At 46.3% G+C, this 288,358-nt stretch overlaps 1 protein-coding gene across 1 annotated transcript; it reads right to left on the minus strand.

Moving 5' to 3' along the window:
• Positions 1-53,922: 53,922 nt before the first annotated feature.
• Positions 53,923-209,642, minus strand: PSMA4 (proteasome 20S subunit alpha 4). Its single transcript, XM_086953153.1, has 9 exons — positions 209,491-209,642; positions 193,645-193,687; positions 178,414-178,456; positions 155,484-155,646; positions 154,796-154,873; positions 125,695-125,783; positions 88,806-88,936; positions 72,218-72,341; positions 53,923-54,187 (listed from the first exon to the last, which is right to left on the minus strand). Exons 2-9 carry the CDS (start codon positions 193,645-193,647, stop codon positions 54,033-54,035), a joined length of 786 nt encoding a protein of 261 aa, XP_086809279.1. The 5' UTR covers positions 193,648-193,687; positions 209,491-209,642; the 3' UTR covers positions 53,923-54,032.
• Positions 209,643-288,358: the final 78,716 nt, after the last annotated feature.

A 288,358-nucleotide genomic window follows, 5' to 3' on the forward strand; every position in this document is an offset into this window, starting at 1 on the left:
TTTACTGTATAAAGTGCCCGTGTACTAAGTTTTACATTGGACAGACAACCCAAATTGTAAAATCCAGAATTTTACAACATAAATCAAGAATTAAATTTAAAACTACTGGGGCCTCCTTGGTTAGCCATTTCCTGATGCATAACCATTCTGAAAAAGAATTAGAAAGGTCAGTATTATGTAAAGTGACCAATACCAATAAAGGAGAGACTGAAATCAAGCTTAACCGGCTAATAGAAAAGTATCAAATATCTAAGACTGCTCTTAATGACAGGGATGAGATGTGGGCCTTGCTACTGTGACTATATCCTACCTTAGTGAACAACAATGGGCTTTGAAGTGCTTGTCATGTTATGCTGTGACTATGTTTTGAAAAAAGAAACATAAATGTTTGAGAATTCATTGAATTGATACATGAAAATTATGTAGACTGGTTTTTGAATCAATGTTTTTTAACTTGTAATTTCCCCCTTGTGCAAGCCTTTGGCAGGCTATTAGAATGTGAGAGGTTGGCAACACACATGGGCTATAAGGTTTTTATTTGTTCCCTAGAGAGTCTACATCGAGATTTTTCACCAGTATGATTGATTAAAAAATGCTGGTATTGTTTTTGTTTATTATTAGATGTCGAGATAAGATTAGGGTAAGTGGTACATTTTTGCATGCTCCCCTCTTTAATATTGTTACTCTTATTATTTTATTTAAGTGTTTTCATATAATGCATAAGGGTGGTAGTGCTTGCTCCCTTTTGTTAAAAAGCCTGGTTATAATAATAATCTTCTATTTGTGATTCACGCATTGAGTCCTCTCTTTATTATCCTTATACATAGCGGTCTGCCATACGTAGCGGTCTGCCGTAGATAGACAGCCCACATTCCTAGTTTCGTAGTAGAGACGTAAGGGAAAGTCAGCGTACTGGTAGGTGGAGACACGAATAAGTCCGCCGTTTATTTCTAACCCGGAAGCCTTTCTAGAATCGGCGTTTCTGCGGTTGCAGGAGCAGTCGGAGATTTGGTCCCTATCTACACAGAAAGAGTGTTTTATTTAGGTGAGCACGTTGTTCCTTAAATTTAATTTGGCGTTACAAGTATCTCGTTCTGAAGTATTGAGGCGAGACTTAATTGAACATTTGTTCGTTGTAGGTAACGCTGTAGCTGCCCTCTATGAAACGGCAGCATTGGCCCCTTAGAAGTGGGCAAGATTGTAATTCGTTTTTGAGATTTTTCACTTGCTCGATAAACGAAGTCACAGTTAGACAATATATATTTGTTCACACTGGAGGTGGATACTTGGTGGGCCGAAGTAAATTTTCCCCACAAACGCTTTGAGAGCTATGAAGAGACCTCAATGGTTGGATTGTTTTACAAGAGATGTTGACCTAAGGTACGTGGTCCGTATATAAGAGGGCCTTTGATGAGGAACCGGTCACGTTAGGGTGATAAGGGCTATAATGTGTGTAGTGACCTTGAGTTAATACAATTTCTTGGACCTCTAATTGTTTAATATACCCAGCTCACTTTGGGTGTTAGACTTAATTCATTATGTGCTGCCAATTACCTCGAGGGAATCAGATTACATTGAATTGTTTTTTTAAGAGTTTTAATCCTCTCTGTTGAGTTGTGTGTGTTCACATGATAATAGAACTGATGACTGAGAATACACTAATAGTCAATTTACATCTTAACCTATAGGAATTAATTGGTTGAATTGCCCTAAAGTCCTGAAGAGGCCTGAACTAAGAAAAAGGCTGAAACGCATCGACTGCATATATAAAGGCATCAACATAAGAAAATTGAGATACAATATATGTCATTATATGAATAAGGAGCCTGATATATTTTAGAGGGAGAAAGGAATTGACCCTTTGAAGCTCTTATATGCTTTTTGTTGATGACCAGATATAGGGAATGTTGTGACATAATTATAAGTCAATGTCCTTCTATTGAAATAGTTGTGGGCTGTTTAGACAAGCAAATTGGCTATTTTTGAAATGTCATTTGTTTGTATTGTATAAATTGTGTATATTTGTGTTTGTATATATGTTTTGGTAAAAATATGTGTTACTAAAAAGAAAAAAATAAGCCTAAAGAAATAATAAACAGCTTTAATATTTCTTCTTGGAGTGATTAATGTAACTTTAGCTTTTATAGGAAAACAAGTGCTTTTGATTCAATTGAGATTTATTTCTTTATGACCATGATTCTAGGTTAGGAAAGGACAATTAGTGGCGTCTTTTCTATAATTAAGTTATATTTTTCAAAAAAACGTTTACCATAGGCATTGCCTTCGTTTAAGTTGTATAAACATACATTCAGCGGTGCAAGGAACAAGGCACATGACGCATCAAAACACATTCAGAGGTGCAGGAGAAACACATGATGCATAAACACACATTCAGAGGTTTGATTGATTGATTGATAAAAATTTATATTGCGCAGAACAATAACCCGCAGGTATCAAGGCGCCTAACAATAAAATCAAAAGTCTGAACCATTCATCCTTACACATAGGCCTGTAAGAAGAGGCGAGTTTTTAGGGCACTGCGAAATGTCTGTAAAGAAGGCAGGGACCTAAGATCCAAAGGGAGATCATTCCACCATTTGGGAGCTAGGGTGGAAAAAGCCTTGCCACCCCATTTGGCTCTTCGTATACGGGGGACTGACAGAAGCAATTTCCCGGAGGAACGCAGATTCCTTCCGGGAATGTAGTGGGAGATGATGGAACCCACTCCAGAGTCACTGTTTTTTGCAATGGCTCTGTATGTCATGCACAGGACCTTGAACCGTACTCGGTATTCTACCGGAAGCCAGTGCAACGTTTTTCTGGCCAACGTTGCCGAGGAGCGTCTGGGAACATCCAGAACAAATCTGGCTGAGGCATTCTGGACTACCTGTAAGCGCTGCAGGAGGCTCTTGTTTAGCCCAGCATACAGCGCATTACAGTAGTCCAGACGTGAACCAATATGTGCGACGGCTATTTGTTTTCTGGACTGCACAGAGAGATATTTCCTGATCCTTCGCAGAGTATGAATTAGGCCCCAACAGGTGGAGATGGTTCTACACACCTGTCTGCCCATATCCAGGGCAGGATCTATCATCACCCCAAGATTTTTTGCGGATGTTGTGGGGGAAGGGCACACTCCAAGTGAATCAGGCCACCAGCTAGATGACCAGATGTTTTCGTTCCCACCAAACACCATCACCTCAGTCTTCTCCCCATTCAGTTTAAGAGAGTTCTGAATCATCCAGTGACCAACCGCCTCCATACAAGATCTAAACTTGGAGGCGGTCTGCACATCTGAATGGGAGAGAGAGACGAGAATTTGGGTGTCATCCGCATAGGAGACTACCTCCATCCCGAAAGTTCTTATTAATCTTGCTAGTGGGGTCACATAGATGTTGAATAGGGTCGGACTAAGAGCCGACCCTTGTGGGACCCCACATAGCACAGGTCGGGATGGAGATAGAAACTCACCCATCTTGACTCTTTGTTCCCTCCCAATTAGGAAGGAGGCCAAAAGATCTAGAGCTGCGCCCTTCACCCCCACATCCCTCAGGCGAGATGTAAGAACTGAGGGAGAGAGGGTATCGAAGGCCGCAGTTAGGTCTAGCAGGACCAGGAGGGTAGTCTGGCCCCTATCCACTGTCGTGCGGATGTTGTCAAGCACGACAGTGAGGGCCGACTCGGTGGTGTGTTCCCTCCTGAATCCGTGCTGGGAGGAGTCAAGGCAGCCCGAGCTTTCCACAAAAGCAGCGAGATGCTTGTTCAGATGTGCCTCAAGCATCTTCGCCGGGGCAGGAAGCAGCGAGATTGGACGGAAGTTTTTTAGGACTTCCGGGTCGAGGGAGGCCTTCTTTAGCAGAGGTTTTACTACTGCTTTCTTCCATTCCAAGGGGAAGACACCGTCTCTTATAGCTAGATTCATTATTTCTAGCAGCGGTGGCAGGAAGGTCTCCCTACACTGCTTGATAATTTTCAAAGGGCAAGTATCCAGGGGGGAACCAGATTTGATCTTATTAAGTAGGACTTCAAGTTCCTGCGGATCAAGGGGTGGAAAGGAGTCCAGGGTGCCCGATGGGGAGACATCAATGGTGAACGTATTCGTCTCGACCCGATCAGTAGGCACACTAATACAAGCTCTTTGTGTCTCAAGAGCTAGATGGATATCCAGAATTTTAGTGTGGAAGAATGAGGCAATTCTATCACATAGATCCTGCGAAGGTGTGACGGGGTCAGGAGTTTGTAGGTCGACTAGAGAGTCGACAATTTTAAAAAGCTCCTTCGGCGAGGAAAGCGAGGTTGTCAGGGTTACAAAATAATCTTGTTTCGCCTGCACAATCTCAGCCTTATATTTCCTAACAAGGAGTTTGTGGGCTTCTTTATTCTTAAAGTCCCAACTAGAGTGCCAGAGCCTCTCCTTTCTCCTCACTTCCTGCCTGAGGAGCCTAAGGGAGTCAGAAAACCATGGGGCCGATGGTCTCTTCCTTGCTCGGCGGCGGACCTGTAGAGGAGCTAGCTCATTCATAGCCTCGGTGACGACCTGTTCAAAGTGGCCGACTGCGGTCTGTACACTGTCTACACCCGTGATAGAAAGGCTGGCAGCCCAGGGTGCAAAAGAATGGCTGCTGATGTCCTTAAAGTTTCTAGCCGTTACCATTGCGTGATTCCCTTTTTTGCTTCCATCTCCCCTGTGATATTCCAAATGGAATGGAACTGCGAGGTGATCAGACCAAGATAGGTGCACCGGTTCCTTGGTGGTTAAACGATGATCGTTAGAGAAGATACCATCTAACGTATGACCTGCCCGATGGGTGGCTCCACTGACTCGCTGCGTAAGCCCACAGGACGCCAAAGCCTCAATGAGTCCTGAGGTATCAGATGCATCATGCCGTTCTAAATGGTAATTAAAATCGCCCAAGATGGAAAAGTTATCTCGACCAAAGTATGGTTCCAGGGCCTGAAGGAATTTGGAGGTAAAAATCGGTCCCTGGGCCTGGTGGTCGGTATAAAAGAATACCATTAAGAAAAGGACATTGTGCTTCCTTTATGGTAAAGTAAAGGGCTTGGAAACAATCCGGGAAGTCAGGGATAGGGAGAGGTGTAAGGAACAAGGCACATGATGCATCTACAACACATTCAGAGGTGCAGCACAGGAGAACACATGATGCATAAACAACACATTCAGCGGTGCAGCAAAGAACACTTCACAGAAAGCATATTAGCATGAACTCAAAACTATACCCAGGCCAACTGGCCTCTCTGGGGCTAGGACGCCCTGTGTCGCAATGTCAGGGGGGCCTAAACGTAGCAGCTGCCCACTAAGTGCTGGGCAGCTGTAATCAACAAGGATGGGGCCAATGTGGGAGCCACGCAGGCTCTGACCACAGCACTGGTGTCCCCCAAGAGCTTCGCTGGGCTCTACATACACAAAATGGCACTCAGAGCCTCTCTCAGGGCTCTAGAACAAAGGTGGTCTGGGAGCCGCGGGGCTCTACAACAAAGAATGCCCCCAGAGTAAGCATGGGCGAATTTTGCGAATCTCGCGTTCGCGAATTTTGCGGATTTGCGAACTCGCAATTCGCAAAATCCGCGAATTCTCGCGAATTTGCGGATTTTGTTTTTGTGTGTGTTCGCGCGGATTTCTGCCAGTTCGCGAGGGTTTTGTACAATTTCGCAAACGCGAACTTACCTGTCGGGTCGCAAGTTTCGCAAACTTGTTGTTTCTACGTGTCCAGCCTGTTTGGGACACTCTTCTTCATCACTGCCACTCTCTGTCACCACTGCCACTCTCTGACTACTCATGCCACCCTCTGGCCCACCCATGCCACCCTCTGTTTCATCACAGCACCCTCTGGTTGTCCAGTCAGTGTACATTATTGTGGCAAAGCAAGCACACCTTCCCTGCCTCAAGTGACCTGAATTAATTTGGGGCTGATTAATGTGTCACAGAATATTTTTTTAGCTGGCACCTGCTTCCTTAGTGCTTCCTGATTAGTGATCTTTTGCACTTGCTAAGTGCTTTCATTGTTGCAAAATTAGTTACAACACCTGCCCTGCCCCAACTGACAATAATGAATTAGGGGCTGATTAATGGATTTGAACTTCCAGCCTGGCTCCTGCTTGTCTCCCTTAGCTGTAATTCAGGACCTTTGTGGCATATGTGTAACTATTCTGAGGTTCAGAGCAGGGTCACATAATAGTTGCAACTGGCAACTGAACTCTGGAGGGGCCCCTCAGGAAGCACTACAGGAAATGGCTACTAATGATGAGCCTGAACTTTTGAACCTGGTAAGCAGTTTCAGTTTTGCTAAGATCGTATTTCTGCAATTTTGCACTTATTCGCGGGGCGCGAAGTGTGTGCTGGACTTGTAAAGCGCACAGCTGCCCGTAAGCGTCCCGGCGCTTGCTTAGGGAACCCGTCCTGGTATTCCCCTGTGAGAAACCACGGCAGGGTGTCCACAAGGTGAAAGCCAGGCATCCCGCCGCGAGGGGCCGTAGTGGCGATTAAGCAAGCTATTGCCCAGAGTCGCAGAGTGTGACCCCGTGAGTTGAGTAGGCACCAGAGCGAGAATTGTCGAGTCCGTGGAATTTTTGAGCCCGAGACCCGCCGAGGCGGGGAATCGTACCCTGGTCCACGGTCGATCTCAGCTTCCGGGTCTGCCGCCTCTAACCACTGAGCCACGCTTCTCCACTTGTACTGGGAAGCCGCGAACTCACGCGAACAGTGCGAGCAAGCCATAAAATCCGCTGCTCGCGGATTTGCAGATTTTGCGGGAGATTCGCGAATCTCGCGGATTGCGAATTTACCGAAAATCCGCAAAATCCGCGAGCGAAACGGATTTTCCGCCCATGCTTACCCCAGAGCCTCTCGTGGCTTTAAACAAAGAAATGCCCCCTCAAGCCTCTCTGGGTTCGCCAGCACATGGAGCCGTTTGAGCCTCTCAGGCTCTCAATCAAGGATGCAGCCTCACTGGACGGTGGGGTCCCTCACGGGGGACCCAGGAACACTTGGGGCGCCTTGAGCCTCTCTGGACTCCGGAAACAAACAGGGAAAAATACTCCCACGAGCCTTCCAGGCTCCTAACTCAGGGGAGGCTGGGTGGAGCCTCTCAGGGCTCAAAATCACTAAGAATACCCCTGAAGCCCTCGTGGGCTTCACAACAACGAGCACAAGATTGCGCTACTGGGGGGGGCGGACACCGGCAAAGTGTCCCGGCGCCCCACCCCTTCTCCTCTGCCACACTCACCGGGTCTGGCGGCCGCTGGGGACGGAGAGCTCCCGCTCCTCCACTCTCTGATGCTGCGGACTCCTCGCTCTTCCTGCAGCCGGCCGGGGCTCTCCCTTCGCTCGGGAGCCTTGGGATGGACAACGCAGGCTGCTTCCTGCTTCTCACTCCTCCCACGATGACACAGCGGGAGGCTCGGCCGGCTGGGCCAATCCCAGCGCGGCCCTCTGGTGAGGACGACGGCGAGAATCGGCCGTCCACAGCGGCGCTTCAGCACGATGAGTGGTTGGCTCCCTCGAGAAGCGCGCAACCACGGGGGCAAATGCCGGGTGGGCACCGGCTGGCTTAAATCATAAATCGAGGTGGGCACTCGATATCAATAGCAATATGGGGCAAATGCCGGGTGGGCACCAGCTTGGCAAACAAATCGCTCTCAAGCGCCATGAACAGAATAAGGCGCCCCCAGGTGCTAGGGGTGAAAGAAAATCGCTCTCAGCACTAGTGGCAATATAAAGCGCCCCCAAGCGCTAGGCCAAAGAACAAGCGCTCCCAGGCGCTTAGAAACAGAATCCAGGGCCCCCAGGCACTAGAGGAACCAACAGTCCAGCAAAGTCCTTCTGGGGTCCTGGGGCTGAAAATAGTCCAGGGGCTGGGCAGGGCCCAGGGAGGCAAGCCTTCCCCCGGGCCCCAGCAGCAGCATGCCCCTGGTACCATTCAAGTTGGGAACAAGAACATTTGACAAGAGGTCACAGCCTCCTTTTATACAGAGAAATCCTTTGTCTAAAGCTGCAGGGTGGGGGAAGAACCAGTCGCAGCTGGTCCGGGAGCACCCTTGATGTGCTCAGCCCCTCACTCTATTCACTGGCAGGGCTAGGAACAATAAACGCACCACAGGGGGCGGAGCCAGCATTGTGTGGGGAAAGCTCAGCCCTATTCAGTACCCAGGTGCACTCCTCCCCAGCCATCAGCATGCTAATCTTACACTCACCACCGGGCAGACCCATCATGACTCATGTAGCCTGGCACCCCAGCCAGCTCCAGCCAATCACACGCCAGCACCTTTACAGCACACGCACAGCCATGTCTAGAAGTGGCACTTCCACATTAGACACAATCATGCCGCATATATCATTGTGCAGCATTCAATCACACGAGTCCGCACATACCAAACTCGAGCCTGCACACCCCACGCATCAGGAACTACCAGGGACACAGACATTCCCCATGCATTCCTATGGGAGGGCAGGGCAACCTCACTACACGCACTCAGAGTGCGCACACACTTTCCACTGGGGCACAGTGAAAGTGCGCAGAAACCAAGACATCACTATATTTATTTAATAACACCAGGCAAAAAGTTCAGGGGTGAACCTGCCAGAAGGGCCAAGTCCAACAGCTGTGTGTACTATGCGAGCAGAAAATAATATGTTTGGCTTATTTGTTTTTATTAAAGAACATTTGTTAAAGTTTTCATCCTCCAACCTGCTGATCAGATCCACTTAAGGCAGTTGAGTCAGTTCCATGGCAACCGGAGTCTTCAGAGCACCTTGACAACTGGAATTCTCGAGGTATCCTGACAAACGGATATCTATGGTCTGTTCCTAGCAACGCTCACTCACCTTCTCATCACGTGCCTTCGTACGACACGAGTTACGTAAGGTCACACATTCGTTAGGCCACGCCTCTGACCATACATGCCACCATCCTGTATAATTTACCAGCATACGGAGTCCTTTTCAGAAGGAACTACAACCTCCAACAGCTAAAAGTGATACACATTTCATGTGTCCCAAGGTATTTCATCGGTGATACGCACACCGCGTGTCTCTAAAGGTACATTTATAATCCTCGGTGACACATACACCATCCATTGCTTTCCAATTCGAGATATACCAGTTATTATATATTACTAACTTCGAATAACTTTTCATTATGTATTGTGACTTTTCTTCTGTTCCCCATTCATTTCTGTAAGAGAGCGGAAAGAGTTTGGAGGAAAGACTTCGATCTTAACAGTAAAAATAATTACAGGCTGACTATCCTCAATTACAAAAAGGCTCTAGAAAACGCTCAAATTTCCTTTTTCAAGGAAAAAAACAGCGAGGGAGCCTGTTCGTCCATAGAAACGTTTCTAATTGCGAAAAAACTTTTAAAGACTCCAATACCCTCAGTTACACACAACCTCTTGAACGATCATTGTAACGAGTTAGCCACATTCTTTGATTCAAAAATACAAAACATTCTTCAACACCTCCCCCCTCTTCTACCTGTGGACTCCTCTCTCTCTTATTCTTTACAGTGCCAGAACAGGGATACAGTTTTAAGCAGGTTTTCCCCAATCAGTGAGGAAACTCCAGGACCCATTCTCCAATCCCTCAAAAGCGGATCTCCGCATGACCCAGCACCAGTCAGACACCTAAAACAGGTTGCTCCGATTATCTTAGCACAAATGATGAACCTAATAAACGCTTCCATTGAAAATGGAACCGTTACCACAAGCTGGAAGAAGGCGGTGGTGAAAGCCCTTATCAAAAAACCCAACCTTGACCCGGCCAACCTAGCTAACTTCAGGCCGATCTCCCTCCTCCCTGTCATCAGCAAGATGGCTGAAAAATACATCAACTCCCAGCTATCTAATTATTTGGAGTCCATCGATCTGCTCAAAACATCACAGACCGGCTTCCGCCCGGGCCAGGGCACAGAAACAGCCATGGTGGCGGTTGTCGAAGAAGCTAGGAAGATCATTGATGCAGGAGGATCAGTGGCAGTGATCCTCCTGGATCTCAGCACAGCATTCAACACCGTCAACCATAGCATCCTGGCTCAGCGACTGGAAAATCTTGGCATTTCTGGGTCTGTCCTTTCCTGGCTCAAATCCTATCTCCACAACCGCTCCTTCCAGGTGGCGGAGGGTGACTTCATCTCCAGAGAGACTCCTATACATTGCGGAGTGCCCCAGGGCTCTTCATTGAGCCCAACGCTCTTCAACGTGTATATGTCACCACTGGAAAAAATTGTCATCCCGTATGGTATCAAACTTCTAACCTACGCGGACGACACTCAGCTGGTTGTTTCCCTCAGCCAGTCAGATAACCCCATCATTGATCTGCATTCCTGCCTGGGGGACATAGTCAGTTGGATGAACGCCTCCCATTTAAAGCTCAATGGGGATAAAACTGAGCTAATGGTATTGGGTAATCAGTCCCATTATCGGCCGGAGTCTTTATGGCCCCCAAGTATGGCCCCCCCCCAATCCCCAAAACCGACATCAAAAGCTTGGGGATCTGGCTGGATCATAATCTAACCCTCAAAACCCAGGCCAGAAAAACATCGGGAACATGCTTTGGGCTATTACGCTCCACCCGCAAGATCCTCCCCCTACTTCCTTTCCAGTCAAAAAAATTACTTCTACAGGGTCTTATTCTGTCAAGACTTGATTACGGCAATGCCCTATACCTCGGTTCACCAAAAAAAGTCATTGCTGGGCTACAGGTGGTGCAAAACGCGGCCGCCCGGATCCTCACGGGCACAAAAAATCGTTGTTCTGCCAAACCAGCGATCAAAGCCCTCCATTGGCTTCCGGTGGAGCAAAGGGTGCAGTTTAAGGCCATGTGCTTAACTCACAGAATCCTCCACGGAAACGCCCCGCCTGTCCACCTCACTCAAATACCTAGGATTAAGAAAACACGCTCCGGAGGCCGGCGGTTCTCCTATCAGGCGTCCAAGATGTGGAATGTTCTCCCACTGAACTTTTGCGCCCAACCTAACCTTCTGTCCTTCCGCAAATCCTTGAAGACGTGGCTGTTCCCCTGATCTTCTCCTTGTTTCCGCCTGACCTGAGCACATGGATTTTCAGTCAGCGCTGGGACGCTCTTGGGCAGCCATGCGCTTTAAAAATCTCATTCCATTCCATTCCATTTCATTTCACCGAAAGGCATTTTATTATTATCTTATATATTTGTATTTTTTCTTTCGAGCCATCTCAGGGATTCTCCCCCCCCCCTTCTTTTCTGACATCTGCAGGTGAACCTCCCATGGACTAGGAAGTGTGGGAACCTGTTATTTTAGCTTATGTGGAGGTATTGGAGGGAGAGGAATGTGAACCTGAAAGGAAACTTGCTTTATTGAAACATTGTTTAGGAGGAATCAGGTTAAAAGAATTTAAAACCTTACCTGCATTATCTAATCCTGGTAATGCTTAGGAGTGTGGATCTTCACAACTCAATTTAGGGTATGGTAAAAAAGAAAAATATTGTAATAGAAAGATTTATATTTTATTCACGAAAATAACAAGCTGATGAGCCTATTGAGGATTTTGTGTCAGCACTTAGATCAATTGCCGTTACATGTGATTTTGAGCATGTATCATATGAACTAGTCCTAAGAGACCAAATTCTAATGAGGACAAATAACAAAAAGGTTCAAGAAAGGTTATGGACTTCGTCCAATACGACTTTGAGTGCTGCCATCGACATTGCTTAGTCTATAGACCCTTCTGAAAAAGTTGTTAGAGAGATTAGAGGTAACGATAAAGGTGATGTATTCAATATCGCTAAGGAAGCAGATAAACAAAAGAAACCATATCCACATAGAAATGAAAATGCTGCTGCAAAATCTGATAGTAAAGTTAGGAGTACAAAGAGTGAAAGAAGAAATACCCAGTTACTTTGCTATAGATGTGGGAGCAACAGACATTTGGCCAACTCTAAGATATGTCCTGCTATCGAACAAATCTTTCCAAATGTAACAAGAAGGTTCATTTTGGGAAATTCTGTATATCAGTTCCAAAAAGGGTGAATTACATACAAAATATGGATGATTATGACAGCTCCCATGACAGCAATGAAAATGAAATTAACACGGTTATTTAAGTTTGCAGAGATGAATGATTCACTAAATTTCCTTCATGTTTAATTTCTGTTGATGATGTTAAATTAAGATTTCTGGTAGACTCATGTTCATGGTACACTATCATTGCTTTAGATATTTTCCATGAAAAGTGGCCTAAGAAAGTTCTTTCTCCTCCTGATGTCTCACCTGGGGGTTACACAGGACACAACATTGATTTGGTAGTTTTTTTCTGGGCCAATTTACTGTTTTCGGGAAATCACACATTTGGCAAGATATATGTTGTAAAGTCAGGGCATTCACTTTTGGGATAGCTACACCAGGAGCAATTAGAATTAGGCTTGATCTCAGAGCTGACCCTCCCGTTTATGCTGTTGAATCCCATAAAAGCATTCATAAGGAAGACACAAGCTGCATTGATAATTTTATTGAACAATTTCCTAGTGTCTTTAGTAGGAAATTAGGAAAATACCAAGGTTTCGAATATGTCATTAAGTTACACGACAATGTTGTACCTGTCCATCACAAAGTAAGGTATGTACCTCTTTCTTATTACAGGAAAAAGTTAAAGGACATGCCTAAAGACATGTGTGAAAAAGACATTATAGAGCCCATTGAGTCGCCACCATGGGTTCCTCCCATTGTTATTTCGGTTAAATCTTCAGGCAAGCTTAGGCTATGTGATAAATAATGCCATCTGGGTAGATGCTTATCCCCTACCAAATCTGCATGAGATGGTATCAACTTTGGCTGTTGCACAAGTATTTTTGTGCATTTATTTAGCCAGTGGGACACCCCCGCGCCGCACGGCCACCAACTGCTGCGTGTGCCCCATTGCCTTGCCTAAACTGCCTCGCTGCCGCTGACCACGCCCCCTCCTCCGAGCGGCGTGGTCCGTGCTCGCCTGCCGGCTGCCTTTACTTTTGTTAGTTTTTGGTCTTGTTTTTTCTTTCCATTTGTGCCTGTTTCATTGTAATTTTGTGCCCGTGTTAGCGTTTTCCTTCCTGTTTGCCCGCCTACCTCGCCGCCCTCCGCTCTCCCTCCCCGCTTCCCGCCACCGCCGATTACCCCGCCCCTTTTTCTCTTCTGTACCCTCCCCGCTCCCGCCTCCCAGCTGCTCCGCCCACCCGCGCACTTGGCCTTATATGGAGACCGTGCGACGCAGGTGAGTGTGACCCACTTGTGGGACACCCCCGCGCCGCACGGCCACCAGCTGCTGCGTGTGCCCCATTGCCTTGCCTAAACTGCCTCGCTGCCTGCCTCGCTGCCGCTGACCACGCCCCCTCCTCCGAGCGGCGTGGTCCGTGCTCGCCTGCCGGCTGCCTTTACTTTTGTTAGTTTTTGGTCTTGTTTTTTCTTTCCATTTGTGCCTGTTTCATTGTAATTTTGTGCCCGTGTTAGCGTTTTCCTTCCTGTTTGCCCGCCTACCTCGCCGCCCTCCGCTCTCCCTCCCCGCTTCCCGCCACCGCCGATTACCCCGCCCCTTTTTCTCTTCTGTACCCTCCCCGCTCCCGCCTCCCAGCTGCTCCGCCCACCCGCGCACTTCGCCTTATATGGCGACCGTGCGAACGCGCAGCGGTCACGCGCAGCGGGTGCGCCGATTGTGCGCCGAAGGCGCGCCAAAGGTAAGCCCGTCTGCGCCCGTCCGCGACCGGATCGCGACCAGCGCCAGGACCCCTGGCCCACGAAGACCCCGACCGACCCGCCTGACGTACTCCGCCGCCACCCTCATCGCACTCAACACCGGCCGACTCCCAGGATGCCACCAAGCCACACCACGACGCACCCACGGACCCTTCAGCTGCCACGCCTGCAAGTTCACCTGCATCCGGACCTGCCTCGCACCAGCACCCGACAAGTCGAACACCAGCAGCACCCACCTCAAGTGCATCCTGCTCAACACCCGCTCCGTCCACAGACACGCCATCGAACTCTGGAACCTCCTAGACGCCACAGCCCCTGACGTTGCCTTCCTCACAGAGACCTGGATGAACGCCTCTTCAGCTCCCGACATCGCCATCGCTATCCCAGAGGGCTACAAGATCGTCCTGAGGGACCGCACCGCCAACCAGATTGGAGGAGGCATCGCCATCATCCACAGGAACACCATCCGTCTCACGACCAGCACCGACAACACCCTGACCACCGCCGAACACCTGCATTTCCAGATCCACACCGACCCGAACACCACCCTCAGAGGCACCCTGATCTACCGACCCCCGGGACCACGCACACAATTCAGCGAGGACATCGCCGACTTCGTCAGCCCGCATGCCCTCCCCTCCGCTGACTACATCCTCCTGGGGGACCTCAACTTCCACCTGGAGAACAACAACGACCGCAACACCAGCACCCTGCTCGACAACCTCGCCAATCTTGGACTCAAGCAGCTGGTGTCCACCCCCACCCACCTCGCCGGACACACACTCGACGCAGTCTTCTCTTCCAGCACAGACATCGACTTCAGCCACGCCACAGAGCTTCAATGGACGGACCACAGCTGCGTCCACTTCACCTTCAAGAGAACGACGACCCACCACCACCAGCAACAGGCCGCCCGCAGAAGCTGGAACAAGATCACAGCAGACCAGCTTGCCACCTCCCTGAGCCAGCACCCTCCTGCCAGCTCAGCGAACCCCAGCCAGGCCGCCGACAACCTCACGAAGTGGATCAGCATCTGCGCGGACGAGCTCGCCCCGCTGAGGACCCCGCCCAGCAGACCCGGCAGCAAGAAAGCCCCGTGGTTCACCGACAAACTCAAGAGCTCCAAGAAGAACTGCCGAGCCCTCGAGAAAGTCTGGAGAAGGGAACCTACACCGGACAACAGGACCACCTTCAAGCTGGCCACCCGGAAGCACCACCAGCTGATCCGCGCCGCCAAGAAAACTGCATTCAAGGACCGGCTGGACAACAACGCACACAACTGCAAGGAACTCTTCAACATCGTGAAAGAGCTATCCAACCCCAGCGCAGGAAACAACGACATCACCCCATCGCAAGACCTCTGCAACTCCCTCGCTTCATACTTCCACAACAAGATCGCGGACATACACAACAGCTTCAACAACCAACCAACGCACACCAAGACCGAACAACCACCCCCCACCACCACCCTCCACGCCTGGACCCCGATCAGCACCGAAGACACCATCCGCACGATGAACTCCATCCACTCCGGAGCACCGACCGACCCCTGTCCTCACCACGTCTTCAACAAGGCCGACGCGGTCATCGCACCCCACCTGCGAGACATCATCAACACATCCTTCGACACCGCCACCTTCCCTGAGAGCTGGAAGCACGCCGAACTCAGCGCTCTACTCAAGAAACCCACAGCGGACCCCACCGAACTCAAGAATTACCGCCCCATCTCGCTCCTCCCGTTTCCAGCCAAAGTCATCGAGAAGACCGTCAACAAGCAGATGGCCGCCTTCCTCGAGACGAATGGATCCCTCGACCCCTCACAGTCCGGCTTCCGAGCCAATCACAGCACCGAGACCGCCCTCATCGCCGCCACCGATGACATCCGAGCCCTGATGGACAACAGAGAAACAGCGGCCCTCATCCTCCTAGACCTCTCCGCGGCATTCGACACTGTCTGCCACCGCACCCTAGTACAGCGCCTCAGCAACGTCGGAATCCAGGACAAGGCGCTGGAATGGATCATCTCCTTCCTCGACGGAAGAACACAGAGAGTCCGCCTACCACCGTACAAGTCAGAGGCCACCGAAGTCATCTGCGGCGTCCCTCAAGGATCCTCACTGAGCCCCACCCTCTTCAACGTCTACATGAGCCCCCTCGCGGCCATCGCACGCCAACACAACCTCAGCATAATCTCCTACGCCGACGACACCCAGCTGATCCTCTCCCTGACCAACGACCCCGCCGCCGCCAGAGCCAACCTGCACGAAGGGATGAAAGAGGTAGCCGAGTGGATGACGACCAGCCGCCTGAAACTGAACTCGGACAAGACGGAGGTCCTCATCCTGGGCTCTTCACCCTCCGCCTGGGATGACTCCTGGTGGCCTCCCGCCCTGGGCACCGCACCCAAACCGACAGACCATGCACGCAACCTGGGCTTCATCCTGGACTCCTCCCTCTCCATGACCAGGCAAGTCAACAACGTCTCCTCGGCGTGCTTCAACATCCTACGCATGCTACGGAAGATCTTCTGGTGGATCCCCACCGAGACCAGGAAGACCGTCACCCAGGCCCTCGTCACTAGCCGACTGGACTACGGCAACGCCCTCTACGCCGGTACCACCGCCAAGCTCCAGAAGAGACTCCAGCGGATCCAGAACGCCTCAGCCAGACTCATCCTCGACATCCCACGAACCAGCCACATCTCCGGACATCTGAGAGACCTTCACTGGCTCCCCGTCAACAAAAGAATCACCTTCCGCCTCCTCACCCACGCACACAAAGCCCTACATGACCAAGGCCCGAGCTACCTCAACAGCCGAATCAACTTCTACGCTCCCAAACGCCACCTCCGATCAGCCAACCACGCCCTCGCCGCCGTCCCCCGCATCCGAAGAGCGACTACAGGAGGAAGGTCCTTCTCCTACCTGGCCGCCAAGACCTGGAACTCCCTCCCGACCGACCTGCGCCTGACCCAAGACCACCTCTCCTTCAGGAAGAAGCTGAAGACCTGGCTGTTCGAGCAGTAGCGGCACCCCCCCACCCCCAGCGCCTTGAGACCCTACGGGTATGTAGTGCGCTCTATAAATGTCATTGATTGATTGATTGAGTGCATATTACCAGGTTGTCCTTGCCGAGGAATCAAAGAAACTAACTGCTTTCATTACTCCAGAAGGTCTTTTTAGGTTCTGCCGTATGCCTTTTTGGCCTTGCCAGTGCCCCTTCAGTCTTCCAAAGACTAATAAGAGACACTTTGGAGGGTTTAACTGCAGCCATTGCTTTCCAGGACGACATACTTGTATATGGCAAGAACAATGAGGAACATGATCTCAACTGCTTTGTCTGAAAAGGGTCTCACTCTTCATCTTGATAAATACAAAATCAAGGCGATGGAGATAGAATATCTTTGGCATATGATTAGTGGAATGGGCATCAGACCTAAACGTAACCATATTGAAAGCATCATTAACACTCCCATTCCCAAGGAACAGTAGGTGGCTTTTCTTGGCCTGGTTGAATTCTACGCAAAATTCGTACCCAATTTTGTGTCTAAAGTAGATCCTTTCAGATGTCTCCTCAAGAAAAATGCAAAATTCTCTTGGACCAATGACATGTCTCATGCTTATGAGAATTTGAAGAAATTTATAGTAAATGCTCCATGTTTAAAACCATTTGTATGTGGTAAAAACTGCATCATTATGGTGGATGCTAGCAACACTGGTTTGGGTGGTGTACTGTTACAGAGAGACAATGGGAAATAGTGGATAGTAGCATATGCACTATTCAGTTATAGAAAGAGAACTGTTAGCATGTGTTTGGGGAGCTGCACATTTCAGGACATTTTTATGGGGAGCCAAATTCACCATCAAAACTGATGATAAACCTCTTGTTTTTCTGATGGCTCCAGGTGGAGGAAGTACGATGTCTGCACGTCTTGCTAGATTAGCTTCCAGGTTGCAATCTTTCCAGTACCAGATAGAATATGTACAAGGAAAGGCAAACATACACGCAGATTGCATGTCTAGATTACCTGTAGCAACTTTGGAAGAGTGTCAAGAGGAGGATTGTGAAGTAGCATTCACTACACATGATGTTAATTTATTGTGTGGTAAACAATCTAATCTTCGTGAGGATGTTTGGCTCCTAGAAATGGAGAAAGGTGATGAATTGAATAAGGTCAAAAAGCACATAGTACAAGGATGGCCCGAACAAAGGAAGCTGTCAGGAGATATGAAGCTAGTTTAAGGTACATGACAAGTTGGCGGTTGGGAACGGTTTAGTTATGAGAGGTGACAAATTTATTCCTCCTTATTCACTGAGAAACACTATTGTTGAAATTGCCCACAAAGGACATTTAGGCATCTCCTTCACTAGGGGACGCATTAGAGAAATGTTTTGGTTTCCTGGTATTGATGTGTGTGTTGAGCATTTTGTGCGTACTTGTGCCAAATGTTCAAATAGTGACAAGTCGGCTGCTGTTTTGCGCACTGAACCTCATCCTGTAGATTTAACTGTAGTGTAGTTCCTATATTCCCAATAGGCTCTGCGCATTTGAATAATATATCCTGTAGCTTAGACGCAGGCGTGAGACCCCTGGGTCTCTACCAAATATATTAGACTTAATTGTGAGTGCCAGCTAGCTCAGAGGTCACTAGAAACTTTCTCGAATTCACAAGAAGGGATTCATTTCTGACAACTGCATAAACATGACAACTTTGTTTCCTATTATTAAGAAAAGCAATCTCTAGAGTCACGGAAACAATAGATAGCTAATTCACTCAGTCAATCGTGCATGCTTCGTTTCACCAGAGCGGCTGAGAAATTAGAGAGACGGGCGTTTTCAATAAAAGAGGTTATTTATTGAACAGTCTTCTTTCTCAAGCAGTGAAAATGAACTGCTACTATAGTAAAGCTTACTATGAAGTACAATGCATATAATACGAACAGTATTATAAAATAGTACTGTAAAAGCATGATATGGGTGTTAAGCCATAAAGTGCATAAAAGGTATAAAATGTATAAAATACATACAGTAATAAAGGATGACTAAAAGTACTCAACTGGTGCTTCTGAAACACGCCTACCCCGGTGTACCTAACCTACGTCTAGTATGAGGGAGGGAGTAGAAGAGGAGGAGTTTTAAGTCTAGGGTTTCTTCTGCCAGGAATCTAATTCCAAGAATTCTCTAAGAGGGCTAATCAGCTCCGTACTTTTGGTTTCAGAATGAAGGTGGTCTTGTATCTCGTTCTCGGGACCCGATTTCCCAGATACCAGCAAGGGTAAACTGGAAACACTGGAACTGGATTTCTCAGCAAGGAGAAATGGCAGAGTCTCGCAGTGTGTCTGCTGGAGGGTCGGCTCTCCTCGGCACTTGCTGCTGCAGGGCGTCGGGCAAGTCGATATGCTCCAAACCACTGTGTGTTTCATTGGGCAAATCAAGGCATATTTATACTTTGAAGGTGCCAAGTTTGACACATGTTTGGACTTAACGTCACTCAAAGGCTCAATTCTTGGAAAATGCCGAGAGTTCTAGGAGAACTTAATATTGAAGCAGGGGGAAGTCCCGGGCTGTTGAAGGCGAGTTTTTCCAAGAAAACGTTGTTAATTCTTGGAGCTTAGTGAAAGTATCCGTGCCGTATTTGGGCTGCATAGTTTGGGCCAAATATGGTAATGATTTGTATGCCTTTATAAGGATATGATAAAATAGACTTATATAAGGGCATGAATCGAGATTTTTATATTAGGGTCCTAGATTCATTTACAACATAACATAACATAATGATCCAGGGAATCATGCTTCCTCTGTTATCAACCACAAGACTTTTCCTTCTAGGATTGCGGAAAACCATTGCCTTCCCGCGAGGTACAAGGATCTTGTCATGAAATAGCTTTTTTTTTAATTCTTTTTTTTTGTTTTCTTTAAGGGGGGAAGGTGTGTTGTGTACATGGGAGCGTGGCTGACACGAGCATGGCATCTATGTCACAGCTCGTGGCTGCCTCGGGTTTAACGGGGGGTTGTGTTTCAAAAAGGTTAGAAGGTTAAGAGGTGGGAGAGAATGCTGTTATATTCATTCTACATGTAACCTACGAATTGATCAGATGTGTCTTTCCTGAATAAACCGCGTCTGGAGAACTCCTCCGTTTCCTAGCTGTAATTTATCTGGATTGGATATTTTTCCTATAATTGTTCCAAACAAATGTACTATGGTTTTCACAGGCAGACACCGATTCTCTAAGCTATCAGGTTTTACATTATATTCGCATCCATGCCAAAAGAATAGCTCAGTGAGCTGAACATTTGTGCTGACAAATGCAGTGTTGTCTGAGATCACAGGTGTGAATCCAGGCAAGGCAGGCTAGGCCTCCAATACTTCCACTGGTTGGTACATTTAAGACCACAAATTAGGCGATAGCATCGGTTCAAATGTTGTATTGTGCTATTTGTTATATAACATCAGAAAAATATTTCCCTTTCACCAGCTAGCCCTTTAGGTATGGATTCACATTCGTTGACTCTGAAAAATTGTGACACTTCTGCAGACCCACATTTTGTAACCACTGAAGGGGCCATCTGATCTCAAATGGTAATATATAGAAACTTGGTAATCTTTTTAGCACATGTATTTATTGTGTTTTTGGCCATGAGGATGTGGAGTTACACATCTCGAACGCGATGGCGTAAGCTATCTGAACATGCCATCAACGGTGTGGCGAATTGTGGGTTTTGAGTACATAGTGAGAATGAGACATTTTGTAAGATCAACACAATTGTATTTAATGCCCAAATATGGCAAAATTAGACAGACACCATCTCAATCTATTTTAGGTTCATTATACAAAATGAGTGTTGAAATATATGCTGATTCTTCAGGCTTCTTATTTAGAACTGTCACAGACTAGGCAAGCAATTCTCCTATTTTTCATTTTCTGCGCTAAGAAAATGGCTTATTAATTAGGGTGGATTGGTATCCACCAGAAGTAATAAAGTCACAATCCTGTTATGTCCAGTTAAAGGTTTCAATAATTTAAACCTGAGCTCAATCCCCGGTAGTTGAGGCACAAAGCAGACCGACTTAATTTAGCGAACATGTGTAAAGCAATCTTAAGAACCAAAACTGTTAAAAAGTCGAAAAACACAACACAGTAAAAATGGCATGCCAATTTATAAAAAGTGAAACAAATATATTAAGCAAAATGACACAATCACAAAAAGGGAAACCAGAGATATGTATTTTAAAAAATCTAAGGAGAAAAAGCACCAGACAGGGCAAAGTGCCAGTAGTAGTCAATGATTGCAGTGTACCAGGACTGGGCACGATTTGAGGCCAAACACGGAGAAGTGCAGGTTGTATGCACCAAATAGATTAGATCCACAAGGGCCTGGAAGTAAGAAAGTCCAAAAAAAGTTTCTAAGTCCCAATCTGGGACTTTGTGCTTTTTCAGAGGAAATACACTTCTCCACACAGGACACACCTGAAACTCACTCTGAAGCTGTGGAACTTCCAGCCGGAAACTTGTCGCAGTCAGTCCTCTAGAAACTCTGGAACAAAAGTTTTGAGAAATTCCCAAACTTATTCTGGTGCCTAAATAACCACATGAATACACTTCCGCTGCCTTCAGGACCCCACTGGGAGCCCTTAGGGACTTTCGGTGTGTCAGGCACGGGGCACACCAAATTCCAGTTGCCACTGGTGAGCTGGGATTCTGCATACGAATGTTCTCTAAAGCTTAATTATGTTCCTGGAGCCAACCTGGGGACCGCCTTATGATCTTCGGAGATCTTTCTTTCCTTGGATTTTAATTGGAAGAGTGCTCAACCTCCTCAGGTCCTGCTCAATGATCACAGGTGCAGCAGGTTAAGTTCGCCTGGTATCCTTTTGCAAGGCCAACAGTGTGCTGAGGAAGGCTAGATGAGGGCCCAACTTTGTAGTTTTCACCCTCCTAGTCCCTCTCTGGTCAATGGAGTAAATGTTCCAATGCCCTGGCCTACCTACATTTTCAGTAGTTCCTCTTTACTGCAAACAGCCCAAAAATGCCACATGCCAAGGCATTTTCAAGATGGCAAATGTCTTCTGCCACTACAAACTTGGAACCTGAGGGTTGGAGGTGTATAGATGAATAGACAACTGAAATCACCAGTGTCGACCCACAACCCTAAAATCCAATCAGGAAACAGAGGTCTGGTAGGACAAAAGCAGGGTCCTTTAGTAATCCAAGAGGGAATACACAAGAATTGTCCTGACATTCTGTTGGCTCCTTTTGAAGGGTGCAAACATTTTAGATATGCCTCAGACAGGCCTCCTTTCATGCAGGATACAAGACTGTGTCAACAGTAGAGGCACAGATCTCACCCTTCTGCTGAGCACAAAGATGTTATCCTTGCCCCTTCAGGCAAATCTGTCAATCACAGTGACCTATTGTGTAGCTCCAGGGTGGAATTTCACACCTCATCTGCACCTTATTCAGGCCAAGCACAGGCTGGGAGAAGCTGGAGAGTTAATGCAAATTAACTTCCATAATTATCAGACAGCGAAAATGTAGTTTAAAAAAAATGTTTACTTCCTAATATTTATTAAGGATCTGACTTTCCCATTGAATTGGTGAAAGAAATTGGATTATTGGTCGAGGAGGGAGGAAGCCTCACTCAGGCAACCACCACAAGTCTCGTCATGGTTAACTACAAAAGTCACTCAATTAACCTGTGGTTAATCCTCTCACAGTGTGGTACTACAGCAATCAGGCTCAACTTAGGGTCAATGTGTAAGGTATTTATGCAACATACAAACAATAATAAAATGAATATGCCACACAAGAAAAATCCCAAACCAATTTAGAAAAATAAAATAAATTTAATTAAATAAAATTACCCCAAACCAAATTAAATCTCATCTTTAAAACCGGATTATGAATTGTTAAAGTTTGTGGTGAAATCTAGTGCCTAAAAGATCAGAGTGCCAACCGTGGAAATCTGTTGAGCGAAAACTGGTTGAAGTCAAAGGTTAAGGTGGACAATGACTGATCATAGGTTAAATACAGGGAGTGATTGGGCCCAGTCTCAGCTTACCTTCGGATGTAGACATTTAAAAAAAAAAAAGTCTTAGAGAAGGTAGAGTTGAGGGGGGAAAGACAGCAGTCTGTGTCCGAGAAGGAGTCATCGAGGCCAGGGAACCACTGGATGGTGAAGACATCTACGATGGAAAAGCTCTGAGCAGGGAAAGCTGGATTTCCATGCCCAGGGTGTTATCATCAATAGGGAGTTGGTCATCGCCGTACCCAGAGAAAATGTGTACCTTTGTACTTCGACAGCTTTTCATAAGCTGCTGTGGATAAAAACGTAGAGGATGCCGCCTTGAAGTCAGGCTGATTGGTGATGGACCTTCGGTAGATTGGCTGGCAGGTAATGCCTGGTCTTCGGTCGGTTCTCAAAGATGATTTTGTAGAAAAATGTAAGTCAAAGCTTTTGAAAAAGTACCACCAACACCACTTCCAAGAGAGGCACCACCTAGGAGATTAGGACTTCTGCTATCAGAGGCCAGAAGCAGGGTTCAAGGCCTCACGAGCTTGTTATGTCCCTGTAGCTCATACAAGAGGCCAGTCAAACAGACCTTGGAGTCACTTCTGGTGCTCCTGGGTTCACGGTGATAGCCCAGTTTTCATTAATGCAGAAAGCAGTCCTTCAAGTAGCAGGGCAGTCGTTCTGGAGTCTTCCCCAAGTCCAGCAGAGGAGAGGGAGAGATGGAGAGAGGGGGTGAGGTGGGGGAGAGAATGTGTGTGTGTTTTCACCCTGACCTACCCTCAAATCAGATTCTGGAAAGTTCTTCCCTCTCCTGTCAAGCCTCCGAAAAGTCTGGCATGGCAAAATGCTACTGTCATGTTGCTTTGTGTATACTAGATGCAAGCCCTTTGAAATGTAAATGGGTTGGCAACAGCTTCACCTCGAGCCAACTGAGAGGATGGCCCACTCTAAGTACCCTTTTGTGTCACTGTTTGGGAGGAAAACAGAAAGCCAAACAGCAGATACATTTACAGTTATGTGTTGCAAGGGGGGAGGGAACACAATTAATAAAACACCTTCAAGCTGTCAAACCATCATCCCATCTGGCTGGGAGCCACTCGAGGGAGCTCCTCCCACCGCTACTACAGTGTCGCCATTTTCCCGTTAGATTATATTTTATATTTATAATTCAAATGTAGCTTTATTATTATTGTATATTATATATTAGTGGTAGTGTTGGGTTTGTAGGGGTATAGGATAGGAGGTAAATTAGGTTATAAAACATTGGTAATTAGCTTTTATTTATAAATACTTTATTACCTATTTAATTTATAGATTAATGTGGATTGTTGGCTTTGTAGGGGTGGGAATTGTATTAATTTCTGAAGAATTATGAATTATACAATGTTATTTATTTGATTGTTAATTATGTAAATAATTCAATTCTGATTACTTAGTTGTGGGTTGCTGGGTTTGTAGGCGATTATGGTGAGTAGTTGGATTAATGAATGTTTTACTTGGATTGGATGATGAGGATATTATTGTGTCACCTTGTTTTTGAAAGTGACAGTGCTATCACGTAAATCAATATCTGCATTAGAATTGTAGCTTGTTTTTGAGTTTATATCTGTATTTTAAAGTTGCTCTCCTATGCTCGATATGAACTTTAATTATACTAACCTCCTCATGGCGACAGTGACCCTGATTTTAAAATGTATAATATGTATTGTGTTCTTTTTATCTTGAATTTTTTATCATGTACTTTTATGGTTTAAAATGCTTAAACCAAATAAAGAACGTATTGATTGAGTAGTTGAATTCAATTAAATGGTTTCTAATCTAATCAGTTTTTTGTAAAAAAAATAGTTTTTGAGTATTACTTCTATATATTACCCAATTAAATATTTTGTAACAGTACAAATGTTTTCTTTATTTTAATACGTTAGTGTTTATATTTTTATTAAACATATATTGTAATTTTGATACTGTTTTCTTTGTTTAGGTGAGTAGATTGGCAAGAAAAAATATATTTTTAATATTTATAGACTTATGTAATTTATGAATTAGAAAATATGTACAATGCTTTATGTCTTTTTTTATTTGATTCTGTGATGACATTTTTTTTTTTACTTCCTATTATTTGAAATTAAATACTTAAGTGATTCGTTATTGATCTTTGTTTTATAGTTAGTGAATTTGATGTACATATTTTATTAATTGTTTTAAATTATATATTATTTTTAATAAATATATTTATTTTTATGCACTCGGATTTAATATTTAACCCATATGAAGTCAAACACTTTCCCTAATGTTGATTAGATGGGAGTAGGAATGTTAAACTTAACCCCTCAGAAGTCCACCACTTTCCCTATAATTGTCCTGACTAGAGTAGGAATAGTACATTTAAGCCATTCTGCTGCTTAGACTGGAGTGTGAATAGTAAATCTAACCCCTCCAAAGTCCAATGCTTTCTCTACTTTCACTTAGACTGGGGTAGGAATAGTAGTTCTGACCCTCATTAGGACAATTCTTTCCCTATGGTTGCACCGACCGGAGTAGGTATAGTAAATCCAACACCTCTGAAGTCCAACTTTATCCCCACTCTTACAGACTCTAGTGGAAATAGTATATTTTATATTCTTAGACTGCAATATTTTACACAATAGTGGTTACACAGATTTTGTAATATTTATTTTATTTATTATTTCAATATTTATAGTATTTTTATTTATTGCCTAAATTCTGTAATATTTTGTTATTGAATTGTTTGCATTTTGAATGGTTTTTAGTACATCTATTCTGAATATATATAAATTTGTTAAAAAAATAATATATAAAATAAAAAAATCAATTATGTTACACTATATATATATATATATATATATATATATATACATATATAGACTTAAGCAAGTATATATAGTATTAATTATCAGCGGACTTGAATTAATGTACATTATATTACATGTCTATATAAAAACATTTACTACTTTCAACTATTTTTTTAATATCAATATTTTTGTATGTTTTTGGACGATATTAGTTTCAACAAAGTTTTTTTCCTCAATATTTTGGTACTTACCATTCTAAATATAGGAATACGATATTATGGTAAACCATATTTTTGACACAATGTTTGTCGATGATATGGTTTACCACAATATTGTGCCATTGACGCATTTCCTGCATCCATCTTTCAACTGTAGGTACTTGTGTGGTCTTCCAAAGGCACAGTATTCCCATTTTCACAACTGCCAGAGCGCTAGCATTCCAGCTGTTCTGCTGCGGGGTAATCTCTGAATTCTAGGATCAATCTTGTAATAATGCTGCAGTGCTTGAGAGATCAACGTTCAAACCCGATGATTCGTACTTCTTCATCCAGATGTCTATAGAGTACTGTTATAATTGTGGGCATTCCTATAGGATGCAAGATTGGTCTCCTCGTGCAGGTAAGCATCTCCAACATGTGTCATCGGGAGAGAGCCCAGCTCTTGCCAATCTGTCAGAAGTCAAGTTCCATCTTTGGAGAAGCTTAAAGTACCTTCATTTTAAACTAGTTCCCCTCAATTATTTGTTGTGGATTTGCAACAGTTTTGACCAGTCTTAGTTGTCGTAGTTTAGCTGGAGTCTGGTAATCCATCAAACCTTCAGTTGAGATTTAGGCAAGGCGAAAGTCGGTATTTCCAAGAGTGACCCCTATTGAGGCTGAACTTATCTCTGGCTGTTGGAAAGGTCGTCCCTTTGGCACAGCATTTTCACCCCTTTTCTGAGAATGTCTGACCACACTGATTCCCTTCGACAGATTTTGTTCCTTCCATTACAATACATTATCCCCAAAGTGGTGCCACTATATAGGAGGATTTATGTGTTCTGATGTAATAGGGAGCTTTCTGCCAAGCCACATTACTTGCTCTCGAAACTGGGTGACTAAGTATTAAGTTTGTCTCACAATATAGCACACAATGTCCTCGCCACTCCTCCTATAAACTTGTCTTCTACTCTTACCTATGTCAGTATCTACAGAGTACCATGAATAGGTATCAAAGCTGCGTAACACGGAACGAAACCCACTACATTTCCGAATATAGTAGTCACATTCCCCTTTTTTACCCCGTGCATGCAGTTTGGCCATTTTCAGTCAGGATTTCTTTTATACAACCAAACACTGTTTTATCTTACTGAAAAGGTCCATCAGTACGTGTTTGGGTATGATCAAAGGCAGCATTGTAAATATATAATTTATGCAGGGCTATGTTAATTTTAAATATCTGTGTCCTGCCACACAGGGTGTAGTTTAAGGACAACCATCTGGCCATTGGGCACTTTAGTTTCTGTACTAGGGGACAGATATGGTCTTCCACCATTGGGTCCAGACCTCTATCAGAACTGTATGACGCCTGAGGCGGAAACCGGGAGTCAACTGAATCCAGTCTTCACACACATTCTGCACCGCGCATGATCCTAAAGTAGCACAAAGTCCGTTTTTAAACTGCACCTGTTCACTTTTAAATTGCACTCTACTATCTCAAACTCACCACACGGCCGAGTAGGCGCTGTCCGGGTGGTCATTTTGACGGAGTATGCCGATCGAAGGAGCCGCCATCTTGGGGCGAGCAAACAGGAAGCGGGGCTAGTTTCTTTTGCTCTTCCTGCATAAAAATTTGAGACAGAAGCGCTCAGAACTGTACGACGCCTGAGGCTGAAACCGGGAGTCAACTGAATCCAGCCTTCACACACACATTCTGCACCGCGAATGATCCTAAAGTAGCACAAAGTCCGTTTTTAAACTGCACCTGTTCACTTTTAAATTGCACTCTACCATCTCAAACTCACCACACAGACGAGTAGGTGCTGTCCGGGTGGTCATTTTGACGGAGTATGCCGATCGAAGCAGCCGCCATGTTGGGGCGAGCAAACAGGAAGCGGGGCTAGTTTCTTTTGCCCTTCCTGCATAAAAGTTTGAGACAGAAGCGCGCAGAACTGTACGACGCCTGAGGCGGAAGGCGGGAGTCAACTGAATCCAGCCTGCATACGCATTCTGCACTGCGCTTGATCCTAAAGTAGCACAAAGCCCGTTTTTAAACTGCACCTGTTCACTTTTAAATTGCACTCTACAATCTCGAACTCACCACACAGCCGAGTAGGCGCTGTCCGGGAGGTCATTTGGACGGAGACTGCCGATCGAAGGAGCCGCCATCTTGAGGCGAGCAAACAGGTAGCGGGCTAGTTTCTTTTGCCCTCCCTGAATAAATGTCAGAGATAGTGCTCACGCGCATCGGACTCACGCAGCGGGCGTGCATAAGGCGTGCCAAAGGCAAGCCTGTCTGCGCCCGTCCGCGCCTGGACCGGGACTAGGGCCAGAACCGCTGGTCCTGTCATTGAACATTCGGGATCTTTTCACAACCTGGATTCTAAGTTATATGCATATAATCATAAATATTTCTCAGAACAATTGAAGGCTCTCCAGACACCGATGATGTCAAGCTGCACCGGAGTCCACTCCATGGAAGAGTATAAAACATGCGCCAACTGCGGCTTTAGTTTCACTCCCAACCTAGAAGCTATCACGGACAACTTACCTCCTAATTCCAATGCACATATCTCACATAATAAATCTTTTACCTTTGTTAGTATTAATTGTAGGTCACTGCCAAAACACAAATCTGATATTTTTGATTTATTACTTTATGACCAACACGATGCAGTTTTCCTTACAGAGACCTGGCTCAAAGAGAGCTCAGGCCCAGACATCGCTGCAGAATTACCTCTCAATTATGCCATAGTAAGGAAGGATCGTGAATTAAAAACTGGTGGACGAATAGCGAAAATCTTTAAGACTACATTTAAATGAGACTTCGAACATCTTTCCCTTACAAATCTTGAAGCTGTTTTTTTTTAAACTGACTCTCTTCCCTAACTTCACCTTGTCAGGGATACTCGATTACCGTTCCCCTGACTCGTCCTCAGTTTGAACTGCAACTTTCGCCTAACGTATTGCTCCGTATACCACAAAAACAGCTAATTTCAATCTTATAGGAGACATTAATCTACATCTAGAAGATACAGCTGGTAAAATTAGTTCCAATTTTTTTTCTGATCAGGCTTCCTTGAATCTTCACTTATTAAATTCAGGTCCTAAACAGATTGCTGGGAATCTTTTGGATCCCATCAATCATCTTACAGTGATTTCATGCTCGATGGCTTTGCCATCTAGTTGGTCTGATCACTATCTCATCAAATTTGTTCTCATACTTCCTATACACAAATTCCTCACAGGGATCTTTGATAAGAAACTGGAAGAAACTAAACATGAATAGCCTTAATGATTTCTTGGTCTCCCAGAAACCTTCATATTCGCAAAACATTGATCAGTTTTCTTCCTCAGTGCATAACTAGCTCTCTAAAGCCAGTGATACATGTTTACTTCTTACAAATAAAGAAAATCAATAATCATCGTCCACCTGCCCTTTGGTACAATGAGTCACTAAAAATAGAAAAAAACACCTGTGATCTTAGAAAGAAAGTGGAGAAAAGATTATAAACCTGCATCCAAGCTCATCTACAAAAAGGCCTTGAATAAATACCACAAACTCTGCAAACAGGCATGTGCTAACTTTGTCACTTTGACCATCTCTAAAGCAACTAACTGCTCTAAAACTCTTTTTAATACGGTGAAAGAACTTGCAGGATCTAAAACGTCAATGCGACTTCCTGCACTGACCAAGCCTCAGTGTGAAGAGTTAGCCTCCTTTTTTATCCAAAAAGTTGATAAAATATATCAAGATATTGTGTCAGAACAGGCAGAACACTTGACCAGTGCTCATCACTCACAAACCGCGCTTGATACAGTTTATCCTCCTCTATATCAGACAGAGAAGCTCAATGCTACCAAATATTCTCTTACGGCGTGGCCTTTACTGACTACTGAAATGTAGTTAAATCCCTAAACATTATAAAAACCAGATCTCCAAAAGATCCATTACCCGTATCCATATTAAAACAATTGAACACTACCGCATTATCTGTTATAACTGATAACCTAAATGCCTCAATAACGGAATCTACCATCCCTTTAAAATGGAAACATGCGATGATCCACCCACTTCTTAAGAAGGCAAATGCAAACCTAGAAATGTCCAGCAATTATCGTCCCATATCCTTGCTCCCCGTGCTGTCTAAGAGTCTGGAAAGACACATTCATTCACATCTAACACAATATGTCACAACACATGGCCTTCTCCATCCCTCTCAATCGGACTTCAGAGCAGGCTTTTCCACGGAAACCACTCTTCTTGGGGTAACGGAAGGTATACGTCATCATTTGGACAACGGGGACACAGTGGCGCTTATTCTATTAGATCTGAGTGCAGCGTGCGATACTGTGTCCAACAAGGTGCGCATAGACATACTCAAGTCACAGGGTATTGGAGGGGCTGCCTTGAATTGGTTTGTTGCCTTCTTCTCCAACCGTACCTTCCAAGTTTTTTACCAAAATGCCTGCTTCGAAGTTCACTCCCCTGATCATGGTGTACCACAGGGATCCATCCTCAGCCCTTTACTATTCAAACTGTATGTAAGACCATTGGCTGAGGTGGCTGAGAAATCAGGTTTATCCCCGTTTTCCTATGCCGATGACTCACAAATTATTTTTTCCTTATCTTCACACAACCACCTCCATTTTGAAAACAGGTCTTATAGCATTATGGATGCAAAATAACTTCCTGAAATGAAATGAAGAGAAAACAGAGACACTGGTGTTGGGGGAACAGAAGGATCTTTGGAACCATCAGCATTGGCCATGTAGAATGGGTGATCTTCCATCTACCGCATCGCATGTTCGTAATTTGGGCTTCATAATTGATGATGCACTTAGTATGCATCCTCAGTCTGTCAAAGTCGAAGCAACCTGCTTCACCATCATCAAATGGCTACGTAAAATTTGCTGGATGCTACCAGAAGCCATTGATGTCAATGCCTTAGTTACATCAAGGATTCAAAAAAGGGGGTGGTGATGAACAGAGTGCCTGAATTAAGCAGACCACTCTTACCCAGTCCAAAGATCAGGGCTTGATCCATCACCGTTATTTAGCTCACTGCACCATCCCAGCTCAGAACCTGGCTATATGCAAATTAGTCTGTCCCTGGCCCAGTGCATCATGGGAACAGGGCAGACCAAACTACCAAGCCAATTCTTCAGCGGAAAGGAGACAAGCTTCCGGGGACCGGTTTCTGGCATTTCAGCCGTCGTCGGCCCGGCTTGCTTGAATCCGGATGGTGCAGTGAGCAAGGGACTCATGTCTGAGTATACCCTGCCACACCTATAGTGGCCAAAAACAATTCAAAAAAGGGGGTGGTGATGAACAGAGTGTCTGAATTAAGCAGACCACTCTTACCCAGTCCTAAGATCAGGGCTTGAGCCATCACCGTTATTTAGCTCACTGCACCATCCCAGCTCAGAACCTGGCTATATGCAAATTAGTCTGTCCCTGGCCCAGTACATCATGGGAACAGGGCAGACCAAACTACCAAGCCAATTCTTCACCGGAAAGGAGACAAGCTTCCGGGGACCGGTTTCTGGCATTTCAGCTGTCGTCGGCCCGGCTTGCTTGAATCCTGATGGTGCAGTGAGCAAGGGACTCCTGTCTGAGTATACCCTGCCACACCTATAGATCCTTCTGTGTCTTGCATGTCCTGACCTTGCCGTCTGCGCTGGGAAACCCTTTTTAGGTAGCTGTTGCGCACTACAAATTTAAAAACTAAACTAAAACTAAACTATTAAGGAAGATTCCCAAATATTTAAGGTTTGATTCCTTCCAATTAAACTGGTTGTCCCTAATGTGGCCCTCCTTGTCAGATACATAGCTTTACGCTTTCCTCAATTATTTTGATATCCAGAAAATGTGGCGAAAGCAGAGATTAGGTTTATAAGGCATGAAATAGAACTTTCTGGTTTTGACAACATCAGAAAATGTCATCTGCGTACAGTTGGGCTTATGTATGGATAAGCTTAGGGAGCCTTTAATCTATCAGAGAGTCCTTCGCTAAAATGTTCATGTAAACTGTTCGATCTGAGGGTCTCTAGTTGGCAATGGTAGTCACCTTTGTCCAAATAGGGACCCTTACTTCTAAGTCAGGATAAGGGGATTACACTCCTTAATAACCCCTGCTCACCCCCTTGGTAGCTTGGCACGAGCAGACAGGCTTATCTCAGAGGCAGTATGTTAAGTATTTGTGAATATACACAGTAATACAGTGCTAACACTACAGATGGACACAACACAGGTGTTATAGAAATAAATATTCTTTATATAGACTTAACACAAGACCACAAACGACAAAAATCTACAATACTACACTTAAGATTAATTAAAAAATACTAATTTTGTCTCCCCCCATTTCCCTTGCAATCAAACGTGATCTTTTATGGCTTCCCCTTACTGAGTATTTATCCAGAGTTGATACAATCCCACCTGCTTCCCAAGTTCGCACTGATGAAGATCAAAAACTACCATGATTTTATTCTCTTAACTGCATTTAATGTTTTTCATATCATTTACGTGTCTTATTTTACAGGTTATGACTTCATTACTTCTTTTTCAGTATATTATTACTTAATATGTTTTCACGTATCGTTTCATCAATCATATATACTTTTATGTAAGAGATTTCTTGTTTTTTTTAATAACTTTTGACTGTTTCTTCATTTTCTGTCTTTGCTTCTTTATACTTCAATAAACTCAAACTTAAAAAAAAGGTTAATAAAAAAATTATTAAAGTTTCTTAGTTCAAGTTGTTGGTAAATGCGACAGTTCTCAACAAAGTATCTGGATGCGTAACACAAAGTGAACAAAAGGCTTGCAAAAGGGGAGATGCGTCCGTTCCGTGACCCGGGGAAACGGTTGCGTCCTGCCTCAATGCTTACGCAGAGTAGGGGACTCGTTGAGAGCCTTACCGGTGCGGAGGTGATGCTTAGATTCTCGGCCTGCGGGCCCATTGAGGTGCGCAAGATGGCGCCTTGATGCGATGATCCAGTTGCGTTGCGAGAAGATGACGCCCTTGATGCGGCGATGAGATGAGGATGCGATGCGATGACGCCCTGGCAGCCTTGCGACGACTCTGTACTTTTGAGCCGCGACAGGCCCTGTGACTCGCTTCTCCGGTGATGCGATGGCATCACGCTTCTCCGTTGATGCGACAGCAGGCAGCTTCGATGAACACACACTTCCAGGGAGATGCAGCGAAGGCTCACTTCTCTGGCGTTGCGATGATTTCAGCTGCGGCGGCGATATGCTTCCTCTCGATGCGTCGCGCTTCCAGCGGCACGCAAGTGACTGGAGTCAGGATTCCCAGCAAGGAAATTCAGGAGGGAGTTGGAGGTGAAGTCTTTTGTCCCGGAGACTTCAGCAGGAGGCAAGCACAGTTCAAGCCCTTGGAGAATATTCTGTAGATGAAAGTCCTTACAAAGTTTCTACTCCTTTCCCTTGGCAATGAAGCAACCACTGCAGGCCAACCCAGCAAACAGCACACTAGCAGAGGGGCAGTCTAAACACCTGCAGCTTCCTTGGTTCTTCTCCTTGGCAGAAAGGTTTCTTGTTCCAGAAGTGATCTAATTTCTTGGCTTCAGCGTCCTAATATTTATACCCCAAAATCCTTTGTTCTCTGAAGGCAGAGAGGCCTCTGCCTAGTCCAAACCAGTTCCTGAGCACTTTGTTTACATGACTCTTCTTCCTTTCACAGTGCAGGGCAGAGACATCAGACAAGCCACAGGGGGTGGAGCCAGCATGGTAGAGGGAAGGCCCAGCCCTATTCAGGTCCCAGGTGAAACTCTTCCCTCCCACCTAGATGCAGATCTCTCTATTCACCACTGGGCTGCCCCAGCCTGTCTCCTGGAATTCCCCAGCCCGGTCGCACACAAACCCAGACAAGGAATACACAACAAAGCAGAGGCAGGCTCAAATGGTTAGACAAGCAAATACCTGCTTTCTAAAAGTGGTATTTGTAAACTCAGAACATTAAAATAAACTTTACTAAAAGATTTATTTTATTATTCTGAGTTCAGGCATACTAAATTCGGATTTCTACCATGTTCCCTGAGTCAGTTAGGATTATAAGAATGTAATAATCTAACTGCCCATTCTGGCCTATGAGAACAGGTAGCCTTCCATAGTGAAACAACGAAAATGGCTGTAATTCACTATTAGAACATGCTACACACATCAGAGCATGTCCTACCTTATACTTACAATGCACCCTGCCCTTGGGCCTACCATAGGGGTGCCTAGGGAAGGTTTAGTGACTGGCAAGTGGGTGCACTTGACCAAGTCGACCTGGCAGTGCTATACTGCACACAGGCCTTACAAATGGCAGGCCCAAGACACACTTTACAAGCTGCTTCTTTGGGTGGCACAACCAGTGCTGCAAGCCGACCAGCACCATTTGATTTACAAGCCCTGGGCACACATGGTGCACTGTACTAGGGGCTGACAGATAAATCAAATAACCCAATCATGGAATCCAATTAGTATATCAATTTAACATAGGGAGCATTTGCACTTTGGCACTGATTAGCAGTGGCACAGTGCCCAAAGCATAAATCCAGCAAAAACATCAAAATAGAGGAGGCAATCCATCAAAATGGAAGGGAGACTCACGCCAATAATGTCAGATCTAACAAACATTTAACAGAGATACGTCTGTAACTCGTAAATTGGTAGGGGTGTTTGTCTGGATTAAGGAGAACTATTAACTTGCCCATCGTTGCCTCCAGTAGCTGTGAAGAGCCGTCTTGTATACCTTTAAACAACTTACACATGAGAAAAGTAAAGGAAGGTTACTTTTAGTTGAATTTGCAAAATTCCCCAGGGTGAATATCCAATCCCTGCACCTGGCAATATAGAAGTTAATCTATAACATGTTGGTGGTCATCTTCTGTAATTGGGTTATCTAATCTGCCCACCATATCTGGAATTACACTGATTAGGGTTATATTAGATAATATGGAGTCTTCCTCTGTCTGGGTATTAGAGTATTCTGCTGTGTATAGGTTCTGATAGACTGTGCTCAATGATATCATATCATCAGGGTGCGTTAGCCAGGTTCCTTGGTCCATTATAAGAGCAGTGATCTCTCATGGGATTCTTGTTGCTTTAATTGTATGGGCCAATAGGCAACCTCCTTTCCCCCACTTTCACATTGCCTCTGCCACAGATGCAATAGTGCTTTTTCCACAGTAGATGTGTATAACTCGTTCAGCTAGAACTTCTTGAGGACTTCACAGGTGTGGGAGGCGTTACATTAAGTAGTAAGAATTATTTGCTTTTCTAAATCTACTTGTTTTCTGAGCACTTGAGGATGGCCTACTCCCACATTCATTCAACCATTATCATTCTTTTCCCTGCCTCACAGAGGATGTGTGATGAAGTAAGAGTACTGGCTTTCTTCTATGTATCTCTTAACTAACCCTTGTAACTTCTGTGTAGCATCTGGCAATTTACATCTAGATGTATTGCACCACCACCGTTGGCGCTTAGGTGCTCTAGAAATACGCATATCCAGGCAGAGTCGTATCATGTGTGGTCTGATGTACTTATCGGACTCTCTCGAGATGAGGCACACTTTAAAGACTGAAAGATCTGTTCTGATGGAAGCAATATAAGAGGAAGGCTTTGAGGTGCTGTTCACTATTGTAAACACCAACACTTTCAGTCCTGTCCATTACCAGAGGATGGCTTACGTGCTGCTTTGTGAGCCTTGGTGTCCTGCTCTTTGGCATGTTTTTGCAGTTTCACCATGAAAGACTCAGTGAACAGAAGCTGTCGGGCTGATTTTGACATGTAGTTGCTGAGCGGCCCCCTTCATGCTAGTTGACCCCCAACTTTTCCCTCTCGACTCCACATGCAGCAAGGGCAACTGCCTGTATGTGCCAGACAATGCAAATTACTGGTTTGCTTTGGCCATGTCTGAACTGGGGTGGTGTGGTGAGCAAAATGATGGATTAAACCGAGATCTGTGACTGGGGGTGAATGTTTTGCTATTGTGCAACATTCCGTCCATCAATTGTTGTTTTTGCATTTGTCACCCCGAGTGGGACGGGTATGCTCAGACGGGAGTCCTGTGCTTTCCATGCCAATGGAGTCAAGCTATCCTGGCTGATAGCCAGAAACCGGTCCTAGGATGCTTGATTCCGGTCCAGGGAAGACATGGCTTGGCAGTCCGGCTGGACTGTTCTTATGAGTCAAAGGGTCAAGACTGATTTACATATGGACATGTCTGAACTGGGGTGGTGTGGTGAGCAAAATAATGATGGATTAAACCCAGATCTGTGACTGGGGGTGAATGTTTTGCCATTGTGCAACATTCCGTCCATCAATTGTTTTTGCATTTGTCACCCCGAGTGGGACAGGTATGCTCAGACGTGAGGCCCGTGCTCTCCAAGCCACTGGAGTCAAGCTATCCTGGCTCATAGCCAGAAATCGATCCTAGGATGCTTGATTCCGGTCCAGGGAAGACATGGCTTGGCAGTTCGGGCTGGACTGTTTCCATGAGGCACGGGGTCAAGACTGATTTGCATATGGCCATGACTGAACTGGGGTGGTGTGGTGAGCAAAATAATGATGGATTAAACCCAGATCTGTGACTGGGGGTGAATGTTTTGCCATTGTGCAACATTCCGTCCATAAATTCGTTTTTTTACATTTGCCTTGATCTGCAGTAGAGTTACTGTATCTCAACTGGGCCTATATCAATACTGCAATGATTAATAGTACATAAAGGTCAGAAGCAGTGGTCTGGTGCCACTGTAGTGTGTTATGATCAGGGGTGGTGAGGGAGAGGTTGGTGAAACAGGAAACCCTTTATGTTTGCACTGAGCCAAGATAAATTGAGAAAATATTCAGTGTTTACCCACAAAAAACAGGAGTGCAGTTCGTACGTGGAGTAGTTTCTCTCCTTTCCTATCAGCCTAAGAAGCCCTGGGAGATTACATTGTGCACATCTAAGGCCACAGACCTCAATGCCGCTCCATGGCTCACCTGCAGCTGTCAGACCCTTGTATTTGCAGACTACATTCCTGAGCTGGGAAGCAATGTGACTGGTCTGTCCAGCCCCCGAGTGGTCCGGCAATCTGAAAAGTGCTTGCAAGGCTTGAGGCCACAACTGTTGCATTTATTTTCGGCCTGAGGGAGCTCTGCTAAGGTGCAGACGCCATCTTCCTCAGAGGTTAGCTACACCCCCCACCCACAAAACACCCTCAGAACATATTGGTGTGATTTGTTTTTTGCTGGTCCCAGTCAACAGACAGCAGACTTAATATTTTTATCTGTAATCATGTTCTCATAGGAGAGCCAGAGCCTTCCACAGTGAAAATAGATATTAAGGCTGTCACATAGGGTTACGGTACACTACATTTCCCACTTCTAAATATCAAGCACCCAGCCTAATAGGCTACAACGCCTGCACAGGGGTCACATATTAATTTTCAAAAGGAATGTTTTCCCTATCGAAAAGGAAAATGTTACTTACCAAGCAAGCATCTATTCTTGGCATGTAGAGCTGTAGATTCACATGCTTTGCATACTCCTGCCATCTAGTGTTGGGTGCGGATGTTTGCAAGTTGTTTTTCTTCGATGAAGTCTTTCCAGTCATAAGGTAAGGTGACTCCTCCTTTCGGTGATAGTGCGCATGGGCATAGACTCCATTGTTTTCGTACAGAGGGTGAGAATGGAGTTAGTGAGTGTACAATAGAGATGTCCATGTGTATGCATGTAAATTAAGAACTACAAGAGACAGGGAGGTGAATGGGCGCTTGTGACTCTACCGCCCTACATGTTAAGAACAGATGCTTACTGGGTAAGTAACCTTTTCTGTTCGAGGCATGTGAGCTATAGATCGCATGCTTGGCATAGACTATATAGCAGTATACTCCCAAATTGGTGGTGGTCATAGTTGTTTGAAAAAGCGTCTTAAGCACTGCTTGGCCTACATTTGCTTGTTGTATCGCAAACACCTCTACACAATAGTGTTTGGAGAATGTGTGCAGTGTAGACCATGTTGCTGCCTTGCAGATGTCAGCCAGGGGAATATTTCCTAAGAAAGCCATAGTAGCCCCTATTTTACGAGTGGAATGTGCTCTGGGGGTATCATTACATTTGGATACATTTTACAATCCATCTTGCAATACCAGACTTCGATATGGGATTGCCTTTGTGTGGTGGAGAAAATGCTTTGTTTCCCCAAATTCTTTAGTTCTATCAACATAATATAGTATAGCTCTTCTAACATCAAGTGTGTGTAAAGCTTGTTCTGCTACAGAATCAGGTTGAGGAAAGAACATTGGTCAATCAACTGATTGATATGAAAGACCAAAACTACTTAAGGCTGAAATTCAGGATTTCGAAGAACCACCCTATCATTGTGAAGTTGAAAGAAAGGCTCTTGTATAGTTAAGGCCTGAAGTTCACCAACTCTCCTTAGTGAGGTTATTGCTACAAGGAAAGCAACCTTCTGTGACCGGAATTGTAACTGACATTTGTGCATAGGTTCAAAAGTTGGACCCATTAGCCTTGTAAGTACTATGTTTAGGTTCCACTTTGGTGCAGGGGGGAACTCTTGGTGGGATCACTCTTTTTAATCCTCATGAAAGCTTTGATCACTGGTACTCTGAACAGAGATGAGTGTTGTCTATTTTGCAAGTATGCAGCTACTGCTGCTAGGTGTAAACAAATGGATGTGTAAGCCAATACAGACTGCTGTAAATGCAACAGGTAACAAATGATGTTTTGTACACTCATCAAGTGGATTGATGTTATTACAATAGATAACAACCCGTTTCTATTTTGCTGGAGAACATGCTCTCGTAGTGGGCTTTCTAGCCTCTTTGAGAATATTCATAGTCTGGTGGTAATTGTAAATAACCAAACTCTGACTTCAGGAGCCAAATCGCTAGGTTGAGTTCTATGGAATTTGGAGGTCTGATGTCTCCATGGTCATGAGACTGGGTGTGAGATGTAGTTTTTGATGTGGCACCACGGACAGTTCTAACAGGGTGATGTCCAATCAAGCGTTTGTTTAGCGCGGCTACTCACCCGTAAGGGTCTCAAGGCGCTGGGGATGTGGTAGTGCAGGTTCCAGTCCATCAAGGAGGTGGTCCGTTAAAAAGCGAGGTCTCTTGCGAAGATGGGGAGCAATGTTGTCTGTGAGGTGGAGTGGGAGGGCGTTCCAGGCCCCGGCCGTGAGGAAGGAAAAGGAGCGGCCTCCCGATCTGGTTTTTCTGGTGTGTGGGACCACAACGTAGGAGAGCTGGGCTGATAGCAGGGTCCTTTGGGGTGCATGGAATTTAAGTCGGCTGTTCATGTGTTGGTCGTGGAGGGCCTTTTGTGCGTGGGTGAGCATTTTTAAGGTGACTCTTGCCTCGATGGGGAGTCAGTGGAGTGTGCACAGGTGCTGGGAGATGTGGCAGTTTGTTGGCAGGCTGAGGACCAATCTTGCGGCGGCGTTCTGGATGTTCTGTAGCTTGCGGTGAGATTTCTGTTTATTACAGCGTAGACTGCGTTGCTGTAGTCAAGTCTGCTGGTGACCAAGGCATGAGTAACTGTCTTTCTTTGTTCAAGGGGGATCCATTTGAAGGTCTTGCGTAGGAGGCGGAGCGTGTGGAAGCAGGAGGACGAGACGGAGTTGATCTGGCAGTCCATTTTGAGCTCAAAGTCCAGGATGATTCCCAGGTTGCGTGCGTGGTCCGTGGGGGTGGGCGGGTTTCAGACGGCAGTGGGCCACCAGGTGTCGTTCCAGGAGTCGGTTTTGGGCCCATGATGAGTACCTCATTCTTGTTGATGTTTAGTTGTATGCAGCTGTTTTTCATCCATTTGGTCATGGCTTCCATACCTTCACAATAGTTTTGTCTGGCGGTGTTGGGTTCATTGGATACGGAGAGGATGAGTTGGGTGTCGTCTGCGTATGACAATGCTGAGTCTGTAGGTTCTGGCAATGGGGGTGAGCGGAGTCATGTAGACGTTGAAGAGTGTCGGGCTGAGGGACGACCCCTGTGGGACTCCGCAGGTGGTTGTTGTAGGGTCCGAGATGAAAGACGGGGGTGGGGGAGTCTGACCAGCTGCTTTCTGCCAGAGAGGAAGGAGCTGATCCAGTCGAGGGCCTTGTCCTGGATCCCTGCATCGTGAAGTCTGCGCCTTAGGGTGCGGTGGGAGACTGTGTTGAATGCCGCTGAGGTCGGAGAGGATGAGTGCTGCTGTTTCTCCTTTGTCCAGTAGGGTGCGGATGTCGTCTGTTGCAGCGAGGAGGACGGTTTCTGTACTGTGGTTTTTCCTGAAGCCGGATTGGGAGGAGTCGAGGATGTTTTGCTCTTCGATGAATGTGGCGAGTTGGCTGTTGATGGTTTTCTCGATGACTTTCGCAGGGAAAGGGGCAGGGAGATGGGTCTGTAGATTTTGAGTTCGGTGGGGTCCGCCGAGGGTTTCCAGTTGGAACGAGGCAGTCGCCAGGGAGCAGTTGATGGTGCGGCGGAGCATGGGTTTGATGGTGTTGGTGGCTCTGTTGAAGATGTGGTGGGAGCAGGGGTCCGTGGGGGCCCCGGAGTGGATGGACTTGATCATCTTCAGTGTGTCTTTGTTGGTGAGGGCCGTCCATCTGTCAAACGTTGGCTTTGGGGTGTCGGGGGTGGTTGGTGGGGGTTCCTTGTGTTGGTTGTCCATGTTTAAGTTGTCGTGGATGTTCTTGATTTTGTGGTGAAAGAAGGTGCTAAGTTTGTCACAGAGGTCTTGGGAGGGATGTCAGTCGACTCGCTGGTGGGTTGGGCGAACTCCTTGATGTTGGAAGAGTTCTTTGCTGTTGTGTGCGTGTGCAGAGATTCTGTCTTCGATCGCTTGTTTTCTTGTTTTTCTGTTGAGCTGGTGGTGAGCGTTGGTAGCGGCTTTGAAGTTGTTGCGGGATTCTGTGGATTTGGTGTTACTCCAGGTCTTTGAGGCGGCGGCAGGTGCATCTGGCCTCTTGAAGTTCGGTGGTGAACCATCTACCATGGTTGACGAGCCCATGTAGGGGCTACTGATATCAGTGTGAGGGATATTTGTTTGAGCTTCCGAACCAGTAATGGAATTAGTGAAGGGGGAAGAAAAGTGTAGGCAAACATTCCTGACCCATTCATCCACAGCATTGCCTTTTGATAGACTGTGTGGGAACCTGGATGCGAAGTTTGGGCATTTTGCATTGTGGACTGTAGCAAACAGATCTATCTGTGGAAAACACCATTCTTGAAAGTAGGGAAGAAGAACTTTAGGATGAAGTTCCCACTCGTGAACTTGCTGCCTGTGTCTCCTGAGCAGGGCAGCCATTTGATTGTCTACCCCTGGAAGGTGTTCTGCTAGGAGATACATTTTGTGATAAATTGCTAAATTCCAAAGGCTTTGTGCCAGGCGTGACAGCTGGAGAGAGTGGGTCTGCCTTGTTTCTGCAGATAATACATCTGTCATGTTGTCTGTGCGGACTGAGACAGTTTTGCATAGAAGGTGAGTGTGGAAAACTTTGAGTGCTAGAAACACTGCTAGAAGTTCCAGGTAGTTGACGTGGAGACATTTGTAATTGTCTGCCCACAGCCCTTGTACTGTATGATGTTGGAGATGAGCACCCCAACTGGTTAAAGATGCGTCTGCGGTCAGTACAGTCTGTGGAATCAGGTCTATGAAGGGCCGCCTTTTTGATAAGTTTAGAGGGTTCCACCAATGCAGAGAGCGATGGGTGCAGCCGTCTACCAACATTAGATTGGTTAATTGACCCTGTGACTGATTTCTCTCACTTGCTAGACATTCCTGCATAGGACGCATGTGAAGCCTTGCGTGAGGTACAATTGCAATGCTGGATGCCATTATTTCCAGCAGTTGCATAAAAAGTCTGGCTTGTAATGTTTGATTGGATTGAAATTGTGGTATTGTGCCCTTAAGAATTGTGAATCCTGGCAAATATTTCAGTAATAAAAATCAACCGGTATTGGGGAGCACTTATAACTAAAAACAACTTGTGGCAAATGGTATTTCAGCGATGGCTGTTATGTATTATCCATGTAGAGGCATGAAAAAGCATTTTTTACATTACTGCTGGCAACCATGCTTGATGCATTGAGGTGATTACTGCTGGATTATTTTGCTTGTGGTGGTCACTAACGTAACCTTGTGTCGCACAAGTTACTTACCTTCGGTAACGATATATCTGTAAGAAACAGTAGTTAGTATTAGATTCCTTAACTTAGAATATCCCCAGGCGTCAGACTGGATCCGGAAACTTTTGAGTAGCAGTACCCCTGCACGTCGGTAGGCGTCGTCTGAGGCTCTGCGTCACTCGGCGGCGGCGTCGGGATGACGCCGCCCTCGCGCACTGACGTCAGTTCTTATACACAGCTTTTGCGCGCAACAAACGCAGAGCCATGATAAAAACCAACACTGGTGCTATGAAACTAGGGCCCTGAAAGGGGATGACCTTAACCCTAGATATCGGTTCGCAGAAGGGGGAGGATGGGTGGGGCGGTAAGGAATCTAATACTAACTACTGTTTCTTACAGATATATCGTTACCGAAGGAAAGTAACTTGTGCATCTGAAAGAAAGAGGTTAGTATTAGATTCCTTAGATACCCCAGCAATACCAACCTCGGTGGTGGGTCTGTGAACCAATCACACCAGAAAGTCCTGGAGGACAGAACGGCCAAAGAAGCCATCCCTCCGGACATGGCTGTCTAGGCAGCAGTGTCTTGAGAACGTGTGCAGCGAGGCCCACATAGCTGCCTGACAGACGTCCTGCAAGGGGACTCCCCGGCCCAGGGCAGTAGTAGCCGCTGTGGTCCGAGTGAAATGGGCTCGCAGCCCAACAGGAGGCTTCTTCTTAGCTAAAGAGTAGCATGCCTTAAAACATAAGACGACCCACCGAGAGATGGTCCGTTTGTGCACCGCCCGTCCCTTCTTAGCGCCCACGTAACCAACAAAGAGTTGGTCATCCACCTGGAACTGGCGTGTGCGATCCAAATAGAATGAGAGCGCACGTTTTGGGTCCAGACGGTGGAGCCGCTCTTCCTCTTTAGAGGGATGCGGAAAGAAGGTGGGCAAGGTGATGGACTACCCGATGTGGAAGGCTGTGACTACCTTGGGCAGGAAAGAGGGTCTTGTCCGCAACACAACCTTGTCCGGATGGATAGAAAGGAAGGGAGGCTTGGATGAAAGAGCCTGGAGCTCACTCACTCTCCTGGCAGAGGTGATGGCAACCAGGAAAGCAGTCTTAAGGGTAAGAGGACGGAGAGGACAGTTGTGAAGTGGCTCGAAGGGAGCGCACATCAGAAAAGTAAGTACAAGGTTCAAGTCCCACTGAGGCATCACGAAAGGCACGGGGGGGGGGGGAGGAACATATGAGTGATGCCCTTTAAGAATCTGTTAACAATCGGGGACTTGAACAAAGAAGGCTGATTAGGTAGCCTTAAAAAGGCGGAAAGGGCAGAAAGGTAGTCCTTGATAGTGCCCAGAGCAGAGCCCTGCTGGGCAAGAGAAAGAAGGAAGAGGAAAACCTCAGAAAGAGGGGCAGAAAGGGGATCCACAGCCTTTGATGTGCACCATGCCACAAACTTGTTCCACCTGCAGGCGTATACCGACTTTGTGGAGGGACACCTGGCTGCCAGAATTACATCACAAACTTCAGGAGGCAAGTCAAATGGCCTCAACTGTCGCCGCTCAATCTCCAAGCATGGAGGTGGAAACTGGATAGGTACGGGTGGAGGACCGTCCCCTGCTGCTGCAACAGAAGGTCCTCCTGAAGAGGCAGACGAATCGGGGGATCGAGACATACTGAGTAGCTCGGGATACCATTATCTTCGTGCTCAGTCCGGAGCCACAAGGATAACTTAGGCCCGGTCGCGCCTGATCTTCTTCAGCACTCTGGGCAGAAGTGGTATAGGCGGAAAGGCGTACAACAGACCGCAGCTCCACTCGCGACGAAAAGCGTATCCGAGCAAGTGCCACCTTGGAAATTCGAACGCGCAGAACTGATGACATTGCGCGTACTCTTCTGTGGCGAATAGATCTAACCAAGGCTCTCCCCACTGCTGAAAGAGGCCTTGCGCCACATCAGAGTTCAGACTCCATTCGTGATCCATAATGCACAGACGGCTGAGTTCGTCCGCCCTGGCGTTCAGGGAACCTGTCAGGTGTTGAACCACCAGGGTCACGTCCTGATGTTCCAGCCACTGCCAGAGGCGCAGAGCCTCCTGGCAAAGGGTCCACGACCCCACCCCGCCCCATTTGTTGCAGTACCACATGGCGGTGGTGTTGTCCGTGAACACCTGCACTACACTCCCCCGGACAGAGGGGAGGAATGCCTTCAGTGCAAGCCGGATCGACCGCAGCTCCAGAAGGTTGATGTGGGGCCGGTACTCCGCCGGAGACCAGAGGCCTCTGATCTCCGCCTCGCCCATGTGGCCTCCCCAGCCCTGGAGGGACGCGTCCGTCATAACTACGTGCTCCGGTTGGGGTAGGGAGAGGGATCTGCCACTGACCCAATCGTGGTCAGTGAGCCACCACTGCAACTGTCTTGCAGTGCCCTCCAAGATCAAGACATGGTCAGACAGGTTGTCCTGATGGTGGGCCCACTAAAACTTCAGGTCCCACTGCAGAGCCCGCATCCGCCACTGGGGGTGATGCACCAGAAGGATGCAGGAGGCCATCAGCCCCAGAAGCTGCAGCGGCAACCTGACAGACTCGGGATAACTGCTGAAAGATCGGAATCAGAGCCTGAATATCCCGAACCCGCTGTTCGTGAGGATAAACCCGAAACTGCGCAGAGTCTAGAACCGCTCCGATGAAGAGGAGCTTCTGAGAGGGACACAGGTGTGACTTCGGCACATTGATGGAGAACCCCAGCAGGTGCAGCAGGTCGGCCATAGTCTGGAGGTGGCCGACGACTGTCCGGGCGAGTCTGCCTTCAATAACCAGTCGTCGAGACTAAAACCCCTAACCTGCGCAGATGAGCTGCAACAAAGTTTCTTACCTGTCGGTGTAGTTTTGCAGCTTGAAGATCTTTCTGGATTCACTATGCTGTGCATATTCCGCGGTCTTGTGGTTGGGTCCGGATTCGTAGTCTTTTCTTTGTTTTTTTTTTTGTAGCCCTTGTGGGCGTCGGCGTCACACCTCCTCGGGTGCATTTCCGGTGACGTCGGCATGCTTCCTGCGGAAGCTCCCACTCTTGGGCGCCATCTTCGGATTCTTTTTTCCGTATTTCTTTCTTTTCCGAAGCAATGGCAATGTTTTAATCAGGTGATAATTTCTTTACCACTTGTCCTTATATTCTCTTACTTCTTTTTTTTTTTTTTTGACCACTTCTTCTCTCTCCAGCCTCATCTTTCTGGCGGAGGTGGGTGGGTTCGCTAGTGAATCCAGAAAGATCTTCAAGCTGCAAAACTACACCGACAGGTAAGAAACTATTCGTTTTGCAGCGTGAATCTTTCGGGATTCACTATGCTGTGCATAGATTTCGTAGCGGTTTCTCATTTCCGTGGCGGCTGGGTGGAAGATGAGCTCTGTTTTCTGAATATATGCTGGAGCACCCTTTGTCCGACTTGTGCTTCTTTGTTCATCTGAACATCCACGCAATAGTGCTTCGTGAATGTGTGCACCGAAGCCCATGTTGCCGCCAGGCATATGTCTTGTATGGGTTTATTGGCCAGGAAGGCTATTGTAGCCCCCTTTTTTCTAGTGGAGTGGGCGCTTTCCCCCCCTGCCAGTTATTCTCCTGCCCTTTTGTGGCAGAGCTAGATTGTCTGCGCGATCCATCGTGCAATAGTGGTCTTAGTCACTGCCTTGCCCATGTAACTGTTGGCGAACGACACAAAGAACTGTTTCGTTTTCCTGTGTCCTTTTGTCCTTTCAATGTAATGCATGACCGCCCTTCTGGCGTCCAGGGTGTGCAGTGCTCGCTCTGCGCTAGTGGTTGGTTTTTGGAAAAAACTTGGAATCTGTATGGACTGCTTCATGTGGAACCTGGACACCACCTTCGGCATGAAGTGTGGGTCGGTCCTCATCACCACCCTGTCATTGTGTATTTGTAAGTAGGGCTCCTGTAGTGTTAGCGCTTGCAGCTCGCTCACTCTGCGTAAGGACGTAATAGCAACCAGGAAAGCAGTTTTCATAGTTAGCATCTTCAAGGAGGCCTTGTGAAGCGGCTCGAAGGGCTCCTTCATGAGTTCCGTCAGGACTACGTTAAGGTTCCATGCCGGTGGTGGCACCCGCTTGGGTGGTGCAATCCTTTTTGCTCCTTCCAGGAACCTCTTTACAACTTGTGATGTGAAGAAGCTTCTGCCCATCTCACGCCTTGTGTATGCCACTATAGCCGCCAGGTGAACTCTTAAGGAGGCAGAGCTGAGATTTTTCTCCAGCAAGTGTGTCAGGTACTTCAGTACCGTGGAGTCCTTTCTCGTTTTACTGTGGAGTCTCTCCCTCCTGCACCACATCGTGAATCTTTTCCACTTTGCGACATAGCACTTCCTTGTGCTGGGCCTTCGTGCCTCCCGAAGGACCCTGAGGGTGCTCTTTGGCAGTCTCAAATGTGCGAACTCTATGTCCTCAGGAGCCATGCTACCAGGCTCATGCTCTCCGGTTCTGGGTGCAGCACCTCTCCGTTCTGCATGGAGAGCAGGTCTTTTCTTCTGCCGAACCTGTGGGGTGCACACTGCGCCATCTCCATGATCTGCGAGTACCATGTCTGCCTCGCCCACTGTGGCGCGACCAGTATCAGGGTCATGGTGCTCGCTCTGCACTTGCTCAGTACTCTGTGTATCAGTGGTATCGGGGGGAAAAGCGTACGCAAATTTCCCGGACCAATCTATCCATAGGGCATTCCCAAGGGACCCTTCTTCGTGTTGTCTGGATGCGAAGTTTCGGCATTTCGCATTCTGGCGTGTTGCAAACAGGTCCACTGATGGCGTTCCCCACCTGTTGAACAGCCTCCTCGTCCCCTGAGCATTGAGCTCCCACTCGTGGGATGCCGAGGTCTGTCTGCTCAGCTAGTCTGCCTGAATGTTCTCCTTCCCTGGTAGGTGTATGGCTAGCAGGTCTATCTGGAGAGGGATGGCCCACCTCCATATCTCCTGCGCCAGCGTCGAGAGCGTTGTCGATTGTGTTCCACCCTGTTTGTTTATGTAGAACATCGCCGTGTTGTTGTCTGTCTGTAGCAGCACCCTTTGCCTGTACAGTCTTGTCTGGAAGGCTTTCAGTGCAAGGAAGATAGTCTTCAATTAGAGGTAATTGATGTGCTTTGTCGCATCTGCTGGCGTCCAAAGACCCCTCACTTTGAGTTCCTCCATGTGAGCGCCCCATCCCTTCAGGGATGCATCCGTGGTGATGGTCGCTGTCGGAGTTGGGAGTGTTAGAGGCAGTCCCCTTGTTAAGTTCTCCAAGGTCCACCATGTCATCTCCTTCTGCACAGCGTGCGTCACCACCACAAGATCCTCCCAACTGCCAGAAGCCTGTGACCATTGTTCCTGGAGCCATTCTTGCATGGGTCTCATGTGGAGCCGCACATTCGGCACTAGGTGGATGCACGATGCCATCATCCCCATGATCTTGCTCGCAGTCCTCACTGTCCGAGCTTGTCCCTTCCGGTAGAGGCGAGCTTCCTTGACCAGTGCCCTTGCTCTCTTCTCGCTGGGGAACACTTTGCCCTGTAAAGTGTTGATCTCTGCCCCCAGGAAGATCTTCACTTGCTCCGGCTCCATTGATGATTTCTTCCAATGGACGGAGAACCCCAGGTTTATGAGCGTGCTCGTCACTGTATGTGCATGCACTTCTGGTACGAGTTTGCTTTCACCAACCAGTCGTCCAGGTAAGGGTATACGTGTATCCCCTGTCTTCGTAAGTGCGCTGCAACTGCCGCGAGGCACTTCGTGAATACCCTCGGTGCTGATTTCAGTCCGAAGGCCAGCGTTGTGAACTGATAGTGGCCCCCTCCGATTGCGATCCTGAGCATATGCTTGTGCTTCTCGTTCATCGGTATGTATAAGTAGGCGTCCTTGAGGTCTATCGTGACCATGAAGTCTCCGACCTGCAATTGTGGCAGCACCTCCTGCAGAGATGTCATTTTGAACTTTTGTGTTCTTATGAATTTGTTGAGGAACCTTAGGTCTAGGATGGGTCTCATCTTGTCGTCGACCTTTGGTACTAGGAAGTACGTTGAGTATATTCCCTTGTTCCTTTTCCTGAAGGGAACTCTTTCTATGGCCTGTTTTTGTAGAAGTTCTTGCACCTCTTCCTGAAGCCTCGCCAGCTGTTCTCTTGCTGGTGGCTTTCCCCTTGGTTTTCTGTTTGTTGGCTTTCTCTCCAACTCCAAGCAGTATCCGAATTGGATGATGTTTAGGATCCATTTGTCTGATGTGATTTCTCTCCATTCTTGGAGATAGAACTTTAATCTTCCTCCCACTGGTGTCATGTGGTCGTAGGTGTTTAAATTGTCCTGACCCCTTCGTACGTGGTGCCCCCTGGGATCCTTTCTGTGGTCGGGCACCCGGAGGTCTCTGAAGTCACTTCGAGGTGGGCTGCTGCCCCCCTCTTCTATTCTGGCCACGTCCATTCCTCCCCCGAAAGGACTGACCTCTTGGCTGGTACTACCAGGACTGCTTCTGGTGACCTTGCTGAGCCTGCGAGTCTGCCTGGTGCGTCTGCTGGAAGGCCTGGTGCGATGTACCTGGCTGGTTTCCACCTCTCCCGCCGGGCCTCCGTGCCGGGGTGCCTCTCCTGTTGCCTCTGAACTGCAATGCCCCCATGGATCTTGCCGTCTCGTTATCTTTTTTGAGTTGGCATAGTTTCTCGTCAACTGTTGCTCCGAAAAGCGTTTCGCCGTTGAACGGTGTGTTCAGGATACTGCGTTGTACCTCGGGTTTGAACCCTGAGATCCTGAGCCAGGCGTGCCTCCTTTCCGTGACACCCATCATCATGAGCCTTCTGGCGGTGTCTGCCCCGTCCAGGGCCGTCTTAAGGCAAGAATTTGCCGCGTTCTTCCCTTCTTTGATCAATTTTTCAGCCTTCTGCCTGGCATCCTGGGGTAGGTCCTTCACCAACTGTCCCAGCCCCTCCATGATCTGATACATGTGCCTGTTTAACAGGGCGTTGGAATTAGCCATTCGCCAGTGGGTCGCGGCATTTCGCTCGATCCTTCTCCCCACCAGATCCATCCTCTTGCTCTCCTTATCCGGTGGTGGGCCCGAGGCAGTGGATACGCTCGCCCTCTTCCTAGCTGTGGCCGTGATAATGGAGTCGGCAGAGACCTCGCCTCGAATGTAGGCCGGGTCCTTCGAGGAGTGTTTGTATTTTTTCTCTGTTCTGGGAGTTACCGCCTTGCATGTTGCGGGCTCTTTAAACGCTTCCTTTCCCTGAGCCAAGACGCTCTCGAGCATTGGCAGGAACTGGCTTCTTGTTGGGAGCAATGTCTCTAGCAGGAAGTCTGCTTTCTGCTTTTCCTCGTCGAGCTTTAGCTTGAATGCAGTTGCGGCAGATTGTATCGCCGAGTTGTATGCCCCGATGTCGTCCGGCGGCGAGGGTCTCGAGGGGTATGAGTCGACCGCCTCTTCCGGGCTCTCGGTGTCGACGTCTAGGTAAGCCTCCTCGCGTGGGTCAGAGGTGGCCGACTCGGCGTCCAACCTATTGCCCTCATCGTCCTCATAGCTGTAATCCTCGTAGGGATTCTCTTAACCTTCCTGGTCATTGACCATCTCGTCGCTAGGCACATGGTCGTCGACATGTTCTTCTTCCTCCTCGACCAGATCTAGCACGACGTGCTTGGTCTTGTGTGGAATCGTGAAGGCACTCATCTCGGCGGCGACATCTTTTCTCCGCTGCAAGAGGCTTGCCATCTCGGCTTCTAGCCGACGCCTCTTCCTTTCCATTTCGGCCGAGTTTTCGGCTTCGGAACGTTCGGCCCCTCTCTTCGTCGTCTGGTTCGGCGGCGAGATTTTCGGCGTCGACGGCTTGGACGTCGAACTGGCTTTTGGGTCCTTGGACGGTGCCGAGGCTTTAGGGTCTTTCTCCCTCGACGTCGATCGGTCCCTTCCGGCGACGATCTTCGACGCTTTCTGCTGCTCAACAGCTTTCGGCGCCAGGGACTCCTTCTCCGAGGATCCGCTGGGCCTGCTTGTGGTCGCGGACGGCAGATGTCGCTGCGTCGGCGCCTTCGGGCTCTTGGCCTCGTACTTTCGAGACTCAGAGCCTCTCGTGCTCTTGTGGGACGTCGAGTCTCCTACCTTATCAGGCGTCTTCTTGTAATCGTTCTCTACGACCGTGTAGCTGTCGTCTTCGGCGGCAGCGTTGTCCTCCTCCTCAGAGGACATCCCCAGCTCGTACAGCGATGGCGTCGGGGATTTTCCTCCGAGGGCGGCGTGTGCTACCCTCTGTCTCTTCCTCACACGAAGGGTCTTCTGGGCGAAGACGGCGCAGGCGTTGCAGTCCTCGCTTCTGTGTTCTACCGGTAGGCAAAGGTTGGAAACCGGGTGCTGGTCCTTCTGCGCGTACTTGTGTCTGCAGTTCGGGCAGAACTTGAACGGCGTGTTGTCCATCCTCGTGCGTTCAGGCCTCCCTGACCGCGTGGACGTCGACGATCGTCGAAGTTCTCGAGGTTTTCACCTTCCTTTCTCCTCGTCAATGTTCTGTGAAGTCTTCCTTAGTCTTCTTCTTCCAATATCTACTCCAACTTTCACTTTTTTCAGTACTTTCTCCAAAAATGTCTGGAGCCCAACGGGAACGATCCAGACCCGACCGCGGAAAAAAGAATCTGAAGATGGCGCCCAAGAGTGGGAGCTTCCGCAGGAAGCATGCCGACGTCACCGGAAATGCACCCGAGGAGGTGTGACGCCGGCGCCCACAAGGGCTACAAAAAAAAAACAAAAAACAAAGAAAAGACTACGAATCCGGACCCAACAACAAGACCGCGGAATATGCACAGCATAGTGAATCCAGAAAGATTCACGCTGCAAAACCACCGCCATCACTTTCGTGAACACCTGTGGGGCGCTGGTTAAGGCCAAAGGGGAGCACGGTAAACTGAAAGTGCTTGTGGCCTACCGTGAACCGCAGGTAACGCCAGTGGGCCGGCAGGACGGGGATATGAAAATAAGCGTCCTGCAAGTCCAACGCTACCATCCAGTCTCCTGGGTCCGGGGCAGTTAGGACCTGAGCTAGTGTCAGCATCTTGAACTTCTCCTGCCGGAGGAAGCCGTTGACGTTCCGTAGGTCCAAGATAGGGGGTAAGCCCCCTTTGCCCTTCTTGGGTACCAGAAAGTAGTGGGAGTAGCAACCACACTCTACTTCTGGCCCAGGAACGCGCTCGATGGCCCCCTTGGCCAAGAGGGCTGTAATTTCCTCTCGTAGAACTGTCAAGTGATCCCCCGACACGCGGTGATATCGCGGTGGCATGGCTGGAGGGGTCGCCTCGAAGGGGAGGGAGTAGCCCCTTCGGACAATCTGCAGCACCCACCTGTCTGATGTGACAGTGCGCCAGTGGAGGTGGTGATGGCGAACCCTGCCCCCTCTGGCATCACATGGACCTGAAAGCACGGACTAGGGAGTTTCGAGGCTGATGCTGCAGGGGCGGGTGTGGACGGGCCTCGCCGTTGTCCCCGACCGCCGCCACGGCGGTTTCCACATCCGCCACCACGCAGGACGGTAGTCTGCGGCCCGTGGCTGGCAGGACGTGTGGGGGTGCCCCTTCCTTGGCCACGAAAGGCAGCCGTTTGCTGGCGCGGGCCGAGAGGCCCAAGGACTTGGCCGTAGCCCTGGAGTCCTTAAAGCGCTCAAGCGCATGGTCTGCCTTGTCGCCAAAGAGGCGACGGCCATCAAACGGCATGTCCATAAGGGTGTTCTGGACATCAGCCGAAAAGTTGGCAGACCTCAACCAGGCGTGGTGACGAATCACCACCGTCGTTGCCATCGCTCTGCCCAGTGAGTCCGTGGTATCCAGCCCACACCGGATGGAGTACCGTGCTGCACCTCGACCCTCCGCAAGGGTTTGGGTGAGTTTAGTCTGGACCTCCGCCGGACATTGTAGCAGCACGTCCGCGACCGTGTCCCACAGAGTGGGTATAACGGCCCAAGAGGCACACGGTGTTGACTGACCGCAGGCCTAAGCTTAGGGAGGAGAATACCTTCTTTCCGTATTGCTCGTACCTCTTGGATTCCCGATCGGGTGGGGCCGTCGGGAAAGCGGTCTGGGAATTAGAGGCCTGGATGACCAGGCTCTCGGGGTGGGATGGGTGGACAGGAAGCAAGGGCCGCCCGTAGCGGTGCCATCTGGCCATGTTCCTATCTACAGGCTGACCTGTAGCGGGCTTGGACCAAGTGCCCAGAAGAACGTCAGACAAGGCCTCATTAAACAGCAGCAGAGGCTCGGCCGAGCTTGCCTGCGGTTTAAGGACCTCAGTGAGGAGGTTAGTACTCTTGGCCGCAAAGGGGAGCTCCAGGCCCGCGTTAGTACCACACTATAGGCAGCCCTTTCCTCCGTAGCCACAGTAGGAGGGGAGACAAAACCAGTGTCCAGCGAGGTATCCAGACCACTGGCCTCCCCTAGCTCACCTGTCCAGTCCTGATAAGACTGACACTCCCGTGCCATATGGTCCTCAGACCCCTCCCAATCCCCCTCGCCACCCATCTCCTGAGACTCAGGACCTAAGGATGGGGCCGGGTCATAGAAGTAAAAATCTCCCATCAGCGTCTGATACGGCGCCATTCAGGCGCCGGACCCAAATCGAGGGAGGGATCGGGGACGGCGCCACTCTGAGGCGGCGCCGGGGTCGACACCCTGGGGGCCGGCGAGGTCGACCGGCAACAATCCGTATCCTCTGGGGGCCTGTGGCACCGGGACCGAAGTCACAGGCGGCGTCGGGGCCGAAGCACCCGACGGCGTTGCCGCCGTAGCGCCTGACCCGCTGGGACCCCCAGTCGGGCCGCTGGGCCCGGAGGCACCGCGGAGCCTGATGGAGGAGTGAGGGACCTCATGGCCGTGAGGAAGGCCCAGATCTCCTCCGGCGTCACGTTCTGCCCAGGGACCGACGGGTATGAAGCAGGCCGCGACGCCCACGGCTCTGGTGTCGCCCGAATCCCTGGCCGCGTCACTCGAGTGTCGGGGGGAGTCGGAGGAGCGTTGACGTCTCTTCGACTTCTTGTGCTTACCTGAGGACTCAGAGTTCGAAAACGACTCCCGGAGCTATTGTGGCTCCGACCCCGCGACCGGTCCCTTGACCTCCTCGCGGACCGGGACCTCGAGCGGCGCGGGCCGACTGCCGGAGCTCGAGTCGCTTGCGGGACCGCTCCCGCCTAGCTTTAGACGTCAGGGCTCGACAATCAGAGCAGGCCTTGTCGACATGGTCGAGGCCCAGGCAATGAAGACACCGGCGGTGAGGGTCGGTAACCGACATCAGTCGGCGCAGGGTTTGAACCCGGGCATCCCTACTGGCACCGTCAGAGTCGTTAGGACTTCGAAAAGGATAGAAAAAAAGTTGTGTCAAAAATTGACTCAAGGGTACCACTTTTTCCGTATCTGCGCTAGCTGGCGCGGAAAAAAGAAGAACTGACGTCAGCGCGCGAGGGTGGCGTCTAAGTACTCCAGCGACGTCTTTCCAGCGCCAACGACGCCGACGACGGACGCGGAGCCGCAGACAACTCCTACAGACGCGCAGGGGTACTGCTACGCAAAGGTTTCTGGATCCAGTCTGGCGCCTGGGGATATTCTAAGGTAAGGAATCTAATACTAATCTGTTTCTTTCAGATATGTAGTTACCTTTAAAGCTCCAGTAATATTAGTAGCTCGGGAAGATTTTCATAGATCATAATTAGGTCTTATTACAAAAAAGGTTGGAGAACCATGTACTAGTGGATGGCACAATGAGAGCTGTAGTCGACAGGTGATTTTTAACTTTCTATGCCATGGGTGCAGTTTCGACACCATATAACATGGCCATATAGCAGAGTTAAATATGCCAAACAAGAATTAGTATGTTCTAACTGTTTTAAGGATTAGAGCACATTCTAGACAGTAGTGCACCAGCGAAAGAGTCTAGAAACCAGCAGTAAAATTGAGCAAAATAAATAAATAAAAAGGGGTGACCAAGCAAGAAGTATTTTCTCACAGGCACTGATAAATTAAAGGAAAGATTATTTTGTCTATTTTATTTTGTATTAAAAATAAAGACAACTGAGGGATCATTTCAAATTCAAATTTATAAACTGTTAAAGAGTAGTTCTTAGTCACTGCAAGGAAATAGTATACACAGCCTGGTGAGAAAAATTCAAAAAGCTCAAAGAAGGTTTTTTTATTTGTCTTTTTCTTTCAGTTCCTTTTCCTTTTTTTCCCGCTCTGCTTTTGCCTCTTCCTCTTCATGTTTTTTTATCAACTCTTCGACTTCTTTTTGCTTTAAAACTCTTATTTTTGTTTTTCCATTTTCTCTTGTCAGTGTTGCAATTTCAACTGAAAAGCAAATTGTACATAAATGCATTAGTTGGCACAAAGATCAGTCTGGAATGAGTTAATTTACACTAAATACTAACAATGTATGATTTATGAGATTGCAAAATGATTTTTAAAAGCTTGCCATTCAAAATACAATTGTACAATTGATGCAATAAGGAATCCCCACCCCCTCGGATTTCCAATGTTCCTGCTCTTAGTTAAAACTCGGTGCCAACACAGCCTCAATCGTTACTGTAAGTCACCAGGTCACTTGCAGCAATAAAATACAGCCAGTACTACGAAAAATCAGATAAAATGTTAAGAGGTTAGCATCTGGAATTAACTAATGGATGGTAAGAGAAAAGAAGCGTGAGAGAGAATGAGAAAAAATTCTGTTCTACTAATTAGAACAAGGCAGGGTGTAAGTACTCTAGTAATAGTCTCTTCCAATAATACTACCAACTAAACAAAACTAAGAAAAATATTACATGGAAAAGACAAAGACGAAAAAGTAGTAAGAAGGTGGTAAAAGTTTGGGGATATACATCAATAAATTTGAATAAATAAGGATGTAGAAATTGTTTTGTGCTTCTAACTTCTTTCAATATTCTTGTAGCATTTAGACAGATGACCCACTAAATCAGTTCTACAAAACAGTCTGCATCAAGTCACTAAATAAGTTATCAGAATGAACTCTGCAAAATTAACAAATGTTAACTAGTTTTAAGAACTTCAAGAGGTTATCTTGTCGAGAGTTTTAAATAGTGTAGGTCATTCGTCTTCTTCCAAGATATTAAAAAATATGCCAATTTGGATTAAAAAGTGTTTTTTGGTCTTATAGTCTATTGATTGTTAGGATTGCTGCATTTCAAAGTTGCCATTCTGCATTTACATGCAGTTGGATTTTGTGTTTTTAAGTCAAGATCTAGTCAAGTAGCATTCAGATACTCCATGGTCTATTGCTGAACACTTGGAGATGATGGGAAGTATAGAGATGGCAGTGAGGAAGTACTCAATCTGTGATCCTGCCCCGTGAACAAAAGATAAAAAGGTTTATCGTCAATCTATCAGGTATGTAGGGTGTCATGGTTCTTTGATAGCATGGCCAGCCATTAACGGTGAGCAGACATCTATCAGTCTGTGCTGCTTCTCTTTTCAGGTTGCCCTAATCAGTCTAATATAGGGTCCGATGTTATTTTCCAGTGTCCACTTTGTTCTTTATGCTATAATCCAATCTCAGCTCTATATTCAATTTATATTATTATTTTGTTTAACATAGAAGAAAAAGTTAAGTTTGTTTCCATTTGGGGCATACATAGAGCAAATAACAAAGCATGCTTTTGAAGTGACCTTCTGCATCAATCCAGATATTTACTGTGTAACCTCATTGCAGAGACAGCTTGTTGTTTTACTGGTTCATCACTGGGACCAGGTCTTTCTTAAGTCATGTTATTTTAAAAAGAAACAGTCCAGTGTTCTGGATGCAAGCAGATAAAAAATATTAACTGGACTTGCTATCACAGAACACCGATAAGGCCACAACTCACTTTCATAGTTTATAAAATGTACTCTTTGAAGTTGCTCAGATGCCATCTGTGGGCAAGCTTTTGGTTTGCATGTAAAAATGAAAGGCCTTTTGCAGGTTATTCTCAAATTAGTTGTGATTGTTTAGTAAGGTCATCTCCAAACGGTTAAGCCACTTCGGAAACAAGAAAATAAGAACAAATCTGAAAATGTGCGTATTTCAGATTACTAAAAAAGCCAACAAAGCAGAGAAACAGCATCAGGGTAGGATGACAAAGGCAGCATGCCCTGCTAAATAGCTACTTGAGGTCCAAACATGCTTTGAGCTCAACTATGATGAGTGAATTTTGGGAACATGAGCTAGGTGCACCACTAGACTCGACTGGAACTGTATAGCATTGCACAAGTGGTGTGCACAATGCAGGGGTACCAGGGCCGCACCTGCAAGCTGTGGGATTCCAGGTATCTATGGTGCTGGTGACTATGTGATGTTGAGACCGCAGCATCACCCTCTACAGAGGGAAAGAAAATTGAAGACCATAATAGTTAAAACAGCAAAAAGCTGGCAGACACTGTGGGTAAGAAATTGGTGCAGCATTCTGATCTCAAAGTACTCCTGCAGAAGTGATTGCCTCACAACTCTCTGCTGACAAGAGGTCTGTCTGCAAGCCTTGAAGCTGCAAGTTTGTCAGATAGACTACCAAGCCTGCTGGAAAAGTGTCTGAACGTTAAAGAGTACTTTTATTGAACCTCCCTTCTTCCCTATAAATATGCCAAGACTCTCCACTCAATTCCCCCCTCGATCCTTCTTCGGTGCCTGCACTCTCTGGAGTCTTAGTGTGGCATCCCACTTCAGCTTATCACTCTGAGATATTTTCTATTAACCTATGTCCAGGGTCCACACAAAGTTTCGCTACACGTTTGGGGTTCCCTGCACTATAGGTGACCTGACGCTGGTTATCGTACTTGCTCCCAGAGGCAATCCAGATGCTTGATGTTTAGGTTCACATCTAAATGAGGATTTGACAAAAATCCACAACCACATCTCGGCAAGACAACAGTTTTTGATTTTCCTTTTGCCCAGTATATGTTGTCATTAGAGCTGGGCCTGAGATCTCTGGAACTATAATCTGCTTTTCCCCATCCCCCTCTATTTCTAATTAATACGTTTAAAGGTTTTGTGATACCCCCATATCTCAATATTCAAGATGCTCCTTTGCACTCAAACTCACTATTTTAACCCGTTGAGATCTGAAAGTGCCACACATCAGGGTACCTCCGACACACCTCAATGTACTTACTTGGAAAGCTTCCAGAATGGGACATTATATAAAAAGGAAAACGTTTCTTTCATACGTTTCCTCCGACTAAGCCAACATTTCCCTACTGCAGGAGACCCACCTCAGTCAAAGAATTGGACAAACTGAAAAGGAACTTGGTAAGGAAGGTTATATTCAGTATCCCTAAAACATCACCCTTTCTTTTCTGCTAATCAGCCTCTGGCTCCACCAAGAAGTATGGAGTGGCCATATTCCAGAGAAAAATGCTGCCATGTAGGAACCTAAAGACTTGGACTGACCCAGAAGGTAGAAGTGCATTTGCTAAGGTATCACTTTACAACAGGCCACTTATTATTGGTTCTCTTTAGGCACCAGATGCAGCAAAGATCAATTTCCAGACCTGCCTTTCTAGAATAGTGACAACATTCAGATACGCTGACACACGAATCATCAGACATTAGAATCTAGCACCTGATCCCCTCCTGGAATGCACAGGCTCACCTAACTCACCCAACGACAAAGCATTGATGGGGCTGTATTAAGCAATCATGGGTTGATAAACTTCTAGAGGCTACTGCAACCCATGGGAAAGGAATTTATCTTCCTTTCTAATCAAGAATAGACTAGTTTATTGTAATAGGCTCGCTTGAGAAAGATGGTGGATGTAAATTACTAGAAGGCACCCTACTGGATCACAATTCTGCAGCCAAAGCTGACCTCATCACCCTGCCTCACCGACCTTGGGAGATTAATTTATTTAAATACAAGCTTCCTTCGAAAGAAAATGCTGCAAGGGCAAATCATAACATTTGTTTTGGATTAAAAAAAAAGGGGGACTGTACCATCAATAGAGATGCTGAGAGTAACAAGAAAATCCTAGGCAGGGAGCCTTAATGAAAGAAGATAATTCAAAATACAAGTCGTATAGTGGAGAAACTATCCAGACTTTAATATCCTTTGTCAAGTCTCTCAATAGAATTGAACACACTGGGAGATTGAACTACGAATAACGCTCCAAGGCGAGCAATGGGTATACTGCTGTCAACAAACTGGACAAATAACCTACAACATCCGATTAAGTATAATACATTTCAAATTTTTACACCAACTATTCTATACACCAGCCAAGATGCATAGGTTCCAGATGTGAGAAAATGATCAATGTGATCGCTGTGGCAATGCATCTGTAGACTTCTGCACTTGGCATGGGAGTGCAGTAGCAGTTCATCAATATTGCCAGCAGATCTTTAGTGCACGTTCGCAAATTATTGCATCGCAAATTATTTCATCCTGCTTGCAGATAAACCCAGTTATAGCTTTACTGGGATATACAAAGCAAACAGAAGCAGCTTATACGAAGTACACAACATTGACTCTACTTCTGGAAATGTGCAGGGTGCGTCCAGGTGGGGAAGGGAAAGAGCGCCCAAATTTAAGAGATGGATTCAAGATCTTATATTCTGGCAAGAACAGTCACTAACATATGCAGAACTCTTACCAACTGCGCCCAGAGTTAAAGATATCTGGGATCCCTTATGAGCTTACCTATTGATTAACCCACAATGATCTGAGTAGAAACAAAATGAAAATTAAACATGAGACAGAAAAGGGACAGGGCGAGAAGTTATGAACAAGGGCTCGCCTACAATTCACTATGAAAATGTATAGCGATATTGAATGACGAGAGCTTAGATATGTTAAAATTTGCTTTAATAGACATGGACTTTTTTTTAGCACAATATGTAATATCCACAATGTAGTATTATACCTAAAAACATGTTTGATATAGGCGGACAATTACTACACAATTGATATGGGATGCAAATACGTCAACATGTACTCCTCGAATGCAATGTATGTGTGCTCCTGATATTACAGTATTTGAACGTAATTTTTTTTAATGTCTCTCAATAGAATTTATGTGGAACACTTATGGACCAAAATAGGTCACCGGAGCCCACAAAATTCTCACGTGGCGCCCTCATCACAAAGTCCATTGAATATACACAGGCTCCTTTTCAAAAGCACCAAAAATGACAAACGGAAAAGATGGTAAACACAGTAGACAAACCCTGCGTGGCTAGCATAGTAATTTTTTCAAAAAATGAGGTGATGGGTTCTCTCCTGAGTGTAAAATGCCAGCATCACAGAAAAAAAGATTTGTCTATATTCACCAGCCATGTCATGTGTAAAGGGATAAAGCAGACACGTGATCAGTGAGGAAATATCCACAGAGGACATTGCAAAACCTTGTTAGACCGTTGTAAAACAAATCCTCTATGAAAAAGTCTTCCCCGGAGAATTCAACAAACTACGGAAAAAAACTTTGATGAACATTGTACAACGCTTTCTAGGAAGCTGAACTCTCAAACACACAGAATTTCTCAAACAAAGCACTCCTCATTCTTTTCACCAAGCCTTGAATGAATGAAAATGCTTTTTAAAAAGCGCATAGCTTCTCCTGTAATGACGGTCCCAGCGCTGAGCAATCAGAAGCGTGCTGAAGAGGCGGGAAAGAGGAACCTAAACAAGCAAAGTCTTGAGATTTTTGTGAAACTGAGGCTCTGACGGAGATTGCTTCAGCTGCAGCGGGAGGGATTTTCAGAGTTTTGAAGCAAGAAAGTGAAACGATCTTCCTTCGGCACGAGCTTGCTTGATTCTAGGCACTTACATAAGTAATGTGCCCAAAGATCTGAGTCACCTCCTAGGGGAGTAGGGAGCAAGAAGAGAGTGGAGATACGCTGACCCAGCCTACCTGTGGATCGTATAAAGGGATCATCTCGACAGTAAGTGATAGGCCTAAATAACTGAATAATACTGACATTCATCAAGATCATGGCAAAGGTCCCAGCGAACACGCTTAAGAGTGTGATTCCTCAGTGTCCTATGTCTGACGGGAAGGTTTTGTCCCACTGTTGCATGGCAACACGATCACCTATTGAGGCTACGAAGGACTCTCAAAACAAAACTATTGCCTTTTCCCTAGATGCAGAGAAAGCCACTGACAGGACTGAAATGGGCTACCTATTCAGAATCCTGAAGAGGGTGGGACTCACGAGGTTGCTAATACAATTATACTGTGGTGCTTCCTTTCTCAAACCTTCACAATCACTAGGTGAACAGGACACGGCAACCCTCTCACACCATTGCTTTTATTATTTGTGATAGAACTATATGAGCTGTATGACAAAGCCTTGAGATCAAGAGCGTTCACACATGCACTGGGTCCTCTAAGATATTATATGCAGATGATATAATTTTGATACTTCTTGGAAAAATACTATATAAAATGTCAACTGTCATATCGAGCCGACATATCCCCCTGATTAAAATTGCTGTGCAATGGGGAGTCTTGGGATGTGACTTGATAAGCCTGCCATGTGACATTGCCAGGTAGAAATATCTGTAACCAAAGTCTCCTGTTTTGCATACTGGTAATTCACAAGACATTAAGGTAATGCACTCCTTCATAAAGGAGTCATTGTCATCTGGTTGACCGTGGCTCTACAAATTGAAGGTTCCATGAAATGCTGGGAGCAATTTTTTTTTTTTTTTTTTTAAGAGGGCCAAAAGACAAAAAAGTGCAGTATATGGACAAAGGCAAGCTTACGTCAGCAAGAAAAGGAAAGGAAATAAAGTTGTAGGTGCCATTGTAATGAATAGGCAAGAGATTAATGTACAGGTTACAAGACAAAATAGTGATATTTGACCTGGAATGGCACCATCTCGGGTGGTGGGAATGACTGAACTATGACCCTCCTAGGACCGGTTTAACCTTCCTCTCACAAAAACACCCAGTTACTGAGTTCAATGACCTCTGCATTCATTGAACATCCTAACTCCTGCCCTTGTATCCTCTTTCATTTCTTATTGCTCTCCCCAGTTTACAACATCCCTCTGAATTAATCTTTTAATGGGTTTCCAACTAATGCTCATTTTATTTTTACACTCTTCAAGGCCTGGTCAATTTCCACTTGGAAACCATGACAGACAATGAGGGGCACTATAGACATATGGCCTGGTCAGAGGCTGCTGCACCGCTAACTACATGTGAGCACTTAAAATACGATCATCTAACTGTGAGGTGCCATGACTGCTCACACAATGCAAGTACTTGTGCTGGTGCCCAATGTCACCCCTACCTGGGAATCAAGCTTGTTTGGCATGCGTCTGCAGGGTACATCTAGCACTTGTGCCCATCTTCCCCCGTTGGGAATATAAGAGTACAATTCCCCCATAAGTCAAGTTTATTTCTGGGGCCCCAAGTGGTGGCGGCAGTAATGGGTGCATTTTGGAGCAAGATCTTGCATGAAGAAACAAGAAAAAGACATCTAGCAAGACTTAGTGAACTCTCAGCAGTCATCTTAGTATAAATAGGGTGGTCCATGCTAATTATTTTGATGGCCTGGATTGGAGCTGTTTGAGTCAAGTATGGCACTGGGATTCCAAGAAGTCACTGCGGTTCACAAGTCTAGACTCCAGTACTTCTTGAAAGAAAGGTGGAAGGAGGTAGTAGGAGGGAACTATTAGGGCCTTGTTTTTTTATAAGGATTACTGAGAGACTTTGAGAACTTTTGAATCCTAGTGAAGACCAGTAAAACAAGGATTTTCAAGAAAAGGGATGTTGGGCAATACAGGATAAGAGTAGCACAGTAACTAAACCGTTCAGAATCGGTGAAGATTTTTGGTTTGAAATTTCTGCAAAGCTTCAAGTTTAAAGCTAGAACGGTTCAAAATGGATCTCTATATGAAATCCTAGTGTAATTGGGATTACGCTGGCATGCGTGAACTGATACTACAAAGTACAGTGTAATGTTTCAAACATTTCAAAAAGGTGGCAAGTAATACTGTTTAATAGCATGGCATCTCGTAAAGTAACAGAATTCCATAACTTTCTAGAGACAAAATAAGTATTGTGCAAAGAAAAGTAGATATATCTATAGCCGATTTACTGAAATTCTCTTATCCAATAGTAACTGGCTGTATAATCTTGTTCCAGATCTCGTTTCCCAGCAGTACCCTTCCCACGTTTAACTATACCAGTGATTCGTAAAGTAATAACCGGAGGGCACTGTTCTGAGAATCCTGCACAAGTGACAGTACCCTTATGCCCGAACATTATCATCATCATCCTACTTTTTATTGTTATGTAGTGTTGGAGACCTCAAGGTTGTTGCTGGGTGCCCTGATACATAGATTGACTGTAGACAGACAGACTGATTCATGGAGAATCAGATTTTCAGAGTATCTAGAGGTTTGCATTCTATACAAACCACCACAAAGGTCATTTTGGGGCTTATGGTACGCGAGTATTATCAGCTAGTTTCTTTTTTCTTGTTATGATTATCCCATAGGTTATGTACCGAAAGCATGGCGGTAACACCCATGGGGTGCAATTACACAACTTGTAACCATCTGATTCAATGGTAAGGTGTGGATTTTTGGGAATACTTGAGTCTTTGTGCGTTTAGAGTTTTTAAATAAAGAATAAGTAAAACAAAATAATATCAATTTAGAACATCTTTAATTAGCTTAATGGCAATCAAGAGACACTAATAAGCATTTCCTCACACATGACTGCAGGTATAGAGAACATGTAGCACAAACATTTAAACTAAAATACCTGTTCTGACTGCAGTTTGAGTTAGCAAAGGGTTGGTCTCACTTCCATCTTTAGATTCCTTTGCCAAAGACTTCATATGAATGACACATTTTTTGACTTCTAGGTGCAGGGAGGGAGGAGAGGGGGTGGAGAATATCCTCTTGTCATACCACAGTGAAGCTGCATGTTGTTGTTTTGGGGGGCCGATAACTTGTACAGTTTGACACATGAACCTCACAGGCAGGTTAGGCAACCCCTAACAGCTGGATGCTTAATATTCCAGGAAAACTGCAGCGCTTCTCCTCCTGAACAGTCTCTCTTCCTGAAGGGCCAGGCACACTCCTTCCTCTCTACTCATGCATGCTTCTAGGTAGTAGTCAAAGCCACAGCTTTCCTGCAAGACTTCAAATGATGGCCCTTCACGCTTGGTGGAATGGCTGTCAGGCATTAGCTCTGTATCACAGTAACCATAAATTGTAATGGGGTAACCCAAGTGCAGTTCTGGCCAACGGAATTTGATTCCTCTCAGCAGACTGGTACTCCATCTACTCCAGCATGCGCTGTTCCAAAGAATCCAACCGGACGGTGGGTACATCATCACAAATCATTTCTCTCAGGACTACAAGTGGTATCTTGACAATCCATACCCTACATTCTCCACCCCCAAAAAGAAAAGGACCCAGAGGAGTGTTGAGGGCGAATTGTTGACATAGGGGCAGATGTCGACTGATTCATACATTCGTTATATTGTTTTTAAACAATTGCACTGCATCTATTGTACTCATTTAAACACCTCGTCACTTTAAGATCACGTATTCTCTCATGTCACTTTTTCGTATTTTCAATTATGAACTTGTTTTTGTGACATTCATGTATACACAAATAAGAGAAAAAAGTATAATATACTAATTTTGATTAATCTCATCTATGTCTTTAGTTCTGTAAGTTAATGATGGAATGCTAAGAAATTATTCGCCCGACAGAACCATTTGTAGTATATTTTCTGTATCACAGTAGCTCTTCGAGTACTTTGTAGAGCACTCCCTTTGCTGGTCAAGAAAGACTTGGAAATGAGTGTGGGATGGTTTGGGCCACACCTTTAAACTGTTTTTTGGGACCATAGATGTTGGTCCACCATCAAAAGTTCAAGAACCAGTTTAGGTTGGGTCCTTTTCAATTTCATTTTCTGGCTAACACAGCCTTTTGTGCAAGTTGATGGCTCTCACAGCAGGTAGTTATGGTGTTGATTGTAAATAGGATTCGTCAAAACATTAGGACAATAGTGTGTGAAGATATTGTACCTGGCTGTCATCTGTCTTGCTGTAGTACCATTCTGGAAATGACAAAAGGGCAGGTCCTGCCTTGAAACTTTCCTACTTCTAAAAACAGAATCACTTGACTCTCCTCCATTATCACACCATCAACCAAATACAAGTGCTAAGAAAGGACTAATCAACAAGTCCCTGCTAAAGGTTCCTCTCTGAATTTTAGGGATAGATCGGTTACCATCCCCCCCACCCCATACTTCAGTGTTTGGGATCCTCCCTTCAGCTCCAGAAATACAAGCAATACTCACCCATTGTCTGCAGAAACAGTACTTCCACCTCCATTTTGTGCCATGTTAAACAAGAGACAATCCAAAATGGATTATGCCGGTTCCAGCAAATATACTCTCAACACAACATGGAGTACTGCTACCCACTACACATCTCACACTTGCACACCGTATGTAAGTGCAAGGATATGGATGTTAAACACACAAGCTGAACTTTGCACCACCTGAACCAGGAAAAAGGTCTGGTAATTACTATAAGCCGCAAATATCTGGTATGCTGCCACCATTGCTTTATATCAACAACAGTGGACGTAAGAAGTAGTCCCATGTCAAGATAGAGGGAACGCTTGCTGCGCCTCTTCAGGTGACAAATCAGGTTTGAGAATTTAGAATCATCACGAACAAGCCATGAACGTGGCACACAGATTACTGGATGAGCTGGCCGAAAGAAAAAGTTATGATACCAGGTTCACATGCGGTCAGGTCACTCAGGGCAGAGGTTAACCATGCAAGGCACATTCCGGTCCCACTGAACTTTTAGTTGTTGGGGTTTATTGTAAACTTCATCCCCTTCTGGGCTGCACCACAGCTGCTTCTAGGTGGATCTCAAATAAGAAACGCGTTACTTACCTGTAACAGCAGTTATCCAGTATCGGTGTCTTTCATAGATTCACATGCCTGAATCATTCCCCGTTGTCGAGACGGGAGCCTCCGGTACATAGAAAAGTAATGTCCTATAGACATACATAGAGAAAATAGGCCTAAGGACCTCACCTTAGTAGCCTATCCTTGTCCTTATGCAAAAAGGACCAAAGTCTTAGAGTCAGCCAATCAGCTATGACCTCCCTCTAGAACCTTCCTGGGAGGAGCCTCAGTCCCTCAGATTTTCGTACGCACCCAGCTAGGTATGGCGTAATACAGTTAGAGAGGGATGTGAGTCCTTCCAGGGGAGGCGGGAGGGTTGCATGTGAATCTATGAAAGACACCAATACTGGATAACTGCTGTTACAGGTAAGTAACGCGTTTCTTATCCAGTATTAGGGGTGTCTTTCATAGATTCACATGCCTGAATCGGAGTAGATAGCAATAACGTATGCACATTTCTGATGTAATGTTGCCTTACAGTCATGTTAGACAATACACATTATCATATAACATGGGAATGATAGCATAAAGCAGAATATTATAAAGATAAAGAATGTGCATACCCGGATGGCGGGATGTTGGAAGGCTCACCTCACTGAAAGAGATGGCGAAGCACCGCCTGGCCCACTGCTGCATCCTTCTGAAGTTCGATATCCAGGCAGTAGTGTCTGGAGAAGGTGTGCGGCGTTTTCCAGGTCGTCGCTCTGCATATTTCCAAAATCGGCACTCCAGCGAACAGTGCTGCCGATGTGGACATTGCTCTGGTGGAATGCGCAGTAACATGATCACTCAAAGGCCGTCCGGCCTTGTCATGGCAGAATGCTATCGCTGAGGAGATCCACCTTGAGATGCTTTGTTTTGTGAGAGGCAGACCCATTCTCGGTCTGCTGTAGGCCACAAATAGTTGTGAAGATTTTCTGAAAGTCTTAGTTTTGTCTAGGTAGAACTTTAGACACCTCTTGAGATCCAAAGAATGTAGTGTTCTTTCTGCTGCGGTGGAAGGGTTCGCAAAGAAAGACCGAAGGACTATCGGTTCATTGAGATGAAAGTCTGAAGGCACTTTCGGTATGAATTTAGGATTCGGTCTCAGCACCACCCTGTCCTGTTTGAACTGCATGAATGGTTCCTGAATGGATAGAGCCTGTAGCTCGCTTACTCTCCTGGCAGATGTTAAAGCGAGTAAGAGAGCCGTTTTCCATGAGATGTACTTGATGGATGCTCGATGAATGGGCTCAAAAGGATGCCTCATGAGTTGGTTGAGGACTAGATTGAGGTGCCATGTCGGAGGGACCTTCCGAGGTCTCGGGAAGGATCTATAAAGTCCCTTTAGGAACTGTTTTACCAGTCTACTGGACCACAGAGAAGGTCCTGTGAAAGTTCTGGTGAACCGTGAGATAGCCGCCAGGTGAACCTTTATGGATGTGCTAAATGCAGGAGATATGGCAGTATCTGCTCGGGTGTGATGTGCAGTGGTCGCAGGCCTTGCTCTGAACACCAAATGCAGAATCTTTTCCCTTTGAGAGAGTAGGTTTTGTTGGTACTGTCTGCTCTCGCTTTTGCCAATACGTCTCTGCATTCCTGCGGGATATTCAGGCTACAGAACTCTCTGTGCTCAGGAGCCAGGCCGATAACCTGAGCGATTGCAGGTTCGGGTGTTGTACCTGTCCGTTGGACATTGTCAGGAGGTTCGGGTGCTGCCGCAGACGAATCGGTGTCCTGATGGAGAGTCGAAGCAGATCCGAGAACCAGTGCTGTCTCGCCAAGAACGGGGCAATTAGGATCAGGGTACAAGGTTCCGCCTTCATCTTCCTGAGGACTCTTGGGATCATTGGAAACGGAGGAAAAGCGTACGCAAACACGCTGAACCAACCGATGGAAAAAGCATTTCCCAGTGATCCTTGCTGGGGATGCCAGCTTGCGTAGTTTGGGCATTTGGCGTTCCCCCTGGTGGCAAACAGGTTGATTCCTGGGACTCCCCATTGAGAGAATATGTGAGTCAGTGCGCTTTCGCTTAGTTCCCACTCGTGGGAGAGGGATTGTTGCCTGCTCAGGGCGTCCGCGATGGTATTGTCCTTGCCTGATACATAGTCCGCTCGGAGCGTGATTCCATGTAGCACTAGCCAGTTCCAGATCTTCTGCGATTCGCGTGATAGAGTGAGCGAACGCGTTCCTCCCTGTTTGTTGAGATAGTGCATCGTCGTGGTGTTGTCCGTTTTGACGAGCACCTGGGAGTTCTGGATGCGTGGTAGAAAGGCCTGAAGTGCCAGATACACAGCTCTCAGTTCCAGAAGGTTTATATGGAGCTGTTTTTCCTGAGTGGCCCACTTGCCGCTTATCCGAAGGTCTTGGAGGACAGCGCCCCATCCTTTCAGGGAGGCGTCCGTGGTGACCACCAGAGGTGTTGCCGGAAGTAGAAATGGCAGCCCTACAGATAGATTCTTGCGACACCTCCACCAGTCCAGATTCTTGGATACTTTTGGCGTTATTTTTACAACGTCCTCGAAAGAACCTGTACTCTGGGTCCATTGGTTCGTGAGGGCCTCCTGCAATGGGCGCATCCTGAGTCTGCAGTGAGGGATGAGGAGTATGCAGGAAGAAATCATACCCAGGAGAGACTTGTAGGTCCGGACTTTTAGGCTCTTCTTTGACGCCACAGCCGTGGCCAGAGATATTATCTTGTTTGTCCTTTCCACCGAGGGGAAGGCCCTTGCGCACTCCGTGTCCAAGGTCGCCCCGAGGAAGGTAATGTTTGTTGTAGGGATCATGCAGGATTTCTTGAGATTGAGAGTTAATCCTAGCTTTTGAAAAAGATTGGTGCAGGCGTTGGAGGATTCGGTCGCGCCTATAGCGGAGGGTGCCTTCACCAGCCAGTCGTCGAGGTAGGGGAAGACTTGGTGACCCATTTGACGCAGGAAAGCTGCCACCGGTGCAAGGCACTTTGTGAAAATCCGCGGCGCGGACTTGAGGCCAAACGGCAGGACCTTGAATTGGTAATGTTGTCCTGCGACTTCGAACCTCAGGAATTTTCTGTGACACTTGAGGATGGGGATATGGTAGTAGGCATCTTGGAGATCCAAAGATGTCATGAAATCCCCTTTTTCCAGCATGCCTAGTATTTCTTGAATGGTCACCATCCTGAACGATTAGCTCCGTAGGAAAGCGTTGAGCGCTCGGAGGTCCAGAATGGGCCTCCATTTTTCCTCCTTCTGGTGTACAAGAAAGAAGTGGGAATAGAAGCCTTTCCCTTTCAGAGGTGTTGGAACTCGTTCGATTGCACCTTTCCGTAGCATCACAGAAATTTCTTGGAGAAGCAGGCGTAGATGTTTGTGTGTCCGTCTGCGGGGAGGTGTTGTAGGAGGGATGGTGGTGAATTCCAGGGAATGGCCGAATCTTATTATTTGGAGAACCCACCGGTCTGTGGTGATGAGTTGCCAATTTGTGAGGGAATGGGTCAATTTTCCTCCAATTTGTAATGAGGGATAGGGTGGTTGGACTGGCTGGAGTAATAGGTCACTGGCGGCCGCCAGTGCCCCTCTTCTGATTTTTGCCTCTGAAGCTTGATCTTCCGTAAGAAGACGGACGACTCTGTTGGTGTTTTTGTTGGTATTGATTTTTATTTTGGTAGGAGTACGAGGACCTATTCTGATAGGAACCTCGGTAAGAGGATTGTCCTCTGGATCTGTTGCCTCGAAAGGACTGGTTCCGCGTCTGCAAGGTACCCAGCGCCCTGGCAGTATCGGTGTCCTTCTTTATGGTTTGTAGTGCTTCATCGATCTTGTCCCCAAAAAGGTGTTGGCCGTCGAAGGGCATGTCAAGCACTTTTGATTGCACCTCCTGTCGGAACGATGTCGCTTTAAGCCATCCTTGACAGCGTAGGACTGCTGCTCCAGCAAGTTGACGAAAGCCGGTCATGGCTGCATCAATAGCACAGTCAATTATTTCCGCTGCTGAGGTTTGACCCTCCGTAAGCAGTGCCTTGACTTCACCCTGGACTGTGTCAGGCAGTTCCGCTAAATAGGGGACTATGTCTTCCCAGAGTTGGTGATTATAACGCCCCAATAGAGCTATGGAATTGGCCACCTTGATGGTCATGGCCGATGTGGTCGTAAATCGTTTTCCGATCGTGTCCAACTTCCTGCCCTCTTTGTCCGGGGGTGCTGACAGAGGGGAGGAAGGGTTGCGGGAGTTCTTCTGGGCCGCCTGCGTAACCACCGAATCTGGTTTCGGGTGTCCATTGAGGCAAGCTGCCGCTGTAAGTAGGGCTTTATATTTTTTGTCCAGGCGTGGAACAACCGCAGGTACAGAAGCGGGCGTCAGCATTAGTTTCTTGCCTTGCTCCCACAGGAATTCTATTATTGGAATAGATTTCGTTGACTTCTGCGTCTGCTCCTTGAAATCGTGCAAGAAGCATTCAGTTTCAGTTGATTCCATAACCATATGGAATCGCTTTGCCGCCCTTTCCACAATTTTATGGAAGCCGCCAATATCCACAGGTGGTGAATCCGCTTGGCGTGGTTGGGGTGAAGCTGGGGAAGATGCCACATACTCATCCTCCTCATCATGGGCAGAGTGGATTTCCTGGACCTTTCCTTCTTCCAATTCATCCTCATCATCATCTTCGTCTGACGATACTACCACCTGAGGTTGGATTCTCTCACGGAGGGTTTGAGGGAGAGGTTGAGACTGTTTTGGGGCTGACGCTGGTATATTTACTGCAGGCGTCTGATTCCCACTTTCCGTTGTTGGTGTTTCCGGGAAGCGTTGCTTGTAATCCTGTATGAGGTATTTCAGGTCACTGACAATAGATACCGGCAGGCATACCATCGGGGTGACTTCCGTGCGAACACTAGTGTGGACAGAGTGTTCCTGGTAAGTCATCTCCTCCTGTTCTTCGTCTGTGCTCTGGCATTTGACATGAAGGTCCGAAATGGAAGTAGCTGGATCCAGGAGTTCCTCTTCTTCAGATTCCTCACTCTGGAAGATTTCTGAAGGCAACTGCGTTTGCACTTTACTCGGAGACGTGGTTTCCGGCGTAATTTGCTGCTTGGTTACCTTGTAAGACGCAGAACTTGATGTAGAAGTTCCTGCCGTCGTCGCTGGTGTCGTCGACGGTGGCAGCGTTAGAGACGACACTTCTACGAGCTTGGACTTCTTCCATGGCTCAGAAAGGGCCAGTGTCGACGACGAATCATCCGTCGACGGTGTCTTCGTCGACGGTAAGGTCTTCGTCGACGGTATCTCCATAGACGGCATTTTGGTCGTCGACGATGACCTAGACGTCGGTGTGGTCGTCGTCGGTGCACTCGTCGACGGTGAGCCCGTCGTCGACGTCTTCGTAGTCGACACCTTTGTCGTCGATGCCCTCGTCGACGCCTTCGTCGTCAACGTGATCGTCGACGGTGGGCTCTTCATCGACGTCACCGTCGTCGACGGTGTAATCTTCGTCGTCGACGAGGTTTTCGACGTCGACTTTAGCAGGACAATAGATGAAATAGGTCTACCTGCTGACGACGATGATGGAGTTGTCGTCGTCGATGAGGAAGCCGTCGACGTCGACACAGTGGTTGTCGCTGTGGTAATCCTTTGCGCATGCCTGCTAGATGACTGAGCACGCTTCTTAAAAGTCTGGGCATCTTTGGCAGACACTGAAGATGTCGTAGATCTTGCCTCTGAAGACTTCTTTTGTGCCTTCTTAGGAGGAGTGTCTGAGGGGCCAGGGGAAGTTACCCTTGGCCTCTTTAGAGAGACTTCTGAGGTCCTGGAAACGCTGCCCTCTGAAGATTCCAAGTTGTCTCTCTCCTTGAGCCTGTCAAGCCAGATGAGCAGGCGACCTTCCCTGTCCCTTACGGTCTTCTTAGGGAAAGACCTACATATTCTGCAGTCTGCCGGGACGTGGTCTGGATAGAGGCAATATAAGCACAGGGCATGTTTATCCTCCACATGGAGCCTTTTCTTCCCACATGAAGTGCAGGCCCTGAAAAGGGCTTTCTTCTGGGATTCAGACATTGTAGAAGCAGTTGAAAGTAAACACTTACTGCAAGAATAAGTGGACTGAAGTAATCCTTGAAGATGTAGAATGAAGAAATCACTTCCAAAAGTTAAGTAGATGGTTTGAAATAAATCCTGAGGAGAGCTCAGGCTGGGGACTCCCTAGCACAACGTGCAGTAGAAAATCTGAGGGACTGAGGCTCCTCCCAGGAAGGTTCTAGAGGGAGGTCATAGCTGATTGGCTGACTCTAAGACTTTGGTCCTTTTTGCATAAGGACAAGGATAAGCTACTAAGGTGAGGTCCTTAGGCCTATTTTCTCTATGTATGTCTATAGGACATTACTTTTCTATGTACCGGAGGCTCCCGTCTCGACGACGGGGAATGATTCAGGCATGTGAATCTATGAAACATACCCCTAATACTGGATAACTTAATTGCTTGAGCCTGTGTCTTCCACCCTTTCCTCCCAGAAGATTGCGATTGTACCTCTATATGCAAAAACACACTGACAATGGCAGTAAGGGAATTAGTCTGTTGCACCACCTCGCTATACACGAAAGGTATTTTTAGTGGATATGACCACAAAGGCGGGCCCACCTCACTAGTCCACTGCCACGGGACTAAACAATTATAAACAAATTCTCTATATGCAATAACATCGTAAATTGGCCCAAAATGAAAGACATTCCAAACAGTCTCAAACTCTGTCATATCTCATACCAAAGAAAAACTCTGCATTTTCTTCAACATACACCCATGTTCGCCTTTTTCTCAGAAAGATCTTTCACTCAAGTTCCTACTAATCCCACTGTAAATGCTCTGCTCTCCCTCAACCCTATGGTAACCTTCCTCTACCTGCTAACCTCAGTCCATTATCCACCTTGGCCGGCACTTTTTCGCTTACTTTTCTCCATCCCAAATCCTACGTCTCAAGTACCTTTTACTCTCCTGTAACCACCTCCCACCATCTTCATCTGTCCATACTTAGTCTCTCCCTCCCCCCAACTCATGTAAGGTTCCTTATCCTCTGCTATTTTCCCCTTCCTAATTTCCTCAATACTTTTCCATCCCACCCTCTGCATTACTTTTAACCCCCAGACCCTGCCTAAATCCTTGGACCTCCCCCCCTTGTCTCCTCGGTACCCCTAGACCCCAAACACTACTGTATCTGCTTTGTCCTATTCTTACCCTCTCAACCTTCGAATCTAGCAGCCCAAACTGCCTCCTCCCCACACGCATTCAAATAACCATATCCCACTGCAACACTATATATCCTTCCCCATCCACCTTATCCAAGCCCGGCGTGGCCCCTTTCGCTCCTCTGAACCTGCTCCCTCCTACAAGCTCTTGCGTTAAGCATCCTCTTTTGTCTAAACACTTTGCCCCCTCCTACCTTTACCATCCGCTCCTATCATACTTCCTTCGTACCACCATACATGTCGGATCTACTTACTTTTCTCGGCAGAAAGCTTACTAACATCCATGGTCTTGTTTAACACTTTGACAGCTAAGGCAAGGGCATCCTTCAAACTCATGCCTCCTTCTTTGTAGTCCTGTTTTAGCATTGAAACAGCCGCCTGGAAAAAAATCAATAAATTGTATGAGGAATTTGCGTAGCACACCATTTGATAAATCACCTGATTACATTAACAAATGTAATAGTAATATACAGTGCTTCTGAAAAGAAAAGTATTAGAGTGAAAGAGTTGGTAGGTACCAGCTTCACTAATAAAGAAAATCTCAGAGAACTTTGCCCTGGCAATGACAGTCAAAGCTGAAGCCCTCCCTAAAGACGTTCCCGGATTGGGGAGTGGGTCTGGAGGAAGATACCCGAGGCAAACTGGCAATTGGTCAAAGTTGATCGAGAACAACAATACAGATCTCAGGGTAAAATATAAGTGAACAAAATATAAGTACGAGTTACTTACGTTCGGTAACTATGTATCTGGTAGAGACGGTTCTAGCCGCAGATTCCTTCATGCATAATTATCCCCAGGCGTGAGACTGGATCCAGAAAACTTTCTTGCCCAGCATCCCTGCCCTCCGACGGGACGGCATGACTCCGCCCAGGTGTTGTACGTGACGTCAGCGAGGTCACACAAGTCCCATGTGGGCGCACCCACGTCAGTTTTCTTCGGAGAACTTTTCCGCTCCACAACGCAGAGTCAACAGAGAAAATTGTGAGAGTATAGGAACACTGTGCGAAAGAGCAGGAAAAGGAATGTTGAGGAACAACACCATAAAGAGTGATGCCTGGCACTGCAGTACCCAAAGGCAGGGAAAATAATCAAGAACAGAGCCTAGCCATGAGCAGCAACCCTGCCAGTACGGAGACGAAGCCGAAAGGGTAACTCAAGGTCACCCAGGAAGAACCGTCCAACGCCCTGCAGGGACGGACTAAGCCTTGCAAGAGGGTCAAGAAGTCAGGGACCATCTCCTCCCACAGGGAGAAGAGATAGAACTGAGTGCAAGGCCCACTGGAAGTATTGGATAAGGCAGGAGGACAGTCCCCCAAGAAGGCACAATGGTGCAGAAAAAACAACAAGTCGGCACCAACACGCTCTGCCAGAAGTCAAGGACACCACAGAACGAAGCACTCAGAGCAAGAAGGCGAAGAGGAAGAGTCCGGACACGCCCTGGGGTCGAGACCCAGGCCACGGACAGTAAGCCAGACCAGGCAAACAGCGCAGCGACCCCAGAGAAGAACACCCTGGGCATAAGTCAAGGAAGTCCAAGCCATCAGCAAGAAGATCGCATCAGCAACATACCATAACGCCACGGTGAGCAGAAGCCCGCAGGCGACCACAGCTCGCCAGCACATAACAGGGCTATATAACAGCCACCACTGCCCCACATAGGGCATGTTACATCCCAAGACATGAAAACCTCTTAATAAAAAACTTCCGCAGCAGAGGACAACAGAAAAGACCCGCGGCAAAAACCCCACAGGAGGCTCATCAAGCAGCCAGAGGGGAAACACAGAAAGCCCAGTCTCAAGGCCAGCATGGTGTGGAAAACCCAAGGGAAAAACACAGTCAAGAAGGGCTGGCCAGCAGCCAACAGAACCACAGACCCAACAAGGAGGACTCGAGTGGTCATGAAGCACACAGAACAGACAACTGGGGAGACCCGCCCCAACAGAAGAACACCTCCAAGAACCAGATCCGCTTGCAGGTCACGGAGAAGGAGAAGGAGAAGGAGGACGACGAAGCCCCGCCAATAACCTCTAACATGGCCAAATCCGCAGGGGCATGGAACAAAAGAGCACCATCGAAAGGAAGGTCCACCAGCCGCTCTCGAACGTTCTCCAGGAACACACTATCCCGAAGCCAGGCATTGCGACGAAGGGCGACCGAAGCAGCCATGGCATGACCCAGCACCTCCGATGTCCAGAGCGGAGCGAAGAATGAACGCTGCCAGCTCCCAGCCATCCAACACATTGTGCCTCAAATCAACACAGGCACCCTCCTGAGAGGCGGTAGACAAAAAGGACTCCGCCGAGTCCCACAAACAATAAGTGGCCCTAGCCAAAATGCACAGCGTGTTAAAAGCCCCCAGAGCCGCACAGGTTGAGGCGAACACATTGCGCCCTCAGGAGTCCAGCCAGCGGGCCTCCTGTGACGGGGAGACAACAGCGGCAGCAGAGAAGGAAAAGAAGCCTGCAAAAAGGGGCCTCTGGTAGAGGGGTGGATGGATTCCACACTGGATTACGCGGCGCTGGATGATGGCGGTGCAGAAGGTGTTTGGGCACAGGGTCCCCAGTGGCGGGACAGTCCCAAGTCCCCAAGAGAGAAGAATGGAGTGAACCTTTGAAGGTAAGCAACAGCTCCCTACGACCAGAGCTCTGATGGAGAACCTCCAGAAGATGATCCGCAGGGAAAAGGATAGCTGGATCACCCATGCGCAAACTTCCCACAGCCGTGGATACAGCGCAAGCGAAAGCCGCACCCGCCTCCGTAGGGCACTGTGTAGGGGAAAGCAGCTCCTCGTTAGGGGATGGCTGCAAGCTAATGTGGCCATCCCTAAAGCCAACCAGAGGAAGGAAGGGCCAAGTCCGGAAAGAAGGAAGAGGGACCGAGGAGTGGGGCACCTGCGGCTCCTCTGGCGAAGACCGCAGCCACAGAGACGGCGAGGAGCCGCCCTTAGACGTCGGTGAAAAAGCCACAACGCGGCGGCCGTCTCCGGCGAGGATGAAACCAGCAAGCGCTGAACCTCTGGAGAAGAGGAGGCGTCCGAAGACGAGTCACCGACCCGACGTCAGCCTGGCGCTGTAGAGTCTGCAAATTGAGGCAGGACATAGTCATCGTTATGCGCCGGGGGAAGACGCTGGGGCTGTCTACGACACAGCGCACAAGACGGTGCTGGGCCGGAGCCGGGGCGGCAAAGGAGGCGCACCGGAAAGGCGCCGACCTGACCTCCGACGAGGCAGCCGCCTGCGTGGAGGGATGAGGAATCCCCACTAGCCTCGACCCGTGACTGGACAAGAGGGCCCTCCACCGACCCCGGTCGCGCCGCTTTGGCCAGCAGCCGCCGGCACCGAAGCGGCATCACCTCGGCCAAGACTGCTGCCTGTTCCGAGCACCGGCGACCTCCCGCGACACCACAGGGACTCCAGCTGGAGTTTGCGGCTAAGCAGAGGCGCCGTGGTCCGAAGGAGGGACCCCCGAAGGGCTGCACCCCAACGGCACCGCATCCTCCCAACCTGGATCCGAGCCAGCCGGAGCCGCCGGCGACGCCACGGAGGGCCAGCACACTGCAAGGGATCCTCTGGAAGGAGGAGGGGGAGAAGCCAACGAGGCCTGCAAAGCCGCCGCAAATGTCTCCATCTGGGCTCTAGTTGCCCCCACACTGGGAAACAGCGGATAAGGGGACGACACGTGGGGCCACACCAACCGCGGAGAGCCCACCCCCCGACAGGCCGGAAACTGACCCTCAGGGACAAACTGCGACACTTACTGACAGGTGATTGTGCTCTCACGACCTGGGAGAAGGCCGATGTCGACGAGGGAGGCAGCGGGCCCGAGAACACTCTGCAGGGGCCGGGAGAGATGACGACGCCAACCTGGACATGCGAGCTGAGAAGTTTCATCCGGCGCACCCGCCGGGACTTCGGTTTCATCTGCTGGCACGCCTCACAATCAGTGGAGCAGTGTTCCTTCAAACACAACATATAGATGGGGTGAGGATCCGTCGCCGACATCAGGCGGCACAAGACGAGCACGTCTTAAAGCCCGAAGGCATTCGCACACTGTTCCCACACACACACAATAGCAAAAGGGAAAGGCCTAAACAGGCCCAGAGCACAAACCTGATCCGCGTTGCACGCAGAAGACGAAAAAACGGACATAGGAGTGCAGGGTGGTACTTATGTGACCTCGCTGACATCACGTACACGGACAACGCCTGGGCGGAGTCGTGTGATGCTGTCCCCCCCAGCGCGCAGGAATGCTGGCAAGAAAGTTTTCCAGGTCCAGTCTCACGCCTGGGGATAATTCTACCTGAAGGAATCTGCGGCTAGTAGTCTCTATCAGATGTATAAGACACTTACCTGTATTCCTGGTTCTCTTCCAGGGGAAGCCTCACCAAAGTCCTAAGCACTGAATATTCCCGCCTACGTGCGGGGTCCCTGTAGCACATCACAAACACACACACATTACCCACCCCCATCACCCACCATTTATATGCAAGGCTAAAAATGCCCCATTTACATTGGGTTTTCATTTAAAGAACCTCTCACCAGACCCAAGCATTTCTGTATATCAGAAAAAGAAAGCATAAGGTGCAAACAGTCTTATTGAATAAAAAACAAAACAGCATAGTTCGCCAATAGGCTGCATTTAAAACATAAAAAGTTAATAAAATACTGGCACCATGCCTTTAAGACCTCCAGGACCTCCTGTATTCCATCATGCCCCAAAGGTGACAGTTAGGTCAGGCCTTTTTTCCGGCTCATTCAGTGAGGATCCTGGCACACTGAGCTCTCCGATTTTTAGGCAACCTGTCAAAAAGTTATTTTCAAAAGAGAATTCTTAGCTTCTCTAGATGTCTTTCTTCATTTAGAGTGAAGAGTAGTAGCTCTCGAACAAGAAATGTTATTTTTTTCTGCCAAAAACACTCTACCTTTTTGTCAGGAGTCCTGCACGTACCAAAAAGGCGACACAGACTGGCCCTCATTGAGTCTGCATAGTAGGTCTACCTGACAGACAAAGACACACACACACACCTGAGATTTGCCATCATTATAAGAAACTTTCAAAGGACAAAGAGAAAAACCCTCTACAAGGTCTACAGGAGAGAGGAAGAACTGGATCGGGAAGACTTGACCCATCTTTCTCCAAGAAGACTCCCTCTCTCCCCGAAGAGAGTCGTCAGAGGCAGATCTCCAGAAAGGCGACAAAAGTGACAGACAAGGTCCACATCTACAGGTAGGAAAATACCTTTGTGTTTACCATCGGCGTCAAGATAGACTTCAATAGCACCTTCAGCTACGAGGCACACTTCGCCTTCAAGACCTCTGTCGGTGTCGAAACAATGATGATCAACATCGAAGACTAGACACCTGTCGCCGAGATGCTTTCATCTGCTCACCGCCACTCGACATCCATTGAAGGAGAAGTCTTGGGCAATGACTGTACATCACCGGCCTCCGTTGAGGGAGACTCCGTCGACCGCCACACATCACCATTTGACATTGAGGCAGACATCGCCTAGGTAGACTATCAACTGCAACATAGTGCCGTTCCATGTTGAGGCACACTTCATCCGTGAAGACTCCATTGATGGTCTCCCATAGCCACTTGGCGTCGATGTATAAATACCCTACAAGGCCTCCGCTGACAACAGCACCTCGCGGGTCGACGTCGAGGCAAGATTCTCCCACTGTTTTGATGTTTCAACACCATCCAACATCACAGACTATGCTGATGTCGAAACACCATTTTCAGAAGTGCAAGCATCAACTAGACTCAAAACATCAGGGATTTCCGCTCATTCATCTTCGAGGAGGCAGATGTCTCCTAATCAGCCAGAGGTTTCTGAGACCCGATCAACCGGTCACCCCGCTGGCTGGAAACCATCCACATGTAGCAGCAGGATTAGTTACTTACCTGTAATCCTAGTTCTCTTCCAGGGGTATCCTCAAAGTCATAAGCATTAGAATATTCCCGCCCATGTGCGGGACCCCGGAAACACTATATTATATGTGCCCCACATATATATACATATATATATAACAATAATATATATATAAAAACATGCAATAGCAGCCAAATAACATCAGAGCTGAAATATGCTGTGAAGATTTTCCACCATTCATGTAATAATAAGCATTAGAAACATGAGAAACAACACCAAAGATTGTTTAGAAATTGTTTTAATGCTTAGAAAGCAGTAGAAATTCTCATAACTCACTGGAAGCATAGGAAGCTCCCAGGCTGCATTGCAAACACACAGTCTAAAAAGACTGAAAAGCTAACCTGTAGCTGAATAGCAATAAACTGACACCGTGCCTTTAAGGCACTCATGACCCCCTGTATCCCATCATGCCCCAGGGGTGACAGTTAGGTCAGTTCTTTTCGGAGACTGAAAAACAAACCCAATAACAAATAGGTTAACAATATCTCCTTATTAAAGAGTATCCTTTGCCCGGGGAGGCGGGAGGGTTGCTTATGACTGATGAGGATACCCCTGGAAGAGAACTAGGATTACAGGTAAGTAACTAATCCTTCTCTTCCAGGGGATCCTCATCAATAGTCATAAGCATTAGAATAGAATAGCGAGCCTCTCCTCTTCCCTGCGGGCAAAGGAATGATAAGACAGTAATCTCATCAACAAGTCTGAGTAGACTATAGACTACCCAAACAGATTCCTCAAGGAGGCTTGCCCTACTTGAGTATCGGCCCTGGAATCAGAGTCGAGGCAGTAATGCCTCGTAAAGGTATGAACCGATTTCCAGGTTGCAGCCTTGCATATTTCTGACATTGGAATGTCATGCAAGAAAGCTACTGTAGCGGCTTTCCCTCTAGTGGAATGCGCTTTTGGAGACATCAACAAAGACTTGCCTGCAAGCTGATAGGCCAATTTAATGCAAGAGACAATCCATCTAGAGATGGACCTCTTGGCCGCTGGAAAACCTGTTCCCATAGAACCATAGTTCACAAACAGTTGGTCCGTTTTCCTAATCCCTTTAGTCTTTTCCAAATAAAACTTTAGCACTCTCTTAAGATCTAAGGAGTGAAGTGACCGCTCGGCTGGGGTCGTTGGATTTGGAAAAAAAGAAGGGAGGGAAATAGACTGATTTATATGAAAATCAGAGATGACCTTAGGAAAGAAAGATGGATGAGCCCTTAGGACTACTCTGTTGTGGTGGAAATCCGTATATGGTTCCTTCGCACAGAGCGCTTGTATCTCACTTACTCTGCGCGCAGAGGTAATCGCCACCAAAAAGGCTGCCTTCCAAGAGAGATGTTGCAAGGAGGCCTTGTGGATGGGCTCGAAAGGAGGTGACATTAACTTTGATAGAACTACGTTTAATTCCCAAGGGGGAAACACTTTCTTCAACCCCTGGAGGAAGTCCTTAACCACTGGGACCTGAAAGAAAGACATCTGATCAGGTGACTTTCTGTATGCTACAATGGCTGACAAATGTACTCTAATATGCACCTAGCAGGGCGCGAACCCCGCGTTCCCGCCTCACCGGACCCGCCATCTTGAGTGAGGGGGACGAGCTGGGCGAGCACTCTAGTGCTCCGCCCCGCCCGCCCCTGCCTGCATATAAACCCCTTGATTCCTTCAATCGCGCTGATCACTAGCGCGGTAGGAGTGCGTCCTGAGGCGGAAGCCGGGACTGTTTTTACCTGTTTTTACCTATTGAATATTGCTGCTTAACATTTAAATACAGATTGCGTGTATTTTAACATTTAAATACAGATTGCGTGTATTTTACTTGTCCCTCAGTGTATTTTAAAAACTTGCAATTGTGCACCTAGCAGGGCGCGAACCCCGCGTTCCCGCCTCACCGGACCCGCCATCTTGAGTGAGGGGGACGAGCTGGGCGAGCACTCTAGTGCTCAGCCCCGCCCGCCCCTGCCTGCATAAAATGACACCCGGCTCTAGGGAGCGCAGCGGACGGGCGCAGCGGGCGCGCGCCGAAGCCGCGCCAAAGCCAAGCCCGTCTGCGCCCGTCCGCGACCGGACACGGCCAAGGGCCACCCCCCCTGGCCCTGCCAACTGCATAAGGTGGAGTCGGAACGAGCTTGTAAATCTGTCCACCATCACATGCAATCTCGGCCTTCACACTATACACTTAGGGGAGGAAACAGGCTGCAGACACTGTCAATTTCAATGTACTACATCATTAGCTGATACCCGGGGCTGCTCTACCCTGTCCTGTGGCTTACTTAATGTGAGATCGCTACGACGTCATAAATTCGAAATCCATGACCTACTAATGGATAGACAACTGGACCTGATATTCCTCACAGAAACGTGGCTGGATGGTCAATCTGACCCCGACATCATTCAGGCATTACCAGAAGAATACCTGATGATGAGGTTGGACAGACCCCATGGTAGAGGAGGAGGTATAGCCATTGCATTTAAACAGCAGCTGGCCTGTCAACTGGAACAAGTCCACATGGCAGATTGCGAGGCGGGTGTCTTCACCATTAAAGTCAATGGGGGCACCACGGTGAAGGGTTATTTAATCTACCGTCCCCCAGTGCCCCTGGCAAGGTTTAAAAGCAACTTGATAGAGTGTGTCACTGAGATGGCGTTGAGGAGAGATAAGTTTCTATTACTAGGAGATTTAAATATGCATCTAGAGGATCAGATGGACAAAGGAGCAATGGAGTTTCGTCAAGAACTTCAGGCCCTACAACTAGAGCTAAAGGGCCAGCTCCCAACACATCAGCATAACCATCTGCTCGACCCAGTGTTTGGGAACTGGGAGGAAGTCACAGCGGCTCCCCCCGTGCCTCTCCCCTGGACCGACCATTTCCTGGTACCATTTGAAATTTCCCTCCCGAAACACAAGGTGACAGACTCCACTCCCCTCAACTACCCCAGGCGTAATTGGGCCAGGTTTTCCCTACCAGACTTCAATGAAGCTCTTATGGCAGAGGGCCCCCCTGGAGGTGACGATGCGGATACGGCAAATAAATTGCTTAACGCCCGTATCACGGCGGCTCTGGACCAGACGGCCCCTCTGGGCCGGCCGAAGGTGGGCGGTCGCAAACAGAGAACAGCACCCTGGTTTAACGAGGAACTACGCAGTGCCAAGAAGAACTGTAAGCGAGCAGAAAGGCAGTGGCGGTCAGCCTATGACAGCCAAGCAAGAGAAAAATATCTCGCTAATAGACGGGCATCTCACAACCTAATTAGGAAAGCAAAAACGGCCTACTATGCCGTCAGGATTATGGGTGCAGACAATTCAGCGAAGGAATTATCCTGTATCTACAAATCCCTGGCTGTCCCCAAGTCCTCGTCAGGATCAGAGGATCGCTCAGTCGCTGCATGCAATCGCATTGCAGACTATTTCAGCGATAAAGTATCTAAAATCTACTCTGCCTTCCCTGTCTAACCCGTTGTAGGAGGGGAGGTTAAGATACCAGCTATAGAGGTTGATGGACAAAATATGTTGCTCAACTTCTCCACCCCATCAGTAGAAGACCTGATCAAAATTTGTAAATCAGTAAAGTCAGGCTCCCCACGGGACCCGGCAACACCTAAACGGTTGGGGGACAGCTTGACGATACTAGAACCATACATTAGGCTTCTGCTGGATGTCTCCTATAGATCCAGCAGTATGCCTATGGAATGGAAACAAGCTGTGGTGCTCCCTCTCCGTAAGAAGCCAAACATCAGCTTCGATAAGCTGGAGAATCTGCGTCCCATCTCCCTTCTACCCTACTTCTCAAAAGTGGCGGAGAAGGTGGCCAATTTGCAGTTAATGCAATTTGTGGAGAACACAAGTCTTCTACATCCCACCCAGTTTGGATTCCGGCCTCGACACTCAACGGAGTCGGCGCTTCTCATGGCAACCGAAACCATCAGGCAGGGCGTCGACGAGGGCCTCACTATGGCTCTGATCCTACTGGATCTGAGCGCTGCGTTCGACACTGTAGCTCATTCCATCTTGCTACAGTGTCTGAACAAAGGAGGGGTAGGAGGTGCAGCCCTAAAATGGATCCAGTCGTTTCTATCTGGCCGTGGTTTTCAAGTCAGGCTAGGCGACTGCTACTCCGAGCGAGTTGCTCTAGACCAGGGGGTCCCGCAGGGCTCGTCCCTGAGCCCAACTCTTTTTAATCTTTATGTTGTCCCGGTTGCCACCATAGTGGAGAGTCACGGCTTGCACATGGTGTCGTACGCTGACGACACGCAGCTGGTCATCTCCCTATCGCGAGCGCCCGGTCTTGCGGCAGACATCTTCAGAGCATGCATGCAAGACCTAGCTGCCTGGATGTCTGCCAACTGTCTCAAGCTCAACGGAGGCAAGACTGAGGTGCTGGTGGTAGGGGGAGACCGAGCTGCCTGGACGTCAGGGTGGTGGCCACCCTGCCTAGGACCCACACCAATCCCATGCCAGGAGGCGAGGAATCTTGGTGTTTGGTTCGACTCCAACCTTACCTTCGGACCCCAGGTCAACCGCGTGGTCGGCTCCTGTTTTGGGACCCTCAAGACCCTCAGGAAGGTCCTGGAGCTCATTCCCATCAAAGCCCGCCAGACACTTGTGCACGCATTAGTCACGTCTAAAATGGATTAGGGCAACCTGCTCTACTTGGGGACTCTCGAGAAGAACTTAAACCGCCTGCAGGTTTTACAAAACGCCGCAGCCCGGCTGGTCCTCAGACTGCCCAGAAGATCAGCATCTAAAACCGTGCTCCGAACACTACACTGGCTCCCGGTGAGACACAGGGTGGAATTCAAAGCACTCTGCACGTGTCACCGGATTAACAACGCCAGGGCACCTCTCCCCTTACAGGATCTCTTGACACAATATGAGCCTCTGCGTTCCCTTAGATCATCTGGCACGGGACGCCTGTCCATTCCTAAGGTGTCCAAAGCAAGGATGGGAGGCAAGTCCTTCAGGTACCTGGCGGCATCCAGCTGGAATAAACTCCCTGTGGCGTTACGCCTGGAACCCTCAGAGTCCATCTTCAGAGCTAAACTAAAAACATTTCTTTACGCCCAATAGTGGTCCACCTTATCACCTCTTCTGCTAGCGCTAGTATCTCAGCGCGGGGACACGCCGTCTGGAGTCACCATGCGCTCTACAAAACTCCCTATTATTATTATTTATTATTAATAGAAGTTTACTTTAAACCAGCAGTTGCCAGGGAAAGGAGGTATGGTAAGATGACGTCCTCCTGCCCTTTAGTCGGATCTAAGTGATGATCCCTACACCACAAGTAAAACCTTTTCCACTTGAACCCATAGGACGCTCTCGTGGAAGGTCTCTTAGCCTCTTTTAAAATGTTCATGCATTCGGGAGGCAAGTTCAAATGTCCATATTGCAGGACCTCAGGAGCCATGCTGTTAGGTTCAATGATGGGAGGTTGGGATGCATTATCCTCCCGTTTATCTTGCTCAACAGGCCCGGCCTGCAAGGGAGCAGTTTGTGTTGACACAGACAGATGTAGAAGGTCCGGGTACCACCACTGCTGCGGCCAATCCGGAGCAATCAGGATCATTTCCATGTTCGACCTGAGGAGCTTGGAAACTACTCTCAGATTCAGAGCCAGGGGAGGAAATGCGTATGCGAACGTCCCTGACCAATCCATCAGTAGAGCATTCCCCTGCGATCCTGGCCGGTGGAACCTGGACGCGAAGGCGTGGCATTTGGCGTTTGTCGTCTGCAAACAAGTCTATGGATGGACGACCCCAGCAACGAAAAAGCTCTTCTACTACTTTGTCATTTAGCACCCAGTCTGGCTGATCTTCGAAGTGCCTGCTGAGTGCGTCTGCTTTTACGTTAAACTCGCCCGGAAGGTGCACTGCCACTACTGTGAGCCCTCGAGAGAGAAGCCAATGCCAAATTGACTGAGTCTCTCGAGAGAGTGGGCGAGATCTTGTGCCTCCTTGTTTGTTCAGATAGAACATGGTGGTCGTATTGTCCGTCTGAACTAGGACTGAGTTGGATTCGATCGCTGGTAAGAAAGCTTTGAGAGCCAGGAATACCGCTCTGAGTTCCAGCATGTTGATGTGGTATGTCTGCTCCTGCGCAGACCACTGGCCTTGAATTTAAAGCGGACCCATGTGTGCTCCCCAGCCTTGCAGGGAGGCATCCGTCACTATAGACTCGGAAGGGACGGGTTGGTGAAACGGAACCCCCACCAGCAAGTTCTTTCTCCGAGTCCACCATTTGATGGCATCTTTCGTTGCCTGGGAAAGAGTGATACAGTCTTCCCAGCGACCTGTCGCTTGGTCCCACTGATCCTCAAGAGCCTGTTGTAGAGGACGCATTCTCAGCCTGGCGTTTGGAATGAGAAAAATGCAGGACGCCATGGAACCCAGCAGGGATGCTACTTGTCGGGCTGTTGGAAGCCGAGACTCTAGCAGAATCCCACATTTCTGTCTCATGGAAAAAAGTCTCTCCTCCGAAGGAAACGCTTTTCCCAAGCTTGTGTCCAGAAATGAGCCCAGGTAGTGGATGGACTGTGCAGGCAGCTGGACTGACTTCTCCAGATTCACATTGAGTCCAAGCCTGTGTAGCTGGTGCAGGCACAGTTGTAGATCGTGCGTTACCTGTACCGGAGATGGGCCTTTTAGGAGCCAGTCGTCCAGGTACGGGTAGATGAAGAGTCCCTTTTTGTGAAGAAAAGCCGCCACCACTGCCATGCATTTGGTGAAGACTCGTGGTGCGGACTTGAGACCGAAGGGTAACACCTTGTACTGGTAGTGTTTGTTCCCTACGACAAACCTCAAGTATTTGCGATGTTGTTGAGCAATTGGGATGTGAAAGTACGCATCTTGCAGATCCACCGAACACATCCAATCTCCGGCTTGAAGATGTGGACATATTTGGTGAAGCGCCAACATGCGGAACTTTTCTTTGCCGATGACTTTGTTTAATAGTCGTAGGTTGAGTATTGGTCTGAACTTGTCCTCCTGATCTTTTTTGGGGACAAGGAAGTATCTGGAGTAAACTCCCTTTCCTCTTAGAGCGGAAGGAACCTCCTCTATCGCTCTTTTTTGCAGTAGGACTTTCACCTCTCTTCGGAGCACGCTTAGCTGGTGAGGGCAAGAGGTCTTTGGAGGGATGTTCTTCGGAGGAGCACGGAAACGTAACTTGTATCCATTGCGCAGTATATTCAGCACCCACTGATCTTTTGTGATGCTGACCCACTCTGCCAGGTGTTGTGAAGCACTTCCTCCCACTGGAGTGGGTAACGGCGCCAGAGGAAGCCACTGTTCAGGCCTTTCCTCCTCTTGTGGTGTTGGAGGATTGTTGGTGACCTCCTCTGCTGGGCTTGCCTCGAAACTGGGGTTTGCCTTGGTTCTTATTTTGGGACCAATGAGGGGTTTGAACCCACTGTTGAGCCCCTCTCCCCCTGTTGGTCTTGAAGCGGCGCTTGAATTCTTTTTTCTTCTCCAAGCCCACCGCCTTCACCGTATCCAGTTCCGTCTTCATTCGGGTCATCTCTTCGTCCGCATGCTCCCCGAAGAGAGCGGAACCCGAAAAGGGGAGATTAAGGATGCGATGCTGAGCATCCGGCTTCAGACCTGTAAGGCGCAACCAGGCCGATCTTCTGGCACAAACCCCATGTGAATAGGAATGAGCCGAAAGCACTGCACCATCCGCAGCCGTGCTTATCATCTGATTCGCCACCAGACACCCCTCTGTAACAGTCTCTTCAAAGTCCTGCTGGTCTTCTTTTGGCAGTTTGGCTTTGAATCTTTCCATAGAGTCCCATAAGGCTCTGTCGTATCGACCCAGAAGCGCAGCCGCACTAGAAACCTTAAGAGTGGAAGCAGCTGAGTTGCAAACCTTTCAACCCCAGGAGTCTTGAGCTTTGCTGTCCTTATCTGGTGGGACTGAAGAGGAACCAGCAAAAGCGTGTGTCTTCTTCGCCGCTGCCACAATTACAGAGTCTGCTGGAGGGTTAGATTTTACAAACACCGGATCAGAAGATGCCGGTTTGTACTTCTTCTGAATGCGGGCTGGTACCGCTCTGATCGCCGCTGGAGTTAGGAAAACCTCTTTGACAGGATCCATAATCCCCGGGACTAAAGGTAGCAGAGACCGGGAGATGGCTTTCTTGTGTAGTGTCTCAAAAATGACTGTGGTTGTTACTTGAGGGACAGACATTTCAATGTTCAGTTTCAGTGCTCCTCTTTGCAGTACATCCAGATACGTGCCAATGTCATCCACTGGGGAGGACCTGGACGTAGGACTGTCCGTCAACGTAGGGGAGTAGTCCCTCTTGGACGACCTGGTAGAAGAGGTAGATGAAGTAGACTGAGTACGTCGACGTCTACGGTGAGCACTGTGTCTCCGCTCCGCGATCTTTTTGAACGCTCCTCCCGTCTAGGAGAGCGAGACCTGATCCGATCTTCCGACTGAGGTCTTCTTCTGGGAGATGGGGATCTTCTGGGAGACCTGGTTGATGGTCTCACAGGTGATTTGCGCCTGGGAGGGCTTCGCTTGTCCATCTCCTCCACAAGACTCTGAAGAGGAGACCTGTGATGTGGACTGGCATATTCCTGCATACGCTTGGAGGGCCCAGCATCTCTCCAATGGTCCAAAGACCTATACCATCTAGGTGATAGTCTTATTTGGTCAGCTGAAGGATCTGGCCGACGCTCAGGAGATCTGTGCACGGGACTTCAGGACCTTGAAGGTTCAGTTGAGGAGCCAGATGGCCGTGAAGAGGAATGACGGGAAGCAGACTCCGTCACCATGATCGCATCTGAATGCCTCGACGTCGAGCGTTCATCCCTCACCGTCGAACGCCTTCGAGGAGTCGGCGAGTCAAACAATCTCGACCTCGAATGTCCATGAGAGGGTCTGTGGTCTCTCGACGTCGAGCGGCGATGAGCAGCTGTCGACGGAGTCCTCTGTCTCGACGTCGAACGGCGATGACCGGCCGTCGACGGAGTCCTCTGTCTCGACGTCGAACGGAGCTCTCTGCCTCGACGTCGAACGGCGATATCTTGTCGTCGACGAAGCTCTCTGCCTCGACGTCGAACGGTGATGACCTGCCTTCGACGGAGTTCTCGGTCTCGACGTCGAGTGCCTGTGCGACGACGGCGGAGGGGTATTGGGCACCCTCGACGCCGAGCGCCGACAAGGCACTGACGGAGACTGCGTCCTCGATGCCGATCGATGAGCTACTGTCGACGGCGGAGGGGTCTTGGTCCTCGACGCCGAACGCCGCTTCTTGGACGACGGCGGAGGGGTCACACCTCGACGCCAGTCGTCGCCTGGATGACGACGGGGGAGGAGTAACCTCCCTTGACGCCGGTCGTCGCCTGGTTGACGATGACGGAGGGGTTATGGATCTCGACGCAGACCGTCGCCCGGTTGACGGCGGCGAAGTCACCTTCCTCGACGCCGATCGTCGCCCGGTTGACGCCGGCGGAGGGGATTTGGACTACGGAGCTGGATCCTTCGACATCGTCGACGTACCTGGTCTTCTCTTTGACGGCGAGCCCGCCGTCGACGGTAGTTTAGAAGAGAAAAATTCCACCGGTGGTTCTTTTCTCAGCAACGAGCCCGACGCTGAAGTTGAAGGGTGTGAAGACTTCTTTTTTGAAGATGTATGCACCTTCTTGGAGCCCTTCTTCACCAGTGATCTTCCTCTTGAAGCCCTGTGAGCCAGGCCATAAATGCGAATCCTCTCCCTGTCTTTGAGAGTTCTTCCTGACAGGTGCTCACAATGAGGACAGGTGCCTGGATCGTGATCTTCAGGCAGACACAGGATACAGACGTCGTGGCTGTCTGATTTTGCCTTCTTGTTGCCACAAGAAGGACATTTGTCAAAGAGTGAAGGCATTCTCAGAAGAAAATGTTCACTAAACTGACTGAAAAAAACAGTATCTTACTTGGCTAGATATTAACTGTCCAAGTAAGAGCAAAAGTTGTCAAAAGTGAAGTATTTTTCTGTCAAAAACCAGAAAAATAGTGGAGCTGTGTAACCAGGGTCCTTCACTGAAGGAGCCGGAAAGAACAACTGACCTAACTGTCACCCCTGGGGCATGATGGGATACAGGGGGTCACAAGTGCCTTAAAGGCACGGTGTCAGTTTATTGCTATTCAGCTACAGGTTAGCTTTTAGTCTTTTTAGACTGTGTGTTTGCAATTCAGCCTGGGAGCTTCCTATGCTTCCAGTGAGTTATGAGAATTTCTACTGCTTTCTAAGCATTAAAACAATTTCTAAACAATCTTTGGTGTTGTTTCTCATGTTTCTAATGCTTATTATTACATGTATGGTGGAAATTCTTCACAGCATATTTCAGCTCTGATGTTATTTGGCTGCTATTGCATGTTTTTTATATATATATTATTGTTATATATATATATATGTATATATATGTGGGGCACATATAATATAGTGCTTCCGGGGTCCCGCACATGGGCGGGAATATTCTACTGCTTATGACTATTGATGAGGATCCCCTGGAAGAGAACTTATAGTTTGCTTGGTGTCTGGTTGTACACATGTTCTCCTGAGAGGAAGGTTTCCAGTCATCAGGTGTAGATCGCAAAGTGGCTCATGAAAGCTAGAAATGTACATGCCGGCTACCAACAACCTTTCTTTTTTTCAAAATTAACTGGCAAAGGAATTTCAAATCATGCATAGATACTCCATGGTAAAAAATTCTAAGCATCTTGATTAGTTACTGAAACTTACACCTTTGGGCAGAAGTTCTGACAGAAAGCTGGCTGCAAAACAGCCACTAAATTATAACTAAATTACATCACGAGTGATTATTCCTACTAGTTCAGGATTAAGATCTAAGTAAAGAAGGCATCTTTATTTTGAAGATCTATATTATTAATCTCCGAGATGTCCTCAACTGAGCATCCACACAATACTTACAGCACTGTTGTTACCAATGCAAGTTGCTTTCCAGCCACCATAATTTCCACTGGGATCACTCTGATACAGCTGAAAACCATAATGTTTATCCCAACCAATGTACAGCAGAGATACACCAAACGGCCGTTTGCCTGCAAAATACAAACATATTATTCATATGGTAAAGAAAAAAATTACAAACAGAACAGCAGTTAAAAAAACTATTAAGCTACTAACGAGGCAAACATGCCATTTTCTTTTAGGCAGTGTCTGTGTCCACAACCCAAGGCAGAAAGGGCAGATGGAATATAATTCTCAATGCAGCAGATATTAATGCCAGATAGAAATTCAAGATTGCTAATCAGGTTACTTCTGCATTACTAACAAAGAAGATTACTTTAACAGCACAGCGTTCTTAAATTGTCAACTCCTATTTCATGGCATCCAAGCAGACTAGAAGTAGCTATAAAAACTAAACTAGGAGATTTGATAACAAACATTTGAGAGGCCAAATAACGAGGCTAATTTGCCTCCTCTTTAGTATAAAATTTGTTGCAACACATTGTTTGCTTAACAAGCCAGCATTATACTATTGACTAGCTGTGTGATAAACAGAGAATGAAAAATGGTAACAGGCTTAAAATACACACTGGAGTGAAGAGTAACGGCTCTCGAAGACAGACGTTCAAAAAGTAATTTTACTCACATCATTTCATCAAACTTATCAAACGATCCATAACATCGAGAATTTCATTGCGTGTGCTTTCTATCGAGCAACATATGAGCTGTTCAACTGACCTATAACTTAAGTAGACTTAAAGCTATGCTATCTGAAAGGCCAATTAGGCAAAGCTGGGCATCCCTATTAATAGTTTGAGTGTTGTGCTTTTTAAAACTACCCAATAGAAGTCTTGCTCCGATTTTTTTAAGGCTCAACCACAGAGGTACTAAGTGTATATTTGTTTCCAAGTCCAGATTTCAGAACTTACAAAGCTAGTTCTCTGCTACATGGTTCTATCTTTGCCACATTTCTAACTTCTACTCGGTAAATAGGTCTCACCTTTTGGCTTTTGCCACAGGTGTTCAGCATTTGGAAAATAAATAAAATGATCATACTTAATGTTGGAAGCACTGGCAAGAGGAAAAAAATATGATGGTGCATGTGTGCATGCATACGTATGGGTCATCACACTATGACCTCTCTAGCATGATGATGTGTATGCATATGACATTGCATGGTAGTCATTCCAAAATGGTGGAAACCAATCCTAGAGTGGTGAATGTAAAAAAGATTTTTTTTAAAGTGTGCCGAAATCCATTTTGTTAAAAAATAAAATAAAGGAGGGACAACTGTTAGCAAAGGGCAGCAGCTGCTGAGCACTCAAAATAATTAAGAACACATCTTTAGGAGGGGGGAGGGAGCAATGGTAGATCGGATGGAGTGGGTGGGCTATGCGGGTTGAAAAAGAAACAGACATGCATTACCAACAGAAGGGGATGGAACATCAAGAAGTAGGGAGTGTAAAAAAAAAGTGGGGTGGGGTAAGTGATGGATGAGTGTCAGGGTAAAGATTGGAGTGGGGAAGAATATAGTAGTACCAGGAATGTAAGCTGTTGACGAATATAAATCATTCAATCAAAAGGATGGAAAGAGGCTATGCTCAAGGGGAGGATCAAACATGTGAAAAGGAAGGAAATCCTTTAAATAAGCAAGAAAATAACGCATGCAAGAATGCCAAACAATGGCCCAAAGCCCAAGGTTAATACGGATATTGTCCACAATATGTCTTCGACAATAAAATGCGGTCTGTAGGTTATCCTCAACAAGAGCGGTTTGAAGATGCAAGCAGTCTTTTCAATTAACATTGCAAAGCTACGTCTGGAGAGTGGAGTTGTAAGAACTTCACAATTTTGAGTTCTCTCAGTGATGACATTATCTGCCCTACTCTGTTAAGTTTGATTTGCTTATCAGAATTGGCTCTAGAACTAGATTTAGAAAATGCCATGTTATCCTATGCATGAGTCAGATACATTTATTTATAAAGTTTTATATAGCGCGACATGCAGTGCTTTTCTAAACAATGTGCCTGGCATTTTTGCCTGCTGCATTTCGTATATGCAGGCATAGCGCTGGAATTAGCAAAGCCTTGAATAAAAAGCAGCAATTAATGCACAGGGTCTGCACTGCCAATTTGGATAAAATCACTCTCCCCAATTCTAACAGAATCAAACATTTCCTCAGAGAAAATGGGGCAGGAGTCTGCAGGGATTGGAGTACGATACAAATAGAACAAACATACTTTAGAAGCAAAAACTGGAGTAGCGGGGCACCAGGGGCCTCCCTGTAGATATTGAATGCATTAAGTCAGGAGAAGGAAAAGCAGTTTTTTTCTTTTGTTCTTGAATATAGTGTTTCCAATTCAGTAAGGATGGGATCTAAACATAACTGCAAAGTATGTATGAAAAAGGTTACTTAAGTTTTAGATTCACATGCTGTATGCTCTCTGGTATCTAGTTTTGGATTCAATCTTGGGTTTTATCTGCATGCATGATGAGATAGTTGGGAGTCATTACACATTGCTTAGTAGCCAAGTGCCTTAAACAGGAAAGCAGCATTCTGGCAGAAAATTATAAGGCCTTCAAGTGTCGCATAGTAAATTAATGTATTCTCAGCCTAATTCTGGAGGATGAGAGTTAACATCCTGGAATTGAACAGTGAGCGTAGCCACATAAAGAGTACATAAAATAGGTATTAAAATGCATCCTTGTTTCAGACTATTGAATTTAACAATACTTTCAACCAGAGTGCGTCATGAATCTCATGAGCCATGACCCATGTTTTTAGATTTGCGCAGCTGTCGTCAGACCTTACGTGATGAACCTAAAAACAACTTCCAGGAGTACTACCGAGAGGCTTTGGCTCCACCCACATGTTGGACAGGAGTTCATGTTTTGATTGAGCAGATATATGCTTCCACAGGCGTAGTGCGTCCCCTCTAGGCAGCTGTTTAGAAAAATAACTAGAAAAAAAAAATCTTCTAGCGATTCTTTGTGGAGCTCTACCTCATGGTAATGTGCGTTCCTGGCAATGAGTTCCTGGTGTGATGCATGGTCGTCTGGAGGAGATGGTCTGGCTGGGTAAAGGTCTGGATCAGCATCACATGGGGGATCCAGTTTGTAACTGATCCATGGGTCTGTTAGAGTATTTATCCCCCATCATCTGAATGATCATCAGTATGATGAGATTGAGGAGAATCTTGAGGTGTAATTTGCAAAGACTTCTCAGGTGGTGGTGGAGGCAATGGTATATGAAAAGGACTTGTAGCTACAGACTTTCTCTTCAAGGGGATTTTGTAGGTGTCCTCTTCTTGAAGCTTGAGTTTCTGAGGTGGCTTTACGTGAATATGGCCGGTGCCCGGGTTAATATGCAACCTCTTACTTCAGATCGGGTGGAGTAGTTTCCAATTTAGGATCCAAAGGGGTCTCTGTTTTTCAACGAGGAAGGTTTCAGCTCAGAAGGCTGCTGGGCTTTCGGCGCAGAGGATTTAGACTCAGAGCCGGACTTGTGCTTGGAACCGGAGGTTTTCGGGTCCGAGGAGGACTTTTGTCGACTCAGTGCTGAGCAGGAAGGCTGAACTGGTAGTTTCGGTGCCGGGCCAGGAGGTGGGGCGTCGGAAACGTCATCTCAGCGCCGAACATGGCCAGAAGGCAGAGCTGGTGCCGAAGACTTGTGATTTTTGGGAGTTTGTGGGGGCAAAGGGTCTTCGGTACTCACGTCACCATGTCCCTGCAGCAGTTCTTCGGAGTCGAAGTCTATCTCGAGCTCCTCCTCTGAGTCTTGTCCGGAGAAGGCTTCCTCCTCCTCTGATGCCTTTATGTCTTGATGTCTTCTTGGTCGGAGTCTTCACCAAAGGTGTCCAGAGTGTCTTCGATACTTTGACGCTGCATCTCTCGAAGTCGAGCCGGACGACTGCGAAGACTCTTTTTCGATCAGAACGATCTGCAAGCGTCACAGTCTTCTTCCTTGTGCTCCGGATACAAGCACATGTTGCAAACCTTGTGTGAGTCAGTGCGCAGATACTTCGCGTGGCACGGAGGACAGAATTTAAACGGAGTCCGATCCATCGACTGAGAGCTAGCCGGGTGCGGTAAGGCCTCGAAGGCCGTCCACAAAGCTTCCTGTTTGAAAGTAGATTCCGATGTTGAAATGATACGCGGAGAAGTGGAAAAAGCGTACGGAAACAGTACAGTTGAGGGTAGAAAGGGGACCTGCAGAACAGTTTCGAACCAGAGATCAGCAATACACATCCGAACCAGATGGCGGAAACTTACCTCATGACTAGGAAAGACTTCTTTGAAGAAAAACAACTTGCAAACATCCGGACCCAACACTAGAGGGCAGGAGTGTGCAAAGCATTAGTATCTACAGCACACATGCCTCGAACATACATATTAATGGAGCTTGAACGTGCTGGAAAATGTGTGAAGAGGTTACTTGTTCGGCAGCCAGGTAAATATTAGAGAATGTTGATTGGCTATGTGAAGTGGCAGTCAGTGTGCTGAACAGCAGACTAGTTAGCAGTGTGCCGGTGAGAAATAGCATATACTGCTGCAGGATCGCGGGACAATGGCAAAGTAATGTCCGAGTTTAAACATTGTGACAGTAGCCACAGTTGCAGGATAGATTCATTAGGCTTAATGTGTGAGTGTCCAAACACAAGAAAGTCAAGGAGGGGGCTACTGAAGAGGACTAAATAGCAAAAGCCAAAATGGGCTTAAGCACTATGAAAATCACGTCGAACCTCTGAGGGGTAGCCGGGCTGACAAAGACTGGTTGTAGGGGGAGATGGATTATTATTGGTATGGGAAATTGGGAGCCGGTGATAACCCAAAGGCAGGTTCTTGGAATAGGAGGGACATCCGGCACCACTGGACATCTCGGTGAAGAGGAGCTTTTACCTCGTAGGCCCTGGGGTTTCAGACCTCTGGCTGCTCGCACCACCCAAGACTGGAGTAAGGCGGAGCAGTCAGGCCGGTATTTATGCTACCTATAATCCAGGCTCCCTACTACCATATTACGACGCCCCGGGCCCCAAGATGGGATGAGACAAGCCCTTGACAAACCGGCCCAAACCAAAATTCACAGCACCGGCAGGAGGCGATAAGGGAGTTGGTGGGGTAGACCCCCAAGGCAACTGCTTGCAAGAGAACAGGGACGCTACAGTGGAGTGGTGTGGCTCACTGGTTAGAGGCGGCAGACCCGGAAGCAAGGAACGGCCCGGGACCAGGGTTCAATTCCCAACGCGGCAGGGTCGTGGACCAGGGTCAGCGGACTCGATAATTCTCGCCACACTCGGCAACTCTGGGCATTAGCTTGCCTCATCTCTACAACGGCCCCCCACATTCGCCGGGGATGTCTGGTTTCACCTTGGAGATACCCAGTAGGGACCATCTCACAGGGATAGCCAGGACGGGTTCCCCAGCGGTCTACAGCGCCACGACGCCTCAGGGCAGCAGTGCGCTTTACAAGACACATACATTACATGATATTGCAAATCATTCAGGACTCTCACACCGCCCTCAAACTTAAGATTGGTCAGGTACAGTTGGATGCAGCTGCTGCGTCAAGACCTCCGAAACAGTACAGGCAGAGTTTCTGAGGCAAAGGGGCACATCTCTGAGCTGGAGGACACATTCTGCGATCTTAAAAAAAGGTGACCCTCTTCTGACGAACTTCCAAGCCCCCTACCTGCTAGGATGCCAAAAATAGGGCATACAAAAGCAACCTTAATTTTTTGGGGTTCTCAGAGAGGGTGATTGAGACCAGACCAGAGGTGTACCTGGAAGAATGGGTAAAATATTGACAGCCCCCAGCAAACCTGAGAAAACTGAAGAGGATGCCCAAATTCTTTCTAATCTAGCATGAAGTTCTGCTAGGTCCTTTGTGCTCCCTCTGCCCTGGACATGGTCTTGCATCTTTCCCTGGTTTTAATGCAGTGTCTGATTGGTTCTGTGTGTTGTTCCCACCTCCAGCATGCCCCGAGGTCTTACCTGGAGTTGCTAGTCTGCGCCACGTGCGTATGCTGGCCCTCTGCTGTCCATGTCCCAGTGGATCCCCTAGGAGTTGTTAAGAATTTGAGCCATTGCCATTGTAAATAGCAATGCCTTTTATTTATGTGCTGGTTTATAAAACGTAAAATAAAAGGAATTGCCAATTACAATACCAATGGCTCAAACTCTAACAACTCCGAGACCTATTGCATTGCAAATGCTTGTGTACATAGTACATGGCAGTCATATTGTCTGTCCAGATTAGGACAACCTTGCCTATAAGTTGAGGTAGGAACGCTTTTAACGCTAGGTGAACAGCTTGAAACTCTAGGTAGTTGATATGAAGATTCTGGTGTTGGGTGTCCCAGAGACCCTGAACTGATAGATGTGGAGGGATGCATCCGCTGTTAGTACAATCTGCGGAACAGGGTCAATGAAGGGCCACCCCTTTGATAAGTTTTGGGTGTTCCACCACTGAAGAAAGTGATGGGTGCAGTTGTCTACCAACACTAAATAAGAGTAGCTGACCCTGTGACTGAGTCCACTGACGTGCTAAACATTCCTGTAGAGGACATGTTTAGTCTTGCATGGGGCACTATGACAATACATGATGCCATCATCCCTAGAAGTCACATGAATGTTAAGATATTTATTGCTTTGAATTGTGGTAGCAGTGCTTCAAATTGTTTAATCCTGGTTACATTTGAATAGGCTAGACCTATTTGAGTTTTGCTTATAGCTCATAAATATGGTTGCAGTTGTGAGGGTTGAAGATGGGATTTCTGAGAATTGACTGTGAATCCCAGCTGATGAAGAAGATTTATGGTAGTTTGAGTGTGTTGTTGACACATTTGTGTATTGGCTTTGATAAGCCAATTGTCTAGATATGACAAGACATGGATTTGTTGTCTTCTTAAATGAGCTGCTACCATTGCTAAGCATTTGGTGAACACTCTGGGTGGAGTGGTGAATCCGGATGGGAGGACTCTGAATTGATAATTATTCCATGCTATGACAAACCTGAGGCATTTGCGATGTGCAGGGTAAATAGGGATCTGTAAGTATGTGTCCTTTAAATCTAGTGCGATCATGATGTCCCCGTGCTGTAGAAGTGGAAGAACATGTTGAAGATCTACAATATGGAAATGTTCTGGTAGTGTGTAAAGGTTAAAAAGGCCTTCAAACTAAAATAGGCCTTAGAGAACCATCCATTTTGGGAATGAGAAAGTATAGGGAGTACGCTCCTGACCCTTGATGTTGTATTGGAACTGGTTATATGGCTCCCTTTATTAATAGAGCTTGTATTTCCAGTTTGGGCAGTGGTTGATGTTCCAGAGAAAACCTGTGAGTGAGAGTTGGGATATTGGGATGATTACTGGTGAGATCCAGGCAATAACCATGTTGGATAATATCCAATATCCACTTCTCTGATGTTATTGACTGCCAAATGGGAAGAAACTGCTGTAGTCAACCCTGACAGTTGTAGGATGAACGGGAGGAATGATTATGGAGTCACTATTTGTTGGCAGATGGAGAGGTATTGATTAGTGTATCCTTGCTCAGACCTTTGTAGTGGTAACACCCTATAGCTGACCCTGTAAAATCCTGTAGAAGTAGAGGACTGACTTTTTGGCCTGTAATAAGATGTAGAGGCATCAGTGGAAGTGGTTTTTGAACCTCCTCTGTAAAAGGAGCGACAAGAGGAGCCTCAACTGGAAGGTGTCTGAAGTGCTCCTATGGATCTAGCTACTTCTGTATAGCTACTTCTGTATCTTTTTTCATCCTTTCCAAGGATTCATCCACTTGTGGACCGAGGAGATGTTTATTAAATGGAACATTCAATAATCTATGTTGGACTTCTGGTTTAAAATCAGAGATACGCAACCAGGAATGCCTCCTAAAGAGGATGCTGGTATTGATCACTCTGGCAGCGGTCTAAACAGCATCTAATGCACACCTAATGGAGGAATTGGAAGGAAAATGCTACTTACCACTATGCATCTGTTCTTGGCATGTAGAGCTGCAGAGTTGTACACTTAGCATTAGATCGCCACCTGGTGTTGGGCTCGGATGATTGCATGTTGTTGTCGTCTTGGAAGAAGTTTTTGCAGTCACGAGATAGGTGACTCCTCCCTTGGACGATAGTGTGCATGGGCATCGGCTGCCTTGCATATGTCCTCTAGGGGGATGTTTCCTAGGAAAGCCATAGAGGCTCCTAGTTTGCGTGTTGAATGCGCTCTAGGAGGAACTGTTAATGTACGTTTTGCTTTTTGATAGCATATTTGTATACATTTTACAATCCACCTTGCAATCCCACCTTTAAAGATAGGGTTCCCTTTATGAGGTGGAGAGAAAGACACAAACAGTTGTTTTGTTTTTTGAAAAGACTTAGCCCTATCTATATAGTAGAGAAGAGCTCTTAACATCTAATGTGTGTAGAGCCCTTTCTGCCACAGAGTCTGGGTTTTGGAAAAACACAGGTAGCTCTACAGATTGGTGTAAATGAAAAGGAGTTAGGACTTTTGGATTAGTTCTTAAAACCACTTTGTTACGATGTAGTTGTAAAAATGGTTCATGTATTGTAAATGCTTGTATCTCACTTACTCTTCTAAGAGAGGTAATAGCAATAAGGAAAGCTGTTTTCCACGTGAGGAATTGCAGTTCACATTTATGTAAAGGCTCAAAAGGGGGCCCCATGAGTCTTGTAAGAACACCGTTTAGGTTCCATACTGGAGAAGGTGGCAACTTGGGTGGGATGATTCTTTTTAATCCTTCCATAAATGCTTTAATTGCAGGCACTCTGAAAAGAGACAGATGTTGTCTATTTTGTAAATATGCTGCAATTGCTGCAAGGTGCAGGCGTATGGAGGAATATGCCAAGTTACACCTTTGTAAATGTAAAAGGTAACAAATGATATTCTGGATGGATGCATCCAGGGGATCAATTTGGTTATTGTTGCAATAAATGGCAAATCTCTTCCATTTAGCAGCATAACAAGCTCTGGTAGTAGGTCTCCTGGCCTCTTTAATAATGTTCATACAGTCTGGTGGTAGGTTAAGATAACCAAACTCTAAGATTTCAGGAGCCAGATCCAGTTGATTTGGGTCTGGATGCTGGATGTCTCCATGGTTCTGCGTTAGCAGGAATGGAGTCAGTCGTAGCTTTTGGTGTGGAACTAGAGATAGTTCTAGCAGTGTGGTGAACCACGGTTGGCGTGCCCATGTGGGAGCTACTAGGATTAGTTTGAGAGACTGTTGTCTGAACTTGCGTACTACTAATGGTGTTAGTGGTAGTGGTGGAAAAGCATACGCAAATCTGCTTGACCTGTTCATCCATATCGCATTACCCTTGGACAGCGGGTGTGGAAACGTGGCGGCGAAGGTTGGGCATTTTGCGTTTTAGTGTGTGGCGAACAGATCTATGTCTGGATGACCCCACTTGTGAAAGAATGGTTGAAGAACCTGCAGATGTAGTTCCCATTCGTGAATTTGTTGTGTCTGCCGACTCAAAATATCTGCTATCTGATTGTGAACTCCTGGAAGGTGCTCTGTCAACAGATATACGTTCTGTGGAATGGCCCATCTCCAAATGTTCTGTGCAAGCTGGGACAGTTGTAGAGAGTGTGTCCCCCCCTGTTTATGTATATAATACATGGCTGTCATGTTGTCCGTCCGGATCAAGACAGCTTTGTTCTGTACTTGGAATGTTTTGAGTGCTAAAATATTGCTAGCAGCTCTAGATGGCTGATAAGGAACAATTTTAGTTGACTGTTCCATTGTCCTGGAGTTGTATGAAGTAGGAGATGGGCTCCTCATCCTGTGAGGGATGCGTCTGCTGTGAGCACTAGTTGTGGAACAGGTTCGAGGAACGGCCGCCCTTTTGTCAAGTTTTTGGTGTTCCACCACTGCAGAGAGCGATGTGTGTGGCTGTCTACCAACACCAGGTCTGTTAGTTGACCTTGAGCCTGGTTACACTGTTGTGCTAGAGACATTCCTGTAACGGACGCATTTGCAGTCTTGCATATGGTACTATGAAGATGCAAGATGCCATCATGCCTATTAGTCTCATGAACACTCTGGCTTGAGAGATTGTTGCTGTTGAAAGGCTGTGACTGAGGCTTGAATGCTCTGTATCCTTGCTGGACTGGGATACGCTACAGCTGTAGACATGTTTATTGTAGCCCCTAGATACGGATGTATGTGAGAGGGTTGCAGGTGCGACTTGGTGTAGTTGATTGTGAACCCTAAGTCGTACAATGTTTGAATTGTCCGATGTGTGTGTTGAACACACTGATTGAATGACTTGGCTTTTATGAGCCAATCATCTAGATAAGGGAAGACATGTATTTGTTGTCTCCTGAGATGTGCTGCTACTACTGCTAGGCACTTTGTGAATACTCGTGGTGCCGTTGTCACTCCGAATGGAAGTATTTTGAACGGATAATGTTTTCCTTCAAGTACAAACATTAGATACTTTGTGAGCAGGATGTTTAGGAAGGTGGAAGTAGGTGTCCTTTAGGTCTAGTGTTGTAAGGAAATCGCCTTGTTGCAGCAGTGGGAGCACTTGTTGTAAAGTGATCATATGAAAATGATCTGATTGTATGTAATGATTTAGGGGCCTGAGGTCGAGAATTAGTCTTAGTGTCCAGTCTTCTTGGGAATTAGAAAGTACAGCGAGTAAACCCCTGTTCCTTGTTCTTGTAAAGGAACTATTTGTATTGCGTCCTTTTGTAGAAGTGACAGAACTTCTTGTTTGAGCAGAGTAAGGTGTTCTGTAGACATTGGACGCTGCCTGGGTGGTATGTGTGGAGGGGTTGCTGTAAGTTCTAGGCAGGAGCCATACTAGATAATCTGTCTTACCCACCTGTCTTTTGTGATGGAGTTCCAGACAGGCTGGAATTGCATTAATTTGCCCCCCACAGGAGTGGAATGCTGTTGGGGGGGCAGAGGGAAGTCACTGTTTTGTGGTGGAAGAGGTTCGATTATTGTTGTTACCCCGACCTCTTCCTTTGTTGTTATTCCCTCTATATCCTCCTCTAAAATATCCCTTGTTAGAGGATGTTTGTGTGTTAGATTTGAAGGATGTTGTATTGTCTGCACCAGTTTGTTTGGAGCCCCCCTCTATAGAAGGAGCGACGAAAGGAACCTCTAGTTTGTGTGGACTGTAAAGCTCCCATAGATTTGGCAGTGTCTGTATTCTTCATTATTTCAAGTGCTGTGTCTACTTCTGGTCCAAATAAATTGGTTTTGATTAAATGGTCGATTTAAAATGGTAGTTTGCACTTCCTGTTTAAACCCTGAAATGCGTAGCCACGCATGTCTTCCAAGTACGACACTAGTATTTACAGCTCTAGATGCAGTATCTGCTACATCTAGTGCGCACTTGATTGAGGCATTAGAAAAAAGCTTGACTTCTTGTATAAGATCATTTGCCTGTGCCTTATATTGGTCAGGTAGATGTTCTAGCAGTTTCTCCAACTGATCATAATGAGCCCTATCATACCGAGAAAGGAGGGCTTGTGTATTAGCTATACGCCATATGTTGGTAGCTTGCGCAGCTATTCTTTTGCCTGAGGCATCTATGACCTTGCATTCTTTGTCAGGTGGGGGTGCCTCACCTGAAGTTTCTGATTTTGCTCTCTTCCTTGCATTTGACACAACTAGTGAATCTAATGGTAGTTGTCCTTTAATGTAGGTTGGATCTGCAGGTGCAGGCCTATATTTTTTTCTGAATTCTAGGGTTTAAAATCCTAGTACGTACAGGGTCTTTAAAAATTTCTGGAGCATGTTTGATGACCCCTTTGATCATAGGATGAATTTGAACAGATCATTGCGATTGTTCAAATGTGTCTAATAGAAAATCTTCCTCTGCCTCATCAGAATGCATAGTAACCCCATGGTAAATGGCAGCTCTGTTCAATAGGTGCCCAAAGCCGATGTTATCTTCTGGAGGAGGTGGTTTTGATGGGTATGACTGCGGGTCAGGAATATCTGGTATATCCTGTGGGTCTGGGAACTCCCAGTCTTTATCATCTGTAGGGTATGGGAAAGGCTCATCTGTGTCTATCCCTCTTCCTTAACTATACTCATCATTTTGAGGGGAGTGTGAAGATAAAAGAGGAGAATGTGAAGGAGATCTCTGTGGTGAATTGTTAAGAGGAGCAGGAGATGAAGGAGAAGGAAGTATATGTGAAGAAGGGTGCATAGGGGATGTGGCAGAGTCCTTCTTGGCAGGAACCACAGGTGTGGATGTTTCATCTGCCGTCCTCTTCTTGTGTGGTGTAGTGGACACCTGACCTGTCTTTGGGTCAATGTCGATCTTTTGCAGAGGATCTGACTGGAAAAGTTCTTCTCCTTGTGGAACCTTTGTCGGCGCCGATTTTTTCGGTACCTGACTAGGTTGCTGCTTGTCTTTAGCCTTAGGAGTTGTTAGTGTCCTTTGGCGTAGTTTTCGGTGTCGTAGGCCGTTTCGAGGGCTTGGACATGTCAGAATCAGGCCTTGTCTGTTTCGGCACCGAAGACGATGTTTTCGGAGTGGAAGCTGGTCTCGTCGGCTTCGAACGCTGGCTTCATACCCTTGTCTTTAGAAGTAGACGGTTTCTGAGCCGAGACTTCTTTCGGTTTCAGTAAAGAGGGAGCTGGTGGGATCGGCGCATGCGGCTTGCTCGGTACCGAGCTACCAGAAAGCTTACTTACTTAGGAGCCGGGCCCGAAGGTGGGGCTGTCAAAGTGGTTTTTCGGTCGCGACTGGGCCCCGGAGGCGGAGGGTTGACCTTTGCCTTCGATCTGGGTTCTGTGTGTGGTGCAGGGGCAGTAGTACTCAAGCGCTGACCCCATGGTATGGAGTCATCTGCATCTTCTTCGGGTACGAGCGGAACCTCCTCGTCGAAGATATCCACCGGTTCCGGAGCTGATCTCTGCATGTCGTGTCGACGGACCCTCTGATCTCTAATGGTTTTCTTGGATCGAAAGGACGTGCAGGCTGTGCAGCTGGATTCTTCGTGTTCTGGCGATAAGCACAGGTTGCAGAGCTCGTGGCGGTCACTGCGTGGAAACTTTGCTCCACACCCGGGGCATCTCTTGAATGGCGTCCTTTCCATGAGGTGTAGGCCTCACGGCGTGGATAGGCCCAACGGCCCACGTCGACAACTGGAATCGAGCTGATTGAGTCGAAACAATGTTAGTCGATATCGAAAGTAGTTTGGAGAGTTTTGGGAAGTTTTTTTTTGGCGCTTCGAAGTGCTTGAAAAGTCTATTTCTAGCCGGAGCGGAAAACTTTCATCCGAACCCAGTGGCGGAAAGAAACAATCTAAGGATGGAGTCGATGCCCATGCACACTATCATCCAAGGGAGGAGTCACCTATCTTGTGACTCCATAGACTTCTTCCAAGACGACAACAACATGCAATCATCCGTGCCCAAAACCATGTGGCGATCTAATGCTAAGAGTACAATCTGCGAGTTGGGGGAAGATGGCGGCCGGACGCTAACGCCGGTCGTGAGCTCCGCACCTTTTTTGCATAGAAAGCTTATGGAGAGAAGCGGCTACGAGCGGCCCGGAATCTAGGATTTTCCGCAATATGAAACTAATGTGAAACTAAGGCCAAAGGAATAGAGCACAGCACCTCACCTCCACTGCTCGCTCCTGCAGCAGCTTGCCGATAGTCTTGGGAAAGTTTGGGACTGTGCATTGGAGCTTGCCGGGAGGTGAGACGGGGGTCGGAGGATCGGTTTGAGACCCGGCGTGGCTGGTTCGGATCTGAAGACAGCGTGTCAGCGCCGCATTCAGGAAATGTTTGGTGAGCTGGCAGAGGAAGCAGTTTGTCTGCGTGGGAGAGAGGGAACAGGATTGAATCCGGTGGAGCGGGGACCCTGCGGAGCCAGTCCCTCGTCCTCGCCTCACTCAGCTGTGATTTGGTGGGAGGCGGCTTCAGAGGCTCGACGGTGCTGTCGGAAGGCTGCGAGCCGCATTGCTGTCTTCCTGCGAGGAAAGGCTGGGAAGGCTGTGGGAGGACTCCCTGTTCTGAGTTCAGCTCTGGGCAGAGAAGGTAATTGCTTGGAAACAGGGAAACCATCAGAAATAATAGTACTGCCTAGCACATTACAGAGGGGCTTAGATGTTGAAATAGTGAAGGGTTTGAACTGTCTCACTCTAGACAAAAACATAAAAGACCTGTTAACTACCCAGTTTTCGTTACATATAATTCCCAATCAGAGTAAAGAAAGAGAAGTGAGTGAAGTGAGTGTAACCTCAGCAAAAGTGGAGGGGGAAAAACGTGAGTGTTAATGAGACAGTTTCCCCTGTCCCCGTAGCTAGTGTTTGTATTGTGGCACCAGCAGGGGCAGCCCCAACCCAGAAGAAAGGAGTACGGTCTGGTTTGACTCCCCCCGGGGGATGTTGAGAAAAAAACTAAGGAGACGCATAGAAAAGATATAAATAAAAAAAGACTTAAGTTCGGCCCAAGTTCTAGGTAATTCCGACGATAAGGTTAGGTCTGCTTATTGCCTTAGAAATAGACAATTCCTCAAAACAAGCTACCTACCAGTCGCTAAACAACCGGTGATACCTAAAATTACCAGGAGAGTAACTCGTAAAGCCTTGAAGCCTCAAGTAAATAAATCTAACAAAAGAAAAGGTCAAGTAAGGGACAACAAAGAGGCAGGTATAGAGAGTAAAGCTCCTAAGGTTAAAGTTACTCCTTCACTGAGGTCTTATTTTAAGATCCAAAACAGTAGCGGTGAAAAAAGCAACCATACACCAGTTGCACCTGAAGGCGAAGTAGGATTGGAGTTGGATTTGGAAATGGAAAACAGCCATGATACCGAATTAGTATCCAACCGGGTAAGCTCAGGAGGGGTGACGACTGAACAGGACATTTGCCCCACCCAGGAACCAGTCCCAGCTCACTCCTCCAGTCCCGAGTTTAATAAAGGTACTAATCCCAAAGCTATTTTGGCCCCTAGCCCAACCTCGAGCCCACTTCAAAGCCCGACACAAAGTCCTGGTAACAATGTATGTGTAAATCTGCCTAAGTCAACCTCTTGGAATCAGGTCACTGATTCGGAACCTGCACAAGCTATTCCTAGTAACAACACAGAGATTCTTTTAGAAAAAATGATGGAAGAGATGAGAGCAAGATTTGAGATCTCGGAAAGCAACCAAAACAAGATGCATGATAAGTTTGAGAAGCTGGACGCTAAGCTCAACGATCTAGGAGAGAGAGTATCTACAACGGAAAGAGTGTTGGAAGGAATGAACAAAAAGATGGAAACAACTGAGAAGGAAATTAGATCCCTGAAAGCTAAGGACAGAAATATTGAGGAGCTGGAGGCTTTGGAAAACCAATCTCGAAGATGCAACCTCAGACTTCTTAATGTTCCGGAAGGCAAAGAGGGCTCAAATATAAAAAACTTTGTGGTTACATTATTATTATCCGAAGGTAACAAAGGAGATTCAACTATTACCAAATCTGAAATGGCAACTACGGAATCATACAAATTGTAACACGAGCCATGTGATCTATATGATCACATGCCCCTGCGACAAACGTTACATAGGCATGACTTGCAGGAAAGTAAAGCTTCGCCAATGTGAACACAAAAGCAACATCAAGTGTAAAAAAGCAACAACGAAAATGTCAACACACTTCCTGGAGGCAAGACACACAGTAAATGACCTTATCTGGGTCGTCTTGGAAACCCTGTCCCAAAAAGACCATAATGCAGAAAGCATCCTCTTTGAAAAAGAGCAAAGATGGGTGCATAGGTTGGGCACAGATCGCGAAGGACTGAATGATAGCATCCCATGGGGAAGTATCTACAAGTGAATAGAGATACTGTCAACAACAACCTGCTCCTAAAAATCATAGCTTCTTTAACATCTCTTAAAATAATTTAAAAAAGTGCGACCTATTAATATAAAAGAAATAATTCGGAACGAATATCTCAAAAAAAGACTCAGCGTAGTCTGTTAACTATGTTTATCCCTCAATATGAACTTAAACACTGAACCCGGAAGTAGAATTCGTTTCCGGGACTGCAGTGGCAGAGTCAGCACAAGACGAGTGACGAGGTGGCCGAAGGTAGCAGAGAGAACGACCGCTACAAAACCGTAATGTATTACCCTGAAAACAAGATATACTGAGTTCTATTTTGTTGTATTAGGCCCCCGCTGACCCACACAGATTCCGATGAGGTCAAAGTAGACCAAAACAAAGGTATGTGCATATTAAGAGCACGCGTCATAGTAGCGCGCAGAATCACGCACTTAAATGTTCCTAAAAATACGCATGCCCTAGAAAATAATAGGAAGCACAAAACGAGCACGACGAAGCCAATAGCATGCTGGAATGACACTCACTGGAAGGGGTGTTGTTGATATTTGAACCATTTCCCAGAATAGATGGTGTATGTATGAAATAAAAAAGAAGGTACATGAAATACGCCTTCGAGCCTGCAAATGAATGAGTGAATGACTGATGAGAACTTATGAATGTTTCTATACAAGACAAACGATGGTCGTTCTTCAACTAAAACCGAGACAGTCAGTATCCATGCAAAATCCTGACTGCTAAAAACATTCAGTTTGCCTAAGTTACCGAGAGAGTTGACCTGACCCACTGTACAGGGGTTGGAGAGCGAGCACAAAATCAATCATACCCTACCACACTGGTTAGTGTATATCATTGTAAATAATGTTACAGTTTTCCCATATCCCCTCCCTTTGTTTATTTTAGCTATCACATTCTATACATCCTTTTCCCATAGGTACCAGTAAAGGACCTTGTCAGAACACTAATGAATGACGTTCTGAATTGAGATACACCAAGTAATTCTTAGGAGTATCCTTCACCTTTCCACCTCACCCTGGTCCTGAAGAAAGCCCACCCGACCTGTTGGCGAACAAGGGCTGAAACATGTCGACCTTATTCACAATCATTGCGTGATAGAGCCATAACAAGCTCCTCAATCACCTCTAATAGTTTTACTGTCTCAAAAGACCCCGGAACGAATAAAAAGTTATATCCGGAACCGAGAGACTTTTAAATCCACTTCACTATTTCACGAGCACCATCTCTGGTCACTACTGTTATAGCAAAGGGTATTACCTCCTGGTGGAGGTTGCAAAACCACTAAACCCCATGATTTTGCAAAAACGTGTGTAAGAAGCGGAGAACGAAAATATACCGCTCAGAGACAACCACAAAAACAACACGTTAATGAGGGTTTTTTATTGGGACGAGTACCGAGACCGCATACCCAATGTTATGCAGGACAAGTGATCCTCCAATGCAGGACAAGTGATCCTTCCACATTTGATTAGTTGATATTTATACCAGGGAATTGAACGGATCACGAATTCCTTCCTCCCTCACCATTGATCGAGAGTACATTATTGGAAGAACATTTTCCATGGAGTAAGACACTTGGGCTAGGTGATGACATCTAACGGGTACACCGAGACCCCTTTGGCAAAACAAAAGAGAGAAAGAACCCGAGGAAAATCCTAGTGAATTTTAAAGACATATACTATTAAAGAAAGGTTCCTGAGCGAAGCATTGAAAGGAGGAGACATCAGTAAAGATAATTGGTCTTTTAAAATCCGATCTGACATCGCAAAAGCTACACAGGACAGGCAGTGGGAACTAGGTCAATTGATGCCAGAATTAAAGTCTCTAGGCGCAACAGTACAGATGAAATTTCCTGCCTCTCTTAGAATAATGTGGAGGAATAAAATGCATAATCTTAAAGACCCGAAAGAAGTAGAAGCACTCATGGAGCTTATGCGTGACCAGATCAAGATCCAATCTGTAACACAAATCTAAACGCAGAGTATATAGTTACCTCCGTAAATTTAAATAGTAGTAGCGCATCTCAAGAAATAGGAATTTAGGTAAGGAGCTCAAAAGGGGCCAGAAATAGAGCCCAAAGGAGGAAAGGGAGGCTTCCCCAGGGAGGGTGGGTGTGTCTCCCCACTTTTGTTATTTCTTCTTTTTCACTTTTACTTAAACTCTAATAACCACACTCTAAAAAAAAAAGAAAGAGAGGGGGGGACAAAAAGAGGTGGAAATACACGTGGGTGGGGAGCAAGATAGGGTAAAAATAAAAACAAAAAAATGTCCTCGTAAAAACTTTGGAAAAACAAAGAAGGAGAAATCCGGGAAATGGCGACATAGAAAAAGGAAATAATTCAGAAGGTAAAAGAAATAAAGATAACCTCCTGGAACGTAAACGGGCTACGCACAAAGAGTAGACGGAGAAAGATCTTGGAATATTTAAAATCAATAGATAGTGAGATAATAATCCTACAGGAGACACCTTTTGAAGAAAGAGTGGGAGGAGATAGTGAAAATTTTGAGGTGGGTGGACTCCTATGTATGCACTAATCAAGATTGTGTCACAAAGGGAATTGCTATTCTATTTAAAACTTCTTTGAAAGCTAGATTAGAATCCACAGAAATGGACCCTAAGGGAAGATGGGCGATAGCCAACATTCGAGTGCTCAATCAGTCCCTATCGGTGGTGGGATATTATGGCCCGAACCTAGATGACCCTTCTCCTCTGCAGACTTTATTTAATCATCTAATCTCGGTACCAGGCTTGCTTATTATGGAAGGGGACTTTAATATCATCCCGGACCCGGGAACTGACCGGTTCCCAAGGGGAAAACAAGCAAACCTGCCAAAAATGAGAGAATGGTTGAAAATCTATAAAAGGGACCTAAATCTAATTGACATATGGAAAGAAAAAGGAGATAAAATAGAGAACTTTACGTTCAAGAACAAAAAATTAGGGATACAATCTAGAATAGATTTTTTTCTAATAGGCCAAGATCTGTTAGAAAAGACTCAACAAGTGGCCCATCTACCAGCACACCTTTCAGATCACTCAGCGGTCCAACTGACAATATCATTAAAAGAAGTAATGAAACCCCCAAGATGGACATTGGATCGCTCGGTTCTCCTAAACCCTGATATTATCACTAAACTTAGGCAAGAAACTAACTGCTTTTTTGAGATAAATAATGGAAGTGCCCCATCTCATATAGTCTGGGACTCATATAAAGCAGTGATTAGAGGAGTGATTATGGGTCTTGCCTCTCAAATCAAAAGAGTTTAAAAAAGAGATCCAAAGAATAGAAGACAAGATCATCGCTATAGATCAACAGATCTTAACAGACCCTGGGAGGGTGGAACTAGAATCAGAAAGAATCAAGCAAAAAGAATAACTGTCTGAAATCCTGGAAGATGGAATTAAAGAAAGATGGGATTCCAGTAAGTTGGCTCATTATGAATACGGGGAAGGCTGTGGAAAACTATTAGCATGGAAAATAAGAACAGAAAGGTCCAGAAATAAAATCGCTTACATAGACCCTAGTAATCCAGTGCATAATGGAGCAGAAGAAGAAATAATAAAGCAAGAATTTACAGCCTTCTTCGGGAATCTTTACTCTGAGGACTGTAATCCAACAGAGGAAGAGATAAATAAATTTTTAGACACACAAAATCTTCCTAATTTATCACAAGAAATGAAAGATGAGTTAAACACTGAAATAGCCACGGATGAAGTAATGGGAATTATAAGAAATCTAAAAAGAGGTAAGGCCGCAGGGCCAGATGCCCTTCCAAATGAGCTATATATCAAACTAAAGGATACTTTAGTGACACAAAATTGCAGCCTCCCAGAGTCGTGGAATGATGCAACCATCACAGTCCTCCTAAAACCAGGTAAAAGCCCTAAGAAATGTGAGTCGTATCGCCCTATATCTATACTAAACTGTGATTATAAAATTTTTACCCAAATAATGGCAAAGAGACTTGGACGAGTAGTAGGCACTTTGATTAACTCTAATCAAAAAGGTTTTATTGCGGGAAGACATCTACAAGAATTAACTCATGAGCTAATTGGAGCAGTGGATATAGCTATGAGCGAGAAACTTCCTCTGTCCATAATTACTGTTGACGCTGCAAAAGCGTTCGACAGAGTTAATTGGATATATTTACGTGAGGTGTTAAAAAAATTTGATGTAGGAACTAATATCCTAAAGATGGTAGAAAATATCTACAACCTACCTAAAGCCAGAATTTTAATAAATGGGGAATTGACTGACCAAATCTCAATTAAGAGGGGGACACGCCAGGGTTGTCCCTTATCCCCAATACTATTTAATTTATACTTCGAGCCCGCAGCAGAATGCCTCAGGAATCACCCTGACATTGTTCCCTTTTTATATCAAGACTGGCGTAAAAAGGTGTCTCTTTATGCCGATGACCTCATGATTTTTACATCTGATCTAGAGGAGGCTCTCATAGCTACTGAGGATACATTAACAAAATTTGGGAAAATATCGGGCTCATTAATAAACAAGTCCAAAACAGAAACCATGACTTGGAATGAGAACTATCAAAGCCCTTATAATAAAGAAAAAATCAGATATTTGGGTATAGACTTGGTCAAAGAACTAGATAAGGTAGCACAAGTTAATCTCCAGAAGATACAGTTGGAGGTCAAGAGATTATTGAATATATGGAAAGGCCCCTAACGATTTTAGGGAAATCAAATATTCTAAAAATGTCAATCTTGCCTAAGTTTACTTTTATTTTTGGTGCAATCCCGCTAGAATTTAATAGGAAACACAAAGAAAATCCAGGGAGAGTTATCAAGCTTTATATGGTCATCCAAAAAACCTAGAATTGCTTGGACTAAAATAAGGAGAAGGAAAAATCAGGGAGGGTTAGCTACCCCGGACATCCTGGAATATTGTAGAGCATTTCAATTTAAAAATATAAGAATTATGCTAGGTCCATATGAAGATTACCCATTATATTTACAGAAGTTAACCAAGAATACTAGCCACTTCTTTTTTAAATTCGGTCACCCGAAATTTTTCAAAAAAATTAAATTGAAGACTCTGAGGGCAGCGGCTAAATCTTGGTACTGTATCAGATCGACAGTGAATATTCCACTCTATAGTGATAAAGCCCCAATATGGAACTCACCCACTACACCGGAGTGTCTTAAAGACTCCCTCGCAACTCCCCTAAAAACAGCAGGAATAGCGACATGGGGACAACTGCTATATCAGAATAAACTCTTGGAGTGGGAGATTCTGAATCAAACCACAAATTCCTCACTCTCTAAATTTAAGTATTACCAACTCTTGAGCTGGACAAAGTCCGTGAAGGAAAACAAAACTGGCAATATCCTACTGGAAAAGAAAATGTTGGAAAAACCTTTCAAGAAGGAAATATCATTCTGGTATTGGGCTCTCATAGTTGCAGGGGAGGAAGAATTTCGGATTCCGGAGAGAATTTGGGGGAAAGAGCTGCCAACGTTGGATACGAACTACCTATGGCAAGTATCAATGAGTAAATGCTGGTCAATAGTAACATCTGCGGCATTAAAAAGAAACCACTTATATACCACCCACAGAGCTTATTGGACGCCGGAAAAATTATCCAAATTCAGCGGAGCTACGGTGAAGTCATGTCCAAAATGTGGTTTAATGAAGGCCAATGACCTGCACATGTTCTGGCAGTGCCCCCAGCTCGACGGTTTCTGGAAGGAAGTGGGTAAGACTATCGAAGAGGTTTTGGGGAAAAGGCTAACTGAGTATTGATTTAGTATTATTTGGGGTATTTGGCTCTCCCTCAGTAGTCAAATTAACAAAACATGAAGAAAATCTAGTGTTTATTTTAACTCTTGGCTAGGAGGGAGATTTGTCTAAAGTGGATTATGCCAAGCCCACCTACTAAGGGTGAGTGGCTCACGTCAATTTTAAGAATTTATAGGTTAGATAAAAAGAAGAAACCATTTTCTAAAAAATACAAATTTGGGGAGTTATGGGAGAATCATCATTTTAGCGGCTAAAGACTTAACGAAAATGAGGTGGCTCTCTGGATGTTTTATCCTCTGTCCCCCCCCCCCCCCCCCCCGAGTCCTATGATTAGTGCAAGCAACAATTCAATTGAAGGCCAAATAGAGTAGCCAGAATGGCTAGCTCAATCAACCCCGGAAAGTAACCTTCAAAATAAGTAAATGGAAGTAAGGGGACCCAATTTTCCCATTAAGAAAAATTCCGGAATCCACCAGGAAGGTGGGAAGGCAAGAGAAGAAAGGGAAAGGGGGACCCTGATATCTACTTACTTAAAAGTTGCAAAATGAGGACTTAAAAAAAAAAAAAAAAAGGAGGAGTACAATCTGCAGCTCATACGCCTCGGAACATTAATTTTCCTTCCTGCACTAAATCCTGCCTCTTTTTCTTATGCTTCTCTGGGAGATATTAAAGTAATTCTTCCATCTCATCCCAGTGAGCTCGGTCGTATCTGGCAAGAAGACCATGTGTATTGGCTATACGTCAGTGATTGGCTGATTGTGCAGCTAATCTTTTGCCTGAAGCATCTATCAGCTTTGACTTTGTCAGGAGGTGGAGCATCAGCTGTTTGTGAGTTTGCTCTTTAGCGAGCATTAGACACAACCAATGAGTCTGGTGGAAGCGGACCTCTAATAAGAAATGGGTCAGATGGTGGGGGTTTGTACTTTTCGTCCACCCTAGATGTAATATGTGTGCTTGTGCAGGATCCTTAAAAATATCCTCTCCATGGTGCATCATTCCCTTTAACATTGGAGGAGACAGATGTTTTGTATGAAGTACCTAAGGTTTCAAATAAAAAGGTTTCTTCTGAGGCTTCCTTGTGTAAAGTGACCCCATAATATGCACCTGCCCTGGCTATGAGCTCCTGATATGAGGAATTATCAGCAGGTGAGGGTTTTGCAGGATAAAGATCGGGATCTGTCTCCCCTGGAGGATCTATATCATTATCCTGCCAGGGGTCTTGGTGGTCCTTCATAATTATTGTCATCCCCTATATCTGCATCTGGGTCTGTGTGAAGGTGTAATATTTAGAGTTTGTAGGTGAAGAAGGTACCAAGGGTACAGGTGAATATGGTAGTGGAGAAGGAGGAATGGGGTGCAGGGGACTGGTAGCCACGTCCTCCTTCTAATTTCTAATTTAAAACATTTATAAAGCGCAACGTACACCATGCGGTTTCTTGGCGCTAGTGAGCAGGATCGGCAGCTGAGGGAGAAGACAAGAGTGATAGGAATGAGGATCTAAGCGGGGAAAGCCTGATTGAAGAGGAAGGTTTTTAGATCTTTACGAAAGGAGAGGTACTGGGTAGCAGAACGAAGATGGTCAGGGAGGGAGTTCCAAAATGTTGGGGCCAAAGTGGAGAAGTTTGCCCCACCCCACTTTTTACGTGTAAAGCGGGGGGTCTGAAGAAGGGACTTAGAGGAAGACCGGAGCTCTCTTGTGGGAACATAGGGTTTTATTAAGGAAGAGATAAAAGCGGGGGCAGTGCCCTGACGGGCCTGAAAGACCATGCAGCCAATCTTAAAAAGGGAACGTTCTTTTATGGGAAGCCAGTGAAGCTCCCTAAGAAGGGGGGTGGAATGGTGGTAGCGTGGGAGGCCGTAAACCAGCCGGGCCGCCTGGTTCTGGATCGACTGAAGTCTACGCAGACTGTAAGCTGGAATGCCATGATAGAGGGCGTTGGCATAATCCAGCCTTGATATCACCAGGGCGGCCATAATGATCTTGAGTGCCTGAGGGGAGAAAAAGCGGGAAACAGAGCGGATGGTGCGGAGGGTGAGAAAACAAGAGGAAACCACGGAGCTGATTTGTGAGTGGAGAGTGAGCTGGTGGTTCATTTTGACACCCAGTGTTTTGACCGTGGATGAGGGGGAAGGTGTGGGACCCAGAGAAGGGGGCCAGAAGAGAGAGTTCCAGGGGCTGGATGAACCACCGGTGAGAACCAACTCGGTTTTATCCGGGTTCAACTTAAGATGGTTGTGGTTCATCCAGTCCCTGATGAATGTCATAGTAGACTGGAAGTTAGAGATAGAGAGGGGAGAAGAGGATAGATCAAAGATGAGCTGGAGATCATCCGCATAGTTATACACGGTGACCTCCAGCTGCTGGAGCGCGAAGATAAGAGGAAAGATATAGAGATTGAAAAGTAGGGGAGAAAGAGAGGATCCCTGGGGGACACCGCAAGTGACAGGGAGGGGAGTGGAAGAGAAGTTGCCTAGCCGCACTGCCTGGGTGCGGTCCCTCAGAAAGGAGGAGAGCCAAACCAGGGCTGATCCCCCTATTCCAGCCGCCCTGACACGGGACAGTAAGATGGTATGGTCCACCGTGTCAAAGGCGGCGGACAGGTCAAGGAGGACCAGTGCCTGGTGTTTGTTATCATCCATGCCCTTTCTGAGGTTATCTAGGACTGAGACCACAACCGATTCGGTCGAATGTCTGGGACGGAAACCGGCCTGGCGTGATGCCAGCCCCCCATTGGTCTCAATATGGGCGCTCAGTACCACGGTGACGTGGCGTTCCATCACCTTGCCCAAAAAGTGCAGCAGGGAGATGGGGCGATAGTTGGCCGAGATGGAAGGGTCCGCGCCAGGTTTCTTCAAGATGGGTACTATCGTGGCTGCCTTTAGCGCAGGGGTCACTACGCCCTGTGCTAAGGAGCTGTTAAGGAAGACGATGGGGGGTTCAAAACAGCAGGAGTAAATTTGCTGCAGGATACGTGCCGGACAGACATCCGCCGGGGACCCGGACTTCACTCTGGGGAGGATCTCCAGAAATGATTCCTGAGTAAGAGGGGGGGGATGGAGGTGAGAAGGCATTGAACGGTGGGGGGGGGAAGGATCAACAAATGCAGGTGAAGGTGGTGGAATATTGGCCTTGATGGTAACGATTTTATCCAGGAAGTAGGTGTTAAGTTGATCACAAAGAAGCTGGGAGGGAGGGATTTGGGGTGAGGTTCGATCTGAGAATGCCAGGTCATTCACTATGCCAAAGATTTCCCTGGGTTTATTTTCAGCAGACGCTATTTTAGCAGAAAAATGGGTGGTTTTTGCGGCAAGGATTGCTGTTTTATATTTGGCCAGTGATGTGAGGAAGTGAGTTTTTGATAGAGGACAGTAATTTTTCCTCCATTGCCTCTCCGCCCGTCGGGTGCTCAATTTAAGCTCTTTCAGGTGGTCGTTAAACCATCTGTTAGAATCCTTAGGTCGACGGATGGAAATGCGACGGAGGGGAGCCATTGAGTCACAGCCCCCAGCCAACCAGGTGTTTATGGCCTTGGCTTGGGAGGTAGAAGATAAGCAAGGGAGGGTGGGAGAGGAGTTACGAAGCAGAGAGGTCAGGAGGGGAGATCCAGTCTATTCCAGTTCCGCGCCCAGGTGTTTTTGGCATGCGGGGTTTTTAATACCGGATTACGGGGAATGGAGAGGGAGATAAGGGCATGGTCGGACCAGGGGCAGGGAGAGACTGCCGCCGAAGCCACTGGGAGATTGAGAGACCAGACCTGGTCGAGTATATGCCCATGGGAATGAGTGGGAACAGTTATATGCGGTGTGAAGTTGAGAGACAGGAGAGATTCTGTAAATTCTTTTGAGGACGTACATTCATGAGGGTCTGAGGGCCAGTAATTGAAGTCTCCCAGCACCAAGACCGAGGCGTAGTTGATCACCAGGTTGGACACCAGGTCTTGAAATGCCGGTAGGAACGATGGCGAAGGCTGAGGAGGGCGATACATTAAAAGACAAGTAATGGGCGGGGAGGATAAAAGAGAGCGGACTACCAAAAAGTCAACAGGGGGAATGGGGGGAAAGGGAAGTGATTGGAAATTCAATTCCGACCGAGCAATTAAGGCGACCCCACCGCCAGCCCTGCCTGCTGGGCGGTCGGCACGTAAGGCCACATAGGAGGGGGGTAAGGTGGCCAGGAGAACAGGGAGGGAGGAATCACAGTACCAGGTTTCGGTCAGGAGCAGTAAGTCAGGTTTCTCTGAATCGAGTAGGACGAACAGCTCATGATGGTGTTTGACCGCCGACCTGGTATTGAGTAGATATATAGACAAAGGCGGAATGATGGGGTGAGGGTCGAGTGGGGGGGCAAGGTGACGGGGGGGGTGTGCAGCGGAGGATGTGGTGTCGTGGGGGAGGAAGAGGAGGGAGCGAGGCCTAGTGAGGAGACGAGCCTGTGGGTGGAATCAGGAAGGGGCCAGCGGCCTTGGAGGGTGATAAGTTCCTTTGAGGAATAAGACAATGTTTTATCATGGTGTCGTGTCCCTAGCCCCGTCCGGCCGCGGACGGGCGCAGACGGGCTTGCCCTAGGCGCGCCTTCGGCGCGCAAAAGTCGCGCCCGCTGCGCTCGTCCGCTGCGCTTCCTACCAAGACACATACTTTATGCCGGTGGGTGAGGAGGTTGGGGGGGGTGTGGCCAGCCGAGGGGGCGTGTCTCGCCTCGCCCTCGGGAATGGCGACTGAAGGAAAGAGGTCGTTGCAGCGAGTAGCGCTGTTCTAGGAAGCCAAAGATGCAGGTAAGAGGGGATGGCAGTTAAAAACACAGTAATTCAGACACAAAATGCAGTTTTAAAAATATTCGTCCCTGCTCCCGGCTTTTCGCCTCAGGAGCCAATCATCAATACCTTCCCTTTCAAAAGTATCTTATATCCAGTGTCTTGTAGGAATTAAGTGTTCCTTTTGGAAGATGGTACTGGTGCAGGATTTGTTGTGATGTGTGCACAGTGTCTGGATAAATATGTATTTTCTTTTGTTTTGGATCAAGTCTTTCTTGAATGGTTTGTAGGATCGGCTCCGGTAGTGTTGGAGGAACAGATTTATATTTCGGTGCCGAAGTTTTTGGAACCGAAGCGGTCTCTTTCAGTGCAGATGGTGTGGTAGGAGAAGAGGTGCTGTCTCAGCGTGGAGCAAGAAGGCTTTATCTGTGTTATCGGTGCCGAGCCAGAGGGCGGGGTATTTGCTGAAGCAGAAACTCGGGCCTACCATGGCCAGACAGCAGTGGTGGCCCAGAAGCCTTTTGTTTAATAGAAGTAGGTTTTCGTGTGGGGAAAGGGATTTGGATACTCACAGCACCTTGAACGGCTGGATCATGGAACTCCAGATCAATTTCAAGTTTGGAATCTTGAACGGACAAGGCCTCTTCTTGAGCAGCCCACTTTTCCATGTCTTCCTGTTGTTCAATATGTTCTTGACCAAAGATATCGGGGTGTCTTGTGTTCTGCCTCTGCATTTCTCTATGTCGAGCCAGGTAGTCCCACAAGGTCTTTTTAAATCGCAACGACCGACAGGCATCACAGTCTTCTTTGTGCTCCAGCAATAAGCACAAATTGCAAATGTTATGATGGTCGTTGAGGGGGTGCTTGGAACGGCACCAAGGGCAGAATTAAAACTGAATCCGTTACATCAGTTTGTTCCATCGATGGAGTTGGTCTTGAGTTAAAGGTAACCTGGACGGCTAGCCAGGAAGGCCGCAGTTGGGGTGTTCCGCCCAATGAACAAAGTTTTCTGAATTTAGATACGTGAGAGATGGAAAACAAGTATGTACAAAACAATACCTATGAGGGATTGTTACTGAAAGGAACTTGAAAAGCGGTCTCAAACCGGAGTGCAGAAATACAAGTCTGAACCAAATGGCAGAAAAAACAAGCATTGGAAATGCAATAGGTCTCGCAGCATTAGAGTTAGTGCTTTTAGAATTGTTTATGGGTTTTTTTGTAAATCTTTAGCATTTTTGTTTCCTGTAGCCAATGCTAAAGAATTAAAAAAAAAAAGCCATAAACATTTCTAAAAGCTCTAACTCAAATGCTCCGAGACCTATTGCACTGTGTGAGGGTGAGGGGGTGAGGGTGGGTGAGGGGTTGAGGGTGGGTGAGGGTGGGTGAGGGGTTGAGGGTGAGGGGTTGAGGGTGAGTGAGAGTGAGTGAGAGTGAGTGAGAGTGAGTGAGAGTGAGGGTGAGTGAGGGTGAGTGAGGGTGAGTGAGGGTGAGTGAGGGTGAGTGAGGGTGAGTGAGGGTGAGTGAGGGTGAGTGAGGGTGAGTGAGGGTGAGTGAGGGTGAGTGAGGGTGAGTGAGGGTGAGTGAGGGTGAGTGAGGGTGAGTGAGGGTGAGTGAGGGTGAGTGAGGGTGAGTGAGGGTGAGTGAGGGTGAGTGAGGGTGAGTGAGGGTGAGTGAGGGTGAGTGAGGGTGAGTGAGGGTGAGTGAGGGTGAGTGAGGGTGAGTGAGGGTGAGTGAGGGTGAGTGAGGGTGAGTGAGGGTGAGTGAGGGTGAGTGAGGGTGAGTGAGGGTGAGTGAGGGTGAGTGAGGGTGAGTGAGGGTGAGTGAGGGTGAGTGAGGGTGAGTGAGGGTGAGTGAGGGTGAGTGAGGGTGAGTGAGGGTGAGTGAGGGTGAGTGAGGGTGAGTGAGGGTGAGTGAGGGTGAGTGAGGGTGAGTGAGGGTGAGTGAGGGTGAGTGAGGGTGAGTGAGGGTGAGTGAGGGTGAGTGAGGGTGAGTGAGGGTGAGTGAGGGTGAGTGAGGGTGAGTGAGGGTGAGTGAGGGTGAGTGAGGGTGAGTGAGGGTGAGTGAGGGTGAGTGAGGGTGAGTGAGGGTGGGTGAGTGAGGTATTGAGGGTGAGTGAGGGTAGAGGGTGAGAGAGGGTGAGGGTGAGTGAGTGTGAGGTGTTGAGGGTGAGTGAGGGTGAGGCGTTGAGGGTGAGTGAGGGTGAGTGTGGGTGAGGGTGAGTGAGGGTGAGGTGTTGAAGGTGAGTGAGGGTGAGTGTGGGTGAGGGAGGGTGAGGGGTTTAAAATGTTACTCAACAAGTGATTAAATTGCATCCTAAAGTACGTAACAGCTTTTTACTAACAGAGCCCCTTCTATCACTCAGAGTAAAATATTTATTGAAAAGTTGCAATTTGCACTTAGCACAAAAAAGTCTATGTGCACACTTATAATAAAAGGTGCCCCTCTTTTATTATGTGCATTCCGGTGATAAGGTTTTTTTCAAGCACAGCAGTGAACTGAAAGAATTTGCTGCAGTGGGGGTCAGAGCAGAAAGTCAAAGCATGCCGCCCGCGGCTGACGGGAGCGGCGCCAGCACCTCTGCGTGTGCCGTGGAGGAAAATGCCTGCTGAAGGGGGTGAGCAGTACTACTGGCAGGCCGTTCCCAGAGTATGGGTGAAAGAAGTCCGTGCCCCAAGAGGTGTATGCCAGCAAGGTACGTTCCCAACCCAAGCGGAAACGAAGACCACAGAAAAGTAGCGAGATCTGGGAGTTTCCGAAAAGCAACTCCTGCCCCTTCTCCCCACGCAGCGTGGGTAACGAGCGATACAGCGACGGGGCGAGGAGGGAGACAGACGATGGGCCGGTATAGCAGCACGAGTGGCACAGGAAGACGAAACAACGCCTGCCATTACTGACGCCGCAGTGGAAGGCCAAATTGCTGGGGGGTAGGGCAGGGGAGGGGGCGGAGCGGGGAGAGGGAACAGACGGAGGGAAGGCCAGATAAGGGGAGGGGGGAGGAGAGTAGGAGGAGGAGAGTAGGGTTTGCAGTTTGGTGACTAAGTTGAGGATGGTCTGGCCACTTCCTCAATGAGTCTGTGATCCGTGCTATTTAGTTGTCTATTCTATGATTGCAGGAGTCTGAGCTGGACGTTTTCTTGCGAAATTGTTGGTTTATATGTGTGGCGTCATTACACTGGCTTGTAAATTACCGTTATTTTCTCCTCAAGCGAAAGGATCGGAGACACGGCGGGCAGGGGAGGGGGCGGAGCGGGTAAAATAAACAAACAAGACGGAGGGAAGAGAGGGGAGGGGGGAGGAGAAATGCGACACGGCGGGAAGGGGAGGGGGCGGAGCGGGTAAAATAAACAAACAAGACGGAGGGAAGAGAGGGGAGAGGGGAGGAGAAATGCGACACGGCGGGAAGGGGAGGGGGCGGAGCGGGTAAAACAAGACGGACGTGCACGCGCTTTTAAGCTCAATGCGCATGCGCATTGAGCTTAAAAGTCACGGGCACTGCAAGGAATCGCCACGATTCCTTGCAGTGGATAAAGAGTGGATAAGCCCCCATAGTCTCGCTTGCTCGATGCGCATGCGCATCGACAGGCGAGACCTAAAAAAGCAATCTTACAATAGAGTTTAGGGCCATGCACACTATTGCCAAGAGGAGGAGTCACCTTACTTTGTGACTCGAAAGACTTCTTGTAAAAAACAACAACTTGCAGACATCTGGACCCAACACTAGATGGCAGGAGTATGCAAAGCATGTGTATCTACAGCACACATGCCTCAAACATATATATATTTAAATGCTACATGAATGAAGGGCCCAGTACAATCTCTCTATACCCTGGTTCTTTTGCCTTCTTCAGAACCACCCCACAATGAAAGCCAAGGAAAGATGCTAGTTGTACAACATTCACTACATTGTCACATCTGGACAAGCAGCAGGGGTTATATGCCAAGCAATACTACTAATGGCATGATAGTTATCTATTCACTCCTATCTCTTACTGCCACATCCCATCAATGACAAAGACACCACATGTGTGCCAGAAGCTAGGATCTGACGCCCCCTTACATCGAGCCTGGAGCTTCGTTGCTCTCACTCCCAACCCCTCAACCCAGCAGCTCAATGACATGATGACTTGTCCCTTGTTGGGGGCTCCCGCTGCTCTGTCTGCCAATGCCACAATGACATGACCTGCCTGCATTAGTCACAACTGCTTCTGAAGCCCATCGTGCTCTGCCTCCAACAGCTCCTCACCACCCCCGCAGGCCCCCACACAGAGCTGGCTACCGTAGGACCATTCTGGTGCAGACTGAGAGTCTACACTGTTCTACTAGGCCTACATGATCTTTTGTTCCTTCACTGGCTTACATTGTTATTATGTGCCTATATGTTATTGTATGCGTATATACTCCCTTGCTCATCTCGCAGCATTACTGTTAGCTTGTGCACACGCTGTTACTGAAGTCGACACATCTCACCTTAACTACCTCAGAACTATATCCCCTATATACTTATTCACTGGTCTACAATGTCATTATAGGTCTATATGATATTCTATGCTTATATGCTTTCTAGCCCATCAACACTTTAGCATATGCACATACTGTGACTCAAGTGGATCCACCCTACCTTAACTACCTCAGAACTATATCGTGCATATATCCCACCATCCTTCATATGCACTGTTGACATGTATCTGTGATTATTCCATATCTAACTCGTGCAACTATCACTGTTTATAGTATACTGCGGTGTATACTGTTGGTATGTCTTTGTGCCTATTCTATGTAATTGCATTTACCGATTTGTAACTATTTCTCTGCCAACTACGTAGAGCGCTCAGATGCCCTAGGGTAGAGTTTGCGAAATTCTATATATAATAAACACTGGAATAGCATTTAATCTCTTGCAGGCCAATCAAATTAAAAAAATACATATATCCCTAGGCATGTTTAGTCAAGTCAAGTAAGCTTTATTTCGACAATTGTCATAAAAGCATGTTCCACATATAAAAGTACATGTATAGACTTCTAGTAGTAAAACCATTTGAAAAACTAAATACCAATTTCATAATAAATAATTTAAAAAACGTAAGAAAACCTTAAAAACTGTACAAATGAGCAAAATATTGTTCTTACAAGAGGCAACCAGCTTACAACGTTAGGTACTGTGTTATTCCTTCAGAAGTCGGGCTCTGATCGTCCATGCCCAACCTAGGTATTTTGCCACCGCAATATACACAGACATATTAGGACTGGTACGGATAAGTCTAACTGCAGTCATTCCTTCCCTTGTTCCCAATGACCTACACATCGGCTTTAGCCACTTCCGCCTTGGTGCTGCATACATTGGGCACTCGAATAGAAGGTGGCCTATGGTTTCAGGAACACTTGGGCAAGCTGGACAGTCCACCATGCCCCCACTAGACCATCTATTTGAGAACGACCTTACGGGTAGACTTCCCACTCTTAACGGAAAATAAAGCTTTCGGTCAAGGGGCTTTGAAATGACATCCCAGAATTCCTCAAGTTTGGGACAGTCTTTGATTTCTAGAAATAAACCAGCAAGGGATTGTGAGGGTGTGGTACTAAAAATCTTTGAAGACACCATATTCCAATACAAAGCCTTTAAAGTCTTCTTCGGAGGAAACCTGGCGTGCAATGGATCCTTCCACAATTCACCTAATCCTAGTTCAATTAAAAGATTTTGAATGTGTCCCAACCATTTGACTTTCCGGGAACCATCACTTTTGATCACATCCATCAGCCCTCTAGTGTATGTTTCCAATTCCGGTGTAGTCCAAATTCGGCGCCAGTATAGTATTGGGCGGAAAGATGCGATTTGGGCTAAAGGTGTTATACCCAAATCATAGAACAGAGGATACAATGGAGTGCTTTGAGGTAGCCTTATTAACTTTCTAAAAAATGTGTTTTCTGAGACAGTCATCCCATTTAACTTTTCACTACCCCACAATTCCACACCATACAGAGTAGAACTGACTACCTTACCATTGTAGACCTCTAATACCGGACTTACTGGTCTAGTCAGAGACCTAGAATGCTCTACAGTCAAAGCCCCTGATAGTTGGCGATGTTTCAGGGTGGCCAGATCAATCTGTTGCCTCCAGGACAAATCCTGTTGAATACAGATACCCAGATAACTAAATGCCTCTACCTTCTCAAGAGGGCCAGTGCTCATGTGTACAGTGCCCCTACTTACTTTGGGTGCATTAAAAGACATGTACTTGGATTTAAGAACATTAACTTCCAAACCACGGGCGGCACAGAAATCCTCAAAAATTTTCAGAGCTTTCTGTAACCCGCTCGGGGTCTTTGAAACTATAATACAATCGTCTGCAAACATTAATATGGGGATTTTGCCTCCAGCTAGAATAGGAGCGTCCACATTAGAATCGATTAAAATTTTTGCAACATCGTTTATGTACAATGAAAATAAAGTTGGCGCCAGGACACATCCCTGGCGGACTCCTGTTTCCACGGGGAACTGAGATGTGACGTTGCCAGGACTACCCCACCTAATCTGGGCAAAATTCTCCTGGTGGAGCCTGACTATCAGAGACAAAAGATCCCCTGGCATTCCCGTGTCAGCGAGTACTCTCCATAGTGTATGGCGAGGGACCAGATCAAATGCCGCCCTTAAATCTATAAAGGCGGCATAAAGGCTGCCTTTACCAATTAGAACGGTCTTCCAGTATAGCATGGTGAAATGCAAAATCTGGTCGACCGTGCTAACGCAACTTCTGAAGCCAGCCTGCAGATGGGACAAAATGCTGTGCTCCCTCTCCCAAACCTGGACCTTGTTTAGAATAAGCCTACCAATGATCTTCTGGGTAGTATCGATCAAACTGATTGGTCGATAGTTTCCAGGCAGGGATTTATCCCCCTTCTTATAGATAGGGATTATTTCAGCCCCTTTCCATGATTTGGGGACCGGTGCTCCTCTTGCCACTGCATTTGCCAATAATAATATATATGCTCCCCACGAATCTCTCTCTTGGAGGAATAGGTCAGCTGGGATTGCGTCAATTCCTGGCGCTCTACCAGGAACAACGTTATCCAATGCCAGCTGGACGTCCCCCAGGGTAAAGGGGTCCTCCAAAAAGGGTATACAAGACACCCCGACATGAGAGTCTTGCCCTGGTGCCATCGCAAACTGCGGTTTAAAATGGGATACCCATTTATCCTGTGGAACCCAATTCTGCGGCTTATCGGAGTTGCTATCCACGCCCCTCCTATAGGTGTTCCAGAACTTTCGTGGATCTTTATGATGTCCTGCTTCCAGCAAGTCTGCCCACCTCTGCTCATCCCACAAGCGCTTGGATTTAAAAATGGCTGATTTATACGCTGCCCTGGCTACACAAACATCTAAACTCAAACCATTTTTAAGGGCTCTACCTAACTCCAGGCGAGCCTGCCTGCAGTCTACTGAATACCAGCGTGGGGAGACTTGTTTACAAGGACCGCTTTTTAAGGAAGGCTTTACAAATACTGATCATAGGTCCTTAAAAAAGGCCTCATGTATCTCGGTTGCGTATTCCTTATTATGGGTTGGACACTCCGCTACCAGTATCCCCTTCATATCTTTTGTTGCCTGCGTAAGCTTACCAGCTATAAAATCAACATTCTCCTGATTGATCGCAACTTTAGCCCAGCGGACGTGACGCATATCATTAGTGATAACCACGTCCACTGGAGTAACAGCGTCAGTCGCCCTAATTAAAGCTACTGGTGATTCCCAATAAGATATTTTGGCCGATAGAGGATTGTGGTCACTCTCTAGTCTATCCATAACCTGCATATCCTGAAGATACCTCCACAGGCTCAGGCTAACTAGAATGTAATCTATTCTACTCTGCCGGGCACCAGTCTTGAAGGTATTTGCCCCACTTTTGTCACCCTCCGTTCTACCATTGGCAGATCTGACTCCCTTGTTTAAACAAAGAGAGTTCAGTTGGATAGCAATTTGAGTCCATCTTTTAATGGGTGGTAAATCCAGTTTAGGGACCCCCCATACCCTATCTTCTTCATCTGAGAGATCCCAGTTGTCATTCAGGAGAGGTTCAAAGTTTACATTAAAATCTCCTCCTATAATAATATTATTAGTTTGGAGAGAATTGCTTTCTAGGAGTTCCTCCAGAAATGCTAAAATTTCCGAGTTCTTACCCCCGGTACTTCTGACATATACATTGTATAGATAAATAGGGTCTTGCTTTGGGAACTCGAGCAGGAGCGCCTGTAGATCCCTGTGCCTAGTAGGAGTTACCTTAACTGTTACATCAAGATCTTGCCTAATCCAAATAGCCAGGCCACCTGATGGTCGACCTTTCCCTTTCTTTACCGCAGGGATTGCATAGTTCAGGTACCCTGGGAAATGTAACTGCTCCAGAGCCCAGGTTTCCTGGAATAGACATATATCATGTCCATTGATAAAGGAAGCCCACTCTGGGGAGTCCATTTTTGCTCCAAGTCCTGCAATATTCCAGGAGAGAAGAACCCCTGTAGTAACAGGGGAATTTACAGAATTGTTAATATCCTGGATGGTGCCTGCTACTCTATTCTGTGCACTTAACATCCCTGTGGGCGGTATTTCTGAGCTAGAGAAAGTGTGGTCCATTACAACAAGTGCGAAATTTGGAGCCTCATTGCTACTTATCTCCCTGGGTGATACTTCTCCAATCCGGAGTCAATCGTTAGTTTCCAATCCTGAGGAGGTATCACATGTGATCCTCTCTGACATTACATTAGTTTGTGACATTCTTTGGAAGGGTTGAGATCTCATTTGAATCCGGGAATTATCTGGGGAGCAGGTCCTGTATTCCAGGGCTATCAAGCCCTCTGCTATCTTTGGATTTTTTAAGACTACCTCGATGCAGTCATAGGTGTCGCCGGAACTTGTGAATCTTGCGGTTTTGGAAATATCCTCCCTGATAACAGACCTACACACCCTGATGTGCCTAATCCAATGGATTGTCTTATTCGTTAAAGAGTGCGGAGTTTCATGGTCTCGCCCCATGAATATTTTAGGAACGTTCACCATATAAACAGCCCTAGTATGATTAGGGTAGTCATTATGGTGAAGACTAAAAGGTTTAAGGGAACCCAATCTAGGATCATGCATGCAACCCTCCTTTCTATTCTCACCCCTTCTGCTTCCATCTATTTGAGAAATTCTGGGTGTGGCATTAGGTTTTGTAGGGATGCTTTTAGGCAAGGTTGTCGTAATTTTTCCCTTCGCGTGCAAAATGCCTACCGGTTGTGTGTTTCCCCTTTCGTTCCTGATAGGCAAGGTAAGTGTTGGTGGAATAGCTATTAGAGGTGCAGGTGGAACACAGTTCTTCCCTCTAGCCATGGTATTATTCATAGAGCCTGCCAATTTCGCTTTTGATGGATTAGGCGTGTCAAGTTCAGGTGTAATCTTATTGGCGTTAGCTAGGACCGTTAGGTTATCGACTTTTACTTGCAATGCCTCCACCAACCCACACAGTTGTTTAATAATTACCCACAGGGGATCAGTTGTAAAATCAGGGGAGATCGGCATGCCAATAGGGCCAGGCACAGATGTAAGATTTTCACTGACAGTGGGCATCATCGAGTCTCCTACTGGGTCCTCACATCCTGACTGAGACAAAACAGAGAACCTATTGCTACTAAATAACGGTTCTAAGTCCACCACACTACCATCTAGAACTATGGGTGGGTCCAATTGATCTACACATGATTCTTTCTCAACATTTGTTACGGTGTGAGCCTCTGACCCCTTTGTGGATTTACACATAAACATATCAGGAATTTTTACCTCCCCCTTATCTAGCTTTTTGTGCAACCCAGACCATGTTTAGTAAAGTGCACATCATATTCACTGCTTAATGTAATACAATTATCTCAGTACAAAATAAATAAACATCGCCTCTATTATGCATTTGGAATACAACATTGTACATACACAATGCAGATAACTGCAAGTTATCCATTAAAAGAGTATGTTATATGTTTTATGTGTAGGTTTATCCGTATGTAAAAAAAAAAAAAAAGAATTTTTGTTTACTGAAATTAAAAAATATTTTTTCAGTTTCAAGTTTTTTTATTGTATATTCTAATATATTTTATATCTAATAGCATAAGAAATTTCACATATTGACTGCAAAATATTGCAGAGTATGACCACTGTAGTAAAAAATATACATTTAGTTTGGTACAAGTATGTATTTCAACCTACACACATACCCATACATGATGCACTCTTATCAGGATACAATGCATGAATTTCGATGCACCGCCAATATCTTTCTAAATCACGTGTTCACCTAGACTAAACAACATAAGCATATAAGACATATGCATCTCACTGTATGGCAGAAGCAATTTTGATGTATGCAGAGGGCCTTTTTGGTGAAAGCTAAATTTAAATTAACAATAAATGATTGCAACAGGTCTTCAATGAGCATACACACGTTAGTTATAATAGCAGCACCGAAATAATTACCTCCAAATTGTGTATAAGCTTGTTTGATATCACATAGTGCTGTGACCAACTGCTCACAAGGTATGGGCTCCTGATACTGTAATAAATATCTGAAAAACAACAAGATATTGTTATACTATGTTATACACATGCACTTTGAGGCAAGGTCAACTGCGTCACAGAAATATGCGCTACGTCTTGACACAGTGAGTGAGACCACAACGGACAATGATCCCCACAATCGGACAATGGGAAGATTTAGAATACAAATATTTCAACAGCAAGCAAGAGCCTTCAAACAGACTGTAGGCAGTCTGACTACTGAAGACTATAGTATACATTAGTGGTTCTTAACCTGTTGGCCTGAGGACATGGGGGGATCCGCAACCATACACAGGGGTTGGGGGTCAGCGACTGTTTTACAACAATAACAAATATTAAAATTAAAAACATACAACATAAAATTAAAAACAGCCTTTTAGGAGGGAATGCAGGACGTCGCAGGCTGGATGAGCAACAGCTGCCTAAAACTCAACAAAGACGGAAGTCTTCGTCACCACCCCGTGGCATGGAACAACTCCTGGTGGCCCAACGCCCTGGCACCCCTACAATCCTCATGGACCACGCCAAGAACCTCGGCATCATACTCAACTCCTCCTTCTCCATGAACCGACAGGTCAATGCTGTCACCTCAAGCTGTTTCAAAACCCTCTGCAAGACCTTCAAATGGATTCCTCCCCCGTCCCGAGGCAAGAAAAACAGTCACCCATGCACTCATTACCAGCAGGCTGGACTACGGAAACACCCTCTACGCCGGCATCAACAAGTCTCTACTCTGCAAACTCCATACAATACAGAACACTGCCGCCTGACTCGTCCTCGGGGTCACCCGACACAAACGCGTCAGCCAAAACCAACACAAGCTCCACTGGCTCCCAGTCGAGAAAAGTCACCTTCAAGATACTTACCTACGCCGACAAATGCCTACACAACATCGGATCCCAATACCTCAACGACAGAAATCGCCCTTCACGTACCCAAACGAAACCTCTGCTCCACCAACCTCCTCCTCTCTGAAACCCCGTGCATCCGCAGAGCAGGAGGGAAGATCCTTCTCCTACATCGCGGCCAAGACCTTGAACGAGCTCCCCACCGACAACAGACACCCCCCCTCCCTGAACACCTTCAAGAAGTCTGTGAAGGCCTGACTCTTCGATTGATATGGATCTGCTGATCCCCCTTCCTCCCCCAGCACCTTGAGAACCTCACGGGTGAGTAGTGTGCTTATAATTCCCCGGACTGATTGATTGACAATGAATAAAGTATATACAAATAAAGAAGCGAATTTGAACCAATCTATATTTGATTGTGAAATACACAAAATATTTCACTTTTGAGCATTTGTTTGGTCCATACTTGTTTTTGTATTGTGTATTAATTCGAGGTTCAAATCATAGAAATTTCGTAATTTGGGGTCTCTGGCTTTCAATAACTACTATGTGGGACATGCAATACTAACTTTGTCGTATACATTTTAGAGTGCCCTTGCAAAATAAGATACGTTGGGAGCACTACATGCATGGCCAAAAAACGGGTACAAGAACATCTCCGGGCAATAACCAACAGGGACCCTAAAAACCCCATTGCTAGTCATTTCCAAGAATTCCATCAGTCTAACAACGCACATCTGAGATATTTTGCAGTGGAACAGGTGAATGTGGCCAAACGAGGGGAATGCAGAATCTCGATTTGAAATGTCCAAGAGCCAGAGACAGACCAACAGGGTGTTTCACGGTCAGAGCTTTGCCGCCGTCGAGTTATGCAGTGCAGTGGAGAGTCATATGCAGTGCTGGGGAGAGTCATATGCAGTGATGCGGAGAGTCATATGCAGTGATGCGGAGAGTCATATGCAGTGATGCGGAGAGTCATATGCAGTGCTGAGGAGAGTCATATGCAGTGCTGAGGAGAGTCATGCGCAGTGCTGAGGAGCGTCATGCGCAGTGCTGAGGAGCATCATGCGCAGTGCTGAGGAGCATCATGCGCAGTGCTGAGGAGCGTCATGCGCAGTGCTGAGGAGCGTCATGCGCAGTGCTGAGGAGCGTCATGCGCAGTGCTGAGGAGCGTCATGCGCAGTGCTGAGGAGCGTCATGCAGAGCTGAGGAGCGTCATGCAGAGCTGAGGAGCGTCATGCAGAGCTGGGGCCACAGGGTGCTTCTCAAAGCCTTGGGTGTCAGTAGGAGCCAATAGACGTGACAGAAAGAGTTTACTACTCAGAGCCCTCTACTGAGTCTGAGCAGAGAAGTCTAACCTGCAAGGTCAGAGGAGCAACTCATCCTTCAGAAAAGCCTGTAGGTATTGTACCCCAAGTACTACTCTGAACATCTAGCATGCATGCCTGCCTTCGAAAGCGCCTACACTCACTACGTTAAGCAGTACGCTTAATATAAACCTAAACAGTTAAACACTATTGAACAAGCGGTAACTGTCTCTATGGTGTAAATAGTGTGCCGGGAGGCAAGGAGCAGAAATACACGTGAATTGGTCAAAGCTCACAGAGAATCTTCTTACAAAGTGGTCCGCAGGGGTGCCTCACTGGTGACAAGAAACACAGTGAGAGGATAGCTCTTTGGCTCTGGGCAGACACTATGCATGGAAGGATGGAAGGACTAGGTTTCCCATAATCATGGGCTCAGATATTCCTAAATGTGACAACAAGTATCTGAACATTTGGAAGAGTGGCAATGAACATTTTGGAAAGGGAGTACAACACACCTCCTTTAAACTATTTACGTTTCACTCATTAACTTATGATGACCATTTAAAGCACAGGGACAAAAGCCCATTTCCCCAGCAACGCAGGATTTGTTGCTCAAGTGGTAAACAGAAGTTGAAAGGCAAGGCTTCCGTGCTCCATAGTAATGCACTTATCACTCATAGGCGCCTTCGCGTGCCACAGTGAGCACTTGACTTTCTGTGCTCACTCTTTCTTCTCACGCACCAATTACCAACTAAATGAAGATAAAGCTTGTTAGAACGATGAACCATTGGCAGGTCAATATAAAACAAGCATTTGCAATGCAATAGGTCTCGCATTGCAAATAATAATGCAACGCCAATAGCTGACTGTGGAGCGGCTCCAAGCACAGTGGAGCGCCTCCAAGCACAGTGGAGCGCCTCCAAGCACAGTGGAGCGCCTCCAAGCACAGTGGAGCGCCTCCAAGCACAGTGGAGCGCCTCCAAGCACAGTGGAGCGCCTCCAAGCACAGTGGAGCGCCTCCAAGCACAGTGGAGCGCCTCCAAGCACAGGATGGTGAGATCACCTGTAGTGTACTCCAAGGATCCTCCCTCAGCCCGACGTTCAACATCTACATGGCCCCACTCGCCAGACTGCACGACCTCAAGATCATCTCCTACTCTGACAACACGCAATTGATCCTATCACTCACCAAGGACCCTCTCACTGTCAAAACCAACCTCCATGTAGGAATGAAAGCCGTCGCCGAATGGATGAGGAACAGCCGCCTGAAGCTGAACTCTGACAAGACGGAGGTCCTCATCCTTGGCCCCACCCCTTCTGCCTGGGACGACTCCTGGTGGGCGACCGCCCTGGGAGCAGCACCAACACCCACCAACCACGCATGCAACCTGGGATTCATCCTAGGTTCAGTACTCTCCATGACCAAGCAAGTCAACGCCATCTCATCCTCCTGTTTCAACACCCTCCGCATGCTCCGAAAGATCTACAGGTGGATCCCCACTGACAGTAGAAGAACGGTCACCCAGTCCCTCGTCAGCAGCAGACTGGAATACAGAAACGCCCTCTATGCAGGCACCCTGGCTAAACTGCTGAAACGACTGCAACAAATACAGAACACCTCTGCACGCCTGATCCTCGACATCCTTCACCACAGCCACATCACACCCCACCTGAGAGACCTGCATTGGCTTCCAGTCAACAAGAGGAACACATTCAAGCTCCTCACCCACACACACAAAGCACTACACAACACCGGACCAGCATACCTCAACAAACGGCTCACCTTCTACACCTCGAACTGCCAGCTCCGCTCCCCGGACCTCACCACCGTCCCCCGCATCATACATGTTAAACGAGGAGCAGAACTGGTGACTGCAGTTCCAATTCAATAGTGCTAAATGAGGACATATTTTCTTTCAGCGTTGCTAACACTGGGAATATGTGCACAATAAATACATAAAAACTGCAAATAGAATATGTGTATACGTGCAACCAGAAACTTTCAAAGTCATTGGTGAGATCACCGGCGGGGGGTTCTGTGACTGTCTCGTTCTCGCTCCCCGCTCCGTAAACCGAGATTTTTTTTTTGCAGATTTATTAAGCGCAAACTCGACCCGAAGGTATTGGAGCGCTTTACAAGAGCACTGATTATGTTACACAAGGACACATTCATTTCTTTTTTTTTTGCTAGGCACAGGGAGATTACGTGATTTTCCCAGAATCACAGAATGTGGACGCAATCCAGAGGCTCGAACCTTGGTTTCCAGCACCAAAGTCGGCAACTCTAGCCGTTAGACCACATCCTCTCCCAAGCTTTCTTCTTTTGACTCCCTCCCGACAGACTTCGCTCTGTGCAAGTTTTTGCGAAGGTAAATATGAAAAATGGAAAAAAATCCTGTCATGCTGGCGCAAAGTTGCTGTTAGACAATATTTTAAAAACTTGTCCAAGTCACACCCGATTTGCAGCGATAAACAGATGCACGCATTAGACAGTATGATCATCAAGGAAATGTAACTAAATAAATAAGGTTTCTGTTGATTTGTACATGCACAGCAATATTGAGCATACAAAGCAGTCACCAACTTTGCAAGAACAGAGCACAGGGCTGACTGAGAGGACACCATGGCAACATGGGCATGTGAATTTACCTGCAGATAAAGCGCCATTGAAAACCACGTCCCTTGCCGCCCGAGCCAACAACATGTGGGCTAAACCAGAGTCCAGCAGAGACATTCTTAAGGCCATAGCAGATGGGATGCAAAGAAGCAGTTCGATGGATCGTCCAAGCTCACACAAGCCGCTGGCGTTGTTTTACCAGCGTCTGTGTACTGGCCTCTAGCAGCCTGTGGCAAGCCTCTCTTCCTGCTGGAGGGACCTGCTTCAGCGCTTCCAGCTCGTGCAGGAGTTCTCTCTCGTTCCAGAACCAGGCTTCCGTGGACAACAGACACACTCTTCAAACAAGAAACAGTGGTGAGCTCGCACTTGCGTGCCTTCCTCACAGCAAGAGGTTGACACCCGGAGCGAGAGAGGAAGGTGGTCAGGTAGAGCAGCGGTGCGAGACGAGGAATGAAGCGTTGCTGCAAGCCATTGTGAATCCGAAAGCACGCATGTAGCCCTGAAAATAAAAACAAGCTGTCTCCATTGCACAAAGGTAGCCCCTTGTTTATGTGTTACGGGGCCAAGTCTGTCACTCTAGGGAAATTTGTGGATAAGTACGGGGAAGGCAGGCTCAACACCCACCCGGCAAGACGCCCTGTAACTCGAGCGTTAAATTCTCTTCAGAAGCGGTCCAGTCAGTGACAGAGGACTGTGGGGCTAAGTGATTTACTCGGGGAAATACTTAAATTGGGTCGGGCCAGGTATACGGAAGGCAACTCCACTTCTCAGGCAAGACTCTGTTGTTCGAGCGCCTCCGCTCCTGCGTGGTTCTCCCTCCTCACGCCTTCCGCAGCCCGAACTCCTCCCCTCTTGACCACGCCTGCCCCCGCCTTCCCTCTTCCGGGGCTCCGCTCTCCAGCAAAGGGTCAGACTCTCTTTCTGCACCAGACCTCCAAGTGCAGGCTCTACGACGGCCCCCGCTGAGACCAGGCACTTCAGAATAAGGGACCCAGCCTTCCGTGGGTCCGTCACACTCCGCCCCCTGTCATTCACCCCCGGCTCACTCAGGGTGTTACCACAGGGCAGCGCCTTCTCAGCTACCGAGCCTCCTTAACCCTGCCGCTTCAGACCACACAGTTACGGGGCAATTTCGTTAAGGCAGCTGAGCCACGGTAAGTGGACAGTCATGAAAAGGGGGTGGGGTGGGGGGGGGGCGAGGGATGGGCGCCTCAGATGGTTTTATCTCTACAGCAAAATATTTTTTCATGCAGCCTCCCGTTTCCACCAACAGAGAGCTACCTTGGGAAAAGGCTCTTAGTTCCTCAGAGCAGCCCCAGGAGGCTGTCACATCCTCCACAACGCGCCCACCTCCTCACACCACAGCCTGGGCTCCAGCTCACTCAAACTCTCTGGTCACTCCAAAATGGCCACCCTGGTTCTGTCCTTTTATAGACTGGGCTCTGGTTGCTAGATCTAGCTGAAGGTTCTAGAGGTTTCCCATTGTATTCCTATGGCTAAGGATCCTGAGGTAATAATTTTGGCAGTTACAGGCATCCATTTTGTGTTTCTCTTCTCTCCATCTTAAAGGAGCACCTGTACCTCAGGATTATGTAGGGATAATGAGGCACCCAAAGCCCTAAGAACAACACCAAAAATTATAGTGGACACATAAAAAACAAGCATTGGAAATGCAATAGGTCTCGCATTAGAAAAGTTGGAGCTATTGGTCTTGTAAATGACAAATATTTTATTTATATGTTGGTTTTTAAAATAGCTAAATGGATAGCTTTGTCATTTACAATGCCAATAGTTATAACTTTCGCGAATGTGACACCTATAGCATTTGGAATGCAACATGTTTTGTATTTACTTGACTTAGATGGCAGCTCTGGTCGTTAGGCCACATCTCTAGAGAGCACGAGAGTGCAGCAGGGCAGAGAAGCAAAGAGAGGGAGCAGAGAGTGCAGCAAGGAAGAGAAGCACGGAGAGGGAGCCCAAGAGTGAAGCAAGGGTGAGATGCACGGACAGGGAGCCTGAGAGTGCAGCAGGGGACAGAAGCATGGAGAGGGAGCCCAAGACCGAAGCAAGAGAGAGAAGCAGGAGAGGGAGTCTGAGATTATAGAAAGGGAGAGAGTTGAGTATAGAAAGGGAGAAGATGAGTTTGGGAGAGAGGCATGAGAGGTGGAAGGCAGAGCAATGGAGATAGACCTGGGAAAGGAGTAACCATGGGGAAGATGAAGATGAGAACAACAGTGGTGTTGACTAATGGCGAAATGGTATAAATGATGCTGTGTTAGTGCTCATTGACAATCGTGTGTACCTTGAGGAGAGATGGGAGAGGGGAGGGGAGAGAAGGGAGAGTGAGGAAAGAGGGGAGAAAGGGAGGAGAGTGTGGAGAGAGAGGAGAGAGGGTAGAGGAGAGAGAAGGAAGAGTGTGGAGAGAGATGGGAGATGGTAGAGGGGAGGGCAGAGTGAGGAGAGGGGGAAGAGAGAGGAGAGAGAGGAGACAGGAGAGAGGAGAGAGGAGAGTTGTGAGAGGGGAGAGTGGTGAGAGGGTGGAGAATGGTGAGAGGGAGGAGAGTGGTGAGAGGGAGGGTAGAGTGGGGATAGAGGGGGAGGGAAAAGTGATGGGAGAGTGAGGAGTGAGGGGAAAAAGAGAAGGGAGGGGAGAGTGATGGTGAGAGGGGAGAGTGGTGAGAGTGCATACTGGTGAGGTGGGATGAGAGAAGATAGTTGGTATAGGGGAGAGTGGTGAGGGGAGAGTGGTGAGAGGGTAGAGTGGTGAGAGGGATGAGAGGGCAGAGTGGTGAGAGGGCAGAGTGGTGAGGAGAGGGGAGAGTGGAGAGTGGTGAGGAGAGGGGAGAGTGGTGGTGAGATGAGAGTGGTGGTGAGAGGGGAGAGTGGTGGTGAGAGGGGAGAGTGGTGGTGAGAGGGGAGAGCGGTGGTGAGAGGGGAGAGTGGTGAGGAGAGTGGTGTTGAGAGGGGAGAGTGGTGTGAAGGGGGAGAGTGGTGAGAGGGGAGGAGAGAGTCAGGCCTGGAGAGAGTGAGGAGAGGGGTGAGTGAGGAGAGGGGAGAGAGGCGAGAGAGGGGTGAGTGAGGAGAGAGAGAGGAGTCGGAGAGGGAGTGTAGTGGTGAGTGGTGAGAGGGGAGATGGGGGAGAGGGGTGAGTGAGGAGAGGGGAGAGAGGAGTGAGTGAGGAGAGAGTGGGATTTGAGAGAGGGAGGGGAGAGTGGTGAGAGGGGAGAGGCGAGGGGAGAAAGGGGAGAGAATGAGGGGTGAGTGAGAAGAGAGGGGGGAGGGGAGGTTGAGGAGAGAGGGAAGATGGGAGGGGGAGAGTTATTTTTCACTTTTCAAAAAGCGTTTAAAAAAAATCTCTCAACCTTTTTTTATTTGCACCTTTCTAACCAGTCCTTGGTTCGAGGGCAGCTAAGGTATGCACTTCCTGGAGACAAGCATATGATTTATGAGGTATTTGTGCTTGACTTGATAGCCATGTTATTGTGTCTTTTATCAGTTGCTGGAAACTTCCCTGTTATGGAGCCCCCATGTTTGTCCGGCATGAAAGTGAGTTTAACCATCTTCCCAGCCCCTTGCCAAAGCCTTCCCGGTGTAAGCTCCACATAGGCAGCGTAGAATTTTCTTTGTGCCTACATATTTAATGCCCGTGCAACAAACAAGAAACTTTAAAAAGCAAGTGGGAAGGGGAGCTGCGATGCGCAGCGAGGCAGTTGGGTTCCCGGAAGAGACACAGCTAGGAGGGTGAAGGGCACAAATCCACTCCTGCATTGGCGAGAGCTGTGAGAAAATGCGCGGCTGCCATTTGAAAAGATAAAACACAGCAGGCACCCGGTTGATGAAAGGAAACATGCTGTGTGCTGGGCAACAGATGGCTGACAATTTGATGCTGTGCACGCTCAAGCGCATTGACCTCCAGCAGATGGCACTCTTGTATTTGTTTTGAAATGTTATCAAACATCTTGCTCTACTTTTCTTATTCCTGGTATCACAAGAGCCAAAAGTGAAAGTTACATTATGCTAATTATTTGGGTTGGCGGAGTAGGTGGGGCTTTGGGCAGTAGGTGTGGTAAATGCTGAAGTAATTGATAGCTGTGCTGCAAAATGTCCCTAGAATATTTTTTCAGATGTTGGCTTCTATGATATAGGCGAAACAAATTGCATTTACCAGTGCTTGTTTCGAACATCATGATTTGACGCCTAGTTTAATAAGGTATAACGTTTCACCCGCATACATAAAAAAGTAAAAATTGTAATATACCTACGCTGCTGTATTAGCTAGCTAAACATGCCCCGCCTATGATTGGCAGAATTTCAGTTTCCTTTGGGAACATATGCCATCTGGCCTGCCAGAACGTAAAGTGCCGTTCTAGTCTTTGGACGTACGTTTTATAACGTCACGGTATTGACCCGCCCTAAAGGGCTTACACTGCAGACCGGAAGTTACAATTGTAAACAATCGTTGAGACTTAGGTTGGTGCAGTTGGTGGTTGTGCTGTGTCCGCCATGTTAGCCCTGAAAGACTCGGCCGATTCGGACAGTAGCCCCACTGCGCTGGGAGCGGAGGAGGGTGTGGAGGTGCCCTTCACTCCTCCCGGAACCTCCACGCAAAGCTCTCTACGGACCCTGCGGCCAATAACCGTGCTCGATCCCACCATGAAGGCTCGCGTGTACGTGTATTACTACCTGCAAATGCGCACCTTTTAGCACATTAAATTAAAAGCACGTTTAGGCGCTATCGTGAGAGGGACGTAAGCTATGAAGAGCCTGAGATGTGCAGGCGCAGAAGAGGGAAGGGTGGAGATGACCTGCTGGTACTACAAGGTCTGCTGAACCGAGAAGTGTGAAACCTGTGGGCGTGGCATGACATACTGATGGTAAAGCTAGGGAGGTTATGCTGTGGGCGAACGATCAACTGATGTGTAGTCTACTGTGTGGGAGAGGTGACTTATAAGACAAGACGGAGGGAAGAGAGAGAAGGGGAGGGGGAGGAGAAATGCGACACGGCGGGCAGGGGAGGGGGCGGAGCGGGGAGAGGGAACAGACGGAGGGAAGGCAGATAAGGGGAGGGGGGGAGGAGAAATGCGACACGGCGGGCAGGGGAGAGGGCGGAGCGGGGGCCTGGAGTGCGGCTGAGGGAACTGATGTGCACGCGCTTTTAAGCTCAATGCGCATGCGCATTGAGCTTAAAAGTCACGGGCACTGCAAGGAATCGCCACGATTCCTTGCAAGTCAGTTAAAGAGTGGTTAAGCCCCCATAGTCTCGCAAGCTCGATGCGCATGCGCATCGAAAGGCGAGACCTAAAAATAATGAGAAGGCAAAAAAAAGGTGGGGGGGGAAGAAAAATTAGGAGGGACCACCCAAAGGGCCGACAGGTCTAACACGCTTCCCCCCCCCCCAGCTGAAAGTGGGGAGAACTACCCAACCCCTTGGGAGTTCCCATCACTAAGGCGGAAATACCTCAAGAGACCGTCTGCATTGGTGTGGTCCACTCCAGGCCGATGTTCCACCCGGAAGTCCAGTCCCTGTAGGGAGTTGGACCATCTCAACAACTTAGGATTCTCTCCCTTCATTTGCATCAGCCAACGAAGGGGGCGGTGGTCAGTCTATACAAGGAAGTGCGAGCCAAACAGGTATGGCAGCAGCTTCTTCAGAGCCCATACCACCACAAGGCTTCCCGCTCAATCACACTCCACCTCTGTTCCCGGGGAAGCAGCCTCCTGGACAAGACGACAACAGGTTGGTCCAGACCCTATTCATTGAGTTGCGATAACACTGCCCCAATGCCATGCTCTGAGGCATCCGTTTGGACAATGAATTCCTTAGAAAAATCAGGGGCCCTTAAGACAGGAGCTGCACACATTGCTTGTTTCAGTGTCTCAAAGGCTCGCTGACACGCCTCTGTCCAGACCACTCTTCGAGGTGGTTTCCTAGAAGTGAGTTCAGTTAGGGGTGCCACGATGGTGCCATACCCCTTCACAAAGCGACGGTAATATCCTGTGAGGCCCAGGGAAGCTCGGACCTCTGTTTGGGTCTTGGGGGGCTCCCAGGCCAAGATAGCCTCAATCTTGGCCTGGAGGGGCTGCACCGTTCCCCTGCCGATCAAGTGGAATAGGTACACTACCGATCCCTGCCCAATTTGGCATTTGCTGGCCTTGATTATCAAGCCAGCCTGTTTCAGGGCTTGGAGAACAGCCTTTAAGTGACACAAATGGTCCTCCCAGCGGCTGCTGAAGACGGCTATGTCGTCTAGATAAGCAGCAGCGAAGGCATCCATCCTGGAGAGGACCTTGTTCACCAGCCGCTGAAAAGTGGCAGGAGCGTTTTTTGAGCCCAAAGGGCATCACACAGAACTGGTAGTGGCCCTCAGGTGTGGAGAAGGCTGACCTTTCCCTTGCTCCATCTGTAAGGGAGATCTGCCAGTACCCTGATGTGAGGTCAAAACAGGGGTGTGGAATTTATAAAAATATCTACTTGTCCATGGGGCAGGTTGCTTCATAAATCTACTTGTCCTGTAACAAAATCCACTTGTCCCTTTGGTGCCATGTAGTGCGGCAACACATTATGGCAGCAATCTCATTATATAAGATCTCCTATATAGTCTCTCTGACTATACCAGGGCTCATACCATAGTAGTGTTTGAATACTAGCAATCCCTTTATGTTGCCACGTTTCTGCAGATCTACATACTGGGACTGAAGGTAGTGGTAAGCAATAGTTCCAGGGTTGGAATTCCCTTTAGAGTCTGTGCAAACCTACTACCTTGCATGCTTCAAGGGTTTTCAACAACTCTTCTCTAATCTTTTCTAATTCTGAGAAATGTTGGAAATTTACTCCTGATAATGGCAGAACAAATCTTGCAAAAAAGAACTCAGGGGCCAGATGACAAAAGCTAGAAGAGTTAACTTGTTTGCCCCATATTTTCAAATGAAGGCTTGAGAGTACTCTAGCAAAATTGTTGGGCATTTTGAAAGGGTCTTGTGTGCATACACAGAGGATTTTGACCAGAAACAAACTTATGAATAGTTTTTACTTTGTACTATCCAGATGTGCTCAACCATCATTTTGTCCCAGAAAGCCATCTCACAAGTCTGCAGATAGACCGAAAGGAAGGAGAGGTTTTAGAATAGGATAAAAAAAAATCAATGGCAACTTAAAGAAAGAGTGACATAGGTGGGTGTTAAAAACACAACATGCAAAGTCAGAGAGAGCTGGGAAAAGTGGAGATTTGAGGACATTTGCGAAAGAGGAATGAAAAAATTATGAAAATAATGAACTTACAGTAGACGTGACAGTCACCTTGGTCAAGAGGTTAATGTGGAGGTGGCTGCACCAATATTCAGCCTCGGAAAATGGATAATGTCCCCAGAATTTGATTATTACTTCACAAATCTGTAGGTGTCTCCCTCAGGACGGCAGCCAGAGAACAAGTCAACAGAGACTACAGAGGCAAGTGTTGCACCTGTGCACTGTCCACAAAGAGCGTAAAAGGAAGCACCTATCAGTATCCTCCGGGTGTAACAAGTTCTAGGCATGCCCCGACACCAGAACATGGGAAACCCCTGCCATCACATGTATGACAGAGGTGACGGCACTTTAACATTCACATCAACATTACTTGGGATCTTGAGATGGAAAAGGTGTTACAATGGGAGTCAGTGATGACCAAGAGTTTACATGGAGAGCCAGTGATGTATCGGGGTTTGCAGGGTGAGCTACAGAGGGAAGCTGTGCTGTCCTGAGGTAGGAGTGATGTAACTGGATGAGCAGGAGGCAGTGATGTAACTGGATGAGCAGGAGGAGTTGCATAGGAAGGCAATGACCCCCTTAGTCGGGGGTTACAGTGGAACCACTGATGGCCCATTAGTTCACAGCTAAAAATGGGAAAGGTGTTAAAGAAGGAACTACTTATGGCTTCAGGGGATGGAATACCACAAAGCTAGGGTTATGCTGATTTTTAAAGAAGAGAGATGGTTTGGGGTTTAACAGAAAAGGGAGATGAGAAACACAGCAAACTATATGGATGGTAGAGAGCAGAAAGAGACAGGAGAGCAGTAGAGCAGGGAAATGGAGGGATAGTGGTTTTACATTGGTAGTTTGAGAGCAAAGAAAGGGAGAAAAAGTTAGCTAGAGATGTATAAGGATTTAGATAAAAAAAACAAGAAAAGAAAGGGGACATTGATGGGGTAAGAAATACAGCATGGGGCAAGTCTGGGTTTCAATGGGAAACTGGAACAGGGGCAGAGACTTTAGACACAACAAGGGAAATGAGATGGGTTGTACAGGGAATTAGAAAAATGACAGAGCTGCAAACAGGAGAAGGAAAGGGTGGTAGACATAGCTTGTGGTGGTTGGGGTGTTACGTAGCGAGTAGAGGAGGTTCGATAGTTGGTACTTTTGTCATTTATGCTGGCTGACAAACAGCATAAGTACACATTCAATTGCTTCTACTGCCTCTTCTGAGAGTTTTGCAAAGTTAGCTGTTTCTGCGTTAAGCAGCTTCTAACTGGTACTTTTCCATGTAGTGTAATTACTTGTTTTGCATGCGATTACTTTCCAGCAGAATAAAACGTCCTTCCTGACTGTCTAGGATTAAGAGCCTTGGATTTGTGGTGGCATTTCGTGTCCAACTCCATTGCAAGATGTAGCTGAGAAAGAGAATCTGGGGCGCTAGAGGCAGATTTCTTTGGACACAGTTACATTACCTTCTCAACAGAGTTTACTTTCAATCTATTTTTAAGAAGCGCTTTTCTGTGCACTGCATACACACATTGTCCTGCCATACATGCTGCTTTAACTATTTACCCATCCCAGTACATTTGAAGTACATTTCTGGCTAATGTAGGCACACAATGCACCAGCTCTTATTGAAATGTGGCTTAATTATCGGCTGCCATACGAGGGTGCGGAGCCTCTAACCTTTAATCCCAACCACTTAACAACATTGTGTGATCCTGGGCAAGTGTTGCGTTTTCATGGTCCTCATGTCCTAATCTTCCAGGATTGGTTGTGCTTAGATAAAGGTTAACCCCTTGTACTAAGCGCTCCCTAAACAACTATATTTTTCTAAACAGCATAGGAGCAAGGGGTTTGACCAAAACTTTAATGGCTTTTGCAGGGGCAGTGAGGTCAAGAAGAGCTTTCAGAGACTTGCTTGCAATAAATTAGATAACATATGTGTTATTGTGATGCCTGTGGACATGCCTGTCTTAAGTGAGACTAGAGCTTTAGTCCCTGTGAGGGCCTGAGGTCACCTATCCCGCAGCAGACATTGTAATTGGATGCCTTTCGTCCTGGCTATAGCAGAGATCACCCTTAGTCTAGCGCCCCAGTGCTTCCCTAAAGTCATGCTTACTGCTGCACAAAAAAGCATGTAAAGTCCCATACCATTTTAAGTGCAAGTTTTTGGTAACATTATTTAATTTAAATTAAGGCTCAGGACTTTTAGTTTGCGGTAAATATTTTACTTGCAAACCTGCCTGCAAAGGCAAACTATATTTTACACCTTCTAATTTCTTCTTTGGGCCTCGCATTTCTGGATGTTGAAGGGACAAGTGAAAAACACCTAGTTTTCTAGGTAGAAGGCACTGGCAAAAGGCTGGAGCAGATAAGCCACGAGGAGAAAATAAAAGCATAGTGCAGGCACCGGGTAAGACGTGAGAGGCTCATGGAAAGGAAATTAACGATGAGAGCCGTAGGTAAAGTAAGGAGCTTTAATGTAGACCCTATCTGAAACATGAGATGCCCAGGGTGGGGAGCAGGGGCTGTAGGTGAGGCCAGTGGAGAGCAAAAGCACTAGATAAGTGTAGAGGGAAAACAATGAAGGGAATGGCCCGTGAATTACTTCACTGCAGGCCTCAATTGCGAGTAAGTGGGGAGCGACCTGGGGGCTGTATCTCAGAGGCCCAGGGGCAGCACATCCGAAGGGTGAACAAAGAGCCCAAGAGAGAGCAGGGTCCGCCAGGCTTTTACCCACAGATGATGTGGCTGTTCTCGGACTGCAGAAGCGGCGTCATGTTTCCCTCTTGCTCTGAGGAATGAAAGGGCCCTGAAGCCACAATAAAGCTTTGTGGGGAAAGACAACAAGCTCTTAGCGGATAGCGCTGTGCAATTTCTGTAAGAATCTCGGTGTCTGTTCAACAGCCTGTGAGTCCGGACAAATCTTTTAATCTCCCCTTGCTTACAGCAATAAAATATGAATGCGTCCTAGTGTAATGTGACTCGCTCTTCTATAAAGCACTTTGTTTCCTTCAGGTGTCTCATTTTACTAAAGTGCTTGGTCCACTTGTCCTTGGGACAAAACAGAAAATAAAACTTCTTGCCCTTGCATGAAATCTAGATGTCTCGGGCGTCGGGCGATACGAATTCCCCTCCCCTGGGTCAAAAGTACTCAGATATTGGGCAGCTCCCAGCCGGTCAATGAGCTCATCCGCACTCGGGATCGGATGAGCATCAGTTTTTGTCACCGAATTCAGTCCCCGGTAATCCACACAGAACCGGAGTTCTGGAGTGGTGCCCGGTGGGGCAGCTTTTGGTAGCAGAACCACCGGACTGGACCAGGGGCTACTTGAAGGTTCACTCACTCCTAGCTCCAGCATCTTAGTGATTTCACTGTGAATGCTGGCCTTCACCTTATCTGACAGCCGGTAGGTCTTACACTTCACAGGTGGGCTGTCTCCTGTATCCACATCATGGGTACACAGGTGGGTCCTTCCCAGGATAAGGGAGAACAGCGAGGAATACTGCTCCAGGACTTGTTGGCAGTCCCTCCGCTGTTCAGGAGTTAGGGATGGGGAGAGAATCACCCCCTCCACCGACCCATCCTTTTCCTGGGACGAAAATAGATCAGGAAGAGGTTCACTTTCCTCTTCCTCTGCTCCATCAGTCACCATCATCAGGAAGACCTCGGGCCTCTCATGGTGGGGTTTGAGGCGGTTGGCATGGAGGGGGGGGTCTTAAGGTCAACTAATTAAGTGGCCTTGCCCTTCTTTTCAATCACCTCAAAGGGGCCTGTCCATCGATCCTGGAGGGCACTAAGCTCCCCAGGTTCCATCACCCACACTTTCTGGCCAGGCTCCAACTCCACAGGGTGAGCATTGTAGTCATACCACTATTTCTTAACTGCCTGGCTGGCTTCCAAGTTGTCAGAAGCTTGCTTCCACAACTTAGCCATTTGGCTTCGGAAGGCCAGCATGTAGCTCACCACATCCTGGGGAAGCTTCTTGGGAGTCTTTTCCCATCCGTCTTTCGCCAGGCTGAGAGGTCCTCTGACAGGATGCCCATACAGAAGTCCACTCCTTTCTGTGGCACCTCCCTGTATGAGAACAACAGACAGGGTAGGAGGATGTCCAATTTCCTCCGCAGGCTCTCAGGCAGACTTCTTATCATGCCTTTCAAGGTTTTATTGAACCTTTCCAGCAGACCATTGGTCTGGGGGGGGTAAGGGGTGGAGAACCGGTAGGTAACCCCACACTCCTTCCACATAGCCCGCATGTATGCTGACAGGAAGTTGGTCCCCCTATCAGACACCACTTCCTTGGGGAAACCCACTAGGGTAAAAAACCCCATCAGGGCCCGAGCCACTGCAGGTGCAGCAACGGTCCTCAAAGGAATTGCCTCTGGGTATCGAGTGGCGTGATCCACCAGAACCAGGATACACCTGTGACCAGCTGAAGTGGGTGGATCCAATGGCCCAACAATGTCGATGCCCACCCTTTCAAAGGGGGTGCTAACGACAGGTAGTGGTTCCAGGGGAGCTTTCAGCTTAGCCCCCGTTTTCCCACTGGCTTGGCAAAACACACACGTCCTACAGTAAGTGTCAGACGCCACCCTCATTTGAGGCCAGTAGAAATGGGGGACAAGCCGGGCAAAAGTCTTGTCCTGACCCAGGTGTCCTGCCAAGGGTATTTCGTGAGCCAATTCAAGGAGAAAGGCTCGGTAATGTTGGGGGACTACCAAGGCCCCTGACGAACCGTGCACTGGAGCCTTGGGTTCGCTGTAGAGGAGGCCATCCTCCCAGTAAATGTGAAAGTTCCCTGCAATGTTACCTGCTGCCTGGGCTTCGGCCTGACGCCTCAGAACCTCAAGGGTAGGGTACTCCTTTTGGCCCTGGCAAAACTCTTCCCTGGTAGGCCCCCCCTCCACATTCCATTCGGCAGGGATAGGTAGGTTCTCCAGGGAGACAACATCTCCCTCCGTGGAGTCCGGGTCCACAACCACAGGTGGCCCATCCATCTCACGGGTGTGGATGCCGAGGCAGGTGTCTCCTGTCCCCGGTTCTTCCCCTTTTTGACAGCTGGCTGTGCCTTTGTTCCAGGCTCCAGCCCTGGCGAACTCCCCCTCTGGGCAGTCGCGGACCGTGTGCTGGCACAGGTCCAGTCAGGTGTACCCAACATCTCTGAGTGAGTCTGGTATTCCACCTCCTTCCAAGCATTGTGCTCCATATCATTCCCCAACAGACAATCGACCGGCACGGCAGGGCTTACGGCAACTCTGAGGACCTGCGACCCCTTCCCACTGAAAGGGAACTTCAGCCACAGGGTAGTGGCCTACTCTGCCATCAGCCATCGCGGCGAGGTGGAGTACGTTTGAAATCACCTGCTCTGGGGACACCAGCTGACTCTTTACCATAGTCATACTGGCACCTGTGTCCCTCAGAGCTTCCCCTCTTTGGCCATTGATGGTGACCCACTGCCCATACTTGGTGGTATTTGGGGGCACCTGGATCTTAGGAACCATCTCACTGTCTCCCAGGGACACTAAGGTGAAACCCGCCCACTCCCCTCCCTTATCCAAGGGCAACTCCTCCCAAGCACTACAGTAGGAGTGGGTGGTCTCTTTGGGCATTTGGCATCTCCTTTATAGTGCCCAACACCACCACATACATATCAGCGGACAACCCTTGGCTGCTGACTGTGGTCAGAATGAGGGTTTTTCTGTGGGAGGGCTCTAGGAGTGAAACCTGATCCCCTTCCTTGGAAACTGTTTTAGGGGTCTTTTGAGAACTCCCTCTTCTCTTCTCCCCCTCTTTCTTCTGGGGAACGCCCTGTCCAGTCCTTTGGGAATCCCCTCCAGTCCCCTTTGAGGACACCCGGGTACTAGCCCAGATGTCCGCCTCCTCCGCAAGCTTCCTGGGGCTGGTCAGATTGCTGTCCACCAGGTGTTGACGCAGCTCTGGAAAACATTTCTCGAGTAGGTGATCCTTCAATACCAAGTCATACAACCCCTCGTAGTCAACCACCTCGCTGCCTTGCACCCAACCCTCTAGGGCCTTCTTGGCATAGTCTAGGAAATCCACCCAGTTCTGTGTAGTCAGTTTGTGGCTGCTCCTGAATTTCTGTCTGTGTTTCTCAGGGGTCAGCCCAAACTTCCTGATCAGTGCCACTTTCATGGTGGGGTAATTAGTCTGTTCCTCCTGCTCTAGTGCTAGAAGGGTATCCTTCCCTCCAGGAGGCATATATTTGTACAGGCCACCCCCCCAGTGACTTTCTGATATCCCATGGGCTCTTAGCGAGACCTCATAGGCAGCCAACCATTTTGCAATGTTGTCCCCTACACTGTAACTGGCTACTACGTCTTTGGGCAAGTAGGGTCTGGGTTCCCTGGTGATCTCTTTAGGTACGCTGCCACCAACAGGAGCACTAGGGGTCCCTATCTGTAGGGTCTTAAGGTCTAACTCCCTTAAACTTAGTTCGTGAGCCAGCCTCTTCTCCTCCCTCTCCTGTTCCAGCCTAGCTAACTCCCATCTCAATTGTGTCTACTCCCTCCAGTCAGTTAATTCGGCTTCGGCCAAACTCCTTACAGAAACACTACTGCCCCCTCTCGAAGGTGTCCTAGGACCTTGTGACAGGTTCCTCCCCCCGGTTTGGTCCAGCACGTCTACCTCAATGACAGTGTCACGATCCTCCTCCTCCTCCTTTTTCCCATCTGGGTGAGCTGCCACCCATGCTCTTAAGCTGGTTTGAAGTTCCACCTTCTTTGTCCCACGCTTAAAAAACAACCCCTTTTCTTGGCAAAATTCCTTGAGCTGGGCCGCTGTGTAGGTCTCCAACTCAACTAATTTAAACTCCATTTTGCTAAGCGGGGCCTCGAACAGTTGTTTTGGAGAATTCAAGAAGAGGCGTTACTAAGGGTTACCTCCATCCACCACCAGAGAAGAATTTGAAAAAATCAAAACTTCTAATTAGGGAGTCCGCCAGGAGAAAACTCCAGGTGTAGGCACGTGGTGCACACTAAGCCACTGCTAAGTGGACGCAAGCACAAGCTCTCATCCCACCGCTGAACACCAATATGTTGGACATGGAATTACCAGTCCACATGGGGTAGCCTGGCACAGCGTGAAAGGACCAAACTCAAAGGCAAAATGTGTTATGCTTGCATCACACTTTCAACAGTTACCCCGTGCCCATCCACTAAAAATGACGCCACACCTGGTTATAAAAATATAGAATGCTTAATATTTTCTTAAAGTTTGGTTCCAGTTGCATTTACTTCAACATCTCTTCATTTTCTGTGCAATGTACTTATCTCTATGAATATACATCATGCCACAATTTTCACAGTACTAGAGATTCACTTTTGACTTTAGTATACATATAGAACAATTACTTCAAATAGCATTACTTTCAAATTGGCTTAGTTTCTGTGATCTCGGCTAGGGAAGAAAATTGTTACACCCCATCATGTCATCATAGCCCAAAATCACTAGGTGTTAATCCTTGACTTTTATCATGAGAAAGCCCAAATAGTTTTAATTGACCAACTTAATGCAGTTTCACGTTTAGATCACCTCTCTCTTATCTGCACAACAACACTAGAGAGAAATTACAGCTTAACCATCTCCCTGGTCGTGTTACCCTTCACAATGGATGAGCAATCGCGCCTTCGATTGGTACGCTTTCTTTTATTCAGCACAGTCTCCAATTTCTCCTCAATTCATTGACTCGATGTGCAGGAAGGAAAAATCCCTTGAGAGGCTTTAGTGTCGTTCACTTCCCCCACCCCCAGCCCTGCTTACATCTCCAGCGATGATCCAGCCGGTGATGGGGGGAGGGGGGGGGGGGGGGGGGTAATGTTACGGGGCCAAGTCTGTCACTCGAGGGAAATTTGTGATTAAGTACGGGGAAGGCAGGCTCAACACCTGCCCGGCAAGACGCCCTGTAACTCGAGCGTTAAATTCTCTTCTTCTCTTCAGAAGCGGTCCCGTCAGTGACAGAGGACTGTGGGGCTAAGCGATTTACTCGAGGAAATACTTAAATCGGGTCTGGCCAGGTATACGGAAGGCAACTCTACTCCTCAGGCAAGACACTGTTGTTCGAGCGCCTCCGCTCCTGCGTGATTCTCCCTCCTCACGCCTTCCGCAGCCCGAACTCCTCCCCACCTGACCTCGCCTGCCCCCGCCTTCCCTCTTCCGGGGCTCTGCTCTCCAGCACCGGGTCTGACTTTCTTCCTGCACCAGACCTCCAAGTAATAATAATAATAATAGGGAAGCTTGCAAAGCGCATGGTTACGCTAAAAGCGTGTCCCCGCGCTAAGACTGAAGATACCTCCAAGCAGAAGTAAGGAGAGAGCTCTATTATCTTGCAAACAGGTAAGTTTTTAAGTTCTTCCGAAAGCTAGATTCAGATGAGTCTAGGCGGAGATTGGAAGGCAGGGCGTTCCAACTCTTCGCTATCAGATGTCGAAACGAGCGCCCTCCCATGCGGGCTCTTTTTACCCTAGGTACCTCAAGAAGGCCTCCGTTTGAGGAGCGCAGAGTTCGAGATGGTACATACTTGGTAACTAGGTTCTGAAGTGGTATTGGCGCTTTGTTAGCAAGAATACGGTGACAGGTACAGAGGGCTTTAAATTCCACTCTGCACTGGCAGCCAGTGGAGGGTCTGAAGGGCAGCTTTGGAATCAGATCTTTTTGGGATTTTTAAGACAAGGCGGGCGGCTGCATTCTGTAATACCTGGAGGCGGTTCATTGCCTTGCAAGTGGCTCCCAGGTACAGCAGGTTGCCGTAGTCTAGGCGTGAGGTCACGAGGGCATGTACTAGCGTTTTCCGGGCAGACCTAGGAAGGAAGACAAGGACCTTCCGAAGGGTTTGTAAAACGCCAAAACAGACGCCTGACACTCGGTCTATTTGGGGTCCAAAAGACAGGTCGGCATCGAGCCAGACGCCAAGGTTTTTGACTTCCTGGCGAGGTATAGGAGCCTCTCCTAGGCATGGGGGCCACCACGCCGATGACCAAACAGATGGATTCCCCCCCCCCCCACCACGAGCACCTCGGTCTTGTTGCCATTTAGTTTAAGGCAATTGGTGGACATCCAGGTTGCAAGATCTTGCATGCACGCCCTGAAGCTGTCCATAGCAAGTCCGGGTGCACGTGAGAGGGAGATAACCAGCTGCGTGTCATCGGCGTATGAAACAATGTTCAATCCATGACTCACAGCAATCGGAGCCACTGGAGAGACGTATAGATTAAACAAGGTTGGGCTCAGGGACGATCCCTGGGGAACGCCCTGGCTCAATCCTATGTCTCTAGAATAGTGATCACCCTGGCGAACTTGGTAGCTTCTCCCAGTCAGGAAGGATTGGATCCATTGGAGTGCAGTTCCAGATATTCCTCCGTTATTCAGACACTGTAGCAAGGTGGTGTGAGCTACAGTGTCGAAAGCTGCACTCAGGCCCAATAGGATGAGGGCCATGGTGTGACCCTCATCCGCCCCCTGACGTAGGGCCTCCACCGCTGTTAGGAGCGCAGAATCCGTAGAATGGCGCAGTCGGAAGCCGAACTGAGTATCATGTAATAAGGCAGCCTTTTCCACGAAGTCCATCAATTGCAGATTGACAGTTTTTTCGGCTACTTTGGCCAGGTAGGGTAGGAGTGAAATAGGACGGAGGTTCTCTAGTTTCTCAAAACTGATAGTTGGTTTCTTCCTTAGAGGTAGAATCACCGCCAAGTGCAGGCTCTACGATGGACCCCGCTGAGACCAGGCACTTCAGAATAAGGGACCCAGCCTTCCGTGGGTCTGTCACACTCCGCCTCCTGTCAATCACCTTTGGCTCACTCAGGAAGGCGCTGTCGTCCTCGTTACCACAGTGCAGCGCCTTCTCAGCTACCGAGCCTCCTTAACCCTGCCACTTCAGAAAATTCATGTTACAATCATTGCTGTGCATCTTAATTTTCTCATCCGAACAGCAGCTACAAAAAAAATTGCGATATTAAAAATATTCCAGGGGTTATCCAATAATTGCAGGTACAATAGGGCTGGTTTGACCTATAGAAACCCCTTACCTCTTAAAAGTGGAATAATAAACTTCTTTCTGATATCAGAATAAAAATCACAAAATAATATAAAGTGCGTAGTATCCTGAATTGAGCTGCGGTCACAATCACAGAGTGCTGCCTCCTCTGGTTTGCTCCAGCCTTGGAAATTTCCCAATGAAAGGTGAATCAGATTAAAACGGAATCTGATCAGTAACCAATGATGGAAGGGCTTTGTTACTAACCTTGGGTAGGGCTCAATAGATGGTGATATAATTAATAAGAAATGGGCCCTAACCAGAGTTTTTTTTAAATTCCTCACCCTCCTGTTCCTGTACCCTTAAACTCAAGAAATGTTATTTAACCCAACTGATATCACCTTTAACAATTCCTTCCGGTGTATCATAAATTTCTGGGGGCCCACGTTTTATAAACATTGCCTTAATATAAGAAAGCACCTGTATATCGTAAGCTCTATCTAAAATTACACAATCTTTTAAAATCTGGCGATTTAACTTAAGTTCTGGGTTCAACCATGTTTTTATCCAACAGATTAGGGGAGCCATGCTCATCAATACGGAAACATATCCCATCCCCAGCTCCTGATGGATGGCAAATATTTGGGTCGATTGGGGGTTAGACAAAAGTGAGCGAAGAAATTTATTTTCAACCTTCTGTACCCCTCCGCTTGCTTATACCCCCATATTGCTGCACCATATATCGCAATCGCCAAACATTTCGCCTTGTAGATAGAAAGAATAGCCTCGTAGGGCTTTCCTCTTCAACGTCAGGTAAAACTTAAAAGGGCTGATGAAGATCTTCCTACACTATTTTTTTGCTAAAAACTGGGGGCCCAGGAACATCTATTGTCGAACAAGACCCCCAGGTATGTAAAAACCTTCACCCTTGTAACCTCTGACCCATAACAATAAAAAGTTCTGAATTTATTTTTGTGCAATCCCATAGTCAGAACATGTGATTTAGCGATATTAACTACCAGGTCCAGAGAGTTCATAAACTCCCCAAAGGAGTTCAGTAGTCTCTGTAGACCTAGCAGGGTACGGGCTAGTAGGACGGCATCGTCCGCGTATAGGAGAACCGGGATGGTACTGTTCCCTACACGCAGAACGTCCAAACTAGCATTGCCCCAGGTTTTATCTATAGCATTAATATAAAGTGTAAAAAGTAGGGGGGCCAGGATACACCCTTGTCGAACCCCTCTGCCAGATTTAAAGTGTCTTGTGCAATAGCCCTCCTGGGTCACCCTAACGGACGCAAACAGATCCCGGTGCAGATCCGCTAAAAAATATACCAAATAAGAGTCAATCCCTAAGTCAAGCAAAATGGTCCACAGCCTCGATCTGTTCACCAGATCAAAGGCTGTGGATAAGTCCATAAAGCCCAAATAGATGGAACCCATGGAGGCTATGGTATACTTATTTATTAATAGATACAAATGTAGGCACTGGTCCAGTGTGCTTCTGCCTGATCGGAATCCATATTGAAGATTGGACAGGATCTAATTTTCTGTCACCCACTCTGAGACCTTAGTCAGGTTCACTTTGCCTAAAATTTTAACAGAGGAATCTATTAATGAAATGGGCCTATAGCACCTAGGATCCCCTCTCTGCCCATTTTTAAAAACAGGGATGATGAGTGGGACCATGAAACAGGAAACCCCTGAACAACACTGGCATTAAAAACATTAGTTAAAATATTGGCCCAAAGTTTAACATTGCCCTTATAAAGATCATCAGGGATGCCATCTGGACCAGGAGCCTTATTACTCACAGATTCATTTATTGCCCTCTCAACATCTCTCATATTAAACACTAGTACGGGCAAAGGAAGACTACTGGCAGGGGCCAGAAAAGGTTCAAACACCTCATTACTCGCATAAATACCTTCGAAGTGGGTCAACCACTCTTCTTCTGGGATGTTAATATCCAGTAAACCATTCTCCTCACCCGAAAGCAGAGGGCTATTAACAAAAGCACAAAACTTTGAGCTATCCTTTAAGACTTCTTCAGACGTTAAAGCATCCCATGCCTCTGCTTTAATTTCGTTTTTTCGGGTCTGTATAGTTAGTTTGTATTCTTTTCTAAGACTAACTATAAGGGCCTTATCCCTGGGAATAACTTTCAGAGATTTTACTAGGTTTTGGTGGGCCCTAGAGCATTTAGAGTCAAACCATCTTTTTCCATGTTTTGGTTTGGGCCTAGAGGTAATGGTTAGGTCTGTAGCGACCTGTCTACATATGGCTTCAAAGGCTAAGATAGTTGCCCCCTCCGGGGTAGAGCAATCTGCACATTTCCTGATATCATCTTTAACCTTCAAACTTACACTATCAAGGAAGTGATCAGGAACTACTTTTGCCAATTTCAATCTCCTCCCTTGATCTTTAGTTATCACAGTGTTGGGCCCATTCATAATAGTTGTACCATCTATAAGGCAAAAGCCTTTATCCAGTTCTAGGGTGACCGGATTATGATCACTGAAAGGAGAGCATATGGCATTATAAAATAGTATGTTCCCTAAGAGTGCAGGGGATAGAAATATATATTCAATAATCGTCTCACTTTACCATGCTATAAACGTTACAACCCTCTCACGGACATCAAAAAAACATGGCTCATAAAGGTCAGCAGATGAGAAGTTCTTCAAGAGCCTCCCCTTTAGGGGTGTGTTCAAAGTGGGGTGGCGACGAGTAAGAGGGACCAGGAGTTTCATCAATTCGACAATTGGAATTACACAAATGAATATTAAAATCACCCATAAGGATAATGTAAACATAAGTGATTTGCTGTGCTTTATAGGTTTCTAAAAACCGTATCAGGTAACAAAAATGCTTGTTGGTATACTCACTTTCTCCAGGAGTTATAAAAATTAATTATCAATGTTTTGGGATAATTCGAGGTAGTGAGCTTAGCTATTAAGCAATTAGGAGAATCTGAGTCTAGGATCGTTACAGAGGCTTTTAATCTTACAGAAAAAAGAAGCATCAACCCTCCCTTAGATCTACCATCTGGCGTTGGGTGGGCTGGGCTGAAAATAGGACTAATGTCTCCTTTCTCTTGGTTACCTGACTACAAGGTACTTTAGATGGAGAAGGGACTCTAGGAGTACCCCAGTCAAAGTGATGTTCTCTATTAGAAGCGCTACTGGGGGTCCGAACTAAACTCCCACATATCTGTTCTGGACGAGGTCTTATATCTGCATTAAAGCATCTGGAGGGGGGGGGGTAAAAAAAAGCCCAATGATAGAGCCCTGATGCTTCCTTCTTCCCTCTTTAGATCTGAGGCATCCCACAACAGACGGGCAGCAGCGCAAGATTTATTAAAATGAACAATAACACAGTCCCCTTTGCCTATCTTTTGGGAACCTCCTAACTAACCAACCCGCCTGGCCATTATGATACTGGAAGAAATTTCAGAGGCACCAGAACAATTAAGATCACACCATTTTTTAGTTACGGATAACAGAGCTTCTGTTGATTCTACCTCTCCCACCACTCTTACAAGAACTACCACCAGCGGAGCAGCTTCAGGAGGGAGATTAATATTGGGTTGAATGACTGCATTACTCCTGGGCTGTATATCCATGGTTTTCCCACTGCACCTAGGTAAAACTAAATTACTTCGTGTCCCAGAGTTTCTTGCTGGACTCCTCTTGGACTCCCTGCATCCATTGCGGTTATAACGACTGCTTGTTATGGTAGAAGCAAGCGCTGGGTTCTCGGCCAATGGGGGGCTCAAAATCATAGACCCTTCTCCTTCCCCCGTAATTATCCCAGTGCTTGTTTTAGAAATACATTTAGGGGACACAGGTATTTGAGCGGGCCAGGTACACAATTGGACACAGTTTAGACTTTCAACGAAGGGAGGTAAATCCCTTGCAGTGATTGGCGCAAGGGCATGGAATAAACTACCTTACCAGCTACGTGAGATCACATCCAAACAAGGGTTCAGGAAATCCCTAAAGACCTGGATATATAGTCTGTCGGATTCAGCATGCAAATTATTGATGTGAATTTTCTTTCTCTGGAGACAGTATAGCTTAGAACATCGAGGTTCTGTCCCTAATTAAGACACAAAACCTCGCCCTTTTGCACATTTTTTAACAGCACCAGCCAGGGGTACGGAATAAAGTTTTTCTTTTTACCCACTAGCCAGGTACTTTTTAATTTTCTCACTACACTTCCCACTCACATCCAATCCTTTCAGTTGCACTCAACACACACCACACATAGTCTGATTTGTCAACGCTCCCGCGTAGTCGTAGGTCGTAGCGTGCCGCACCCCCTTAGCGGGGTGCGAAGACCCCGATGATGAAGCATGACACCAAGGGGCCTGTTGGTGTGTGAGGGGTATTTTACACAACACTGAGTGTTCCCCCCCTTCCTTCACTTTTCCTTCCAACTGGTAGTAGGATTCTCCTTGTTTATGTATCAGTGCCCGTGGAGTAGGAATCCTACTTTGTACTCTACCTCCCTTCTTTGTTAAGTATAGCTTAGGACATCCTCATCAGCTTAGTTGAGTCATAGCGCCAAGATGCTCCTTGGAGTGATAGTGCGCTATACAAATCCCGTATCATATCAAAACAGAATTAATACGCTCACATTTTTCTAATAAGCTGGCAACACAAATATTCAATGATGTCCTTGCCGATACTGGTTAGAGCCATCTCCAACTGAGTGGTGAAAATTTCCTCCACCATGTCCCGTACAGTTGACTCTATAAAATTAGTTGTAACCGGTCCCTGTTTCAGGGAGGCACTTTTAGTGGCTTTATCCCGCTTATTTGATCGCTTCGTTGCTCTTTGTCACAATGCTCTGCTTGTTCAACTGCCCTTTGGTAACTGGGATCTGGCTGAGAGTTTTACAGGGAGTTTTACTTACAGGCACCGCAACCCTCTCCTCAGAGACAACACAGGGCGACTTCTGGGCAAACAATGGGGGGTTAATGATTACAAGGGGCTCCAGGGGGACCGGATTTCTCAAGATGATAACCGGGGGGGAAGTTCCAGCTACTTGTACATCAGTCGGATCCAGCCCAAGTTCCCTCTCTGCAATGGCAATTTCTGTAGTCAAAGCGCCCACCGCTGATGTTAAATAGGAAATAATAGATGCTGATTTCCTGGGGACTTTGGCTGTAACCCCCACCTGGTCTTGTGAAGAATGAAGTTTACGCTTACCCATGGTGGAACTCAAGCTTAAGAGGGGTGGCCCGGCCCGGCCTCCTCTGGCCACAGACGGCCAGACGGACAAAGACGGCCAAAGACGGCCAGATGGCCACAGACGGCCTGCCCTTTGCCCAAGCTTAGTCCGGCGCCGCCCGTGAGGCGCAAATGAGGCGTTGGCTATATCCCCCCGCTGTCCTGGGGGAGGGGCTGCTGCTCCGCTGCTTGCGGCGTCCCCCGCTCTCCTGGCAAGCAGTGAAAAGTGCCCTGCTGATTCACGGCGTCTCCCGCGAAGCGGGAGGCGCGAGTCGCTCTGAAAGGTCCCGGTATCCTGGGGGAGGGGCTGCTGCTCCGCCACTCGCGGCGTCCCCCGCTCTCCTGGCAAGCAGAGTGAAAAGTGCCCCGCGGATTCATGGCGTCTCCCTGGCTGGTCATTATTAAAAGCAAATCAGTGAAAAAAGGACAATTGTCCTGCCCCGGGAAGGTGGCGGTCCCCAAAGCCAAGAACGGCATTACTATTCATGCTTTCACACTGAAAGTAGCTGTAAAGAATATCTGTGATAAAGGCATACTCGTAAAAAACATTGTTGTAAAGACTTGTTATTGTAATGCCTTCGTTGTAAAGGCATCTGGTTAGCCTTCATTGTAAAGGTGGTTTCCCGTCTCAGATGATTCTGAATTTTCCCCCTGCTGGCAGCACCTCACCACGTGAGGGCACTAAGGAAGTGGGTCAAGATATTGAGCATGGCCTCCTTGTCCAGACATGACAAAGAGGAGCTCCAATATCAAGCCAATCATCTGATTAATAGATCTAGAAACTGGGGGGTGCAAGCTTGGCAGAAAGGGATATCTCACCATCAACCGAATCTTCAGCAGTAAATGCCATGGTAAGAACTGGATCAAAGGGGCCACTGTAAGTAAAGTGGAGTGTAAAAGGTCTAAGGAATAGGTACCTTAACCCAAGGTAATCCATGCCCAAGGTAGGCATGGACTACCGTGGGTTATGGTTTTGCTACACTGGCCTAGACAATGTAGCACTGGAGGACAAATTCTAAAACCTCGTATCATTCCATGACTGTTACTGTTTGTAAGGAGGACTGCTTTTGTAAAGAGTCAGCATGGTGACTAAAACTCTGGTAAAAAAAAAAAATATATATATATATATATATATATATATATAAAACGCCTAATGACAGTAAGTGAAAAAACAACTTTTTTCTGCTAGGCAATAAAGATATTTTTTTTGTTTGTGTTAAAGGATAGTTGCTCCACTGAGAAGTTAAATGAACTGCACTGCAATCTGGAACACTGGAGAAGCTAACTGCCTAAAACGCACATTGCAAAATGTCACTATTGAACAAAATAACATTCTGGCTCCGGGACCTGTCTCCATAATTATCTTGCAGAGAAAGGATTCCAGTGCTTTACTACACAGAATATAAATTAAACAGAGGTGCATCAGTGGTTGAGAGATGTGACAGACGGGATCCTCTTCACCTCTGAAACAATTATATGGTCCAAGTTCTACATGCAACTCTTTTTATTGTACAATCAACCAAATAGTCTGAAATCGTCAAAAGGAGAGAAGTCAGTCATTAACTCTGTACCACTGCAGTATTTTAAGCAACACGTCATACTTTGCATTTCTTCCCAAAAAAGCTTCTTAACTGGGTTTTATTAGAGAATCTCGTAGAGGTATAGTTTAGGTCAAATGCTGCTAGCCACAATACCTTTTTTAGGTTTTCAATTTTGCATGAACTAGTTTATAGGCGACAACCCAGACAGTACTTATAGCATTACAAATGGTAGAATCGATATATACCTTTGAGCGATCAATCTTAGTTCGTTTGTGAGAACATTGGCATCAGAGGTTATGCCAGCAACACTGCATGCCATATCACTGCAAGAAAAAAGTCAGGATCAATTTAGCCATACTAAGATGGGACAATTCAGCATGGTAAACAGTCAATACACTTCCACAAATCCACAAGCACAATAGAAAATAGAGCAATAAAAAATACTAAACAAAGCAATCCCTCAATGTTTATTTTTTACTCTGAATTGCATAGGATAGGCAAGTGACTTGCCACGAATATTCCCTACTGGCAAGTTCATGGTATCAAAATAATGAGTTTTGGTAAAATTCCAAACTAGTCTACATCCTAGAGTTATGTAGGTTTTCTCCTAGGACTGGTCAAATCAAGCTAATGATGCCTTAACTATGCACAATGGGATATTTCTTTCCATCACTAGAGTGAGGCCTAGTATGTGGCAGAGTTGCGGAAGCAATATCTAGTAGGTGTGCTGACCAGCCCTCTAGGCCACGGAGGAACAAGGTTACTGCTAGTCCAGTCCCACAGACTCTTAGGGACACCAAAGGGGAGTGCCTAAACATAGAGCTGTAGCAAAACAATTCTGTATAAAGAACCGTCACAACGGAACCAAGAGTATTAGGGTTAAAGCAGGAACTGTGCAAAGATTGGCAGTTGGATAGATTCCAAATGACTTACTTATTAAGCTTGTATATTTTTTCTGAAAAGAATACTTCATCAAGAAGCTTATGAATGTTGCGTCTCTCTGCAGCTAGAAGAACGCCATCATTTGCTAATATTCCAAGACACGTTCCAGCATGTCCAATAGCTTCCATGGCATATTCCACCTGATATAAGCGACCTACAGTGAAAAGAAAGTTCACACAGTTACTTACACTGGCAGCCCACCTTCATAATATTCAAGAGTAAGTAGGTTGAGAAGCATTCCAGAAACCAATGCCAAAGGCTCAACAATCATTGGATGAATCTCAAGTATGCAACTCTACATCACTAATAGGTACCCTGAGCTGCTTCGTTGTCCCAGGAGTTTTTTTTCATTTTCTCCCTAGCCTCTGTGAAGAGTATAAACAGAGTAATAACCTCTACTGTGTATAAACGGGTGGTGTTTAGAGAGCTTTCTTAATGTATCTAGAGAATGGCCAAGCATCACCTTAACATGTATATTCCAATGTATTTTGACGTCAAGAACAGCTGGGAAACTCTTTCCCCATAGCCCATAAATTGGGGACATGGGTTCAGAAGTGCTTTAGTTTTCCTGAAGAAAGCTTGTGCATCTTGGCAAATCTCATACACTAGTTTCGTTTTTGGTAATATTGGCAGGAGAAAAAATGGTTTAAGACCAGATTGGTTTGGTACGGATATAATCTGATCGCAGAGGAGGGGTCTTAAGCCTTGCTCAGAGGAAAGTAAAGGTTCTCTGAAAATTAAACAATGTAAATTGCATACAGGCGTAATTTTTTTATTTTTTTTATTTTCAAGTTTTGCTGAAAAATACAAGATAAATTCCCCCCCCCCCCTCAAGACATCATTAAAAACATTTGTACACAGATCGACGGACTCATTATGGCACATGTCTGAGTATGACAACATCTGAAAGCACACAAGGCTATGTAGCAACGCGGTTGACATAATACATTTACATACGACGTTGTGAGGAAAACATGCCCAACCCAGCTTCATGCACATTTCAAGGACCAATCAGTTGGCCCCTTCCCTCCTCAGATCCAGAGTACAACTCCCTGCTTGTCCCTTCCGAGTCACTGGGTGACGAGCACCCCTCCGCCGCCAGTCCTGCCATGCACATGGCTCGCCACGCCAACAAATCCTCCTCCAATTTTCCAACCCTCCTAGTAAGCTGCATATGTGTTTCCTCTGCGAGTGTCCACTCCCGCACATCCCTGAGCCATGCATCTACATCTGGGGCCCGCTGTCCCATCCATGTAATGGCGACCCTGCGTCTAGCCAGCACTAGCACTAATTGCAATAACTTGTAGGATATCTTCCGTTTCTGGGGCCTCGGGACCAATGCCAACAGGCAATGCATGGGTGTGAGCTCGATCCGGAGGCTTGTGGTAGCAGTCACCCGGGCCACAACCACTGACCAAAAACTCCCCACTAACGGACATTCCCAGGCCAGGTGCAAGAACCCCGCCCCCTTGCGTTGCATCTGGGGCAATTGTCCCTGCTGCTCTCCGTGAAGCGGCTGATCGACTTCGGGGTAAGGTAGGTGTGGTGCAAGAAATAGAAATATATAAGTTTAAAGCGCGCATTACAGGAGACCCGCCGCGTGAGGGCCCCTATACGCACCCGCTGACTCTGATCCAGAGGCACCCCCAGATCCGCCTCCCAGGCCGCCCATGTCGGTGGTACTGGAGGAGCAGAATCCCGCTTCATAGCTGCATACAGCAAAGTTATCAACCTGCGTCCTCTGCCGCAAGAGAGTATGATATGTAAGGTGTGGGTCATCGGAGGGATCTCCGGGCACTGAGGCCAGATCGAGCGCACTATAGACCGCAGCCCCTGGTAATGTATGTATTGACCGCCGCTAAGGCCAAATGACTCCACTGCCTGCTCGTATGACACAAAACAGTCCGAGGGATATAGGTCTGCCAGAACTTCACAGCCCCCATTTCTCCACTCACGGAAGGACATCCGAGTGTCCAACTCTACTATTGAGGCCAGTATCCAGAGCGGCAGTTCTCTGTGGAAAGGGGCCGACCGCAAGACCCTTTCTATAAAAACGTTGCCAGCCACCCGCTGTGTGCCTGACCACATAGGGCAGCTCAGCGTCGGCTCCAGCCCCGCGCATCAGTGCCAACTGAAGCTCCTGCACGGTCGCCCTCCCTGCCAGTAACCGAGTCTCCCATACATCGCATCTGCGAACCATCTGGCCGCCGGAAGTATCTGCGCCGCGTAGTAGTAAAGATCAAATCGCGGGGCCTCCTGACCCACCTCCTCAAAGGAGTGCACCAGGGTACGGAGGGCTGCTCTGCTTCGCCGCCCCGCCCAAAGCAGGGACGTAAGCAGAGTGTGGAGGGTCCGAAAGATCCAAGGCGGAAGCGGGCACAACGTGTTCTGAAGGACATACAGTGTCCTCTGCACCATCACCATCTTGGAGATGGCCAGTCTCACCATCCGGGACAGCGGGAGATTATTTCAGAAGGACACGGATTGCTTGAGAGATTTAATCACCCGGTCTATGTTTTGGGCTAGGGACTGCTCCACTGACGAGGCCACATGGATACCCAGATATCGGAAATTGATCTGCTCCCAACGGAGACCCAGCTCCGGTAAATCCCCCAGAGGGACAGCTTCAAATCCCGAGAGCGGGAAAATTAGGGACTTACTCCGGTTGAGCCGCAATCCTGACACCTCGCCAAAGCGGTCCAGATGTTGCAATAACTTCAGGAGTGCGTCCCTCGGGGATGCCAGGTAAAACAAGGCGTCATCTGCATACAACGACAATACATTGCACGCGTCGCCCACCTGAATGCCCCATTGTCTCATCTCCGTTCGCAACATGACGGCAAAGGGCTCAATCGCGAGTGCGAAAAGTAGCGGCGAGAGTGGGCACCGCTGTCTCGTGCCCCGTTCCAGCCGCCACTCCCCCGATCTCGCGGCTCCCAAACGCACCCTAGCCCGAGGGGAGCTATATAGGATTCAAATCCAACGACTGAAATTGGGACCCAGGCCCATCTTCCGAAGGACCTCCTGCAGGTAGCCCCAGTCTACGGTGTCGAAAGCCTTGGCCAGGTCTATAGAGACCAAGACCGTCTGCTCGTCCCTCTCTCTCACCTCGTGTCGGATAGGATTTAACCGTCTCAAGTTCATAGCCGTGTTCTGCCCGGGAATAAATCCACATTGATCCTGGTGCACCAAGTGCTCCATGTGGGGCGCCAGCCGCGATGCCAGCAGCTTGGTCAGGATTTTAACGTCAGAGTTTATCATGGTTATCGGCCTGTATGACGACTGGTCCAGTTTGTCCCCCCCCTGGTTTCAGGATCAAGCATATTTCCCCCTGGGCCATGCTCCCCGGGAGCTCACCACTGTAGAACGCCTCATGAAAGACCTGGAGAAGAAGCGAGGCGGTTAGGTCCGCTGCATAGACTTGCCGCAAGTGAGATTGGAGGACCCCAAGGACGGCCTGCTCCGAGTACACCACTTGTCCGGTCAGGTCCGGCAAGGCTACGATACGCTCAGGGGTCTGCTCCCTCCGCAATATCCATGCCAGGAGTCTCCCTGACTTATCTACCTCCCTGTGAAGGCGCTGCCTATATTGGCCCAGCGTATATTTATCCAGTAAGTCTTGTATCCTAGCGCGGGTGGCTTGTTCCTCTCGCTGCTGCAGGGCACTGGGGTCTGTTATAAGTTAAGCCTGCAGGAGAGTATCCTCCTCCTTCTGGAGGTCTCGGAGGAGCTGTTTCCGGACTCCGTAGGTCAGCCCCATACAAGCGCCCCTCACAACGGCTTTCAGGGCCTCCCACCTCGTGGCTGCGGATAAGGTCCCCTGCCCCCAATTAAGGTCTACATAGTCCCTAATGGCCATTTCCACATGTGTTTTTCCTATTGGATCCTTGAGAATATCCACTGGCAGCCTCCAAGTACGAGGACGAGCAACCGAAGGCCCCCTCTGAACCATGCAAGCTACCGGAGAGTTATCTGACAAAAAACAAGCCTGGTGGGTAACCTCCACTAACATAGTAAGCTCAGCATTAGGCACTAGGACTCTATCCAGGCGGCTGTAGGTGTTATGTGTGGGGGAGAAGCAAGCATACAGACGTAATTAGGCAAGTAATGACAAATGTTGCCACCAGGATGACAGGTACGTTTCTTTATTAAGTACACAAAATAGGTTTTAGTCTCACCACGAAGGGCATCTGTCACGAAGTACTTAGACATTCTATATGAGCTTCAATTGGATAATTTCCAATAGTGCCGAACGCAGGGAGGGAAAGGAAAACGGACCAAAGAAGGGGACAACTGAGGGACAATAAAATACTTCTCCTTCCCTAGCGAAAGATAGTAAGTAAGGGAAGATGAAAAAAAGAAAACTGCAAGACGATAAGAACAAAAATTGGTACACTAATAGTAGGGTAAAAGTATATATGTAATTAAAATGTATGATAGCGGGAACAATAGGAACTTTGGGATAATGGACAAGGGAATCGCCCTACTTTGTTATCCAATTGCCAGCTAGGTGAGCGGACATTCCTGGTAATTCATTTAACTAAGGGAGGGTAAACATCATTTCAGTCATCATGAGATGTGGGTTTACATATAGCTGTGGGGTTTTTGGGACATTTTGCTATCCTACCAGGTCTTGCCACCTGCGTTTCACTTGTTTAGTTCTTCATGGATGAGAAAACTTCCTGAATTTGTTTTGAATAGTGGTAGAGTTCCTTATTCGTACGGTGTCTCTGTTGACCTGCACTGGTTGCCCATCATTGAGGATTGAGTTGAGAACCAGGTTTCCTACTTTTTAGGGACGTAAAAGGTGATAGGACCGTCACAATGTGAGGTTAAGCATGAAATAGGTCTGTTAGATCTGGGGGTCTCTAGTTGGTAGAGGTAAGTACCTTTATCCAAATAGGGACCCTTGCTTCTAGTCAGGGCAAAGGGGGCACACTCTGTAGATAACCCCTGCTCACCCTCTAGGTAGCTTGGCACGAGCAGACAGGCTTATCCCCAAGGCAATGCGTTAGTATTTGCACTTAATAACCACAATGACCCCAAAAGTGCACCACAAATTGAGACCACAGAGGTAGGTATATAAAAATATAGCTTTATCTACTTTAGCAAAGTAAAAAGGTCAGTTACAAGGTAGTTGCATTTCTTTTTAATGGTTGCACGTATTCTTAAGGGTTTCACTTAGTTCTAGGCAGTTATTCACTTATTTGAATTGTCTAGTCTCTCAAAAATATCACTGGAGTGTTCACTAGGGCGGTACAATCAAAATCAGCAATTCACGCTACATGCGCGAGCCCTCACACGTGCGCCTCACCGTCTTGTTCCCTCAGAAGCCTCGGCATGTGAGAAGCCTTCAAACCTGCCCCGGCCGGTCCCTTCAGCTCTCCGCCTGCTGTCGACAATCCAGCGAGCGGCGGGGAGCTAATCCAGCAATTCTTGACTGGGACGGCAGGCCAGGGGCAAGGGATACACGTGCTGCTCCCACGGCGAGAACGGGTCTCTCTTCGGCCTTGAGCGCAGCTCCTTCGGCGAGGACGGGTCTCTCCGCCAATCCAGTCGCGGCCCTGCAGACGAGTCTCCGCAGATGCCCGGGAGTCAGCCAATGGCAGTGCGGCTCCCGGGACGGTCCCCTAGTGATGCTGGAGCCTCTAACCAATGGCTGCACGGCTTCAGATGATGACGCGGTAGTGCTGGGACCAGTCCCAGCGCGGCGTTTGTGAGGGGGCTCGACTCCCTCGACCAATGGATAGCAGCGGGTTCGATCTTCGTCTCGGAAGCGCCGGCAAGGTACGGCGAGATCGCGGGACGATTTACGGCCCCCTGGCAGCGGAAAACTTTAGCGGCAACAAGGTTTCGTGGGCGCTGGCCACGGCTAGGCCGCCCTCAGAGTCACAGATGTTGTTTTAGAGCACAATTCACGAGGGGAGGCACCACAGACCTCCGACCCTCGCAAACCGTGTACCGATGAGCACACCGATCTAAACCCTCAAGCAGCAATTGACAAACTCACGCTCCAGGCCAAAACAGCACGATCTTTGCAGCTTAGTTCAGTTTCTTGGGAACCTTTTAACCCTGGGTTCCAGGACAGGAGGCCAGCTCTTCTCAGGCCCCTTGGATATTCCTGCAGAGACAGTACACAGCAAAGTCTTGGTAGTTCAAGCAGGTAGGGGCACAGCACACAGCAAAGCCCCTATTCTTCTCTCCTTCAGTTGAACAGAACACAGGTCAGCCCTTGGAGCACACAGCAAGGCAGTCTTCCTTTAGTTCCTTCAGCGGTCCTTCTTCTGGCAGAGGTTCCTCTTGATTGTAGAATCTGAAAATCTGTTGTCAGGGGTCCTTCTCTTATACCCCTAAAAGTCTTTGAAGTCTTTGTGCAAGTGGGCCTTGATCCCGGTCTAAACCAGTTCTGGGTGTTGCTTGAGCACTTGGGCTTCCTGGCTTCTTCCTTCCTTTCAGTGTGAGGGGCAGAGGCGACAGCCGCCCAGCAGGAGGTGGAGCCAGCATTGTGGCAGGCAGGCACAGCCCTATTCACTCCTAGGTGCTATCTCCTCCCATCACTCTAGTTGCAGATGCAGTCATTCAACCACGGGCTGACTCAGACAACCTCCTGGTGGCTCCCTAGCCCCTGTCACCCTCACACCAGACAGTCAATCCACAAGCAGGCCCAGGCACACAGAAAGGTTAGACAAGAGAACAGTCACTTTCTAAAAGTACTGTTCTCAAACAATTTAAAAACAACCTTTCCTAAAAGATGTGTTATCAAATTCTGAGTTCAGGGATATCAATCACTTATGTCCCATCTTGTTCCTGTGGGAAGATAGGCTGGTATCCATTGGGACCAGCCTCCCCATGTTAGTCTATGGAGCAAGATAACCTCGCAGCAGTGAGCACACAAAATGGCTGCTGTTCACTACCAGAGCATGTTACCTGCACTAGTACATGCTCTACCTTTCCTATACACTGCACCTTGCCTAGGGGGGTACGTTGAGCCTTCCATAGGGGTGACCAATGTGTACATAAAGGGACGGGTTAGGCCCAGCCAGTGGGGACACTGGCCAGGAGGACATGGCAGTTCACTGACGGCACCCAGGCACTGCGGTGGCAGGCCTGAGACACTATTTTAGGGCTACTCCTGTGGGTGGCACAATCAGTGCTGCAGGCCCACTAGTAATATCTGTCATCAGCAGCCCTGGCACATCTAGTGCACTTTACTAGGGACTTCGTGGTGATACACATATGCCAATCAGGTACATCCAATCAATATGATAATTTCCATAGGGAGCACACTCTGGCACTGATCAGCAGTGGCAGAGTGCCCAAAGCATCTAAACCAGCAAAAACGAAATCCAGCACAGCATCAAAAATACAGGAGGCAGAGGCAAAAAGATAGGGGAAAACCACGCCAAGGGTGTCAGGTCTAACAATGTCCATAACATTTCATGAAGAATTTTGGATAGGAGTTTCCTAGCTGCATGGGCCAATCGAATCTATTTGCTTTATCATCTTGTTTACTCTTTTATTAGCCTATTGACTTTGAGGCAGTAAAGGTGTTTTGATATGGGTATGAAGTCTTGCACCCCACTGTCAGCTGCAAAGGTGCTAGGAATGCCTTTCAAGGAAAAGGTGTCCAGCAAAAACTCACTTACATTCGCAGTATTGATATGGTTTACAAACTTTGTCGTAACCCAATGAGAATGATAGTCAACTAGTACAGGTATGCATTTGTGATACCAGTATTCTGCCCTAACTTTGCTCATAGCCTTCATGAGCAATGTGTTCTCCTGCAATTTAAGGTGGTATGATTTTACCCAACCTTAAGAGGAAGTCTTCATCATTGGGTAGCTCACTTCTCACATTCCAGTATGGCTATATATTTTCTGGTAATTCTTTACATTTCTCAGCCCATTCCTGTGAGATTTTAAATGTAACAAGGTTTTGTCATGTTTTATACTTTCTTCAACTTCATCCTTTAAGATTGCTGTAATGTGGATTGATAGAACCGAATGATCAGGCAGTGTCAAATCTTGAGTATAGTCAACAGCAAGCATTCTGGATCAACAGTCCTCTATGTGGTTTTTGGTTCCCGGTACGTATTCTACCTTGAAATTGTACCCCTGCAGACCTACTAAGGTCAGCCCCATACAAGTCAAGCTATCCTGGATGAAGACAGCTGATAGCCAGAAAGCGGTCCTAGGATACTTGATTCCGGTCCAGGAAAGACATGGCTTGGCAGTTCGGGCTGGACTGTTCCCATGAGGCACAGGGTCAAGGCTGATTTGCATATGACCATGTCTGAACTGGGGTGGTGTAGAGTGCAAAAAAACGATGGATTTAGGCCCAGATCTTTGTACTGGGGTGAATGTATGACATGGTTTTGCATTCTGTCCATTAGCTGTTATTTTTGTACTTGTCACCCCGAGTGGGATGGGTATGCTCAGACGTGAGTCCCATGCTCTCCACACCACTGGAGTCAAGCTATCCTGGCTGAAGACGGCCGATAGCCAGAAACCGGTCCTAGGATGCTTGATTCCGGTCCAGGAAAGACATGGCTTGGCAGTTCGGGCTGGACTGTTCCAATGAGGCACAGGGTCAAGGCTGATTTGCATATGGCCATGTCGGAACTGGGGTGGTGTGGAGTGCAAAAAAACGATGGATTTTTGCACTTCACAACCAAGGCAGTGTTTTTTTCTATATTTTTGGTGGACAACACAGAAATTAAGGGTGATCATTCCTTCATTAGAGGGGGGGTGATTAAGTGCCCTCTTGCTTGCATGGTATGCCCCCACTTTTTGCTGAATAGCTGATGTTCTTTGACTGAGTGTGCCCTGGGCTCCTGCTACCCAGGGTCTATGTTCCTTCCCTAAAAACTGCATTGAAGCGTAAACCCACTTGGCATCCACATGTCAGCCCCTGGTAAATGGTACTACGGATACCCAGGGTACTGTGACCAGAGAAGGCCTCTAAGGGCTGCAGCATGTATAGTGCCACTCTTAGAGGTCCTGTACCCAGACACTCACACACTACCTTTGCAGGCTGCGTGTCTTGGTGTAGAACAAAGTGATGAGTCGACATGGCACATCCCTGTGTGCCATGCCCACAAATCATTGTCCTGCCATACATCAGTCACCCCTCTAGCTGGGATCCCTGTGCCAGAGGGTATAGGTGCATGAGCCTTGTACCCCTACTGTGCCCAAGTCCATTACTGGGCACTGTAAGTGCAGTGCTGCCATTAAGAGTATATGGTGCTGGGAGTTTGTCATTACGAACTCCACAACACCATAATGGCTACACGGAAGACTGAAAATTTGGTTTCAAACTTCTCAGCACAATAAACCCACACGGATGCCAGTGTGGGACTTAATGTAAAATGCACAACAGAGGGCATCTTAGAGATGCCCCCTGAAACTCGACCAACTTCTAGTGACCTGACTGAGTGGCTGTTTAGGCTGGCACAGACAGACATGTTTCTGGACCCCTGGGTCGAGAGCCAGCTGCTCTCGGGGGCCTCAAACAATGCACATTCTGGGACGAGGTGCCGAGCCTCCTCCCCCAGGATGGGCAGGGCTCACGAAGGGAAAGCTTCAAAAGCACGCCACCTTTGTGAGCCTCCCCAGACCAGTTGCTGCTTTTAGGAACTGGTCTCCACTGGTTGTACCCCCCACTTTGGGCGGGAGAAACAGCGGGGAAAACAAGTAAGGAAAAGAGGTGTGTTCCCACCTCTGCCAACTCCACCGCTCAGGAGGGGAAGGCGAGGTGAAGCACAACTCTGCGTCCCCGCCATCTTGAGGATGGGGGGACCTAGCCAAACAGGGACGAGCCCTTGCCCCCCCTCCCACTGGAGGGTGGCACGATAGGGGGTGTGCCCACCCCATGGAAGGGACCCATTGGTCCCTGCCGTTACCTACCTGTAACACCCCTACATCTAGTATTTAGGGGGCACCCTGAACTTTGCTTCCTCAGATCCAGCCTAACAAGAAGAAAAGAAAAAGGACCAAACAACCGTGCAGCCAGCTAACAAGAGGAAGACGCCCACTGATTTGGCCCCAGTCCTACCGGCCTGTCTCCCCTCGAACCTGCTGCTGCGAATTCCTAGTGTGTCCTGCAGCCAGCAACCTTAGAATCCCCGGAGGACTTGCCTGCCTTCCCTTCCAAAGACTGCTTCTCCCGTGAACACCGGATTTGTTCAACTGCAACCTCTGGCAGCAGCCAGAGACCGCGAATCCAGCCCACTCTGCACCCGCCGAACCCGGCCCGAGCTCGAATGGAAAAGCACACGAGGTCACCCCGGCGATCCTCACCCAAGATCCGGTGACCCCCGACCTGCCTCAAGCCTCCAGCCCACGCCTGCAGCCTAAATCCAGAAGGCCCCCTAACAGCGACCAGGAGCTGGTAAGAAGATCCGACCCCAAAAGGCACCCCTGCACCAGACGCCCCAGGGCCTTGTGTGCACAAACCGACTGTGCCTAACCAACCTTTAACTTCCCAACTTACCTTTCCAAGTAGTGGTCACACCCGTCAGTCAAAATAACTTTATTCAGTTATTTTGTGCAAAACCATAAAAGTATACAAAAAGTAAAAACATTGTAAATTTACAGTTTAAAAAAATATAAAAACAAGTACATTTTCAAATGGCTTATTAAAAAAGGGCTATAGAAATGGACAGCCAACCATAAATCAGAATACATTAAGAAACCGCTGTAGGGCAAGCTTCCTGCTATGAACCATGCAGCCTGCATGTCCCCAAGGAAATAAGGGGAGCATTCCTAAAGTACACAATACATAAAGTGCATATTTTACGAGACAGTTAGTATTACAGTGCAATCTATAATAAAAGCTTCAGTCTGATTATCCAGAAGGCAAATAAAAAGCGGCTGACAGAAAAAAGTATTGGCTCAAATACATCAGATTTTAAAATTTATGCGCCAACTGTTACTGCCTAGCTCCTAAATTGAGGCAAATCGGTCTTAACCATCTCCTCCATATCTGTTGATATCTAGGGCAGAAAAACAAAACACGTTCTTCGGTTTCTTTGACAGTAGGACAGGCAGGACATAAATCCAGTACTAGGCCAACCGCCTCCTTTCTAGGAAATTTTAGGAGCAAATTGCCATATCTGAATCTGACATATAAGCTTTTTGCAAGAGGGGGCGAAATTTGGTCTAGAAAGAGTTCAAATTGAGGGCATGATTTTATGGCTAAAAATTTGAATGATAACTGACCACTAGTCGAATTGTTAGTATAGTTATAGCCCACCACCTCCCAATATCTGGCTTTTAATCTCAGAGGATAGATAATCTCTTGTAGCCCTATCTGGATGTTCCCACAGGTCCTTCATGTTCATTGACTTGCACTAATCTGCGATATGTTTAAACCATGGTAAGCTTTTTGCACATTTAATAATCATAATCTCCCACAGAGAGTTTCGGTAATCAATAAGTTGGGGGATAATCATAGGCGCAACCAGTAGGTTAAAGGTTTAAGAGCAGCCAAATCACCAATTCTCTTCAACCCGAGATCGCAAAAAAGGGGAATAGAGGAGTTGTAATAGGTACAGAGATGAGGCATCTAACAAAGATGTTTTCACAAATCGTTAACTTATTGACAGTGGTGTAGCCCCAAATCTCAGCTCCGTACAGGGCTCCACTTTGGGCTTTTGCACAATAGATTTCCAATGCTGGGGATAGCGGTTGTGTGTAAGATGGTTTGTGGAATTTTAGTATCGATCTAGATCTTTCACATAGGGTTAGGCAACTCTTATTTAGCTGGTGTTCCCAATTGAGTGACTCACTCGGACCTATGCGTAGGTAATCAAAGTTATTTTACCCTTTCAAGGGATTCGGGTGTAATCTTGATCTCCCGTAGACCACCCCGTACTTTCCCAAACACCATGTATTTTGTCTTGGAGGTGTTGAGTTCCAATCTCCTATCTGTGCAAAATTCTAAAAATATATCCAATAGTATTTGCAGACCCACTGGTGTCTTAGATAATAATAATGAGTCATCTGCAAAGAGCAGGATAGGGACTTTCTCACCGTGGGAGGGTGCATCATTCTTACTAACCATTAAGCGACTCGCCACATAATTAATGAACAGGGAAAACCGTGTGGGGGCGAGAACGCACCCTTGTCGCACCCTCGCTGTATCAGTATCTTCTCTGTTAGTTCCGACATTTTTCCCCCATCTGACTTCGGCATAATTCTCCATGTGGAGTCGTGCTATCACTGTTACCAGATCGGCAGGGGCACCTAAATAGAGCATAATCTTCCATAACAAGTCATGCGTTACCAGATCAAACTACATAAAGCTTCTGTTTCCCGAGTAGCACATACTTCCACTGTAAAGTGAATCTGAAAGCTTGATCACACGTGCTTTTTTTGGAACTAAAACACGCCTGGTATGTTGACAATATCATGTGGTCATCCATCCAAAATTGTAATTTATCCAGGACTTGTCTAGAAAAAATCTTTTGTAAATTGTCTATCAGGCTGATGGATATAAAGGTGGGAGGCGATAGCAGCATCGCCCTTTGTGTGGATGGTAATCTCGGCTCCCCTCCAGGTTTCTAGGATGTCCCCACCAGTCAATATGCAATTAGACAAAAGATTTATATACGGGCCCATATCATTGGTTCGGATTTGTACAAATTGCCTGTGATCAAATCAGGACCAGGAGCTTTACCTGCTTCTAATCTACTGATTGCTGACAGAGTGTCTCCTAGGCTGAAAGCAAATGCTGTGTTGTTTACATTCGCCGCAGGGGCAATAGTAGCTGCTTCTGAGAAATGGTCCACCCAGGTCTCCGATTAGATACAATAGCTTTATTTTTATTTATTTTATTTTGAGAGTTTTATATAGTTCTGGCTAGACCTGGAGATATCGGAGCGCTTTACATAAGGTTCCACAGAAATTACAACATTACATCAGTTACGCGTTACATCAGGTACTAGAAAAACATTTAAAGAGTGTAGAAGACTAAATAAATGGAGCTTAGAAGGATAAGGGGGTGGGGTAAAGGGTTAGGAGGTAGATAAGATGGAGAGATGAAAGGAGAGTCTGCCCAAAGACCGGTTGGGTAGGTGACGGCCGAGGGGAAGTCCACAGGGCCATCTCCTCTTTAGCTATTAAGTAGCTCCACCGGGCATCAGCCAAACAGCTAGGTCTCAACGGAAAAACAATTAAAGAGCAAAGAAGAGGGATAAATTCAGCATAAGGAAGAATGGGGGTGGAGTAAAGGGGTAGGAGGGAGAATACAACGGAGAGACAAAGTAAGTTCTGTCCAAAGACCAGCTGGGTAGGTGACAGCTGAAGGGGTAGTCCACAGCCCATCTTCTCTCTAGCTATCAAATAGCTCCACCGGGCATCAGTCAAAAAGCTAGGTCTTCACGGTCAGAGGTAGGTTCACAGATTCCATATCTTGATGGGTTGGGAGGGGGTATGACGGAGAGACTAAGGATAGTCTGCCCAAACTCCGGCTGGGTAGGTGACGGCTGAGGGGGAGTCCACAGCCCATCTCCTCTTTAGCTATCCGGTAGCTCCACCGGGCATCGGTCAAATAGCTAAGTCTCCACAGTCACGGGAAAGATCCCAGAGTAAAAGCCCAGAAGGGTAAGCAGAAGCAAGGTCAGGTGAGGGCTGAGGTCACGATCAAGGTCGAAGGTCAGTTAGATTGTCCAGGAGTAGTGGAGCATCATGGAGCGACCCACTGAGGCGGCCATCTTGAGGTCAGATGTCAGATTGTGTCCATGATGTATAAAATCAGTCAGCCCCCAGTATTCTCAATAACTCGAAATGCAAAGGGGGTGTGATCTATGCAGTGGTGCGGCAAAAGGACAGGGCCCTTTGCGTGTTTTAAAACGGGGGCGAGTGAGTCACTCAACCTCTAGACACAACCGTAACTCAGAGGTAATAAGGGCAAGTGAGTAGAATGATGCGCAGCGATCACCCCAGAGGGGGCGGGGGGGTTGGCTGGTAAATCTGGATGTGGGCAGAGGTTAGGGGGCCTTCTCAGAAGGACAGAAACAAAGGTCAGCGGCATCAGAAAGCATCATTTTCGACCCCAGGAGCAATCCCACAGCTAGCTCCCTGGGCGCCATCTTGGCATCTTCGCTAGCGGGGAAAGTCATTGATTTATTCGTGAGAGAGCAGCACATGAGTGGAAGGGCGATCGCTGTGCAGATTAAATGGTGCACGGCGAGCGCCAGTGTCTGCTAATTCTCCCCCGAGGTCCCGATCTCCGTAAAGGGATTTAGTGAGACAGCTCTAGGGTCAGCTCGTAGGCCCCCCACTAACCCCTCCAGCCGCATCCGCACCTTACCGCTGTTTCAGACCGGAAAACTCTTTGTTTAGGCAGTCTTCCTCCCATGGGTGCCGGTCGGCAGATCTATGCCTCAGGAGGAAGGCAGAGAATCCACCACCAAGTGCTCAAACGAAGACAAGCAGTGTTACGGCTTCCGTCCTCCGGGGGGAAGGGTTCAAAATCCCTCCGGACGCCATCTTGGCACTCGATCATATAGGGGTGCGTCGCAGCTCATTTCTCAATTGATTCGTGTTGCAGAAAGGCAATTTTTAGTCCTGCAGGATCCGCCAGTATTCAGATTACAGGATTGGTGAATTCCGGTGAGTTTTGTATGCGGCTGAACGTCGCTTCAGGAACTTCTGCACGGGTCGCCACGGAGCTGTCGCTCCAAGCTCACCTCCCTCTTGACACATGTGCATGTCAATGAGCTAAGAGTGAAAGAATTCTCCTTGCTCCCCTTTGAAACAATATGCCAAAAAAGGCAACTATCCCTCCATTGAGCAGCTAGGACCAGATCTTGCCAATTTTTGTCTGCAGGGTCTCGCTTTGCTTTACTTAACGCTACTTTATAACTGTTGCGAGCCCTGATTACTTCAGTTCTAGAGCACTCTCTAACTGCTAATTGCAGAGCATTCTTGGCTCCCTTACAATAGTTATTGAACCGCTTATTTTCCCCAATACTGGGAGGCCTTCTGCCAGAGCTATATTTAGTAAAAAAGTTTGTAGAGCTTCAAAAAATGTATGATGTACCGATACAATACGAGTTAATTCTGGGTTGTATACTTCCCACACTGCTACACAGATTAGTTAAAAACGATGTGAAAAGCTTATATATACACTAGTATATAAGCCCTGATCAGCTTGGACTTTAGGCCACGTAACTCTTCTGCGGTTATTAGATACGTGCGGCTTCTCGTTTTTAGAAGTGTGACTTGAAAAATTCCTTTCCAAATCTGTACCCCTCATTTTTAATAATGAAGAATTATGATCGCAGTCGTCCCTTGGTTCAATACTCATATCTTCGACCAGTGACCACACTCTTACGTCAACGAATATATAATCTATTATATTAGTGTAGGCACCCCTTTTAAAAGTGGCCTTCCACCCTAAATCAGGTGCAGTTCTCCCATTACAGGCCCTCAGGCTTCTACCTGTGATTAAAGTAGCAATATGCAAGGAGACATTTGATAGGGGTGGGCCTTGTTCGCCAGCAACCAAATTAGGGATACCCCATAGCTCATCCTCTTCCTCGAGCAGAGTGCATTTGAACCGTCTATCCTACTGAGCAGTGTTAAAATCTCCCACAATTATAACTTTAGAGTCAAAATGATATACTCCAACCAAATCGTCCAGTAGTTAGAGTGCAGGACAATCGCTGCTATATAGTTTTGACCTAGCAAACATTAAACAAGGTCAAAATTAAGCTGGTTGGAAAAACAAGCTCTATCTCCATAACATCTTGAGAATCAATTGGTATATGCTTATACTTTAAGGATAAGGAATTTTTAAAGAGAATTAGTTGCCCACCACTGGCCCTAGCCGCCGTTTTAGGCGGGTTAGTTTCCACACTAAGTGGTGTAACCGTTTATATGTACCCTATCTACGGCCCACGTCTCTTGGAAGACACAGATATCATTTTTCCCTATGTAGGAAAACCAATCTGGATCTTGAAGTTTAGAGTGGATACCTGCCAAGTTCCACGATATTATTGTTGGACTCTTATTTACCTCATTATTAGTTATGGATATACACCCAAGTGTATCTGTACTATTTGGGAAATCGCTATCACTGGTAGGGTCAATTAGGTGTGATGTTAATTGATGTTGCATCAAGGGCGTAATCTTAGTTGTACTTTAGTATTATTTATTAACGCATCAGTATTAGTAGTCGATGGCGAATTACTTGTAACTTGTTCGACAATATGACTGCTACCCTGAGGCCCGAGGATTGGTTTATTTTCGCTATTCGGGTGGTCTGTGATAAGTACATTAGAATCGATGTTGTAGTTATGCCTTTGCCCTATTTAAGGGCTTCCAGTGATACATTTCCCATGGGGTTCCTTTGTAATTAACCTATGAGACGACTTGGGATCACGGGTCTCCTGGACTTCCAGGCAATCATTTGGTGCTATTGCGGTCATCATGTCCCTTATGGTGCCTATGTACACAGTGAGACCTCCATCCAATAAGGACAGTCAGTCATGATCGTCTAGGGGGTTGAAAATGTCAGTGATTATTCACAAGGATGGCATATCTATGCGGTCTCCGCCCTCCCCCCAGGATCTCCCCTTGTGAAGACGATATAAAGCTGGGTGTTTGTAAAAATAACCAAGGAGTAGGATACTAATCCCCGTTTTCTCTATGAACTTGTTACCCGCTCTTTCTAGTATTGCTTGGACCAGATCTGGTGACCCAAATGATAGTACTATGCAGTCACCTTCTAGAGATTTTTTTTGATCTCCCTATCCAACTGACCCGCCTCACCATTTTGAACTCTGTGAAAAGGGGATTTGATAGACCTGCCTTTGCACTTACCTCGTATAGTGATTTATTTCTTAGATTGGTCCAATGTTCCATGGCTCCATATGGCAAGGTAGGGACAATAACCAGCACTATGGTGTATGGTGTTGCTTCTGGGGGTAAATGTAGTGTGTTAGCCCCGGCCAATACTCTCGCTAGCATATTATGTTGTCCCTGGCTGCTATGTAACTGCATTTCCGCCCTACGTGCATTATTAAACCTATTTGGGGGTGGTGCTTTTTGAATATACAACAGCCTTTCTTGGATGGTAGTTTGAGTATGTACCGTATGGTTTTGTCTCCCATATGCTACCCAATTGCAGTTGTAGGAGTAGGAATCCAATAGGGCAGTGAGGGGTGCCAACACTGGGCCGAATCAGCAATGCTGGGGAGATCGTTTGGACAGCTACTAGGACCATTGTACCGAGGGTTCTTAGTGCTGCAATGACACATAGTAGCCTGGTGCTGCAGAGCAGGCTGGGTACTCATGTGGCATTGCTGGCTCCTCTGACCCTCCTGGTTTGGGTGTACAATGCTTGCGAGCTGTTCTAATTTTTCGATGCTCGCTTCTGGCCTGGATAACTTTTGCATCAGGGGGTTCAAAAGCTTGATATAACCTCATTCATTTTTGTGCAAAACTCTCTGCTGTCGTCAGTCTGCACGGGGGTTGAGATACTGGGGGAGACGCTTTGGCAGCAGTTAAGGTGTCAATCGCTAGACAGTTCCCTTCCTCCTCGGCCTCCCTCATTATGCCTCTGCGCACTCTTTTTGATGCAGGATATAAATATATAATTGCTTGTCAGAGCTCTGCCCTTTTCTTTGACTGGCGCAAGGGACTACCCCCCTGGATGATTTTGCTTTTTTGACCTCTGGCAAGTACTTTGGGTCTATTGGCTTTAGCACAAAGTCCGGATATTCAGAATAACCCTAAATAATAAAATACCTCATAGTTAAAGCAGAAGTGTTGATGAGATTCCAACAGGGAATGGAGATGTCACAAAACAGCACAAGTAAAAAATTAGTAGGTCTATGAAATTATATGGTTAAAGAAAGGGAAAGATAACTGCTAAAACAGCATCAATCACAAGAATAACCACTCTGTGAGAAATACATAGATTAAAGTAAAGGACTCAAAATGTATGGTCAAGGTCCTAAACGGAAGGTTGTATAACTGAACCAGTCTTGTTTCTATCATCGCAAAAAATATAGCTATAATCACATTGCTCTGGAGACTGGGAGGGGGGCTGGAGTATGCAAACAGGAGTGAAAGGTAGAGGAGGGTGGTATTAGGGGATGTCTTCTCCAAGGATGGTAGATTATCGATAAGGAATTGCTAGGGGCAATCAGAATCTCAAGGGCCGTGACACATCATAGCACTGTCTCCCCGCACAGGATATCACACAGATCCTGCGCCAGGTACACTCACATGCTTGGTACGTCCCAGTCATCTGACTGCAGCGCAGAGCCGACCCACCTGTCATGAGCAGTGAGTAGCTGCGAGCAGTTAGAAAATAGGATGCGGATCGCTGCTGAAGATTGCCAGCCAGATGTTTATTATTTCTTCAATCAGACCCTTCAGGATATCGCGATTTCGCGATTTGCAAAAAAATCGCGAAATCAGCAGTTTTGAAAAAAGTCCGCGATTTTTGCTAAACTGCCCGCGAAATTTGGAAAACGCAATCCTTTTCTTTTTTTAAACGGCACTCCAGCTCATTATTTCTGTGCCCTCGATAAAAGCATCTGTACTCCTTTCATTAAGACAAGGTTAGAGTATTGTTAGAACTTGCGCCGACCTCTGAACTTAACTAACTAAAAGTTGGAAAGTTGTATTATTTCCGTCTGCCAAATGTTAATTAAACACAGCCGTCGCGCTGGCCAGGGGTTCATACTTACACCAGCGCGTGCTGTAGGTTTGCACCACGTTGCCTATCGATATGTGCTCAAACTTCTGTTTTAGTTTATTGACGGTATACCAAGCCCTGGGACAGTTAAGGGGGTTCACTGGGCAGTGCCAGGGGTTGCAGATTATTTCAGGGCGTCTGCTAAACCAGTCGAGCTCGAAAGCATGCAATTGCCACCCTCGATAAAAAAAGTCCCGGTCTTCAGAAGGACAAACTGCCGAGAGCTGGGCCACAATATATTAATCTGCACCTCACACGCTAGTAACCAGTGTTGGTACTCAGCCCTAGTGCAGTTTTTGCTGGCAGCTTCTGAAACGAATCCGTTTTCCTCGATGAGCTAGGAACCCATTCAGCTGGCTCGGTAGAAATCACCTGGGAATTTTTTAACCTGAATTTAATCTTGAAGAAGCCGCAGCAGCCATCTCTCGGTGGATCAAAAGTTGCTCAACTAGGCAGCTGCCCACTTCTGTGGAACCCTAAGCTGGTAGATGCGCACATACACTGTAAGGGTTTATTAAATTTACACTTGTGTTAATGTATTTTCAAGAAAACCAGAAAAGGTATTTGAAAATCATTTAGTAAACATGCAATTAAACAATGTTAGAAAATATGTAGTATTTCCATTGGAATGTCTCCAGTTCGTCAATTCTGAGCACAACAGCATGTTCTGGGATTTTAATTATATTTTTGGCCATTACTTTATGACACCTTCCGGATACTTCTTGTTCACACCGTGTGTGTGTTTGTTAGTCGCACTGACTACATGAGACGCTGCCGGACATAGAATTCCAAGTGCTTCCTGACAAAAAACACACCTGACAAAATATTATTGAAGGTTGGTTTAAATAAAACGATCTGCGACACAATATTTATCGCATTTAAGGAATTGGCAGTGCACGACGAGCATGTTTATTTTTCATTATTTGGAGACTCATAAACGTCAAATACTTTGAGATGACTCCAACTATATTCAAACCTGAAAGGGGGAAGGCGCAGACCCTCGAGTACAGTGACTGTAATCAAGGGAAACCATTGCTTGCATACTTCGCAGCTCGTGGTGAGTGAGGCCAGGTGACAGGATGTGGCATTACAGTGAAAACTGCTGACTCTGGAACTGGAGAACTCGGTTTGAGTCTCGGCGTTAGTTCTTCATCCTGTGATTCTGTGCAAATCACTTAAACACTAAAAACATGAATATGTCCTTGTGTAAAGTAACTGGCGCTCAGGTAAAGCTCCAATCAATACCTTTGGGTTGAGTTTGCGCTATAGATATAAATATGAAAAAGTGCAGAGTCCAAAAAGACCACTACTAAACTACCCCAGCTACCCTGTGGAAACTTTGAAGAGCCTAATGATGTGAGAGGGTAAGTCTGAGGTGACTAACAGGCTGAGAGGCGTAGGTTTAGCCCACAAGGAAGAAGATTTCTAATTTGAAATAGAAACACGTTCTATGAATACTCAATTTCAACATTTTGCATATAATTATAGTTTAACTTACATGCCTGAAACAGATAAAATAGAGAAGGTAGGCTTAAGACAAATTCACATATGATGGACCCCTTTTCTGCGGCAAACATCTGACTCCTGGGTAACACCCCATGCATGGCAGAATTCCTTAAATTTTTTACTCCCATCACAACACTCCTCCTGATGAGCTAATGATTACATCTTCACCTTCAAAGGGGCAACTGAAACCAGCTTGCTTTGCAGCTCACGTTTCTACAAATCTTTCAATTCGCTCCTCTAGTCTGACCCCCCCAGGATATTGCGGCATCGATTAGTAAGTTTAGCGGCACAAGGAATAGTACCAGGGTGTTAAGTACATGCTCAAGTCAACTTATGAGGACTGAACCAGGTAAGCAGGTGGTGACCTTCCTATGCAGTCTGTCTAACTTATTTGGATCAGCCACTACGATTCTGCGCCCTAGGGTGCCTGAGGAAGATGTGTCCTGCCTCACGGATCCAGGAGGCAGCGGTGCTCTTATGGGCATTAGAACATCCCAGGGAGAATTACAGCTCCCTCCCATGAGGTTAGGACTTGAGCTGTGCTTCCGTAGAGCTGCAGACCCTTTAAATATGCCTAATGCAAAGTGGAATACCCTGCTAAAACAGTTTCCATTGATTTCAGGCTAAAAAGGAATGATTATGAGTAAAATAAAGTGCCGCAAAAATGCCGCTAAATTTCCATATTTGTGCCGCTAAATTTCCATATTTGTGCCGCTAAATTTGCTAATCCATGCCGCTATATCCTGTGGGGGTCTGTTCAATTGTATTTGACGCCGTCTTATATTTAGTTAAATTAAAGCCAGTAGATGGCGCTGTTGCTACACAGTTGACAGGGTTACAGTTGAACAAATGTGCAATAGCACATCGCAACCAGACAGTGCTGTGCAATTAGAATTGACAAAACGGAGATTGAAGAGAAAGGAATTCCTGTGTAGTCCGATCCACAGAAAGAATTTGCTAATGAAGAACTTCTTCCAGGTGATTTGAATAACTTATTTGTAGACGAGACGATCTCTTATGATGCTCTTTGCTGAAAATTACCAGCTTGTTGTGCAGACACGTGAATAATACTCACAAGGATGACGTACACCAGCAGCCCAACTACCTTGCGGTGCCAAACCACTAGACCAAATGCTGTGCAGGGACATGCATCACTGAGACACCATAAAGATGAGACTAGAGCAGGTGACTGCCTGAAGGACACGAGTCCCATCAAGAGTAGCACAACACCAACACAGCCGATGACAGACAACGGTATTACCGCAGGAAAGCTTTCGTAAGGCGAGGGGAAACAGCAACTTCAGTTAAAACACCGGGAGTTCTGTAAATTAGAGGACAGATTCGGTTCTGGAAGCATTCTTAATACTCCATTCAGAACGTCTCTGTAATGGCGAGGATCGAAACTACAGGGGTGAAGCCCCATAACTGCCCCGTATGGTATCCCAGTCTTATCGCCAATGAAGAAAAATGCCACCAGGATGACAGGCAAGTTTCTTTATTAAGTACAAGAAATAGATGTCTTCAGTCTAACCACGCAGAGCATCTGCAAGAGGCCCTTCAACATTTTATAGTGAAGAAATGCAGGGAGTGGAAGGAAACGTAACCAGGGAAAGGGACAATTGAGGAACAACACAACAAGGAGTGTTATTGATATGGATATGCAAACATGTATCAAACTAAAAACATTTCGTGTTAATGATTTCCTTGGGACCACTGCACACGTATTTTTACCTTGCACCAAGGTTCCCTGTGGAAGAATGGTGCTGCACTGTTTCATGTATACATGTAAGTTCACAAGGGTAGCATAAAAGATTGAAAACACAGACTTAAAATACCAACATAGTTGTTATACTTTATGTGGCTATTTTGGGCAAGATCCGAAAAAACAAAATGGAGAGTAAGGGATTATGTCCGTGGACAATGGACGAGAAATACTCCTGATCCCCTGGTCACGAATATTAGAAAACAAATGAAGGAGTATCACCCGATGAGTAGGTAGAAGGTTTTCCAAACGTGGAATCAATATTCCTTGTTAAAAAAACCCTCACTCACCACCTAGTGGTGGCATGCTTCATCATCGGGGTCCACCCTGGTGGCCTAGCGTCACCAGGGTGTGCTTCGACACCTGGATTGCAGTGGAGCAGGTTGTGAAGTGTAAGTGCAAAAAATGAAAAAATACAGTGTTAAAAATTGTCCTGGTTATGGCTTTGTAAAAGAATTTTATTGAAAAAGCAACTGGACAATATTAAAATAAAGGGTGAGATACTGGAAGGGGAGTTACGACCTACGTATCTCAATTATGAGTTGGTGGTGTATTGGACCTTTATTTTATATATAAAGCCATAACCAGGACAATTTTTAACACTGTATTTTTTCATTTTTTGCACTTACACTTCACAACCTGCTCCACTGCAATCCAGGTGTCGAAGCACACCCTGGTGACGCTAGGCCACCAGGGTGGACCCCGATGATGAAGCATGTCACCACTAGGTGGTGAGTGAGGGGTTTTTTAACAAGGAATATTGATTCCACGTTTGGAAAACCTACCTACTCATCGGGTGATACTCCTTCATTTGTTTTCTAATATTTTGGGCAAGACTCAAATCATAAAACAAACAAAATGCTTATTCTACAATGACCCAAAATTCTCAGAGGACAAATTGACCATTAGGTACTTATTACCGATGTACAATCCACCTACCTTCAGGGGAGAAAATAGTTGTTCTTGAATCATATCGTCGAGACTGGAAAGAAAAAAAAAGTTTCTTATATCACCATAAGGCATAAATCAACTATTAGACTGGTTTGTCACCATGAGACATTTCTTTTTCAATCAGTGCTGTAAACCAACTGTAATTGCTTAAAAAAAACATTCTCAAAATAAAAGGTGTAAAGAGTGAAGGCAAGTCCTTTGCAGTTTTTTTCTGCATAGGCCTCTTTGCACCCTAATTTGATACCTCAGTTTGTTTCAAATGTGACACAAACAGACATCTAAGATCGTTGTATATCACTTAGCAAAGCGGTACCGCACCAGCCCAACAACAGGCGCTTTCAGTACATATAGAAACTCGGTATTCTTAGAGTACAAGCGGGTGGATTTGCAATCATCCCGGTATGGTTCAAATCATTCGAATGGCTAAACAACCTACGCGCAAATCGAGGCAACGCTAGCGTTGCCTCGACTTGCGCGTAGGTTGTCGCAAGTCGAGGCAACGCTAGCGCCCATTGTTGGGCTGGTGCGGTATAGCTTTGCTAAGTGATATACAACGATCCAGAATGCATACATATGCAGGTATAAGTAATTTCTTGCCCAAAGTCCTGAAGAGGCCTAAATAGTTTATAGGCTGAAACGTGTCGACTGTTATTGTAATCTGACACCAAGAAAACATTGAAATATAATTTAAAAAAAATTTGATGAGAGCTTTGAAAATAGAAGCATAAAAGTGACTTCAGCTTCCTAAGCTTCATTATTAAATGTGGTGATCCAGATGAAGGAATTAAGGTCATAACAAAGTACCATAGATTTCCTTGTTCAAATTGTTGGGCATTTGAACCATAAAAGGGGTTCAAGAGAAAGTATTGTGTAAATATACATACTAAATGTGACAAATATGTAGATACAAAAAGAAAAAAATTAAATACGTGAAAGTGAAAAATATGTTTCCTGATAAAAGAAAGACTTGGTTTACTAAAAAAGTTTTTGTAAATCACTTTTTCTGATTGTGTTGAATCATTTAAGTGTCTAGATAGCTACTAGATGAATAAAGATAAAATAAAAATGGAGATTTAGTCAAGAAGTATTAAAAAAAACAGAGGACAGATAATTATTGGTATCTGTCCTAAAATAAGAAGTTTCTAAAAAATAATACCATAGGCATCATTGTATTTATTCTTAGTACTGTGAATGGCAGCTTCTTATCAATGAATGAAACATCATGCCAAGAGAATTGCTTATAAATGGAAAGTATAGATGTACTACAGAGCAGAGAGTGATATCTTCAAGCTTGCAGCTACTCAGAACTCCCTATTTCAGTTCAAAGAGATGGAGGGCCACTTGACAAATTAAAAGGGCAGGCAAGTCTTAGCTATTTGATTTAAAATTCTATAAATGTGTGTTAATGCATTTCCATACTTGGCACGACTTTGCTTGCCGTAGCCAGTTACTGCTCTGTATTGATTGTTACCACCCCACCTTTTTGCAACTCGCTATTCTTCTACTCAGCGATAAATCACTCAGGTGGTTTAAATCGGTGGAAGACAAATGCTCAATTCCTTGTGTGCTAAAGATGTGCTGGGTACGTCCTCAGTGACGGTGCCGAGAATGTGCCCAGCATGTCCTAGCACCCACCTGCGAAGAAAGCACTGGTGTGACCAAATGCCCCCCAATAGGGATGGCAGCAGAAGCTCTTCTATCCCAACCTCTCCCCCTGGTGATCAAAAGGTGCTCCGACGTCATCAATAGGAATGCTGTGGACGCGCTGAAAGCCATTTGCTTCCAGCATTTCAGGTGAGTACAACGTTCCGGTATGTCCTCTTGTCTGTGGGGTTTGGTGGGAAATCAGGAGCAGAATAGACACTGGGTAAAGGAAAGAGTTTTTCCTTCATCTCTGGTCATTCTTGGTGCGTGATCACGTGTGGGGGTGGGGGGGGGGGGGTTGTAATGCCAGTTGACATTTGGGAAATAAATACTTTGATATGGGAGAGGGCGACCCTTTCAGCAAGGGTTGCTCCACAATCCAGGAAAATATGTTCAGGCCATGTATCCTCAGGAGGTTTCCACTAGACATCAGGGAATTTTATTTAGGCAATCAGGTTGGCCACTCGGGCATGGGTCACCCCCAAAAAACAATGAAGCATGTTTTGCCTGTAACCCCTCCCCTGCACGCTTGGACAAGAGTCACTTCCTAGAAATAGCGAGCCATGTTTGTCCTGTTTATATCCCCCTAAAGGACAGAGTGGCCATATTTTAGGCCACTTTGCCATCTGGTTGGAGGCGGGGGAAGGGGACTACTCGCCACTATGGATTTTGTAATTTATGCATGTTGTGGAGCCTTCCAAAAATATTTGCCTGAATCTGCCAGGCCCCGCTCATATCGGCCGTTCTATCCCCACGGAGAGCCGAAAACTCTAGATGTGGGGGGAATTTGTATTTATAGATATTGGAGAAGCTGCCCCTTACGCAAGGGGCGCTTCCCAGTATTGCCAACACGTTCTTTGTTTTCAGTTCCCAGCTTTTAGCAGAACAGATATTTGTGTAGGTCTATTTGCCCATGGGGGTGGCAGAAACCACTAGACACCAGGGAACACGTTTTTGTGTGGTGAACTGGCCTTTGGCTGGTGGTGTGTGGACTGGCATGTGCCTGGCTGGTTGGCTTGCAATGGACTGGTGGTGTGTGTAAACTGGTGATTGGCTTGAGTCTGGTTGGTGGCAGGAGTAAAGGGCACTCCCTTTGTTTTGTGCCCCCTTTGGGGGCAGATAGGATGGTTGCGACGCTGAGCTGCCCCAGAGACAGACTTCATTGTGTTTTATGTTATGTTCATTTGTGTTGATATAGGGCACAAATCACCAGAGGGTGTTAACTGTTTTATTTCTTGTCTCATTTGCATTGGTCAACTTAATGTTTTGTTTCTTCTTTTTAATGTGGGTATAGCTTTTGATTTCCTTGGCGGCGACACCTAGTTGCACTTTCTGCATTTATTAAAGCTGCAGTTAGTTTTGTTGGATGCGTTTGGTAATAAAACTTTTTGTGTATTGTTTACTTCAAATGAGTATCATTGCCTTGCACCACACTGATTTTTTTTAGCTTAAGCATATAGGTGCGGCACACACGCGCTGCTCGCTTTGCGAGGCATGCAGTAATGAGTATGGAGTAGAAGCTCAGTGTAAGCTCCGCCAATGTTTTTAATTGGCTTGTGTCATTGTCTTTCGGAAATTCTGCCGTCCGATTGATTATGAGGCTCTTTAGTCCCTCCTTATTATGGCCATGCCGTCATTTGTATCCTTCCATGGCTACTGGCCCCTTTACTTCAAGTGTTGCACTGCATGTGTTATTTAGATTGTGAGCACTATTTTCATTAATAAGGTTCTCTTACTGCCCGTGCCTTCTCCCTCCTCCCGCAGTCCATGCCTTCTCGCCCAGCCATTCCCATTGTTCTGCCTTCTAACCCCCGCACTCCAGTTTGCAATGCAATAGGTCTCGCGTAAATGAGAGTCCTATTGCGATGCAAATGCTTGTTCTTTTAACTGTTGTAATGATTGCAGCATATTCAGCTTCTGTTTTACTGTGTGTCAAATTCAGTTTGGATCTGTGCAAGTTATGCATTGTGTTGTCTTGCGTGCAATTTTCTTTTGTTTTTCCTTTGTAGTGGGTTATTGTTGGTACTTGCTGTGTGTGCATAGTAGGTGGAGTTGGTCCTTAGTCTAGTTGTCTGTGGCAAGTGAGCGGTATTATTTTGGGTATAAAATTCATTGTGTGGCCTGTTTTTTTTTAGATTATGTTTCAACAGTTCTATTTACTGTTTGATACAGACACAGTTTGTTGAGTTCAAATTTGATACAGTGTTGTTTATTGCTGTTGTGTTTGATTAGTAAGCACTATGGCTGCCCGACCTGGCCTGCAGATCGTTGGTTTGCTTTTTGAATCTGCCTAAAATATAGTTCTGAGACGGACTCTGATTCCGAGTCAAAGGATCAAGTTGCAGATCAGGGCCGTGAATTTTCTGTCTAAGAGGAATCAGCTGATGATGAATCCACTATTGTGCCCCTTTTAGAGGAGGACACTGGTATTCCAGTAGTGCAGCGAAAGCAAGCTGGATTGCAGGCAGAGTCTGGAAGACTTCCCTGGGTTGCGCCCTAATATGGTGCAGCCTATTTTGCCTGTCTTTAGTGGTGTTGCAGGGTGCGGAGTCAATACAGATAACTCTTTGCCTGGCATTTTGTTTTCACCCGTTTATTGATGATGTGCTTTGGATGATATTGTTGAGCCGACCACTTTGTATATAGAACAGTTTTTGATGGACAATAAAGCCACACTTAGGACCTACTCTAGTGCTAGCTAGTGGACTCTCACAAATCTCCATCAGATTAAGCAGTTCTGAGATTTAACTGTGTTGATGGGATTGCTAAGAAAGCCACCACTATCTTTATATTGGTCTACTAGTCCCTTGATGGCAACTGCTATATTTGTAGCAACCATGAGTCGAGATCAATATTTGCCTTTGCAGCGGATGCTGCATTTGGTCTATAATGCTACAGTAAGACCACAAGATCACCCCGATTGTGACGGTCTCTTAAAGATTCGGCCTATTCTTGACCATTTAGAGATAGTTTCTCAGAGATTTATGTGCCCTGGAAAGATAGATTTGTGGATGAGTCTCTGGTCCTTTTCAGAAGCCATTTGGTTTTTAGACAATACATTCCTAGCAAGAGAGAACGTTCTAGTTTTCAGATGTATACACTGTGTGAAAGTGCCACTAGATGTGTGTGTAATTCTAGGGAGTGCACTGGTAGGGATTCTTAAATTGACCCTCTCCCCACCCAAACCCCATGGTTGCCCTTCCATTGTTGGAGTCAGTGAAAAAATTGTGTAGGAACTTGCCAGAGGACTTTTTAATAAAGGTTACCATTTATATGTGGACAACTTCTACACAGTCTTGCAACTAAATAAGGAATTTTTCAAGGTGAGCACTGTGGCATGTGGCACAATCCGCTCTAACTGTAAAGGTTACCCCAGAGAGATTTTGCGTAAAAACAAACACCTTGAAGGGACAGAGCAGTGCCTTGCATAGTAATGAACTTCTTGCTTTGAAAGTTTTAGACAGAAGAAATGCTCACAACTATTCATGATGAAAGCACTTCACCTGTGACTGTTAGTGGTCAGGTAGAAGAAGTGTGAAAACTATAGCAAGCAAATGGGAGGTGTTGATAGAGTAGATCAAAGGCTAGAGCCTTATAATGCTGCTCGAAAAATCATACATCTGGTAGAAGTTGGCTGTTCATTTGTTTAATTTGGCATCCTTCAAGGCTTATGTTGTTCTCAAAGATTGTTTCTCCAGATTCCAAGATCAGTTTTGTACAGTTTCAGCAGGCTGTAATAGGCAGCCATGTTGAAGTTGAGCAGGCAAGTAGTCAAAGTTTGAGTGGTGGAGGATGCGGCTAGATTGAAAGATCACGACTTTCCTGAAAACATTCCTCAAACACCTCAAAAATACTTTTCTTGACGAAGATGTAATCTGTGTCTGAAGAAGAGTACGAAAAGAGATTCTGGGCTGTGTGTGCCCATGTTTTAAATTGTACCATACACAATTAGTATTGGGAGCAACCAGAAGAGTAAAAAGAAACAGACTTTTGTCTGTATTGCTATATATTTTCTGTTTAGATACCTTGTTGGCAGTAGTTCCATTTTCTTAGTTACACCTGTGGCGTATGCAGTCACTGCTGGCATTTCATCTTCTACCAATAGAATGGGACTTTCTATTCGGAAAAAAAGTTGCTGTTTTTCCAGCCTGTGGTTTGTGTGTATAATCTGTTTATTGTGTGAGTGTTTAAGAAATTAAAGTGATGTGGAGCTTCATGGTGATGTCTGAGAGGCGTTTGGTGCGTGTGTGTGTACACAGTTCACATGTATGGTCACAACATTAATATTATGCTCTGTGTGCTGTCACTAGAGAGGGGGAGGAGTGGGAGGGCAGGGGGGAGTCACCTTGCTGCTGATCACTACAAACAAACAACTGGCCAAACATCAGTCTACTTCGTCATGTGCTGCGATTGCTGCGTTAGTCCTGTGGGCGAATGAAAGTGATGGGCCCTGGAAAGGCACCATTTGTTGATGTGTTATGTGAAGGGCCTGCAACTGGGGGTGTTGATGACTTTGTATGTGTGAGAAGCATGAAAAGGTATGTGAATGGCCTGTAAAGTGGTTGGTGCCTTGTGGTAGCTTTACAGGTAGAGTCACCGATTCAGTATTTGAAAATTATAATATCTTATTAACATTGATTTCTATATCCTCACAAAGAAACACTCATCCTTCGTTTGATCTGTTCTTGTCGCGGGCACTAGGCCCAGTCACACAAGCGAGGCAGCATTTTTTTCTTGTTAAGTTTGGGGGGGGGAGGATGGTAGGGAATTTATGGATTCCTCCTGAAAGTTTGTGTCACAGAAATGCAAGGAAAATGTGAGATATTAGGCAAAGTTGTGGTTTTTAAGGCATTGATGGTATTAAAAAAGAAACTTCGCGGGACCCAAGTGAGGCACACAATTCTGGTCACTCTTCGGTGTCTAGTTATCAGAAATGTCTAGGTTTAGTTGAATTCTCCAGGTGGCAGACGATCCCTGCTTAAAAAAATGGCGATTACCCCACAGCCAAATCAACTCATTTTGGTGAAAGGAAATACGAATGTCGCCAAATTTGGTTTTGGCACCTTTCCTGTGGGGGCAACACGGCCTACACAAACCAGTACGGTATTATTTTTTTCGGGAGACTTGTGGGGAATGCTCGGTGGTAAGAAATGTGTGGCTCGCCGTAGATTCCACACATTTTCCTCACAGAAACGTGAGGAAAATGTGTGCTTTTAGTCATACTTTGTGGTTTGCAAAGGCTTCTGGGTAGGTAAACCTGGCGGGAGACACTCAATTCACCCCACCCCTGGATTCTCCTGTATGTCTGGTTTTAAACAATATTTGCACATTTGCTAGGTTTCCCTAGGTGTTGGCTAAGGTAGGGTCCAAAATCCACAGCTAGCCACATTGCTCCCCGCCCAAAAAAAGAAGAAACGGGTCAGCTTTCAGTGGAAAAATGTGATGAGTACATGTTGGGTTTTCAGGCCTTTCCTGTCAGCAGTACTAGCCTGACCCACACAAGTGAGGTACCATTTTTATCAGGAGACTTGGAGGACTGTTGGGTGGTAGGAAATGCATGCAGATTCCAGCACTTTCCATCACAGCTATGTGAGGAAAATGTAAGTTTTCAGCCGAAGTTTAAGATTTGGTATGGGCTTTAGGGTAAAAAAAACCTGGTGAGAGCTGCACAAGTCTCTCTACCCTGTATTCCCCTAGGTGTCTAGTTTTCAGAAAAGTACAGATTTGCTAGGTTTCCCTATTTGTCCGCTGAATAAGGAACCAAAATCCAAAGCCACCCACTTTGAAAAAAGGGACAGTTTTCAGCAGGAAAAGAATTGGTGTCCATTTGGGCCCTTTCCCGTCGCAGGCAGTAGGCCTACCTACAGACGCGAGGTACCGCAAAACATACAGAAAATTAGAGCATTTGTTATCAGCAGTTGCAATTCCCCGCATTCGTGCAGTCTAAATGGAAGTCAGTGTTTAAAAAAGAAGACATTTTGAAAAATGCCCTCATAATCACATGCCATTATGGGTACCCATAAATTCTGAGCTATACAAATCACCACTGATCCCAAACTCATTAACTGGTATCTATTCCAGAAATACACTGACTTCCTTGATACCTATTTTTCAGTCTTTATATTTGACCATACAAATTGCTCTATACCCGATACACAATGAAATCCCATTGTAAGTTGCCGTTCAGTTGTTGCCTGGGTAACTTGGGTTCTTGGAAAACCTACAAACCCCATATATACCCGCACCCAAAGGGGTTTATCAGACATAATGGCATATTGTTTTTATTAATCATCCACTGTGACAAGAAGATACAAATGAAAACGTGGTTACAAATGGCTAATATTATTTCCCACTCAAAACTTTTTTAATATTTTTTTATTTCAACAGTAAGTTTCTATGGGGACACTTTGAGGGAACTACACAAATGAGCCCTTGCTGAACTCAGAATTCGGTTGACTTTTCAGAAATCCTTAGCTTTCTGGTATCACCCATAAGTTTCACTTTGATTTCCACCACAAACTGGTAGTATGTTGAAAGCACAAAAATTAGGATAAATTGGCTACTTTTTTTAAAAAGGCCAAACATGTGGTAATTCAGCTCTGCATGTTCCTAGCTAGGATAATTACGACTTTAGCACACCAAACCTCTTGTTGATACCATTTTAGGTACGAAATTTTTTTTAAAATACATTTTTTTGCACAGCACTAAATGTATTCTTTCCCCACAAAAATGTAGGTATATTTTTTCTATTTTCTCTGTTCCCTCGGGATCTTCAAACTATGGGTATCTTTGGAATTCTCCTAGATGTTGGAAAAAAGGATGCACATTTGGAGTGGATACATTATGTGGGAAAAAATTATAAAGGTCTAAGGGCAAACTACCCTAAAGAGTCTAAAAAGGGCTTAGCATTCTAGGCGTAAAAGGCTTAGCAGCCAAGGTATTAAAAAGGGAGAAAAACAAATAAGACAGCTGATAACATTCAGATAAACAAAGATGAAAGACTGCAAACAACTTTGAATATTGCAAGAAATTCTCAACTTAAAAATACACAATAGTTTGCAATATAACAAGGGGTGTAATAATTCAAATGGACAGTTTGAAGTGCCAAACTGGAATTCTCAAAATATTTTAACTAAACAAAGAATAGACCGCACTCAGTTCCAACATGAATGGTCCAACATACATTAGTTTTGTCAAGAGACCGCCAATAGACTACTGCCCTACTGTGTGCCTTGAAAATATCACCCAATATGAATAATTTAATTTCACAGGAAAGCACACAGAATTATGCCGATAGACAGAGGAAGGGTAGAGACAGACTGGGAAAACTCTCTTCTCTCCTAAACAAAATGTGTCCGTTAGCGATTAGGAGCAGGGCACAGGAATTATAGAGCAGTGGAAAATCAAATCATGCAGCGGGGTTGACCAAACAAAGCAAATAATGCAGTATAAGGTGTGTAGGAAGCTGGCTCTGCATACACTACACCAAAGTAAGGCATAGTGAACACAGAGTTCAGAGAGTCCTCAGAGGTATAGCAGAAGCTAAATTAGGTTAGTAATAACAGCTCTCTTTGTGGTAGTGTGAGCGAGCAATTTAGGCTTATCCATAGGGTGTGTTAAGCATTCATTGTATTCACTGAATCAAGACTGAAGGCACAAACTCCAATGTGGAATCCAGACAAATTGGGTATGTAAAAAAAAGGTATACTTATGTTTTGTTTTTTAAAACCAAGCAGGACTTGGCATAGGTTAAGTACAATATACTCTCAAATACAGGACTTCCCAAGGAAATGCAGTTGTGGTTGAATGTACAATAGTTACAGGTTGGTATTGATTAAAAAAGCAAGTTACATTACACAATAAGTAATTTTAGAATACTTTTCAGTTACTTTTAGATCACTTTGAAACTGGGGATGGTATGCCTAGATACCACACATACGGATCTTACAATACAAGTTAAGCTAGACTTTTCTTGGCTCGAGTTAGAGTTACTGTTTTTCTCATACATACCAACAGTTCAACACAACATTTTAGGCCCAAAATCTTTTAACATGGGTTCCTATGGGAGAATAATAGTTAGCAGTTTCACAGGTAAGTAAATGTATTTCAAGTGGGAGTTTTGGGGGTTAGGAGCAAGGACCAGGTAGGCACTCGAATTGCACCACCAGCAGCACTTCGGGCAGCCGGGTGCAGAGTGCAGGAAGCCAATGTTAGCCAATGGGGCACCTCGGTTGGTGGCTGCTCATGGCAGGCCGCTCAGTCTCTGAAGCCAAGCTCCTAGGGATAAGCTTAGGGCAAAGGGGGTCCCAGGTCAGCACCAAGTCCACACCATCAGCGGCATAGAGTGCTTAGGAGGGTCGGGAGCCCAATGCAATCCAAATGAGGTTGCTGGTTTTGGGTTTTAGCTGCAGGTTCGGTCCAGGAAGACTGCTTGGAGGCACCAACAGAAAGGCAGGTAAACTGTACAGCTCGGGGACCTATGTACACCTCAAGTCCTCTTCTCCAGGGTGGCTGGATGCAGGGGTGACATTTGAGGTCAGATTTCACCTTACTGGACCACTCTTGGATGGGGGGGGGGGCGGTCCTGTGAAGTGGCTGCAGAAGACTTCGGAGAGTCCTGTACGGGTCAACCCATGGTTGACTCTGAAGCGCTAGGGGAACTTGCTGAGACCAGTGGGCCACTTGGACTTGGGCCGTAGGCGACGGGTGAAGTGGTGGTTCCAGGTGTCGAGTTTCTTCATCCTCAACAGGCTCAGAGTCTGTCTTTGGAGTTTCTTTGGAACAGAGCTGCTGTTCGCAGGAGATCCGGTTTTTGTGGAAGGCAGTTAGTCTCCCAGGGATGTCACTGGCTGAAGGACAAGTCAACTTTTGGCACAGGATCTCCAGAAACTGCAGACGGGCTGGTAGAGCTGGGGCCAAGTTAGTTCTTATCGGTTGTCTTCTCTGCTGTGCAACTTCTGTCATTCTTCATAGGTTTCAGGAATCTGCCTTCTGGGGTCAGAGCTGCCCCCTAAATACAATATTTAGGGTGCATTTTAGGCGTCTTGAGGTAGTAGCCAATGGGCTACTGACCTTAGGGTGACTACACCCTTTGTGTGCTGGCCCCACATGGGGGAGTGGGCAAAATCCCTAATCCTGATTGGAGAGTGCCTATCATCTGCAAGATGGCAGGCATTGAAGAGTGGGCTTCACCTCACCTCCCCCACTTGAGTGGTGGGGTTGGCAGAGGAGGGCACAACTTCTGGGCTGTTCTAATGTTTCCCGCCTGTCTTCCCACTGAAAAGGGGACAAGACAGAAAGGGGGCCTGCTCCCGATAGCAGGAGAGGCTGGAGGGTTGCGTTGCAAAGGCAGCAAGGCCTTTGAAGCTCCCCTACCACAGACGGCTCTTACTGACCTGGGGAAGATGTGAACACCTCTGCCCAGGAAAGGCTTTGTTTCTGGGACAGGGAGCAAAGGCTCCCACCCCAGTGGTCCATAAACTTGTCTCATAGTTGCAGGCTGGTGTCAGGGAATCCACCAAATGATTGCTGTCTTTCAGGGGACATCCCCAAGATGGCCTCCAAGTGCATTGTACAATAAATTCCACACTGGCATCATTGTGGGTTTATTATGTTGAGACCTTTGCTACCAAACTTCCCAGAATTAAGTAAAGCCATTATGGTGCTGTAGAGTTCGTAATGACAAACTCCCAAACCATATACTCTTTATTGCACTTACAATACCCAAGAATGGGCTTAGACACTGTTTGTGCATAGGTCATCAAACTGTGGGGCGCGCCCACCTGCGGGGCATGCACTCCATCCCACTATTTTACCTTCCATTGTTGCTTCCCACGTCAGAAGTATGTTTGCTGCCTGTTTTTCATACCCCCATCTTGAGTTAGGGCTCTCTGATTGGCGGTTCTGAATGACTACTCCAATCAGCATGTAGTTTCTGCAGAAGAGCACAGCTTTGACGTCAGCACTAGCGTTCCTTCAATGAACGGGACAGCAGGAGAGATGCCAGGGGGTGACGCGAATTTTGTATGCATAAAGCTGCAAAATACTTCAACTTTGCTGATGAAGCAGCACTTTTTCGCTGTTGCCTTTTGCCTCGTGGTTGCTGAATTTAATATCTGGTTTATGCAGTTTGCCTCGCTCTTGAACCTTTCCCCTCAAGGTTATCCTGGTTTGTAACCTCGCAGCTACTGCATTTCACTGCAAGGAGGTGCTGACCTTGGTTCTGGGGACCAGGGTTCGATTCCTGGCATCGGCTCTACATCATATGATTCTAGGCAAAATCATTTAATTTACCAGTGACTTACAAAAAATGAATTTGACCTTGATTAAAGTCGCTGCTGCTTGTTTAACATGTTCCAATCCCTACAGCGGAGTCCACAAGTCTTACATAACAAATATTGTGACGTATGCCCATCATCTGTCCTCACTTCTTTCGTAGACCAAAATTAAATGCTTTCTTGTGCAGCTATTTTTGAAGCTTTGGAAGGCGATTTTCTTTATAAGCCAACTATGCCAACAAATTGACTCTTGATGCTGCTAGAGAATAAAGATGTATATATAATCTTAAATCACATATCACGTGTGTGTGATGTAAATGTCCCCTAAGCCTTCTTCAAAAACTGTGGCTCGTCTCCTACTGGCATTGTAACACGTGGTCATACTCCACATAATCACCTATTTTTCAATTGTGCCAGAAAGCATGTTTTGTGGAACCCCTTTTTCTAATATCTTGTCTAGGGGCACGGATGTGGCGCAACAGCCAGAGCGGATGACTGTGGATCTGGGGAAACAGGTTAATTCTTGCTGTCTGCTCAACACCCTGTGATTATGGGCAAATCACTTAATCCCCCTGTGCTTACAAAAAAATAAATGTGTTCTTGTGTAATGTAAAAGATGCTCCTGTAAAGCCCTGCAATACATTTGGGTCATGTTCACTCTATATAAAACGGCAACAAATATATTACAAAATTGTGAGCACTCCAGTTTCCAGGTACCGCTCAAGACTTGAAGTGGAGCACAACCTAATGATGGCAGAAGCAAGAATATATACACACACACTGACTGTCTCTGTGGAGAAAAACAGGTACACCCCTCACCTGTGTTTTGGGAGTGTTTTTACTAATCTATCCTAAATGTTGTGTTGTATGTGAAAAATAAAGCACCAATGTCATTTTTGCGCACATTTTTCTTGGAGACTCATTTGAACTTTATAATAAGCACAGGCACTACAAAAACTTCAGTTTACAAAACAATCTTACTTTATTTAATATTATTTACCCTATACGACCTGGGCTCTGCAGGAGGGAACGGGCATCGATGATTCAGACTACCAGCTTCCAGAACTTTGTCAGGTGGTGGTGACGGGGGGAGGTGGGGGAGGATGCTAGACGTGTAAAAAGGTTTAGATGGGAGGGGGGGGGGGGGGGGGGGTCAGCCAAAAAAAGTTTGAAGACCTCTGCTGTAGGTGTACAGTGCTCAATCAACAGTACCCTCACCAGAGGTATAGTTCACCCAGCTAGAGAGGTGACTTACCTATAGCATAGGCAGTGGGCTGCAGGCATGGCACACAGGTATGCATGCCATGTTAAACATGCAGCCTGCAATGGCAATGTGTGTGGGTTACGGTACAATATGAGCTGCAGCCCTTAGAGGCATTCCATGGTCACATTGCCCTGGATACTCATAGTCCCTTTTACAAGAGACTTACATGGGGCCATTGGGGTGCCAATTGTGGGTACAAATGTACAGTTTTGGTAAAGAATACAGGCCCTGGGAACCGCATTGGCAGGGAACCAGGTACATCAAGCCAACGTGCATCAGAAATCTTGAAAAAAGTGGGAGGGGTTCTGCAACAGAAACCCATTTTCCTACGAGGTGGCTCACCGAGTACTATTTCACTATTGTCTTTTTTGCCACATATTAAAAATGTCAGAACAAAGGCTGCACCTTATTACTTCACGTTTAACACATGAACACAGCAAACACCAACTGGAAGGTGACCAGTTAAACTATACAGAGTGTCACTGAGAAAAACTAAATGTGCCAATGTTTTGTAACTTTTGTTCAGTTTGTGCTACAAACATTGTGTTGAAATCTGCAAATTATGCAGCAGGTGGTGAATTATGTAGCGAGTACGGTAAATCCACAATTCTGCCGAACACACAGAAGCACATTATTCCAATGACCCGGATTAGCAGAATGTATGTTCTTTGGACTTTTAGTGGAACAAATTTCTTTTTCCGACCATCTTCTTCAACCTTCAGTAGAAACTGAAATCGGGTACTAGAATACAAAAAAATAAGCTACCGGTCTGTTTCACTGAAAATAAACTGGCTCGTGTACTATAACTAGGCTATACACTAATAAAATAGACCCGAGCTCAAATAACTGAAGCGTGGCACTGGGGGGTCCTAATTAGCCATTTAACTGTAGACTTAGAACACAGGAGGAACAATATTGTGCTCTCAAGCGTAGATCACACATGTTTGTTTTGGAGGTTTGTGGGGAACAACAAATCGACAGAGCCTCAGGGTGCCCACAGACAAATGTGATAATATTGTAAAAATAGGATACGAACGCTTGTCAAAACTATCAAGCTTCAGTTTCACGAAGGACAAAGTTGTAGGAGACGATTGTGTCACAAAATGCTTTCCTAGAAATTATATTTCCAGTCAACAAATAAATACAATGTATATGGAGGAGTCCCGCTGGGACCCCGCAAGGGGTTTTAAATAAGGTCAAAGTGAAAAAAAATATTCTGGATGCGATAATTCATTCAAATAATCAACCATTAATCAACAACAACAGTTAAAAAAAAACTTTTTCAAAGAAATACCATGCGGCTTGAATAATACTTGCATCCAACGACTTTGAGACTTTAGTTAAAAAGCTTCTTGTTGAGCTGAAGGCTAAGGGGCATTCAATACATTAAAAATAAAATCAAATAATTTTTAACTATTTGTGAATGGTCCAAATCTTTCATTATAATGCTATTAGCCACATGTGGGGACCAGGAGGTACCGAGGCACAGTATTTTGTTTAGAAACATGAACCAGCACAAAAATAGTTATGTCACCTTGATAGGGAAACAATGTGGAGTGATTTTAGTGATCTCGTCTGCTCGTTTGATGGCTTTCAAATTCACTAATGTGTGTATTGTAAAGAATATAATAGTGTTTTTGAGCAAGGAGCAGCTCGTACTTTCTATGATGGTGTTACAGCATTTCAATTTGAAGATAACTACCGTTAAATTTATTTTTTCAACATCTGATTCATCAGAATCCCCCACCCGGCCCATGTAGGCTTGCACAGGTGTTTTAGTGTGTGTAAATTCTTGGAAAGGCAAACAATGTAATTTTCAGATTTGCAGCTAGATTATCTGGGTAAAACTTCTGCAGCTCCTTCTGGTTCCCACAAGAGGGTGGATGCGTTGTTTTGTTTCCCTGAAATTACTAAAGTATCAATGTCCAAATTGGTGACACTATGCTTGTGGCAATCAGTGAGTGAAGCTAGGGAACATTGCATTAGACTATTTACCATTCGGGTAGTACAATATTCATTTAGTAGTAAACTTACCATGTTGCTTGAAATCTATCGTGCCCAGCAAAATGAAATAAATCTATAAATGAATGAAAAAAATCCATGAAGAAAAATAACAACTGGTACAAAACCACATGCTCTAATTATACTGATAGCCACGGACAACCACTTAAATGTAGTCAACATTTACCACCAGTGCATTATAAGGAAGTCAATAAATCATACATGCTTACATTTTTACTACTGCTTACCAAAACATAGAAAAGCATTTTGAAAAAAACAATTAATAAAACAGTTTATAAAATGCTGTATTTTTGATTTAATGCCAAAAGCATGCACATAAACCCAACATCAAAATTTCGGCTAGAAACAGCACACAAGTTCAAGATTGTCATACTCTGATCGAATGTTTTCTCATACTAAAATCCGTGGTGTGATGCAGTAGGTGGAGATTTCTGATCACTCAGACCAACGCTTGGCATTTACCATGTCCTCACTTTAACGGTCTAGAAAGAGAACTGATAATGTGGATCCTAGATGATGACTTTGTTAAATATATGCATAACGGGCGGCATTTAAGGTTGGCGAAAGAATAACCGATGAAAAGGATGCGCCAGAGTCATGCTTACTGTGTGCTTTGCATACGTATGATAATTAGAGGGAGTTAGTGCTCGCTACATGTATCTTCCACGGCATCTCTGCTCAGCACCCATTCCCTTATAGAAATCTTCGCTTTTTGTTTGGCACTTCGATGAAGAGTGAGTGAGTGAGAGTGTGAGTGTGTGTGTGTACGTATGTGTATATACTACGTACACAAATAAAGCTGGTCATGTGTGCATGTCCCTTCTGGTCATGCATTGAAGTTATATGCATCCTGTAGGATGTCTGCACTGGAAACAAGCCCTTTTAAGTCTGCCTATAAACCACTTTAGCTGAATCTATGACCTCATGCAATCAATACTTTAAACAAGTACAATAAGTAGCAGTACAGAGATAGAGAGCTGCCAGAATAACTCGCCTGAACAAAGGCTGTCAATTCCGAGGAATGCTAAGCTTAAGCAATATGCCGGTCCCGAAAATGGGCGCCAAAGAGGACACCGAGGAGAAGCTTCCAACCACACTTCGCTTAAAGGCTGAATACCAACCCTAAGCAGGACTCATGGTAATATGATCTCTAATTTCTCAACAGCTAATAACTAATAGAGTCCTAATCCAAGAATAGCCAGCAACAATCAGAGGCTGGTGCAACAACTGAACGTGACGTGTGCTCTTTCAGCATAGACAGCAAAAGGGTCTTATGCAGCGAACAATTAGCAAGCACCAGAGTCGCGTGCATCAAGTTAATCTGTTTGTTTCCCTTCAACATAGACAGCAACAAAGGACCAAACAAGCAATCATACAATACTGCCCAATACCTAGTCTAGATCAGCTCTTCACAAACATGCCCCCCTTATTACTCTCCTCTCATACGAGAGAATCCCCTCTGGAGAGACTACACTTCTTCCTCCTCGAGAAGCAATCCCCCTCCTCACCTCTCTTCCCCCTCACCGAACCAGAACTCATTCCCCTCTCTTCAACAGCACTCCTTCCCTCTGGTTTAAACTCGACCCCCTCATAGTAAAAAATGCCACCGAACACGCATCCTGCTGCCACCCGGCTAACTCCAAACCTCCTGACTCCAAACTCTTTCGTAATCACCTTCCCCCCAAATCTCATTAGTAAAGCAAAGAAAATTTTCAAACACAGACTTCTCAGACAACATCCCGAGACTCTATTCGCAGACACCTACCACTGCATCTCTAGAGGGCAGATCAAAATGGACCTTATCTTTCACACAGACAGGCCGGACTTCTGGCACTCCTCTCTAAACACACATCTCAATATCTCCAAACCCACCACCACTCCCTTCAGCTGCAAATTGACGACTTCCCTTCCGAACCCCCAGTCAAAGAGCGGATATATCTCCATCACTATTTTCACGAACGGCACAGTCCTAATTCAGGCCAAAAACACTCACCTTGAGAGCTTCGATTCTCTCTTCCTCCCACTAAAAGAAGCCTCCTTGCCCTCACCAGGTCTCGGATTCACCCCAGCCTCTCTCTCAGATAAATAACCACGACAGGAGACGATTAAGACCCCCCAGTCAGCTGCCCAGACATCCACTTCGGCTTCATCTCGAGGCTCCCTTCGCAACCCCATTCCTCCTTTCTCCGCTCACTACCAGGTTATTAGACAACCTCCAACCAGAGCCCCCCACTGTAACTCTTCCCCTCTTCCCTCCACTTGCCCTCCGTCAACCAGACAACCCGGACACCCAGGCGCCTCCTCACCTCCTCTGCGGTCTCCCATGATGGAATTCCATCCTCCAGCTCAGCCCACCCACAGCCCCCGCCCCTGATTATCTCAGGATCTGGCACCATTCTCGAGGCAGCAATCCCGTCGAGTAGACTGCCTGCCCATCCAGGCCCCTCCTCTCCTCTATCAACCCCCAATGGGGATCATCACCTTCCAGCTAAGCCCAGCAATCCCCCTCCATTCTTTCGTCACCTGGGTCCCATCACATGCCATGAGGCAGCAATCTCCTCCCCATTTACTCCAACTACAGATTATCTAGGCAGCCCCCTTCATAATAATCTTCCTGAACAGGACTCTCGTCCCTCTCTAAACCACCCTCAGTCTGCAGGGACAGTACGGCCTCCGACACCCTTCTCCACCCTTTGATCCCTCCTCCCTTAGTCCCTTTCCCCCCACCCAAGACCACTTCGGATTCAGGCACCCATCAACCCGACAGACAGCATGACGCAGCCCCTCTCTCTACTTGAAACCCGGTTGGAAATACTGCTTTGAGGCGTGAGTGAAATTCTCTCCTCCCTTACCCTTACCCGAAAGCCCTCACATTCACCCTCAGAGCAAGCCGATCTCACCCATCCAAGCATAGATAAAGCAACACTCCACTCCGAGCCACACGTCCCAACCAGACCTTAAGTCGGTTCCCCTTAGTAAAGGGAAGATCAGCTCCTTGGATACACTCGCTAGAACACCCTCCTCACTCCCCTCACAGATAATTATGCTCCCTGAAGCACCCCTAGACCTTCTGCTGAACTCGTCCCCAAAATCCACGATCCAAGTAATCACAGGCTTCAGAAGCAAACACCCTCCCTCGAGAACACCCAGACCCCCGTCCCACCTTGCCCTCCTACCTAAAGCCCAACCAAACGAACTCAGAGAAGAAATCCCCATCAACTGCATGCTCAAACTGCAGATCAGCCTCTTAACATACATCCGAATTTTCAGAAGCCATTCTCTCCCATGACATCAAGATAGCATTCATAACAGAAACCTGGCTCAACAACCTCTCCTACCCTATCATGGACATGTTAGTTCCCCCTGGTTTCACGATGATCAACAAGGACAGGCTAGGGAACAGAGGAGGGGGCATAGCAATCATCCACAAGAACAACATCGCCATCACGGAAATCTCCTCTTGCGCTTACAGCTCCTTTGAATGCCTCTCAGTCAACATCAAAACTCAGGATTCCAGACCCACACTCTGCCACCTTCTTTATCATCCCCCTGGCAATTCTTCAGATTTCACGGTTCACCTTTCAGACTTGATTGCCCACTGCGCTCTCTAACTACATAATCCTGGGCGACCTCAATCCAAGGTGGAATGAAACCAAGAACCCACTCAATCAAACCTTAAACAACCTACTCCTAGCGAACAATCTGACTCAACATTGCTTAGAAGAAACTCACCACAAAGGAGCCATCCTTGACGCCATTATTGCTGACACCATCGATCACATCCTCCCAGTCGACTGGTCCGAACATCACATAGTCCTCTTTCACATTAACCTTTCAATCCTGGACAATACTATTCTAAAACGAGACATTCCCAAACAGGTTTGTAACACAGCTTAAATTCCTCGAGCGGTCCTAGAAGAAAGACTCAGCCTGCTGCTCCCCTCTGCCACTGACCACCTCTCATCCAACGACATCACCCCTCTCTACAACACTAATTTGACGCTTACCCTTGACCAAATTGCTCCCATTAAACTAAAGAAAGCTAGGAATATTCCCTCTAGAACATGGTTCACCTCTGACATCAACGATGAAAGAAGACTTTTAAGAGCCGCAGAAAGAACATGGAGGAATGATCCCTCAACCCTCCACCGTGATCAACTCCAAGCAGCCCGCAGGATGTACAAAACTCATATCAAGAATAAAAAGCATGCTTTCTTCCGCTCTGCATTAGAGAACGCAAAATACCGGCTTGTAGAGCTTTTCAACATCATCAAGAATCAGACCTCCAGACCTATACCCCCCTCAACTCAAGCATCCAAATCTTGATGCGACAGCTTAGCAACCTTCTTTAACGACAAAATCGTCAAGATAGTCCTAGCATTGGGCTTATCCCCCACCTCCCTCAATGAGATCAGTACGCTTAAAAACCATGTCAACGCTTCCACGAAATCTCCACAACAGTGGCCATCATTCACTCCCATCCTGGAAGCAGAGATAGTCAATCTAATCTCGAAAGCCAAGCCCTCAGCACACACCCTGGACCAGCTACCGCCTCTTCTGACAAAAGACCTAAAGCGAGATCTAGCTCCAATATGGTGCAAGATCATCAATAGCTCTCTGAGCTCTGGATCCGTTCCAGACTGCCTCATGGTAGGGCAAGTCACTCCACTATTAAAGAAGCCAGGTCTAGACACAGAAGATTTAAACAATTACAGACCGGTCTCGAACCTTCCTTTTTTGGCTAAAGTCATGGAAAGATGTGTCCTCCCTCAGCTAACCCTTCACCTTGAAAACATCAAACTTCTAGATCCCCTCCAATCTGGATTCAGAAAGGGTTGCAGCACTGAATCTGCAATCCTCAACGTCATAGACGACCTACGCAAATCACTAGACTCGGATCAATGCTGCCTTCTCATCTTCCTAGACCTATCGGCTGCATTCGATACAGTCAACCACAATCTACATCTAAAGGTCCTTCAAGAAAGAGTTGGTCTACAAGAGACAGTCCTTCAATGGTTCTCCTCCTTTCTTCACAACCGATCACAGAGAATAACAATCAAAAACTTCTAATACGACCTACACCCGGTTATCAGAGGTGTTCCTCAAGGATCAGTACTCTCCCCACAGCTCTTCATCATCTATATCGAACCGCTCACCTCTCTACTCAGAAAATCCAACATCCTTTTTAACCTATATGTGGACGACACGCAGCTGTATCTTGAAACGACCTCAATTGAGGACATCCAGAGACTAAACAACACGCTCAAGGAGGTACAAGACTGGCTCTCAACCAATCACTTGAAACTGAACCAAGATAAAACAGAAATACTACTTATCTCCAACAAAGATGATAACCCTCAAATCAAAGAATGACTCAAAGCCATTGATGCCCTAAATGGTAACCTTTCCCTAGCAGACTCGGTGAAATCTCTAGGGATCACCCTAGACCCAAAACTCGACATGAAGAAACACATCTCACGATCTGCTAAAAGTGCCTTTCTCAACCTTAAACTACTGAACAAAATAAAACCCTTCCTCCCACCCAAGGACCTTCAACAAGCCACCCAGGCTCTAGTCCTCTCCAGAATAGACTATGGAATTGCGACCTTGACAGGGACAGCAAAATCCCACCTTGCCCCCCTGAAGACGACTCAACGCAGCAGCAAGAATGGTCTCCGGAATTAAGAAATGTGAGCACATCTCGCCAGCCCTCAAAGAACTCCAATGGCTCCCAGTGGAGTTGCGAGCCAGTTTCAGAACAGCCTGCATCACGCACAAAGCCCTGCATACAGGTAAACAGAATACCTGGCCGCCAAACTCAATAGGGCAGGCCAGTCCAGAAACCTCAGGAGCTCCAGCTCTCTACTGCTCATCCCGCCCAAATCGCGCAAGCACAGGACTACAGACAAATCTTTTGCTGGTAACGCTCCCAAAATCTGGAACTCCATTCCTCCCCACATTAGAAAAATCTCCTCATTTTCAAAATTCAAGAGGCTCCTCAAAGACTTCTTCCTCGACCGTACTCGAGGGATCTGAGAGACCCTGGACTGCCCCCTATTCTGTCACCCCAGCTTTACCAAAATTCCGAGTCTGACAACAAGGTCGCAGACCAAGATATCTTCTGGATACAAACATTCTATCAAAAGATTCTGTATGTTTAAGTTTCAGTCTGCTCACCATGTTATTTGCTGTATATGTTGTGAAGCGCTCTGATACCCTCTGGTCCGGCTAGCGCTATACAAAACTACTAAAATAAAGAAAGGGTAGGTGCTTTAGTTTTCATTATTTACCACTATTTGGATGCATTATTCAGCAAGGCTATTTCGAGGAAGGTTCCATTGTTCCATTTGTATCTAGGATGTGATGATGGAGCATCAAGTAGTCTTTTTGTTAGACTGCAGATGTGATATTGAGTGAGTGGCGGGTGTGTTCAAGAAGACGCATGTGTAGCGGTTCATTCACAAATCTATGCCGCATCGATCTGTGAAAGAGACTGTTGCGACGTGCTCCAGACCCCCATATTGCTGAATCCTGGCGGGGGAGGTACCAGACAGGTGAAACATGTACCCGCTGTTGCACAGGGGTTGTAACATGCTGCTAATCCACTTAGTGAAGACTGGCGGCCCAGTTGCAGTGAGAAGCAACATGGAGCCTGCTCCGGTGCACACCTTCCAAGAGCCTACCCAGACCAATAGACCTGTGTGGCACTATAGAGGCACCCCCCTTAGGCCTGCCGCATCAGCGGGACAGACAGCTCAGCAAGCAAGCGAGAGTGGGCTCACTCTTCCACGCTGATGATTTTGGAGCTGGTGCAGGGCCTCCGCGAAGGCTGTGCCAGCTGACTCAGGACCAGCTCCTCCCTCAGTCAAACTAAACATCGGAGCGGCATACAAAGCAGCATCAACGCCAGTCAGGCAAGTCGAGCTATCTGCGGATGGGACTATAGCGCAAATAAACTGTGGCATATGGTTAGTCTGGGCCCTGGGGGATAACTGGTGGCAATGTTAACTTACCAATGGACTCTAATGAAAGGGCCCTATTCTACCCATCACAGGGAGCAGACTAGTGCATATAAGCTGGGCTATTGGCAAGCCTTGGAGATCACAACAGGTTCCTCTACATCAGGCTGTAGTACGTTGGGCGATGCAGCTGTGCATAACATTCCTCAACCTCTTCAGGTGTGCTAAAGCTCCCCTGAGCTGCATCAGGCGATATCTACTTTCTGTGGACACTATACCTGTGCAAATACATAGCGGCCAGAATCGGATCCACACGCAGTCAGCGCGGTGGTCAACTCAGACTGGGGAGCCCTACTCACTAGGATGACTCATGGCACTGGAGGTCCCATGTGTACCTGGCGGCACTGGGTTTGATCCCATTGGCACCCGTTCGCTCATTCGGGGGGCCCCAGTGGCGCTGCATCTGCCTGGAGTGGCCCCCTTATCGTCAGGCAATACCTACAGCTTGGCCAGGCGCTGAGAGGCTGTCCACACGGCCTTAAAGGATACGGTCACCCAGACCCCTGCCAAAAAACCTGACCATCATAGAGAAGCCTCACCCCCAGCGCCTAACTCAGCGAAAGTAGCCGCTTGAGACAATCAGGAGGAGGTGCACTAGTTACATTGGCTTTCTGGAAGATCTTTTTGGCACTTTGAGAGATGACATTGCAGTCCTCAAACAGGACAGGGCCGCAGCAGTCAAAGACATCAAAGGGGATATTGGAGAGTTGGTCCAAAGGGTGAATACTCTGGAACAGATCGGTGACTTGCAAGAGGAAGAACTTGACGACCATCGACATGAGCTGTTGGAACTACGCAATAAAAATATTGAACTGCAGTACCAGTGGAAAGACCTTGAAAATAGATCAAGGTGCTCTAATATTAGAATCAAAGGGGTCCCATTCCAGGCAGATGGTGAGAAACTAGAAGACTATGTCAACCTTCTTTTTCGCCATGTGGCACCAGATCATCTGGAGCAAGACATTGTGTAGGACGGCACCCATAGGGCTGGCAGGCCTGCTAAGTCACCAGGCATGCCCCAGGACATTTTGATCTGCCTTCACCATTATCGCTAGAAAGAGGCCATTATGTCAGTGTTCGAGACCAGGGCGCCATCACCTTTGAAGGGACTAAAGTATGGCTCTATCAGGATCTTTCCCCTACAACTCTGCAATGTCGATGAACTCTCCAACCCATTACTGTATTCCCCATAGGGAAAAAGGCATCAGATACAAGTTGGGATACCCCATTAGACTCATCTTTGTTGGGCACAAGGCTCACAGTTGCCATAACCTAGAGGAAGCTCGCTCTTTTCTTTACTAAGAAGTGACGCCAGAAGAAGAGAACACTAAGCCCACCACTAGACCCCAGCCAAGTACTTCCACTGGGATGAGACGCTCCTATTGACCCACGAAAAAACATCTTAATAAACCCACAAATACAGAGTTGCAAAGAAAGAGCGGGATTGCTCAATCAACTTCAGCGTCAAGACAGCACGTCTGACTCAGACAATACCTAAGTCCGGCATGAGCAATAGGTTAGCCTTCTGTTGGATGCCAGATCTGTCCCTACAGTGACCCTGTGCATAGTGATCTCCCTGTTCCCAGGAGGGAGAACCCCTCAGTTGCGATGTTGATTGTGTCTGTGTATGTATATATATATATATATATATATATATATATATATATATATATATATATATATATATATATATATATATATATATATATATATATATATATATATATATATTTTTATTTTTTTTATTTTTTTTTGACATTGACAAAGGCGTGTAGCCGAAACGCGTCTGTCGGGCAGCTTTGATTTGTGATTAATAAATTGAGAAAATCACCCCTTGAGTGCGCCTCAATCTTTGCTCCAGGAAATAGGAGGAGTTTCGCACAGGAATATATATATATATATATATATATATATATATATATAGTGTGTGAACAAGAGTACGCTAGTACTCGAAACGTTACATTTTTGAAGGCTCGTGAATAAGTATCAACTTGCCTGGATATCGTGGGGTCCGCCTCTTCTTTAGCCGCTTCTGTGGAGGTTTGAAGAATTCTCGTTTATATATCTCCTCTACTTCAGATACTGTTTAAATCGGATCCATTTGGGATGCCGAAAATATGCACATGATGTCCTCACAACCATAGCGCTTCCCTTGTGAACTACGTTATGATTAATATAATTTGCGTCAATGTTAGAGGCCCTAAAGCACCAGTGAAGCGTTTAGCACTTCTTTCCTTGCTTCAGGAAGCCAAACGTGACAGATGTCCAGTTCAAGAAACAAACCTTCTTCCATCAGGTTGGAAATTACTTTGATCCCATTAGTTTGACGGCCAGTACCTCTCCTCTGGTCTGGGGAAATGGGCAGGGTGGTGATCCTGCTTGCCACACATTTCCTGGGACTGGTTCTCCAGACACAGGCAGAACTACTTGCCAGACTCCTGTCACTTCGCATTGACGCCTTCTTCATGGATGCTGTGGGTAGTGTAATGGCTTACCCAGATGCAGACACTCCTAGGGGGAGACTTGAACCTGGTTCCAAGCACACTCCTAGATAGATATGTGCAGAGAACTGGGCAGACTGGGGAACTCTCGCCTGCGAGTTTTCAGTGGCTTGTGGGTGTGGGACTGGTAGACGTGTGGCGAACCCACCACACAAGTACTACACCTTTTTTTTTTTAGCAGCCCACCAGTCATATGCCAGAATAGACGTTTTTGTTCCCCTCTCCCAACCTCATGGCAGCTCTCAAGTGAGTGGAGATTGGGATGGCTCTCCTTTCCGATCACTCATCGACCTCTATACGCCTCCCTAACTCTACCCCTCAGCACCATAGTTGGTGGCTTATCCATAAGCTGCTAACATATGACTCCAACATTTCCAAAATCACAGACACCATCTGCCCCTTCTTGGAAACCAACAATACACTAGACACTCCCATTGCTCTACTATGGGACACACCAAGGCTGCTGTTAGTGGTAACTTTATTGCTTTTGCAGCCCGCTTCAATAGTGAAAAGTGCACCTGTTCTCATAAAACAACGCCAACTTAATGCTGCCTGCAAGCAGCTTATGGCCCTTGATATAGACTATGCACTTCTTCGTACAAAGTAAAGATACTATGCAGAGGGTCATAAGGCAGGTCGTTTGCTGACACACTGTCTCCGTGCCCAAGCTATTAGGCAGAGAATAGTGGAGATTGAGGCATCTCAGGGGGATAGGGTATTCCAGGATGAGCAGATTGCTCAAGAATTACAGCATTTTTATTCTGCCCTCTAAACCCCAGAGGCTCTTGAACTGGGAGAAACTCACACCTACTTGGCCCAGTCCCCTATGGAGCAAATTCCCGATTACTACGCTGCACAGCTAGATAGGGACATCCATCCCAATGAAGTTATTCAAGCCATACAGAGACTGCAGTTAGGTAAAGCACCTGACCAAGATGAATATTCCTCTGATTGTTATAATGTTTTTACGCCCTTCCTGGGTCCCCTTTTAGCCCACCTAGAATTCTTTCAGCGCCACTGTCTCTCTTATGATCACTATGAGAGCAGCCGCTATTACAGTGTTGCCTAGGCCAGATAAGGATCCTGTATTCTGCTCCTTTTATTGTGCAATTGCCCTGTAGAACATTAACGCTAAGACCTTCACCAGCCAGCATGTGTCCAGAAAAAATTAACAAATGTCTTCTCTTTCCATGACAGATGGTTCCAACAAATGGACTGGGCTCTACCGCTACCCAGAAAAACCCTGCTTACCATGAGCCTTTCTGAAAACTTGAGAACATGGGGAATCAAAGATGGTGTGAGCCTGTATGGATCCAGCATATTTTCTTACCCAGAATGTCATGCAAATGTGTAAGACTGGGTTGAAAATAACAATTGATTTATGTGACAGACATTTTGGGCATATTCAGCCAAAAGCAAACATTTTACCACTTTGTGTTCCGCCCAGTCTCCCAAGAAAATTAAAATAACTCACATTTGGCTGGGCCCAAGGCGGGCACAACGCATGTAACCGGAATGGACCAAATCTTAAACAAGGAAAGATCAAATTGATACTATCACTGACTCTCACAGGCTAAAATTTTACTGGTTCCTTTCTAGTGCGATAGGCCATGCACAAACGTGGGATACTGTTTTCATCAGAAGTGTGGGCATAATGGACTTTTGCTGTTGGATGCAAGTTTTTTTTTTTTTTTTTAATTGTCCCATATATCTGAGGACATTTTTTTAACATACATTTATAGAGCATTCTGGGAAAGAGAAAAGTGGTAAGATGCATACAAGCCTCACGATCCTGGATTACTGCAAGTATCTGTTTTTTTAGGTCTCGGCTGAGCCCCGCGGAAGCGCGTCTCCGCCGAGAACTTATTGTCGGCGTGTGTGCTTCTCAGGAGACACCCCTGGCCGCGCGCATCGCCCTGGAGGCGATTTGTAACTGACACGCGCACAAGTACGAGCGCTGAGTTGTGCTCTGTTTGTTCTTCTGTTTCATTTTTGCTTGTGCCACTGTCGATTACATGCAGATACATATGCTTACATTCAGCAAGCTGCTTTCGTTTAGCAAGCTGCATTTTCTTAAAATACAATGCGCTTTTAGAGTATACGTGTAAACGGCTTTCATTCATCAAGTGTAAGATTTAGTTGTGCGCTAAGTTGTGCGTTGTTGGTTCTTCATTTTTTTTTTATTCTGTGCCATTGTGATTGTCTTCTATATGCAAATAGACATGCTATTATTCAGCAAGCTGTTTTCATTTACCGAGGTGCATTTTTTTTAAAATACAATGCGCGTTTACAGTAAACGTGTAAGATTTAGGTTTCATTTTCTTACATTACAATGCGCGTTAACAGTTAAAGTCTAAGATTTAGTGACTTCTGAAAAATGCAGTGTTATTTCTCAATGCTGCATAGTGATTCTCGATTACATGCATTTGCTAGAGTCTCGCAATTGCTTTTGCGTCTTAAAGTCTTTGGAATTGCACTATTCGCTTTTCCCCCATAAAGCCTTTTTAAGGTGAGTACCATTTGCATTGCATAGGGCCACTTAATTATTTTTTTCGGTTCTGGAATCTCGTGATTTGTGTTATTCACCTAATGCTATAGTTTCGCGCTACACTCGTGCTACAATAGAACGTGGTGCTTCCCTAGCCTCAAAGTCGGCTGCTTTAGTTGTCGGAAATGTTGACTTTTGCCTTCTTCATTAGCATATCAAAGAAAGTAGCATCTCCATAGTACTTTTAGTGTCGTTGTTAGTGTAGCGTTATCTGGGGAGTTTCTGTCTGCTCGCCCTGTTTTTATAAAAAAGAAACTTTTCATACGGAAATGTTGACTTTTGCCTTCTCCATAGCACTTTTAGTGTCGTTGTTAGTGTGGCGTTGTGACTCTCGTCTACATGCAGATGGACACGCTTTTATTTAGCAGCCCTTTGCTTACTTTTGGCAGAGTGTTTGAAAAGCAGCGTGTGTTTAAGATTAAGACACATGTTTTGCCAATATTAAATATCACAGAGCGGGCAAGAGCCTAAGCAGGCAAAAGCATGATGGTTGTGAATGATATTGTGTGGTTCTATATTTACAACGTAATTATCTAGAATTGTTTTAGTAGGCTTTGAAAATATTAAATGCACTCAACTTCCTGTTGAGAGGCATGCTGGTGTTTAGTCTAGGTACTTTTTGCTTTTTCTCCCAGTCGGTGCACAGAACTCAGTGATATAGAGCAAACACTAAGCACATCATTTGTTTGAGAATATTTCCAAAGGACGAAGTGTGTTTTCCTTTTATTTCCTTAGTTGCAAGTAGTGAGTGCAGAGTAGTGAGTGCGCAGAGTAGTGAGTGCGCAGAGTAGTGAGTGCGCAGAGTGCTGTGTATTGGCAATGTAAATGACAATGCCATTTATTTATGATTTAAAGAAAAAAAAAAAGAAATGTCATGAGCAATGCCAATAGCTCTACCTTTAATGATGCAGAGACCATTGCATTGCAAATGCTTGTTTATTTCTGGGGCATGCATTTCTCTGTGTCCCAGGCCCTATATTGCACCCAGGCCCTATATTGCACCCATCACCACGCCCCCCAGACTAGAAACTACGAGGTAAAGAAATTGTTTCACCATTATGATGCCATCTATTCTGACCCTCCAGCATTTCGCGATTCAATGAAAAAACTGAAATCTGCTGGCAAGTGCGACGGCCGCGATATTTAACAAACCGGCCGCAAAGAAGAGTCTCCCGGTAGGCATTTAAAAAATGATGCCATTTTATTGGCTGTACGCGCCTACGTCACCCCTTGAAACTACGCTGTACAGCCATATCGTATTAGCTGCCTGTGGAAAGTTAATTGCCTTTGCCAGAAACCATGGTATCACCACACAGTTCAGAAAATTATTATAGACAGAAAAAAAAAGAGGATTAATGTGCTGAAAGATCACTGTTACGGCACAGAAGCTGAAGTCAGTCACATCTGTGAGGATAGGAAACCCAGGGACAGATTAGACAAGCTTCTGCCAGAATATGTGAAACTAAACTACAAGTCTCATGTGTATGAGACACTTTAATCTTTTAGCACTCACTAAGGCTTCTAAAAGATGACTAAACAAGCCTTTGACAGGCTGGTGTACATTGATTACTTGACTGGTGCCAGTGTCGGTTTGGAAAAAAAAACATGCTGTAAGATTCAGCCGGACGTAAACACTCCCATGTCCTATGTTAAGCACTTGAACCAAGTAGCAGTTTTTATTTCACTGGAAAAAGAACCAAGCACATCTCTGATTTATAACATTGCATTCTCAAAAAGACAATCAGCATATACCAACCAACTATACCAAATCAGCTAACGCTTAACATATATTGTGAGGATGCTGCGGATGGCGCTTTACCCCCATTTGTATATATATATATATATATATATATATATATATATATATATATATATATATATATATATATATATATATACACATATACATACTTTCTACCCATAGGCCCCCATCTCGAAAAAGTGCTCCAAAACCTTTATAAAACTTCCAAAAATCAAGGCAACCTTGATTCATTTGGAATGCGGGAGTTATACCACATTCCCTGTTTTTTCCAGCTGGCCCTTACACCAACTAAAAGCTGAACAAATATACACGGGTGGAAAAGGCCCCAGAATGCAGACTCCCCATCAGGTGAAGTAAGTGATTCCTTTTCCGTCACCCATTTCTAAGGAGACTCTGAGGTTTCAACTCAGAATACCACAGCATTCCTGGAATTACAAATACCCTCAATGAGAGGATGTGGCCTAACAGCCAGGGGGTCGAACTAAAATCTGGGGAACCAGGTTCGAGTCTAAGCCACGATGCTCAACATCCTGTGATTCTGGGCAAATCAATTCATCTCCCCTTGCATAATAAAAAATAAACGTGTCCTTGTGTAACGCAACTGGTGCTCGTGTAAAGCGCTATGATACCAAATAGTTTCCGGTCAAGTTTGCGCTATATAAAAATAAATGCTTTCCAATCCCTTTACGTAAGAATCCCAGCCTCCACAGCAGCCATGGGTAGCATAGGTCAAAACATTCTTAAGAGAAGACAGCTTTATTAAGTGCTTGCAACAACAACTAGGAGTTAAGAGGTTCAATATTTCTCCAATGCAAAGTCGATGGGTACCTTACACTGCCTATTGGATGGACGTTGGTCACCTAATCTCTGTACACATGGAACTAATGTTTTCGCATTGTTGGTTCATATAGACATCCAGGTCGAAAGCATTACTAAACTGGTCAAGACCAGTCTGCAAATTCCTCCCAGAAATAAATTGATACTACCACCTATAGAGGCTAACAATCGGACTGGAGTCAGAACACCAATAAAACATTGCAGTTCCAAAAGCATTCATGGTGCTCCGAAGCTACAAGCCGACCACTGAAATTCCGTCTGCTCACCCAACCGGTGCTGTGGACTTTCGGCACGCCTTACGAATGAACCACCCTTGCAAGTGCCTTAGCAGCAGCCCATTGGCAGTCTTGCAACAACGCGCACAAGCAACTTCAAGACACCCTACACACAGTCAAATGGTAACACGTCCAAGGCACATCCTGCTGAAAGATGGGCTCTCCTGAAGACTAACTTTGAAGGTTAAACATCACAAACATGACTTTGGCAACCCTCCTTCCCTAAATTATAGTCCAATCTCTTGGACGACGAGCATTAATCATCAAAAGCTTCAACAAGATGGACCATCTGCAAACTCTTAAAGGCTTGTCATGTATGCTTCTGATCGCGTCTGTATACGTTTCCGCGCACTGACTTCATCAAGTTAAACTATGAACACTAGCAATGACGTCCTTGTGCAGTCTGCATCGGGTGTCCAGGTGTCCACATCTATCACAGTGGGGGTTTCATTGGGAAGAACGCAGTGACCAAGACACATCACTGGGCAACTCACTCTCCAAAAAGAGTTATCCCCTAAACTTGCCTACACCCTCCCTCCTCCACGATGCCCGGCTAATAAAAGTGAGCGGGGTGAGCGTGATCTTACTTGAGTTCAATACTATATACATAAAGTCTGTCACTAGCGCAGCATGGCTGGCACCACAGAACAAGATAAATCGTCTAAAGGAGCTGAAAGTAGTGTTTCAGCAAAGATAAACGCAATGATGACATCCAGCGATATGGGAATAGATAGAGGCTTTATATTTCAGGCCGGTACAAAGGCGGGACAATTTGCTATAAGGATCCTTGAAGAGTGCACAGTCACGATCCCTTCCGCGTATTCCATTACTGCATGGGCCCTGAAGCGAGTCACAACATACCACCGAAAACCCACTCCCGTATAAAAAGAAAGGTTGTATCAAACACAAAACTCACCGCGGTTCCTGAGATACTCTAATCCTGAGATACTCTAATGACAGAGTCCAACCGGCCAACAACACACCGGTAACACACAGGAACTCAGACACAAAAAATCATGGCCGTAGCCAGCGCATGCGTACACAAGCACGAATGCACGGGGAATTGGCAAGGAAAGCGAAAGCAAAAACGCAAGAAAGAGGACAAAGGTAGAAACAAAAGAAAGACTCGAAGGCAGCACTTTCAATATAGCGGTATTTCGGAGGCCATCTTAGACTAGTGACAATTTAATTCATTGAACACATTGAACAAAACGTGTTTTTTGCAAGAAAAACATAAACTATTTAGGACGTTAATACCAATAATTAAAAACTGATTTTAAAAGTAAAATATGTTATAAGATAGCAAACATACATAGAACCATAATGAGTAAAAAGGTTGGTTGATGATCAAGCAGTTTCACGAGAAATGGTGTCTCACAAAGGGTACAGTACGGCGAAACCGTGACACAGCAATCGTAAAGAGGTCACACGGATTTAGACCTTCCCCTACCGAGCCCAGCATCATCTTTTTATTTATCAATTTATTTGTTTAATGCATGTTTATAAAGCGCAGACTTTACCCGAAGGTGTCAGAGCACTGTACAATAGAACCAGTTACGTTACATGAGAGAACTGTTACAGGAATGGAACAAACAAAAATAGCATACCATAGAATCAAAGCGAGGCAGGCATAAGGCACACAATCTCAAGCACAACAAGCACAGACTGAACAAGCAACAAGCATTAGAAATGCAATAGGTCTCGCATTAGGAAAGTTTGAGCGATTGTTATTGTAAATGACACTTTTTTATTTATGTGTTGGTTTTTAAAATAGCAAAATTAATAGCTTTGTCAGTTACAATGTCAATAGTTTTAACTTTCGCAAATGTGGTGGTGTTGGATGTGGTGGTGGATGTGGTGGTGGATGTGGTGTTGGTGGATGCGGTGGTGGTGGGTGTGGTGGTGGTGGATGTGGTGGTGGATGTGGATGTGGTGGTGGTGGATGCGGATGTGGTGGATGTGGTGGTGGTGCATGCGGTGGATGTGGTGGTGGATGTGGCGGTGGATGTGGATGTGGTGGTGGATGTGGTGGTGGATGTGGTGGTGGTGGTGGATGTGGTGGTGGATGTGGATGTGGTGGTGGATGTGGTGGTGGATGTGGTGGTGGTGGATGCGGTGGTGGTGGTGGTGGATGGGGTGGTGGATGTAGTGGTGGTGGGTGTGGTGGATCTGGTGGCGGTGGATGTGGCTGTGGATGTGGCAGTGTATGTGGCAGTGGTTGTGGTGGTGCATGTGGAGGTGGATTTGGAGTTGATGGTGGATGTGGTGGTGGTGGATGTGGTGGTGGATGTGGTGATGGTGGATGCGGTGGTGGTGGTGGATGCGGTGGTGGTGGTGGATGGGGTGGTGGTGGATGGGGTGGTGGATGTAGTGGTGGTGGATGTGGTGGTGGTGGGTGTGGTGGATGTGGCGGTGGATGTGGCGGTGGATGTGGCGGTGAATGTGATGGTGGATGTGGTGGTGGATGTGGTTGTGCATGTGGAGGTGGATTTGGAGTTGCGGTGGTGGTGGTGGATGCGGTGGTGTGGTGGATGTGGTGGTGGTGGATGTTTAATGAGCAATTGCACAGCTGTGTTCCATTTACTCATGTGAAGTTGCACATCAGTTAAAGTTAGCACATGGAAACGATTATTAGCAGGACTTAAAAAGAACTGGGTACTGTTGTAGTGCAGGCCAGCCAGCCAGAAAGAAATGACTGAACGAAAAGGACCCCATTTCCTATTTCCCCTTGTGACCTCATATTTATTAGGATTATTACTGTTCGTGATAACCTTTGAGAGTTTGTGAGCACTGTGCCTTTAGTGCATATGCAAAATTGAGACCCACTACTCCAATTCGAAAATGCGGTTCTTGTAGATTTGTTAAGCTGCTCGCATTAAATCCAGCATTTGGATTGTGACTATAATTATACAAAATGAGATAATTCAGTCCGTGTTTTAATAGTCATTTGTTGGCCCATCAATTGGAGGTGGGAGGGTGAAATAGATCAGTTAGCCTAAAAAAAAATGATTATTACTGTTCGTGATAACCTTTGAGAGTTTGTGAGCACTGTGCCTTTAGTGCATATGCAAAATTGAGACCCACTACTCCAATTCGAAAATGCGGTTCTTGTAGATTTGTTAAGCTGCTCGCATTAAATCCAGCATTTGGATTGTGACTATAATTATACAGAATGAGAAAATTCAGTCCGTGTTTTAATAGTCATTTGTTGGCCCATCAATTGGAGGTGGGAGGGTGAAATAGATCAGTTAGCCTAAAAAAAATTCCTACGTTTTAATTTTTATCATGCTCCTGCGGAAATTGTGCGTAAAACAATGAAAGTTACAAGTTTATCATTATTTATCACGTGAACTATATCAGCCATGCGTCAGCGCCATATACATTATAAGCAAGCTCTTTTCAGATGTGACTTTGAAATGACATTTAGGTAAGAGATTGAACTCCACACGTTACACGTGCTGGAGCCTGGTGTAATATGCCGGTTAAGGTAATTGTTCAGGCAGGAAGGTTTGAGTGTTAGTAAGTACGCTTCATTTGTAGGTTAAAAGAAGGCAGCAGTCACGTGTGGGGGAAGGGTGGGGTGCTGAGCAGAGTGCCTGTTGAAGAAACTGAATTTCCTTCAAGGAGACCCTTTCATGCGTGTCGCGTTCACTGTCAAATAATCGACAGCCCCAAGCTAAGTAAAATAAGTCAAACTTCAAGTAAAGCATATGTTTGGTGACTTCCCATTCCCCCTTTCATGAATTGCAGACTTGCCACCGCGAAAGTGATGAGTAAATAATTTGGGCGTAATTGTGTTTTATAAAATATGGTAGTTTTAAATAAGTTACAGGAACATGTCAATTGGTTGGTACTAAAATAAATCGACGAGCTGGCGGAGCCTGAATTCCGTGTTGTATGCTGGAGGGGGAGGTGTGCTGGGAGAGAGAGTGGGGAGGGGGCGGAGCGGGAGGAGCGTTGTGAGGGGAGAGAGAGTGGGGAGAGGGCGGAGCAGGAAGAGCTGCTCTAGGCAGGCTGGGGAACAGATGCTGCTGGAGAAGTGATGAGGGGAGGTGCCCTGAAGAAATGCGACACGACAGGCAGGGGAGGGCGGGCGGAGCGGAGTGCCTGTTGAAGAAACTGAATTTCCTTCAAGGAGACCCTTTCATGCGTGTCGCGCTCACTGTCAAATAATCGTCAGCCCCAAGCTAAGTAAAATAATTCAAACTTCAAGTAAAGCATATGTTTGGCGACTTGTCAATTGGTTGGTACTAAAATAAATCGACGAGCTGGCGGAGCCTGAATTCCGTGTTGTATGCTGGAGGGGGAGGTGTGCTGGGAGAGAGAGTGGGGAGGGGGCTGCGACACGGCAGGCAGGGGAGGGGGCGGAGCGGGGGTGTGGGAGGAGTGCGGCTGAGGGAAAAGACGTGCAAGGCAGGCGGCTGGGGGCATGTGCACGCGCTTTTAAGCTCAATGCGCATGCGCATTGAGCTTAAATTTCACGGGCACTGCAAGGAATCGCCACGATTCCTTGCAAGTTGGTTAAAGAGTGTTTAAGCCCCCATAGTCTCGCAAGCTCGATGCGCATGCGCATCGACAGGCGAGACCTAAAAATATGAATATATATGACAAATTTTACAATGACTAAAGAACTTCCTGGCGCAAAATAGCAGGCCATAGAATAAAAACAACGCAGGCAAAAGGAACACAATATCAAACGCAGCAAGCACAGGAGGTACAAACAAAAATATAAATATATGTGACAAATTTACAATGACTAAAGAACTTCCTGGTGGGGTCTGAGAAAGAGGGAATTAGTTCTGAAAGTGTCTTTGGAATAAAAGAGATTTGAGGTCCGCTTTGAAGATCTGGATGGAGGTGATGGCACGGAGCGAAGGAGGAAGCGAGTTCCAGATTCTCACTGCATTACCTGAGAACGATTGTGTCATCAATTTTTCCCTTTTGAAGGAGGGGGGCTCAAGAAGGAACTTTTCTGTATTCCGAGAAGGTCTTGAGCCTCCAGACAATTTCAGTTTATTCGCCACATAGCGAGGGGAGGAAGAGTGCAAAGCTTTGTGGGTGATGCACGTCGTTTTGTAGATAGCTCTAGCCTCGATGGGAAGCCATCGGAGAGAAGACAGGATAGGAGTGATGTGGTCACTCTGTTTGGGCCCTGAAATGAAGCGAGCTGCTGAATGGAGGACGGATTTGAGGGAGGAGAGGTGAGATTTGGGAAGGCCAGTCAGAAGAGAATTACAATAATCCAGTCTAGAGAGAACTAGCAATTGGACCAAGGTTTTTAGGTCATTCTCCGGGAAGACCCGACGAGTTCCCCATAAAAGGCGCAGCTGATAACGTGCGCTCTTTGCCATGGAATTGATGTGTGAGATCAGGTTGAGTCTTTTGTCAAGTATGACACCTAAGGATTTAGCGCAGTCCACAATGATGGGTTTACTGTTGAGTAGATTCAACTGATACATCCAGAATTGAACAGGAGGCGGGGAGAGAGAGCTAGATAAGAGGATGAATTCCGTTTTGGAGGGATTGAGAATGAGTTGGTGCACTAACATCCAGTTGTGAATAGCGTTGAGAGTAGCGGTACAAAAGGGAGTGGTGATGGACGGAGCATCTGAATCAATCAAACACTCACACCCAGTCAAAAGATCTGGGTTTAATCCATCACCGTTCTTTAGCCCACTCTGCCACCCCAGTTCAGACATGGCTATATGCAAATCAGTCTGACCCTGTGCCTCATGGGAACAGTCCAGCCCGAACAGCCAAGCCATGTCTTCCCTGGACCGGAAACAAGCTTCCGAGGACCGGTTTCTGGCATTCCAGCCGTCTTCAGCCCGGCTTGCTTGAATGCAGTGGCAAAGTGAGCAAGGGACTCACGTCCGAGCATACCCTGCCACACTTATGGCAGCCAAAAGCGGTACAAAAGGGAGTGGTGATGGACGGAGCATCTGAATCAATCAAACACTCACACCCAGTCAAAAGATCTGGGTTTAATCCATCACAGTTCTTTAGCCCACTCTGCCACCCCATTTCAGACATGGCTATATGCAAATCAGTCTGACCCTGTGCCTCATGGGAACAGTCCAGCCCGAACTGCCAAGCCATGTCTTCCCTGGACCGGAAACAAGCTTCCGAGGACCGGTTTCTGGCATTCCAGCCGTCTTCAGCCCGGCTTGCTTGAATCCAGTGGCAAAGTGAGCAAGGGACTCACGTCTGAGCATGCCCTGCCACACTTATGGCGGCCAAAAGCGGTACAAAAGGGAGTGGTGATGGACGGAGCATCTGAATCAATCAAACACTCACACCCAGTCAAAAGATCTGGGTTTAATCCATCACCGTTGAGAGTAGAGCTGAGTAGTGAGAGATCATCAGGGGAAGACACCTCGAGGTAGGTTTGGGTGTCATCCTCATAGAGATGGTAGAGGATTCCAGATTTGCTTAGGAGGTTCCCTAATGGTTCCAGATAGAGATTAAACAGAGTGGGAGCAAGGATAGAACCTTGAGGGACGCCTTGACCAACCACCAGTGGAGACGAGAGACTGTTCGCAATCTTAATCATTTGGGATCTGTCCGAGAGGAAAGAGGCAAACCATTTGAGTACTGTGCCTATCACACCCATTCTCTGTTGAAGAATGTTAAGGAGGGTGTTGTGATTGACAGTTTTAAAAAGCTGCAGAGAAATCAAGAAGAATCATAAGGCATGATTCCCCCGAATCGAGAATATGCAGTGCATCATCGATCACTTGCGGCAGTACTGTTTCAGTGCTGCAATTTTGAAAAAAGCCCGACTGGAGAATATTGTCCATAATGTGTTGGGAAAGTTGTTTTGCAACACATTTTTCTGTGATCTTTGAAAGAAAAGTTAGACTGGCGATGGGGCGGAAGTTATTGAGGTCATTTGCATCTGCAGAGGTTTTTTTTTAGAAGGAGTGTAACCTGTCCTGTTTTGAGGACAACTGGGAGGGATCCTTGACTGAGGAAGAGATTGACTAGCCTGGTCCAGTAGGAGAGAGTGTTAGTACAGAAATCAATAGCGATGCCACTGGGTATGGGGTCAGAAGAATGGTTGGAGGGTTTGGTTTGGAGGATGTATTTGAGGAGAGCATCCTCCGAGAAGGCGGCAAAGTTCTGCCAAGTGACTAAGGATTTTCGCTCCTCAATGGGGGTGGGGTAGGTGAACTGTTCCACCAGAGATTTTACCTTTTGATCGAAGAATATAGCGAACTCATTTGCTTTCTTTGAAGCATCCTCAGGCTTGATGGTTTGGGGAGAACAATTTGGGTTTTTGATGAGGTCGAAAAGTTTTTTGGGTCTGTTTTTAGCTGAATCGAGGAGGGATCTGAAATGTGATGTGAAGTAAACTGATACACAGGATGCAGGAGAAGTACTTTATTCAGTACCAAGGAAACAGCTTATAAAACCACTTGCAGGCAAGGCTCAGGAGAGAAGAATAACTCCCACATAGAGAATGTGGAATGCACAAGGAAAACATAACAATTCTAAAGTGATGTCATCTAAAAGCAGTACTACACATCTAAAGGGATACTACACACCTCCCCCCCTTAAAAATGAAAAAAAAAAAAAAAAACTAGTGAACAAAATCGCGTAACTTAACCGGGGTTGATTTAACGCGGGAACTCCTCCTTAGGGGCACATCAGAAAATTGTACATTATGATTGGGAACAACAGTGTCAGCACAATGTGAAGAAGGAACTTGTCCAGAAGAGACTGAAACATTAGGAGGAGAAACAACAGTGTTGGGGACAAAAACATCATTGTTTCTCGGGGAAATTTGAGCATCACCACAAAATGTGTCCAACAGAGCAGGATGGCAGTCATCAGCGGAGTAGCAGTTATCACCAGAAGAAATTAAAGGAGGAATTGAAGAGGGTAGAGAACTCATCTGCACATTGGGTGCTTTACACAAAGAAACTCTGCGAAAGTTCCACACTTTACCACCATCCACCCTGACAGCTTTACTAAAAACTTCAGTAACCCTACAAGGATCCGACCATTTGTTCCACCTGGAACCACAAGATTTGCCGAACTTGACTCGCACCAAGTCGCCAACCTTGATGCCAGGTCTAAAAACAACAGGACAAGTAGAAGTACGTCTCATCTTTTCTTGATATTTCAACACCTTATTTTTAACCAAAGAGGGGTCAACACTAGACATAGGAGGGATTTTTAATTTCATCCACCAGGGTAACAATTTAGAACCAGGTTTACGACCCTTTAACAGCTCAAAAGGGGAAAAACCCGTAACGGAGTTAGGGGAAGTACGATACGAGAGGAGAGAAGCACGAAGAGTCTTCCTCCAATCTAATTTACTTTTGATTGCTAGTTGTATCGACTCCTTGATGACCCTGTTAAAGCACTCCGTTTGACCATTGGCTTGAGGGTTGTAATTGGACACCCTTTTATGTACCACTCCACACCTGTCAAGGAAGGATAAAAATTCGCTACTAATAAATTGCGGACCGTTATCTGATACCAGCTCAGCTGGAATTCCCTCCCTGCAGAAGATTTCATCAAGAAATTCAACAACCTGAGAAGAACCAATCTTGTCCACAACCTTTATCTCCGGCCACTTGGAGAAGTAATCAATTAAAACTAAAATAAAAACAGATCTATTGTCGGACAAATCCAGAGGGCAAACAATACCAATTCCAAGCTTTTTCCAAGGACACATGGAGTACTCAATAGGTGAAATATCAGATTTGGCAGCCAAAGGTTTAACAGTCTTGTCACTACTGGCGCAAGGAGAACATGAGCTAACCCATTTGTCTACCATTCTATCGATGCCAGGCCACCAGTAAAATTCACGGATACGTCTCTTAGTGTTAGACATCCCCATGTGACCCTCATGCGCCATAGAAATTATTTTTTCACGTAAAGCAGAGGGAGGTACTATCTTATCGCTCCTGGTTACAAAGCCCTGGTCAAACATGAGTTCCTCTTTTATTTCACTAAACGACAAAACATCGCCAGAAAGTTTCCTCTCTTCAGGCCAACCTTGCTTCAGGAAATCCACCACATTGGACAGGGAAATATCTTGAGCCATAGCATCCCTCCAAGCAGACTCAGAGATTGTACTAGACGTGACATTACACTTAGCATCATTTACATCATCAATGGTTAAAACCACATCAACATCTCGAGGAGAGGTTGTAGCATCCAAGGAAACGCAAGGCAATCTGGACATGCAATCAGCATGGACATTTAAACGACCAGGTACGTATTCTACAACGCATTGAAACTCTTGTAGCTTGGCAGCCAGGCGTGCTAAACGTGCTGTCAAAGTACGGCCACCACCAGCAGCCAACATGCTTATCAAAGGTTTATGGTCAGTTCGCAAACGGAACCTTGTTCCCCAGATAAATTGCCTAAAATGCTCGACCGCCCAAGTGCAAGCTAAAAGTTCCTTTTCTATAGTGGAATAATTAAATTCTGCGCCACGAAGGGTACGAGAGGCATAAGAAACAACATACTCCTCACCAAAACTTTTTTGCATCAGTACGGAACCAAGACCAACATTGCTCGCATCCACGCACACAATGCATTCTCTACCCAAATCAAAAGGCCTCAAAAAGGGGGCATTGATGATCTCTTTCTTAAGCAACTCAAAGGCATTCTGTTGTTCATCTTTCCAAATGAATTTTGCATCTTTTTTTAATAGCAATCTTAAAACATGGACTTTAGAGGCATAATCTGAAACAAATTTGCTATAAAATTCGGTAAGACCCAGAAAAGACACCAATTGTTCTTTATTACTAGGAGCTGGGGCCTTAGTTATGCTCAGGACATGTTTAAGTTTGGGTTTGATGCCTTGAGCAGAAATGTCATGTCCCAAATATTCCACAGTGCTGCGCCTAAATTTACATTTTGAAAACTTCAAAGTCAAACCTTTTTCTTTAACAGAAATTAGTACTTTATCAAGGTTCCTATCATGGTCCTCAATATCTTTTCCATATATTAAGATGTCATCTTGGAAGGCTATGGCATTATCACAGCCCTCCAACACCTCTTTCATAAGACGTTGGAATACAGAAGCTGCACTAGCCAGACCAAAAGGCATGCGACGGAACTGGAACATGCCCTCAGGTGTAATGAAAGTGGTGAGGAACTTAGAATCTTCATGGAGTAAAACCTGGTGATAAGCACTAGCTAAATCTAAAGTTGAGAAAATGCAAGCACCAGAAAGAGTAGAAATTAGTTCATGAATGTTAGGTAACGGATGTCTATCCACCCAAATCTCACTGTTCAAACTGCGAAGGTCGACACATAAGCGAAGTTCGCCGTTACTTTTAATTGACAAAACTACTGGGGAAACCCAGGGGGAAGATTCGGTTGGTTCAATGATACCTCGAGTCACTAGATCCAATAAAATGGTTTTTAACTTGTCACGATAGGCTAGGGGTACATTCCTAACTCTATGTCGGACTGGTGTTGCATTTTCCTTTAATATGATTTTATGTTTGAAATTTACAAATTCACCCAAGGTGTCCGAAAAAATCTCTGGGAACTTGTTTTTGACTTGAACAGTAAATTCGTCCTCAGCAGGAGGTACTATGTACACAGGTGGAGAAGCATTGGGATCTAGTTTAATCCCCAGCTTGTGTTGATGTGGCCAACTCAGAATAGAAGCACCTTTAGATGCTACATAAACTTTCCCTTTGATGGTATTATGTTTAAATTTTATATTTGCCCACATATATCCTAGCAAATCAATTTTCCGACCAGTATATCCACCAGGAGAAATATCCGATGAAAGTAGAGAAGAAGAATTCCAGTGTCTGTTAAAAATATCACTGCCAATTATGCTATACCAAGCACAAGAGTCTATGAGCATAGTGATTTCTATACCATTAATCAATATTTTGTCCTTGGGAAAACCTTTACATTTAGTATCACCTACACACAACAAAGTGTTGATTTCCGGAATTTCTTCGGAATCCCCATAATCGGACTCAGATAATAAGTTCACCTTCTGTGGAGACCTGCACATTTTACTAAAATGTCCAGACTTTTTACATTTAACACAAATCTTATTCCACGCCGGACAACCTTTATAATTGCCGACGTGATCATTCGCACCGCACCTATAACAAATAATAGGATTTCTCTTGCTAGTAAATTTATTGTCTCTTGAAAAATATTCTTTTCTAGTTTGAGTGAAAGGAAGTTTCCTTTGATTATGGACCTCTTTTACTAAGGCAACTTCTGGGATTATTGCTTTGCTCTTAACATCATGGCCTCTGATCTCACTGACGAAAAGTTCAGATTGTTCAATCCCTTTAGCTATATTTACCACAGCATTTAGGGAAGACTCGGTTCCCATCCATAAGCGTTCCTGTATTTTCTTGCTTTTGGTCTTCATCATTATTTGGTCTCTTAATACCTGCTCAAAATTTATTGTTTCAAAAGCGCAAGAACCTGCTAAGGTTCGTAATGCAGCTACGTAGTTTTCAATTGACTCATCGTCTTTCTGCGCTCTGGAATAGAATTTAAATCTTTCCTTGACAATGTTTATTTTCCTACCAAATCTAGTCGCTAACTGTTTTACGACAATCTCAAAAATATTAAAATCACCTGCTCCATCAATGGGGGGTAAATTTTCCAACTCTTTAAGACCAGCGCCACCTAAACAATTTTTTAAAAGGGCCAATTTTCTTTTGGGAGAACATCCGTCTTCCTCCACTACATCCACATAAGCTAGGAATGTGGGATACCAGAGATCCCATTCAACCTTGGGATCCCCAGCAGTTGGCAAAAAATGGGAAGGAGAAACAATATTATTTGACATTTCTACTGAAAAACAATGAGAAGCTCGAATATAAAGTATAATAAAGCTGGAGAGAAAAAAAATGAATCAATAATGGTCACAGTTAAACATTCTTAATGCAATAAAACGGTGTTGAAAATAATAAATTAACAAAATAAAGGTAGTCACCGTAGTCAATTACGTTTCTTGAGAGAAGTTTCCTGCAGGCAGCAAAAAAAAAACGATGATACAGCAGTTCATTAAATGTAGATGTTCGTTGTAAAGTTTGAAATGAGAAGAAAAGAAAATATTTAGTAGTCACAAACAACGTGTGCCGCGCTAATTGAACACGAAGTGAAGCAGAAATAAAAATAATTAAATAAAATGGCAGCTACGTGACGCTTTGACCTTTGCGTGCTAAAAAACGTGGGGTTAGTGCATTCTGTAGCGTCATGTAGAACGTTGACGTTGAACAGGGACGAAGAACAGACACGCAGCTGAAATCCAGTCGTCAGCGCGAACTTTGAAGCTCCACGCGAACGCTGAGGCTCGCAGATGCACACGCGGCAGAATGTCAGGTAAGGTTTGAAAGTAAACAAGTCGTGTGCTGCAATTTCCTCAATGACCCCAAATACGCCAAAAACAACACAGCGCAGGATAACAAAATAGGTCAAGGAAACAGGAAATGGCAAGTCAAAACACGCAGCAACACGGAGACATGCCAAACGTAGAAATGGCAATCAATATCCAAAGAGACACGTCGCTGTACACTGCCGCAGGTGCGATCAAAGCACTAAGTTAAATTACTGCCGCTGGTGCCATCATTTTACACGTAAACAAGAGAGAAAAAAAAATGTAGAAATGAAATACCTTTGAAGATGCGTGAACGCTGTTCCTTGGTATCTTTTTCTATTTAAAAATAATACTTCTTCCATTAGGCAGAGAGTGAGTCCTTCTACATGGTATCCCGATCGTCGCCAGTTTATGAAGTAAACTGATACACAGGATGCAGGAGAAGTACTTTATTCAGTACCAAGGAAACAGCCTATACAACCACTTGCAGGCAAGGCTCAGGAGAGAAGAATAACTCCCACATAGAGAATGTGGAATGCACAAGGAAAACATAACAATTCTAAAGTGATGTCATCTAAAAGCAGTACTACACATCCAAAGGGATACTACATGATGTTTTTTCCTGGAAGATGTGCTTGTGGTATTTGGATCTTGCTGAACGTGAAAGAGAGAGGTTGGGGGTGGATGGAGATTGTCTCTAGTGCTTCTCCAAGATAGTAAGGTTTTTCCTTTCATCATAGAGAGCCTTGTTGAACCAAGGAGCTGATGGGGTGGGTCTTTTCCTTTAGCTTTGGAGTGGAGCAACCTTGTCGATTTCGACTGCAAGGATTGAGAGGCAAAGGGGAGGTAGATTGTTGACATCTGTATTGGGGTCTAGACTAGGAAGTGAACGCATAGCAGAATCACATAGAGCCTCAAGATCAATGTTTTTTGTGTTGCGGGACCACGTAGAGGCTCTTTTAGGTTGTCCGAGGTTTAAAATGTGAGAGAGGTGAAAACAGAAGGGAATGAGGAAATGGTCAGACCAATCAACATGGATGGGTGAAGCAGTGGTAATCTGGTCTGATTTGGATATCACAAGGTCCAGAATTGAGCCCTTGGCGTGTGTAATTTCCAAGCAGTGTTGGGCAAGATCGTTAGCTGAGAGAAAGGTTGCAAGCTTGTTGGCAGCCGAGTCTTCCACAGAGCCCCAGTGGAGATTGAAATCACCTAGGAAGATCTGCTTGTCGCTTGTCGCTTAGTGAATACTGGTCACTAATGAAGTCGATGAATTCCTCCATGAAGGAAGAGCAATTACCAGGCGGGTGGTAGATGGTATGGAACCTGAAGGTTGAGCCATGATGAACTTGGAGTTCTAGGGAAAGGCATTCAAAGGTGCGAAAGAGGGTGGTAGGAAAGGCTTTGATTTGGAGGGCGTTTCTGAAGATAATCGCAACACCTCCCCCGATCTTGCCTGTTCTGTCGTTTCTGAGGATAGAGTAGTCAGTAGGTAACAAAAGATCAAATGAAGTGTGAGAGTAGTCATTAAACCAGGTCTCAATGAGAAAGAGCATGTCGAGATTGTGGTGAGTGATAGTGTCAGAGATTTCCAGTTTGTGTTTGGTTGCAGATCTGCAGTTATGGAGCATACATTGTAGCTCTGACGCAACTATTTTGGTGATGTGAGTGTCTGGACTGAGGAGGGGGATAGGGATTAGATTCTTGAATGAGAGTGCCCCTTGAGGGGGAGGCTGGTTAGTTCTGATAGAAGAGCTGGTCTGAATTGCAAATTGAGTAGAGTTGTTAGGAGAGGCGAGTGGAGGCGAATTTACATTGATGGTGTTGTAGGTAGCCAATAAGTTGGTGATGTCTGTGGAGGACAGATTGTGGTTGGTTCTATTGGGGCGCGGGAGCAAGGAACTCCTCGGAGGTTATTCGGGGAGGGGGATATCTTAGCACATAAGAGTGAAATGGACACTTCAAGCTGGGAAATGGAAGAGATGAGAGAATCAAGTTTAGTTTCCAGAGAGAGGTGTGCTGAGCACGGAGTGAAAGTTGGATCAATGGTTAAGGGAGAGAGTGGCCTAGGTGAAGGAGGACAGGAGGAAGTGGGGGACCGGGGAGAGTGTTGGGGTGCGAGGGTCGAAGGTGGGGGAGGAAGTGAAGTAGGCGAAGGAGGACAGTGGGCTGTGGGGGACTGCGGAGAGAGATGTGATGCAAGGGTCTGAGTGGGGGAAAGAAGGTGATAGAAAGGAGTGAATGGAGTTTCTGTGATATTTTTACTGGTGTTGAGCAGAGGTGAAGAATAGAGATCATACATAGGAAGAGAAAGTTGAGAAGTAGTAATGGATGGCTGGAGGAGGAGAGGGGAAGGAGTGGAGTTATAGAAAGGCCATGGATACGGTGAGTTTAGAGGAGAAGGGGCTGCACAAGTAGAGGAGGGAGGGAGGTCAAAGGGAGGCCACAGGAGTGGGGAGAAGAGAGAGGGTGCAGGCCAGGTACCATTGGTAATAAAAGGTGAATGTAGAGGTAAAGGCACCAGGCAGAGTTGGGGTGAGCAAAATGAAAGTTGTGGGAGGAGTGAAGGACTGTGCAGTCAAAGGGAGGGAAGAGGGAGGAATTACCAAGAGGGGAAACAGGGTTGTGAAGCATAGGGGGGAATGTAAGATGTGGAGAGATGGGAGGTGTGAGATCAGTGGGAGGGAAGAAGATGGGATTGCCAATAGGGGAGGCAGGGATGTGAGGCATGATAGGGGGGAGAGAAGGTTGTAGAGAGATGGGAGATGTAAAAACAGAATTGAGGGTACGAGGAAAGAGGAAGAGCGGAGAGGGGTGAGGAGAAGAGGGGAGGGAGGGGGAGGGTAAGGCGAGTTGATCTGTAGTTCAGATTGTAAGAAAGGTGGATTAAATAGGGGGGAAATGGGAAGGAATAGGGAAGTTAGGGGGTGGGAGAAGGCAGTGGAATAATGAGGAGATGCAGGATGTAGAGGTGAAGTGGGGTGTAAAGCAGATGAGTTAAGGGGGGGTACAGTTGGGAAGGTGGCAGAATGGGAGGGGAGGGAACGAGAGAAGGGGGGGATAAAGGGTCGACCTGTGACTCCCGGGAGAGCGGTCTGAAGGAATGTGTAGGGGTCAAGGGGGGAGAAAGTAGACAAGCTAGAAGAAGAAGAAGAAGAGGAAGAATCTAGAGAGATAGTAGTCGCAGGGTGGTGAAGAAGGGAGTAGAAGATGTGGTGAAAGAGAGAGAGAGAGAGAGAGACAGGAGTCAGAAGCTTGGATCATGACAGTGCCGTTGTTATAAAGTTTAATGGTGAGATAACCATTAAAGCGAGCGGAGGGAGACATTTTTAACCGCTTCCCATGCGGGAAAGAAGATGAGGAGGAGACGTTGAAGGAATTGGAGTAGCTGGAGGACCAGGAAGGGATGTCATTAGTGAAGAAAATGAAGTCATTTTTAATCTTCCCTATGCGCCCATTATGGAATTGGTCAACAAAGAGGGAATCTGGAAATTGTTCAATGATGTTATGCTTGAACCGTTTAGCTTGTGCTTTGGACATATAAGGGGGATAAATTACTTTGAAGCAATTGATTCCAGACTTAATTTGACTGGAAGCCATGATAAGGAGATGAGGTGAAGACGTGGTGTGGTGGACAGAAAAAGGGGCCACTAGGGTAGTGTTTGCGCAAAGAGGTAAAATAAGAGGGGTGCGCAAATTCCGGAAATCAGTGAGAACAAAACCAAATTGGAATGAGGTCAAATCAGGACCAAAGGTAGATACCCGACAAGGCTTCAATTGGTTTCAATTTATTGAACGATACGACAATTGGCAGTAGAAACAGACCAACACAGCGAAAAAAACAGATGTTTTGAAATCTTTTTTTTTCATGGTTATCGAGAATGCAGGATTGGGTAATTATGTTAGTTTCACCTGATGACCGTTTTCATATATTTTGGGAAATAATTAATCTACAATACAACATGTGCGCCCTCTACTATATTTTTGGCACTACTGTTATGCGAAGAATTGACTCAGCCTTCTCCAGACGCCACATAAGCACTGTGAGACAGCCACTTTGGATCAGTATTCGTGTGGGGTTATGTGTTTAGTCCAGACATGACACTACTCAAGAGGTTCTGTTTTTCAGGTTTATTCTCTTCAGGCTCACCCCCTGGCACCGGCAAAGTTGTAAGGGACCGTCCTCGTACCCGTCTTTCCCAAGAATCACTTACAACATTCTTCTCCCTGTGAGCTCAGAACATTCCATGACCTCACGCCATTCTGTGGTCAAGAGCTGACCTATTTACATACCATGGTCAAGCATATCAGAACACATCCTCCCCCTAAAATATAAACAATTAAAACTCAGTCATTAATACATAACAAGAATAATAAATGCTGCACATCTACATAAATACAGAGGGCCAAATTATGAGTTTGGCAGTCAATCAGGGAATTGTAAGTGCGCTACTCACCCTTGAGGGTCTCAAGGCGCTAAGGAGGGGTCAGCAGATCTGTTTAGCAAAAGAGCCAGGCCTTGAGGGTCTTCCTGAAGGTGTTCAGGGAGGGGGCACATGTGATGTCTGCCGATAGCTCGTTCCAGGTTTTGCCTGCAATGTGAGAGAAGGATCTTCCACCAGCTCTGGCTCTGTGGGTGCACGGGGTTTTGGCCAGTGCAAGGTTGGAAGATCTGATATTTCTTTTGGGTACCTGGAAGTTGATGCTGTCGTTGAGGTATTTGGGTCAGTTGTTGTGTAGACATCTGTAGGCATGAGTGAGGATTTTGAAAGTGACTCTTTTCTCCACGGTGAGCTAGTGGAGACTTCGTAGGTGTTGCCTGATGTGTTCATGTCGAGGGATGCCAAGGATGAGTCTGGGTGCGGTGTTCTGTATTGTCTGGAGTTTGCGGAGTAGGGACTTGTTGATGCCAGCGTAGAGTGCGTTTCCATAGTCCAGTCTGCTGGGTGACTGACTTCCTTCACTCAGTGGGGATCCACTTGAAGGTCTTGCGGAGGATGCAGATGGTGTTGAAGCAGCTGGAGGTGACGGCGTTGACCTGTCGGTTCATGGTGAGTGATGAGTCGAGTACGATGCTGAGGTTTTTGGCGTGGTCTGAGGGGGTAGGTGGGCTTCCGAGGGCGGTCAGCCACCAGGTGCTGTCCCATGCAGAAGGGGTGGCACCAAGGACGAGGACTTCTGACTTCTCAGCATTGAGCTTCAGGCAGCTATTGGTCATCCAGACTGCGACGTCTTGCATTCCTTTCTGGAAGTTGAGTTTAGCAGTGGTGGGGTCTATGGTGAGGGAGAGGATGAGCTGGGTGTCGTCGGTGTAGGATACGATGTTGAGGCCGTGTTGTAGGACAATGGCTGTGAGGGGGCCATTTAGATGTTGAAGAGGGTGGGGCTCAGTGATGAACCCTGTGGGACTCCGCAGGAGATGTTCGTGAGGTTGGAGAGGAAGGGTGGGAGTCTGATCCTTTGGATTATTCCGGTGAGGAATGATCGAATCCAATCCAGGGCTGTTCCTTGTATGCCTGCGTCGTGTAGTCTGGCGACTAGTGTGCAGTGGGAGACAGTGTTCAAGGCTGCTGATAGGTCGAGTAGGATGAGGGCTGCGGAGTGGCCTTGGACAGTAAGGTGCAAATGTTGTCTGTGGCGGCGAGTAGGGCGGTCTCTGTGCTGTGGTTGATACGAAATCCAGATTGGGACGGTTCGAGGATGGCGTTCTCTTCAATGAATCATGTCAGTTTCCTGTTGACTGTTTTCTCTGCAACTTTGGCTGAGAAGAGGAGGAGCGAGATGGGCCGATAGTCCTTGCGGTCGGTTGGGTCAGCTGTGAGATTCTTGAGGAGGGATCTGACTTCTGCACGCTTCGAGACGTCTAGGAAGGTGCCTGTTTTGAAGATGGTGTTGATGGTGCGTTGTAGTTCGGGTGCGATGGCGGCCGCTGCTTTGTGGTAGATGTGAAGGGGGCAGGGGTCGGTGGGGGCCCCTGAGTGGATGCTTCTCATGGTGGAAGCAGTGTCTTCAGCCGTGATCGGTGTCCAGTTGGGGATGGTGGGCTGGCTGGGGTTTCTTGGGGGCAGGGGGCCGTCTGTGGTGCCCGGTGGATGGTCGATGAAGTTGTCGTACAGGTTTTGATTTTGAGGTGGAAATAGGTTCCAAGGATGTTGCAGAGTCCAATGGACTGCCAAACCTGTAGTAGCGGTGCGGCCACCACTGCACCGGCAGTCTGATCGCCGTATTCCGATTTTGGTGGTCGTACCACACAAGACCGCTGCAACCGCCAGGGATCCGTGATCCAGCATCCAGTGGTCAGAGGCCACAATATGCTGGCAGTGCTGATGCAGCACAGCTGAGCATATTGCAAGTTGCCTCACTGCGACTCTATCCATGACAGTGAGCCCGCCATGGAAAGGGTGGCAATGAGGCAACTCAAGGGGCCCTGTCGCCTCTGTGCAGGGGGGTGCATGCATTATGTTCCCCCCTGCATGTTTGCACCCCCCAATTCCTGAAGAGGAAGGAACACACAATATGGTGAATTTCTCCCTATGCAGGAACGTGCTGCAGTGCTCCCACAGTGCTGCCTTTCTATGGCTTTCCTTTAAGCCTATGAAAGGCACCGCCGTGGGACCTCTGCAGCTGGACCGCCCGCCAGGATTAAACTCGTAATCCGGCAGGTGGTCTGACACCAGGTTAGTTGGTCTCACAGCAGGGTGCTGGCCTGGCGGTCTGCTATAAGTCCGCCGGACTCGTAATCCGGCTCAGAGTATATACAATATAGCTTGCAAATCCTTAGATGTGCATGGTATAACACATCTGTTTTTGTGGAATATAAAATCAACATATCCATACACAACTGTTTTTCCAGATCCATTAAATCAACCATATAAAGAACGGAAAAGGAAAGTTTAAAGTGTGCCCAAATACAGTGTATCAAACAGGGGATAACATTTCATTTTAAACAGAGAAAGTGTAACCACCCATTATGCAACTATATTCACTGCTACATGAAAGTCATCAAGGCATTTGGGTTTCACACGTATCCTTCCAGATCAAGTTATTTTTGTTGCAAAGTTCTCATTATTAGTGTACTCATTATTAGTGACATTGCTGGTGTTATCACACCTCTCTGCCCTCTCACTCAGCTGACCTCGCTGTGTTAACCTGGGAGCGACCCAGATCACCCTCTCCAGATGGCATATCATCTATCCAATCATACTTCCTATTCTCAGACGCATATCCTCTAGTTCTCGTAGCATGTTCTTGGTTATTTCCTTTGAACAATGCTAACCTCTTAGCATGCCACACCTTCCCTTCGCTAAGCAGAGCAGAATTACACATAATTTTAATCACCTTAAAAGGTTTAGAATACCTGCTCTCTCCTTTATGCACAAGTCTACCCTTTTTAACTTTCACAAAGTCTCCCACCTTGAGGTTTACTTCCTTTTTCCCATGCAAAATGCCATATCTCTGTATTTCACCCTCCTAGATTCCATGCAACCCCTCACTCTACTCGATGACCAATTAACTATTTGGTGTACCCTAACCACCCCATGTTATCCTTGGTGTGAGGAGATCTTGCCCTCATTAATACAAATGGGCTATGTTTAGTCGCTTCACTCTGAATCACTCTATAATCATCAATGGTTTTCCTTAATTCATCTTCCCATTCCATACCGTTGCTGTTAGAGAATTCAATTATGCCTTTTATTACCCTGTTGAAGCTCTCAACATTTCCATTCCCCTCAGGATGATACACGGCTGTGGTTTTATGGATAATACCAGTTTTCTTCATGAAAGTTTTGAATACATCCAAAATGAACTGTCCCCGTTGCCACTAACTACAACCTTGGATAGGCCTTCCCGGCAAAACACCTCCTCCAAGAAATTCTCCAATGCCCATTAATCTGCGTTCTGTACCATCTTGATCTCAGGCCATTTGGAAAAATGATCCACCATCACCAGGATAAGTTTGGATAAACCTTTTACATTCTGTACAGGGCCAAAAATGTCTACCCCTACTCTTTATCGCAGCCGATGGAGAACCTCAGTAGGATATAAGGGTGGTTTAACTGTAATCATTGCCTTGTCAAAATTGATACATTTGATGTATCCCGTCACCAACTTTTCAATCTCTTTATCTACACTCAACCACTATTAAGATTGTTTGACTTTGCTCTTAATCTTTACCATGCCAAGGTGACCTTCATGGCACAGATTGACAACACTCTCCCTCAATTATTTGGAAGGTACTAGCCTGCCTCCTCTCAACAAGAACCCTCCTCAATGGATAAATCATTATTCACCTCCCAAATAGGCACAAACTCCCTTCCTAACTGATTTTTTTCTAGCCACATCCATGATATGCGTCATGACTGTAGTTAATACACAATCCTGTGCAAGTGATGTAGACCACACCTATTTCAATACACCATAGCTACCAGACAATCATCCCACGTTTGGTACATCACTTATAGGTAAATGTAACCTACTTAAACAAACATTGGCAAAGTCATAAGATTTTTCCTATGTGGGATTTTTTTGGCTTTATCAATGCTTTTTTAAACATCATGGCATGAAGTCAAGAAAAAAGCGCTATGACCATGTTCACCATCTCAAAGTCAAGGGAAAAAAGCACATTCATTGCATTGACCGCCTCTTGACTTTAAGACAGGTTGCACAGCAGCTCGTGCTGCTGTGCAACGTGCCTTGAAAAAGTCAATACTTTTTGCATGGGCGAAACCTATTGCCTTTGCCAATGTTTGGTATACCCATATTTAAAACTGTTCCTTCTGACAGTCAAGGCTGTGCTTATGCTATCACAGAATCCTTTCAGGGTTCAAACTACATAAACATAATATTTCTTGCAATGTAAGTTAAAAGCCCCATTTTCGGACCATCCAGCTGGAAAATGAAGGTGATTTCCTGTTGGAGTTCACATGATCATTCGGAGTCAAGTGGATGCTAATGTCTGAAGGAAGTTTTCACAGATCTCAGAGACCGAGGGGTGGGTGGGGGCATTGCTAAGTTAATAGAGAGATAGGATGCACAGATTTCATTCAGTTGATTAATACTAGTAACATCAATTGGTAAATGTTGCAAAGTCATCCTGTTTCCTGGGCACTTCCCAAAGTAAATTAAAGTGAATATTTTTATTGCATATAGGTAATTAAAACCATTACAATTTTGTATTGAAATCAGCAAAATTTAGTGAAAATATAAAAGAAAAAGAAAAACAAAGAACGAAAGTGAGCTTTCATGTTTACAAGTTCAGCATTAATCTACTACCAATTATGTTTAAGTCAGCCTAATGAGAGAAGTGGAAGATATGAGACCCGCGAGAAAACCATTTGTACACTTCATGAAACAAGAACAGAAAGCGATGAATGAACTACAGAAGAATGACGGATTAATAATAAAGCCAGCGGACAAAAGGGGAGGGATTGGCCTCTTGAGCAAAGAATGATATGACAACCAATGCTTGGAGCTCCTCTCAGACAAAAAATTCTACAAAAAAATCACAGTAGACCCCACAAAGAGACTACAGAGAACTGTCAAACTAATCATTGAAGAGGCAATAATCAGCCAGTAGATCTCAAAAAATGAGGCCGATTTCCTCAGAACAAAATCACCGAAAACCCCCTACTTTTACTCGCTACCCAAGACTCACTAAAACAAGTCACCGCTGCCGGGACACCCGATAGTTTCGGGCATTGGTTCTGTTCTTGAACCCCTAGCACAATTTGCGGACCAATTTCTGAGACCAATAGTACAAAGAACACCCACTTACTTAAAGGACACGAGAGACCTTCTCAACCTACTGGAAGGTCAGACGTATGATGTAGATACTATGCTGCTGGTGGGACTTGATGTAGAGAGTCTCTACACAAGCCTACATCATCAGGGGACCTTGGACACTCTAGAAGACGTCCTTTTTTCCGAGGAATGACACTACGGGACCCCCAGACACTTTGTACTAGAATGCTGCACGATGGCTCTCACCGAGAACTATTTCGAATATGAAGGAAATCTGTTCAAACAGTGCCATGGCACTTCGATGGGCAGGACCTTTGCCCTGAGTTTGGCCGGGCTGTGTGTGAGCAATTTTGAACGACAACACATACAGAACCCCAACAACCCCTTCCTAACACAAATTAAATTTTGGCATCGGTACATAGATGACGTTCTCATGATCTGGCAGGACTCTGAAGAAGCACTGCAGGATTTTCTAACATGGATTAACACCGGGGATGAATGTCTTAAATTTACATGCTCATCAAACAAAAGACAAATAGACTTTCTGGACGTCACAATGTACACTGATTCTGCACACTTCAAACCAAAACTTTCTACAAGCCAACAGCAAAAAACAGCATACTGTCATATAATAGTTTTCATCCCCGACCACTGAGGGACAACTTACCTTATAGCCAGTTTTTGTGACTCAAACGGAACTACAGCAAACTAAAGGATTACAAGATTCAAGCCAAAGCTTTGGAACATAAGCTTGAACTAAGAAACTGCCTGACAAAGACAATAAGAAAGTGCCAGAAAAGTGCTAGGAATCAGCCCAGCGAGAACCTACTGGAAACTGTCCCATGGGCAGATCCAGTTGACCTATTGACCTGTGTAACAACATACAGTACATCCACGAATGTTGTGAAGAAAATAATCAATAAAAACTGGAGGATTCTCACATCCAACACCCTGAAATGGCCCAAACCCTGATTCGCGAGCAGATGGACACGGAACATAAAAGATTTCCTCATGCACACTATGTGGACATTTTGCAGATACGCTGTTAGCATTTAGCTGTAGCCATCTTGTTTTCGGCAGCCATCTTGTCTAAACCATGTGCTGGCCATATGCTCTTTCCTTCTTTGCTGTCGCTTGCCCTTGTGCTTTGCTCAAGAACTGGCTATACTTAGCCTCTGCTACTCCGCACATACTCAGACGAGTCTGTAGCTGCCCATGTACCTGTTTAGGTTTGTTACTGGCAAGATGTCTTTACTAAAGTCAGCAACTGTTGGCTCCTCCTTCTTTGTTGACTGTGCATTCTCTGTATGACCATCTATGTATGTAACTCTTCCTATGTGTGCTTGTACAGCCTTCTTTTGAGCCCCTGCATGGGTATAAAAGACCCATGGTTCTTCTACTCCTTGTGCTACTTCATACACTGCCGAAGGGTGTTGAGTGAATGTAGTTCCACCTCATGAGGTTTAATGAAATATCTCTTTACTATTTCAGTATCTGTGCCAACGTCTATTTACTGGTCTGAGGACTTGTGTACAGAGAACGGCGAACCCCTAGCACTGGTAGGCCTTGCTGAGGTCTACTTCTACAAATTGGCACCCAACCAGTGGGGCTCATCGGCGGCTCGGATGCCCGACGGAGTGGTCTTGATGGAGGATCGGAATCGCGCTGCGGTTAATTGCTGCCTGAGAAGGCCCGTGTCTTGGCAGCCAAGGCGTTTTTCTACTCTTCCCGATCTGACCCTCCAGGTGATGCGGGTCCTCGACTGAGATCCCTTCTGGTGTTTGCCATGCAAAGCCCATTTGGTTGATTCAGAACTTGGCACTTGGAATCTGGAGATTCTTGCTTGGTAAGGTTGTTTGATGCGACACTTCTTGCATGTAATTAGCCAATATCTTGGAACTTGCTTGGATATATATGAATTGCAATTTATATAGACAGGTAATGAGGAGATTTTTCTATAACTTTTTTAAAACTTGAAAGGCACATATTGTGTTAAGTGCAACTTTGTGTATAATATTGTATATGCTGCAATATTCTTGGCATGCCTGTTCCTAGCACACTTCGTGGAATGTGTTGCTTTTTTGGAGGTACAAATATGGAACTTGAACTGAATCAGCCGGCTCCCTCAGAGGGGACACCAAATAGGGAAATGTATATTAAAAATTGTATTTCTTCTATTATGTACAGCACGTTATGGAATAAATATACTAGTAAGGATCCTCAGTTGCGATGGCCTATAAATGGGTCATTTGATCTTAGAAATATTCAGTATGTGGAACAATATATGTTTAAACACAAAAGTAGACAAGATATGTTTGACTATGTACAAATGTGGGAGACAGAAGCGCGTGAACGAATGAGAAGAGAGCAAGCTTTGATAGAAAAAAAACAACGTAAAAATATCCATGCGAAAGAGCTGGAACTAAAAAAATAAAGAAATTAAGGAAATAAATGAGAGAGAGGATATGGAGCGTTGTTTACAGGTAAATGGCCAATACCCTGTCCTACGCCCCCTTTACCCTCTACTAAATAAACCTCAGGATGATTCAATTGTGTTAGATCGTTCCCCGCCTCCATATACTTTTCTCTTTGCTTCTAAAGTTGATTCTGATGATGATATTTCTCCTTCGGATGAGGATAAGTTAGGATTGGATGCTCAGCAAGAGACTCGCTCTTTTCTGATGGCTGATCGTGCAGCCACTCTTAGATCTGGAGCTCGTACAGTGGCTTGTGATAACATTTCTGCTTTAGATCTTGTAGCAGATGTACAACAATGGCAGGATAGAGAGCAGTTATATTTTGTAGAGATGTTTACCACAGAAGTAATTAAAAAAACAACACCACTGCCAGCGCTGAGAATATCAACTTAACCCACTATTTTTAGAGGAAGAAAATTGGTTGTTATGAACATAACATAATAACCTGCTTTTAAATTTGCAAAATATACAATTTTATTACTCTTTTTTACACATCACTGAATATTTACACATAATTATTTGTGCATGGAAATACCAATGAAACAATACAGACTATATACATATATATACATACGTCAGAAAAAGAAATTGTGACTAAACAAGAAAATTAATCACGACACGCTGTACATTTCACGCATTCTTGGCCAAACATTTATAACACACTACCACTATCCACACTCACACACATGTAGGTCCCAGTGTCAAAAGCAACTACAAAAAGTAATGAATAAAGACAAAGTTTTTCAATGCATTACAAATTATTCTGATAATCTGATAAAGGAAAACATCCTTTTACTATTTACAGTCCAATCTTATGTTCTATATGACCCAGAACCAGATCGGTCGACGCGTTTCGAACCCCAGTGACTCAAGGGTTCTCCTCAGGACCAATAGTATTGCTAAAAAACAACCAGAGAGACACAAACTTAAGTTTTACTCTGGTCTAAGAGCCTGTCGCCCCTGCCTGAAAAGTACCCTGCTTCCCCTAGTCATACCTTCAATCTTGGGTCAAAGTTCACCACCTGTATGCCACAAAGATTGTATTTCCAAATTCACACCAGAAAGAGCTGAGAAAGACATTGACCACTTTTAGACACCACATTCAGCCTTTTTAATAGAACATATACCATGGTTTATCAATAGTTTACTCACCCGCTCAATGCGCGGGTTCCTACTCGTGGGAGCCGCTTCCAATTCTGAAATACAAGACTAATGTTAGATGGATGGCCCCCGCAGTTAATTGTAAACCATATCAGACACCGTGGACCATCGCCTACCGTGAATGGGCAGGCTGTCCTAGTTGCGGCCGCTATGTTTATTTCTTGACAATCTGTCGGAAAAGGACACGCGTTCGTCAGTAAAATACATCTGGACCCAGTTGACTACTAGAGGCAATGCGTAGCACCGTTGTGGCGTCCTTCTTACCGTATTTGTTCAGTTCTAGTCCTTCAACGCGGCTCGCTACGCTGTCCTCAATCTGTCGACTGCTGTGGTTTTTCGGCGCGGATTGCTTCCTGTTTATTAGCCGGTTTCCGGCTAGGGCTGCCGGGGAATGTAGTTAACAACGCCTCTCGTTGGTTTAGTCGTGCTTCCAAATCCCCACCTCGAGGATCTCTTTCTATTTTAGATAGTACTGTCCATTTCAAATCATTTTGGTCATGGTTCTTGACCACCCAATGGTTTACGTTGTTAATAATGAAGTTCAACACTGCGACTAGAGGGCTGAATGAGATTTCAGAGATTTATAAACCGAATTCATAAAAGAACTTCGTTTAGACAATTGCCCATTATTTAGCACATCAGTCTGATGTATCATCAGTACTCCATCTCCACTCATCCAGTCTTTGATCAATTTATGGGGCATCAAATTCCCCCAAATTTTGAGTCAAGAAGTTAAATATCTATATTGCCGTTTAAGCACGCCGATGAACCCCACAGTCCCGCGATTCATCTATCACAGGGTTTTGGTGGCTTGCAGAAATCAATCTAGACCAAGCTATTCCCCATACATGGTCACAAAACTACATTCCCCAGCAGCCCTAGCCGGAAACCGGCTAATAAACAGGAAGCAATCCGCGCCGACAACCGCAGCAGTCGACAGATTGAGGACAGCGTAGCGAGCCGCATTGAAGGACTAGAACTGAACAAATACGGTAAGAAGGACGCCACAACGGGGCTACGCATTGCCTCTAGTAGTCAACTGGGTCCAGACGTATTTTACTGACGAACGCGTGTCCTTTTCCGACAGATTGTCAAGAAATAAACATAGCGGCCGCAACTAGGACAGCCTGCCCATTCACGGTAGGCGATGGTCCACGGTGTCTGATATGGTTTACAATTAACTGCGGGGGCCATCCATCTAACATTAGTCTCGTATTTCAGAATTGGAAGCGGCTCCCACGAGTAGGAACCCGCACATTGAGCGGGTGAGTAAACTATTGATAAACTATGGTATATGTTCTATTAAAAAGGCTGAATGTGGTGTCTAAAAGTGGTCAATGTCTTTCTCCAGCTCCTTCTGGTGTGAATTTGGAAATACAATCTATGTGGCATACAGGTGGTGAACTTGGACCCAAGATTGAAGGTATAACTAGGGGAAGCAGGGTACTTTTCAGGCAGGCTCTTAGACCAGAGTAAAACTTAAGTTTGTGTCTCTCTGTTTGTTTTTTAGCAATACAATTGGTCCTGAGGAGAACCCTTGAGTCACTGGGGTTCGAAACGCGTCGACCGATCTGGTTCTGGGTCATATAGAACATAAGATTGGACTGTAAATAGTAAAAGGATGTTTTCCTTTATCAGATTATCAGAATCATTTGTAATGCATTGAAAAACTTTGTCTTTATTCATTACTTTTTGAAGTTGCTTTTGACACTGGGACCTACATGTGTGTGAGTGTGGATAGTGGTAGTGTGTTATGAATGTTTGGCAAAGAATGCGTGAAATGTACAGCGTGTCGTAAATAATTTTCTTGTTTAGTCACAATTTCTTTTTCTGACGTATGTATATATATGTATATAGTCTGTATTGTTTCATTGGTATTTCCATGCACAAATAATTATGTGTAAATATTCAGTGATGTGTAAAAAAGAGTAATAAAATTGTATATTTTCTGCAAATTTAAAAGCAGGTTATTATGTTATGTTCATAACAACCAATTTTCTTCCCCTAAAAATAGTGGGTTAAGTTGATATTCTCAGCGCTGGCAGTGGTGTTGTTTGTTTAGTTTAGGCTGGCTCAGCCTCGCTGTGTAAAGAGTCAAGACCCTTAGTGTTGTCTTACCACAGAAGTAATGGCACGGTTTAGAAAGCATTCCACAGAGTTAGAGCCTGTTGATATAGCAAAAGATTATAAACAATTGTGTGACGGTCTTTATCTCCCTTTCCAGGTGGCTGACTTAATTAGACGTGTGGTTAAACTACGAGCTGATGCACTTAGTTTGCGAGAGGAGAAAAAGGCAGCTGCTGCAGCTGAACAAGCAATTCAGACCACCGTGCCGTGCGATGACACTCCAGGGGCAGATAAGAATATTGTGGTTCATGTGAAACCTATTCGGGAAGCCGCACCTTTGTATGTCCCTCCTAGGGGTGCAGGCACAGATAATGATAAAGATGCCACTGATGCGAAGGGTTATTTTATTTATAATTGAGTTTATACTCCTTAGAGTAGAGCGGATGTCATGGCTCTTAAAGCTGCATACTTTCGGAATTCCGGGTAGAGAAAGCTGCATTTGGAAAAGAAACGCTTAGCGCTGGAGCGCGACCGCGTTTCTTGTGAAGTTTCTTTTTGGGGTCATTTGTGTTCTTGCAGCTCGGAACGCAGCTGCGTATTGCCGAGACTGTGATCTTTTGGATTTCCGATTGTCGCTTGGATTGCCTCACTCTTTGTGTGGCCAAGCTAAGAGTACCCTCGAACTCAGGACACTCCTGCTCCAAAACCAGAAGCAATCTCGGCAAATTCGGGACGAATACTTCTCCTCGAAGACACTGAACCAAACTCAGGTGACAAGCACCGGATTCAGGAAGGAGAAGTGTATTAGTAGGCAGGACAGAAAAGAAAGGAGGAGACTCGCGTTCCCTTGCATTCTGGGACAAGTAGTCCACCATTCAGAACTCATACATTCCTCGTGTGTGCAAATAATCTGGGGTGGAATGTGACAGAACCCCCTCTCCACGACCGACGTCCCGGCGGTCCACCAGGCTTCCCAGGAAACCGTGCGTGGAAACGCAGAAGAAGCGCAGGGCAATTTAAATTGGACCGAGGCTCCCATGACTGGTCCTCAGGACCATACCCTTTCCAGTCCACAAGGTAGAGCACTCTCCCCCTACTCCTCTTGGAATCGAGAATGCTCTGAACCTCGTACTCCATCTCACCCTTGATCTCCAAGGGGCATGGTTTCGCGACAACCAAGTGTGAGGGATACAAGGTTTTAGAAGGGAAACGTGGAATACTGGATGGATGTGCCACGTGAAAGGAAGAATGAGTTTCACGGCAACAGGGTTAATGACGCTACGAATGGCGTATGGCCCTACAAACTTAGGTTGCAGTCTAGTGTTTCCCTTAAACTTCAAGTGCTTAGTATGAGCCAAACCTTGTCTCCTACCTTGTATGATGGTTCAGTCCTCCTCTTTTTGTCTGCATTGTACTTATCTCTATCTCGGGAGGCCACTAAATGTTGTCTAGCCTCCTGCAACACTGTCCTAAGATGTGCATGGTGTCCCTGTATAGTAGGATGGGAGGAAGCAACAGGTTGTTCAAATGGCAACATACTGGGGTGATAGCCGTTGAGACAGAAAAAGGGCGAACATCCCAAAGGAGAATGAATGGCTTTGTTGTAATTCTGCAGTCCATAAGAGGGTATTCCATTCATCACTATGCTGTAGGGTGAAACATCTGAGGTATTGTTCCAGAGTCTGATTCAACCTCTCAGTTTTTCCGTCCGTCTGTGGGTGATAACTGGTCGATAGACGAGCGCCAATCTTAATGCTAGTACAGAGGGCCTTCCAGAACCTGGACGTGAATTGTGTGCCTCTGTCGGTTATTAAAACAGATGGAACCCCATGTAACAGTACCACTTGATGTAGGAAGGTTTTAGCTAACTCTCCTGATGTGGGTAGCTTAGTCAAAGCAATGAAGTGCCCCATTTTAGTCAAATGGTCTATGATGACTAAAATGGTGTTATGTCCTACACTAGATGGCATTTCTACTATGAAATCAATGGAAACAGTATGCCATGGTGATGGAGGCACAGGAATCCGTCTCAGCAATCCGCTGGGTGGTTGATGACTAGTCTTTGCTTGTGCACAGATTGAACTTTTAGTGACATACTCCATAGTGTCCTTCCTCATGGATTTCCACCAGAAGTATCGAGACAGATTATGTAAGGTTTTTTGTTGTCCCAAATGACCCCCCAAGGGAGAATCATGAGTCCATTGTATTACTTGTTATTGTAAAGGAACAGATGGTATGTATAATTGCTTGTTATGAAACAACAAATCATCTCTCTTGCATCGATGTAGAGGATTTTAGTCCACCCATGCTTGTTTGTCTGGGATGTGGTATTGCTCTTTTACCTCATCCAGGAAGTTCTCAGATGTAATCACTGCCGATATTTCAGTTTGAAATGAAGCCTTGGGTAGGATGACGGGTGGCTCCTCAATTTCCGTCAACAGGGGTTCTGCACTGGGCACCGTTCGTGACAAGGCATCGGCCTTCCCATTCTGGGGTCCAGGTCTATATTTGATGATGAAGTCAAAATCGGCAAAGAACAAAGACCAACGGAGTTGTCGTGGTGCCAAAGCTCTGGCACTCTTCAGAAACAGGAGGTTGCGATGATCCGTGACTATCTCCACCGTATGCTTAGCCCCCATCAATTGATGTCTCCACTCTTTGCATGCTCTTTTAATAGCCAACAGTTCTTTGTTGGTAATACTGTAATTGATTTCACAAGGAGACAGTTTCTTGGAGAAAAATGCGACTGGGTGAATTTTTCCCGTATCTGGATGTCTCTGTGAGAGGACTCCGCCTAGAGCGTAGTAGGAAGCGTCTGTCTCCAGCACAAAAGGTTGTTCAGGATCCGGATGTCGTAAAATTGGAGCACTAGTAAAACACCTTTTCAAGGTCTGGAAGGCATTTTCCGCTAAATCGTTCCAATGAAACGGTGTTCCTTTGCGTAAAAGCAAGGTCATTGACTGTATAATGCTGGAGAACCCTTTAATAAATCTCCTATAAAAGTTGGAGAAACCAAGGAAACTTTGCAAACTTTTCACACTAGAGGGTGATTCCCAGTGAATGATGGCATCTGTCTTCTTCTTGTCCATACATATGCCTCCAGGGCCAATAACATATCCCAAAAACTCGACCTCAGATGTGTGGAACAAACACTTTTCCAGCTTCGTAAAGAGGGAATGTTGCTGTAGACGTGATGAGTACAGGCCTCAGCAAGACCTGCGAGTGCGAAAGGGTTCGCCCTTCTGTACACAGAGTCCTCAGACTTACACAAGAATTTGGCACGGAAACTGGAAATACAAAAACATAGTTTAATAAACCTTTAAAGGTGGTACTACAGCCCACACAACACTCTACAGTATTGTACAAGGTAGCACAAAGAACTCGGACATACGGTCCCCTTTTATACACAGAGAAGGGACTCATAAGTGGGGTGGTTACAGCTCAATACATGATTTACAACCATATATGGACATTTCTCAAACATGATCGATACATGGGTGGAGTTAACAGTTCGTGAAGCCCGCCGAATGCACATTCCTATCTCCATTAAGCAGAAACAGATGTTACTCGTACTGGGCATGCGCCAGGCAAGCTGGAACTATTTATAGCCTGTTGCTGGGCAAACTTCAGGGGTGACAGTCAGCGAGGTAGGACTTGCCTCGTGGCAAGCACATGGCGATATGTAGCACATAAGATGGACGCCAGAAAACAAAATGGAGTCTGGCCGTATTTCAAGTACGAGCCGGAAAACTAGCACAAAGACACAATAGCATGTCTTCAGCGAATGCGTAATACTATCGCTGTTTTATTTACAACAGACGACCCTTTCAGCATTTGCTGAAGACATTTGGTTTTCTTGGATAATCTAAATACTCATCGTTTATATCGATGCTCATCATATCCGCTATCTCTCTAGTTATAGTTTTCTTATGGGCAGCATCCGCAACAGCTTGTTTATTAGGCACACAAAATGAGACACATAAAGAACATATCATTGGACTACATTGAATACATACGCAACATGTGAATAATATGGCAACAATTATGCATAATCCAGTGAGAACCTTCCAACCCCATGTAGAAATTAATGTCCAGAACCACCCAGAGAAAGTCCAAGATCCATTTTCGACATGTATATCAGATGCAATCTTATGTAACTTGTTAATAGCTTTATACACAGAAGGAGTACGGTCAGGGATAAACACACAACAGCTACTTCCGATAATTCTACAAGCTCCACCCCTATCTGCTAACATTACGTCGAGAACCATTCGGTTCTGCAAAGCAGCAATCCTGGTAATTTGCAGTTCTTCAGTAAGATTCCCAAGAGCCGCAGCAGTTTGATTAGTAACAGCTTCCACTACTCTCGTTAATCGTCGTATCTTTCAGCTGTTTAGAGCAGCTCCCACAAAGAAAAACAATCCTAGGTTAAAATCTATATACTGTTGTAGACTAGTGTCCGTCTGATCGACATCATCTACAGATAAAGTTCGTTTAAATCTATTTACAGTTACATTATTCAATAATTTCAAATCTTTATGATATGATGCAGGTGCCAAGAATACAGGTGGCAATAAAAATGATACATAACATACTCCAGACCATCCGGCTGGTAATCGATAATAACCTTTGTTCCCGCATACAAAATAGGTGTTATGTGAGGCAAGGAAAGTACGGTTATTCAGGCCATCAATGTTCAATACAACAATACAATCACTAACACCTACAGGAATATGGCCTACACTTTGTACACATAAATCAGCTTGTGCTTGGACCACTGAAATCACAAACTTCTCTTGTCCAACAGTGTCTCTAGTGCTCGTAAAGATATAAGGTGTTGATTGATTATCCGGTCGATACTCTTCCCACTCCCATATAGTTCCGTTGGCTTGTGGATAGCCTTCTTTGTCTTGGTGACATTCTTTATTCAGTCTAAAAAGCAGTCTTCCTACTGTAGGCTTTCTCGTAGCAAAAAGCAAAGTATACCATGCTCTACAAGAGCCATTATGAGATAAAGGAAGAGGTATGAACGGCGTTCCCCCTTTCTTTTGGTGCGCTGGCATCATCCCACATATCCAACAGTCTGTAGCATTTGTAGCAATGTGGGTATGATGCAACATCTGAATAAAAGTGTTATTCAAATATGACTGTCGATGTTTCAACTCTTGATATGGGATTGTATAGAAAAAGTGCTCATCAGGGACTGGAGTGGAAACAACATATAGCTCACGGGCAGGAGCTTTTTCCTCAACGAACCACATGACTGTAGCGATAACTGCTATGACGATAATGAACCCTACGGAACCGAAAATCTTCCTCTTATCCATTTGGGCAAACGTACACAGTATCTTCCTGAAACTAAAGTGTTGTCAGAACTCTTACCCCGTAGGTAGCCGTTGTTTTCTTCACCAGCGGGCCAAGACGGGTGTCACTACACTAATGTATGGCTGATCTCCCCCCCTCGCCTCATCGGCTCTCCGTTTCACTGACCTAGGGACCGTTCTGACAACTTCTCACACAATTGCAGATTCTTTTTTTGGTCGCAGATTGTATCTTCTTGATGCAGGGATTGTCTGGTCCGGGAAGAACTCCTCAGAATCGTCAGGTTCCACAGCACGGCCTTCCTCCGTAGTCAGGATATCTCGATGGTCGGTCAAAACAGCAGGTTCCACCAGGTCAGGTTGTACTTTCCGGCAGTGAATGGAATGGATCCAGTTCCTGCGATTGCTCACCCGCACTGCTGTTCTAGTCGCGAGGAGGACCAGCTCAGGACTGCACCACCTCGGCTCCAGGCTACCCGACCTCTCAAAGGACTTCACGAGGACAAAGTCCCCAGGCTGGAGATTATGGCCTTCTCCTGTGGACCGGTCAGGGAGTGCTTCTCGAACCTGTTGATGAATGGAAACCAAGCTGTCAGTTAATTGTGCCAAATAGTCATTCATTAAAACACAAGGTACATCGTACACTGAACTTGGTTTGGGCACCCCCCATATATTCATGGGGCGTCCAAAAACAATCTCATAAGGCGTTACGCCAGTCCGAGAATGCGGTACTGATCTGATAGACAATAAAGCCAAAGGCAAAGCATCTGGCCAAGTCACAGAAGTAGAAGCCTGTATTTTCGCTATTTTTAACTTAAGCGTGCCATTGTACTTTTCCACCAATCCTGCTGATTGAGGGTGGAACACTGCATGAAATTTTTGTACAATGCCTAATCCCTTCAGGACAGACTTAATAACGTCCGCCACAAAATGGGGCCCGTTATCACTCCACAACAATCTGCAAACACCGAAACAAGGAAAAAATTCCTTCAACAGCACCTTAGCAGTAGTCATTGCAGTATTGTCCTTCGTAGGGTATGCTTCGATCCATTTGCTGAATGCACAAACCACAACCAGGACATACTTCAGATTATTGCAGCGTTCCAACTGAATATAATCCATTTGCAATACTTCAAAAGGTGCAGTGGGTGTTGCAAATCCTCCTGCTGGAGTTCGTGTCCCTTTTCCTGGATTGTATTTAAGGTAAATCATGCAGGTCTGTACTACTCTCTTAGCCGTGCTAGCAATTTCTGGATGCTCCCAAACTTGTGTAAGCAATTTCACAATTGCCGAAGCTCCAACATGTGCTAGCCCATGTGCCAGGCCATGTGCCATCTGAACCATAGGTTGTACGAAGGCTGTAGGTAACTTCCACCTATCCATCTGTTTATTCCTCCAACATCCTTCATCGTCCAATTCTCCATCTTTGGACCATTGCTCTCGTTCTTTCTAGTAGCAGTCTTTTGCATTTCTAACACCTTTCCCCTAGCATCATGCCACCGCTCAGCTTGTGACCTCACAACATACATTGGAGTGGAGCCAGGCTGCATCGCAGTTTCACATGCAACTCGATCTACAAAGGCGTTTCCTTGTCCCACTTTATCTGTCACTTTCTTGTGTGCACTACATTTCACTATAGCTATCCTTATAGGGTAAGTCAATGCAGTCAAGAGATTTTGCACTAATTCTCCATACATTATCTGTGTTCCGTGTGATGTCAAAAAGCCCCTTTCCTTCCAGAGCAGGCCAAAATTGTGCGCTACTCCGAAAGCATAGCGGCTGTCTGTATATACATTCACACATAATCCTGCACTGAGCTCACAAGCTCGTGTCAACGCTATCAGTTCTTCTACTTGAGCTGATTTCTGCGGTATGCGTGCTGTCTCCACTATTGTGTGAAGCGTAGTGATTGCATATGCTGCGGAGGTGGTCCCATCTGGTAACTTTATACAAGACCCATCCACCCATAGTTCTCCATCCACATCTGTAAAGGGTGTATCCTGCAAATCGATACGACCCTTTGTCTGCTCCTCAGTCATAAAGACACATTCATGTGTCTCTTGCGCCTCAGGTTGAGTCGCTGGGAAAGGTAACAACGTAGCTGGATTCAGTGTTGCGCATCTCTTCAGAGTAATATGAGGGGCCAACAGCGTCAGCTCATACCCTGTCAGACGAGCACTAGTTAAATACTGCGTCTTTGTCTGATTCAAAAGTGCATCAACAGCATGGGGGGCCAACACCAACAGCTTATGAGATAACACAATTCCTTCACTCTGGCGAATTGACACAGCTGTTGCTGCAACTGAGCGAAGACACCCAGGCAACGCTCGGGCGACAGGATCAAGCATTGCCGAGAAGTATGCACAAGCGCGCTGCTTATCACCGTGCATCTGTACTAACACTGATAACGCGCATCCATCTCTCTCATGCACATACAATGTAAAGGGCTTCGTGTAATCAGGGGTGCCTAACACTGGTGCTGAACAAAGGGCCTGACGTAATTGCTGAAGAGCATTCTCACATTCATCTGTCCAAGGAAGGGGAACTGGAGTGTCTTTTGTCAAAAGGGCTAACAGTGGTTTAACTATGTAGGAAAACCCTAATATCCACTGTCTACAAAAGGAGGTGAGACCCAGAAAAGCTCGAACATCTTTCTGCGTGGAGGGTGCTGGTGTGTCAAAAATGGCTTGAATGCGATCTGGTGTGAGTGCACGCCCCTCCTTAGACAAAAGGTGACCTAAGTAGGTTACCTTTGGTCTACAATATTGCAGTTTCTTTTTCGATACTTTGTGATTGTGGGATGCCAAAAAGGTAAGTAAAGACAATGTACATTCCTCACATTGTTCATGGGTGTCAGCTGCCAACAAGATGTCATCGACATATTGTATAAGCGCTACACCTTCAGGTAAAACAAAAGAATCCAGCTGCCTTTTCAATGCCTGGCTATAAATGCTAGGGCTCTCAGTATAGCCTTGGGGGACACTACAGAATCTGTACGATCTGTTATTCAACGTGAATCCGAAAAGATATCGTCTGTCAGGATGAATGGGGATCGAAAAGAAAGCGTTCTTCAAGTCTATAACTGAGAACGTTGTCGCAGTTGGCGGGACCAGAGTAAGAAGTGTCGTAATATCAGAAACCACTGGGTATTGAGGTATCACTATCTTGTTGACCTCCCTCAAATCGATAATAAATCGATAAATCCTAGTGTCAGTGTCTTTCTTTAAAATCGGTAGTATAGGACTGTTACACGCATTGTATGGTACTTCTTCAACCACCCCTACTTTAATCAGATCCTGTACTATCTGTATGAGCGCCCCCTCCCCCTCCTGTGATATTCGATACTGAGGCAGGCGCAGTAACACAGCTCCCTCCTTTACACTAATGTGTCCCGGAGGAATGATCATCTGTCCCACATCAGTATCCGTCGTGGCCCACAAAGTATGAGGTAAAGAGGCCAGTGCAGCATCTTCTTTAATCGCGTACACCCTCTCCATTATTGGATAATTGTCATTCAAGATAACACGTACTCCTTCAGGGAAGCACCGTATTGTAGCCCGAAAATGCTTGAGCATTTCTAGGCCCACAATGTTATCAGGCGTGTTCGGGGAAAGCAAAAATGGACATGGTGCAGCAAACTGATCTACATAAAATGCAAGAGGTTGTGATAGTGGGCTAACAGAAGGCGTTCCATCGAACCCTATTGACGTAATTGTTGAGCCAGACAGGGGAGCCCTCGGAACCTATTTTTTAGACAAAGCGCTACGAGTAGCTCCTGTATCGACCAGGAACCGATCAGTAGAACCCAAAACATGTGCTGTAACATAAGGACCCCTCTGATCTACAGGCACCTCGACTGATTCCTTACCCCATCCTACGCAATCCTATGCATACTGTGAGTCATGCTGTTCAGGAGGTGCATAATCAGACATTTGATATTGGTTTCGTCGATCAAAAACATTTGACCCATCTCGTGGTCGCATATTAGATTCAAACCTAGCTCGATCATTCGTATTGCCCTTTGGGCCTGAAGAACCTCCTCTACCCCTCATGGATCCCTGCCCACGCTCTTGCCTCTGTGCACGCAACAATGGACACTCATTCGCCCAATGGCCTTTCTGCCTACAATATGCACATCCAAATCAGTACGGCCCGAGAAAGAACCAGGGAAATTCCGACCGCCCCTTTCATTACCTCTACGAGGCGGCCCATACACTTGCGCTAACATAACCTTTGTTTTGAAATCTTTTGATTTCTTTTCCTCACTGCCCTTCGCTTCTAATTCCTGACGCTTATAATACTGAGCCATCGTCAGGAGGGATGCTGGCGTCGAAGTCGTCCAGGAGCTTTCACTCGCTTTTAATCGAGCTGCTATACTCGGTAATAAATGTGAAACATATTTATCAACAAAAAGATGTCGACCCGTGTCGTCCGTAAGCGACTGACCGCTACAATCATGGAAAGTTTCCTCAAATCGTGTAAAGAAATATGAAACCGATTCATCTACTTTCTGCTTACATGACGCTAACATAGTCCAATCAATCTTTTTAGGGGGGATAAGCGTTTTTAATTTAGCTAAGATAGCAGCAGGAAGATCTAAAATCGACTGGGGCGGTTTCTGTGCCGGTTTTCTCTCCCTATCCTCATCCTAAAGATCCGCCCATCAAACTTTAAATGCCTGAAGGTCATCTATCTTTCGTATGATCTCCACATATCTGGGGGTAATATAAGCCCGAAAAATAAATCAATATCGGCCAGAGTCATAGTACAAGAATTCAAAGCCCCCTCAACTTCCTCATAAAAGGCTGCGGGATTCTTTCGAGGATCAGGCAATGCAGCTTTTAAGGCCATAACATACGCTCTATTCCAAGGAGTATAAACCCAGTTATGAATGAAATACCCTTGAGCATCAGCTGACCCTCTATCTAAACTTGTACCCGCTCCTTTAGGAGGAACATACAAAGGCGCCGCCTCCCGCATTGGTTTAGCATGCACTGCACCAATCTTATCTGAATAAAAGATGGATGACTGCTTCCCGCTGCCACTCGGATTCGATTGCTCCTCGCCAGTGTTCCGTCTCCGCGCTTCATCCCGTAGCGAAACATCTCATCCCGCATCGCAAATAGCCGTCGAATCATACCAGGCACCTGAGAAGGAAGAAGAAGACCTTTACGCAGTTCTTTAGAATCAGCTATCACATCATCTGATTCAAGAACATCGGAATATTTCCGAAAAGCTGACACCACTTCATTAGAAACAAAATCAGTGAAATATAGTTTCTCCCTATCCTCCCATGCCTCAAGCTCTTCTAATAATTCAGCAAGGGGGACAGTATCTTTGTTGACCCGATAAGCAATCTTACGGAGATCAGCCATACGCTCGGTGGACAACATAGACCGCGTATCCACTTTCGGTCCGGGCGGTCTAGAATCTTGATCTCCTCCTCTCGGGGCAGACGGGCCAACGTACGGGGGCGGAGAGCGATCTAATAACGAAAAATCATCATCCGATTTATTAAGGACAGGATAAAGAGGCTGTCGAACAGGATATTGGCCAGATATTTGAAACCAACGTTCTTTCTCCTGCTTTTCTTCTAATTCCTGTGCTTCGTGCTTTTTCGCCTCATGCGCTTTCTCACGCTCACTCTTTCGTTGCTCTTTTTCAATCAGTGCTTGCTCACGCTTCTCACGCTCTTGCACCTCTTTCACCCACATTCGTATACACTCAAACATATCTTGTCTCACTCGCCGCTTACACATACACTGCTCCACATACTCAATTTTCCATAAATCAAATGATCCATACATAGGCCATCGTAACTCAGGATCCTTTTTGGTGTATTTCCACCACAACGTGCTGTACATTATGGGGGAAAGACCAAATTTAACATACATATTCCTATTCGGCGTCCCTTCCGGGGGAGCCGGCTGTGATTCTTCAAGTATCAACCGGTCATTTCCAAAACAGCAGCACCACTTACGGAGTGCACTAAAAACAGGCATGCCTAAAAATAGTGCAGAATATGCACTATTATAATTAAAATGGCACTTAAAATGTTGCGCCGCTCAAATGCAAAGATCAGGAGAAATATCTCCACATTGCCTGCCTATATGGGTTGCAACACATATATAAATATTACCAAACAATCAATATGACTAGTCACCTCAAACAAACAAACAAATTAGTCGGGGAAAGCGTATCCTAAAACTGCCTTGCCAATCAAGACTACCGAAGGCTCGCAGCAAGTACCGTACAACGATTCTTACCAATCAAGAGCATCCAGATTCCAACTGCCAAGTTCCAAATAGGCCGAAACGGCCACTATGCGGCAAACCGACAGAAGAGGTCTCAGTCGATGACCGGCGCCACCCAGATGGTCAGATCGGAAGGGAAGGAAGAAAACCTCGGGATGCCAGGCCTTAAGGCACCGCTGGCAGTGAACACGTCCCCGGCAAGGTTCCAATCCTTCGTCACGACCAGTCCTTCGAGCATCCGAGTCGTCGATGAGCCCCACGTGACGGGCGCCAATTGATGAGTACAGGCCTCAGCAAGACCTGCGAGTGCGAAAGGGTTCGCCCTTCTGTACACAGAGTCCTCAGACTTACACAAGAATTTGGCACGGAAACTGGAAATACAAAAACATAGTTTAATAAACCTTTCAAGGTGGTACTACAGCCCACACAACACTCTACAGTATTGTACAAGGTAGCACAAAGAACTCGGACATACGGTCCCCTTTTATACACAGAGAAGGGACTCATAAGTGGGGTGGTTACAGCTCAATACATGATTTACAACCATATATGGACATTTCTCAAACATGATCGATACATGGGTAGAGTTAACGGTTCGTGAAGCCCGCCGAATGCACATTCCAATCTCCATTAAGCAGAAACAGATGTTACTCGTACTGGGCATGCGCCAGGCAAGCTGGAACTATTTATAGCCTGTTGCTGGGCAAACTTCAGGGGTGACAGTCAGCGAGGTAGGACTTGCCTCGTGGCGAGCACATGGCGATATGTAGCACATAAGATGGACGCCAGAAAACAAAATGGAGTCTGGCCGTATTTCAAGTACGAGCGGGAAAACTAGCACAAAGACACGATAGCATGTCTTCAGCGAATGCTTAATACTATCGCTGTTTTATTTACAACAGACGTTTCAATACAGCTACCACGTGTTGTATATGTTCTTCTTTAGACCCAGAGTATATTAAGATATCGTCTCTGTAGACGATACAGGAGACATCCAGCAATCCCCTCAGTACTTCGTCCATAAAGTACTGGAAGGCGGCGGGGGCGTTACACAGGCCGAATGGCATAACCTGGTATTCGTATAACCCATATTTGGTATGAAACGCCATCTTCCACTCGTCCCCTTGCCTCACTCGCAAAAGATGGTACGCGCCTCGAAGGTCCAACTTGGTAAAAATGGTGGCTCAATTTAGCTGGTCCATCAACACTGGAATTAGAGGCAGAGAGTACCTGTTCTTCTTGGTCACTCTGTTGATCGCTCGATAGTTGATGCATGCCCTTAGTCCACCTTCACGCTTCGGTATAAAAAACAATGGCGACGAGGCGGGAGACGTGGATGGGCGAATAAACCCGGAGGACAAAAGCTTCTTCAAATAAGATTGTAAATATGTATTCTCAACTTCTGTGAGTGCATATATCCGGCTGCAAGGTATGCTTGCTCCAGGCTCCAGGTCAATAAAACAATCATACTCCCTATGAGGAGGCAACCTGTTCACTTCCTGTTCGTACATACTCAGAATATACTTTGGGTAACGATGATACATGGCACACGCTCCGAGTTCTGCAGCCTGATGCTAATAGCACCGCAGGGTTTTCCATGTGGGATAGTGGCGGAAGGCTTCTTTCCTTCGTACAGTGTTCTACACAAAACGAGGAATCCATATTTATGGTACGTGCTGCTCACTGCACATGGGGGTCATGCATCGTCAACCATGGCATGCCTAATATTAGTTTAAAGTTTGGGGCGTCAATAGGATCGAACTGTATGGTCTCGAAATGGTTTGATCCCATCTGCATATGTATTGGTTGGGTGTGATGACATACTGGTCCTGATGTCAATGCAGTACCATCGACTGCCTTCAGTGGTTCCGGCTTTGACTTCCTTATGCAGGGTATATTCAATTCATGAGCATACTTTTGATCAATGAAATTTCCAGTAGCCCCACAATCCAATAGTGCATGAACCATTACAGGTTTTCCTCCTGAGATCTCCAAGGTTACACACACATTCATATGTGCGACAGAATTCTGTATGGTATTGATCAAAGCGGGATAGACCTCTCTTTTCGCCGTCCTCAAACAAGGGGTCTCTGTCATGTTTCAGGACATCAGTTTTCCGCCGGCTCCTCCTGGTAATCCACTACAGGCACCTTCTTGTTTTCAATCTTGTCTTTGTACTGGGTTTTTGTTTTAGAAGTGCAGTTTTTTATGAAGTGTCCAGCCTTGCCACAATACATAGACAACTTCAACTGCCGTCTTCTATTTCTTTCTTCCGCACTGAGTGGACCTCTTATTCCACCGAATTGCATTGGCTCTGTTCCATCTGAGGATGAAGTGCGCTCTTCACCCATTGCTCTTGGTCTGGTAAACAAGAATCTAGTGTCACCACGTTGTTTGTCTCCCTTTCGTTCTTGAAGACGGTGATCTAACTGTACTGTTAATTCGATTAACTCATTACAGGTAGCTGAAATGCTAACATATCCTTCAACTCACTTCTTTAACCTTGATAGAACAGAGATATTCTATTTTCTTTCGGCCAGTCGGTTTCGATGACCAATTTATTGAAAGTAGTTATGTAAGTTAAAAGGTCTTGTGATCCCTGTTTCAGAGTGATGAGTTCTCTATCTAAGGGCAATAGATGAGCCTTCCTATTGAAGAGCTTTCTCATCTCTTCACCAAAAGTAGGGAAGTTAAACAGGACGGGGTCGTTTCTTTCTATTAGAGGGAAAGACCAGTTGGCAGCGTTACCCCCCAAATAGGACATAACAAAAGCAGTCTTAGACTGGTCATCCGCAAAGACAGTGGGTTTGCACGTAAAGTGCAACTTACATTGTCTCAAAAATATACCAAATTTCTTTGGATCCCCAGAAAATCTTTCAGGGGGGGGCAAGCAGAAGCTGGAGCGGTTGTATAACCTGAATAGTAGAGGAACTAGCTCCGCCGCTTGGCTCCTGTGCGGAGCCCTGTGACGAGGGGGGGGGGCATCCAATTTCTTATGTACGAGGGCCCTCGTGCTTCTGTAGGACTACCTCGAGAAAGACCTGCTACCTCCCTCCTCATAGTAACCATCTCATTATGTAGCTCTATGTTTTCCCCACAAAAAGCGTCTACCTCCATCCGAAGAGCAGTCAAGGTTTCTAACACCGACGTAAGGACAGTGTTAGTGTCCATCGCTCAGGCTGTTAGTAATTCGTGGGCTTGTCACTCTGTCATATACTGTTACAGAATGAAGGTTCAATAACCTTGAAGCCGGATACAGCAGGAGCGATGCTAAGATAACTCCACCCCTTCTATATCAGTACCTGCGAGTATATAGACATCATTCCCCAGATAATACCACAAACGGGGAAAGGGTAAAAAGGGACAAAGAAACAATAAAGTTGTGGCAAAAATAACCCTCAGTGGCGTCCATCTGAAGTTGTAGTCCTCACTTCTCTATGCGCCCCAGGTTTCCTGTATGTAAGAAATAATGGAAACGGTGATGAGTGGAACCCTGCCCCTTCCCTTCATATAAGCAAGTATCAAATATACTATAATATATGTTATGCACTTACAATGATAGGCTGCCACAATCACTCCAAGAAAAAAGGCACAAAAGGTAAAAATAAAGTAAAGTAAAGTAAAGAAAAGTATTCACAGTGTCTTAATATCCTCCATTACTAGAGATATCACAAGGTTCTGTGTTAATGTGTAACATTAAGATAATTCAACTTAGGCAGAGTACTTAGCTGTCTGGTGGGTTCTGTTGCTGGTCTGATATCAATAAAGTTAGTTGAAGAAAAAACTGCTACTCCATCCAGAAGGAAAACGAATCGAGGAATTTTTCAGGTAACTGCTAATTAATCAAAAGAAAATGACTAGCAGTGTTCATGGCTCTCCCTGGTAATGTTCCTCCGAAGGAGCGCCAGCAGCCGCTGAGCACTCAGCGTCGACGCAGAGACAATGGCCGCACAAAGAGTGAGGCGATCCAAGCGACAATCGGAAATCCAATAGATCACAGCCTCGGCAATATGCAGCTGCAGTCCGAGCTGCAAGAACACAAATGACCCCAAAAAGGAACTTCACAAGAAATGCGGTCGCGCTCCAGCGCTAAGCATTTCTTTTTCAAATGCAGCTTTCTCTACCCGGAATTCCGAAAGCATGCGGTCACGCTCCTGCGCTAAGCATACCCTCGAAATCAGGACACTCCTGCTCCAAAACCAGCAGCAATCCCGGCATATTCGGAACGAATACTTCTCCTTGAAGACACTGGACCAAACTCAGGTGACAAGCACCGAATTCAGGAAGGAGAAGTGTATTAGTAGGCAGGACAGAAAAGAAAGGAGGAGACTCGCGTTCCTTAGCATTCTGGGACGTGTAGTCCACCAATCAGAACTCATACATTCCTCATGTGTGCAAATAATCTGGGGTGGAATGTGACAGGAAGCTCACGAAGGTATAGCCAAGGTCTCTGCGAATGGGAAAAATAAACATGTGCAAAAAAAACTCTCTTTCACAAAAAAATGTTTTTGACAGTCAGACTTGTCTTTCAACTAGTAGAGATGTTCCTCCAACAAAACAACGAGATGCTCGCTCTTCACATCTACCTGCACATCAGAAAATGAAATGTTATAGGTGTGGGAGTTTCTCACACTATTCAAACTTTCCCAACTGTTATGCAAGAGAAAGTATATGTAACAATTGTGGTGTTAAGAGACACTACGCTCGTGTCTGTAAGTCATCTAGGAAAAGAAATATGGGTGATGAAGGTTCTGATGTCCTTCGCACTGTGGAAGTGTCTAATTTAAAAGGGAGTGAAGGTATTATTGATTCAGAACAAATCAGTATGCCATTTTGTGATATTGGTGTAGATGATAATGTTTTTAAACTAATGGCGGATTCTGGTTCTCCATTTACCCTGATTGGGAATAAAGGGGTCGATTAGGATGGCGGACGGAAGGACGACCGCCGGCCTAGAGAAGGCAGAAAATGCCTTTTTACAGTCCGCCAGCCGCAGCCAGTCCGTCCACCATATTAGGATGGGAAGCACTGTCAATTTCCGTACGCCACGGAACAACATGCACCGCAGCGTAAATACACCCGACCCCGTGGCAGACGTAACCAATCCAGGGACACCGCCGTACGGAATGAAGTCTCTGACTGTCCTCGAAATCACGATGGCGGAAAAGACACAGCAAATCGCAGCGGAAAAACCACCAGCCTGAACAGGGCGGATTCACCACAGCGGAGAGGCAAAACATTGCAGAGATACCCACCACAGGCAGATCGCCGTCATGGACCCAGCTCTACACGCATTTCCGCTCCTCTACGTGCTCCACCACCAACAAGTCATGGACCGTCGCCGACGACGCGCAGGTACGCAAACACACCAATCGCTGTCGGAAGGGGAGTACCTGCCGGGGCTGTGACGTGGGGAGGGGGAGGGGCATGTTGGGGACACAGCATTTACGATAGCACCAATATATCAACAATGCAAAGAGACAACCAGGAATGACACAGCGAAACCACTACACAGGAATAAATTGCTTTATTGCACATAATAGGGGTTGACTCCTAGAGTAGCCAGGAGCATGGGCACTGGAAAGAACAGAACAGGTACATCTGAGGCAGCACATGAGAGGGGCAACGAGCATCAACAGTCCATGGCAGAGAACAGGTACATCTGATGCCGCACATGAGAGGGGCTAAGTGCATCAACAGTCCATGGCACAGAACAGGTACATCTGAAGCAGCACATGAGAGGGGCTAAGTGCCTCAACAGTCCATGACACAGAACAGGTACATCTGAGGCAGCACATGAAAGGGGCAACGAGCATCAACAGTCCATGGCACAGAACAGAGCAGGTACATCTGAGGCAGCACATGACAGGGGCTTAGTGCAACAACAGGCCATGGTACAGAACAGGTACATCTGAGGCAGCACATGAGAGTGGCTAAGTGCATCAACAGTCCATGGCACAGAACAGAGCAGGTACATCTGAGGCAGCACATGAGAGGGGCTAAGTGCATCAACAGTCCATGGCACAGAACAGGTACATCTGAAGCAGCACATGAGAGGGGCTAAGTGCATCAACAGTCCATGGCACAGAACAGGTACATCTGAAGCAGCACATGAGAGGGGCTAAGTGCATCAACAGTCCATGGCACAGAACAGGTACATCTGAGGCAGCACATGAGAGGGGCTAAGTGCATCAACAGTCCATGGCACAGAACAGGTACATCTGATGCAGCACATGAGAGGGGCTAAGTGCATCAACAGTCCATGGCACAGAACAGGTACATCTGAGGCAGCACATGAGAGGGTAAAAGAGCATCAACAGTCCATGGCACAGAACAGGTACATCTGATGCAGCACATGAGAGGGATTAAGTGCATCAACAGTCCATGGCAAAAAACAGGTACATCTGAGGCAGCACATGAGAGGGGCTAAGTGCATCAACAGGCCACGGTACAGAACAGAGCAGGTACATCTGAAGCAGCACAAGGACGTGTGTCATGCACCCTGTCCCATGGACATTAATAATGCAAGGGTGGTTACAATGGACAATCCAGACACCAAGTACAAAGACATGTGATTGATGGGAACTGCACCTCACAGCACAGAATCAGGTGGACTGGTTGACCTAGTATCTTCGGACACAGTGGCAGGATCTGATACAGGATTGGGAGATACAGCCACAGTACCAGTGACTGACACATGAGCCATACACCCAGACACGCTGCCAGCACCAGAAACAGGAGTGTGAGACACAGCCACAGCTCTAGTGGCTGACACATGAGCCATAGACCCAGACACAATGCCAGCCCAGAAACAGGAGTGTGAGACACAGCCACCGATCTAGTGACTGACACATGAGCAATAGACCCAGACACACTGCCAGCACCAGAAACAGGAGTGTGAGACACAGCCACAGCTCTAGTGACTGACACATGAGCCATAGACCCAGACACACTGCCAGCACCAGAAACAGGAGTGTAAGACACAGCCACAGCTTTAGTGACTGACACATGAGCCATAGACCCAAACACACTGCCAGCACCAGAAACAGGAGTGTGAGACACAGCCACAGCTCTAGTGACTGACACATGAGCCATAGACCCAGACACACTGCCAGCACCAGAAACAGAAGTGTGAGACACAGCCACAGATGTAGTGACTGACACATGAGCCATAGACCCAGACACACTGCCAGCACCAGATACAGGAGGGTGAGACACAGCCACAGATGTAGTGACTAACACATGAGCCATAGACCCAGACACACTGCCAGGACATGTCCCTGTACAGTGACCAAGAAATACCATGCCAGCATCTGAGACATGAGAGTGGCGGACACACACAGTGGCAGTACCTGAAACAGGAGAGGGCACAACTGACACAGTGCTACTACATGAGGCATGACAGCGAACAACAGACACAGTGCCACTATCTGACACATGAGAGTGAACTGCAGCTGACCCACTAGGACCACTGAAATGAGGCTCTGGGAGCTGGGGACAGCTGTACTGGAGCAACATTGGGGTGGTCAGGTGTCACGGGTGTGTGTCTCCATTTCTTTGGGATATGTAAGGGCACCCTGGACATGACTGGACTGGTAAGTGGTGCGGGCTCATCTGAAACATCACCCATCAAAGGTGGATCATGTGCTGGTGGTGGCCTGCTCTCTGGGGACGTGCTGGACCCTGCGTGACGCTTGGTCTGGCCCTGCCTTCTGCCCTCTGTATCATGTGTAATGGGGGATGCAATAACAGTGTACTCCTTCCTCTGCTTCACCGGGGTGTGAATGGGAGTAGAGGTATGGGGGGACTCCACCTCTGACACATGTAGTGTACGTTCCTTCACCAACACCAGCTTCAGGGGACGCAGGGGTGATGTATGCCTGTCCTTGGTGGATGTCCTGTGAATGGAGAAGTCTTGGCCCTGGGAGGTTTCTTGGCCATGGAAGACTCCTTGGCCCTAGGAGGTGTCCTGTCCTTGGAATGTGCGTTATCCGTGGGCGGGGCTCTGTCCCTGGGAGTTGCCCTGTCCTTTGTAGTGTCCTTATCCTTGGGAGTGTCCCTGGCCTTAGGAGGTGCCCTGTCCTTTGTAGTGTCCTTGTCCTTGGGAGTGTCCCTGGCCTCGGGAGGTGCCCTGTCCTTTGTAGTGTCCTTGTCCTTGGGTGTGTCCCTGGCCTTGGGAGGTGCCCTGTCCTTTGTAGTGTCCTTGTCCTTGGGAGTGTCCCTGGCCTTGGGAGGTGCCCTGTCCTTTGTAGTGTCCTTGTCCTTGGGAGTGTCCCTGTCCTTGGGAGGTGCCCTTGCCTTGGGAGTACCTTTTGAGGGGGATGCCTGTGTTACATGTGAATCCCTGTCCCCCAACACCCCTTGAGGATCCTGTGTGTCAACTCCAGGGTAGCTGATGTCGTGTTCTGTGAAAGATTTCCCAGTCCTAGGGGATAGTGTCTGTGGCCTCCGTGCCTTGCCTTGCTGCCTGTGCCTGCTTCTAGTGCAATACCCAGAAAATGAGGCCTGGTCCGAAATGTCACTCTCCCCTGAGACATCAAGTGGTGTGGATGGGGGAACTGAAGTAGAACCTTGTCCATGCGACTGTTAAATGGCTGCAGACACTGTGTTGGAAAATGACTGAACTGTTCTGTGGTGACCAGCAACATTGCCATGCATCCCCTCCATGAATGCTACCACCTGCCCCAACTTCCTATCGTGGTCTAGGAATGCATTGATCATGTTGGTCTGCCCTACACACAGCTGTCGCAGCAGATCAACTGCCTCAGCACAAAGGGCAGTTTGTGTCACAGGGGCAGGGGCAGCGGTGCCTGCACCGAAGGCCACTCTGCTCCCCCTACTCTAGTGAGCACGAGCAGTACTTGTTGCAGTTGGTGGCAGTGTGGGCCCAGTGTGCTGTGTACCGACTGAAGGTGTAGATTGCCCACTCCCTGTGTCTACCAATAGTGCTGACTCACCACCACTGTCTGAAGATGAGGACGATGGTGTCTCCACATGTGAGTCCTCAGGGACAGTTCTGTCCCCCTCTCCGGGGCTGCTCTCTTCAGTCTCAGTCTGCGTGTGTGTGATCTCTGATCCAGATGCATTGCCACCACTAAGCTCCGTCGTTTGTGGGTCAGTGCCATTGGCCAAAGCTGAAAGAGAGAGAAAAGAGATATACCTAAGTGCCACACTCACGTACTGCAAATTACAAAATCAAAACTTCCTTGACTGCTGACCAACATGTAGTACCCATCCTGCACACGAACCACCCCTACCAGACATCCTCATGTCAAAGAACCGGGGCTGCCTGTGAAACATGTACATCAAACAAATAGGGCAAGTGCATGCTGATCACCACACATGTGATGCCATGGGACCACAGACCTCAACGGCATGTCCTGGGACCCTGCACTACAATGCAACTGGTATGTCCACCTGGCTGACATGGATGCTAACGTTCACTCCGCTAATGGCACCAACATGCAATTGCACCACAACATACACACCACAGATGTCACTATTGTGTCTGAGCAGCAATACATGCATGCACTCACAAGTCACAAACCCATTCAGTCTGCTTACAGCTAGTTTGCTGCTGCTCCCCTCTCAACCGGGCGGACAGGTCAGGATGCGTCACAGCTATGATACGGAGCATTAGAGGGGTCATGGTACATCGTGCAAGCCGGCCTGATCTGGGAATGAGCCCCAGTTTCATCTCTGCCATATTCTTGCTGAGCCTGGAGATGTCGTCCCACCGCTTGTGGCAGTGTGTGTATTGCCTATTGCACACACCCACTGCCCGTACATCACGTGCTATGGTCCTCCACACGGCCTTGCGAAGGTGCAGCTTGACCTACCATGATGGGAGACAAGAGGCGGCAAGTCAGTGGACGGTTGGCCATTCATACAGATAGGAGCAACACATATCTTTCAGCAGCCATGCACAGTACAACACATGTGAAGATCCCACAGCACACCGCCAAGATTGTAGAAGCCAGGAGTCAGTGACCACCTCATGCACACCAACATGTCCCCCACTGCACTTACCACCTGTTCGGGGGCACTGTAGAGCCATTCATAGTGGCGGAGCATACCGTCCACAAGGACCTCCAGCTCCGCTGCGGTGAAGGGACGAGACCGGATCTCTCAAACTCTCGGCATGGCAAGGTCCAGGACTGTGGCACAACAGCAGCAGTTGTTGGAGTGCTCAGCAGCAGCAGGTAGAGGTGATGGGTGCAGGTAGCAGTTGGTGGATTGCTCAGCAGCAGCAGGTAGAGGTGATGGGTGCAGGCAGCAGTTGGTGGATTGCTCGGCAGCAGCAGGTAGAGGTGATGGGTGAAGGCAGCAGTGGCTGGAAGCAGTGGATGTGTGCTGCTGAAATTCACACATTTATAGGGCCCTGAGCTGATATCAGTGGCACACGTCTGCAGCAATTGGTTTTCCCGGGCTGCCTCCTTCAAAATGAGCCAATGACTGGTCCTGCTGTGGCGGTGCACGGCTTCCGCTATTTTTGAAATCGCTTACGCGTCCCGCATTACCTGTTTCCATTGGCTACATGTGCAAGGTCCATCACGGTCACACCACGCCAACCGCATGTGCGCGCTACCGCGATGGTGCATCTTTTGAAAATCATCACTCACTGGCATTTCAATGGCGGAGCACGCATTTCGCGGGGGCGGGGCAGGCTAACACATACACTTTAACGTGCAAGTGTAAATGGCAGTTGGTATCCCCCTTTCAGTCACATAGCAGCACCAACTGCAGACCGCCGGGTGCGGGTGGTCACCAACCGCCGGGTGCAGGTGGTCACCCACCGCTGGGTGCGGGCAGTGGGTGACCGCCCAGTGGATTGATGTTACCCTGGCATGGATGGCCATGGCCGGTCACCCACCGCCGGGTGCGGGCGGTGGGTGACCGCCCTGTGTATTGATGTTACCCTGGTATGGATGGCCATGGCCTGTCACCCACCGCCGGGTGTGGGCGGTGGGTTACCGTCCTGTGTATTGATGTTACCCTGGCATGGATGGCCATGGCCGGTCACCCACTGCCGGGTGCGGGCAGTGGGTGGCCGCCCTGTGCATTGATGTTACCCTGGCATGGATGGCCATGGCCGGTCACCCACCGCGGGGTGCGGGTGGCCACCCACCGCCGGGTGTGGGCGGTGGGTGACCGCCCTGTGTATTCATGTTACCCAGGCATAGATGGCCATGGCCGGTCACCCTCTGCCGGGTGTGGGCGGTGGGTGACCGCCCTGTGTATTGATGTTACCCTGGCATGGATGGTCATGGCCGGTCACCCAACACCGGGTGCGGGCGGTGGGTGACCGCCCTGTGTATTGATGTTACCCTGGCATGGATGGTCATGGCCGGTCACCCAACACCGGGTGCGGGCGGTGGGTGACCGCCCTGTATTGATGTTACACTGGCATGGATGGCCATGGCCGGTCACCCACCGCCGGGTACGGGCGGTGGGTGACTGCCCTGTGTATTGATGTTACCCTGGCATGGATGGCCATGGCCGGTCACCTACCTCCGGGTGCGGGTGGTGGGTGACCGCCCTGTGTATTGATGTTACTCTGGCATGGATGGCCATGGCCTGTCACCCACCGCCGGGTGTGGGCGGTGGGTGACCGTCCTGTGTATTGATGTTACCCTGGCATGGATGGCCATGGCCGGTCACCCACTGCCGGGTGCGGGCAGTGGGTGGCCGCCCTGTGCATTGATGTTACCCTGGCATGGATGGCCATGGCCGGTCACCCACCGCGGGGTGCGGGTGGCCACCCACCGCCGGGTGTGGGCGGTGGGTGACCGCCCTGTGTATTCATGTTACCCTGGCATAGATGGCCATGGCCGGTCACCCTCTGCCGGGTGTGGGCGGTGGGTGACCGCCCTGTGTATTGATGTTACCCTGGCATGGATGGTCATGGCCGGTCACCCAACACCGGGTGCGGGCGGTGGGTGACCGCCCTGTATTGATGTTACACTGGCATGGATGGCCATGGCCGGTCACCCACCACCGGGTGCGGGCGGTCACCCACCGCCCGCACCCGGCGGTGGGTGACCAGCCGCACCTGGCGGTCTACTGTGTGTGCTGCTATGTGACTGAAAGGGGGATACCAACTGCCATTTCCACTTGCACATTCAAATGTATGTGTTAGCCTGCCCCGTCCCCCGCGGAATGTGTGTTCCGCCATTCCGATGCCAGTGAGTGATGATTTTTAAAAGATGCACCGTCACGGTAGTGTGCACATGCGGTTGGCGGGGTGTGACCGTGATGGTCCTTGACCATGTAGCAAATGTTACGCACAATTGCAGTATCAAGGATCATCTTCTGTGTTGGCGGAAGGCGTACCCGGATGCCGTGTGTACACACACTGCATGTCTCCACACACATGTAATGTTTGTAAGTGTACATGTGTGTCAGGCCATGTCCGGAATGCGTCAAGAATCATTATGTCATGTCAATGGCCCATGTCCACGTGTCTTATTTATGTCCATTAGTTGCTTGTGTGGTCATACTATTGACCGTGCCAGGGGTTAACAATGGCCAGTGATGAGAGCCCAAGTTGTGTCAGATGTGTATGGCTATGTGGTGATGTCTTGGTTTTTAGGTCACACGTTTCTAATTGTACACATCTACACAGTACATTAAGGCTGTGTACCCACATTTTGAAGCAGTCTTGAGTGTGTGGTTTGTGTGTGCAAGTGGCAATAATGGGGGTATACATGCATTCTGTGTATGGGTCTGTGTGTCGCGTGTTGTATGTCCATGCCTGTCATGTGAGGATGCACAGCATTGTAGGTGGGGTCATGGGTGCATGAAGACAAGGAGGGTGTGTTCCATGTTCGTGTTGTGTGTGCACGTCCATGTGTGTCTGTAGGGAAGCTTGTCCACACATGGGCCCTCAGTCATGTGATGTTGGCTGTTCTTTCAACATGTGTGCACGTACCATTGGACATGTTTGCACACAGGATGTTGTTTGTGGGTGAACATTTTGTGTGTAGTTAGCTGTAGTGCCTTATATTTTGGTCACGTCACACATACAATCAGTGTCTGCAACATGTATTATTTGTATTGTGTTGGTCAAGATGTGATCGTGTGGCACAGCTGTGCAGTGTTGGTCAATTGACATCTGCTCCCATCTACTCCCACACAGGAGGGCTCCAAATGTACATCGACCATACACTGTGCTGGAGGACATGGTTGAAGAGGAGGTAATCCGCAAATTCTGGCTTGACCGACCGACATTGCAGGACCTTGTAGCCCAATTGGCACCTCATCTGCAGCCACGAAGGCTATATCCAGGAGCAATTACACCCACAGCAAAGGTGATGGCGGCACTTCACTTCTTTGCGACAGGCACTTTCCAGTACACAGTTGGTCATGCCGGGGGATGTCCCAATCCATGTTCAGCATGGTACTGCGGGATGTGCTGGAAGCCATGATGCATTACAAGGATGATTACATCCATTTCCCACGTCTGGCAGAGCTGGCTGCAGTGAAAGGGGACTTCTATGCCCTGGGCCAGATTCCACACGTAGTGGGTTCCATTGATGGCACACATATTGGTCTGATTCCACCCCAGGCACGTGAACCCATCTATCGCAATCGGAAGCACTACCATTCTATCAATTTGCAAGTGGTGTGCTGGCTGACAACATCATCTCCCATGTGTGTGCCAGATTTCCCGGGTCCGCACATGACTCCCACATCCAGCGGAGCAGCATTGTCCCCCAACTGATGGCTAATCTGCGTCAAGAACGTGCGTGGCTTGTAGGTGAGTGTGCTGTGATGACTACTGTGTTATATGTGTGCCATGCTGTTCCCACCAATCCTGGTAATGATGTATGTGCTGTCATCCACCCATCTAGGCGACTCTGCATACCCAAACCGCCCGTAGCTGCTAAGCCCCCTACGGAATCCTACTTCCCCAGGTGAAATGCACTATAATGAGGCCCGTGGGAAGACACTTCGGGTGGTGGAACGTACATTTGGACTGCTGAAGTCTAGGTTTCGCTGCCTGGATAAAACCGGAGGGGCCCTGCCATACACACCCGGCAAAGTATGGAAAATAGTGATTGCCTGCTGCATGCTCCACAACCTGGCCTTACGCAAGAATATTGAACTGATCATGGACCCTGTAGACCAATAGGTTGCACCGCCTCCCATACCACCCATGTCCAGTGATGAGGATAGTGGGGAGGAAGAAGGTGTGGACCAGAGGCGTCAGGTCATTGCTCGCTACTTTCCTTGAATGTGAGTAACTACCTCTTGTGCTGCTGTTCAATGCATGACGTATATCTGCTGGTGATGGGGGGATGTGGTGTGTGAATGCTGCCTGTTATGTTCTGTTTGCACATGGGTGTGGGACATGGTGTACGAGCAATACTCCCTGATGTGTGTCCCGTGATCCGCTTACTTTGAGATGATTGTGGTATGTGGGATGTTGCAGTACGTTGTTGTGTGATGGCTGTGATTCAGTTTCCTGACCTGTGCTTGTTGTTCTCCGATTGTCCATAGGTCACTCACACAGAGCCATGATTCAAAACAACATTGATCCCTGCACCTGGTGATGACAACAACTGAGAAAAACTTGTGTTGCAACATGGAGATCAAACAGCCTTGAGTGTTTCCGTGATTTTTATTTACAGGGTGTGGATTACCGTTAGTGCATATTCACAAATAGGTGTTGGGGGGGAAGTGTGAGTTGAAGGTCATGTCAGATGACAACACCGTGGGGGCACCACATTGTGTTATGTACACCTAGTCCAACGACGTGTGCCAATGCTTGGCATTGTGGGGCAAGATAGTTCGCAGAGTGAATGCCAGGCTCAAGGAAGGGTGAAGTCAGTGGTGGCCCCTCTTCGAGCGGGTGGATGGTGCATTACCACTGCTCTGTGCTGGATCCAGCCTCGGACGGCCCCTTCGTCTTGGAGCCGGAGCGGAGCCAGCTGTGGGGGCAGGTTGTTCTGGGACCACCTCCCTGTCAGTGGCCTCGGGTGATGGTGGCGGTGGTGTTGGTGCCCTGTCCCGCTGGCCACTTGGAGGAGGGGGAGGTGGTGTTGGTGCCCAGTCCCGCTGGCCACTTAGGGGAGGGGGAGGTGGTGTTGGTGCCCTGTCCCGCTGGCCACTTGGGAGAGGGGGAGGTGGTCTGGCGCGGGATAACCACTCCCTCCAAAGAGCTGTTTGCTGCCCCATGAGGTCAATAATTTGTCCCATTCGGGTGTCCATGGACCGCAACAGCTGGCAGGTCTGTAGTGAGTCTTGGTGTGCAAGATCCGCCTGTGCCTGCGACCGCTCGTAGGAGGCTTCCACTCTGGAAATTGCATCCAGGGTCCCAGTCCCAGGATGGGCTGGGTGTTGTTCCCGACCTCGCCTTGCTTGCACCTGCACTCCTGTTTGTGAGCTGTGGCCTCACCTGTGTCCTCCCCCGTCCACTCTCCCTGCTAGCCTGAGATGTTGATGGCCCATCATCGGACGATGGGTCAGGCAGGGTGGCACTGGCAGGAGTGGTGGTGGTGGTGGTGGTGGTGGTAGCTGCACAGCCCACAATGGCAGGTGTTGGTGTTGTTACACTGGCCAAGGTGGTGGAGGCAGGGATGTCCTGGGAGCCTGATGGCCCTTGGAGTGTGCTTGGGCCAGCATCGTCCTCTGCACCCGAGGTGTCCATGGAATCTTCACCGGAGAGTCCTGGCTGTGAGGGGGGCGACTGGTGCTGGCGGTTGCTGGTTTCGCCTGTCAAGTTGCGATCACCTGAGGGACAAGAATTTAAGAATCAATGCTGTGGACATGACAGGTTTGTTGTTGTTACATTACACATTTCTAGGGAATCAGGACATGGTTGTTGGTGTCATCATGTTGGTGTGGAAGACAGTACTGGGCATTATGGTGGTGTGGAGGTGGGGAGACAATACTTGGATATGTGTGGTCCGGTCCTGCTATTGGATGGTGCCCCTGTGAAGATGGCTACCTACCTGTAAGTTTGAAGGGGGAGATGCATTGGTCAGCAAATGGTGGGCGGACTCCATCTTGCTCTGGGATGGGACATGGGGGCTGGTTAGGAGTTGTAGTGCTGGACCCACCCCCCACCCACCCCCCACCCTCCCTGTAGACATGGGGGCCTGTTGGGAGTTGTAGTGCTGGACTCTCACCCACCCACCCCCACCTTCCCTGTAGACATGGGGGCCTGTTGGAAGTTGTAGTGCTGGACCCACCCCCCACCCACCCCCACCCTCCCTGTAGACATGGGGGCCTGTTGGGAGTTGTAGGGCAGGACTCTCACCCACCCACCCCTACCCTCCCTGTAGACATGGGGGCCTGTTGGGAGTTGTAGTGCTGGACCAACCCCACCCCACCCAGCCCCACTCTCCCTGTAGACACGGGGGCCTGTTGGGAGTTGTAGTGCTGGTACCCCCACCCTCCCTGTAGACATGGGGGTCTGTTGGGAGTTGTAGTGCTGGACCCACGCCCCCACCCACCCACCCCCACTCTCCCTGTAGACATGGGGGCCTGTTGGGAGTTGTAGTGCTGGTCTCTCACCCACCCACCCCACCCTCCCTGTACACATGGGGGCCTGTTGGGAGTTGTAGTGCTGGACCCACCCCCACCCTCCATGTAGACATGGGGGCCTGTTGGGAGTTGTAGTGCTGGACTCACACCCACCCACCCCCACCCTCCCTGTGGACATGGGGGCCTGTTGGGAGTTTTAGTGCTGGACCCGACCCCCACCTACCCCCACCCTCCATGTAGACATGGGGGCCTGTTGGGAATTGTAGTGCTGAACTCTCACCCACCCACCCCCACCCTCCCTGTGTACATGGGGGCCTGTTGGGAGTTGTAGTGCTGGACTCTCACCCACCCACCCCCACCCTCCCTGTACACATGGGGGCTTGTTGGCAGTTGTAGTGCTGGACCCGCCCCCACCCTCCATGTAGACATGGGGGCCTGTTGGGAGTTGTGGTGTTAGCTGCTTTGACAACATGCAAGCCTGGGAACGTAGGAGGCAACATTTGTGGTTGATCATGGTGGGTGCATTTGAGCCCTGGACGTCACATTTGGGTGACTGTGCGGTCCACATGCATGGATTGGAGCCTGGGAGATGTGTCTTAGCAGTTGTACTTACCAGCCTCAAGTCCCTCTTCTATTCCTTTCAGGCTCTCAGGGTGGAGTATGCCCAGCACCTTCTCCTCCATTTGGCAAATGGTATAGGCTCCGGGGGAGTGCTGCCGCCAGTGTGCTGTGCCTGCAGGTGGTTCTTGGCCCTGATGCCTTTCACCCTTGCCTTGAGGTCGTGCCACCGCCTCTGGATCTCATGTTTGGTGCGTGACACGGTCCCTGAAGCATTCACTCTGGTCACTATCCTGTCCCACATGGTGGTTTTAGTTGCCAAGGTGGCCTGCTGGACTAGGGTACCCAACAGATGTGGTTCGACACAGATGATTTCATCCACCATGACCTTCAACTCACTCTCTGTGAACTTGGGGTTTTTCTTGGGTGCCTTGGTGTGTGATGTGCAAGGTGTTGGTGGGGTGGGGTGAGGTGGGGTGTGCAGGTGTGTGGTATGTAGGGATGGTGTTGTGGGGGTTTGTGTGGTGGGTGTGTTGGTGTGCAGGTTATATGTGTGTTTGTGTGTGTCTACTGTTTGTGCTATTCTGCCTCTTTCTTCCAGCTGTGCTGTGATGCAAAGGATTGTGGTAATGGAAGGGATTCATTTTATACTCTGTGTGGTGGTTGTGTCCCAATGGTTGTTGCCAGTCAGGTGTTCTGTGGGTGTGGTGACTTGGGTGCTCTTGTTTGTGCTGGGGGGTGGTGTCATTGGGGCGTGTAGTTGTTGGGGTGGGTGTTTCAGGTGGGTGTGTGTCCTGTTTTTTGTGTTCTCTATTTACTTCCGTCCGCCATTTTTTAATCGGTTTGACGGCAGGGGTGATGTTCGTTTGGTCCTTCCGCAGTCATGCTCCGTTTGTCGGTGCTTTTTTTTCCGCGGCGGTCGAGGAAGGTGGTGAGTTCCGTTGGGATGGCGGGGTTATTCTAATCGTGCTGCCGGACCCTCCGCAGATCTGGCGGCGGTTGGGCCTGTTTCCGAGGTCAATGCGTCTGCGGCAGACGGTGTTTCTGAGGTACCGTCCGCTTGCGGCGGTCTTTGATGTGACCCGTCCTCCGCGGTCGGTGTGTGATGACAGAAATATCCTAATCGCTACCGCAAATTATCCGTGGTGCGATCGGGAGTATTTTTGCCGCGAGCATGGCAGACGGAAACCGTTTCAGTCCGCCATCCTAATAGGCCTCATAATTTGGGATGAGGTTGTGGGATTGGAAAATGTATCGCTTTCACCTCCCAACATTGCTCCTGTGAGTTATGGGGGGTCAAAAATTGATATTCTTGGATATGTGGTAGCAAAGATCACATTCAGAGTGAAGGTAACGACTGGGAAGTTGTATATAGCGGTGAGAGGAGATAATCTTCTTGGGTGGAGACACCAACATGATTTGGGGATAGTTCTTAACCCAGGTGCTAAGGACCCTCGTAATCAGGTGTTGTTAATGGAAGAATTAGTTGGTGATACTCATTCCCCGACAGTTGATACAGTGTGTGACCACAACAAATATGTTGACGATTATCCTAATGTATTTTCAGACACGCTTGGTTGCTTGAAGGGGTTTGAACAGCGAATAATTCTTAAAAAATCAGCAAGACCATGTGTTCACAAAGTACGTAGAGTGCCAAACATGATGCTAGGACAGTTGAAAGTTGAGATAGAAAGACTATTGAAGTTGGGAGTGATAGAGGATATAGAATCCTCGGAGTGGTTGGCTCCGGTGATTTTGGCCCCCAAGGATGGAGGAAAGTCTATAAGGATGTGTGTGGATTTACGCGGTTTGAATGAATGGATCTGGGTTGATCGTAAGCCTCTCCCTAACATTTCTGAATCTATAAGTAGTTTGAAAGGTGCCAAGGTTTGTAGTGTGCTAGATCTTTCATCAGCGTATCACCAGATTATGCTTCACAAAGACTCAAGGCCCTTAACTTCTTTTGTTACTCCTATAGGAGCATATATCGGTTCTTGAGAATGCCTTTTGGGCTGGCCTCAGTGGCAGCCTGTTTCCAGAGAGTGATGAAGATGATTCTGGGTGACCTACAGAACGTGATGTTTTTTCAAGATGACATCTTGATTTATGGGGAAGACGAACTAGTACATAAGAATATGTTGAGAGCTGTGTTGAATAAATTGGGAGAAAGTGGTCTTACGGTAAAGAAATAGAAATGCAGGATTGGGCTTGAGTCAGTTACGTATCTTGGTCATGTGATCTCAGGGAGTGGTATACAGCCAAAGTTTGAACTTGCTGATAGCATTGTAAAAGCTCCAACGTAAGTTGTTAAGGGATTTCCAAGTGTTGTTGAGCCAATTAGAGCACTTTTGAAAAAAGGTGTACGTTTTATATGGTCAAAAGATTGTGAGGAAGCTTTTAGGGATATCAAAATGGAAATTGGAAAAATGCCAAACTTAGGCCATTTTGATTCGAAATTGAAAACCATTTTGACTACTGATGCTAGTCTTAAAGGTCTTGGGGCAGTTCTCTCTCAAGTGGTCAATGGAGAAGAAACTGTTGTGGCTTTTGCTTCAAAAGCTCTTAGAGAAGAAGAGATAAATTATTCTTGCATTGAGAGAGAAGCGCTAGCTGTGTTTTGGGTGATTAACCAATTTCAAATTTTACTTGTGGGGGATTCCATTTGTGGTGAAATCAGACCATCGACCTCTCGTACAAATTTACTCTTGTCATCACAATGATCACATGACTCCCAGATTAAAAAGATGGAGTGAGGGTTTGCAAGAATGTAACTTTTCTGTACAGTACATCCAAGGTCAAAATAACAAACCTGCAGATTGTTTATCGCGCTTACCCATTGATTCTGAGCATGATTTGGAGATGGGGGAAAGTGTGAATTGGTTAGTTGAGCCATCAGTATCTAGGGAAGAATGGTTGTCGTGTGTTAGGAATGACAAAAATTTTGATTTGCTCAGAACCATCATCTCCAAGGGTTGGCCTGATTATAAAAGTCTTGATTGTGATCTAAAATCTTACTGGACAGTGAGGGAAGATCTTACTTTTTGGCAAGATAACTTGATGAGGGGTGACAGAGTAGTACCACCGTGTGATTTAAGAAGTAGGATAGTTAACTTGGCTCATGAAGGGCATTTTGGCAGGAGTCTCACCAAAGCACGTGTCAGGGAAAAATATTGGTGGCCTGGCATGGACCGGATGGTTGAGTCTTTTGTCAAAGACTGTCATCTGTTTTCTGTTAATGATAAATCTCGTACCACCAATCATTCCCCTCTTTCACCTGTTGAAGTAGCTGTTGCAGTTTGGACCAAGATTGGTTTAGATATAGCTGGTTCATTTGAATTGATGCCTTCTCATGAAAGGTTCGTGCTACTCTTAGTTGATTATACTTCGAAATGGGTTGTCTCGAAGTGTTTGGGTGTGGTCAACTCTAGGACTGTGATATAGTTTTTGAAAGATGTGTTCGTGTCAGAAGGAATTCCGAAGTATTTAATCACGGATGATAGGGTGCAATTTACCTCTAATGAGATGGACATGTTCCTTAAAGACCTTGGGATTGTTCATCAGAAGACGACTTTATATTCACCACAGGCCAATGGTCTTACAGAAAGGATGAATAGAGTTGAGTCGTGAAGTGTTGTGCTCAATGGGCATAGGAGTCTAGAACTTCTTTTAGTAGAGTGCTGAGAGAAACATGGTGGGCGCATCGCACTGTTCCAAATGATATCATGCAAAAGTCTCCTTTTGAGGCTCTTAGGGGAAGGGTGTCAAATTCGAAACTAAACCCTGCTTGGCTACCAGTAAAGAATAGAGATGATGGCATGGTTATAAAAACAGGGGGATGTGTTGTCTAAATATCAAGATAAGTACAAGCGTAGGTATGATGAAAAAATTTCTGTGAAAGTAAGGAAGTGTAACTTAGGTGATCAAATGTTGGTGAAAAAACCTAAATTGGGTCACAAAGGTGCCTCCAATTTTTTTGGTCCTTTCATCATTGTTGACATCAAGAAAAATGTTATCTTAGATAATGGTTGTACCTGAAACATGTCTAAGTTATCTAAGTTCACTGAAACCAATAATGATTTTACAAGTAATTCTCCTAACTTGAACTTGAACACAAGAGTTGAGGACGGGAGATGCAAACAACTTCCCAGGAAGTCCAAAGACTTTGTCATGTATTGATGTATTGATTTTTTCTCCTTTGTTGTTTATGTTTTTTTTCTTTGGTTATTGTAACAGGTATGCAGTTAGTTTTCTTCTGTTAGTTACTGTGTAGGGGGGATGTGTTGTGATTAGATGTATTTCTATGGAACATAGAGTGAGTGACATCACAAGCTGTGGTGGAGCATTCCAATGTACTGTGGTTTCAGTTGAACTGGTTTCCTGTTGATGGTTGCATCAAATAAACCTACTCTACACATTACTACTGGATTTGGACCTTTTATCAGTTACCTATTTAGGTCACCTCCTGTCTAAGGAGGGACATGAACTTACACCACACCGCATTCAAGCTATTTTAGACACACCAGTGTCCTGTACTCAGAAAGATGTTTGTGCATTCATTGGCCTTACTTCTTTTTGTAGGCAATGTATACCAAGCTTCTCACACATTGTTAAACCTCTATTGGCTCTTCTGACTAAAGACACTCCAATGCCCCTTCCATGGGCGACTGAATGTCAGAACGCTTTCCACCAGTTGCGTCAAGCTCTTTGTTCTGTACCAGTATTAGGCACTCCAGATTACACTAAGACGTTTACACTCTATGTACACAAGAGAGATGGTTGTGCACTTTCAGTTTTAGTACAGACACACAGTGACAAGCAGCGTCCTTGTGCATATTCTTCAGCTGTTCTCGATCCAGTTGCTCGTGCATTGCCTGGGTGTTTGCATTCTGTCGCAGCTGTGTCCATACGTCAGAGTGAAGGGATAGTCTTGTCACATAGACTGTTTGTGTTAGTACCCCATGCAGTTGATGCTCTTGAACCAAACTAAAAAGCAGCATTTAACTAGTGCTAGGTTGACAGGATATGAATTGACACTTTTGTCTCCTCGTATCACTCTGAAAAGATGTTCAACCCTGAATCCAGCTGCTCTGTTGCCATATCCAGCGACTCAGTCACAGTCACAAGAGCCTCATGATTGTATATTCCTTACTGAGGAATAGACAAAGGGTCGTGTCGACTTTCAAGATACTCCCCTCTAAATTGTTGATGGGTGGATGGATCCTGTTTGAAATTACCAGATAGCACAACATCAGCTGCAAATGCAATCACAACACTTCAGATGATAGTTGAGACAGCTCGTATCCAACAGAAGTAAGCTCAGGCAGCTGAGCTAATAGCATTGACAAGAGCGTGTAAACTTAGTACTGACTTGTCTGTAAACATCTATACTGATAGCCGCTATGCTTTTGGAGTGGCTCACGATTTTGGATTAATTTGGAAGGAAAGAGGCTTCCTTACATCCCATGGGATGCAAATAGTGTATGGAGAATTGGTACACAATCTTCTGACTGCCTTGGCATACCCGACGAGAATAGCAATTGTTAAGTGTAGCGCACACAAGAAAGAGACTGATAAAATAGGACAGGGTAATGCCTTTGCAGATCACACAGCCTGTGAGACTACACTGCAACAAAGTACAACAACTATGTACGTAGTGAAGTCACAGGCTGAACGTTGGCATGATGCCAGGCAGGAAGTGCTAGACATGCAGATAACTGCTTCAACAGAAGAACTGGAGCAATGGTCTAAGGAGGGAACATTGGATGATGAGGGCTGTTGGAGAAATAAAGGCATGACCAAGTGGAGACTGCCCACAGCCTATTAACAACCTATGATTCATATGGCACATGAGCCGGCACATGTTGGAGCCTCCTCGATAACGAAATTACTTACGCAAGTTTGGGAGCATTCAGGAATTGCCGGCACAGCTAAAAAGATAGTGCAGTCCTGCTTGATTTGTCTCGAGTACAATCCTGAAAAAAAGGACACAAACTTCTACAGGAGGGTTTGCTACACCAACTGCACTTTTTGAAGTTTTGCAAATGGATTACATCCAGCTTGAACGCTGTAATAATCTGAAATATGTGTTAGTAGTGGTATGCGCCTTCAGTAAGTGGATAGAGGCGTACCCAATGAAAGATAATACAGCTCTTACTACAGCAAAGGTACTTCTAAAGGAATTCTTCCCCAGATTTGGTGTTTGCAAACTTTTGTGGAGTGATAACGAACCCCATTTTATTGGGCAAGTTGTCGAGTACTTTGTGAAAGGATTAGAGATTAAGCAGAAATGTCATGCTGCCTTCCAACCACAATCAGCAGGGCTAGTGGAGAGATACAATGCTACCCTAAAGCTTAAGCTAGCTAAGATTCAGGCTTCCACATCCTTGAAATGGCCTGATGCACTACCCTTGGCATTGTTGTCCATTAGATCAGTACCACATTCATGATCTGGCCTTACACCGTATGAGGTGGTATTTGGAAGACCTATGAATATTTGGGGAATTCCTAAGCCACGCCCCATACATGATGTACATTGTGTCTTGATGAGTGACTACCTATCACAGTTGACTGACAGCTTGATTTCTATTCATCAACAGGTTCAAGAAGCTCTTCCTGACAGGTCAGAAGGTGCAGGCCACGAACTACGGCTTGGAGATCAGGTGATGATCCGGTCCTTCCAGAGATCGAGCAGCTTGGAACATAGGTGGCGCGGCCCAGAGCAGGTCCTCTTGGCGACGAGAACTGCAGTCCGAGTGAGTAAGAGGAGGAACTGAGCACATTCGACCCACTGCAAGAAGGTGCTGTCTACCCTGGTGGAACCTGCTGCCTTGATTGACCATTGAGACATGCTTGTCACAGAGAATGGCCAAGCCATTTCACCTGAAGAACCTGAGGAAGTCTTCCCGGACCATTCCATTCCTGGTACATCTCGATATCAACTGCGGCCCGGAAAGAAACTTCATTTTTGAAAAATAATTGGTGAGCAACCGTCCTGGGTTAGTGAGAAACTGAGCTGAACAGGGGGGAATCTTTTTGTGTAGTGACACCCGTCTTAACCCTCAGTGAAGAAACCAATGGCTGCCCAAGACTTTAGAGCTCCAACGGTTTTGTTACTTCAACACCTATGGAGAAAACATCAACTGCTGCGAGGATTTGCGACAAGAGGATTATGTGTATTGTTGGGTTTATCGTCACTGTGATCACTATGGCAGTGATAACTTGGGTTGTAGAGGAAGTGGCTCCTACTTGACAAATACTGACTGCACCTACTCCAGTACCCATTGAACACCATTGTTTTTTTCTCCCTTATCATGAGCTGAAGCATAGACAGTCCTATTTGAACAACACGTTCATTCAGATGTTGCACCACACTCACAATGCTATGAACATTACTAACTGTTGGGTGTGAGGAATGATGCCCGCTCATCAGAAAAAGGGAGGAATACCTTTCATTCCTCTTCCCTTTTCTAACAATGGTTCTTGTCAAGCCTGGTTTGCACTCTTATTGGCTTCTCAAGTGGCTAATATTACTGATATGGTTGTAGGGAGATTAAACTACTATCTTAATAAAGCGTGTTATCCTGATGAAGGTAGTGATACGCAAGCTAAAGGGACTAAATGGGAGATGGAGGAGTATCGACGAGGAAATGCTTCTACACATTATTTTTACCCAAATACTCAAACTGCAATGGGCAATGGGCCGTTTTTGTTATAGTTGTTACAAGAGCCCGAGCAGATTTACGTGTGAGTAGTGCTGGGAGAATTCCAATGGGGAGAAGCAAATGTACTTTAGTTTTGAATATTGCTGGCTATAATAACGATAGTTTTATATCTTCACATAATACATGCTTTATCTGTGGGAAAAAGGGATACTACCATCTACCTGCTGTTGGATGGTCTGGGGTCTGCTATGTGTCCTTTTTATTGTCACCTGTATTTTTGGCTCCTGCATCGTATCCCAAGGACTCAAAAATGTTTAATGACATTTCCAAAAATAGATTTAAGAGGACAGCAAATAACTACGAGGTGGATCAGACTGCCACTGCACTGCAGCAATATGTTGATTTTAATTTAGGGTTGTTCTTCTTTGTTGGTGCTGCCTTGAACAGTAGGAAAATCAGACGTTTGACTCGTGTCATGTAGGCTGTGACCAACCAGACAACTATGGCACTTGGAAACATCACAGAGGAACTACAGATTGCGAGGATTGTGGCGTTCCAAAACCGTATGGTCCTGGACGTGGTTTTGGCTGACCGAGGTGGTGCATGTTGCATCACCAGAAGTAGCTGCTGCGTGTATATTCCAGATCATGCTCCTTCAGTTTTTGATGCAATCTCTAAGTTGCATAGAATTCCTGCTGAGATTCACCCTGATACTGGCACATGGACTTTGGCCAGCTGGTTTTGGACATGGTTCTCTACCTGGGATTGGAAACTGTTGATAGTTCTGTGTATATTACTTGCAATTCTACTGACATGCTGCTTATGTATACAATGTGGCCAAATGCTCTGTTCCATCTGTATCACTGCTTGTACACCTACTAGACGTAATGTTAAGCAAATGAATGACCAACGTATACTAGAAAAAGAAGTTGATGAAATGATGCGGATTGATGTACATGATGTAGACTTTGACTCCACTAGATTATAAATGTCTTCAGCGAATGCTAAAAGGGTTGTCTGTGGAAATTTGGCAGAGATCGCTGTTAGCATTTAGCTGTAGCCATCTTGTTTTTTCGGCAGCCATCTTGTCTAAACCATGTGCTCGCCATGTGCTCTTTCCTTCTTTGCTGTTGCTTGCCCTTGTGCTGTGCTCAAGAACTGGCTATACTTAGCCTCTGCTACTCCGCACATGCTCAGAAGAGTCTGTAGCTGCCCATGCACCTGTTTAGGTTTGTAACTGTCAGGATGTCTTTACTAAAGTCAGCAACTGTTGGCTCCTCCTTCGTTGTTGACTGTGCATTCTCTGTATGACCATCTATGTATGTAACTCTTCCTATGTGTGCTTGTACCGTCTTCTTTTGAGCTCCTGTGTGGGTATAAAAGACCCATGGTTCTTCTACTCCTTGTGCTACTTCATACACTGCCGAAGGGTGTTCTGTGAATTCAGTTCCCCCTCATGAGGTTTAATAAAATATCTATTTACTCTTTCAGTTTCCGTGCCAACGTCTATTTACTGGTCTGAGGACCTGTGTGCAGAGAAGGGTGAACCCCTAGCACTGGTAGACCTTGCTGAGTTCTTCTTCTACAACTAGACCAGCACCCTCTGTAAGAAGAGAAACTTTGATGACAGCATGGAACCTAACCCCTATAGTGGGATACTACCCATGTGGTTCCTGCTCAGTTTGTAAACTCACCAAAACAACTAAGACCCTTCAGATTACACCCAATCTGACATGGTTGTTATGTCATCACACAAATTGTAACACAACACACGTGATCTTTATGATTGTGTGCCCCTGTGGCCTCAGGTACATAGGGATGACCTGCTGCAAAATCAAACAACATATTTGCGAGCATAGAAGCAACATGACCTGCAAAAGGGCAACTACCAGAATGAACAAGGACTACTTTGAGAACAACCATGATCCTGATGACCTAAACTGGGTAATCCTTGAATCATTACAGATAAAATCACACAATGCAGAAAGAATACTATTCTAAAAAAAGCAGCGCTGGGTACACCGCCTTAAAACCGACACAGAGGGATTGAATGACCACATCCCATGGCATGCTTTAACATGATCCAAAACATAAGGTCACGTAGTCGATCCCGCCAAAACTGATTATACCGAATGAAACAGTTGTGGGAGTCGGACTGCTCCTTCACACAAATATTGACTGTGCCATCTGCATGATCTATAACGAATGAAAGATCACTGGAGCAGAATATCACACATAATAATGATTGTGCCATACCTTTGGCTTTCCAGACTGCCCACTACTGGATTCTTGATTATCACCCAAGATTTGTGGCAAACAATGAAGTTTTTCCTCAAATACGTATACGAATACGGATATTGATAAAAGAACATGTGGAATTATGCTCTTGTCCAAAAGAACTAACAATAATTGCTAAGTATAGTCTTTCCACTATGGCTAATATCGGAAATGCCAACCATTTATGCCAACCGATGACTCAATAATGAGTCCTACTTCCATTTTTACTTTTGAATGCCTGTAAATACTGGCTCTGGACGGGGCCGCGTCACCCGGGGCACCGCGCACAGAGCCAGTACAAGCAACTGCCTTGAATGGAACCGGTGAGGAACCACAAGGAATCACCGCCGACGCGCCCAAACAATATCAGTAAGGAAAAACTAACGCTCCTTCTCGTCGTCCCCACAGAATTGGTTTCCAAAGCTCACCGGCACCCCGTTGTAGGTCTGACATTGCGACCTCAAGGTAAAACTGGTACAATGGGAGTGCATGCAATGAAATCACTAGCCAATGTAAAGTATTTAGTGCATATCACCCCCGTTTTCCTAGGCCGGTCACCGGTACATTTACCCATCATGTACCTTTGAGACACACATGTCTTTTAACAACAATGATGCATTTATAATTATGATCGCCCGACTGTACCGCAATTGTTTAAAGGAGACACATAGAACTTGTGGTCATTTTTAATTTTGACGGTTCACTTCATGCAACATATATAAACCCGTACTAGAAGCTAATGAACGAAAGGGCTTCGACATGACTTCAATTTACGTTTACTTTGCAATACATTTGCAATACATTCGTACATATATTTCCCTCTACAATGCTTGCTCCACGCCCCCTTGGTACATTCGCCATTTTGTGCTTGATTGAGCCTTAGTCATGAGTATTTACTCCTTGCGAAACACAGACACATGGTTTCTCATCCCAAAAAAGGCGATTAGAGTTTTTGGTATCTGTCTTCAGCAGTTTCCAACATAGTAATACCTGTATGCAAGTTATGAATATGCAACTGCACATTTGTTTTTCTTCTAGGTACAGATACTACAGGTCTGACCTTAAACAGCAAGAGTGGTGAGTACACCTCTCTGATAAGAACCACAATGGGCTTTTATTGATACTCCTTGGTCCTGACGAAAGCCCCTAGAGATTCCAGGGGGCTGAAACATGTTGACCATTTTTGTGCGGAAGATTAGTATCTTGATCTTATAAAGCACTACCAACCTTTTTTAACTTTTCACATCACTACTTTCCGAATAAAATACTGATGATGACAGTGATGTAGGGAATTTTAATTCACTACACTAGAACACAAGCACATCCTTCTTTGTATTCCTGACCTCTACTGACAAACCAGTAGGTCTTCCTCCGGGTGGAGGTCAGCATATTCTGCAAACAAAAAGACCCAATGATGATGCTGAAGTAGTACACGTAGGCGGAGAAACAAGATATACCGCCAACGGCCTGTGTACTCATATGAGGGGTTTTTATGACGGTTCCCACATGAATAAAAAGACCCTGGTTATACAGGACAAGTGGTCCATTCTCCCCCCTCTTTGATTGTTGTACAAAACAAAAGGACCCATGAGTGCAATGGCATTAGGCAAGTTTATTAGACTATGTTCCACATTATCTTCAGTATGTGGAGAAAAGACTGCTGTACAAATGCAACATCATGACATGGCGCAAGAGTCTAAGCATGAGAGAAGCGGCAGATGGCATCAGGTTCGGAAAGCATCACCCTCAGCTGCCTGTGTTGAACATGCCCAAATGTTGGAAAACAGATTATACACACTGAAAACTGTCTCTTCCTGCATGCCCTAGCAATGCAGCACTACTCATCTGCCACAATTCAGGTCCTTGAAGATTGAACTGAGACTACAGTTGAGCCATAAGTCTTTCTTCATGGACTTCTACCACCGCTATCATGGTTGTCCAGATGAGTGCGAGGGACTTCTGAGCAGGACCAAGGCAGGATGAACTTGGGTTCTGCAGGAAACCAAGCATTTACTTCAGTGGCTGCGTGGATTGGGAGGGTTTGTAACTTCATGGTCCAATGTTTCACATTTGCTTCATGGTCATCTGCCCACAGTTTCCAAAATGAAGAGTTGTGCATTACACAGATGGGGGCAAAATGTCAGCGTCACCTAGTTCACAGCTGGAGTACTGTCACAATCATATCTCATCCTTGCTTATTCCCAAAATGCTCTACCAACAGAGGATGGCTAAAAATCACACCATTCGACAGGTGTTTGAAGAACAATGTGAGGTAGACAATGCAGAGCTCACGAAAAGGCCCTGTGTTCCACAGGGCCAATAAGTATGTATTAAGAATGCTTAAGAGCTTGAGAGCTGCCTGCTAAATGCTACTTAATAGCATTCATACTTTATAATATAAACCGTTACTATAGTTTTTCTTGCAATCTGTCTCTTGTGATTTGACTAATGGGATTCATGCCTTCTAGCATGAAAAGTCTGATTGTTTTTCTTACATGCCAACTCTGGCCTGCTGAGAAATAGCATTCACATTTTTCTAAGATAAATGATTAATCATTGTTTTCCTGCAAGCATGCTGGGGTCTAGAATTCACACTTTGTAACATAAATCAGCCTTATTATTTATCTTAAACCTGTTTCACCTGCTGACCAATAGTATACTAACTTTTTAATGTATTTTTATGAATTATGAATTATACAACCAGATGCTTGTTTGCTAACCGACACGCAGCAGCGGCCCGTGGAGGGAGTTGCGGTGGGGCAGAAAGGTGGGGCGGGGTAGGGGCAGGGTGGGGGGTGCTAAAAACCGGAATATGGATAATTGGAGGTAAGTAAACAATTTAATTAATAAAATGAATTTCGTAGCGCGGGCTGCATCGCATTTTACGATGCATGGCGCGCTACAAAATTCGTAAAATAATTATTTTATCATAACATACTATATTACATGGGGTGGGATTGAGCAATACTCTTTATTTTAAATATTATTTATTTAAAAAATAAAACAATTGCAATTCTGATATATTCTGGCACATTTGTTATTTGTAAACAATTATTTTAATGTCCTGTTTTTATCTTAATATTTTTAAAAGTTTGTATTTGCATTTATAGAATATATGTGTTTTTTTATATTTATTTGGGTCTGTTGTATCTGAACGCCCCAATGTTTGTTAGACTGGTTTTGGAATAGTAAATATGCCCCCGCCGTTTGTTAAAATCAAATTAGAATAGTAAATCTAATCCACTCTGTGTATACACATTCCCAATGTTTGTTACATTGGAGTTGGAACAGTAAATATGATCCCCCAATGAATGCGCTTTCCCCAATATTATTTAGAATGGAGTTATAATAATAGATCTTCCCCCTGCCCCTAGAGTATACACTTCACCAATGTTTGTTAGACTGGAGTTAGAATAGTAGATCTGACCTTGACCAATGTATGCATTTTCCCAAGTGTTTGTTAGATTTGAATTGGAATAGCTACTGTCCTCATGTATAGACTTTGTTCAATGTTCATTAGAATGAACCTAGATTAGTAATTGTGACTCCCACATCCCACAATGTATGTATTTTCCCCATATGTGTTGGATTGTAGTAAGAATAGTGTATTTGAATTTTGATTTAATAATATTGGATTTTAGTTAGGCTACTTTATGTTATTTTATCCTGGAAGTATTTTGAGCATACATAATTTAAAATGATATATTTTGCAAAATAGTTTGTTTCTTTTACATCATTTTCTATTGTGCTTTTTTTAAAAACATTATAAATATATTTTCTGTTGTTTGTTGTAAATATTATTTATACTGCTTGATTATTTTTACAATATTTGCTCACATTAGAAAAGTAATACCTAAATATTTGTGTCTTTTATTCTTTACTATAAATAATAAATGTTATATATTTTAATAATTAATTATTTTGAATTGGTATGAAACTTTTATTGTTATAGTTATAATTTAATATTGAAATGTATTTTTTAATCAGTGATTTTTTTAAAGTTACCTGTACATTTACATTTTTGTAAGTTAGTAAATTAGTATATGCATGCCATTTTTTATACATAGTTTTTTGATGTAGTATTCTTTCAGTACATATAGTATGTTAATTACATTTAAATGTATATACTTACCATTATAACAGGACCCCCTAGGGCTGCTCAGGTGGTCCCAGAAGGATATTTACATATTTAAACGTTATCCGCTACTAGAATTAGCATTTAGAAAACCTTTGAAATTTATTGAAAAAAACTATAGGTTTCACGCCTGACATAGTTAGGAATTAGCTTTTAAAAAGTGGTCCCAGAAGGATATTAACATATTTAAACGTTATCCACTAATAGAATTAGCATTTAAAAAACCTTGCAAATGCACTTAAAAACCATAGGTTTCAGGTCATATATAGTTAGGAATTAGCATTTAAAAATCCTTGCAAATTCACTTAAAAAACCATAGGTTTCAGGTCATATATAGTTAGGAGTTAGCTTTTAAAAAACCTTTGAAATTCACTGAAAAAAACATAGATTTCAGGCCTTATATAGTTAGGAATTAGAATTTAAAAAACCATTGAAATTGCTCCTATATAGTTAGTTGTACTAACTATATTTCGCGCACCCGAAATCCACTGCTGATGATGTCACATATTACATCATTCATGACATGGTCAGTGACATCACTGATGACATCTCAAATGACATCAATGATGACATCACTGATGACATCATCCACATGACAATCACATACACCTTTTCATACACTAGTAAAATCTTTCATCACTCTTTGTAAAATACAGATTATCATATTTGAATCCATTGACACAGCAATACAAGTATCTAAAAACCCACTCATTGATTCCTAGATGTGTACACACATCTAATCACTTACCTGTAGATTCACTCATACATGCTGTCAATGATCAATAGAACACTATCAAAAATACTTATACACCTATATCGACATTACACACCAAAACACAACCTATTCACATATGAAGTTATCCTACTCAATTATGCAAACAATGGATCATACTTACATACTTACTTAGCTACACACTTATACAAACACCACTTCATCTATATATTTAGATAGTAAGTCAAATTTAGCGTAGAATAAAATCATTATTACAAGTATACAGTTATCCATACAGTCACACACACAATCATTGAGTCTTATGTATACTTATTTATATACAACAATTGACACATACACTGCCTTTTATTTTTCTAGTTTATCTACTGAATCAACTATTCACACATCTTTGGGCAGTCACACACCCTCCACCGAACCACACACACATTCACTCTCCCATACAAATACTCAGTTAACTAATCAATAACTAATATAGACTTTTACATAGCTAGTAACCAACTGGAGAACCAGTTTACACAACAACTGACAAAGTGATACAGATATTCACACAGTTTAGTCACTATCCACTATATTTAGTGAGACACTATAAATTGTTAAAATCCTCCATCCAAATATTTATTTTTATATATGCACTCATACTGCAATGCAAATTGCTATACATATAATGCATATTTAAATAACGAAGCAAACCACATTCACTGGATGATGTAATCAGTGATGTCATCAGTGATGTCATTTGAGATGTCATCAGTGATGTCACTGACCATGTCATGAATGATGTAATATGTGACATCATCAGCAGTGGATTGCGGGCGCGCGAGTTATAGTGAGTACAACTAACTATAACGGGGGAATTTCAATGGTTTTGTATGAGTAAAATGTCCAGCTAACTATAACTGGTGTGAAACCTATAGTTTTTTCAGTGAATTTCAAAGGTTTTTTAAATGCTAATTCCTAACCTTAACATGTGTGAAACCTATGGTTTTTTCAGTGAATTTGCAAGGTTTTTTAAATGCTTATTCCTAACTATAACGTGGCTGAAACCTATGGTTTTTTCAGTGAATTTCAAAGGTTTTTTAAATGGTCATTCCTAACTATAACGTGGCTGAAACCTATGGTTTTTTCAGTGAATTTCAATGGTTTTGTAAATTATAATTTTTAAATGTATTAATTGTTATATTTTTTATACTGATTTACTACATTATTTTAAATTATTTATTTTTAGATATATATATTTTTTAAATTACATTACATAATTTTAATATAAATTGAAAAAAAAATGTTTTTATACCTCTCTGCAACGCAGCCCCCAGGCGTGTTTTCAGAGGGGGAACTAATTCCCCTTGCATACTGGGGGTCCCTGGGGGCCAACTGGCCCACCTGGAACCTCCAGTATGCGCCAGGAGCTGCATTGCAGAGAGGTGTAATGAGGCCACACCCTTTTTTACACCTCTCTGCAACGCAGCCCCCGGGCGTGTTTGCAGAGGGGGAACTAATTCCCCTTGAATACTGGGGGTCCCTGGGGGCCAACTAGCCCACCTGGAACCTCCAGTATGCACCAGGGGGCTGCATTGCAGAGAGGTGTAATGAGGCCACACCCTTTTTTACACCTGTCTGCAACGCAGCCCCCGGCGTGTTTGCAGAGGGGGAACTAATTCCCCTAGCATACTGGGGGTCCCTGGGGGCCAACTAGCCCACCTGGAACCTCCAGTATGCACCAGGGGTCTGCATTGCAGAGAGGTGTAATGAGGCTATGGTCCTTTTTACACCTCTCTGCAACGAAGCCCCCTGGCACGTTTGCAGAGGGGAACTAATTCCCCTTGCATACAGGGGGTTCCTGGGGGCAAACTAGCCCACCAGGAGCCTCCAGTATTCACCAGGGGGCTGTGTTGTATTGCCCTGGGGGGTGGCGGTCCCCGGGGTAGTGTGGGGGGGATTGGGGCCCCCCACACCTCTTTTTCACTATGCCCCCGCGATTTGGACCCCCAGGGTGTAATTTGAAAAAAACCAGACCGGGTTTAAAAAAAAAACATTTGGGGCCTTGGGGGTCCTTGTGGGACCACCTGGGCAGGCCTAGGGAGTCAGGGTGTTTCTACCCTGCCCCCTTTTTGTGTTCTACACGTTTGTTTATCTGCTGTCTTGTGCCTCGGTCTACCGAGCACAAGATGGCTGCCAACACTTCCTGGTTTGGAGTGTTGACAGCCAATGACATGCAGCTTTCTCGGGAAGGTACGTGTACCGTACTCGTACCCCGTGTTTTAAAAAAAATAATCATTTTTTTGGGGCCTTGGGGATCCTTGTGGGACCCCCTGAGCAGGCCTAGGGGGTCAAGGTGCTTCTACGCTGCCTCCTTTTTGAGTTCTACACGTTTGTTTTTCTGCTTTCTTGTGCCTCAGTCTACCGAGGCACAAGATGGCTGCCAAAAATTTCTGGTTTGGAGTGTTGACAGACAGTTGACAGCCAATCAGCATGTAGCTCGTGCTCGGGAAAGTACGCGTACGTACGCGGACCTGTACACGTACAGAACGCGCTTATAGATATATAAATATTTTTTCTTTTGATTTTCTCAGGAGCTACTGGAGGGATTTACACCATTTAAGCAAAAGCGTGATCTGCGAATCAGACTCTACCATTTTACCGAATTTCTTGTAATTCCGTTCAGCAGTTCGGGCTGTAGCCGTGTCTAATCGTCCTATGGAAAATAACATTGGGAAAACACGTTTTGGGACCCCCCTTTTTTCTCAGCCCCCACTTGACAAATCCCCCCAAAACTTTCAGGGAATGAGCGGAGCAGAGCGGGCCATCTTCTTTGAGAAATTAGCGAAGATTCATCAACCGGCACCAAAGGTATTACAAATAGAATGTTGTGGATTTCCTATGGAAACTAGGTCCTAACTATAACTACCTACTGGCGACCGCCAGTAAGTAATATATATATATATATATATATATATATATATCCAAAGAAAGTTTCCGCTCTGAACCCCTGCCCCTTGCAGCGGAGGGCCTGGACGGGGGTAGCGACTCCCCAGAAATCCAGAAATCGATCCCAATCGGTAAAGAAGGAATGTCCAGGCCAGCTTTGCAGTTTTAACGAGCTTTAATGTTCAGCTCCTACCCAACGCGTTTCGAGGTACAACCTCTTGATCACGAGCGTGAGTGTAAGTGATTCGATTGTTTAAGTATGGTCACATGACCTTCAGTGAACATAGAAAAAAGACTCGTGGGAAAATCACCATTACATGAATTCTTGGCAATGCAACATGAATAACTGGCACGTTCATCCCACATGAGAATGAAATTCAAAGTGTTCAAAATGTTAAACTGTTACGGGGACATTGCATTAAATCAGCATGCACATCCTCTCTTAACGTAAACAAAAATAATGATTACGGTGCACCTCGCAGGCATAACTGGCACGTTCGTCCCACATGAGAATGAAATTCAAAATGTTCAAAATGTTAAACTGTTACGGGGACATTGCATTAAATCAGCATGCACATCCTCTCTTAACATATACAAAAATAATAATAATAACGGTGCACCTTGCAGGCAAACAGGTAGTGATGAGCCCGGGTGCATGGTGGAATTCATCTCATATCACCACGGAGTTTTAAACTCACAAAATCGTCCGTCAATGTAGCCCAAGTGGGCAATGAATCGGTGGGAAATTCATGCGTCCTTATTGCGCCCCAGTGGGCTGAAAGGTAATCACCTCAGAAAAATGAAAAAACATCATGGACCTGCACGTCCGCATTCGCCCGTGTTGTGGACCATACGTGTCAACTGCCATGCGTGCTATCGTGCTCAAGTGCTCGTGCATTGCCAATTCTTGTGACTTCTCACAACCATCTGGTGAAAAAAATATAAAATATCAGTGATTAACTGTGCATCAGTGACATGGTTCATTACAATATAAAATCGACACTAGTATCTCACAAACCAAAATGTTATTCCTAGCTGAACTGACATTTAACCAAGTTCTAGTGTTGGCGAGTGGTACCCAACAGCTAACCCAGGTGAACTTCTAGTTCTTCATCCAGGTTATGCCCATCCGGCTGCATAGTTCGATATTTTATGATCAGAAGGGATTCCAACCTGCGGAGTTCCTGTATCCTGTTGCCCCCCCTTTCCCTAATGGGTACAAATGTCAGTACACAAAAGGATAAGAGATTGGGGTTACTTTTGTGGAAGGATTCAAAGTGTCTGGCTATGGGATAGTTTTTATCTTTATTGTTTATGGCCCTCATATGCTGTAGTACTCTGTCTTTTGCAGGTAGTTTCGTACTGCCTATGTAGGTCAGTTTACAAGGGCAAATGAGTGCATACACAGCATGGTCAGTTTGACATGTTGTGTGCACCCGAATGTTAAAAGGTTCGAGATGTTTGGACAGTTTAATGGTTTTAGTACTGGCGCTATTCTTACAGGCTTTGCATCTGCCACAGATGTAGAATCCCGTGACTGGATTACTGCTGGTTTTTTTGGGGACTAGCGTGGTACAGAGTGTGTCCTTAAGTGATTTAGCCTTTCTATAGGTGATTTGGGGGTGTGGACTGATGGCAACTGCAATGTCCTTGTCAAGTGTAAGGACATTCCAGAATTTGTCCAGGGCCTTCCTCACCTCCCTGTTTTGACCATGATAATCTGTTATGAATCTGGTGGTAGGGGTGGTGTTTATATCGCTCTGATCCTTCTCTTTGAGCAGATCAGTTCGATTGAGAGTATTGGCTTTGGAGATAGCTGCATTGATGCTTTTCTTGCTATATCCCCTCGTGGTGAATCTTTGGGTCATGACCTCTATTTCTTTCTCATAGTCTGCATTGTTGGAGCAGTTCCGTTTAGCTCTTAGGAATTCACCTAACGGGATGGAATTGATCAGGGAATGTGGATGGCAACTGCTGGCGCGGAGGAGACTGTGCCCGCTGTTTCTTTCCTGTAGAGTACAGTGGTGAGAGTGTTATCCACCACTCGCACCTTCAGGTCAAGAAAATCCACTTCTTCATTGTTGACGTGACAGGTGAAGGAGAGGTTGAGGTTGTTTATGTTAAGGGATTTGGTGAAATCCTTGGCTTCCTCAGCGGTTCCCTTCCAGATGACAAAAATGTCATCTATGTATCTCAGCCAGGTGATAACCTTGGACTGAAACTCATGGGACCTGTAGACCACTTGCTCCTCCCACCAGCCTAAGAAAAGTCCGGCAAAGCTGGGAGCGAAGCAAGAACCCATCGCGGTCCCAAGGAGTTGATGGAAAATCTCCCCATTAAAGGTAAAAAAATTCTGGGTCAGGCACATTAGGGCCATGTCCAGAATCATCTCAGTGTGTAAAATGTATGAGACAGATCTGGTTTGTAGAAAATGTCTGCATGCCTGTATCCCCAGGGAATGTGGGATGCAGGTGTAAAGACTGTTGACGTCAAGGGTAACAAGTTGCCATCCTTGTTCCCACTGCACAAGCTCGATCTTTTTCAGGAAGTCCCTTGAGTCTTTCAGGTATGATGGTAAGTTTTGAACCAGAGGCTGTAGAAAAAAGTCTACATACCTAGAAGTATTTTCCCAGCAACTGCCCCTGGAAGATACAATGGGTCTTCCAGGGGGGTTGGTGAGACTTTTGTGTACTTTAGGTAATAAGTACAGTGCCGGCAATTTAGGATTTTTGCATTGTAAGAACTCAAATTCGTCTTTTTCAATGAGACCTCTGTCTTTCCAATCTAAAAGTTGTTCCTGGTACTTATTACAGCTAGTTCTATACGACATTCTGTTGCTTTTCTCATATTTGAGTGAGTCACCTAACTGGGAGAGTCCCTCATCTATATACATTTGGAGTGGTAAAATGACTATATTCCCTCCTTTATCTGATTTTTTAATTATTATACTCTTGTCTTTACTAAGAGTATTGATAGCGTCAAACTGTGATTTAGAGAGATTCTTTCTTCCATATTTCACTTTTTTAGATAATTTGTCAAGTTCCCTGATCACGCCTCTCTCAAACACATCAACAGAATCATTAATGATCTGCGGCATAAAAACAGATTTTGGTTTAAACCCACTATGCATGCTCAAATTGATATCTGTGTCATCATCAATAAAATCAAGCAATGGGTAACACACCGGATTAGTATTGTTTCCCATTTCAAACATACTTTTAAAAAATTCTAAATCATCAACACAAATGTTACTTGGTTCATTAATACTTTTCAATGTATTGTCGGTAGCTTTAGTGCTAAACCATTTCCGCAGTCTGAGTTTACGTGTGAAATGAAACAAATCTACTCTGCTTTTGGCATAATCAAAAGTGGAAGAAGGGCAGAAAGAAAGACCCAAGGACAGTACCTCTTTCTCAGCTTCCTTGAGTTTGCACTCCGAAAGATTGATTATGGTCTTGGAATCCATTACTTCTTCTTTTGTTGGCCCCTTGTCCTGGATCCCACCGGGCTTGACATGTTGCTTCTGTCGGTCTCTATTACTCTTGATCTTGCGGCGCCTCTCCCTCCTCGACCACGTCCTCTTTGAACGTTGGCATTGCCTTTGTTCTGTGATTCCAGTCGCCCTTGCGCCACCATCACAAATTCCTTTAAAATTTGGTCTTTTGGGCTAAGTAGGCCCGGGATTCTCGGAGGGTTCAGCTCGTCCACATTTTCAGTGCTGCCCATTGCGCCATTCACTGCTTGCTGGTCACCATTGCCAGCTGGAGAGCCACTAGCCGTTGCCATATTTGATTCCAGAGTTTTGCTTTTGGATCTGAGATGGTCGTACTTTTTGGCAAAAGTCAACACCTGCCCGTTCTCATAGTCTATTCTGTCCCGGTTGAATTTTCTCTCTTTCTTCTCTCTGATTTCCTTTTCAATTTTGTCCAGCCTGGTTTCAATTTTCTTGTATTCAATTTCATATTCAGTTTCATCATCGTACAAACTCTTCAATTGGATTGTAATTTCCTCTATTTCTTTCGTGTATTTCTCGACCTCCCTTGTAGCATATTTAACGAGCAGTTTTAACATCACCAGAGAACAACCGTGACTGTTCTCAGCCCATTCCTCTACCAGCTGGGGGTCGGGCTCATTAAATGTGGGAGTGGTGTAGATGCGAAGACCTCTCGGGATACGATTCGCTTCTATGTATTGTTGGAGTGCTCTTGCTTCCCACCATTTATTCTGCTCGTTTTTCAGGGCTTTCCATAGTCTGTTCCACAGTGTTTGTCTGCTCACTGTTGTTCCTTCATCTCTGCCTCGTGTGGTGTTGCTGCTGTGTGGCGCTGCTGCGCCTTCACCCAAAAACATGGTGTCAGCCAATTCAGCGCGTTTTTGGTTTCTTGTCGAAGCCATGGATATGAAAGTTAGTGCATTCAAAGGCGCACTCTGGTTCTGCGCCTGCTCTTATCTCTGCTCGATCACCACGTTAGACGGTGCACTGGCGTGTGTGATTGTATCCGCTTGCCCTCCTGCCGGTGTTGCTCCCTTGCGTGCTGTGCTCACCCGATGAGGCGAAGAATACAGCCCGCGGTGGTCAGACACATTCCCTTGATAAAGCGTGCTTCAAATAACAGCTTGCATCTCCGTGTGGAGTGCAATCACGAAAGGTCACGCTGACGGGAATCAAGGGTGTGTTCTGCTATCGATCAGCAGACCGCGGCTCCAACAGGGAAGTTCAAAGCACTTGCTGAGTGCCGAGGCGGGCGGGCGGGGGTCAAACAATGAGATCCAAAGAAAGTTTCCGCTCTGAACCCCTGCCCCTTGCAGCGGAGGGCCTGGACGGGGGTAGCGACTCCCCAGAAATCCAGAAATCGATCCCAATCGGTAAAGAAGGAATGTCCAGGCCAGCTTTGCAGTTTTAACGAGCTTTAATGTTCAGCTCCTACCCAACGCGTTTCGAGGTACAACCTCTTGATCACAAGCGTGAGTGTAAGTGATTCGATTGTTTAAGTATGGTCACATGACCTTCAGTGAACATAGAAAAAAGACTCGTGGGAAAATCACCATTACATGAATTCTTGGCAATGCAACATGAATAACTGGCACGTTCATCCCACATGAGAATGAAATTCAAAGTGTTCAAAATGTTAAACTGTTACGGGGACATTGCATTAAATCAGCATGCACATCCTCTCTTAACGTAAACAAAAATAATGATTACGGTGCACCTCGCAGGCATAACTGGCACGTTCGTCGCACATGAGAATGAAATTCAAAATGTTCAAAATGTTAAACTGTTACGGGGACATTGCATTAAATCAGCATGCACATCCTCTCTTAACATATACAAAAATAATAATAATAACGGTGCACCTTGCAGGCAAACAGGTAGTGATGAGCCCGGGTGCATGGTGGAATTCATCTCATATCACCACGGAGATTTAAACTCACAAAATCGTCAATGTCATAGTTAGCGCAACTAACTATATATGCGAATTTCAATGGTTTTATGCGAGTAAAATAAGGTTTTGTAAATGCTAATCCCTAACTATATATGGTCTATAACCTATGGTTTTTTCAGTGAATTTTCAAGGTTTTGTAAATGCTAATCCCTAACTATATATGGGCTAAAACCTATGGTTTTTTCATTGAATTTCAATGGTTTTTTAATAG

Source organism: Lissotriton vulgaris, chromosome 1_1 (genome assembly GCF_964263255.1).
Source record: "Lissotriton vulgaris chromosome 1_1, aLisVul1.2, whole genome shotgun sequence".
Taxonomy (NCBI): domain Eukaryota; kingdom Metazoa; phylum Chordata; class Amphibia; order Caudata; family Salamandridae; genus Lissotriton; species Lissotriton vulgaris.

Bases quoted from the DNA above. Each gene is read 5' to 3' on its own strand.
- PSMA4 (XM_086953153.1), bottom strand. The intron at 88,937-125,694 runs GTAATTATTTCG...TGTATTTTGCAG, and splicing joins AGCTTATACACAATTTGGAG to GCAAACGGCCGTTTGGTGTA. The intron at 54,188-72,217 runs GTAAGTAGATCC...TTTGCTTTTCAG, and splicing joins TAAGCTTTCTGCCGAGAAAA to TTGAAATTGCAACACTGACA.